We start from the raw sequence: 243,793 nt of genomic DNA, 5'->3' as shown, positions 1-243,793 counted from the left end.
TTGGGAAACCTGATTTCAGGCTACATACCTGTGGGTAGAAACTATCACTTTACAAATAGCTATCCTTCCCCCTGCTGATCTGCAGAGATGGCTCTCTCATAGATCAAGTTTCTACCTCTGCCTGGGTCCACAACTGAGCTCTCTGTTCAATTCCATCACTTTTGGTCTATGCTACTGCTCTGTTCTCATTATTACAGCTTTTTCTGTAGTCTTTGTTTTCCGGTAAGGTGTTCTGTAGGGACGGAAAGGTGAATTGGTGAGGGGCAGTCCCCAGGGTATGTAGGGAGTGAGCTAAGGAGGCCTGGACAGGGGTGCGGTATGCCATTAGGGCTTTAATGAGTCTGATTCTCCCCTCATTGAATATACCCTCACAGTGAGCTGGTGGCTCAGGGAAGCCCAGGACTGTCTTCAGAACCACAAGAGGGCCAACTGAAGTTAATACTTTAAATCAGAAAAATATAATACAAATTTCATGGCAGGATAGCGCTGTAGGCTGCTCCCTAAACTTAAAAGAATGACATTTGGGACTTCACTCGTGGAAAACAAAACCGATGGGCTTTGTGATAGCTTTATCAGAAAGCACCGCCACTGGATGGCAGTAAAAATCTTTGGAGTCCCCTCAGATCTTTATTTTTTCCTACTCACTAGGTAGTCTTTCTTGTTCACTTAAAAGCGCCATGCTTTCAGAATTTGCTTTTAGTGACAAACCTTAATGTGATAGGCATATGAGATGTTAGTTCAAAAGAGAACTAGTTAGTTCAAAAGAGAAAAGGAATATAAAAAACAAACCATTGTGTGTATCGTGGTCAAAATAGGATAAAGACTTTAGGATGACCATAAAAATCAGGCCATTTCTCCATTAGTTAAGGTCCATACTCAGTCACTATGTCATTTTAAAATAAGTCCAAAGAGAAAGGATATTGATTGCACACGGTTTCATGGGGACTTTAGACTTCGAATCATGAGGGAGAATAGTGGTCTCAAAATAAGGTCACAGGGCTTATCTCTTCTGGAGTCACCTGCAGTCCTGAACAAAAGATTATATAATCCCTGAAGTGAACTTTTAAGAGGACTCAGTGGCATCAAAATTCCCATAACTAAAATTGAACTCAATGTTTTAACTTCCAACATTTATTCACCCTTTCATTCATTTATTCAGTGATGAATGTTGGGAATATAATAGTACCTGAGTGAATCAGAATTTCTGGGAATGGCATGAGATCTGGTCATTTTATTTTTATAACTTAATTTTGATATAAATTTAAACACAGAAATGTTGCAAGTAGTATGCTCATATTCCCTTTGAATGAAAATTCGTCCGGCCATTATGCAAAACAGTTTAGAGATTCTTCAAAAAATTAAAAACAGAAATTTCATATGATCCAATTATCTTACTTGTGGGTATTTACCTAAAAATACAAAAGTACTAATTCAAAAAGATAGATGCACCCCTATGTTTATTGCAACATTATTTACAGTAGCTAAGAGCTGGAAACAACCTAAGTGCCCACTGATGAATGACTGGATAAAGATATATGGTATGAGATATGCTTATAAGATGGTAGGCTTAAGGAATTAAAAAAAAATGAAATCATACCACTTGCAACAACAGATAAACCTAGACTGTATTAGGCTTAGTGAAATAAGTCAGACAGAAAGAGAAGCACTGTAGATTTCATTCATGTGTGGCATATAGAGAAAACGAACAGATGAACTAAATAAAACAAAATTAAACTTTCAGACTATAAGACAAAACAGTGGTTACCAGAAGAAAAAGGGGTGGGAGGTGTGTGAGTAAGTCAGATGAAAGGGGGCAAGTGTATGGTAAAACACAGAATTGGACTTTGAGCAGTGAACTTAATGTGTATACACGCTGACTTTCAATGATGCATAGCTGAAGCTCATTAAATTATGTGGCAGTGTTATTTCAATAGAAATAAATAAGTTCCTTTTTACCTTTTACTGTTCAGGAGGGCAATCAAAAGGGCAGGACATGACCACCTGTTTGACCAAAGTGCTGACCCCCAGCAATCAGAGGCTTTCATGCTGTCCTGAGATAAAATGAGGAGTCTGGGCATTTATGTCATGCACAGTCTCTCTTCCCTGGGAATGTGAATTCCCAGAAACTGCTCCTAGGATACAGCTGGAGAAAATGTGGAATGCGTGCTCTGTTATTGAGACTATCTGGACTGCATACATGATTGAACGCAAAGCCCACAAATACACTTTTGAGATTAGTCCTGGGGGTATAGAAAACTCCTCTATGCCTCTCTATGGCATCTTTTTTTTTTTTTTAAACATTGTGTTCTATTTTTTTTTTGTTTAAGATTTATTTATTTATTTATACAAGCACTGGGTACAGTCAGAAGCGTGGGAAGGTGAGAGAATTCACCAGAGCCAGAGTGGGGAGCAGAGCAGGCAGACTGACGAAGTACACTGCTGAGGGGAGCAGCGGGCGGCAGGAGAGGTCTGCGCACCATGCGGGACCCTCCTCCGGTGGCCGGGGAGCAGCCGGGGATTGAACCGGCACTGCAGAGGCTGCGGGCAGCTTCGCAACCCAGCACTTAACCGCTGCACCACCCGGGAGGCCCTCTCTATGGCATCTTTTAAAAAGGTCATTTGAATTTAAGTTGCAGATATCATGTGCCTCTATCCCTATTTACTTTAGTGTGGTTCCTAAGAAGAGGATATTCTCTTGTAGAAACACAACATATGATCAAAAATCAGGAAATGTGACAATGAGGTGATCTTGTGATCTAATCAAGAGCTCATACTCAAATACCATCAGGTGCCCAATAATACTCCTGTCAAAGGATGGGTTTCCCAGGAAGCACACTCTGGGATGGAGATTTGTGAGCAGCAGTTTTTATAGGGCACTCTCTAGGGACTCCAACACTGTGGAAGGGAAGAGAAGGAAGCACTGGCCAGAAGACACTGGCTGTGATGTCATCTCAACAAAGACTGGACCAACCCTGTGATGCCTGGATGGCCCTTTAATGTTGTCCTGAGATAAGATGAGGGGACTGGGCCTTTATGTCATACACTGGCCAGCTGTTTTGTCTGGGATACCCCAGGGAAGAAGGCAGGACTTTAAGCAAGGCAGAAATCTCCAGCCTAGGGTGATTTCTGAAGAAAATCAGCTAGTAGCACCCTCAATCGCTAGAGGAACAAGTCCTTCAGTCTTCATGGTGTCAGAATGGCACATCACAGCATCCACTATGGCTGTACAACTTGAATCTACTTTTCATAAATTCTAGGAAGAGTTCCTCCAAGGTCCTCTGGAAATCTTCCTGGTGGAAACCACTAAGAAGTTTAGTAAGTTCAGTCAGAACTCTGGCTGTATGCAGTTGGAGCCCAAGCAATTAGAGTGACAAATACTACTAATCATCCACTACTCGGTCCAGACCTCTTCACACTTAGTCATCCTCTTTGCCGAGAAGATGACTTACTTGTTTATAAAACCCATATGATTTTCATCCCTGAGATCTCTGGGTTCCAAATTCCTCTGCCCTTAAACATGACTGCTGTGTCCGCCTCTTTATCACCAAGATGAGAAAGAATATCAAGGGGCACTACAGGGGATCACCGGGATGTCAATCACATTCCTTTTTTCCCATGACATAGCTGTTAGCCCACTCATGGTACCAGGTCCTCTCTGCTAGCTGGCTGGTTGTTGGCAACTTCCAAATCCCTTACAAGTAACTGTCCTCTTGGACCATTCCTGCCTTTGTTGCAAGTTGGGTTTCCCAAGAAGTGCACTCTGAGATGGAGATCCTCACACAGCAATTGGATTAGGGAGTATTCCTGGGAACAACACGTTAGAAGGGACTGGAAGGAAGCAATATTGAGTAGAAGAAAATGGGTTATGATGCAGTCTCAATAGACCATTCATCGCATGACAATCTTGCAAATTTCTATTGTTTAAATTTTTTCATTAAAACCAGTCACCTCTTGACATTGTGTACACTTCCAGCACCAATTTCTTTGTCATGTTACCTCCCCAAAGAATGAAACATTGATGACCACCAAAGAGTTGAACATATCCATCAAGGTTTCCTGAAATCTGTCCTTTTTCATCTCTGCAGAAATACATTTTATTTTTCTGAATTCAGTGGTTACACTTCAGCAGCTTTCCTAAAAAACATTTTTTTTACTTATGAAATTATTATTGGGATATTCTTTGGTAGGACTTCTCAGTAAGAACTTTTTAAAAACTGCCTCACAACTAAGCAGTTCTGAAATAGAATTTAACAAATACTATCAGCTGAGACATACTAGTTACATTTCACTTTCATCCAACTGCATGGCTGATACCCAGTCATCTATTCTAAGATTTTTTTTTTTTTAATAATGTTCAGCAATGATTTCTGTGACTTCTCAAAAAATCTGCTGACAAAGTAATGCTTTTAGTTTGTTGATCTTTTGCTTTATATTTATGTCAGCCATTTCTTTCTTTTTTTTTTTTTACTATGGCAGGAAAAGCCAGAGACCCCACTCTGTGGCTTTTGTTCCTTAATTGTGAAGCAAAAAAAACATCAAAAGAAACTTCAAAACAATTATTGCTAAGTTTTATGAGATTTGTCACGAACTTTGTGGAACTAGGTTTGTTCTACATTTAGAGATCTCTGAACAACTTCTAAAGTTTCTCCTCCTGTTCTGGATGCTTAACTTTTTAATGTCTTGCTTATCACTGAACTTCATATTATTTATAGTTAAATATGCTGGCCAACTGGGAACATTTTATCATTAATAACTATCATTAGTGGGTGTAAATCCATATTTCAAATGGTCTTGAAAATTTTAGATTTCAGGAACCACTTCCTGCTGATCTATTTATATTGTCATTCTTTTATTCTTTTTTCCCCTTGTGATGTAGCTAATAAAGTGTTTGTACGTAGTGTGGAAAGGTGTGTTCTGCCATTCCCTTAGATTTATTTTGCTGTCATCTTTCTTTCACCTGGTCTTTTTTTGCAGAAATATTAAGCCATGTTTCCAACATGAGTGTTAAATTAATTAAAATGAGATAATAGGATCTAAAATCTCTTTACTGGGCACAAGTTAATGAGCATCCGAGGACTTGCTAGACGCAATCAATCAACGGAAACAGCATGGTCATCCCCCTGCTTTCTTCTCCATGGGATGTCTCAAAACCACGAAGGCTTAGGAACTGTAATTATAGCAATTAGCATAACCTGAATGATATAGCATCAATAACTAAGGCAGAGAGTATGCACTAGTGGTAAGCTGTGCCTCCCCTTTCTGAACTTGTGCAAATGATTTTTTTTTTTTTTTTTGCACTGCAATGCAGAACTTCACCTTTCATCTCTGACATCTGTCCTGTCACTTTAATCTGCCAGGAACCTTTGAGATCCTGATTCTGTTGTCCAGTATGGTTGCAATCTCTTAAATTTGCATATACTCTACGTCTTTAATCAAGACGTTCCTATAAATTTTAAGGCTATCTCTTTAAGACCAAACCAAAACAATACAATAAAACAACTTCCTTTTTCACCAGTTCTTCAGTCCCTGTGGGGCTGACAATGGCAGGATGGTTTAGTCTGTTGTCTCCACAGCGTTTCCTGCCAGGGGACTTTTTCATTTCGGAATCAGACAACTTAAGTCAACAGCTCTTGGTGTCTTTGTTCTCAAAATCTCCCTGCAGATCCCTGTCCATGTTCCCAGTCACCAGCACCACCCCCATCTTCTCAATTTCTCATGACTCCCTTTTAAGAGAGACATTTGAATAAAAAGTCTTTCCCAGATTTGCCTTTGACTGGTTTTCTTTTTTTCCCAGCTTGGCAACAGGACTGCATGTTGTTCACTGAAGTGCCACATAGATTATCCAAACACTCTGAAGCCAGTGAGAGGGGAGGAAGGTGGAGGGATACTAGGGAGACCCCAGATTTCTGTTGTTAGTGACTGAACTGAAGGAAGGTAGCGCTTCATCCTTACTTTCATGGGCAAAATTGAATAAAAGAGATCAAATCCAGTCTTGAACTTGGTGAATTGGAAATACCTGGAGTACACAGGTGGAGATGTCGAGAGTTCCTAGAGGCCAGTCTAGAGTTGAGAAGCCACTGAGATTCATACTCTGCAAAGTGCATCGCATGAATAATTCCAAGCACATGTTAAATGCTCTCACAACCTTGGTCTTAGGCAGTACTGGTCCTTGGAGTAGATATGGTGGGGGCAGAAAAAGCCATGAGACAGAACAGGGCCCTCTTTTCCATACCTAACTCTTTGAGCATAGACAACACACATTAGGAATTATTTTGCAAACTCCAATCACAACATTTAAAACCCCATTTCACCTTGGGTGTTAAGCCTGCCCTATTTACTCTATTGAGTTTGTATCACAGAAGCATAGGCCTTAGGGGAAGGGGTAGCTTGAAATGAACCATGTTCAGCTTCTACCTTGTTCCTGTCCTACTCATATTTAGATTCTACATTTATTCAGACTTAACCTGATGACTTTCTGGTCACTGCTTCAAATTCCATCTTCAGTCCCTGCTTTGGTATTTGAACTAGGTCTCCCCGGTGTTTGAATCTCAAGGAACCCCAACTTGAACTAAATTACTAATGCAGATTAACTTGAAGGAATGTCTGTCTATCAGTCAGTGCCCAATCATGAAGCAAAAATCATAGCAGATCTATGAACGGGGGCATTTTAATATAAAGAAATGCCTGTAGAGCTAAAACACCAATCTCCATGGAGTAGCTCTGCCTGATCAGGGCTGGTGTCTGTGGGGATACAAAGGAATTGGTTCTGGGCCTCCCTGGTGGTGCAAGTGGTTAATCACCGCACTATGAAGCAATTTGCAGCCTCTGCAGCATGAGTTCCATCCTAGCCCGCCAGGGAGCAACCCACATGGTGCAGCAGACCTCTCCTGTCTCGCCCACTGCTCCCCTCAGCCATGTATTTCAGTCAGTCTGCCTGTTCTGTTCCACATTCTGTCTCTGGTTTCATACAACTCTTCACTGATTCATTTTCTGAATATAAATGTGTCCTTTACTTATTTACTACTGCCAGTTTATTCACTAATATCACATGGCAACACATAGTTAAAAGATGGTGACTATTTACACATTAATTCTTTGAAGGCTGTCATTATAAAATATAATCCAAAATTAAATATTTTTATAAAAAATTGTAGATTCTACACTTGGACACCATTTTGAGAAATACTGATATTCGCAAGAACTCCTGACATTCTCTATCCAACTTGCAATAACATCCTCTCCAGACTGGTAAAAACTATTCCAGAAAATCAGGAGTGGATTTCCTGAGCTATTCTCTGTTTGATTAGAGCAGCTCATGAGTCCAGCTTTGACATAGACAAGTCTGGAGTGGAAGCTCCCTGTTTAGGTTGTCAGCTAATTCCCAGGTTTTTCTACACTGTAATTTCACTCCTGAATTTTCTCACTTTTCACATCCTGTAAGCTGACACAGAATGAAAGAGAAGAGATGTCTTTGCTTAGTTACCAGCCACCAGACCAGAATTCTAAGAACTGCAAATTCTTCATCTCACCTTGATCTAGCACTACCCACAATCTCTGGAACCCATGCCTTTGGTATCTGAATGGGAGGCATGTCCTGAAGCCCTGTTCTTCTGTCTGTTCAGCTCTTTCCCCACCTTCCTCTTCAGCAGAGTCAGCCTCTGACACTGTGATGGTCATGAGACTTGGGCTGAGCCAGCTACATGACCTCATCCCTGCTCACAGAGATTATTACAAGAGGTGGGCGTGTGACCCAAGCCAAGTCTGAGTCCCTCACAGGAGTTTTCTCACTGGGAGTGGGAGAAAAGAGCCCCTCTCCTCTCTGGACACCTCACAGTACTTGTGAGGATATGAGTCCCAGAAAATCCTGTTTCAGAGTCTGAATCAGAGATTTGAGAAAAAAAGTGTTACGATGAGGTTCCAGTGTTGGTTTCTGGATATCTTAATGCCCTTCTCCCTTGTTCTTCCTGATGTTTAGTTACGTGAGTTCATATAATTCCCCCTCCCTTCTCATGTAAGCCTGTTAATTTTTTTTTTTAATTTTTTTTTTATATAGAGGCATGTTTTCTTTCTTTCTTTCTTTATTTGTTTGTTTGTTTGTTTTTTTTACATGCACTAGGTACAGTCAGAAGCGCGGGAGGGGGGGGCGGAGCAACATGGCGGCGAGGAGACGCTGCGAGTAAGATCTCCCATTAAAAAAAAGTTAATAGGGAGGAAAAGCGGCAGGTCCCAGTGAGAACTGGGACACGGAAGATAAACGGACGACTCCAGCAAACTGCCCGAAGAAGAAAGTTGCCATAAAAGAGGACCAGAAGGCAGGGAAGCGCAGAACCCTGCTCCCCTCCCCCGCCCACAGAGGCGGCACTCTCCGACCAGCAGAGAGGAGGAAAACGACAAACTAAAACTGCCAACAAGAACAAAGGACGCAGCAAGCGGGACTGTGAGTGGAAAGGAACTATTGCAGCCACCACACCCTGTGAACGGGAGCTGTGGAGAACCCCCGCAGGATCCGCCGCGGAGGTGAGCTCCGGGCGCCATTGAAGAGAGCCCCGCCCAGGAGGAGGCCAGCCCCAGCACACAGCCCCGGCCGCCCGGTAAGCCTGCGCGGAAGCGGCGCGCCAGAAAAACAGACGCGGAGCGGGATTGCGCGGGGAAAGCGGCGCGGATTGCGCGGATCGGATCGCAGCTGCCCAGGTCCCCGCGCCTGCGACCTAGGCTTGCCGGGAGACGACCTAGGCTTGCGGGGAGACGCGCGGAGGCCCTCCCGGAGTGAGCAGGAACCAGGCGCCCAGGCAGGGGAGCGGGATTCAAAAGGCGCCATTCCCGCGCCACTGAACTGGGCTACAGCCCGCGTCCTGGAACTGAGGGCTTTGGAACTGAGACCCGGGGCACGAAATTAGGGGCGTGGGTTCCGCACGACGGTGGGGCACAAGGCAGACACAGCACCCCAAAGCCGTTGAGGTGTACCCTACCATCCCCGCTCTGCTCCCTGTCCCACGGGGTGGAAAATCAGCTCCCCAAGGGCTCTAGGAGAGATCTCTGGCGCCACCTAGCGACTTGTAGCCAGCACAGGCTCCTGAAGGAGATAGTGGCCAGCTGGGGAGTTAGCCCACGCCTGGCCCCTTCCGACCAGTAGTCTGAGCCCACAGGGGGAGCGAGCGCCCACAGCCGGGGCAGACCAGGCACGCAGAAGAGTGTGCCTGACACCGTACGCGCAGGGAGTGTGTCCCACATCACCATTTTAGAACAGGGACATTTCTTCAGTAAAGACTACCTGCAGAAGGCTTCCTCAGGAGCCAGAGGTGAGCGGGGGAAGTTCGCCCACGCCAGACCCCCTCTGGCCTGCAGTCCAAGCCCAGTGGGGGAGCAGGAACCCACCGCCGGGGCAGACCAGGCGCACAGGGGAGTGTGTCCCCACATCGACATTTTAGGACAGGGACCTTTCTCCAATAAAGACTGCTTGAAACTGACAGATGACTCCTGGAGGAACCAGAGGGGAGCAGAGAAGCTCACCCAAGATGCCGGCCAGTCCCAACTACACAGTGTCCCAACGCATACGGCAAATTAGAAAACAGACAGTAGGGAGGAGAAGAACCACACGCAACCTAGCAACTCTCCAGAAAAAAAGCACACCACAAAAAGAAAACCAGCCCTCAGATTGCAACGACAGTAACTTGGAAGAACTTCTGAGCCTTCCAGAAAGAGAATTTAAAATTGCCGTGATTAAAAAACTGACAGAAGTCATAAAGGAAAACAATGATAAGGGAAAAATAATCAACGATCAGAAGAATGAAATTGAGTCCCTAAAGAGGGAAGTAAAAGAAATGCAGGAGATCAAAGAATTAGTGGAAGAACTAAAGAATTCTGGGAAAAGCAATGAAAGCAGAATTGATGAAATGGAAGAACGAATAAGTGCTCTTGAAGACACAGAAATAAAAAGAACCAAAACAGAAAAGGAAAGAGAAGTACGAAGGAAAAAGAATGAAGAAAGACTTCGGGAACTATCTGACTCCATGAGGAAAGGAAATATAAGAGTTATAGGAATACCAGAAGGAGAGGAGAGAGAAGTAGGAACAGAGAAAATATTCAAAGAGATAATTGAAGAGAACTTCCCAAATGTGAAGAAGGAGCTGAAAATTGATATACAAGAAGCAAGAAGAACACCAAACTTCCACGACGAAAGAAAAAATACAGCAAGACACATAATAGTAAAGCTCCCAAGAATCCAGGACAAGGAAAAAATAATGAAGCTGGCAAGAGGGAAGAAACAGATAACATTCAAAGGAAAGCCAATCAGGCTGACATCAGACTTCTCCGAAGAAACACTACGGGCAAGGAGAGAGTGGAGGGACATAGTCAACAGACTCCAAGAAAACAGATGCCAACCAAGAATACTCTATCCCGCAAAGCTCTCCTTCCTCTTTGAAGAAAGAATATGGACCTTCCCAGACAAACAGAAACTCCGGAATTTCATTGCAACTAAACCCCCACTCCAAAAAATACTACAAGGAGTCCTAAAGCCAGAACCTCAGAGGGACGAATAACAATGAAAGAAGGCCAAAAAAAAAAAAAAGTTATTAAAAGAATAAATAAATAAAATCAAAGGAAAGACAAACACAATGGCAAATACAGATGTTAACATATCAATATTAACTCTAAATGTAAATGGACTAAACTCTTCAATAAAAAGACACAGAGTTGCAGCCTGGATTAAGAAACAAAACCCAACCTTTTGCTGTCTACAGGAAACACATTTAGCTACAAAAGATAAAAATAGGCTCAAAGTTAAAGGATGGAAAACAATCCTACAAGCAAATGGGCCAAAAAAGAAAGCAGGAACAGCTATACTTATATCAGATAAAACAGATTTCAAACTCAAAAAGATAAAAAGAGACCCCAATGGTCACTACATTATGATCAAGGGGACAATATTTCAAGAAGAAATAACACTCATTAACATATATGCACCAAACGAAGGAGCACCAAAATATATCAGACAACTGTTGTCCTCTCTGAAAACAGACATCAGAGAAAACACATACGTAGTGGGAGACTTCAACACACCACTATCAACAATGGATAGATCAACAAGACAAAAAATAAGTAAAGAAACCAAAGCTCTAAATAAGGACCTAGAGCAATTGGGCTTAACAGACATCTATAGAACACTAAACCCCAAAAAAACGGAGTACACATTTTTCTCAAGCGCACACGGATCATTCTCCAGGATCGATCACATACTGGGGCACAAGACAAACATCAACAGATACACCAAGATTAAAATCATATCAACCGGGGCCTCCCCGGTGGCGCAGCGGTTGAGCGCTGGGTTGCGAAGCTGCCCGCGGCCACTGCGGTGCCGGTTCGATCCCCGGCTGCTCCCCGGCCACCGGAGGAGGGTCCCACATGGCGCGCAGACCTCTCCTGCCGCCCGCTGCTCCCCTCAGCAGTGTACTTCGGTCCTTCTGCCTGCTCTGCTCCCCGCTCTGGCTCTGGTGAATTCTCTCACCCTCCCGCACTTCTGACTATACCCAGTGCATGTATAAACCAACCAACCAAATAAATAAATAAGACATGCCTCTAGAAAATTAAAAAAAAAAAAAAAATCATATCAACCATCTTTTCTGACCATGAAGGCATCAAACTAGAAATAAACCATAAAAAGAAGGCAAGGAACTTTCCTACCTCATGGAGATTAAAAACCACACTACTGGAAGACCACTGGACTAATGAGGAGATCAAAGAGGAAATTAAAAAATTTTTTGAATTGAACGACAAGGAGGACACCAATATCCTAAATGTATGGGATGCAGCAAAAGCAGTAATAAGAGGAAAATATATAGCAATAGAAGCTCACATCAAGAAACAAGAAAGAACTCAAAGAAACAACCTAATCTCGAAGCTCAAAGATCTAGAAAAAGAACAACAAAAAAACCCCAAAACCAGTAGAAGAAAAGAAATAATAAAAACCAAAGCAGAAATAAATGAAATTGAAACTAAAAAAAACAATCCAAAAGATCAATGAAACCAAGAGCTGGTTCTTTGAAAAAATCAATAAAATAGACAAACCCCTAGCCAGGCTCACAAAGGAAAAAAGGGAGAAAGCACAAATAAACAGGATCATCAATGAAAGAGGAAAAATCACAACGGACACAGCAGAAATCAAAAGAATAATCAGTAACTACTATGAACAGTTATATGGAAACAAGTTTAACAATCTAGAGGAGATGGACAAATTCCTACAACTCTACAATCACCCAAAGCTAGATAAAGAAGAAATAGAACACCTAAACAGACCAATTACAATTAGCGAAATTGAAATGGTAATTAAAAACCTCCCCAAAAACAAAAGCCCAGGACCTGATGGATTTACAAATGAATTCTACCAAACATTCAGAGATGAATTAGTGCCTATCCTTCACAAACTCTTCCAAAAAATTGAGAAGGAAGGGACAATACCAAACACGTTCTATGAAGCCAACATTACACTAATACCAAAACCGAACAAGGACAACACAAAAAAGGAAAACTACAGGCCAATCTCCCTAATGAACACTGATGCAAAAATCCTCAATAAAATTTTAGCCATCAGAATCCAACAATGTATCCATAAGATAATTCACCACGACCAAGTAGGATTCATTCCAGGGGCACAAGGATGGTTTAACATCCGAAAATCAATCAACGTTATCCAACACATCAACAAAAAGAAATATAAAAACCATATGATAATATCAATAGATGCTGAGAAAGCTTTCGACAAAGTGCAACACCCATTCATGATAAAAGCCCTTGAAATTCTTGGGATACAAGGAACATACCTCAACATCATAAAGGCCATCTATGACAAGCCAACAGCCAGTATCATTCTCAATGGTGAAAAGCTGAAAGCAATTCCATTAAGATCTGGAACAAGACAAGGATGTCCACTCTCACCACTGCTTTTCAATATAATACTGGAAGTCCTAGCCAGGGCAATAAGACAAGAGAAAGACATCCAAGGAATCCAAATAGGAAAAGAAGAAGTCAAACTATCACTATTTGCAGACGATATGATATTATACATAGAGAACCCCAAAAACTCCACAGAAAAGCTAATTCAACTCATCAATCAGTTCAGTAAAGTGGCAGGATACAAAATCAACACGCAAAAGTCAGTAGCCTTCCTATACACAAACAATAAATCTGAAGAAGAAGAAATCAAAAAACCATCCCTTTTGTTATTGAAACAAAAAAAATCAAATATTTGGGAATCAATCTAACAAAAGAGGTAAAGGACCTATACAAAGAAAACTATAAAACACTGTTAAAAGAAATAGAAGAAGACACAAAGAAATGGAGAGACATCCCCTGCTCGTGGATTGGAAGAATAAACATTATTAAAATGGCCATCCTTCCAAAAGCAATATACAGATTCAATGCTATTCCAATCAAAATTTCAATGTCATTCTTCAAAGAAATAGAACAATTATTGATGAAATTCATATGGAATCACAAAAAACCCCGAATAGCCAAAGCTCTCCTGAAAAAAAAAGAAGGGAATGGAGGCATTACACTCCCAGACTTCAAACTCTACTACAAAGCCATAATCATCAAAACTGCATGGTATTGGAACAAGAACAGACATACAGACCAATGGAATCAAATAGAAAATCCAGAAATAAACCCACAGATTTATGGTCAACTAATCTTTGACAAAGGAGCAAAGACTATGCATTGGAGCAAAGAAAGTTTGTTCAATAAATGGTGCTGGGAAAACTGGGTCGCTACATGCAAAAGAATGAAGCTTGACCACTACCTCACACCATACACAAAAATCAACTCAAAATGGATTAAAGAACTAGACATAAGACCTGAAACCATAAAATATATAGAAGGAAATATAGGCGAAACACTACGTGATTTGCACATCAAAGACATCTTTACAAACACATCACCCAAAGCAGTGATAGTGAAGACAAAGATAAACAGCTGGGACTACATCAAATTAAAGAGCTTCTGCACAGCAAAAGAGACAATAACAAAAACAAAGAGAAACCCCACCAACTGGGAGAACATTTTTGCACCCAACACTAATGATAAAGGACTGATCACAAAAATCTGCAAAGAGCTGATGAGACTCAACAACAACAAAGAAAATAATCCAGTCAAAAAATGGGCAGAAGAGCTAAAAAGAAACTTCTCTGAAGAGGAAATGCAAATGGCCAACAGGCATATGAAAAAATGTTCAACATCACTTGCCATCAGGGAAATGCAAATCAAAACTACCATGAGATACCATCTTACACCAGTGAGAATGGCACATATTAAAAAAACTAGCAACAACAAATGCTGGCGAGGGTGTGGAGAAAAAGGAACTCTTCTACACTGTTGGTGGGAGTGCAAACTGGTCCAACCACTGTGGAAAGCTGTGTGGAGATTTCTGGACCTACTAAACATAGAGCTTCCATATGATCCAGCAATTCCACTCCTAGGTATTTACCCAAAGGACACAGAAACATCAATTCCAAAGAACACCTGCACCCCTATGTTTATAGCAGCACTGTTTACAATAGCTAAGCTTTGGAAACAACCCAAATGCCCAAAAATAGATGACTGGATCAAGAAGATGTGGTCCATATATACCATGGAATATTACTCAGCATTCAAAAAAGATAAACACATGCAATTTGCAGCAACATGGATGGCGCTGGAAGGGATCATGCTCAGCGAAATAAGCCAAAAAGAAAAAGAAAAATACCGGATGGTCTCACTCATAGCAGGAATCTAGAAAACTTAAATAAGGGACCAGGAAAACGAATAACTATAAGAAAGTGAAAATCAAAATCAACAAAAAACTATGAACCAGAGACACTTTTAGGGGGGTGGGGGCGGGAGGGGAGGGATTGGGGTCAGAATGGGGGGGCTGCAATTGTATGGGGAATACAACAATAAAATTTATTATTAAAAAAAAAAAAGAAAACACAAAAAAAAAAAAAAAAAAAAAAAAAAGAAGCGCGGGAGGGTGAGAGAATTCCCCAGAGCCAGAGCGGAGAGCAGAGCAGGCAGAGGGACCGAAGTACACTGCTGAGGGGAGCAGCGGGCGGCAGGAGAGGTCTGCGTGCCATGTGGGACCCTTCTCCTGTGGCCGGGGAGCAGCCGGGGATCGAACCGGCGCCGCAGAGGCCGCGGGCAGCTTCGCAACCCAGCGCTCAACCGCTGCGCCACCGGGGAGGCCCCAAGCCTGTTAATTTTTGGTGACTTATCCTTTGGAGCCATGAACTGTGGCAGATTCACATCACTTTGAAAAAAAAAAAAAAAGATATCTTGTAGTTGACATCAAACTCTCTCTACTTCTAGAAGAAGCTGATTCTTGTTCACATCAGTTACCCTGAACTACTTGAAGATCTCTGTTGTAATTAATCATCAGAAAAGAGTTTCTAAAGTTTTGCTTCTTTGAGTAAACACTATTCTTTTGGCAATAATTCCCTTTCTTCTTGGAAACCATGATGGACTTTTAGGTACCAAAAATATAAGGCAATATCCACTATTATTCTGTGAACAGAACTGTGCAGCACCCTACATCTATAAAAGTCACAGTATCAGGATAGCAAGTGTTTGGGTGTACAGCAAAACATAACCCTCCTCCTGCCTTGGCCTCCTCAAATCTCTGCTATTCTTGATTCCTGGAGTGAAACACACAGTCTAGCCTAAATCAATCAGAAACATTCTTCCTATCACAAGGACTGGCTCAGTGATGCACTTAAGCCAGCCTAAGCCATGAGATGTTGGGTGATACTTTCCTGGGAAAGTAAGTTTTCTCTAATGCTAGACTTGAATGCGGGAGGATGAAGGGCAGGAGCTGCTGCAGCCGTTTCCCCTCTGAGCACAGCCCACTGAGAACAGAGCCAACTCCAGGGAAGGGCAACCAAAGGAGGAGGATCTTATTTGCACCACTGGCTCAAGGCCACTTGAAGTTTTGAGGTTTTCATTTGTAAGCACATGAAATAATGAAGCAGAAAAGCTAATGAAATAGTCTAATACTTAAAACCATGTTCAAGGTATGGATATGTCACCTTTGAGGGCCAGACTCCCTATAATGAAAAATTTAACGGCTGGAGCCTGCATTATTTATGCCAAAGCAAGAATGAACCTTCCTGCCTGCCTGTTTCACCCCCTCCCTCCTTCCTGCCCTCCCTCTTTTCATTCTCTCTCCCCACCTTCCTTCCTCTGTCCATTCTTTCTCTCTCCCCCACTTCCCTCCTTCTTTTCTGTCAAATCTCACATACCATTTCTGCTATGGTAGAAAATAGCAGAGAAAAATAGCAGAGAAAAATCCCTATCTTGCACATTAAATAGACAGAGAGTGGCAAATACCACTTTGCAGCTATTCTGACAGTAAAATCAAGGAGAAATGGTCTTTTTCATAGTTTCAGTCACCATTACAACCACTTACAGACTATTTTGGGGCCAGGTATTATGTCAGGATTGCTTATTGTTCTCATTTGAAGAATAGATGAGGAAATTGATATTTGATGGTTTGAAGGTCATCCAGATGTTATGAGGCAGTCAAACTTGAAGGCAGGTGTGTGACTCCCAGGCACAGACTGTCTATTTTTCCTATGCTTCCTTTTCTAGAGCAGGGCTTGGATGAAGTCCATAGGCACCCAGCAGACACAGAGAGAGGGTGTCAGTCCTTTAGATTGATCTTATTTACTCTGGAATTTACAGTCATGTAATTTAACTTGCCCTTTTTCTCCTAGTCATCCATCTAATGTTAATTTGATTGTTTTACCAATCTAAGAAGAACCCAGAGGGGTAAAGTGTAACTTCTTCTCTACCTTGTAGTAATTGCCTACAAGTTCTGCACTTTGTAAACAAGGCATATGGGCTTGGATGCATACAGCACATGCAGTTGATTTGAGCAACAAAACACACTTTTTATATATTTTCCTCGAGGATTTTTGCTTGAGTTTCTTTTATATTATATACCTTTTTTTCCACCTACAGAATAAAAATATTCAAGGAAAGTCAAAATAATGCCTTTCCTGGGAAGTCTTTGACATTTCCCTCTAATGTCTTTTTGGGAGAGTCTATCATCAATTTAGGATAGAGCACAAAGCCTTTCCATTCTTGTAAATGTTTTAATGTTTTTTTTTCTAAAAAGGAGCAGAATGGAGAGTTTGTGAAGTTGTTACTTTTGAGAAGCAAAAGATTTCTCCACCAAAAGAGAAGAAACATTTCCAGAGAACAATGAATGGCTGGTAAGTGGACTTGGGCTTTGTTAGAGTTCACTCCCGGAGGCATCTTATCCCATTGCCAGCCATTTCTCGCTGATGTCAACTCATGTACCTTTTAGCCACTTCAATACCCTGCAGCTGTTATGTCCTGATAACCACAGACTTACTCCTTCCTTTCTACTATTAAAAGGAGAGGTCATTCACGCTTGTCTGTCTCTCTTTTTAAAGAAATCTTTTCCTCCCCATCTGTGCGTGGGATAGAGATATTCTTGCTTTTCCCTCATCAGCTCTGGCTGAGCTCATTGTTCTAGCTATTGTTTCTATTATACAGGGTTGTGCATTAAGGCTACAAATGGACAAGAAATAACCAAGTCAGATAACAATAATCATATCACTAAACAAAAAAATAGGGGGTGAGCCATTTTGTTTTCATCTAGAAAGCTGATTATGTTTTCTTTGGTTTTATCTAATTTTAGACAACTCATACTTTTCAAATATACAGTTTAGTAAAGTTTGCTTTTGTTCTATCCATCTTTATCATGACTACCTCAGATGTGAGACTTCCTTCGTGTCTCTCTTAAATGCCATCAGCTTGTTGTTTCCATCACTTTGAGTTTCCTTACTCTAGTTAGCTTTTCCAAAGTAAATTGGGAAATGTGTGTCTTCTTAACATTATATGTAAAAACTCTCCTAGTCTTTCCAATAAGAGTCACCAATATAAAAGGCATAAAATATTATTATTTAAAATATTATTCTAATGTAAAAGTAACAACCAATTGCTTCAAATTCTTTAGAAGTTGGAATATTAAACAAAAACAGAAATTGAAATAGTTCCATAGACCAGTGTTCCTCATGCATTAGGGAGCATCAGAATCATGTGGAGTTAAAATGCAGATTATTAGGTTCCACCCAAGGGAGTCTGATCAAAGTGCTACTGATGAAGTGGTTTGTGGAGCCCCCTTCTTTTAAGGGAATCTCTAGTTATCCCTGTATTGCATCTCAAAGTATTACCCCAGTGTAAAGTACAACTGTTAATAGACAGCAAATGGTGAATGATGGATAGATAAATGACAGATTTGTTGATTAAGAGAACAAATGGAATCATATGCAGGGCCTTAGGAAATAACAGTTTTTAAAATTCTGTCTTTAAAATTAATAAGTTTTTAAAGGATGGCATACAGAGTACAAGCAATTAAAAACTCACAAAATATGAATATGCCAAACTAAACTGTTTCCCCTCTCCAGATCTACACTCCCCCTTCACAGACTCAGCCATATTAATGTTTCTTGTTAGAGAAAGAACATTAAATTTTTTGAAAGAATTTGAGAATTGCCCTCCAAATAGTTTACATACATTTTAGTGCTACCTTCTATTTTATGAACGTTTATTTCTCCACACTTCAATAGTATCAGACAACATCTCCATTTTGTTCAATCTGACATGTAAAAAACATAATTTTTATTTTAGTTTGTGTTATATATATTTATGAGAGAAGTTGAACAACTTTGAATAGCAAGGTCATGGATAACCTACTGGTTTAGTGCAGATGGATGACCTGTTTATAAATTGAACTTTATCATTTCTTCTAAAAGATATTTGAAGATATCTTTCTTTTGTAGAACCTTCCTCAAAAAGCACTTCACCTCCTTTTTTTTAAAATGAAAAGCGATAAGGATGATAGTCCCCAGTGTCCCCTGGAAATTCAATTTAAGTGGCATTTCTCTAGGAAATGAAGGATTGATTTGATATAGTTTTATTCATGTTATTTTATAGAAAATGGTACATTTCCAAACCCGCATTGCTTATGGGAAATTATAACTTTAAGAAAAACCGAGACTATCGGAAATAAAAGATTATTTTGACTATGGTGCATATACCAAAGCTGAGTTTTCCTTAGCTTGTTTATTGGTATTGATTTGAAAGAAACACACACACTGACACACACATACATCTAAGACTGCTTTTTGAAATCAAGTACATTTCCTGCCTTCTTCTTTCCTCAGAACTCTTACGACCAGCCTATTTATAGCCCAGGAAAGGAAAAAAACCCACTGGAGGCAGGAAAACTAAGTTCAGAAAGAATAGGAGGAAGTGTGCCTGCCATTTAGCCAAACAACCTTTAATTCATGGAGTTCAAAGCTTAGCAGCTTCACTGAGGTTGTTAGGCGTAAACAGCTTGCAAATTAGAATTTTTTTTTCTCTTCCCACTTTTGCACTAGATTTGGGTAGTGGAGGTAATGACAGCTTTTTAGAAGAACGTGCAAGACTCTCTAGGTGTTGGGACACTGAACACGTGGAAGAGAAACTTGTCAGGGTTCGGTGAAGTGAAAAGAAAGAGACGATATAATAGAGATGAGCTTGCAATGATTCCATGTCGGCGAGTGAAGGTAAGTGTCATTTTTCAGACTGGCTGTGGTTGTGTCTACATGAGTGTCATGAACTGTGAGTGTTAAACACAGTGTATGTGATTTCAGGGCAGATCCTCATGTAACTCATTGAGCTTTACTTGTGTCTCTCAAGGAATTTGGAAATCAGACTCAGTTATGACTTTCTCAGTTTTCACACCAACAAAAATATTTTTTCGAAAAATAGTTGTATCCTTAAAATCACTTTATTGGCATTCTTTTTATCCAGTTTCACTATCGAAAGGGGATTAAATAGTATAATTTCATTGAAGATCATTTTTGAGAAATTCTTCCTTGATATTTGTCTTTTTTTCTACCCTTCTGAAATGATGGTTCATAATAGTTTGCTTACCATGTCTTTGATCAATACTACTGTGGAATACATGCCCTCAAGCAAAAATGAAGATATGTGTGAAACTGAAATTTAACCTTAAGCTAAAATGCATATAAAATCAAGTGACTATAAAGATTTTTTAAATACAAAGCTGCTCTTAGATTCAATTTCAGACAAAAGAGAACCTTTTGTCTGACACAAAATCCCGCACTGAACAGCTTCTAGTAACTGTTCATATTTACATTGAAATTATTATTTTAAAAAATTCATTCAGCATCTATTTTCTGAGTGATCTGAAATGTTCCTGGGTTTGGAAGTAGAAAGTTCAAAAGGGAATGGATTAAGTCCAGGGACAGTTGATGCTGCCCATAAAAACTTGGAAAGCTTCTAGGGACATTCCAGATTCTTTTAACATTTCTTGCACCGAACAAGTAAGTTTGTTTAAATGATGCACCACATTTGCATCCACTGCTGATAATTGGTGTCCTGAAGTAACTTGATTAATGTTACCACAATGACAAATAAAGGACTAAGTTTCTGGTGGTCTATTGAAAAGGAAGAGCAGAAGGAAATGTGTTACTGTTATTTTGGTTTATCCCAGTTTGTGATTAGTGTGTGTGGAAACTGTCACAGGAAGATAGCAAAGCTGGAAGCCAGAAAAGCTGACCCAGTCAGATCTCCCTGGGCACAGGAGGCCTGGTTCTGCCTCCAGGTGGATCCCAAAGTCTGTTGTCTGTCCTAGCAGCACTTAGGGGTTATTTTTTTTTCTGATTAGAACATTAGAATTCATTCCATGGGAACTGTAGCAATATGCAATATTCTTGAACAGAAGACAAAGATGTATTTGTCAAACTTAAATTCTGAATTACAGAAGGAAATGAAAGTAATCTGGAAAAATATGATGGGTCTGAAGAAACAAAACAAACTCTTAGTACTTTTTCCCAGAAGACGCAAGTGCTGCACAGTCAATTCTGAACCCATTTTATTATTTCCACAAGTGAAACCTAAGCTCCCTAATCAATTGCCATTTCACATGTCTAGCAATAGAGGCTGCTGGCAGTGATCTGCTTTCCATTAATGTTGAACCCATTCCCTTTACAGTTTCAAAAGAACTTTCTCATTCAACACATTCATCTGTTTATGAGAATAAAGATGTTTTAAACACTAATGAAGAATTTAAAACAATAGATAAATGGGTTATATATTTTCTTCTAAAAATGTTTTTTCACGTCTAGATATCTTAGTTCTGGTCATTGCTTTCTGGATGCCCACAGATGCTCATAAATGTATTCATGAAATGCCAGTTATTTAAAATTCCAAAGGGACTTCTTGGGAATTGTTTAATAGTTTCACAGGTTTCTACATGCAGTTTTTAGGCTCCTGAGAGTATGTCACAAAATTAGGGGTTACCTAATTTTGAGTAGGTTACAATATTAGGAGCTACCTAATTTTGAAAAAAATTGATTACTTGTAGCTAATAAAAATTGCTTACTTGTAGCGAATAACTTGCACTAATTAAACAGAAATTTATTGTTTGGTTTTCAGCACTCCTATAATCATGGTGTATTTACAGCATACAAAGTGCCACTCATTTAAATATAAGTGAAAATAGATTAATGAAGAGATCTTGTGAAGTGGTGAGAAATTTAGATGTCACCAAATGTAACCCACAACTAGTAGGAAGAGTTGAAGTGTACTGTGGGAAGAAGAGAGCCAAGATCAGGCAGTTATGCCTCCCTGACCTGAGGCTGTGGGGGAAAGTTCTGTGGCATGTTGATTTTTGTGTGTGAGCATATCAAATCCAGGTTAGTGGCCCCTGGAAATTCCCTTTCTTGTACATTCTCATCTCCTTACTCTCTATATTACTGGTCAGCAGCATATGATACCACCAAAGATAATAATTAACTTCTACTTTTAATAGAATCTCTAACTTTGGTAATTTCATCATTTACTTAGAGAAAGGGAATTATATAGGGCACAGGACATCTTATATATGGAACCAAATCAATGATGTAGCTATTGAGTACCAGTAAGGAAGACCTGACCCAGGCTGACTTCATGGATATGTGAGTTTGGGTGCAGTGAGAGATTTAAGCATCCAAGACTGTGTGCATGGGCAGAGATAGGAACGTAGTTGGGCTGCCAGATGAGATGTGAGATTCTTACTTAAATGTGAGTTTCAGATAAATAAATACTTTTTTAGTATGTCTTATTGCACAATTGGGTATGAATGTCTATTGCATGGGATACAAGCAAGTATTATTTGTTGACTACCTAAAATTCACATTTAACTGAGTGCCTATGTTTTTACCTCCTAAATCTGACAACCATACCAGAGAACTGCAAATCAACCAGTTTGACAGAGAAGAGGCCATGAGCATATAAGCAAGAGAGAAGTATCTAGAGAAAGATAGGGTCAGACTGTGGTGGACTTTACTGCCTTCCCACAGAGTTTAGAATATAATTTAAAGACATTGGGGAGCCACTGAGGGGGTTTTAAAAAGGGACATGACACCATAAGATCTGCCCATTTCATCCAAGACCTGCTGGGTGAAGAGAGCAGGTCTCTAAGGTCTGGGTTCTGCTGACAAAAAGAGAGAAATAAGCCAATGGGAGACACATGAGAGAAGCAATCCATATATTTTACAAACTAAGTGGATATGGTTGTAGGAGGAGAGGAAATAGAGATGCTGTTATGTTTTATGGTCAATTCAAGAAATAGCCAAAGAGATAACTTTAGGTTAGGGAGTTATTGAGGGAGGTGAGAAATTTGGTTGCAGACATATTACATTAGAGATGATGATGAGCTAGTCAGGGAATGATAACTAGAAAAAAGGAACCATTGGTGGAGGAGTGACGATTAGAAACAATAGCCAACGCTGACTGAGCTCGCGCCACATATCAGAACGTTGATGTCTATTCTCTTACTTAATGCTCACCACCACCTGTGGACAGGTTCCATGACAAGCCACCTTTTCTAGGCCAGAAAACTGAAGCTCAAAAAGTGTTTGCATGATTACATAGTGAGTGAGAGGTAGAAAGTGGAACCCAGGTGTGTGTGAAGTTAAAGTTCACATTCCTGCTAACCCTTACAGAGGCTGCTCAGCATCTGCTCTGGATCCCCTTTCTGCATTTGCAGTGACCTAAGGTCATGTCGTGTTCACGCTATCTTCCAGTTTTAAACTAGATTCCTGGTCATTTATTATTCCTAATTGTGGTAGCCCTCAAGAATTCTGCATTATGGTTAATCTTTACAAGGAAATGAGAATAGTTTGATTAAGAGGTTTTCTTATGTGTTCATTTATTACCTCAATTGTTTTTTTCTCCTTGTGCTTTGTGTTTGATTTCCCCTTGGTATCTGGTGAAATAAAGACCTGGCTGAAGAGGGAACTGAATCAGGGGGTATTCATTCCTCTCCTGGTCCCTGGATGCCCTCTAGCGGCAGAACCAGGTATCCATCAGCCCAGCCCTGGGAAGCACAGCCTCCATGAGGGGACTGCACAGAATCACTGCAGAATCATGTATGGGCTCCTAATTGGTTTGAAGGCTAGGTGAGCTAGGAGATTCTGGAAAAGGACATTATGAAATTACACTTTTACAGCTGGCGGACCAAAGGGCATTTCGAATAGATCTTTTTTACGGGTCTTTAAAATTTGCTAATGACAGAAATTTCCCACTTGTTTATCCTGTTAGGTAGGCACATATATCAAGTTTGGTTATAAAGTTTTTAATGCCCATATGCTCCTTTATTGTTAAAATTCCCTAGACCTTTTATTTTAAATATTTACTTCAAAATATACAATATGTTTGTTAGTAAAAAGTGAAGTATTTTAACAATGTCTTCTAAGGAAATAATCATAAATTGAAACAGAAACACACGTAAAAGAATGTTCACCTATTTGTTACAGACACAATTTGAACCTAGGAATCTAAATACACAAAAAATTTGGGAATTGTTAAATAACATTCCACAACATGAAGTTTTAGATCACCATTAAATTACACTGACATATTTAATGGCATTGGAAGTTGTTCATAGTAAATGTTAAGTGAAAAAGAGAAGGCAAAAAAAATGTATTCATGGTGTAAATCTATTTTCATAAAAATAATATATATTTGGAAAAGACAGTTAAGAAATAAAAATGCATATACTGAACATGTTAACAATAGGAATCTCTGGATGGTGGGGTAGTGATTTTTATTCTTTACTTGTCTCCAGGAGAAGCGTGTGCTACTTCTATAATCAGCAACAAAAACTAGTGTGCTTTTAGAAAATGGGGAGCAAAATCCCCAGTGTTCTAGATTCTTGCTGTCATGCTGACAGTAATGTTTGTGCTAATTCAGCCCCACAGCCTCTTTGCCCAGTAAAGAGCTGTATCCTGTTTGTGACAGCATAATTCATTGTAATGGAAAAGATTGTGATGCACTAGCCTGGTCTGTGACTTCACTGCATTCATCAGCAACAGGAAACAAAGACACACACTTTTTTTTTTTCATAATTGTTTTAGTAATAATTGACAATTGGAGGAAATGAATGGCAGAAAACAATTATGGGCAGACAAGATGGTCAGCAAATCAGACTGGGAAATGCAATGGAGCCAGTCTCAGTTTTATTCATGCAACGATTTCAGCACATTACAAAGATATTATTGTTTTGTTCTCGATCTACTCTTGAAATCACTATTGTTTTTACCAACAGTTATACAATTCTTTAGCTGGCAGCAATGAACTCCAATATGTTTTTAATTCAGTAATCTGGTAATCCTATATCAGGGATTTAGTGCTGAATTTCTTATGTATATTAATATTCAGGGTCAGCAGGAATTCCTCCCTGTGCATGTGTCCAGCAATAATGCTCCTGTAACAGCCAGTTGTCTATTGCATATATATATGTTAAAAGTTTTATTTTCCATTAAAATTATGAAGATTAAATTATGTCTCTATGTTCTATGAAAGGCATCCTAGTCTTGGTTTTAGCAGCAATGGTGGTGTGAACAAACAACAAAAAGCATGAACGTGAGTTCATGATTCACCATCCTGTTTCTATGCTGTGAAATGAGCACAATTAATAAAAACTGATGTGAAAATGAGGGCTATGTTCTCAATGAGGAAAGAGCTAGGGAAGGCAGGTATTACATGTGCTGTAGTAACATTATCTCAACCAGTGACATGCCCATACATATAACTTAGCTGCCCTGTCAGGTATTATTAAAATTCTTTGTATGAAGGAATTAAAAATTCAGGGCCTGATTTCACTTTTACTTCAAGTCATAATCTCCTCTGATCAGCCTAAATTTTGAGTAAAATTTGGTAGCAGCTCTGACTTCCTGTCTTAAAGACCACTGGCCACACTATGTATGGTGGAAGCCTCTGGGCCAGCACCATCTGATTGGAATATAATATGAAACATAAGTGTCATTTTATGTTATCTGGTGTCTACATTAAAAAGAAATAAAAAGAAACAGGTAAAATTAATTTTAAGAATATAGTTTATGTACCCCAATATATCAGATTATTAATGAGCTATTTTATAGGTTTTGGATATCAAATCTTTGAAATCTGATGGGTATTTTATGCTTACTACATAATCTCAACTCAGAAAAGTCTCATTTGAAGCTCTCAGCACTTTCAGGTGCCTGGGACAGCACAAATCTAGTGGCAGAGCTATGGTGCCACCACACTTACATAAATGGCATTTGAAGTCTGATCTGTGAAATTATACTATCTGTTTACACCTCCCAGTCTTCTCCATTCTGGTACATTCCTATCAGGTATTAGCTAAAATTGGGTAATTGACAAGCAAGCAAAGGACTGGCAATGTTTGAGATTTTAATCAATTAAACAATCCAGCTACTCATTTAGGTTGTGTAATGATGGATTCTCCAATTGAGAACAAAGATAATGGAGGTTTTAAAAACTTCCATACTTTGAAATCTGAATTATATCGTCTTAAAAAAAATTTTTATCATGATGTTGTCAAGTGAATTTAGGTATAGGAAATTGGTCCCATTTTACAATGTAAAACTAACTTTCAGAACTTTATGAACATTGTGCTCTTAAGGATAAAACTTAGTACAAAGAAAGAAATCTTTAGCAGTTCACACATGCGCACACTCACACTGCTAGCATTGTGACAGTTTGCTGATGCCTTTTCTTCATTCTACATTGTCTTGTTTCAAGGGGAGGAAGTATGCGTCAATAATCTTGTATAACTACTCTGCCCTGGGGACTCTCATGCCAGTCAGCTGGGGTGATAAAGATAGCTCTGTGTGCTAAAAATGGAGATACAGAAATAGAACTGGTGGAAGTGGATAAAAACCAAAGACCCTGTAGGTTCCTATGGCCCCGCCAATGGCAGAGTCTTGGAAACAAAGGTCCCTGAAGTCCTGGGAATGAGTCGTGATCAATTGGAACAATCATATTTCAGATTTATTGTACATTTCATGAGGGTTTAGTTATGAAGGTACATTTAAAGCATAAAGTTCTAATATCAATATGTAAGTTAAAGACATTTAAAATATAAACGATGACCATCCATCCCTATGATTTACAAGCTGGCAGTATTTCAAAAGCTAGCTTTTAAAGAATGTTCTTGGCCCTCTGAATTAACTTTCCATTTTTACCATAGAAACAAAGCTATAAATAGTGACTGAGTATGTGTATCTAAAATATCATATACTTATCCTGAAATTATGACAATGTTTTATGATATGTTACATTAAATCCTTATTTTTACTAAAGCATTACTTCTGTTAAATCATTATTTGTGATTATTATATATTATGGTGTGCATTGGTTGTTAAATTGTAATATATTTATAATAAAATAATATCATTGATTTATTATTTCCATCTTAATATAGTATAGTAAAACCAATCACATGTTAATAGTTTTATTAGTAATATATTAGTGATTAGCCTAAACAGTAAAAGAATATGCTGAATCACTCACAATGACCTTATTGCCAAACCACAAGCCCTGGAAGAGAATGTAGCAAGTGCCAGGTGCTCTACCAGGTGTGGGGAAAAGGCATAAAAATTAAATCATGTTTATTTTGTCTCCTAATGTTGGTAGGAAAGCATATTCACCAAGGAAGAATGAGGAACTAGATGGTATTCTTTGCTAAGGAGACTCCCCCACTACATGACCATAGATGGAGGAGGCCTTTTCATTCCTGTGTCTAACTGTACTTCCAAACCCTGCATTTGCTTCTTTCTACAGAACAAAGTACTTCTAACATTGCTCTGTGTAGCCGCAATCTGGAACTTATTTGCTTCCCAGGTAGGGGGAGATTTTTCTACCTAACATTTGGCAGAGAGGTAGAAGAGGGAGTGGAGAAGGTAACAATGAGAGAGGATTTGTGGGCTCATGAGAAAGAGAATTGAGCAAACTGTTCAGTTCTTCAGAGAGGGGGAAGCAGGCAGAGCACTGGGGACTCCTGGGTCTTCTCTAAATATTCCTTGCACCTCCACGGTGGGGAAGGAGAGAGAGGTGTGCATGTACAGTCTGCTCCCCGCTCTATTTTTTTTCCCTTCCCAGATATCCAAATTCCACACAGGAAGGCCTTTCTCTGCTTTCAAACAGCCAACTCAGTTTTTTAGGTCTTTGTGAGTGCTATCAACTGTTGCTTCCTGCAGATACTAGCGTTGTTCTTTCTAATCACTAGTGAAAGAGAAGGGGGTGACAAAAGTCAGCCATTAACTGGCCTGCAGGCAAGGTCAAGAAATCTGGGTTGAGTGGGGCCCTTGCTAGGTTTTACAAATCAGCAAGAGAACCCAAAGAACTATATGGTATGTGAATTGTCTTAAGTTGATTGTAAAAATCCCTCTAGGAACCAGTAACAGCACTGAATAGAATAGGTGCTTAAATAACATTTGTTGATGCATTGGGATACATATTTACATGTGATAGAGATCAGATTTTTTTTTTTGGATTATGTATACAAGATATAGACACAGATAGCATGGTTACTCTCTATTTGGTGCTAAGACACATGACAGGTGTTGTTCAGGATGATTTGAGATTTGAAAGTCTTAATCATTTTTACCTCTCCTGGAGTACCTAATATGAGGTATTCCACTTCCAACTTATTAATCTTATGTTTCGTGAAAGAATGAATAAAAGTATCAACAAAGTATACTTTGTAATTCAAGTATTAACAACTTTTTATATCTAGCTACCTATCAATATATCAATGTATGTATGCATGTATGTATGTATGTATGTACATATGTATGTATGTATGTATGTATCTATCTATCTATCTATCTATCTATCTATCTATCTATCTATCTATCTACCTATCTTTTTGCTACCATCCAGCTTTCCATTATTGAGTCTCATCCTTTAGGACTAAGACATTGTTTTTTCAAATATCTACTTTTAAGACATAATATAATATATAGATGAGATAGAATATTGTACAGCCATCTAGGAAAAATGTCTTGGAGGAATATTTGATGGCATTGGTCTCTTTTAGAATATGTAATAACTTTAGAAGCATTTATGATATATGCTCAATTTAAAAAAGCAAGCTAATAATCTTTATGGCCATTGTAAATTTTAGGAAAGGCAGGAAAGATGTTTTATATATTTCCCATTTTTGTATAAAAAACTAAATGCCATTCAAGAACAGACTGCAGTCAGGTGTTAGTAGCAACATTACCTATTTTGAAGTCATTTGAAGACTTCTTGGTGGACTTGAAGATCTACTTTTTAGCAGCTCCCTCAAATGACTGGCTAGCAGGTGTTGGCTATTTGCTGGAGGGTCCAGTTCTTCTCTTTTGGGATTTCTCTGTGGAGCTGCTTGAGTGGCCTCGTGACATGGCATCTGACTCAAAGAGATCCAAGAAACCAAGGGAAAGCTGCAATGCTTTTTATAACCTTGCATTGGTTTCCACCAGTAGCATAGGGCTGACCTGATTCTGGGTGGGCCAAGACTACACAAGGTTATATAAGGTTCCTCAAATGAGGGATGATCTGTGCTCCCCACATAGACACACTGAAATAAAACTGTAACAATGGTGTTAGTAGAGTTGACCTGAATTTTCTTTTTTGTGTTATTCTAGACTTTTCATTTTTTTGTGAACCTACATGACCTTTTACATCACACACATGCACACACAGATCAACACGAGTTATTTTTTCAAAAAACATAGCTATTCCAAGTAGGAGCATGTCAATCCCCGGTACTGTGGTATAAGGTTGGATTATCTATGCTCTTCTTTGTTTGATGTAATCTGGTAGCCAAGGGAAGGAGAACTTCTGTGGGAAGAATGATGATTTTGAAATATGGGGCACAAGACTCAGGAAAGTGGCCAAAGTAGACAGCAGTTTGTTAGTGTATGAAGGGGGAAGAATATTATGAAGGCCGAGACTGAGATTTCAGCCAAAGATGTGTCTAACACACATCTTTACCTACTTTTTTCCTTTTGAGATACTAAAATGAAGTCAAAGGGATTACCCTTAAGTCACAAATACACTATGACAGTATTTTGGAGTTGAAAAGCCAATTGTTGATGACTACTAATGCAACAATGGAATTCAGAAAATCGCTCCAATGGACAACCCTTGAAAAAAAATTGGGAAACAGGGCCTCCTGGTGGCGCAAGGGGTTAAGCACTGCACTATGAAGCTGTCTGCAGCCTCTGCACCATGAGTTCGATCCCTGGACCCACTTGGCACAGCAGACCTCTTCTGTCTCGCCCAATGCTCCCCTCAGCAACGTTTTCAGTCAATCTACCTGCTCTGCTCCCCACTTTGTCTCTGGTGAATCCTCTGACCCTCCCACATCTCTGGCCTGTACCCAGCTCTTGCATGCATAAATAAATAAAAATTAAAAAAAAAAAAAAAGAATTGGGAAGCAGTCCAAGGGAAAGCTGCTGTGCTTTTTGTAACCTTGCCTTGGTTTCCAGAAACCACTACAACTGTAGGTAAAGATGAGGCTAAAATGAGGAACATTGGTTGAAAATTTTCTTAAAAAGCAGACCTCTTGACTCTCTCTCCTACTTTACACAATTAGGAGTTTACCCCCCTCCCACCAGTCTAGGATACTAGGGTTTATTCTCTCAAGAGAATAAAACAAGGGGTGTTCAGACTGAGGAGCCCCGTCTTTGGGTGAGGTTCAGCTGAAGGTAGGCATATAACATTTTTTTTTTTTTTGAGAAAGAAAAATTTTAATGAGGAGAAAAGGAACAGAAATAAAGTAGGACTCACAGGCCGGTGGAACCAGGCCAGGGAGGGGCAAGGAAGCCCCATATAACAATTAAAACCTGAGAATTAACTGAAAATTGTTCTCCCACTCAGCGTGGAAGTCCTCTTTGCCTTCAGACCTCTTTAGAGAAAAGGCACTTGGAGACCCCAGAGGTACCCACCCTGCCTGGAGGGCCTCCCTCAGTGAGAGGGGCTGTGCCCTTTTCAGTAGGCCAGCTGGTACCCAGCAGACAACTTGACATGCATTTCTTTGACTATCTTCTGAGGTTATAGTGTGGAAACTTATTTCTCTTTCCCAGTTCTCTCTGTCTCCCTTCCACATTCCTCCCCTCACCAAGTCAGTTCTCTTTCTCATTTTTAGTACAAAGAATTTTCTTTCAATTGACTTCAAGGCTTCAGAAAAGCAGTTGAGTGGGGAAGAGGTATCTGATCCTCAGCTGTGTGAGTATACGCACACACACACCACACACACACATGTGCATCCACACACACCTATACACCCATGCACACACACATAAACACATATGTACACACACAAGAAAAAGTATAGTAAATGGAAAATAAATTGCAGGGTTACCATCTCTGTACCTGTGGAGATGAACTGATTAAAATTGGATCTGTTTCTTTGTTTGTGAACTGATAGTCTGCATTTTTTTATTAAAAATTTTCCCTACATTGTTGTAGTCCTCATAGTTCTTTGGCCACCATACCACCCATGAACCATCACCTTATTCCCTTGTGTTCACCTCTCCCGTTTTTTTTTTTTTAATGTGTCATGTATGTTTTTTATTTATTTTATTTATTATTGTATTTATTATTTATTTTTATTTATAAATTTCTTTCTTTCTTTCTTTTTAGCATAGAAGAATTAGGGTCTAGGCCAGAGGTGCAGTGGGATGAGAGTATTCGCCAGAGACAGAGTGGGGAGCAAAACAGACTGATTTACTGAAACACACTACTAAGGAGATCAAGGGGCGAGGCAGGAGGGGTCTGCTGCGCCATGTGGGTTAGCTCCCTGCCTGAGGATTGAACTCAGGCCATAGTGGTGATAGCGCTGATAACCCCTTGGTCACCTGGGAGGACCCTCCAGTTTTGTCCCCCCTCACTCATCCCTTCTTTGCTCTATGCCTCAGTTTTATTGTCAAATTATTAGTTTTGAATTTTTCTTGATCTTTTGTTTGGTTTCTTTGTATTCCACATAGAAGTGAGACCATCCAGTATTTATCCTTTTCTTTCTGCCTAATTTCACTGAACATAATCCCTTCTAGCTCCATCTATTGTTGCTGCAAATGGCATGAGTTTGCCTTTTTTGATTGCTGAGTAATATTACATTGTGAAAATATACCACAACTTTTGATCCATTCATCTATTTGGGGCATTTGGATTGTTTCCATATCTTAGCTATTTTAAATAGTGCTAAATTAAACATAGGAGTGCAGGTTTCCTTTCAAATTACTGTTTTTGTGTTGAGTAGATTCCTAGGAGTGGAATTGCTGGGTCATATGGTAGCTCCATTTTTAGCAGACTGAGGAAACTCCAGACAGCTTTCCATAGAGGCTGACCAGTTTACATTCCCACCAGCAGTGTAAGAGTGTTCCTTTATCTCCACATCCTCACCAGCATTTGTTGTTTCCAGTTTTTTTTTTAATGTGGGCCATTCTTACTGAAGTTTTTAAGGTGAGTTTAGACAATCAATACTGACTGTAGTTACTGAGATAGTAACACTGCAATTTATTTTCCATTTATTGTACTTTTTCTTCTTTTCCCCCCTTGGCTACTTTTTTTATTTTTCAAGTTTTTTGCTCAATTTCTCTCCTCTATTTGTTTGGAAGTTGTCATCCTACTTCCTTTTAGTGTTTGCAGTCTATGATCATATCACCCTAAACATGCCCAATCTCATCTTTTTAAAATACATACTTGATTCAAAGTCTAATACAAGGCCTCCTTGGTGGCCTAGGGGTTAAGACTCAGTGCTATCATTGCTATGGACTGAGTTTAATCCCCAGCTAACCCACTTATGGTGCAGCAGACATCTCCAGTCTCGCCCACTGCCCCCCTTAACAGTGTATTTCAGTAAATACATCTGTTCTGCTCCGCACTTTGTCTCTGGTGCATCCTCTCACCCCCTGAACCTCTGGTCTACACCCCAGTTCTTTGGTACACTCACACACAAAAGTCTAATATAACACCTTCATATTGACATCTCCTCCTGAATAACATAAAGACATTAAAAAACTTTTAATTTTGATCTTATTCTCCCATCTTATAGACTATTACTATGGAAAATTTTAGCTTCACTTTTTCCTCTTTAAAAATAATTTTGAAGTATAATGAATATAACAAACAGAACATATTTAAAGCATACAATTTGATGTGCTGAATATGCCTACCCATGAAGCCATCACTCAATCAAGATCATAAGCAACCACTTAAAAAAAATAGCTACTTTAGCTCACACACAAACATAACTGGTTGCATATTACCAAAGTCTGTTAGTTTTCTGTAAACTCATTTTAGTCAAGGAGTAGCTTCTGAACAGAAGTAACTATGATAATTGCCATTCATCAAAGCCAACAAGGCATTGTGCTAAGTGATTTATATTAATTCTCAATGTTGACTTTATTGGCCTTTTTTAAAAAATTATAAAAGCAAAATGGGTTTGTTATGAATGAAAGTATTCAATATCAAAATAAATAGTATAAAAAAGAAGAGATTGTAATTTTCTGTTTTCTTCAGAATGGACATATGTTTATTGCTTATGGTCACTGCAAGCATTCACTTGACATACATTATTTTAACAAAAATAAGGTTAAATGAATAATGGATTTTTTTGGCTATATGCTTTGCAGTTTGCTTTTTCCACTAATTACATCAGAACCATCATCCCATTTTATCTTTTTTTCTAACTATACAAAGTTAATACATTGTTTTTTGATCAATCTCCTCTTATTTTGGGGTTATTTCCCTTTTTTGCATGCTATTTCAAGTGTTGCATTAAACATGGTTTACATGTCCTGCATTTATTGAATATTTTTATGGGATAAAACCCTAAAGTATGATGTGTTATTTCCAGGCCCTCTAGTTACCCTTTGAGTTGGCATTATCATTTCCCTTTTCAAATTGAGGAATTTTATAATTAAAGGTTAAATGACTTACTCAGTTAATGAGGGGGCTGACTGAGGAATAAGAATCCTGATTTCTCTGTTCTCCACTGTGCCAACATCCCCACTACTTACCACACTGCCTCTCCTACTAGTTTGGCAAGTGTTTAAAAAAGAAAAAAAAAGATTGTTAATGTCGGAAATGTCAGGAAATTCCTGGGGATTTTAGCTAATAGTAGTCCTATGGAATTAGAATGAAAAGGACATATTTCAGACAATTTCTATTTCACCTGGCCCTTCAGCTTGAGCAGGAGAATGTGAGAGCTGAGGGGCTATTAATAGCCAGTTACTTTAAAGCAGCTTGGGGAGGTTGTGAAATTGTCAGACTATCACAGACAACTAGGAATGCATGCCCACTTTTTTGTTCCGAAGAATAGGAGACAGACCATCTGGGCCAGTAAGTTGGGTCCAAAATCGGACTTGTGTTTCTTTTACTTAATAAACATGTTCTTAATAATATGAACTGAATTTTGGTTGGTTTACTGCCATTTTTAATGCATTTGGGGTGCATGCATTTCCTGTAATCCTGCAATGAGTGGCTTTCTAAAACAAAAATGCTTTGGTAATGTGAAGAAATTTCCCTTAATTTAAATAGAATATAACTTATTCTTTCTTAAGTCAGGGAACCTCATATTCATTTATGCCTTAGAGTGAGTTAGCTAGTAGAACCTATCAGTAACATGGAGTATATATGTACTATTAAATAAGAGATAAATTCAGTCCAACCTCTCAATTTGCCAAATTAAATGATATGGCAAAACAATATAATTTAGCAGGAGTGGTGTCAGATGAGCCCTCCATGCCAGCAAGAGTGTAGATATAGACACTGCTGCTCCTATCCTTTTATTTGGGAGTCTGGCCTCATTCCTGCTTCACTGACATGGCATGTAGGAGAACTGACTCTTTAGTTACTAAGGACACAGTACAGAAAATAGGCTAGAAACAGGTAAAGGTGTGACTCATCCTTTTCCACATCATTGCATGCTTTGAAAATAGGGTTAAATATTTCTAGTATAAGATTAACATTTTTTTAATTAATTTATTTACTTTTACAAGCACTGGGTGTAGTCAGAAGTGAGGGAGGGTGAGAGAATTCACCAGAGCTAGAGTGGGGAACAGAACAGGCAGACTGATGAAATACACTGCTGAGGGGAGCAGTGGGCACAGCAGGAGAGATCTATCGCGCCATGTGGGACCCTCTCCGGTGGCCTGGGATTGAACTGGTGCTGCAGAGGCTGCAGGCAGCTTTGCAGGCCAGTGCTTAACTGCTGCGCCACCAGGGGAGGCCCTCTAACATTTTTATTCTCCATAACATATCAGTTCACATTTGCTCAAACATTAAAAAAAAATCAATTAGCAATTGATTCTATGACTGGAATGGCCTTGTTAGAGTTCAGGGATTTTTGGTGTGTCAGAAGATAAGGAGTAGCTGGGGGAAAATAGCTTTTAACTTTTGACTATCACAAATTTTAGTCAATTTGGCTTAAGATAGATGTATTTAGAAAGATGATTTAAAATTTATTTTTCTACATGAAAAGTAAGTCAACCTCTTCAACACAAATGACTTGGTGAATATGCCTGGTAGGATATGATTTTAAAATTAATTTTTAGTGCCTCTTATTATAATCTTAATCCTCTAAATTGACATTTATCTGTCTCTTTAAAGCATACATTTTTTAGTTTAATTTTGCTATTATAACTAAGAATGAATAGTAAAATGATTAATGTTGCAATATCAATAATCACAGTTTTGAGACCTATACTATGAAAATAAAAGGATCAGAAACTAAAGATGTATATAGGAGGATGTTAATGCAACACTGTAAAGACAAAAAAAGTAGAGCATCTTGGATGCTCATCAGTAGGTGGAATAAGATGACACAGCTATGTCATGGAGAAGTACATAGCTATGGAAAAGGAAAAATTAAATCTATATTACTGACCTTGGAGTCAATATACATGAATGTGATATACTGTTTAGCAGGAAAAATCAAATTACAGATTAATTTTTAATGGAAAATGAAAACACCATACAAATATGTATGCATGAGACACATTTGTCATAGGTGTGGAGTTAACCTGGAAATGTGGCATGGAAATGAAAGAGGAATTGTTAAATATTCATTATGTATTTCTACATAATGAATACAATAATGCTACAATGAGCATTATTGCTTTGTTAACTTAATTTTCTTAGAAAGTGAAAAATACACCCAGGAATAGTGCTTCAATTATTCTGTAAACAAAGCCAGACTATTCTTCAATGTGATAATGGAGCTATTCTGATCATTAGAATACAAATTGAAGAGGAATTTATAGGAATTCAAATACCTATCAAAACCTCTCCATTGAGGTTGGTACTTTTTCAGCTGTTTTGGCCCACACGCCCTGCATGCATTTCTTACCACCTTGCGTTTATCTCCTGCAGCCAAGAAGTTTTGTTGAATTTCTTAATTCCTGCAGTTGTATTAAGAAAGCTACAGCCACCTCTCATTTCTGACCCCTCTACTCCACTTGCCCCTAGTTAGAGATCTTTCACCACAGCATCTACTGCTTTTCACTAATTAGAAAGGCGCCTTCAAAGTTGAGCCTGAGAAGAACACTCCTTAATTACTTTCCCTACATTTTTAAAAATGTGCTTCTAAAAGTGCTTTCTTAGTTTACCCTTGTGATCCACAAATCAGAAAATCCTGTTGCAATATTATCAGATCCGCATTCCTCAATGAGTTCCCACTCTGCTTGTGGTTACCTTTGTGTTCTACCAGCAAGTCACACATAAGGGTATCTTACCCCAAAGGCTTTATACACACAAACGGTCTAAGTAGTGCTGAGACTTCAGCAAAAGAGCTAAGCAAACACAGTGTAAGTAAATCATGGCGATGCTGAAAGAAATCTGTGATAAAGGCTGTGACACCATTGGAAAGATATAGAAATGAGCTTGGAAGCTCAGGCCTCACAGATTTTTAACCTAGAGATAGTGATGGGTGAATGAAAGCTTGAGCAAGTAGTTTGACACTAAGGACTGGAAAATAGAACTTTAGTTAGCTAGTCGGGCTGGGTAAATATATATGGTAAAAATCACAGAATTGATTGAGCAGAACATGGACATCATTTAGAACTTTGAGCAGCTGGATTTGGTATTGACATAAGAAGCCTATATGATAGTTGCAACCACGGTGTAAAAAATTCACTCATTCATTCATTCAGAAAGTGTACTCTGAGCATCATCTTCCAGGCAAGGCAAGAGGGCTGTGATATAAACCCAGAACGGTCTAGTGGACTCAGAAGGAGGCTAGTGCTAGTTGTGAGTGAAACTGCAATAGGAGGATGGGGAAAGTGAGACAGAGGAGGCCTATGTTTGCATGAAAGAATAAGAGCATTTGGAGTTTCTGACCATACTTTTCCTATGATTTCTATAAAGATCAAACTGTACCTCACCTCATACATTTAACTATTATATAAAAGTTTAAACATTTTTCGTTACTGTATTTATCCCTGAATCAGCTTTCTATTTCCTGCTTTGAAATAGCAATTATGCTGAAACTTGAAAATAAAGAAAATCATAAACCTGAAAATTGTCCTTATATTGTTCTCTATACAGTCTCAGAAAAGGACACAGAGGCAGCCTGGGGGATTTAAAAAAAAAATTGACTGAGCAACTCTTTGCAAGAATTACAAGAATTCTGGAAACACTGTGGGCATTGTAGAAGATTGAAGTTGAGATTGACTTTACTACTAGGCTGTAGTGTACAGGGGTGAGATCCCCAAGAAGAATGACAGGGGCTGTCAAATCAGGGTCTTGAAAGAAAACTATTGGTGCAGAGTAGTTCTTTTGTAAGTAGTTATGCTGAATAAGGTGCTTTGTGTCATGATGTTGATTTACCTTTTCATGTTTTATTAAATTTAGCTTTTGCTTGAAATCTAGCCTAAACAATTTAGATTAGATGGAGGGAAAAATGCAACCATACAGATAAAAGTAAATGAATTAGGGCCTCCCCGGTGGCGCAGTGGTTGAGCGCTGGGTTGTGAAGCTGCCTGCAGCCTCTGCAGCACTGGTTCGATCCCCGGCTGCTCCCCGGCCACAGGAGGAGGGTCCCACATGGCCTGCAGACCTCTCCTGCCGCCCGCTGCTCCCCTCAGCAGTGTACTTCAGTCCTTCTGCCTGCTCTGCTCCCCGCTCTGGCTCTGGTGAATTCTCTCACCCTCTCGCGCTTCTGGCTGTGCCCAGTGCTTGTATAAATAAATAAAAATAAATCTTTAAAAAAAAAAAAAAAGTAAATGAATTAGACTGAGTCAATACAACTATCAATATATAATGTGTTATAGAAAAAGGAATGAAATTTCATAAATAGGAAAAAAGAGAAAAAAGACAGGGCCAAGAAAGAGAAATAAATGTGAAAGTCTATTTTTAAGTTGGGTTGCTTTGTCAGAAATGTGGGATTTTCTCCAGAAATGCTGAAGGAAAGTGGAAGGGGGGCACAAAGTTGGGTGTGGTGGTACATTCTGCAAAGGCCTCCTCTTATAGAAGCTATCTCCCTTATTTCGTTTTCATTTTTATTTTGAATAGATGGTTTGTGTTCCAAAGTTTCACTTGTAGATCAGTTTTTGAGTTTAAAATATTTTTAATCTATGAAAGACACTATCATCCACAGTTATACACACTACTCAGCACAACCATTTAACCAGCATCACTGGCTGAAATAGCACGGTTGAAATGGATAATAGTTTTGTTGTTGTTGTGGTTTTTTTTAAACATCTATTTATTTTTGCATACAAGAGCTGGGGTGCAGGCCAGAGATGCGGGGGTGAGAGGATTCACCAGAGACAGAGTGGGGAACAGAACAGGCAAAATGACTGAAATACACTGCTGAGGGGAGCAGCGGGCGAGTCAGGAGAGGTCTCCTATGCCATGTGGATTGCTCCCTGGCCGGTGATCGAACTCGTGCTACAGAGGTTGCAGATTGCTTCATAGTGTGGTGCTTAGCCCCTTGCACCACCAGGGAGGCCCTGAAATGGATAATAGTTGCAAGCCACTTTTGTAATGCCAATAATTAGACCCAAAATGCAATCAACAGCTACCTGGATACTGTGCTTGGGTTTAAATAGAAGATGATGAGCAGGATATGAAAATATATATGGCTACCAAATTAAATGTGGAGGATTTGGAGTCTGGCAGCTCTCGTGCTCTCTCTCAGTTTACTACTCATGGGAAGGCTACTTAGATTCACTAAAGGTCATCTAGGAGTAAGAATAGCATCTCCTTGGAGCATTGCTGTGAGGTGTTAGATAAACATTTTGCATAGATGTTGTCTTGTTGTCTTGCTGCGCTCAACCCGCTGTGCCACCAGGGAGGCCCTGCTCTGGGTCTTTTTATTCTTAATTGCTTTTCTTGTCAATGGTTTTCTCCTCTTTGTGTAGATGATTCAAGTATGATTCTAGATCTAGTATTTTATATCATGTATATTAACAGAACATAATATTCATAGATACTAATTGCTATGATATATAATAGTTAATACTTAGATGTGACTTTCTACATGTTCCATTTTTCTCCCAGAGAGATAGTAAACTTTGAGAGCAGTGATTTTTGTCAAGTACTTGGGTGAATTTCTAAATGCCACGCACATTGAACATAGGCAATATATTTTTTCATTGACTGACAATAATTTGCTTTGTTCTAGAAGTTTAGTGATTAAAATATTTACTAATTCTTTCAGTCTTTTATTTTAATTTGTTACAGGTATGTGGCTAGCATACTTTATGATAACCTGTGACTGGGTATTTATTTTATTTTAAATATTGTTGAAGAGGAACGACAGGGGAAGAACAGAGGGGGAGAGAGAATTTCCCATGATACTAAGACAAATATTAGAAGAAAAAAAGAGGAAAGAAGGGATCCAAAAAAGTGAATGTATCTGAGAGAAAAAGAGAGACGAGTAGGTAGCGTGGAAATAAGAGTAATGTTGAACACAAATCCCCTTGGCAGGAGAGGAAGTTTGGGTGGGGATGCAATAGGGTACTAGTACCTCAAATTCACCAGCAGATGGTGTGTCGACTTGGAGCAGCCCACTTGGTGCTTGGTATGAGGCAGATGGATGAGAGTTAGGCAACTTCTGGAGGGGGAGGCTAGAAGGGGAAGTTCTTGCCATCTGACCCTGACATAGAGACCACTTGGCAATTTCTACATAAGGAAGTGCCTCAAATTGGCAAATGGCCCCTTAGAATGTCTCTGAGAAACTAAATCCAAGGTGCTGAACTGAGACCACTGTTCTCTCCTCCTCCTGCATCCTCAGAAACCGAGTGTTCACTTCCAATGACTTGCAATTAAATAGTGGGTCCAGGACCAGCAAGTTAGAGAATCAAGACTTAGTTGAGATGACCTGTCTGGTTTTGTAATGAATGGGAAAGCTTTTCTGCTCTGGGTCTTTTTTTTTTTTTTTTTTAAGATTTTATTTATTTTTATACAAGAGCCAGGGTACAGGCCAGAGGCGCAGGAGGGTAAGCGGATTCACCAGAGACAGAGTGGGGAACAGAACAGGCAGACTGATGAAATGCACTGCTGAGGGGAGCAGCAGGCAAGACAGGAGAGGTCTGCCACACCATGTGGGTTGATCCATGGTTGGCGGGGATAGAACCTGCACTGCAGAGGCTGCAGACAGCTTCACAGTGCTGCGCTCAACCCGCTGTGCCACCAGGGAGGCCCTGCTCTGGGTCTTTTTATTCTTAATTACTTTTCTTGTCAATGGTTTTCTCCTATTTGTGTAGATGATTCAAGTGTGATTCTAGAGCTAGTATTTTATACTGTGTATAAAAAGGATCTCATTAAAATAATAACGAGTACCCATTTATCATAGAAATAGGAAAAAGCTGATAAACATAAAGAGGGGAAAAATACTGTATATGGCTTCAACTTCCAAAGATAACCACTATTAAAATTTTAATATATATTGCTTCAGACTTTTATATATATTCACAAATTTTCCTAGAAAAATGAGATCACACTGAAAAACTGATTTTGTAACTTGTTTTTCACTTACTATGCTGAATATTTTCCATGTTAATAATATGCTTCAAGCACATATTTGATAATGATTGCACAAGTTACATTTTATGAATACGTTTTGATCTATTCGACTATTTTTGGTACATAGATAATTATTTTGTGCTAAGAAAAAATCTTTTTTTTTTTTTTAAAGATTTATTTATTTATTTATACAAGCACTGGGTACAGTCAGAAGCACGGAAGGGTGAGAGAATTCACCAGAGCCAGAGTGGGGAACAGAGCAGGCAGAGTGATGAAGTACACTGCTGAGGGGAGCAGCAGGCGGCAGGAGAGGTCTGCGTGCCATGTGGGACCTTCACCCAGTGACCAGGGATCTAACCTGCACTGCAGAGGCTGCAGGCAGCTACGCAACCCAGCGCTCAACAGCTGCGCCATTGGGGAGGCCCAGAAAAAAATCTTCTAACACCATTTTATTAATTAAAAAACTTATCTTGAACCTTATCAATAGACTTCAAGATTACCTACAGTGCTTTTCTCCATGAACTTACTTATATCATTATGCTAGTATGTTCCTTAATACTGAGATATATTTTATATATCTAGAGTAAACTATGTCTATACACTTGGTTAGTCTGTTGTTTCCCTTATTATGCTTTATCAATTTGTTTTTTGAAGTCAGGGGTATTATTTTAGCTTCTGTATTGTTGTTCTTTTGAACAGTTTAAATAGTTGGGGAATCATCTGTGGCTTGAAGCTCAGAGAGGACTCAACTGTGTAAGTGATTTGAACTAAAAGCTTTTCTTGGAAATAAATTTTTCCATTATTATTGATCTGCTGTTTTTCAAACTTCTTGGGTCAGTTTGACTCTCACGAACTGGTTTGGCTCTATTTTTCATACGCGATATTCCCATTATTGAAAGCTTCTAGAGATGCTACACTATTTTATTTCTTATCTGATGAATTTTTTTGTTGTTTTTTTAAACAAGAAGAGCTGTAAAAATTTCCCAAGAGTTTGGCTCTTCTTTGGGTTTACATTTCTGTAATTAATTTATAATTTTATTACCATGTAGTCATAGAATGTGGCCAGAATGAATTCTTTTGGGGGGAAATTACTTAAATATTTTTATAAATATAGAATCAACTTCTGCAAACTTTTGTTATATCTGAATGTAATAGAAAGAAGAATCTTTTCTATAGTTATTCATATACTTCTCCAGCAATGTTTCGGCTATTATCTCCCACATGTCAGGCACTGTACTAAGCACCACAGGCTATCAAATGAGTCATCAGTTTTCTCTAAGTTTGTTGAAGTTTAGATGGAATACAGATACACGAAGACATATCTGTAATACATATAAAAAATACAATAGCAGCAGAATGTATAAAAGAGGGATTCAAGCCTCTTTGTTATAGATTCTGGGAATAAAAGTGGGCTGAAGAGAACATAACATGACTTCTGAGAGGTTTTCAGTCCAACTAAGCAGAAGAAAAAAAATAATTGAGATAGGATATTGGAGGCAAGGGGACTAATCAGAAAACCACTACAGTCATTCAGTAACAAATTCAGAGTTATGAGAGATATTAGAAAACAGGAAGAACAGAGGGGATTTTCACAAGAGGCAGGTAGAAGAAAAGTCGATGTGCTAGGTTGAAGGGGGTCAGAGTGAAATTTCTAGAAGCTAGAGAAGAATATTTTTTTTAAAGACTTTTTTTTTTTAAGATTTATTTTTATTTATTTATACACGCACTGGGTACAGTGAGAAGCGCGGGAGGGTGAGAGAATTCACCAGAGCCGGAGCGGGGAGCAGAGCAGGCAGAAGGACCGAAGTACACTGCTGAGGGGAGCAGCGGGCGGCAGGAGAGGTCTGCGCGCCATGCGGGACCCTCCTCCAGTGGCCGGGGAGCAGGCGGGGATCGAACTGGCTCTGCAGAGGCTGCGGGCAGCTTCGCAACCCAGTGCTCGCTGCACCGCCGGAGAGGCCCTAGAGAAGAATATTTTAAGGAGTGTTTGGTACGTGGTCAGTTGGTCAAATACAGTCTAGAGATCAAATAATATAAAAGTAAAAGTAATATTCTATAGCTTTGGTCTTTGATGATTTGTGGAAAACAGTTTTAATGGTTGGGAGGGGGAAACCAGACTGTAAGCAGGTTGAGACTTAAATGGGTGGCAAGAGACAAGAGGAGTTTTTCCAGAAGCTTAGTTGTGAATGGGACAAGTGAGTAAGGGTAATAATCGAAGGAGCAAAGGATCAATAAAGATCACCTTTAGGACAGCAGTGTCGTGAGCATGCTTAGACAGTAAGGAGGGTGAGCAGACAAGGAGAGAGGCATGGTTTTTGGTGACAGTGTCCTGAGCAGGTAGGAGTCCAGGGGGAGGACGGGTTCTGATAAGAGGAAAACACCTCTTTTTGAGGTGTTTGCAGAGGGGAAAATTGGTACCTGTAGGCAGTTTGAGCAAAAAAGTGGGTTTCCTCACTTTTCTTTGCAAAGCTGGAAGAAAGTCTCGTAGTAGAAATTTCTGTCACACTCCTGGACTCTAACTGGAAGGGTCCAGGATGGCCAGAATAATTAACACAGTCAATTTCAAGTGTATATAGTGGCTGGTGGATGTTCTAAGGTCACACAAGTTTCTGTCATTATGAACATGAAGTATAAATAAATCATAATAATATTTGATAGACTTGCTTTTCTGTTTCTGGTTAACAATAGTCACATCACAGATGAGGAAAAATATGTATGAGGTGACATGTATTTTAGCATATTGCATTTTGATATCTGTAGTTTGTTTCTGTTACTAACTTTGAACCCTTAAAAAGGAAATGTTTAGAAACTTGTGAAAAAGTTTTCCATCAGCTTTTTAGGCTTTCACACGTTGATAATAAATTAGTTCCCTGAACAAATAGTGCAACAAAGTGTGCTTTTTTTTTTTTTTTTTTTTTGCCTTCTGTTATTCTGGAAAAGCACTCAGTCCTCTCTAGAGATGGAAACTTCTGGTTTGATTATCACTGTAAATAATTGTGAGACAAAAACCCAAATATGAAAGATGCCCACACAGGCTCCTCTATTGAGTAAGATCTCATTTATAAAAAGATCAAGGTTTACAGTTTAACGGATGGTTCAGAAACCCCCTGGGGCATTTTAACCACCTTTTTCAGATGCTCACTCTGCCGTGAGAGCTGACTGACAAGTCAATCCTACCCTGCTCAGGTGCTGATTTTGGGAATTGCAACACTTTCTATATCAAGAAGTCAGATACCCAAGGTCAGACACTATCCAAAGTGAGATATTCCAAGCACTTTCCTTAGAAAGGAAAAGGGGGTGAAGAGGATGGGGTAGAAACATCAACTCAGGTGACATGTATGAATTCAACAAACCATCTAGGATGGTTTCCCCTCTTGCGACAGGCACACCTAAGAGCAGGTTGGGTCATCCTCCTGGCACACCAAGGGGGGCAGCAGCACGTCTCTCTCAAGTGCCTTGTCAATCTTGGGACCATTTCTGGTTCCACTCTCATTTTCTCTCTAAAAATCTCAGCTGCTCCAATGTATCCCCCAAATTGATAAATCCAACAGATAACTATGCAGAAGCTTGGTTTCAAACTACCTGAAATAATTTTCATTAGCTCTTTTGATAGTGCTGCCCTTGATAGTCCTCATGGCCCTCTCTGCGCCCCACCCCACATACTTGCCTCCCCACCATCACTGACACAGCAGCCTGGCCTTTGAAATTCAACCTAAGCATTCTTAGACTGTTATTCTACGTTCTTCTCCGGAACAGTGCACTAGGTCCTGTGGCACTTCTCACACACTAGAGCCCAGAATACAGAGAAAATGAAACCAAGAGGGAGTGTTAGACTTGGGGCGGGGCGTCAGGGTGGGGGACACCTGGAATGTACAGCATCTCATCTGCTGTGCCAGCCTGCAGGTCCTCCTCCTTGCTATTTAAGAACCCCAGTGAGAACTCGAGTGAGATGAGCGTGCTTAGAGATGCCAGTCTCCCTGCTGCATCCCCTCCCACCCCACAAACAGCATCAACTTTCTACTTGCAGTGACCTACCCTTCAGGGTGACTTATCAGCTGTTCGGGGTTTGTCACCGAAAGAAAACAAATTGTGGAATGTGCTGCTGTGCACACTAACAAGACGGCTGAGAGGCTCCGGGCTTGCGAGGTTTGCGAATTAGAAGAATAAAGATCTTCAGTTTCTGACCTGCTGGCGCAGCAGCAGTGTTTATCAGGAGGCGCATGTGACTGGTTAAGACACACAGAGCCCCAGCTTTAAGGAAACAGCTGCTGGCAGCAGCGTGCTCGGCACTTGGCAGCTGGACAGGCAGGGAGCTGAAGTGAGGAATAAGCCACAAAACCTCCCCAGTAAGTAACTGGAAGGGTGTGTGTGTGGGGTGTGTGTGTGTGTGTGTGTGTGTGTGTGCATACACACATGCACTCCATGGCAGCTTTGATTTTGGTATCCCTCTGGCTCTGAAAGAGGTATTTTACTTGTACCTGTTGTGAATAGTCATTTGTATTTTTACTGGTTTTGGTGTTTTTGTTTTTTTTTTTTTAAAGAAACTGTTATTTTCAGCACTGCTGTTTTCTAATCTTGGGCATTGCCTGATTCCTCTCTAGGAAACTGAATTTATTTTCCTGTGTCCAGAATTGTTATGGTAAATGATGTTGAGTTTCAAAGCCAAGATTCAGGTTATGAAGTAAAGAATTGAATGAAGTGAGCTGGCGACACATGATTTTAATACACCTTTCCCTTGAAACCCGATCACTTTTGAAAAGTAATATGACTTTATTGTCTGACTTGATCATCCTTAGTCAATTTTGAAGATTATCTCACTTAACTACGTATAATAATTGCATGTAGAAAACTATCAGGATAAATTTTTTGGTGTATACTAGACATCATATTTAGATTTCAGGCATGCTAACTGACTGAAAATTATTTTTCTTCTACAAGTTAAACCATTTTCATTATTTTATAGCTAAACATTTTTCATTGGTCTTCCTTATTTTAGTTAAGGGATAGTGTTTTTGTGATACCTGAGGACTTGCTTCCTTGTTTATGGCCTGAATTATGAAAGTATTGCCTGAAGCTAGTTACCGCTCTGGGGGGCTGGCATCCAAACAACTGGGAGGTCCCATTTATTTTTCTGGTTCATTCATCAAGAAAGGAGATTGCCCTTGGGAGAGCTGCAGTGCAGGGACCAGGCTGAATCTGAGCTTTGGTTGAGGGACTTTTGTCCTCCTGTGATTGTCACCAGACAGATGCTTGAGAAGAAAGGAAATAGGGAGAGGAGTGAGAGATAGGTGCTATAAATCTCTGAAAGTGGCGGGCCTTGAATCAGTGCTGAGGGAGCATAACCAGACAAGTTCGTTTTTCTGGATCACCTGGACAGTGAAGCAGAGGAGCGGAGAGTGGAGATTCTGATTTGAGTTCTAACCAACAGCTGTTTTGTTTGTGAGGGATCCAGGACGCCTGTGCTGGTTTCTCCAGGTGCCTGACTGACTGTCCTATTGGCTCAACTTGGACAATTTTCTTGCAACTTCTACCCCTGTCCCAAGGGAGTAGTGCTCTCCCCTCATCCGCATATCCCTTGTGGTATTGGAGAGTAGATTAAAGGTGACCTGTGATCTGCTGGTCCTGTGAACACAGCTGGTCTTGACATCACATCAGCCACCGTCTGAGATGGGAGCACTTGCAGCTGCACTCTGAGAAAAGTGGCTAGTCTGGCACTGGGGAGTTTACCCCCTGGTTTTCCTTAAAATGTAGAAGATTCCACGTAACCTAGTATGTCCAATGAGAAGAAATTATTTCCAACTTCTCTGTTCTTCCTTATGCCAGTTGTATGACGTCCTAGGGTCAGCAAGTAGCCACGCTGCCCAGCGACTTTCCCAGTCTGGCTGAGGAGCCGGTGCCCACTGGTCCACTCTTAGGGAGTGTGCTTCTGGTGTGGTTTCACTTTCCCCATGGGCTGCTAGTGGGAAGGAACTCTCAGATGAAATCATGTCTCCAAAATAACCGTCGCCCACAATAACGTGGTTGGGGGGATCATGGCAAGCAGGGAATCCTTTGAATTATTCAAGGGCTGAAATTTGAAAGCCTGTCAATTACTTTGAAAAATCTAATGGTACCATGATTTTCAAAATATGAACAACAGGATAATAAAAATAATTATTTGGCATGCAAATAACCCATTCACAGAATTAAAGGCTTTTAGAGCTAGAGAGAAATTATAGCATATGCAATTTATCACCTTCATTGCAAAGATGAGGAAACTATAACACATTTATCTGGTCCACAGTGCTGGCTAGTGGCAGAACTTGAAAAGAGACTTCAAGGCTTCTGCTGCTGTTAGTGTCATAAAATTAACACCAAGAAAGATAATTTACATTTTTGTGCATTTACTATGCCAAATGATGTGCTAGAATTATTTTCATATAATCCTCACAAGAAGTCTTTGTGCCCCATGTTATTGAATTTTTTAGAGAGAGAAACTGAGGCTCCGAGAGACCCCTTGAGCCACTTGGCTGTACCTGGCACAGGCATAAGTGGCACTTCTGACTGACTCCAGAACCTGCACATATGAAAAAAGCAAAAGTACAAAGCGTGCGCAAATCCCACACATCAAAGCATAAAAGCTCATAAAAGCAAATGAGAATGTTTCCAGCACAACATGGTCAGACACACAATGTGTGCCGTGGCCTCTTCGAACTCTCCAGGGCAGGAAGGGCGAGGCTTCCCCCGTGACAGCCCCGGCTGTGCAGGCTCACCAGTGGGCTGCATGTTTTTCTCTGGGATAGCAGTTGGGAGATGGCCCTCACATTGGCCCAAACAGCAATTGAGAGCTTTGTTATTACCGTGAAACACACTGCTCTTGTTGCCCCTTCTGGCCTTTTCCTCCATTTTTCCTGTTACTCCTTTCCTTTGGGGGACAACACTCCACCCATGCCCCACTCCAAATGGCTGGTTTAGTGGTGATAAAACTGTTACCAGACCTGTTCCTTATTGCTCCACCTGGAAGGCTGGTTGTTCAAGTCAACTGCTGTTTGTGAATAGAATCAATGCAGTCAGTCTCTCTCTCTCTCTCTCTGTCTCTCTCTCTCTCTCTCTCTCCCTCTATCTCTCCCTGAGCTGTAAGGGAGGGTCACAGACATGGAGACTGGGAGTGAGGGAGACAGCAAGAGAGGTGTGTTTACTCCTCTGCTGCTGCCCGCACCCACCTTTGTCCTTAGTGCACCCACCTGCTACAGATCTAAAGACTGATTGACTCACTTGTGGGCCACCAACCTGCAGCTTCTCTGCTTCATCAACCAGAGACAAAATCCTTAGAGAAATCTACTTTTGAACCCTTCTAAATTTAATTTGATGCTCCATATTCTTCCATGTCATTAAATGTCAAAATTAGAGCTGGTGATGAGGAGCACTGAGTCACACACGGGTAACAGAAGGGTCCTGTAGTTAATCAGGAGGACAGTGAAGCAAGTCAATCATACATGGATGTCATTGGGACAGTTATCAATGTTGTTTCAGGCTGTTATGACAAGACCACACATTTTTTTTTTTTATAGAGGCATGCTTTATTTATTTATTTATTTGTTTGTTTGTTTTGTTTATACATGCACTGGGTACAGTCAGAAGCACGGGAGGGTGAGAGAATTCACCAGAGCCAGAGCAGGGAGCAGAGCAGGCAGAAGGACCAAAGTACACTGCTGAGGGGAGCAGCGGGCGGCAGGAGAGGTCTGCGCGCCATGTGGGACCCTCCTCCAGTGGCCGGGGAGCAGCCGGGGATCGAACCGGCGCCACAGAGGCTGCGGGCAGCTTCGCAACCCAGTGCTCAACTGCTGCGCCACCGGGGAGGCCCCAAGACCAAACATTTTGAAGTTCAAGCTATTTATAGGGAAAAAGGGAGTTTTTAATCTACTTGTCACCTGCCTGAAGCTTCTAAAACTAAGCCCAACTCAAGATCTGTCAGTTATCCACTCTGTTAAATGAGAACCAAAGAAAGTCACCTCCATTTCTTGCTGGAAATTGCTTATTTCCATAGAAAATGGTGTAATCCAGAGGGTGTCTATGGAGACATGAGATAGACTTGGAATCACAGCAGAGTTGCTCTCCAGAGTTGTTTTGAAGCAAATAAAGTGTTTGATTATTTTCTTGGGACCTTTCAGAATAAGGAAATAAATTTTTGATGCAGTACTTGTTTTGTTTCTCTGTTTTTGTTAGCTGATGTGTTCCAAAGAACCTATTCCCAGAGAGTTCACTCCCCCAGGTCACTTTTCCTCTGCAATGATTGCTCATTTACAGTCCCTAGGGTTTAGCTGTTGGCATCACATTCCCAAGATTTTATGGGTTTGAAAGTCTGTTGTTTTTTCCTTGCTGTTTCAAATGATCATGGCACCTTTTGAGATTGTGGGATGGAGGTTCAGCATGCTTTGATCTCGTCAAACATCTCTATGGTATTGAGTAGACCACCCCCTCCATTTCCCTGGGAATTTTCAGAAATAAAGGCACTTTTTTCATTCTGTCACAATCCTATAAAAGAGGGATGGTATCATCACTTTTGTTCACAGTGAGGAAACCATGAATGAGAGAAAGTGAGTGACTTGTCCGTGGTCATAGAACACGGAACTGCACAATGCAACTAAGCCCCCAGTCTTCTGACAGTGAATGATATCTATGGAGTTGACCTTTGTGATCAAAAGTGATGTAGCTCATTATCTTCTGATGGGCAGAAGGTAAGTGGATGACTGATCTGATGTCTATCAAAGGTGATATTTCCAAAGACCACATACATTTGACATTAGAAACAGGGTCAGATTAGTTACAGACACAATAATATTTGCTTAGTCTAAGATTCATAAAGGAAATTAGTGGTCATTTTTCTCCCCTGCCAACCCAATGTGGTTGAGTTGGAGTCATATCAACTATGGTATGACGCAACATTCAACTTTAAGAAAGGAGCTGGTGGTTTTTGAGATAGGAAAAAATGTGGTCTGACGACTATGTACTCTCATTGCTCAACAAAACCATCAGCATTCTTGGAAGTTCTGCCTGGTTACAGTATCCTTATTCCCAGGGGGGATCGTGACCACCAGCAGCAGTGTCCACTGCGATTCTTTCCTTCTGCAAAATTATCTATCCACAATTGAAAGAATCTCAGCTTTTCAGAATTGAGAAACTTCACAATTAGTCAATTTTCTGATATGGCAATACAGTTCACCATATAACCACATTATCAGCATATTTACAAGGTGATAACCATGACATTTCATGACACCTGATGATGCCAGAGTGAGCTGCACTCTGTGATGGCCATGGCTGAGAGGCAGAGGACAGCTTTATGGCTATAACAGCCATTACAGTGTTTCTTTCTAAAGTAGTTTTGTGGAGTATGAATGTAAAAGGTAGCCTTCTTTAGTTCAAAACATGAACTAAATCAAAGAGCATTTTTCCTTAGTGACTAACTGTAACAGTCAGAACTTTCTGTACCTTTCAAAAGGACAAAAGGGGAGAGAAAATTCAAAAAAAGAAAAGAAAATGAAATAATGGATTAAAGTCCTACCTTTTTGTATTGCAATCTGTAGAGTGTGAAGTAATATAAACTTTGATACCCCTATTGTAATGGAGGATTCAACTTAATATATAAATGATTTATGTAGCTGCAAATATTCCAGAATCTTTCATATTTCTATGTGATCAGATTGATAATTTTATTTTCTGATGGCTTCCTTAATTGCCAAATGGTGCCCCATCTTTACACTTAGTGTTGCTTTAGGAAGACTTGTTTCTACCCACAACATGTTCCGAGACCCTTGAATAGATCACTGTGCCATTAATCTGGTTTCACACTATTGTCAGTGCTCAGAGTCTTGGAGTTCAAACATGTTCCAGGTATAATCTTTCACAAAGAGCTAGTAATGGGGGGAATAATAAAATGGAGAAGGTTATGTTCCTACTTAATTTCAGAACTTCATTTTAGTCACTACTTAGCTACTGTTTGCTTAAAAAATCACTTACATGAATGTAAGCTATTTTAATTGCTTCTCTTCCCCTCTGCCCCAAAGAAGTATTTGTACTGTGGTAGAGACCTTAGCAATTGACTAACTGTTCAAAAGGAAGAATGATGGGCTGCAGAATAATTTAGGCAAAAAGGCCATCAGTGATGGAATCAGAATACACACATATATTTTTAAACTATTTATTCACTCCTTTGTCTCATTTTGAAAAAGCAACATTTCCCCCTCCACCCAACAATTCAAAATGACTGAACCGACTTTCCTTGGAGTATCTTACATAAGTTAACTTTGGGAAGGTCCTACCTAGGAATTCCTTTCTGAGAATTTTGTAGTATATATGTACTGTCAAATGACCTGTTTTTACAGAATTCTTTAGGCTTGGGATCAAGGAGCTAGGAAGAACAAATGGTCTCTTCTGGTCATGCTCTAACAACTTTCCCTGTGATTATCAAGGATGGATTTCTCAAAACTCAAGTTAATAAAGATTTCTGGAGCTCATAAATGACTCAATAATTTAAAGTTTTAAAATAGAAGAACTGAGTACAATTTCCATATTTGGTTCGGGAAAACTCATACCTTGAGTTCAGTTTGACTGAACCTTGGATTCTGTTGTACTTTCAGTTCTGATTTTTAAAAGTAGAAAGTATTTCGTTTATGCAGGGAATGCCTGCCATTCAAAATAATATGAGTTGACAAGATGTTTTAGAGATAATTATTTTTTATGACAAGGACAGTGAGTGATCAGTCTGAGTGCTGGAGCTTGAGATTTCTCTGTAGTATCTTTCTCTCTCTAGTTGCTCTGATTCTAAGGTGAATCTTTCTACTGTCATTTAAACTGAGTCTGCTCCTGGAAGAGAAACTGATATCACAAAACCCAAAGGGAGATATTATTGTTGAGTCTCTTACAGAGAGGAAACTAAATTTCAGAGAGATTGAGTATCTTGCAAAGGTCAAAAGCCAGTGAGTAGAAGCCAGGGTTCTTGTTCTAATCTACCTGGGAACAAAGTGGGTGCCTTTTCTATAGAAACTCACTATCTCTGTGTTTATGTTTGACGCTGGTGCTCATATGGAAAGGGCAGCCATTCTGTGAAGTTGAGATTCTGCTGTCCTTGTCACATAGCTGACATGGTCATGTCCAAGACACAGTCATTTCCATTAGATGGATGCTATAGGTCAAGAAATATCCTAGAACCTTATGGAGTCATGATGGTTTGCAACCTGTGGTCTCCTTTTAATCTCTACCCAGAACTTACTCAGATTGTTTCCATTGTTAAGGTTCTCTTTCTCAACTGTGGCGCTCTGCATCTTGGGCAGGTGCTTTTACAACGCTAAGCCTCTGGCAACACTCAAATATCATTATGTTATCTCAGCTGATGACAGGTATGAGATCATGACTATGGGACCCGACTCATTAACAAGCAGTGACCGTTTGTTTTAAATTATATTGGGTTTTGACGAACAAGGGCAACACAAAAAAATAAAACTACAGGCCAATTCCACTAATGAACACTGATGCAAAAATCCTCAATAAAATTTTAGCTATCAGAATCCAACAATGCATCCATTAGATAATTCACCACGACCAAGTAGGATTCATTCCAGGAACACAAGGATGGTTCAACTTCCAAAAATCAATCAATGTTATCCAACACATCAACAAAAAAATATAAAAACGATATGATAATATCAATAGATGCTGAGAAAGCTTTTTGACAAAGTGCAACACCCATTCATGATAAAGGCCCTTGAAATTCTTGGGATATAAGGAACATACCTCAACATCATAAAGGCTATATATTTCAAGCCAACATCCAGTATCATTCTCAATGGCAAAAAGCTGAAAGCATTCCCATTAAGATCTGGAACAAGACAAGGATGTCCACTCTCACCACTGCTTTTCATTATAATACTGGAAGTCCTAGCCAGAGCAATAAGACAAGAGAAAGATATCCAAGGAATCCAAATAGGAAAAGAAGAAGTCAAACTATCACTCTTTGCAGATGATATGATAATATACATAGAGAACCCCAAAAACTCCACAGAAAAACTAATTCAACTCAACAATCAGTTCAGTAAAGTGGCAGGATACAAAATCAACATGCAAAAATCAGTAGCCTTCCTATACACAAACAATAAATCTGAAGAAGAAGAAATCAAAAAAACCATCCCTTTTATTATCAAAACAAATCAAATACTTGGGAATAAATCTAACAAAAGAGGAAAGGATCTTTACAAAGAAAACTATAAAATACTGTTAAAAGAAATAGAAGAAGACACAAAGAAATGGAAAGACATCCCCTGCACAGGGATTGGAAGAATAAACATTATTAAAATGGCCACCCTACCAAAAGCAATATACAGATTCAATGCTATTCCAATAAATATTTCAATGTCATTCTTCAAAGAAATCGAACAATTATTGATGAAATTCATATGGAATCACCAAAAACCCTGAATAGCCAAAGCTCTCCTGGAAAAAAAAAAAGAAGGGAATGGAGGCATCACACTCCCAGACTTCAAACTCTACTACAAAGCCATAATCATCAAAACTGCATGGTATTGGAACAAGAACAGACATACAGACCAATGGAATCGAATAGAAAATCCAGAAATAAACCCACAGATTTATGGTCAACTAATCTTTGACAAAGGAGCAAAGAATATGCATTGGAGCAAAGAAGTTTGTTCAATAAATGGTGCTGGGAAAACTGGGTCGCTACATGCAAAAGAATGAAGCTTGACTACTACCTAACACCATGCACAAAAAACAACTCAAAATGGATTAAAGAACTAGACATAAGACCTGAAACCATAAAATACATAGAAGGAAATATAGGCAAAACACTACATGATATGCACATCAAAGACATCTTTACAGACACATCACCCAAAGCAGTGATAGTGAAGGCAAAGATAAACAGCTGGGACTACATCAAATTAAAGAGCTTCTGCACAGCAAAATAGACAATAACCAAAACAAAGAGAAACCCTGCCAACTGGGAGAACATTTTTGCACACAACACTAATGATAATGACTGATCACAAAAATCTGCAAAGAGCTGACGAGACTCAACAACAACAAAGAAAATAATCCTGTCAAAAAATGAGCAGAAGAGCTAAAAAGAAACTTCTCTGAAGAGGAAATGTAAATGGCCAACAGGCATATGAAAAAATGTTCAACATCACTTGTAATCAGGGAAATGCAAATCAAAACTACCATGAGATACCATCTTACACCAGTGAGAATGGCACATATTATAAAAACTAGCAACAACAAATGTTGGTGAGGTTGTGGAGAAAAAGGAACTCTCCTGCACTGTTGGTGGGAGTGCAAACTGGTCCAACCACTATGGAGAGCTGTGTGGAGATTTCTGGACCTACTAAACATAGAGCTTCCATATGATCCAGCAATTCCACTCCTAGGTATTTATCCAAAGGACACAGAAACATCAATTCCAAAGAGCACCTGCACCCCTATGTTTATAGCAGCACTGTTTACAATAGCTAAGCTTTGGAAACAACCCAAATGCCCCAAAACAGATGACTGGATCAAGAAGATGTGGTACATATACACCGTGGAATATTACTCAGCATTCAAAAAAGATAAACACATGCAATTTGCAGCAACATGGATGGAGCTGGAAGGGATCATGCTCAGCGAAATAAGCCAAAAAGAAAAAGAAAAATACCGGATGGTCTCACTCTTAGCAGGAATCTAGAAAACTTAAATAAGGGACCAGGAAAATGAATAACTATAAGAAGGAAAATATCAAAATCAACAAACAACTATGAACCAGAGACACACTATGGGGGATGGGGGTGGGGGGCGGGGAAAGGGTTGGGGTCAAAATAAGGGGGTTGTAATTGTATGGGGAATATAAAAATAAAATTTAAATAATAAAAAAAGAAAATGAGATTAAACAGAAAAAAAATAAAATATATTCATTTGACAAAAAAAATATATATATATATTGGCTTTTGAGCCTACCTGGTGGTGCAAGGGGTTAAGGACAGCATTATGAAGCAATCCTCAGCCTCTGCAGCACGAGTTCAATCCCTGGCTGGCCAGGGAGCAACCCACATGGCGCAGCAGACCTCTCCTGTCTCTCCCGCGGCTCCCCTCAGCAGTCTGTTTCAGTCAGTCTGCCTGTTCTGTTCCCCACCTTGTCTCTGGTGAATCCTCTCACCCCCATACCTCTGTCCTATACCCCAGCTCTTGTATGCATAAATAAATAAATCTTTAATAAAATAAATTATATTGGGTTTTAACAAGAATTGACATAATGTTGGCACCAAGATGGGTAATCACATTCACTCCATAAGTTGTTTCTTGGGGCCATGGTTACAGATAGATTAAAGGACCAACTAGACCTTGAAGCAGGACCAGTGGAACTTATCACATGCTATTTTAATTCTCTATGTTTCAGAAGAAATACTACTTCTAATTTCTCTTTGGGAACCGCAGGAACTATGGTTGACTTAAGTCAGTGGTGCTAGTGTTATTGTATAAGAATAACTGAATAGTGAGGCTTTATCTTTTTTCAACTGTAAGGATAAGTGAGAAATGTGTCATGCAAACATTCTACAGCAACTCGGAATACAATCTCACATGCAGCTTATAGAAGTTAGTGTGCTAAAAAATTTTGTTTTAATACTTAGATTTGGAAATTTTGCTTAACCAAAAGTTACTAAAACTTCTGTAAGTACTGTCTAGCATATGGGACCCCTTATGTGGAGGCTAGAACTTACATTTAGATAAAGTAAAAGAAAAATCCAAAATATATATTCATTCAATTCATTTGGCAAATATTTAAATATATACGCTTTATGCTTCATGACACAAATATGAATAGACTTTCTTCACACTACAGAATGTTTATATATGAACAGATCAATACTTTAAAAATATTACAATGCACAGATATTTGCCCTATAAAAGAGATTTATGCAGAGTTCTATGGAAGTCTGTGGAAAGAGAAGTCTATATTATGATGAGTCAGGGAAGGTCCTGTAGGATTGATACTATTTGAACTGGGTATAAAATGATAAGCAGTCATTGTTCAAGAAGAAAAGGTCTGTATTTTGAAAGAATTCACTCCATGTTGATGAAGGGACTCGAGAAAAGGCTCAATTCCTATGGTGCTTCCAGGATTAAAAGTAGTGTTTGCCCTTCTGAAACAGATATTTTGGAGAATGATATAAAATTTAAAAATCATCTTAAAAATTTCTAGCATATATGAAAGTAAGCAAATAAACCCCACGTATTCATTAGCCAACTTTAATACTTTTCAGTGATCAGTCTGGTCTTATTTATACCCCTACCCATGTTTTCTGTTTTCCTTATTAGTTTTTGGGCAAATCTCAGGATCACATCACTCCATTTGTAAATACTTTCATATAAATTTCTAAAAGATAAGGTTACTTTTTAAAAATCCATAGTTAATGCATCTAAAATAATTACCTATAATTCCTAACTATTATTGAAGATTGTTAAGACGAAGTGTGATGCACATGTGTTTGCAGTCTGGAAAGGAAACTCTGGAGACAGTGAGGAAAACAGATGGGAGAGAGAAAATGCCAAAGACTGACTGAAGATACCCCACATGGATTGGAGCCAATCCTATGGTAATGGAGAGGATGGGAGAAGTATCAGAATATTTAAAAAGTAAAACCAATAGTTCTTGAGATCAATTAGATATGTTGATGATGAAAAGGAGGGAGCTGAGGAACGTCTGGAAGGTTTAACTTGTGTAATTAGCATATGAATCAGCATATGCAATTACGCAACAACTTGCATAACTGCATAATGGCATCTGTGATATGCCATTAACTGATGTGGTGTAGGGATTCCTTGACAAGCAATTTAACCCAGGTCTTCATTAGCTAAAGACTATTGGAAACAAACCCCAAAATAACTTCCTGTTACCCTTACAAATTTTTGAAACATAGAAGATTCAGAAGAATTTTGATTGTTGCACCTTGATTGTTAGAAAGTCACTGACAAAACTGGAAAGCATCCAGGGAATAGCATCTAAAGTATTCAAAGGGATAGAGGAGACATTTGGACAGACTGCTCACTGAGCTCTCATCACTTACACATGTCTAATAGTTATAAGATTAATGAATCTTAGTTATTCGGGAAATTCCCAAACACTGAAGATTTGAAAGAGGTGAATTTAAAATAATGGGGGAATTTTTTTTTTCATTTTCTATGATGAAAATGTCCACACAAACAAAAAAGTTGAAATAATTTGTCATGAATATCTATATAGAGATGAGACAGTCAATTCAATTTTACTATAAGCAATTTTACTATATTTGCTTTTCCACACATCTCATTCCTTTGTTCATCCCTTGGTCCATCTTTTTATTTAAAAAAAAAAGTTGCAATCAGCAATACTCTTCATTTGTACATGCTTCATCAAACACGTTATTTACCAGAGCTAAATATTTATTTATGCATAATTTATATTTTACATTAATAAGATTAACCTTATACACTTATTTTGCCAAAAGGAAAGGCTATGGTTCAAAAAGGAGTGATACAACTTGTGACTGTTTTGGGGTTATTTTGAAAATGAGAAGTTGTTTGAGAACCACTTGCTCCTCAAAGTTGTTGTCTTGTGGTGCAGCCACACCCTACCACAAAATAGCCTTAAGGTTTGTCAAGTGCTGACCTGGAAAAGATTTCAGTACTTATTAAGTGAATTTGAATATGAAGAAACTGACGCCCAGAAGCAGGAGCTGTCTGCCAGCAAGTGAAGGAGCTTGTAGGAGAACAAATTACCTCTAAGTTTCACCCTGAGCATCACTCCCTGTAACAACTCTGCAGAGTAACAATTCAATGTAGTAGATGATTTAAAAGTAAAAGCTCTCCTAGGGCAATGCATTCTATCCAGTATCCTTCTGAGATTACTCAAAAGGCGCCATTAGTTGAGTGATGGAAAAGGTGGTAAAATGTTCTCATAAAAGAGAACTCTTTAGGGCCCACCCGGTGGCTCAGCGCTTGAGCGCTGGGCTGCAAAGCTGCCTGCAGCCTCCGCAGCCTCCACAGCAGCGGTTCAATCCCCCGCCGCCAGAAAGGGTCCCACATGGCACGCAGACCTCTCCTGCTGTGCCCGCTGCTCCCTCAGCAGTGTGTTTCATGAGTCTGCCTGTTCTGTTCCCTGCTCTGGCTCTGGTGAATTCTGTCACCCTCCCCCACTTCTGACTGTACCCAGGGCTTGTATACATAAATAAATAAATCTTTAAAAAAAAGAACTCTTTATTCCAGTATTGAAAGAAAAAAGCTGTGTTCATAAATATTTAGCCTCTGACATCCTCCAAAAAGGATTAAAGCAATTTACATTCAATAGCAAAAAGAAAATACAACTGAAAATGTTTAACACAGGGATAAAACAAGCCCCAAACAGGCCAGCTAGTAGAGTGAGGGATAACTTTAGACTTAGAATGCTTTGAAATGTTTTAAACTATATTAAATTATGACATGTTAAATCCTGCCCATTGATTTGAGAACAGAAAACCAAACTAAGGTATCTAGCTGATGAATTTGTTTAAATGCTTATTGTTGATGAAGATAAGTTGTATTCATTTGAAAACTGAAAAATTCAGTCAAATAGCTGTATTTTTGTCTCCATAAAAAGCATTCTGATACTAGAAAAAGAATGGGTGTTTGATTGACATATTTCAGTTTCCATTGTGATGTTATGAAATTAGTCTATATCAGTGGTTCTTAACTGGGGGCAATTTACTCTTTGGGTAAATTGGCAATATCTAGAGTTGTTTTTTTGGTTGCCCCTACTAAGGGTTAAAGAGAGTACTACAGGCATCTAGTAGAGAGAGGTCAAGGATGCTGCCAAACATCCTACAACACACAGGATGGACCCCCATAGCAAAGAATTATCCAGCAGAAATATCAATAGTGCCAAAGTTGAGAACCTGCCCCTAATATGCCTTCAAAACACAATAGATGATTTACATGTGCCATTTCTTCTCATAACCCTTGTTGAACAGTAAGTAATGATGACCCAATAAATACAATGAAATGCTGTACCAGGGCAAAATTAGATATAAAATGAATGGTCTTTCAGGAAAAGGTCCACAAGGGTCTGATTGAATAATTCACAAGTTGACAGCCCTCTTTGGTGTCCAAAAGTATCAAATGTTGGCAAGCAAGAATACATACATTTAATTAGCATAAAATTATTGAGAGGAATTAGGGTCACATTATTTATCAGAGGGGAAAAGAATCTTGGGTACAAGGCCCTTGGAGGATTCATCCTGGGATTCTTTTGGGACTTGGGGACCTCATTTCTCTCTTCCTTTTGCTCTGAAAACTCAGGAGGAGAACTGAAGATAACACGAGCAGTGGATTAGACTAGCTCCTGCCGCTGACTTGATGATTATATGTCTGATTTATGCTATTCTCCTTCTTCCCCTTATTATTTATATATCCTCTGTGTTTGCAGCCACATTCTCCCTTCTTCATTCTTATTAAAATTGGTTGCCATCCCCTCCTCTTTGATTATTTCCTCCTTCTTTTAAGTCTTTAACTGCTTTCTTCCTCTCTACTAGACCATCAGTATATAGGCATGTTTCAGCAAATCTCATCTTACAAAAACATTCCTTGCTCCCAAGATCCTCTGCCAATTTCATTTCATTTCTATCTTAGACAATTTGTTTATAACATAGGCTGTCCTTATTTCTTTATCTCCCATTCACTCTTCAACTTCTGCCCTCAGCTCCACAAATGCTGCTTCTCCTAAGGTTAACAGTGAGCTCTGTGTGGCACCATTTTAATAAAGTAGATAGTTTGCCATCCTTTACTTATTTGACCTTGGTAGCACTGAACATCACTGTCAGTTTCAACTTCCATGAGCACATCTTCCCTTGACCTCACTGCACGACATCATTTTACATTTTCCTCTGCCTGTCCAACAACTCCTCCTCAAAATACTTTGCTGCTTCATCAACCTCTAGATGTTGGACTTCTCAAGGCTTAAGGTTAGCTTCCCTTGTCTTTTCTCTTTATGCTTTCTTCCTAAGTCATATGAACCATTCCTGTGGTCCTTCAATGCTGTTCACCTGGGGATTAGTCATGATTTTAAATTCTATCCCAGATCTTTCCTTGAAGCACCGTATTTATATAAACAACTGCATCTTGAGTCCAGCAAAGGGGAATTTCAACCTCACATAACCTTAGCACAACTCTGCTTTTCTTTCAGTATACCCACTCTTTCCATCTTGCTAATCTCTCAGTAAAAGGAATTATGATCCAGTCATTTTTTGAGCCTTTCATTGTCTCATATCTCTTATTAACTTCATCTCTTCAAAGAGACATTTACCTACCAATTACCAAAATAATTTATCATGTAATTCTCTATCATAGCATCAATTAAGTCAGTCTGAGAACTGTATTGCACTAATGTCTAAACTCTTGTGGTTTGCAAGCCAATAAAATGTCATCAGTCTCCATCATTATAAACCCTATTTGAAGAACACAATTTGACAGTGTTTTTGTGAAGGGTTGAGAATTGTATCACTGTCTATGCAGGCTCAGAGCTCTCTTCTAGGCTGCCCTGACCTGTGTGGGAAGTGCCATTTGAAGCTGTTGGGTCACACTGATGGCATCTGGCCAAGGTACTGAAGGGTAATGAAGATGAATGAAGTGGTGAAGGAAGCATCTTCATGGGAGAGGAGTAAGGCATAGTATCTCTAACTCTTGAGAGGGTCATAGATGCTGCTGCAAAAAGAAAACCCTTATATTTTTTAATTGGATGTTGAGTCAGAGGTTGTGAATGGACTCTTGGAAGAGGTGAAAATTGCAGTACCTTAAACTTTGCTGAATCTAAAAAGCTGAGGGTGAGAATATGGAATGGTGGCATTTGTTTCAAGTCTATCAATTTTTAGGAATAAAAATATATCAGATGGTAGAACCTCAGGGAATATTGATTTCTCTTCTTTTCTGAAATTCTCTGGAGCAGTAAGTTTTTGAGTATTTGAATGAATAGAGGTTTACATATCCCTCTGAGACCGGGGGTAGGTCATCCATCCAAATAAGTGAGCCTCCTTGGATTTATTTTAAGAGTTTAATAAGAGTCAGTTATCTTCCTAAACATAATGATCCCATTTTGTAAAGAAGTCTCCCCCACTGCTGGGTTTGGAGTCTTTTTAACCCTGAGGATGGCTCTCCCCAGAAAGAAGCTATGGGTGCAAACACATAAAATTTGATGTCATGAGCTTTCACATGTTTCTGCATCTTGGTCTCTGATTCAAATCTTTGGTATGGGCAGAATTGTATGTTGAAACTCTAACTCCCAATACGACTATATTTGTAAACAGAGCCTAAAAGAAGGAAATTCGGTTAAATGAAATTATAAAGCTGTGGTCTTAATCCAATAGATTTGGTTCCCTTATAAGAGTAAGAGATTCCAGAACTCTCTTTCTCCAACATGTGAGAATACAGCAAGTATGCAAGCCAGGAAGAGTTTTCTTACCAGGAACCAAATCAAGCAGTACTCTGATCCTAGATTTCCCAGCTTCTAGAACTACGAGAAAAATTTTTCTGTTATTTAAGTCACTCAGTCTTTGTTATTTTGTTATAGCAGTCCAAGAAGACTGATACTAGTCTCTAACTTTGAAAATGCTCTGGCCCCTAAAGTACCTGTGCTCATGGTTATTTATCCATGAAAGAGTAGGTCTGAGGAGAATTCCCTAGTGAGCCATGTTCTCTATGTAGACGGACTTCTCTGGGGGTGTATGGGAGCCTGGGATGATGGGACAGCACCAGCTGAAAGGGTATGCCTGGTGCTCTCTTTCTGCCTCCCCCTGCCCACCCCACATCATGAAGGGCATGCGGAAGGAGGAAGTGTTTGTGCTGGGCTTGGACTTCTTGTCTAGGCTTTTCTTTATTTCACTGGGCAGGGCATCCATTGGAATCCAGGGGCCTCCTCGGATTTCTTTCACCCATTCAATAGGAGGCGGATAGCCTAATGAACACAATAATCCCATTTTATGGAAGTCGCTCCTCACAGGTAAGATTGGAGCTACTGAATGCTGAAACAAACTGCTAGGAATGCGAGAAGCATTCATTCCTTAAAAATCTATTTTGTCCATTCTTATCTCTCTTGCAAAAGCTGCTGCTGTTTGAATTGGGTGAAATTTGAAGACAAGGACAATGGGAGTTGTAATTTGCAGATTCTGGGAGAGCAGAATCTCAAAGCCTAGTGGGTCCATGAGCATTAATTTGTATTGGGAGAGGGGAGCATGTTCATGTATTTTCTTTGAAACTTAGAAAGTGAAAACAAAGTCTGAATGATGAAGGGTAACCAACATAATATGTGGGGTTCCGTGTGACAGGTGTAAAAGAACAGACAGCATTCAGAAATGGGATTCGGCAATTTTGACCTCCAAGCTGCACTTTCTCAAGGTCACCTTTACTAGCACATCTTTGCCCATCTGCATTAGATACCCAGTACCCAGGAACTAGGGATTTTAGCTTTTCACTCAAATCTTTACTCTCATTTTAGGCAATAATACAATAATTGTTTTGCCATAAGGGGATGATTGTGTGCAAAAGTTTTTGCTAAGTCATTTAAATCACATTAGTGAGCAGAAATTTCATGACTGACAATATGGCTGCTGCATTTCTTCACATCTCAATGGCAAAAGGGCCACTTTACCTTAGAAAATTCATACTTTTAAAGCAGATGCATTAGTTTAAAGTCAGCCTTTAGATATGTGAACCTTTATGTCCTACAGAGCGCCCTATGAGCCCACTGTGATGGAATAGTTCCCTTTTCTGTTTAAAAATGGACAAATTATGTAACTTCTGGGAGTTCTCCTTTATAAAATGAGGTTGTTAGTCTGGTAAAAGATCCTTTAAAAAAATGGAAATGTCCTCTTTCTCCTGGATTTCTGTGTTTAAAACTTCTAGAACAACAGTTTCTGTGCCAAAAAGCATCTAGGCAAAAAGCATCTTCAGAAGACTTGAATGTGCAAGATCATGAAACCAGGTGTTTAGAGACCAGTCCTTGCAGCTGCAATGACCAGTAAATAGCCCTCCCCTGGTTTCTGGATTCTCTTTTTAGGGGAATAGACAACAACAAAGGAAGAATACCAGCTCAACTTGTATAGTTGCTAATTATCCAAATGAGTCATTTATCTAAGTGCTGGAAATTACCCACAGGAAATTATCCTGAGGTCCCAGTGATGAGTACCTATGATTTACTCAAATCTGACATGGAGAAGTCAGCTGTCACCAGTTGTAGTCAACAAATCCAAAGCAACATAGAGAGGAAGTAGGAGACAGTGAAACTAGTTACTTTAGTGTGTAAAATCTGAAAATTATCTGCCTATAAACATGAGTAGGTACACATTTTTTTAGGATAGCCCAGGGTATATTTTATTTGCCCCTAATCTTTCTAGTCTCCCCAAAGTAAAGTGTTGAGAGTGCATTGGCACCAAGCACTATGCTCTTTGCGAACTACAGTAAACACCTATTTTGTTGATTATAAGGACTTTTCTGTAAAAGAAAAATAGAAATCTGCGGAAATTGCAAATCTTGGAGGAAATCTAGACATTTGAAGCTCATAATAAATGGAAGTAAATAATAATGTATTAGCCTTACCAAGTTTGACTAGTGCTATAGTCATCCCCAAACTTAAGTTCTTGCTTAGGAACAAGTTGAAATCTGCCTTTTGAAGGAGAATATGCCAGAAGGTTTTAGCAGACAGAGTAACTGCTTTGTGATTCTTCCTTATTCATACCACAAATAGTAACATTCTGAAGATCTGCATGCACCTTGGAGAGTCCTCCTTAGTTTTTGCTTAGCTCTGTGATATCAGTGGGCAGCTTTGTGTCTGAGACAGGGGCTCCCCATGCAATGTCTGCAAAAAGCAGTTCAGGAAGACACAATGAGTAAAGTGGGCTAGGGAGAAGGAAAATTCTCTGATGCCAACAAGTGATATTTCACTTCCTAAATCTACTAAGAAAAAGGCATGTCGTGAGATGATAAATGTTAGTAACAGTTGGTCTAAGTTTGGAGATGTAAGGGGGGGCTGGCAGTTGCTACTCAGTTCCAACCAGATGTTGCCACACACAGATGCTGCCCTAAACCCGGCAGATTTGATTTTCCCTCAAGAATCTGGATTTTAAAAAGTGAAAGTCCAGACTTGTTTATTTTTTTCAGCTAATTCAAAAGTTTCTTAAATTTTGTGAGAGACAATCCTGTGTTGGCCTAAACCCTATCCCCCTCCACCCCTACTTCCTAATACATCTATGTAATAGATTTGTCCAAGATATCACCATTTTATACCATGTGGAGGCAGAAGGAGGAAAACCCTATTTTCACTTGTACCATCTTCAATTTGGAGAAAAAACTAAGGTGTGTAGATTATTTTTTTTTGTATGTATTTAAATAGGCTTTCCCAAATAAAGGGAAAAATATTAAAAGTTAAAGGTCATTTGACAACAATAGTTATAACATTTAAATAGATACTGTACTTTGGAATTTAGTTGCTGGGCATCAGAGTCAATATTGTTGGGCTATTGTGGAAAGTATGATTTTGCGTCAGGACCCAAAAGCATACCTATGTGAGTTGTCACTGATGTCAAGCATTTGGCATCTACACAGCTATCTTGCTGTGAATACTAATTTCCTCAATAAAAAATTCTTTGCAATAATTCAGATTGCTCCATATACAATAAAAATGTGGACATTTATATTCAGGTAATACAGGGAATTTTCAAGTTAAAAAATAGATATTTGGCACCCGTAGTCTGACACTACCACAGGAAAGACTCCTTTATACTCAAAAAGCAAAATTAGATGTTTTATCTGAAAAACAAAAAAAATCTTTTACAAAACATGGGCCCCTTTCACATTGCCTTAGATGCATGAAGGCAAAACATCTTGCATATTAAGTATTGATTTTTTTAGCATAGCTACTGCTTCAGATTTTCTATCTTTTTTCTCAGTCTTTGATGTTTTTATAGTGGTCTTTGCCTTTATCTCCCAAACCAGGTACTACCACATTTTATGTAGTAATACATCAATAAAGGGATTTTTATTTGTAGTTTTCTGTTGAAAAATACAATAATTAATTTGAGTTGCATTTGGTAGTAAGGAAGTATCTTTTTTACTGAATTGCTTGAATACCTTCAGGTTTTATGTGATTAATATTTAAAGAGTGCTGAGGTAATTAAATACATACATACCCTGTTTCTCAGACTAGGATTAGAAGCATGTGTTGAAGTCACTGGAGATGAGATATAATGAGATGAAGACTGGAAAGGATTTAAAACTGTGTGAACATGTAGACTTGTGAAATCCCCACAAATTACCACAGAAGCCAATGTGGTTCTTGTTCTAATTTTAGTGCCCTACTCAGTTTCACTTACTAATTTGGCTCTTTGGTATCCTTATTATGACTAGCAGATCCATCAGAAAGATTTTTGGTGGAAATGTTTTTGTGCAGTATCTACTCCCAAGCATTGTTCCTAGGGATATTAATAGGCTAACATGCATTTTTTCCATTCGGCAGAAGAATGGATGCAGTTTCAACACTTGGATCCCATTCATGACTCACTGCAACACAAGATAATACTGCCATTTCTTTAAGTATTTGCTGTGATCTCCTGGTCATTAACCTCTTTAAGGACAGGTAAGTGTTTTTGTATCCATTTATGTACTTATCTTATATGCTTGATAAATATTTGTCCAAAAATTATTGTAACTGATGAATAAAAATGTGGAGATGGTGAAATAAGGTTCTGGGAAATCTAGAGTAAGTTCCGAGTTTCTGGCTTGGAATACTGGGAGACAGGGTAAGCCATAAGTCAAGGAAGGAAATATAGATAGGAGATATATCAGTATAGGGAAGTGAAGAGGATATATATATTAATTAACAAATTTTTAAAAATTGAGATATAATTCATACACCATGAGAATCTTCCCTTCGAAGGTGTACAATTCAAGGCCTCCCTGGTGGCCTATGGGTTAAGTCTCAGTGTTACCGTTGCAAAGGCCTGAGTTGGAGACCCAGCCAGGGAGGTAACCCACATATGGCGCAGCAGACCTCTCCTACCTCTCCTCCTGGTCCCCTTGTATTTCAGTAGATCCGCCTGTTCTGCTCCCTACTCTGTCTCTGGTGAATCCTCTCATCCCCCATACCTCTGGTCTATACCCCCGTTCTTCTACACAAAAGTAAATAAAAAATCTTTTAAAAAAGTGTACAAGTCAGTGTTTTTTTAGTACATTCATAAAATTGTACAACTACCATTATCAATTCCAGAATATTTTTATCACCTCCAAAAGAAACCCTGAACTCATTAGAGTCACCACCTATTCTTCCTTTCCCTCAGTTCCACAAATGCCAATTTATTTTCTGTCCCCATGGACTTGCCTGTTCTCTGCATTTCATATAAACAGAATGATACAATACTTCACCTTTTGTGTTTTTGACTTTGTTCACTTAGTACAATGTTTTCAAGGCATATCCATGTTATAGCATGCATCAGTACTTCGTTCCTTTTTAATGACTGAATACTATCCCATTGTATAAATGTATTTCCAATTGCTTAAGGACATTTGGGTTGTTTTCCAATTTTTTGACTGTTATAAATAATACTGCTATAAACATTTGTATGCACATTTTTGTGTGGACATAAGTTTTCAATTCTCCTGGGGATATATATATATATATATATATATATATATATATAGTCATGGATGTTGATGGGGATACATTCTGATAAATGTTTCATGAGATGATTTGTTCATTGTGCAACCATTGTAGTGTATACTTACACAAACATAGATGGTATAGCCTGCTACACCATGTAACCTAGACAATTAGGTTATGTGGTCTAAACTATGGGGACCACCATGGTAGATGAGTTAGCCAATTGTTGACAGAAATGTTGTTAAAGGAAGCATGACTGTATCTAGGAGTAAATTTGCTGAACCATTTAAACTGTTATGTTTAAATTTCTGAAGAACTGCCAAGAATAGAAGAATTTTTAAAGTGGCTGTGTTATTTTATATTTCCATTAGCAATATAAGGCATGAAAACTTATCCAAAAGTTAAAGAAAACTTGCCCAAAGTCACATACTAGTAAGTAGCAGCGGTAGGATGGTATCAATCTATATGGAGATCCCACTCTGTCCTCTTCAGTATGTCATGCAGCTGGCCTGTTTGGTGCAGAATCAATGAAATAGAAGTGCTGTTTGAGCTGTGGTTACAGATGAGTTTGCTCTGGAGCTTGAAGTGAGGGGGCAAGGCCAGGCATAAAGACCTACAGACCCACATAGGGACCTCTAGACCCATAGCAATTGAGAGGCCAAGCGGTAGGAGAAGAGTGTGCACAAGACCAAGAAGGTGACCAGAGGTGCAAGAGGGAAAACCAGGCAAGGAGTGGGGGGTGGGGAGAATTGCCAAGAAAATCATTTGAGATAATTTTAGAGAAAAACTCACTGCTGAGCTTTTGTGCAACTTCTGCCACAATGTGGCGATTTCTACCAGAGTAGTTCTGGTGACATGTGGACATAGAAACTGGAGGGAGTATTGAACAGAACTTGTTTTTGGTGATCTGAGAGGGCATGGAATAGAGTCAGCATATTCTACTTGGCCATGAAGGGTAGGAAGTTAGGAAAAATGCCAATAGAGAACTGGTGGAGTTTATTTCTTTTGATTTTGGCCAGAAAAGACAACCCATGTTTTCTTAAACTCCTAGCAGTTTAGTTACAATTCATTAATTCCTCCTCTTCTATAACTGTACCAACAAAAGCCACATTCCCATTTCTTTGCCTCCTGTAACGTATTAACAGTGAATATGAAAAGTTACTCCTCTCTCTCTCTCTCTCATCTCCCTAGTTCCACTAATGAGTAAAAAATATCCATGATTCATGTACCACGAGTTACACAATTTCTGAAGGCTAGTATGGCATGAGGTCTATCAACCTCATGGTTCTTGAGAATTCCAAAATTTCTTTTCAGCATTTTGGACAAGCTCTTCTGACCTCCTTATCCTCCATATATATTTCTGCCATTAATCCATTAATGATCTTGTTCTAATGGGGGCATATAATTTAAATTTTGAATAACCACTTCACAAATGTGGTTTGCAACATTTAGCAATTTTAGGACTTCCTTTTTTTTTACACTAAAATCTCTTTCACATGAATTTTTTTATTCTCACGAGGAAGGCAGAGTCATATTCTCTTTCATGGTAGAAATGACGAAAGTGAACAACCTTAGAGAAGCTAAGTGGGACCTACTACATTATTGATTTTCTGGTGAACCAGTTCAATTTTCTCTTTCCTTGGTATGCAGAGACTTATTTTCAGGTATAAGGTGAAATTAGTTCATGTTTTAGAAGAGAGGACTAGAGATATCACCACCTCTTCAGATTTGGTTCCCTTTTAAAGAAAGGAAGAATCTATGTGCTATTGGTGAAACATATGAAATAAAACTATAATGTCATTAGAAAAGCCATTTGACAAAGTCATTAGGAGGAGACTCCAGCTGTGTATATTTAACTAAGGGTACAGAAAATTAAAGCATAATTTTTGATTCTCATACTTTACTTTTAATAGGTTCCAATATAAAGTCTACCTCCAAATCCTTGATTTAGAAGTAATTTCAATTGGAGACTTTATCGTCCCATGAAAGACTACTATAAACGTACTGGGTTTTGTACAGGAGCAAAATGTCTTCACTCAGATGATAACATATTACAGCTTTACTTAAAAGTGTATAATTAATTTTACAACTTTAAACCAGCCTGAATCTATGTATATAAAAGTTAGCATCAAAATGGTGTAAGAAATTTAGCTTTTAAAGCTTATTTCTGTCAAAGAGAAATTGGATAATAAAATGAATAATAATAAAGATAATGATAAAGTATCATGCAGACCCCATGCTTTCTTTTATTTATTTGAACATTCATTTATCTGTGCCTTTTTTTAAATCCAGAGACAGTTCAGAACTCAGTGCATCCCTATCTGACCCCAAACATTTTACTCTGTCATCAGCCTTTGTTATAAATAATGTCTCATATGTGTTTTTATACTTTTTCACATGACAATGAGTTTCTTGACAGTAGGTTGCAGATACCCATCCCATGCATAAATTTGGAATCATGCTCAGCTATTTCCAGCAACTTCACTGTCCAACACCACTGGATTTAGCTGGTATTTTCTGTTTTACTTTTGTGACCCATATATATTAATGCCTCCAGATGTCTCCTCCTTCAGGAAGTCTTCCTATATCTCTTTAAGTTAAAGTCAGTTCCATTTATGTGCTCCTCTAATACCTTGGACATGTCTCTGACAGTGGACTTAATAGGCTCATTGTTTTATAATAACCAGTTTATAATCTGTATTCTGCAAGGGAATATGAGTTCTTGAGAAGTAACTCTTTACATCGGCAGCTTAAAGCACAGTATTTGACATCTAATAGATATTCTATAATTATTGGCCTTTTTTGTTCAACCAGACAAATACCTTTCTCTGAGAGCATGGATTTTGGAGTTACTCTTTCAATATGTTAGTGCTTCTTGCTGCATTCTCACATAACAACTTAGAATTCAATTTTTAAAATCCTTTCCCAGTGTATCCAGAGAAAGGCAGCTTTCATGCTCTGTATAGAGTAATGGTAGATGAGCACTTAGCCTGTGCCTTCTAGTCACATTTTCTTACTTCACAGAGACTCTCTCTGCAGTATCTTCATTCTCTTGGAGCCTCCTTTGTGTATATTCTATCACATAAGATTATATTCTGGCCCCTCTGGGAGGAACCATGGTTTTTATTTACTCATGTCACTAATGGTACCAAATACTCAACAGAAGTCAATAACCAGCTCAGAACTCATCTCATAGGGACTCCTCACATTATTTTTAGTAAAAATAAGAAACAAGAGTTAGGTACATTTTATTTATTGCTGTATTTCTGGAAAGGGGTTTGGCCTCCCAAAGTTCAATGGGTAAAGTGCCCAGCACAGTAACTCAAAAAGAAAGCACTCAAAAGAATGAGCTCCTCTACTTCCTCCTTCATCATGTTCTCCATCATCATCATCATCATTAAATTCACCCCTAAGTGAATGAATGATAGGAATGTGACCTCATTTAAAGAAATGTGGAACCAGTTCTTTGCAGAGCATTAGTGTCTCTGACAAGATTCTTCTGAATATAATACCAGCATCTTCAGGAGAAGAAAACATAGGTCTTTAACAAAAAAGTTGTTCCACAAAGTGAAAAATATTAAATATTAAATATCCTAACTTAAATGCTTCCTAGTTTGGGATCTTATTTTGGTATATTATTTACAACTTGAACATGGAGTTGCCATAGTAGGTCAAAACCCTTCCATGTAATTGAATGTGTCCATCTGGAAACCATCTGATTACAAGTATCTAAAATGTGTACAGATTGTTCTCTTCCACATTCAGCTGCAGTGAATGCTAGGAAAATGCCTCCTTTGTTGGAGATAGAATTCTATCATAATACTAGAGCTTCTTTAAGACTCTCATTTCTCATTCAATTCAAGTCAGATAGATTTAAATAAGTTAGTTCGGTTGCCAATACCAAAATATAAATAACCAAGGAAAATAATCAAAATGTAGCTTAACCTTGTTATTTAATTGTTACCCAAAAATGTAAGGGGGCCTTTTGAGTTGACCTCTGAGCTGGTTATTGACTTCTGTTCAGTATTTGGTACCAGTGAGTCCCTGAATTTGCCAAGCTTGCTGTAATAATAGTGGCTATTCATTGGCAGACAAAAGGGTGGGTGATAGATACTTAGAAGCAAAGCACAGAGAATAGTAAATATTTGTTCTAGATAAGACTTAGCAATTCATCTAACAGGCAAACCTTAACAACAGCTAAAATTTGTGTGAGTAGTAAGTAGAATGCAATTTTTGGGGAGTCAGATGGACCTTGCTTTGCAACTTAATTAATAAAATGATACAGACAAGTAATTTAACTTCTAGCCATCAATTTCCTCATAAAATAGAATAACAATACTTAATTTTCACTGTGTTATAACATTTAAACATAACATAGTCATTTTCTCAATATTATGTTTCTCACATTTCTTGTCACTTGCAAGTAAAATATGAAAAGGCTATTATTACTTTGTTTTCTAAAATCTAGGAAAATGTTGATTATTAATGCTTTATTAATGTCATCAAAATTCTTTGCAGGAAAAAATAAACAATAACATTTTTAACATTATTGCATTTAGTAAATCTATCCCTGGCAAGAATATAAAAAAATAACATGTAGAACTGAAAAATATAAAATTATATATGGTTCCTCCCTGCTGTCATTGTCAAATAATCATTGGAGATAGTGCTCCACTACCCATAAATGTGGACTCATTTATTCTCTGGATCATCATTATGACCCATTTGCAATGTTTTAATTTCACTTTATGCACTAATTCCTTTCCTAAGTTCCTTCTACCCCAATTGGTTCATGACAGAAACAACTTTGTCAAAAGAACAATGTAAAAACAACCAAAGAATACCAAATATGAACAGTGAACTGAGAAAAACTTGCATGCCGTGCTCTATAATGACTTTTTTAAAGGCAATGGACAATGCGGGTATTGGAGAGTATGGGTAGTATGGTACAGAGACAGGAAAACAGGCTGGGAGCATGGAGACTAGGGTTGTGGCTGATGCTGTAGTTCATAGATTAAAACATCCTAGATAAAGCCAAAAGGTCAGAGGTAATTTATTTATTTATTTATTTATTTATTTATTTTTCTAATAGAGTCTGTTTTCTTTGTTGTTTCAAGGAAAGTCAGGCTAGGAAACCTCCTAGCAAATGTCAGCCATGTTTTGGCTCTGAGGCTTGTAGTTATGGAAACCATATGTGACTAGACTGTAGCAGCAGAAACGCAGAACTGCCTGGTTCATAGAGAAGAAACTTGCCCTACAAGTTGTTCCAGAAAAATTAGCTCAAATGATTTCAGAATCTTGATATAAGGGAAAATAAACTTTCTCCCAAAACAAACTCCAGAAGTTTGTTTCTACTTTAGGTGGAAATAGTCCCAATACTTCTGGTTTCTTTCTTCTGTGTTCTTTATATCTTAGTGCAAAATTTTATCCTTTTGATAAACCTCAGATGTGTTTCCATCATACCTTACAGAGATGACCTTGTCTCCTTTTTGGAGTAAATAGAAATTACCAGAAGGTACTTCCTTGAATTCGTGCATGAAAAAGACAGACCTACGTAGCTCTATACCCACTTTTTTCTCTTTCTTGCTGTTACATTCAAAGAGGTGACCCTCTGCTTTAAACAAGGCAAGTTCCTTCACATACAGATAGGGAGGACTTCTGTTGTCCCAAGGACCTTATTATATTTATTAAATTCTCTCTTTTCTTCCCCTTGCATTCCCCTTTGCACACACTCAGGTGTCAATTCAGAAGTCTGTAAAAAGGTATCCTGAAGCTCACTCACAATTTCCTCCTGGATGACTCAGACATCTCTATTCAACATGTCCAAAAGTGAACTCTCACTTGTCTCCATGAACTACCTACCCCTCCTGTATCCCTTCAACTTCTCAAGCTCAGGGAATGGCACATAACCCAACCAGATAACTACTGGAAATATTCCAATTTCTCCTTTCTGCTCATTCTCCGTAGGCAACAGGTCAGTATATTCCTCTGACTCCTAGGCTTAGTCAGCACCCCTCACCTTTCATAGGATATTTTATTGTAATTATGACTTTAATTCATTGCTAGAGTAAAAAAGCAAGAATTGTATCTATCTTGCTTCTAGATTTATCCTTTTCTCCAATTGTCCCTAACATCTTTTACCAGTCACACTTGTACCTTGCTTAGTCTCTGGTGTCTAACAGATTGTTAGTGTTTGTCAAATAAATTCTATTTCAGTTTTGTTATTTCTCTCATTAAATGCAATAATTTTGGTTATCCTATGGGGTCTAGAGAATATAATTATAGCACTTTTCAGATCTCATGTCTGTGGTGAGAAAGGGAAGTTAAGCTTGATTATTGCCAGAACAACAAATACTATGACACTTTAGTTTTTAATCCTTAAGGTTTAACACAGAGGATTTAGGCACTTAGAGAACCCCCTTATCTCCCTATGAAGGTCAAAGAATGTAAAGACATATAGGTGGTCATTTATATACCTATATATACACACATATACATATACATACATGCATGCATACATACATACATATATTCGCCACTAGGAAGGGTCTTCAAGAGTTTTTAGTATTTTCATTTGTTTTTTCCTTGGGATAGACAAGATAGTCTTTGGAATTTTGAACATGGCCATTATCATTTCAAGATTGCTGAATACTTATTAGATATATTGTTTCACCTTTAAATCCTGAAATCTAGAGCCAGGGGAAACTTCACTCTCATCTTGGCATGCTTCCTAGACACCAGCTGGTAATTCAGTCCACAACATCTCTGACAGTCATTACCTTAGTTTGGCTTGATTTCAGGAATAGGATTCCATTGCTGACGAGACTGCCTGCCCTACTACCTACCCTCTTGTGTCAAAATTTTCTCCTCTATTTCCTTTTCCCTTCTTTAAATTAACATCGCTCTTCCTGTCACTTCTATACATGGGTCCTCTACTTTAGCTTATGTCCCCCAACTTCATAGTCTTTAAATATTGGAAAGGAAGAGGTAGTGCAGATAAAAGATATTTCCCCAAACATCCAGTGTTTAACAGGCCACATGGGGGATACATTTTATGTTACCTCACTCTCTTCCACTCTCTTCCAATACATTTTATGTTACCTCACTCTAGTGAATTAACCAACATTAATGACATTTTACTTAAATGGCATTAACAGCATTTCCCTGTTTTATTGATAACCAATTTTCAAAACTCTAAAACTTCTGAAGTGAGATTCTGGAGTTCTAATTTATATCAGCTCAAGGATAGTGGCATGGAATTGGCTCCTTTTTACTATTTCTAATAATTATTGGAAACACATTTCTGATTGTTCCAGGCAATCACAAGGAATTTTTGAAGATAGAGGTTTAACCAGTCATATTAATATAAGTCTTTTACTCATTGAACACATCATGAACTCTGGAAATCACACCCAGCACACATTGATTGCCCTTTGGAAATGAGAACTTCTCTCTCAGAGATAATTCAAGCTCTGGGGAAATTTTGGCTTTATCATTTCCTTTTCAGACTTCTGAGAAAAAGTCTGTGCTGGGGAGCAATAATTTTGATTGCAGTCAACACTAAAGCAAGTCCTAAACCATTGGGAGACTGAACAGCCTGGATTAAAATAACACTGACATTCATGTTGGCTAGTTAGGAATGATCAGGGCCAGAATATGATGAGCCCCAAAACAAACTGCAAATCTAGAGATTTACCACATTCCAAAATCAGTGTTTGGAAGTTCTGAGTAATTCGCTACATATTTGGACTAAAATAGTATTTTATATTATATATATTGATTTTGGTTTTGAAACACATTCAGAGGTTTTTAAAAGGCTGAACAAAAAAAAAAAAAAAAAAAAAAAACTACCTGATTTAAAAAACACATCACCAGATAATTATCTTGAATGTTTTCTCTTTTTAATTGACTTCATGGGTGAAGTTTAGAAAAAATCTCCAAAAACAACTTTAATTCAAGGTTTTTGGTAAAATGTTTTAATACAGTGTGGATTCTTTTGGGTTCCCATTACTTTGGGGTTTCTATTACTTAATTCTGTTTGGGGATTTCTTTCTATTCTTTTATCAGGTTCGCCAAAGTACTTAGAATTCAAATTGGATAAACCAGTACTATAAATTGTTTCCCCAATGCATTTTTTTTTAAGATTTATTTTTTATTTATACAATAGCTGGGGTATAGGCCAGAAGCACAGGAGGTTGAGCGGATTCACCAGAGACAGAGTGGGGAGCAGAACAGGCACATCCACTGAAATACACTGCTGAAGGGAGCAGCAGGAGAGACAGAAGAGATCTATCACGCCACGTGGAAATCTCCCTGGCTGGCCGGGAATGGACCCGTGCTGCAGAGGCTGCGGACAACTTCACAGCGCTGTGCTCAACCCACTGAGCTACCGGGGAGGCCCTCCCCAATGCATTTTTTAATAATGATAACTGCCATTAAAATTCATTCAGGCCTGGAAATATGTCTGTGTGAAACCAATATGTATTTCTTTAAATTACTGTAAGAAATTCCCCAAAACTAATATGCCTAGAAAAATGAAAAGAAACATGTCACGATATTAATGAGCATTATTACACTTTTGGTGATGAAATTATGGATAACTTTTTTCCTTTCCTTTTTCTTTACTGTCATATTTTAAATGTTGCATGTATACTGTTTTGATTTAAAAATGCTTTACTTTTATTTATTTTTAAAAAATATTTATTTATTGGGCCTAATTAACAAAAAAGTTTGTAAGCTGGAAGGAGCTTCTGTCCCAGTGTTGTTTACTAAAAACTTACTTAAATTAATAAAAGAAACGAAAATATAACCTCTTAAAATTTGTACATATAAATATATATATTCATCCAAACATGCATATTCAAAGACAGGCTTTAGATAGTTTTTATTTTATTCACTTATTCAATCATTCATTCATTCAGCAAATGCTTATTTTGGAGTATTTTCTCTGGGAGAGGAAATATCTCAGGAGTTGGAAAGTACATCAGAAAGTATATACAAAAATCCCTACATTCATGGCGCTTATATTACAGCATTAGAGAGTTTAGAAACAAGTAAAATATAAAGTATTTTAGATGGTGATGTGTTATGAAGAAAAATAAATCCAGGTAGCAAGGTAGAATATGCCAAGTAGGATATGGGCACAGAAAGAGAGGAGGTGGTGGTGGTTTAAATAGGGTGGTGAGGAAAGGCCTTGCCAATAAAGTAACTTGCTTAAGAAAGATGTCAAAGACTTGTTTCCTACAGCTTTCTTATTGCACTTTCATGAATTATTTGAGCAGCAGAAGTGGGAGAGCATTAATCTAGTGTTTCTATTATTTTTATTGCATACATAAAGCAGTCTTTCTGTTCATGCTCTAAGAGTGGTATCTTTGGCACAAGAATATGGTTCTTACACAGAAATAATAGACAGGGGCCTCCCTAGTGGCACAGGGGTTAAAGTCTCTCAGCACTATCAAGCTATCACCATCACTGCAGCATGAGTTTAATCCCCGTCCAGGGAGCTGACCCACATGGCACAGCAGACCTCTCCTGTCTCGCCCACTGCTCCCTTCTGTGGTATGTTTCAGTGGATCTGCCTGTTCGGTTCCCCATTCTGTTTCTCTGGTGAATCCTCTTGCCCTGTGCACCTCTGGCCTGTACCCCAGTTCTTGTATGCATAGATAAATTTAAAAACTCTTTTTAAAAATGAGAAAGAAATAATAGACAGAAAACATTTTTCCTGCAGAGCTATATGCCTGGTGAGTAGACTCACTCAAATGTCACTGTGTGGTATGTACACCCACTGAACTAATACAACTCTACATATGGACATTAGTTTATTTTTCTCCTGTTCATCCACGTGTTTGCTTCTTAAATTGACTATGAATCCTTTGAATGTAGGGACAATGATTTGTTCATCTCATCAGCCTCAATGCCCAGGCCAGTGCCTAACTATATGTTAAGTGCTCAATGATTATCAGATTATTGAATAAATTTTGAGTAAAATAGATATTAACTTCAAACAGTTCATGAAATTCATTCTCAGTGGGTCTGTGTACCTACTAAATAATCCCAAGTGGATAATATTTTACAGCATGAGGCCTTTTGTACTTCTCAAAGACCTGTATGAACTTGCTGTGTAAAATAAAATGATGTTGTAATCCCAGAGAAGCTATGAAGGAATTATGTTATTCACACTATCTTAGCAGGAGGCAAAAATTATGACAATTTATGCTACCCACGCTTGTGGGAACAATTAAAAGAAAAGAGAAACTCCAAAGCTTTATTTTATAACAGAGTCCTGATACTAGACCTTAATAATTGTGTGGTTTTGGATAAGTCACGGAATATCTGTGAATCCTATTACCCTACCTTTAAACTGGGAATAATAATTACTATCTCACAGTATTGCTATGAGTTGGAATATATGTAAAACAGCTGGTGTGATGCCTAGCACATAATGTGGATGTTCAACAAATTGTTAGCATTTTTACTACTAACAATAACATTATTATTAGGGAAGGTAGGAACATCAGCTATTTTTCCCAATTGTTGAACATGTATATGATCACTGAAGATAACTCTCATAAATACATTTGCACTTTAAACTTTATTTCTGTCTATATACTAGTAATAATGTTAAACAAATAATGCTTATAATATTCTTGAATGTATTATCAGTAAAGACTAAGAAGAGACTAAAATACTGTATTAACAAAGTGTCAGTTGCAAAATGGGGCAGTTTTTAATAAGGAATATCTCTGTGGTCTCAGCGCCATATTTACTAAAGGACAATTGAGCAGAATTTGCCATCATGGTGGCTGCTGAAATCTCTGTCATTTTGATATTTTTCTTATAGAAAGTTACAGTCACTGAAAGTCACTATGTTTTTAGGTAGAAAAATGAAGCCACAATTGGGTTTGAACTCCAGTCAGATAACTTTCTCTTCTTGTTTCTTTAGCATCTTCTTGAAGTACAAGAAAGGACAGTGTCCACCATTAGGCACAAACATCACCAATTTGCATGATTATGGAGATGATCTGTCTGATGCTGAAAATGTCTCTAGTTTTTTGACAACGGTTTAATAACCATGGGGTCAAGCGGACTTGGGAAAGCAGCAACATTAGATGAATTGCTGAGCACTTGCATCGAGATGTTCGGTATGAGCCTTTTCTCCTTTCATTCCTTTTGCCTTGATAATACTATTGCCCTAGTCAGATGCAAGAGTGTTGTGGGACAGACTTCAATCTCCATTCCTTGATATGTAAGGCCTTTTTGATTGACCCCAATCTGTCACCCCACTATCACTCTCTGCATTTTCTTCCCTTTACTGCCTACAGTTAATACGCCAGGCTCACTGTCCACCTAATACTGCTGGAATATTCTCTGCATCTTTCTATCTCTATGCCTTTATCATATTTCTTTTTTGGGGACCCTACTTCAGGTCACATCTCAAATATTATCTTCTATGTTCATGATACCTTCCTGATCTCCCCTGCCACGAGTCCTGATAAACTCCTATCCCCTACACAGCCCACTGTAACTTTCTTATGACCCACAGTATATGCTGTTTATTTGAATTAGACAAGTGTGGTTATCATAGACTGATGCCTTTTATATTTTCATATAGGTCATATATCTCCTGCAGGTTATCAATTCTACAGATAGATGTTTTCCATGTTGTTTGTGTATCAACCTCAACATTTTGGATTAGTCCTTGTTGAACTGATCACTACAGAAAGTTATACTAGAATAGGGTTGCCAGGTAAAATAGGATGGTCAGTTAAATTTAATTTTCAGATAAACCACATTTTTAGTACATGTCCTAAATAATACATGAGATATACTAATAGTAAAATAGTATTTGTGGTTTATCTTAATTCAAATTTACTTAGGTGCCCGTGTATTTTCATTTGCTAAGTCTAGCAACCCTAAGCCAGGGTGAGGGTGAGACCTACCCACTTAACTCGCAAGGAAATACCAGTAGTGAAAGGAAAACTATAATTGAATCTGTAAGAAATTTTTGACACTGATGTTTCTCTATTGATGTTAGAAAAAGAGTAGTACTATCATCTCCTCACCTCTCATTTTATTTTTTTAACAGATGACAATGGAGAGCTGAATAATAGTTATTTGCCAAGAATAGTTCTACTGATGCATCGATGGTATTTATCTTCCACTGAACTGGCAGAAAAACTTCTCTGCATATATCTTTTCAACTACTGTGTAATTTTTGCAATCATAAATCAATTTCTATATTTAGAGGGTGTCTAACCAAAACCAATAAGTAGTGACGCACAGCCTTCAGTCAGTTACCCAGCTGTTTTGTGGATATACATAGATTTCTAGACAAAATATCTGGATGATGGACAAATAGTTGATTGTCCATCTGGATGTTTTGGTGCTACTTAAAAATAATCATCAGATATGAGATAAAATGGCTGTAGACTAAATGTTTCCAACTTGTCAAACACTTCTGCTGGTAGTAAATGAAAGTATATTTAACACTGATTCAAGACCTAATTTATTTTTTCTAGGATGGCAAAATGGCAGACCTAGAGATACAGTTTAGACATGTAGAAATGTCACACAAATATATCAACTGGCACAAACCACTTACACTTGCACATTTTTCCTTAAGGGCAAGTCACGATATTATAGCAACTTTATTGTAATTTGTTGACTGATTAATTTTAGAACCCTTCTATAATAAGGGCATTTAATAGTTCACTACTTTTGTATATAATGCAGTCCTGAAAGGTAGTTGACAGCCAAATAACTGAAAATGGCAAAATAGTCTCAAATATTTAAGGAGGTTTTATTCTCCAAGCGCTAATGTTTATTATATAATCATTAATGGTGGCTCCTGCAGTCCCTGCCTACTTCAAGCCCAGGGGGTCCTGCAGAAGAATGAGAAGCCTTACAGGGAATGGAGAAACTGAGAGGGAGAGGGTCCATTAGGGTTATTAAGGCCAAGAGGGACTCCTATCTGCTCCCTTCAAGCTCCCTACCCTTCCACTTTTCCCCTCCCTTCTCTCCGTGATCCCAGGACAGAAAGGGATAGCAGAGAGAGTAAGGGGAAATTCATCTGAACAGAGGCCCCCGGAAGTGAGCAAGACCCCAGTCATCAGTGTTCCAGGGGCTCCATGGTGTGGCTATAGGCGGGGAGCACCACAGGGAAGGACAGAGAGACTCAGCCTAGCCCCATCATGCTCAAACACAGTCCAATGAATGTGCCCACAAACACTGTTCTCATCATTGGTATGTCTGCTGATGTATAAAATATAAATAAAAAGGGTTGTTTAGGCACAGTAAAGTCCAATGTCAAAAAATACAGCTTGTAAAAATTTGAAACTGCCCATGAATTGACATTTCTTTAGTTTTTCCTCCCTTTGGATTCTTTGTTCACTGCATATGCATAGTGCCTGGCCCACAGAAGGAACTGCATACATATTTGTTTAAAAGAAAAAGAGGGGCCTCCCGTGGTGGCACAGGCAGTTGAGCACTGCGCTGTGAAGCTGTCCGCAGCTTCTGTAGCGCAGGCTTGATCCCGGCCGGCTGGAGAGGGTCCCACATGGTGCACAGACCTCTCCTGTCGCGCCCGCTGCTCCCCTCAGCAGTGTATTTCAGTCTGCCTGTTCTGCTCCCTGCTCTGTCTCTGGTGAATTCTCTCACCCTCCCGCACATTTATCTGGACTGTACCCGCGTTCTTGTATAAATAAATAAATAAATCTTTAAAAAAAATAAATAAAAGAATAAGAGTAAATATAGACTTGAGAATCAATTGCAATACATCATGCACATGAATATACCTGAAAGGGACATTTTCAAATTGGAGTAGGTATACAGGGCATGAATCCTGAATAAGAGATCTATTGCCTACAAAGGTGTTCCATGTTCTATCAATTCTATCTAAATTGAACAAATAACCATAGGTATATGCAAAAGAAACCAGGCATGAGGATGTTTTCCTTAACTTGTGTACGTATAGAAATGCCAGTGAAGAAAGCTGCGATGAATTTCGATTAAAGATCTGCTACTTCATGAGGTGAATATATTTATAATTTTAATCATTTTGTAGTGTCTGGTAGGAAATGATGACTACTTCCTTTCCCCCAAGCAACAGCCCTAGTTTGACAATAGAATTGACTTAGACCCATCTTTAAAAAATGGCCCTCCTCTATTCCTGAATTTATCTTGCATTTGGACTAGATAGAGCTCAAGTAGCAGCTCAGTACCCTATTTGTAATTAGGGAATGAAATCGGTTCTCAGAAAGGGTGAGTGTCACAGACATTTCCACCTACTGGCCATGAATTGGGGGAAGTGTTTCCTCTCAGCTGTGGTTTTAGAGTCAGGAAGAGGCTCACAGGGAAAGTGGCAGACTGTGGTCCTTGACTGAAGGAGGCAAGGATGCGATTCAGTGTGAAGGAGGGCAACAGGGGATTGCTAACTAGGCCATGGTTCTGGATTCAGTGTTCAATGTAATCTGCAAAGTGATGCAATAATCTCTACAGAAGTCTAACTTGAACCCCTCCAGCCATCAAAAATATTTGATGCCTTTCAGGTACTGGATTCTGAAGTTTCCTGCAGAGTTTAATTTGGATCTTGGTTTGATTCGTATGACTGAAGAATTCCGGGAAGTAGCTAGTCAATTAGGATATGAAAAACACATCAGCCTCATCGACATATCCAGCATGTAAGAGGGGGCAAGTTTCTTTCAGACATAATGAGCCTGCTGTTTTGGGGAGGGAGTAGTGATGAGCCACTTTACTTCAATCAATACCATTTCAGAATTAAGGTGTGCTTCTTTGAGGAATAAGCACAGTCCCTTGCTTCAATTTCTTTATTTGTAGATGAGGGTAGTACCTTTCTCATGGGATTATTATGAACAATAAATACATAAGATAGCATGTAAAAACATTTGGCACATAATGGATGCTCAGTACTTAGGTATTCACTATGAATCTAGTTAGAGCTTCCTCTGGCTCTGTCACTAAAGAGTGTGATCTGTGGATAGCAGTGTTGGCATTACCTGGAAGCTTGATAGAAATGCAGAACCTCAGGCCTCATCCTAAACTTAATGAATGGAAAATGCATTTAATAAGATTCCCTTATCCAAGTTTGAGAAGCACTGTAGCACATGCTTCTGAGGTGGGGTTGAAGCTGTGCAAATGTTTACCAGGGATATGCCAAGAACTAGTTAGTTCAGCTACTAGGAATTTGGTGCTAATCTACTAGTTAACTTTGCACAGAGAAAACTTTTATTACCCTAAGCCTGTTTATCCATCTTGCGAGTATATTCTGTTATATCTTAGGCCTTCATATTCTATTTTTCAAGAATATTTCTTCAAGACTGATGAAAAGTGAGAAAACCAGGAATTATCAGGAATGTTGTTAAAAATACAGATTATTCGGGTTCATCCCTAGTAAATCAGAATCTCTGGGAGGGAGGTTCAGGTCTCCTTCTTTACAGCAGATTCATCAGGTAATACACATGTTGCTGAACTGTGAGAAGCAATTCTGAGGGTTTCCATGTGCCTTAAATCACCATCTGTACATTGATAACCTCCCAAATTTATATGCCTAGTTCTGGCCTCTCTTTTATGATCTAAACATTTCTATTCACAAGAAAGACCAAACAAGAGATTCTGGATGGATCAGTGCAAACACACCCTGTCTGGAAAACAACTCCTTATGTTCTGTTGGCAATGGGTCAGTGGCTTTCTCTTTAGATACGAAGGACAGGACATGTATTTTGCACAAACCCCTGGAAGCAGGCCAAGAGTTACAGAGTCAGTAGGTTAATAACTTCCATTGAGTGAAATGGGCTTTCAGCACATTCACCCGACTCACTCTTTTTTTTAATAGTCCTTCCTATGACTGGATGAGAAGAGTCACACAGAGGAAAAAAATATCCAAGAAGGGAAAAGCCTGTCTTCTATTTGACCATCTGGAGCCCATTGAATTGGCTGAGCACCTCACTTTTCTGGAGCATAAATCTTTTAGAAGGATCTCGGTACGAAACGTAACATTTAGTCTTCCAAGGATAACAACCACCATGCCAACTTTCCCTAGAGCCCCGTTTTCGCGCACTGAAGTGTTGGCAGCCCCTGTCGGTATGCTCCCCTGGAAAAGTGCCCTTAATTCACGGGAACAATCCCTTTTAACCAAAGAAAAATATTAGCCTGTCTTTATTTTATGGCTCAGGATTGTATTTCTATCGCTATTTTCAATGTCTCCTTTCATAAAATGAAAGCATGATTTTCTAAATATTCAGTGGAGATTTAACCATTCAGAGTTTATTAGCTCCATTGACTTCTCCCAAGTGACCATGTTTTACTAGGCCCTATATTTGGAAGAAAAATATTTCTTTAAGTTTGGATTTGTAGCAATGCCTAAATAGGGGTATACGTTGAAAATAGGAATTCTAGATTTTAAGGAGAATCTCAGCCTCAGGTTGTTTCCCAGACACAAAGATCCTGAATGCAACTTTCCTTTTCTCTTCTTAGTATCATTCCCTCTCTACATCCTTTTTAGTTCCTCAAGACTGGGGTCTCTTCCTCACCACTTACCTACTAACCACTTGTTATGATAATATTTTCACAGTGGTTCACAGATAGCCTTTGTCTTTGTCCCTCCATACTCCCATTCTTACCTCCTTTCCAAGGTACCAGGGAAATAGTGCTTGCAAAGAAGTATGGTTTTCCAAAAGACTGACTCTTTTCTCTAAATAAGCCTACCTGGGGAGAGCTTTAATAATTTCCCTACAAGCAGGACACAAGAGGCTTTGCCCTGCACAGGTCATATAATGGAAGTCTCATATGCATTGAGGATATCCATGCTGACCTCCTGAAATGTGTCTATTTTAATAAAGAACTCCCTTACTTCCACAGCTATTTGTTTTTATTTTTCCCTTGGAAAAACTTTATAAAATAAATCTGAGTTGAAATCATTATATATATTTTGTTGTTTTCCTCTTTTTCAATGTATACCATTTTATCTTAAACTTGCCTGACCATTGGGGTCACTGGTTAAAAATGGAGTTAAAAATGGAAATTCTTAGTTTTTCCCTCTGGAGATACTGATCCTTATGGACTGGGATGTTCCCAGAAATTAGTATATTAGCAGTGTGTCAGGATGATCCAGCAAAATCAGGACACACTGGAATATGACTGAGAGTTTTGACCCTTTTCTCCCATCAATATTGTGATGTGTAATAAGTATGTGTCTGTATATGGAAGTATGTGTCTGTATATAAAATGCAGGAAAATAGCATGTGTAAGGTATATGTGTATTTAAACCTGTATGATGCTATTATAAATATGAAATGTAAGAAATTATTATGTTGCTTTAAACTATATCTCACCTCTACCATGCAATATTTCAACTTCTGACTTTGCAAAGATAGCATTATAATATAGAGTCTCTGAATATTCCTTTCTTAAAGTTCACCGATTACCAAAGTTATGTCATCCATGGCTGTCTGGAGAATAACCCAACCTTGGAGAGATCTATTGCTTTATTTAATGGAATCTCTAAGTGGGTCCAGCTGATGGTTCTTAGCAAACCAACCCCACAACAAAGGGCAGAAGTCATCACAAAGTTTATCAATGTTGCCAAGGTATGTCTGCTGACAGGATACTTAAAGGATTCTATATATGTTCACTCACTCTATTGAGAAAAGTTATTGAGGAGTTGGGGCTGATAATATAAGACTATTAGACATTAAACTACTCATGGATGTCTAATAGTCTCCGGCAAGAAATCTACTTTCAAATAGCAATACTTAGAAACATTTAATGTAGCTGTTTTTCTGTGAAATAATTGATATATTTTTCTAATGGACTCTATTTTTAAATTTATATTATTCTTCCTAGATCCTTTTTATTAAAATCTTCCAGATTTTTAAAAAAATTATATTATTTTTTGAAGTAACATTGGTCTACCGTGGTGTAGGCTCACAACTCTTCAGATATTTGTTATGACAACACACCCACCACCCAAGAACCTATTATCCTCCTTCATAGTCCATTGGGTTCTTCCCCCACTTTACTCTCCATGCCTTGACTCCCCCACTTTGGTAATCTCAATTCTACAATCATATTTAGGGGTTGTTTTGGTTTAGTTTTGTCTGTTCCCTTGTTTTGTTTATCTATATTCCACATGTCAGTTAAATCATCTGGTTTTTGTTTTTCTTCTTCTGACTTATTTTACTAAGTATAAACCCAGAATTTGTTATTAAAATTGCACATGCATTCACCTATAATTCGTAAAAAGGTCATTACATCATTACAAAGTATTGATGTTAACCTTTTTTTATTGCAGAAACTTCTTCAACTCAAAAATTTTAACACCCTGATGGCAGTGGTGGGAGGCCTTAGTCACAGTTCCATTTCACGCCTCAAAGAAACCCATTCTCATCTTTCTTCTGAAGTTACAAAGGTACGGTGGAATGAAATCCCAAGTGAAAAGTGCATTTGTAAATCATTTTGGCTTTGCTAGCTCTGCTGCTAGCAAAAGTCACTCAGAGTGGGAAAGTTTTCCTTTTAGACCAATGGTAGGTGAAACATGGAGGATAGTAGGGGTATCCTATTGTGGGGGTAGACATATCAGTTGAACCCAACTGGAAAAATAGGCCAGAGAGGGAGGCAAATGTCCTGCCAAGAATGCCTGACATACTACTCATTGCAGCTGTAAATAGTCAACATATGTATTTGGTGCTCACTATATAGGGCAGGCACAGGAGTAGAATATGAATAATACACAAGCAATGCTTACTCTGCCCTCCTCAAATGAAGTAACTGAACATCTGCTCAATTCATGGTGCTGTTCAACACAGTGGAAAATACAAAGGAAGGGGAGAGACAGGGGCCTTCCATAGAAATTCTCAAGCTGAGCTGTTCTGCCACATTTATTCCCAATGATAATTATTCCCCTTATTGAGCAGAAAGAACATTTTGTCCTGTGAAAAGATTTCCATGTAAGTCTACATTGCTGTATCAGACAAAAAACCTCTTGAAATTGATTAAACACAAGGAAATGGATCTTCTCACATACCTGGAAGTGCAGAGGCAGGGACCAACTCCAGGCATGATCTGATCAGAACTCTGGCTCAAGGATTTTGCCTTCTTCTAGTATGTTTTTACGTTTTGTTTTGTTTTCATCACACTGGTTTTCCTCTTGATTGGGCTGTGTGTAGAAACAGAAAAATATTGCTTTCTTATCTATAAAAGTTGAGAATAGGCAAAATTTCTCTCTTCAGCCCTGTCACCATGAAATTAAAGACCTTCTTTTAGACAGATTGTCCATCTCAAGTCACATGCCTATCCCTGGATAGGGAAATATGTTGCCAGAGAAATATGATGCACTGATTGACTCAACTGTACTCTTGAATCAATCACAAACCAGAGAGATGCAATTATCATAATAAATCAGAACCCAGCCTTGGAGCTGGGAATGGAAACAGCTGCCTCTGAGTCAGGTGGGCTAATGTGGAAAATAAAAGGTCAAAAGTGGGGTCTGTTAAGAAGGTCCGGTTGCTGTTAGGCAACGAACAATACCTTGCCCGTATACACAAGAGGAAGCCACAGAAATACCACTGTCTGATTGCAAACATTGCAGTCATTCCAGGTAGACAGGGGCTCATTACGTAAGCATCTTGTTTCCTTTTAGCTTTGTAAAGAGTATAACACATTTGAAAGTTGTGAAGACTACGAATTCAACAAAAGTTCAAACAGGCTTGGAATCACTGGTATGTCTTCAAAAATTGCTTATTTGAATGCTCCTTTCTTACAGAAAAGGAAACTGAACCCCTTGCCCCCCAAATAAAACAACTTGTACCAGTTCATTTTTCTACTCCATGGCAGTGTCCAAATCCATAGCTATCTTACCCCTCAGTGTGACTTTCCCACCACTTGCCATCCTAGATTAACCTTCAAGTAATATCTCTAATATAACTTTCTTGAAACAATTTAGAAATTTTAATATATTGCACACTTATAATACATGCTTGCATTTGTGGACTCTGATATTTCCACAAATCACAAAATACTTATGCATACATGATGCTCTCTTACTTCCCAACATCCCTCATAGGTGGGCAGAGGTGTGGTCAATTTTTTTTAAGATTTATTTATTTATTCATACAAAAGCTGGGGTACAGGCTGGAGATGTGGGGGGTGAGAGGATTCACCAGAGAGAGTGGGGAACAGAACAGGCAGCTGCTTCGTAGTGTGGTACTTAACCCCTTGCACCACCAGGGAGGCCCAGGTGTGGTCAATTTATATTTTGTAGCAGAAGGGAATAGGCTGTCTAACTCATAGCCAAATAGACTAGACTTTTCTTTCTTTTTCCTGCTTAATATTTTTCTGCATCAACAGTGGTGCAATTGACTTTTCTCTCAGTAGCAGAGGAATTTTATAGGCATACACTGCAGGACCTGGGAGTGGGCAAAAGGGAATTCTATTTGAAAAGTCCACTTTTCCATGTGTTCCCAGAACTGGAATGAAATGACAGACCTGGTCTCCTCCAATGGCAATTACTGCAATTACCGCAAGGCCTTTGCTGACTGTGATGGCTTCAAAATCCCCATCCTTGGTGTACACTTGAAAGACTTGATAGCAGTCCATGTCATTTTCCCAGACTGGATGGAGGACAATAAAGTGAACATTGTGAAGATGCACCAACTCTCTGTTACCTTGAGTGAACTTGTCTCCCTGCAGAGTGCCTCTCACCAGTTAGAACCCAACATGGATTTGATCAACCTGCTCACGGTGAGTCCAAGGGACAGGAGTTTGTGCTGGCAACTCTTCTGCACCTCACTTTCCAGGGAATGCTGGAATATCTGTGCCAGCAATTCACTGTGGGCAGGGGTGGGGGGATGTGGGGGAATGTAAATTCATGACTAGTAGGTGGGAAGAAATCTCAAATGATGGGGGAACCCTATACTCATATCCAGCATGACTTGAGGCTATAATCTTTGGGCAGAGAAATTTCTCTTTGCTTTGAGAAACCCAGTCTCCCCATTCAGTTCCCATCTCTGGAGTTCTTTGAGAGGAACTCCAACACTGTCTTCAGACTCTCACTCTCAATCATCACCTCCTCTGTAGGTCCTCAATTTTTCTGTTTCTCTATATCCTTAGGGCACTGCTGTAGTTGAAACCTGGAGTTATGCAAAGATCTATTTTATGATCTTCCTTCTCCTACTATCAACTTCCCCAGATCACCAGGATGCAGCTCCCAGCCTTCTAGATCCTTTAGGACATAGTTTCTAGCCTTGTTTGTGTTTGTTATCACCCAGTCCCATATCACCAGGTGCCTTTCAAAACCCCTTCCCTATCCACCCCTCTGACAAGCTCAGGATTCAAGCCTCTGTGTTTTTGGCACTTTCTTTGTTCCCCTCCAAAGCAGAACTGCATTTTATGCTTTCCTCAACTATAGGAGACATCACTTTGCATTGGATCTTTCATTTGCCTGTTTATATATTCCATGTCCTCAGCACATCTCGTAGTGTCTGGCATAATGAGGAGCTCAACAGATGAAATGAATGCTGTATTTAGGAATGACATGGGTCAGACAGAAGAAACTGCCTTACCACTCATATGTTTGGGCATCTCTGCCTATACCTTCAGGTACTCTACAAGTCCTAGCACTTTTAGACATAACAGGTGTATAGAAGAGAACATTTCCCATTGGCTACTTCTTTGTCTGGAGGAGAAGCATAGCCAAATTCTCTCACCCTTGCTTACAGGAGTGTAGGAGCAACTTCCCTGTTTGGGTTTGTAATACTGTAGCATCTGAAACTTGGCTGCAGTGCTGAATTGACTTGTCCTTCAATGGCCATGGACAATAAAAACAGCAGTCTCTCGGAAGCTACGAGAACCTAAATCTCCTAGGACTGCTGCAGGGAATAAGAGTGGGATTCCTAGACCTTCTCACAAACTGTTCCTAGAATATATAATTGTTTACCAAAGAATAGAACCCCTAAGTGTATGCAGTCATGCCAGCTGCACCATTAGCATAAGCAGAAGTGGCCATCACAGAAGCACGAATCTCTTGGGGTTGAGTTTGTATAACAAATAGTAAACACACACATATTCTCTAAAAGGGGAAAACACCTCACAATAATCTTGGCACCTGCATTTATTAATCATTTGCCATGTAAATCTGTTTCCATGAATGAGTTGCACCCCAATCAGACTACAAACCCACAGACACAGGTGATGTCTGCAGAACAGTCTCAAGGCATAACTTGGGTTCCTGAGTCTGTGTTCAGGCTGACTCCATGAGGTGGAGGACAACTTCACAACACAGGTAACTACATTTGGGCAATTTCTCACCCAGATAAAAGATAATGATGGAGTAGTGTTGCAAAATTAGTATTGAGTAACAAATGCAGCAAGCAACATCATGACAGACATTTAAGAAATATTGAAGCATTTTGAAAGAAATTTTTGGAATGCAAATAGAAAATCTGAACGCTAGAAATTAAAGCTAAGAAATTCTTGTTATTCCAAAGAGAAAAAAGGATGCCAGCTGTCGCTCTTGTGTGCGCACGCATGCTCACATGGGCTCTTTCTCTTTCTCTCTCTTTCTCATTAAAAGGAAACCTTTAAAACACCCTATCTCATCACAGCACTGTTATACATTATAGCACACTGGCAGGCTGGCAAGGATCTTAGCTGGTAGATCTAGCTTTTAGGCCTGCCTCTACACTCTGAGGTTACTTAGCTTTGTCTACTTGCATAAAGAACTTCATACCCATTTGTGAGGACTTGTCACAATTCTAAACTTCTGTGATTCTACATGTAAGGAATGGCAGTGCCTTGAGAGTAAAGAACCAAGTGTTAACCAGACTGTGTGCTTCCTACCCTGTGGCTTTTCAGGATAGACAAGTCACTCTATTAAAAGCCAAGATCCTTCCTCTCTCCACACCGCCAAGAGAAATTTCAGTGCATATGAATGTATATCCATTCTTCCTGACACTGGCAGATCAATCTCCTCAGTATGAAGAGGAAATACTCATCAGAAGTTCCTTAGAGCCCAGTGGGGCTCAGACACGTGAGGGCATCCATAATGCAACATTTGAAGGGGCAATTCATTTTGCTTCAAGGCCCCATCAAGTTTCTGCCTAAAGTAAACGATTGCTTCTAAACATGGCCTCAGGTGAGGAAGCCCATGCACGATGAGGATGAGAACTCTTGCATTAATGAGAACTCCTAAATTAATGGACAGTTGTTCAATGCCTGCTCCGTGCAGTCAGCTGTTTAGTAACGCTTGAACTTTCTATAATTGCATGCACATACATTTCCTCAGTAGATTCTCACTGTGATATAGCCTGGGCTGGACAGCCCCTGCCACATCACCCCAGCCCCTTCTTGTTTTACAAATAAAGACACTGAGCCCATACAAGACAAAAGGCTTGCAAATGCCAGATTTCTGAATTGAGGCCTGGAGCTTCCTGTCTCTCTGACAGTTTGCTTTGGATGGACATTTATTCTGCCTTGTGGGCATATTGCTGACTGTTGTTTTGCATCTGGAAAAACTAAATCTCTTTCTGTGCTTCAGGGAAATGTAGAGAAAGAGTTAGAGCACAAAACCCATGAGGGCGGACTATAATTTTGCCTTTTTTATCATTGTAACCTTAGCCACTTGAACACCACTGGCACACGAAGGAAGCCCATGCCAACACATTGCCGGGATGTGCGTTGTTCCTTTTTTCAGAGAAGACTCAGAGATGTTCTCTGTTGGGATCCCCATTCATGTAGTCAGGAGCTTTAAAAGATGGTGTTTCTGTTTCATGGTATATGAAACAGTCTGATTCGTTTCATTGTATTTTTAGACCTGTCTGTTACTTTTACCATTCTGAGTATATGCAAATAACTGGAAAGTCCCTGTATTTTTACAGTCTCATTTGAAAAAAAAAAGAACAATTGCAAAAATGGTAACTGCTCTGACCTCATGGGACATACTGGATAAAAGTCCAATTCAGCAGGGACTTTTATGATCATTCCCACTTTACAGATGTAGAAACTGAGGAAATAACTAGGTGTAGGTCACCAATTTCAGTTAACCAATTTCAGGTTCCCTCATTTTTTATTTCCTCAGAGCATTTAGAATGGGGTAAATTCCTTCACATTCAGCAATTGTTGATGCAAACACATCTCTTTTTGTGCCCAGGTCCTATTTATTTTAAAATAAATTGTCAGGCTTTTGAGGGCAGAAAATGATTTTCTACCATTTGCTTCACTGATACTTAGCATGATGGTCTAAAATAATAGAAATGTAATTACTCTTTTATTTCTACAGTTTGTTAATCAAGCATTTAAGATAGAACTTATTACAAGTCTGATTTTATGTATCTGCCCTTGATTCTAGCCTATAAACATTAAAGACCTCTTTTTGCCAACTCAGTGCTAAGAAGCCACTCAGTAAATACTAGTGAGGAATCAAGTCGGTGGTGTTTGTTGAAGCTGATAACTTTAAAAATTTTTTTTTAATTTTTTTAATTTTCTCTTAGAATTTTATTTCCCACCTCTGCATGTCATCTCTTTATTCACTCAAGTTATTAGACAGGGAGCTTAAATATTGAGTTGAAAAATACTCAGCAATGTAAATAAACTAGTAAATATAAACCAATGCAATTATTTATCCCTTCTAATTTGTTGTAGCTTTCTCTGGACCTCTATCACACAGAAGATGACATTTACAAACTGTCACTGGTGCTGGAACCCAGAAATTCTAAATCGGTAGGTATTGTTTTCTCTCTAAGGATCAGGCCTAAGTCCATTATTTGTCATTTACAGTAACTGGCTATCACCATGGTGTTTTGTGACCTAAGAAGTAAAGAGTTAAAAAAAAAAATCTGTATTAAAAAAAAAATCTGTATTATTTTTATTTTACCAGTGGAACAGCTTAGCACTGATGATTTGAGGATTATTTCTTCACACACTGAAGGCTAGTAAAGAACATCATCCATAGTTACAATTTTTACTATGGACCATCTATATATTGGGTTCCCTTTGAGAACTCACCAACTTATTGGAACCCCCCCAAAAAAAGGAAGACTAACTCATCTAAATGTAAAAGGTCATTTTAAAAAACATTAGATTTAATGTATTTTAAATATTCTGATCATAATCCCTAAATGTCTCTAGTGATTGATTCAACTCAGAATTTCAATATCAGATAGTGTCTTACTTAATTGATAGTTAACTCTTAATAAAGAAGTACATAATGAGATTAAAGAAACTGCCTAACTGGATGTACCCTGCACATTGGTTTTGGCACGTGGGTTTTACCTTAGATGCGTTTTGTATGCATTAAAAACTACTTGACTGAACTTGAAATTTAGAAGAAGAGGAGGTTTGCATGAGGAAAACAATTCCATGTTTGCTTTTTATAGTCATAACCTGAGATCAGTATTCTAATTCTTCCATGCAGCAGAATTCCTTACCAGCTGAATCTAGACCCTAAGCTGTGCATCTATTAATACCTACTGAGACTCTGACCCATCAAATTGAAAGAGGCAGGATGACTGTGAGGCCTTTTCTCGGGCTCTGAGAGGGCAAGCCCTTGAGTGTGTCAGTTGACCTCATAGCATATTCTTAAACTAGTGAGTGTGATTCTTCCATCAGCTTGTCCACATCAGCTAGTCCCCAGGGGTCCATCTCCTGATACAATGCAGAACAGAGTTGTAGAGAGAATACACCACAAAGGAAGGAGTGGGGACCAAATTCTTCGATGTTAATGTGACTAAGAGAGAGCTAGAGAAAAAGGTAAAGTTTAGGGGGTAAATAGAATTTCCAAGCTCCTCCCTCATTCCATAACTCTGGTGTGATGAAGCCATAGTGTGGTGTGGGGTGCTGCACTGTCCACGCCTCCCAACACCTTCCTTTACTTGTAACCAGGCACCTTACTTGTTCCTGTTTGTTGGATTGCAAGGCATTGTGTACATGTTATCTCACTAACTCTGTAAGGAAACCAAATCTGGTAAGCGTAGTTATCTAAGAGGGATCTCATAGTGGGAGAACTGGGGTTCAGCCTCAGGCCTGTGAATCTTCAAAGCCTGTGCTTTTTCTGCCATGCTATCTGTCTTTTCCCCACCTGCCCCTTGTTCAAGTATGTTAGGAATATCATTTGAGATCACTTGTCTACCTTGTGCTCTTTAGATTTATTTCAGTTCCTTTTTAGGAAAAACGTTTTGCCAACATTTGAAGACATTTACATCAAACATAGACTCTTTACTTCTTTTGTAAAAGTAGAAGCTTTCAAAGCCCTTTCCAAATGCTAAAATCCTGTGAGTCTAAGAAAACACATTTCCCAACCCTTTTCTGTTTCTTCTCTAAGTGGAATGTCATCCTATTTTGTGTGTAGCCTTTGACATGTGTAGATAACCAGGGAATAATTTCCAGGCAGGACAGCATTACTGAGAGCCGTAACTTTAAAGTGCTTACAGGTAATGTTGGCAATCTGACCTAAAAGTTCAGTGCCAGAAGCCCTCGCCCTTTTTCTGTTGATGCCTCACAGTTCTTTGTGTCTTACTTAGTGTCTCTGTTTTTCACACTGCCTCTTGATCAAAAGAAATACCTAATGGTTCCATGTGTAGAGGTAATTAGATCCAACAGATAAATACATATGTTCTAATGACTTAGTATCCACTTGAAAAAATAATACACATAATTTTTTAAAATTTCATTTTTAAATAAGCACAATTACCTACTAATGTAGGTACTACTTTTGCAATGAATTGAGTAGTCAATGCCCCATTGTCAGAATGGAATATCAGCCAGCGATGGACTGTTCCAAAAATCAATGAGCAGGCTTTGTCACTGGGGATCTTCAAAAGTGCACACACACATGCTCTGATCCCCAGTGTCTTACTTGTTAGTTAGTAGTTTTTCAAATCTTGAAATCAGATTGGATACTACTATCTTTATTTTTCATTCCACTTTGATTTTTCCCTCATAAAGATGTGATATCCTTGTGGTGTGTGTGTGTATATATATATACATTAAATATATATACAAATTAATATATATAATCATACACCCACTATGGAATACTACTTGGCTATAAAAAAGATGAAATCTTGCCATTTGTGGCAACATGGGTGGAAGTAGAGGGGATAATGCTAAGCAAAAAAAGTCAGAAGAAAGACAAACAGAGGGCAATACCCATCACATGTGGAAAACAAAGAACAAAGCACAAGAGGAGATGAAATCAAACCAAAACAAACCCCTGAAATCTTTCAACAGAACTGAGACGACCAGAAGAGGAGAGCACAGGTGGGCAGCAAGGAGGGGTGTGTCTTAAGAGACCATGATGGGAGATTATTAATAATGCTGTGGTGGTGGCCACAGTGTGAAAACATCCACCTACAGAGATGTGAGACTACACACCTAAAACATATAGTGTGTAAATCAACATTACCTACTAAACACAATATACCAAAAACAAGATACCCTCTCCTTGAAAGAAATGGAGCATGACATAATATGTGAACTGTGAACAACATGGTGTCTAACAAATGTTGGGTATCATTGAATTTCCCTTGGTAGTTTGAAATATCTTTTGGCACCCCTCTGAGTTCAGAGTTGTGGGTGGGGAACCTGCCTGCATAGGTCAGGGACACAAAGTTTATTGGACCAAGATGGAAAACTTGCTAGAAAAAGCCAGGATGTATGTGGGCGTGTGTATGTGTGAGTGACCCCATCTAAAGAGCGACCCCATCTAAAGAGCAGGCAATTTTGGGTCCTGTCAATATCTCATAGGATTACCAGCAATACTCATAACACTGTGGGCTATATCAGAAGCTACTTCTCAGTCCTTCCTGCAAAAATGCTTATTCTCAATTTTTTATCAAATTAAAAAAAAAAACCTGTTAGTATAAGTTTGCATGTACACATTAGCAAACATATTTACATGGTAGGGGAATCTCAGAGCAAGGATATAGAGCACGCGGCTCTCTTGCTGGTCTCCTGATAGGATCGTGTTTCCTGTTTGTGCTATGTAAACATGCATTTTTTCCTAATTATTAAGTGAAAGTATCTTGCAAGAATATGGGAAAAAAAAATGTGGAGAAAACAAGGTCACCAAAGATGGCTAGAAAGACCTAGTGGTTAGCCGAAACCGAAGTGATTATGTGTCTTAAGAGAGATGGCAGCTAAAGGGTATCAAATTGGCCGTGCTCTGGTGCCCAGTTCCTGCACACATGTACTAATTTATCAATGAGACAAAGTATTAAAGAATTAGATAACTGCTGCTTTATAAATTTTGTATTATAGAAAAGTCAATATGGATTGTACAGGTATTAAATACAGGTATTTAAGGATATTTTACTTATATTTAGGGAACTTGGATAGACTTTTTGGAAAGACTGAGAGAGCATTTTTTTCCACTTAAAGTAATGCATTCTAGGATGGGGGAGGGGTAAGAGCAAACAGGAAAGGAAGTAGAATGGATGGTGGTGATGGTGGTGGGCTATGGTGATTTTGGTGGTAGGTTCACTATGGTAGCTGATGGGGGTAGCTTAATATTACCTCTATTAAAAATAATTAATGCTGTGGGGACTATACCTGAGAGGGTAGGGGAAGCAAATATTGTTTAAAAATGAAAAATGATGTAAAAAATAAAAATAAAATAAATAAAAATAATTAATGAAAAATAATTTTAAAATAACATAAAATAATGCATTCTAGTCTGGTGCTAAACAGGATGCTCTATCTAAAGCGGTATTTAGTTACAGATTAGATTCCATTGTCAAGAGATGTTTGCTTTATAATCACTTAAATGCTACATAAGTGTAAATATTTCCTGGAATTATGAATAAACAAAATGTATGTGTCTTTCTTAGTATCCTTAGTCTTTACTGCTCAAGGCCCCAGATAAAACTGAAATGTGTTTTTTCTGTCAGCAGCCTACCTCCCCCACGACACCCACCAAGCCAGTGGTGCCCCTGGAGTGGGCATCAGGGGTGATGCCAAAGCCAGATCCCACGGTTATCAACAAGCACATCAGGAAGTTAGTGGAGGTAAGTGGGTGAAGGAGAGTAAAGAGTGAGCACTAGATGGCCCCTTTCTCTCTCTGGAATGTTCTGCAGTTGCCCAGGGGTCAGATAGTCATGAAAACAGTACTCTGGCAGGAAAGAAACAATTTAGCAGACACTTAGCTTTACCTGGCATTGGCCTCTGGGGAGGAATCTTCCAGAAAAGTCCCCTTTCCCCTTCTTGTCAGTCTGTTCTCACTTGTTTACTCTAAGCTGCATGCAGCTCCTGTCTTTCCCCAACAGGTGACACCTCTGTTGTTGCCCCTGTTGGATAGTTTCTCCTGCTGTGTGTGTGTGTGTGTGTGTGTGTGTGTGTGTGTGTGTATATATATATATATATATATATGAGGGGGTGTCTCTGTGAAATAGCAGCACAATACCACTTAGTTCAGAAATATCACTTAACAGAGGACGTGTTTCTGTCAGAGTTTTCTATATGGAAAGAAGAACAAGCACCAACGTGAAGGAAATGGAAATATGTCAGACACTAGAAACTGGTCTCTGATTCAACATCTTTAAGAATCAGTACAATTTCTGGGCCTCCCCTGGTGGCTCAGCGGTTGAGCACTGGACTGCGAAGCTGCCCGCAGCCTCTGCAGCACTGGTTCGATCCCCAGCCCCGGGCGAGGGTCCCACATGGTGCGACAGACCTCTCCTGCAGCTCCCGCTGCTCCCCTCAGCAGCGTACTTCATCAGTCTGCCTGTTCTGCTTCCCGCTCTGGCTCTGGTGAATTCTCTCACCCTCCCGCGCTTCTAACTGTACCCAGTGCTTGTATAAGTAAATAAATCTTTAAGAAAAAAAAAAGAATCAATACAATTTCTGATACAGTAGGATTAAGACATTACTTATAATGTACTTTTTCTGGGAAAGACTGTTTCAAGAAAAAAGAATGTTTTCTATCATGGCTTATCCAGGAAACTATGAGGGCACTGAAAGAAAAGTTAGATGGAGCATGTGAAGCAGCAGAGAAAGATTAGAAAGGGTGAGGGAAGGGGGTGCCTACGTGGTAAGGTCCAGGGGAGGCCATGTGATGAGCTGGTTGTAACAGACCCAACTTGGAGCCAGGCTGAGGAAGGTCAGCATCCTGGGACTAGGAAATAGAAGACAAAGCTATTGTCTGTCTGCTTTTCTCTAAATGCTCTCCCTATTCCTGCAGTTTTTTTTTTATCCCACCTGGGGAGTCTGTTTCTTCCTCCCTCTATCTCTACCTTGTACTTTCTATATTTTCTTCTCTCCAATTCAGTTTTATAGGAACTGAAACTAGTTTGGACAAATTGCTTATCGTTGCCATCATCAAATAAAAGACTGGGCTTTATTGTAAATTACCATACTAAATTATATTCCACAAAAAAATCTTGTACTCTCAGTATAAATATGGATAGTAGACTATATAGTAGTCCCTCTAAAATAGTTAATTTTCAAGTAATTTTGATAATGGATATATTGGGACTTACAAAAACAATGTAACATTTTGTGATTTTGTAAAATTCAGTTATGGATGAATAAACTTACAGTGGGTACTGAACAATCATATCTTTAGTTTGTTCATTTATACCTTGCCAAAATACTCAAAGCAGCTTACAACAATGGGCATATAGATAAGACAGTATAGAAAGAAACCATTGGGAAAAGAGAGAAAGACGCAATATAACCAGACTGCTCGGCAAATAAGAACTCACAATTTTTTTTAAAACCCAGTTTGGGGGCCTCCCCTGGTGGCGCAGCGGTTGAGCTCTGGGCTGCGAAGCTGCCTGCAGCCTCTGCAGTGCTGGTTTGATCCCCGGCTGCCGCGGCAAGGGTCCCACATGGCCACAGACCTCTCCTGCCGCCCGCTGCTCCCCTCAGCAGTGTACTTCGGTCCTTCTGCCTGCTCTGCTCCCCGCTCTGGCTCTGGTGAATTCTCTCACCCTCCCGCGCTTCTGACTGTACCCAGTGCTTGTATAAATAAATAAATAAATCTTAAAAAAAAAAAAAAGCCCAGTTTGGCAGAGGGCAATGAGAACATATTTTGTATATTTTCTCTGATTATAGAGAAAGGCAAAATCTTTGTAAATATTCAACATAGCACAAAATATAGACAATAAATTTTACTTGGAGGTCTTGAAAACTGATGATTTGTAAATTCTCTTGAGTAATTTCACTCCCCCTCCACTGCTACACACCCCTCACACACCAATATAGAGGTTTCCCCTGCTCTCTGAAAGTAGAATATATCTATGAATATATTCTTTTGTAAGATGAAATCACATAAAGCAAAGAAGTAATCACTATTAATTTGTGTGGAAAAATTTTTGAGCATTCCCAGGCCCAAATAATAACCTACCAAGTGATACCAAATAAAATATAAAACCTAAAATAATACCAAGTGCTAGCAAATGCAAAAAGGATACAAAGCCTGTAAAAAGTAGGACTAACATATGTAGAGAGTAGTTTTACTCACCAGAATAGGGAAGACAGCAAGATGCCGAAAGGCTGAGAGGTGGTGGTAAGGAATGAGGCATCAGGTTGAATCATCCATCATAAGTTGGGGTGTTGGGAGGGACAGGAGACTGAGGTACAGGGGAGAAAGAAGGTTGGTCTTTAACATTGCACCATCTTCTGATTCCATCAGGGTTGACAGGTCGCTAACATCTATATTCTTCTGTCTGGCTTCCTCCGAGTGGAGGGTCTAGGCTCTTTGCTGTGGCTGATGTGGCAGGCCTGAAATACGACAGCATGTTTAACTGCTTAACTTCACAGATTTTTCTACTATACAATTCTTTTTAGTCACTCAAAACATTTTGTAAACCTGCCCTGAGCCTACATGCCTTTCCAAAATTAAAGTCAGACTTCTCTGCAATCATTGCAGCTGGGTGCATCGTAGTGAAAATTTCATGCAAGTGCTTTGGATTTAGTTAGTCCCAGATAGAGCCTTTGCTATATCATGTTCCGTAATTACCTCAGCTCTTCATCTGTAAGTTCTTGGTCACAGGAAGCCAAAACCTCTTCAAGATGTTAGCCAATCACTATTGCCATATTTATTGTTGGTTCGAAGCCTTGAAATTCATTCACTGCTTTGGGACACAGTTTCCCTAAAGTCCCATTTTCCATTGTGACTCTTAGCATTTTTTTTTAAAGGTTTCTTAAACATTCCATTGCTTTTTTTTTTTAGATTTATTTATTTATTTATATAAGCACTGGGTACAGTCAAAAGCACAGGGGGGTGAGAGAATTCACCAGAGCCAGAGCAGGGAACAGAGCAGGCAGAAAGACCTAAGTACACTGCTGAGGGGAAAAGCGGCGGGCAGGAGAGGTCTGCACGCCATATGGGACCCTCCTCTGGTGGCCGGGGAGCAGCCGGGGATAGAACCGGCGCTGCAGGGGCTGCGGGCAGCTTCGCAACCCAGTGCTCAACTGCTGCGCCACCGGGGAGGCCCTTTCAGCATTTTTTTAAAGATTTTTATTTTATATATACAAGAGCTGGGGTACAGGCCAGAGGTGTGGGAGGGTGAGAGAATCCACCAGAGACAGAGTGGAGAACAGAACAGGCAGACTGACTGAAATACACTGCTGAGGGGAGCAGCAGGCGAGGCAGGAGAGGTCTGCCGCGCCACGTGGATAGCTCTCTTGCCAGCCAGGAGTCAAACAGGTGCTGTGGAGGCTGCGGACAGCTTCAAAGTGCGGCACACAAACCGCTGCGCCACCAGGAAGGCCCTATGACTATTAGATTTTTAAGCACATTCCTGATGCTGGCAACAGGCAATTTTATATTGTTGTCATTCCCCATCTCTCATTAAGATACTTCAGCGTTGCCCTCACTGTTGGTGACACTTACACAATAAAGCGCATCACATATTCCTATCATAAGCCTAATTGTGGTGTAGTTGAGGCCTCTGTTAAGTTTCCGGACAAACAAACGGGACCACTGTACTTGCTTTTCAGCTTTTGTCGTAAAATCTTGCCGTAAAAAATAAAAATCTCTCAGCGACAGCAGGTGCTAACATGGAAGTAAAAAAGCAAAGTGTTTGAATTGGAAGTTACAAAAAGCAGGCATACCAGCAAATCTTTGAGTAAACTTGCTCCATTACTTCCTTAGAACAGGTTCCTGCAGTGGCCTTGCTATGTAAGATGGGCATTAATTGTTCTCCAGAAAGCTTGTGGTTGTTCACTTCACCAATGGGATAAGGGAGTGCCTATTTTCTCACACCCTCTGAAATTACCAATTATTTTAATGTCTCCCAATCTGAGAGGTAAAAAAAGTTTTGTCTGCATTTATATAATAATTAGCAGAGTTGACAAACTTTCCATGACCGCATTGGCCATTTGAATTTTCACTTTGATCAGTGTATCTTTTTTCATATATATTGCAGACAACTTTCTGTAATTTATCTTTAAATTTTTTCTATTCAGGTATTTTGCATTTTATTGTAATAAAATATTTTTGTTTATGGTTTCTGACATTGTGACATGCTGAGGAGGGTCTTTCCTACTCAAGGTTTATAAAACACAAAAATTATTTGCATCAATTTACCTTTGGTTCTTTCATAGCTTTATACATTTACATTAATATAGTTGATGTATCTAGAATTTTAGAATTTAGTTTGCGGGGCAATTTATATTTCAAGTTTGTTAGCCATTTCAATACAATAGTAATGATTGGATAATCCATTATTTCCTTGTGGATTTGAAAAGGTATTTTTTTGGTATTCTAAGTTCTTGTGTATACATGGGAACTGTTTCTGGACTCTACTCTCTGTAGTAAATCACAATAAGTCAATGTGATAAATCACATTAAAACAATGTTTTAATTAGTCTGTGTTATTTGTTAACAGAAATAGAAGTAGGTGAGGAGACTAAGCAGAGCCTGGAAGGAGCAGTATCCTCAGGAGACTGAAAAGTCTAATCTAAAATAAATTTTACAATAAAATTAATGTAATTTATTAATAAAATTAATATAAATTAATTAATATAAATTGCATTAATAAAATTAATGTAAAATTAATGTAATTTTGTAGAATACTTGATTTCTGATAGGGCACATTCTCCCCTATTCCTTCTTATCTTAAACATCCTAGGCTATTGTCAATAATGTTCATTTTTATTTGAACTCTGGAATCAATTTGCTCATTTAAATTCTCACTGGCATTTTGAGTGGAATTGCATTAAAAGTATACTTCAATTTTTGAGACGATTTAACATTTTAAAGCTTAATTTTATATTAGTCTTTGTTCTGCAAGCCTAACTCCTACACAACTCTGAGGTACCAGTTTAGACCACACTTTCCTTTTAAATCCTTTCACAGCCTGAGCACACTCTTTTTATCCTCAGCATCACATTTATCTTCTTATACTATTAAGCTTCCTTGATTTAGTTATCTCCCACTCGATTTTAAGATCCATGAGAGAAAGAATAATATCTACTTATAATTGTTTTCCAATAACAAGTTCAGATTCTGACTCATAATCATTTAATAAACATTTGTCTTTCCTTTGCAGTCTGTGTTTAGAAACTATGATCATGACCATGATGGGTACATTTCTCAAGAGGACTTTGAAAGTATAGCTGCCAATTTTCCCTTCTTGGATTCCTTTTGCGTGCTGGACAAAGATCAGTAAGTTTTAATTTTGTTATTTTTTTAATGCAGAAAGTTATTATCAGAGGAGAGTAGGGAAACCATTCATTTACATTTTGACAACTCCAATCCTAGTGTACTGATGAGACAAACCTAACTTTTTACTGGTTTTTGCCTTGGTGTTCATGAGCATGACCAGTTGGTTGGGACCGCAGAGAAGACTACATCATCAGTGTTGGGTACAGGCACCCATCCGCAGATTAGCCCAGATCTCTATCCCCCACATTACTTCTATTACTCAGCAAGCTCATCAACCTCAACACTACCTTCAAAAAAGAGTAGAGGAGAAATTGTATTTAGAGCTAGTCTGGTAGAGTCTTGAACATCTGTGGGCCTAAGACTCATCAAGTAAATATGACTTTATTACCTTATTTATCATCTTCATGAAAGAAGGTGATGGCTGCATATAGCCAAGAAATTCATGCTTTGCTTTTTTATTTGCTATCACATCAACCATCTTGATTAAACAAAGATAAAAGATATTTGTCATTAGCTTCAAAGAGTTTCTGAAAAATAAAATGACTTTAGAAGCTAAAATCCAGCTATGTTAAAAAAGTAATGATTGTAAAATGTATATTGCTTAGAAAACTAGTATAATTTTGATTGCTTCATTTTTTTTAAGATTTATTTATTTGTTTGCTTGTTTATTTATTTATTTATTTATTTATTTATTTATTTATTTATTTATTTATTTATTTATACAAGCACTGGGTACAGTCAGAAGCACGGGAGGGTGAGAGAATTCACCAGAGCCAGAGCGGGGAGCAGAGCAGGCAGAAGGACCGAAGTACACTGCTGAGGGGAGCAGCGGGCGCCAGGAGAGGTCTGCACACCATGTGGGACCCTCCTCCGGTGGCCGGGGAGCAGCTGGGGATCGAACCTGTGCTGCAGAAGCTGCGGGCAGCCTCGCAACCCAGTGCTCAACCGCTGCGCCATCAGGGAGGCCCGATTGCTTCATTTTTAATTATATGAGATTAGTTCCTAGTTTAAAAAGCATCCCTAATGAAACAGAGTTTACAATGGCGAAAAGTCCATATCATATCACATTAAAATTCTCTGATATTTTTGTTGATGTGAGAATTTTTCTTTAAGAATTAAATCTGTAATTCCACACAGCAAGAAAAGTCACGGTACTTTATCTTAAATGTCTTAAAACTTTAATTCAGCTTTTATTACAGATCCAGAACAAAGTGCACTTTCAAGTAGAGTGAACTATTAGAAACATAACTTCCTTTACAAAATAAAACTTAAGTTACCTGCTAACTACACATTTCTTCCCTTTGTTCTTCATGTCACACACTGTCCAAAAGTCAACAAGTTCAAGGAATGAGAAAAGGTCACTGAAGATGCTATCGTGACAGTTTCAATAGAATGGCAGAGTTAGAAACCTGACTATATAAAATAAAGAGTAATGGAAGTAATTGAAGAAAACGCAAAAAAAAAAACCTCTTTTTGAAAACTTTGGGAGTTAGAAAAGGATGAGAGAAAAGGCAAGGGTTGGAGATGACAGCAGAATCAAGGGAAGACATTTTTAGGAGGGTAAGTCTGCGTGTATTTGTTAACAGAAATAGAAGTAGGTGAAGAGACTGAGCTGAGCCTGGAAGGAGCAGTATCCTCAGGAGACTGTAAAGTGGAGATTGGGGGTATGACCTCCCTGGAGATAGGAAAACAAGAGAGGACCGATTAGATATGAAGGATTTCTGAGTTGGCACAGAAAAAGGTACAATCTCCAACACGTACTGGTGTGGAGAGAAGGCAATATGGAACTCACTCATGTCAAGTAGACATTTTTGGTAAACAAGAAATTGGTATGTGTGATCTAGGTTGAAATGGAGCCTTGTGTGGAGAAGATCTGGAGTGATTACTCTGGCAGGTGACTGGGCTTTGAGCTAGTGAGATATGAATGGAGAAATTACCAATGACAGTGACCTGGATAATATCAGGCTGAATGAATTTGAGGTGATGGGCCCAGTTATTACTATTTTTGCCTTTGTCCAGCAACCTGATTTTTGTAAATTCTATTGGTAGGCAATGGATAGAAGGGAGATACCCTTCTGGAAGTTACTTGGTAATGAAGTTATTTGGTAAGTTATTTGGTAATGAAGGAGACTTTGTGTGTAAGTACACAGGAAACACACACACACACCCCTTCTGTTTACTAAGAATGTCTTTGGCACCAAAAGCTGTCCTTTGAAGTCCACTCCTCTCTTCAGACGTAACAGAGAAGTGAACATTCCTCACCTGCTTTTGACCACCAAAGTTTGAAAGTAGGTGGTTAAAGTGTAGCAACAATTTAGCAAATTAATTCTCAAACATCCTTTCCTTCTTGATTCTTCTCATAGGGATGGCCTAATTAGTAAAGATGAAATGATGGCTTACTTCCTAAGAGCAAAGTCCCAACTACATTGTAAAATGGGGCCAGGATTTGTCCATAATTTTCAGGAGATGACCTATCTCAAGCCGACCTTCTGCGAACACTGTGCTGGATTTGTAAGTCTGTTTTCTGTTGTTTGCTTGGATATGTGGTTATTTGTGCAGCATCTGACAAGTAGGAAAATGATACACTAACAGAGTCCATTGTCTGCCTTAGATCAGAAGTAAAACAAGATGGCTTCCTGAAAGTATAAATTAAGTTAAAAACAAAAGCAAGGTCTTTGGGTGTAGATCTAAGACATGAATGAAGAGATTACTCTTCTAATAATGCAAGCTGGTGAAGACAGGGAAGATGAGGGTCTGTTAACTCAAGAGAGTGGTCTGACTTTTAATCCCTGCTGCAGAAAGGTTGAGCCCAAGGAACCCTGTCATTCATCATGAATTCTCATGCATTCAGTTAAAGGGAGTGTTTAGCTTATTCCTTCCAGTTTTTGTTCTTGTCCACTGTGTGTCACTAGAAATCCATTATGGCGTGGTTCAATAATTCACAACTCAAAAAGGGAAAAATCATTTTGGAGAGAAGATGGTTATAATAATAAATAATGTTTACTTGGGATTTGACAGTATCTAAGTACTTACATAGACATTCATGCAATTAATCCCTCATAACAAGCCTTTGAGGTGAACAAGGCTCACCTTTCCCATTTGCCTCTGAAAATTGAGTTCCAAAGAGAATAACCCAAGTTTCCTAGAGTCAATCAATAATGACCTGAGCTGGAATGCAAATGGAGGTATTCTCAATCTGAATCCTATGCTCTTCCTACACCTCTGCTGCAAATGGAGACTGTCTACTCCATTTCCCCATATTTGACAATTCCTTGGGAATTAAGGTCAACTTTGATCCAGGTATTAAACAAAGACTCTCAGTCCCTGTACATCTTCTAGGACATACCCCAAGTTATATAAGATGGAAAATGTGGTCCTCCACCAGCCTGGTGAGTGTAACTATCACCCTTTTTCCAGACACCAGAGCTCAGCTGTATTAGCTTTATTTAGCAGTGGTATATCACTGTTGACTCATGTTGAATTTGCTCCTGATAATCTGGGTTACCACTAAATGACATTTTTCCCATCTTGTGCTTGAATAACTGGTTTGGGGGAAACAGGGGACACGTCTCTGAAAGTGAGTATAGAAGAGACAATGGTTACCTCAAAAATCACCCAGGTAGTCATATCAACTAATGTGCTCAAGGGGCGAGGAAGGACCACTTAACTGTAAGCATGTAACAAAGGGTACCAAGTTACCCTAAACTGTTAAGTGATGGGGTATACATTCTAAGGGTTTGGTCATCCATGTGCACAAAGGCAAAGAAAGCAGATTATTAGTGTGAAAGAGCTTTAATAGAAATGGCATGGTGAGGGAACCTTCTGGTGGCACAAGGGGTTAAACACAACACTTGAAGCTATCCTCAGCCTCTGCAGCACAGGTTCGATCTCCGGCCAGCCAGGGAGCTGACCCACACGGTGCAGCAGACCTCTCCTGTCTCACCTGTTGCTCCCCTCAGCAGTGTATTTCAGTCAATCTGCCTGTTCTGTTCCCCACTATGTCTCTGGTGAACCCTCTTACATCTTGTACCTCTGGCCTGTACCCCAGTTCTGTATGCATAAATAAATAAATCTTTAAAAAAAAAAAAAGAAATGGCATGGCAAGAGAGATAAAAAAGAGAAAGAGAGAAAGAGAAGAAAGGATTACAAATAACAGATTCCCAGTACAACTCCAAAAATTACCCATCCTCTTGTGGGCAAAATCCCAATCAAATAGGCTCAACCTGAAGTGGGACATCTGAGACCCAAAAGCTTGCCACAGTTTTAAGACACCTTCTGGCAAGGTACCACAGGAAAGGGATTAGGCAGGTCCCACCCAGAAAGCCGGAACAAAAGGTGATAAATAATAACTGCCATTGTCTCTGCTAAGGACCAGGGGCAGCCACCCCAGATGTATCTCCTCCACATGTCTCCTCCAAGTGTCTTTCCTCCTTAATTCCACCTCCAACATACATCCACCTCACTCCCTCCCAGCCATGTCCCCATTCAGGAAGTCTAGGTCATGGCCTTCTGGAAGCTGTAGTCTAAGGCAGCTGCATATAAATGGGGGTAGAGAAAGTATCACCCAGTCTCTGTACTCTGGTGCTCTTGCCCCTTTTACTAGATGCACATGTAACATCACATGCTCTCTTTGCCACCCTAGGAAGGAGAAATTCTATCAGCTTCACCTCTGGGACCCAATCAATTTATCATGAAATAAGTGTTTCTTTTTTCCATGTTTCTATCTTGTGATGGGAATTTTGGAAGTATACAGACCTGAAAAATGCTAGAGTGGACCGGGACCATGTGGAATTTTCTCCTGCAGAGTGTGACTCAGTAAATCTGTTAAGCTGATACTGCTCAGCCAAAGATTGGGTTGAGACATCTGTCCTTTACTGTGGTAAGAGAGTGGGAAGGTCCTTCTCAGATCACTGCTGTCTAATCCTCTGGTCTCTCTCCCTATGGAGGTACTGACTCCATAGAGGCACCACACTAGTCTTTCTTGGCTGTGCCCCACTCTCTCCCCAACTCATCAGAACACATTTGATGGTGCCAGGTTTTTGGTGTTTTTTTTTTTTTTTAATTTCAAGATTTGTTGATTTGCCACTAGTTTACATAATCTGTAATTTTCAAAGTACAACCCCCACATGTATACATGCCTTACTCTCCAGAGCCATGAGTATTATCTTCCCTCCAGTTATTTCCACCCACCCACCTCCGCCGCCACTTTCTGCAAGGGAAACAAAATAAAACAAAAAAAGGGACTATATCAAACTAAAAATCTTTTGTACCTGGAAAGAAACCAAAACAAAAAATTGGAAGAAGATATTTGCATATCACATATCTCACAAGGGGTTAATTTAAAAAATATATATATAAAGACCTCATACAACTCAACAACAACAAAGAACTCAGTCAAAAAAATGGGTAAAAGGGGCCTCCCCGGTGGCGCAGCGGTTGAGCGCTGGGTTGCGAAGCTGCCCGTGGCCTTTGCAGCACCGGTTCGATCCCCGGCCACTTGGTGGGGGTCCCGCATGGCGCGCAGACCTCTCCTGCCGCCCGCTGCTCCCCTCAGCAGTGTACTTCGGTCCTTCTGCCTGCTCTGCTCCCCGCTCTGGCTCTGGTGGATTCTCTCGCCCTCCCGCACTTCTGACTGTACCCAGTGCTTGTATAAATAAATAATCTTAAAAAAAATTTAAAAAAAAAATGGGTAAAAGGCCTAAATAGATATTTATCCAAAGAAGATATTCACATGTCCTGGGGACATATGAAACAATGCTCAACATCACTTACTGTAAGGGAAATGCAAATCAAAACCACAATGAGATATCAGCCCACCCCAGTGAGCATGGAGCTTTGAGGAGGTAGAAAAATATAGACTTGGACCCTGGAACCATGGATTTGAATCTCAGTTCTTCCCCTTACTAACACCATGTCCTTCACCAAGTTATTCGTTATCTTTGCATCTCTGTTTTCTTACTGTAAAGGGGAGTTGACACTTAACCTGCTATGTCATTGTAATGGTTAAATGAAATCATGTCTGTTGCATGTCACATAAGTCAGAGCAAATATTTGTCTTTTTTTGTTACTTTTTATTGAGTCTCCTTTTGGAGTTTATTTTTTTTTAGATTTATTTATTTATGCATACAAGAACTGGGGTACAGGCCAGAGGTCTGGAGGTGAGAGGATTCACCAGAGACAGAGTGACGAACAGAACAGGCAGATGGACTGAAATACATTGCTGATGGGGAGCAGTGGGCAAGTCAGGAGAAGTCTGCTATGCTATGTGGGTAGCCCCTTGGCTGGGTATTGAACTCATTCTGCAGTGGCTGCGGACAGCTTCATAGGTTACATCTCAACCACCTGTGCCACCAGGGAGGCCCTCCTTTTGGAGTTTAATTAAGAATAACTCACTTTAAAATTTGTAGCTTTTTTGTTTTTCAAAATATATTTCATTCCACAGTTACAATTTGACTCAGTCTTTACTCAAAACATTTTTTTTAAGTCCACTGGTTTTCAAAGGAATTTATAGATATAAATTTCTAGATTTATCATTAAAAAGAATGTTGAGGGAATACAGGAAACCATTTTCTACTGCCAAACCACCAGTTTTTGAAATAAATTCCATTTTAAGGGTAAGACAAACAGACACTACTTGAAATACATTTATTTTTTAATTCAAATTTCAGAATTGTAAGAGTTTTTGCTAATTCCCTTATTCTGAGATCTGGAGAAATTACGTGATTTCCCTAAAGGCCACAGGGGTTATTGGCGGCAGGACTGAGACTCATACCAGTGCTCCTGACTCCCAGTCCAGTGCCCCTACACCATATTCATGCCAAATCTTACAGCAGCGCAAGGATTTGGGGAGTCCTTCACCCCCATGAGGCATCCTCTCCTTCCTTGGCTGCATTCTAACCCAGTGCCTCTTACTGGGAGTGCTGCCTCCTTGTGCTTGAGTAAGCACGATCAGGAATGCTCCAACTCCCCTTCCTGAAGACTCATGCGCCACTTTATCTTCTTCAGTAGCTCCTGTAGCAGCGTTTCCCGTTTGTGTCAACTCCCCATTCCTCTTCCAGTCATCCTGACACCTGAGATCTTGCTTCCCATCAGTGGTCTTAATAATGCTTCCTGTCCAAGAGGCAAAAATGCTGCCATATTCCAGGAAGTGTTTGCATCTTAATTAAGTTTTCTGAAGGACCAAATCACTTTTAAGGCTCAAAAGAGTCACTTAGTGCTGAGGGAGTTTCCTTGTGAAAGAATAGCCTTGCTAGTGCCCTGGTGACCCTTCACATTGGCACTATTTTAGTCTTTTCATAGGACCATGGTGCCCATACTTTGAGCAATGCTCCCCTGTAATAAAGGTGAACAGCACCTGCATCAGCCCAGTAGGTCACTAGCCCTACTTCTTTGGAATCATTTCATCAAGTAGATATCAATCATCTAGCCTAACCTAACCTAACCTAACCACTGCAAGGTTAGGAGTGGGTAGTCTCATTTAATTCATCAATACTGTGTATTTCTGGGTGCCCTGGAACCCACGTGCAAATGTTGTGTGGGCAGCATTAGAATAATCTTGACAAGGCCCCTTCATCATGGAGTTTGCAGTCCATCAAGAGGTCAGAGATACCACTACCAAGATGCTGACCTCACATCTCTCCAGAGACATTTGTTGCTTCCTCCATCCTATTTGTTTGGCAGTATCTGAGCCTTTTCTGCATTTCCCACAGCTCTGGTATAGGTCAAACAATGAAAATGTGAAGAAGGAATACAAGAATCAATACTAGATCCTTTCCTCTTCTGTATTCCTTCAAGGTATTCTTTCCAGAAGAGGAAGTGTTTTCAGAAAATAACCTAAGAAATTCTAAATGCTTTAGTGAGATATGCATGCTTTAGGTTGATCAGTTTTCTTGTGTGGGTACGAAGAACAGCTAGCATGATCAAAGATAAGGTGGTGGGAATGAGGGGCTTCCAAAGACCAAGCAACAAAGTCTTCCTGTAAATTTTGCTGAAAGTGTATTATGCCAAAGTCCAATAAACACACCAACGTCAGTTTCCCATCCCAACTTCCATTTGGCTCCCCCAAACAAAAGGGAAGCAGAGCTGTTATCACTGCAGCTGGAGCAGCTGGGAGAGGTTCATCTATCTGACAGGAAGGGTGTCAGGAGCAGCCACATCCTGTTTGTGCTCCACCAGTCACAGTGCTTCCCGGGACTTCCTTCTCTGGGGCCTTGTTTTCTTTCCAGATTTCTCTTTAGATTCCCTGACGTTCTTTTGTCTTTTGTTACAGCTCTGGGGCATAATCAAGCAAGGATATAAATGCAAAGGTAAATAAATATTATTTTGTTAAAATTTTTTAAGTGTGATGTTTAGGGCTGGAACCAAATTTGTCTGATGAGAAAACAAAAGCTGATTAAATATAAGTCTTTCGGGCTGCTGGCAACTGAGGAGTTAACATGTACAGGGAAGGATTCCTCCAGTTTTGGAAAATCCAGATGGGAATTATGAATTGTTACAAGAACAAGAAAATTACCATTATCAACCCACATACATTGAGCCTCCAAGTCTAGGATGTCTTGCTAATTGTCAGGATAAAGTTTTGAAGCAGGACAAGCCTAACTAAAATATCATATATAAGAACTTATCCTTCAAGGGAGAACACACATGTTAATTTCTGTAATACATATGCTTTTCTTTCCAATCTTATGTAGCTGTTCCTTTCTCTATTCAATGATAGATGATAAGGAAAAAGCTTAAAACTTATTTTTGTCCCTTTTCATGAATTTGCTCAGATGTCTACCCAATAATTGAAATTCACAAGCAATTGAATAAAGAGATATTTCATAAATGCAATATACACACATAATAATAGGTATTCAGGGATGTGCTGGAATTTTTATATATGATTTTGATACATTATTGGTGTTTAAGAATTTGCTGGCTGTTTTATGTAGGCTGTTTATACAGGTTCTTTTAAGAATCTGATAATGTTCTAGAAAAGCATAATAAAACTATAAAAGGAAAATCTTTCTTTTTTAATTGAAGTAACATTGGTTTACAATGTTGTTTATGATTTAGATATAGGGTCTCCCTCTTTAGAGATTGTTTCTACACCAGACTCACCACCACCACACCCACAGTTCATTGTGCTCTCTCCCCATTTGTTTACTCCCCTACCCCTCCAAGTCTGGTAGCCTCATTCTACAATCAGATTTCTAGGGTTTGTTATTGGTTTGGCTTTATCTGACCCTTTGTTTGGTTTTTCTATATTGCACATGTAAATGACACCACCCAGTATTTGTCTTTCTCCTTTTGACTTATTTCACTTAGCTTCCAGCTCTATCTATGCTGTCACAAAAGGCAAGAATTCATCTTTTTTTTTTATAGCTGAGCAGTATTCCATTGTATATACAGACCACACCTTCCTGATCCACTCATGTGTTTTTGGTCACTTACATTGTTCCCATAGCTTGGCTGTTGTAAGTAGTGCTGCAGTGAACATAGCAGTGCATATATCCCTTCAAATTAGTACTTTGTAATCTTCAGGTGGGTATTTAGGAGTGAAATTCCTGGGTTCTGTGGTAGATCTATCTTTAATACTTTGAGAACCTCCATACTGTTATCCACAGGGGACTTGAGCACTCTATATCCCCACCAACAGTGTACAAGTGTTCCCCAAAGGAAATATCTTAATCACATAGTGTCTACAGAGTAATATTGTTCCCCTATAATGCTTCCCCCTCAAATCATAGGCTTATTTTGAATAGACAGCTTTCCTGACCCTCGACAGAAGCCACTGTTTAGTGCACAAAAACTCCTTCCTTTAGTACCTCTCTGCATCAACTGTTTTTAACTTGTTAAATTTTTACTTTCAAGTAGCAATATCATATTACCCAACTATAAGTCATTTGTTTTATTCTGGCTTCTGTCTCACATGCCCTAAAATACAGATACATACACACACAGATTTGAAGATGGAAATCAATAAATCTTTGCATCATATTTGCATGTATGGTATTTTCTCTTAATGGCACATAGAGAATTGGCTGAACATGCCATTATAGTTTAATCTTTCTGAGTTGTCACTACAAGACCATTGAGGGGTGAGAGGTGTGCTGTGGCAGGGAATGTGTTTTGAAAATAATTAGAAAGTTCCTCTTTTAGGGTAAAGATGGAAGGACGCTCTTTAAAATAATATCTGGTCAGCAATTCAAGGGAAGCATAAGACCTTTTTATGAAATAATTGTGTTGCTATCTTGCAAAGTGGCCATATTTTTCTACCCCAAGAAAGAATTCATAGTCTACTTTCATGATTAAAGTATCTTAATGGGAAACTTAAGACTCTGCTGTATGCCATTTCAAAGCTATAATCAAAACTGGAATATGTTTATTGGGTATATGACCTCCTTGTTTTCTAAAAAAAAAAAGATGTAATCACTTGTCCTGTTGTCCTGGAAAAGGTCTTTGGAAATGAAGATTTTAAAAGCAGACAAATTTGAATGGAAGGATACCTCGCTGTTAATTATCAGTGGCAGCAGGTGGTTCTGGGAAAGATTAGAACTGAAGCTCTTTACCCTCACTCTAGCCCCAGGAACCTCTTTGTGGGAAATCCATCTTGGCCTGGCAAAGAACCCCAATCCCATGGAGGTTGCATTTAATTTTGGGTAAAGGTAACTCCTCACTCAGGCTCACCCTTGCTTGTTTACTCCCCAGCATTTAAGTGGGCTGTGTAAAGGAACCGAGCAAATGCAAGAGAAGGTTAGGGGCCCCGGGAAGGCAAAAGAGTTCTACTGGCCCTTTTCTAGTCCTGGGTCTGAGGCAGACCTTGTGGGCCTGAGGCAGACAGAGCTTCAACATAGAAACAAAGTTGGGGAGACTGAAAGGCTGACACCTTAAACACCTCCTTGGAAGCCGGGTTCTCACTAATCAGCTGAATTTTTTTTTTTAATTTTTCAGACTGTGGCGCCAATTGTCACAAACAGTGCAAAGACCTTCTGGTTCTGGCCTGCAGGAGATTTGCCCGGGCCCCCTCCTTGGGCAGCAGTCATGGCTCTCTGCCTGGTAGCCCCTCTCTGCCCCCAGGTAAAACCCCCTACTTCCTTTCCTATCTTAGTTTCCCTCTCCTTACCTTTCCATACCTGGAGCTTGTTGGGTTCTGGCTCTAAAGCAAGTCAGAGTCATTATAAACACCAAGACCTTTTTTCGGGGTAAGCAGCAGTGGCTAAACCCTTGAATCCCTTTCACTTCTCTCTGCTTTCAGGTTTCACTAACATGCATTCACCAGCAGCCACTTTAGTTTTGTCCTTAGTCTGTTCCTCTAGGACCTTGCATTGAACTCTTGTTGTTAGCACCAACTTTTATGGTTTTCTATGAAGCAGTCAGATATCAAATAATCACTATTCTCTTTCCTCTTCCAGTGCAGGATGAGGTGTTTGAGTTCCCCAGCGTCACTGCTGGACACCAAGACCTGGACGACAGAGCCATCACCTTAGTTACAGGCTCTTCCCGCAAGATCTCCGTGCGGCTGCAGCGGGCCACGACCAGCCAAGCCACCCAGACTGAGCCTGTCTGGTCAGAAGCTGGCTGGGGGAACTCTGGGTCCCACACCTTCCCCAAAATGAAATCCAAGTTCCATGATAAAGCCACAAAGGACAAAGGCTTCGCCAAATGGGAGAATGAGAAGCCCAGGGTACAGGAGGGTGTGGATGTTGTAGACCGGGGCACTGAGTTTGAACCTGACCGGGATGAGGAAGACATGGAGGAGACCAGACAGGACGGGGAGGTCAGTGCTGGCTCAAACCACAAATAAAATCGGAAGGCGGCTGAAGAGCCTGAGATGAGGGTAATTTGGGGATGTAAACTGAGAGTTCTGAAAGCAGAATCACAGGGAATCAAGACATATCACTTTTAATCTTGTTGCTGGTTAGCGGTGTGGCTTAGGAAAATGCTTTCTTCTCCTTGGATCTCAGTTTCATCTTACATAAAATTGACCTGGATGCCACCTGCAACTTAGTGAAGGTTGCCATATCTCTGTACTAAAATGATGTTCCAGGATCTGGAAGGATTGTATGTGTCTGCTGTGCACACTACCCATCAAGTGTGAATCAGGTTTAAACTTAGTAAAGGCAGTAGGAACGAAAGACTTGTAAGCAGAGAATAAAAATTGGAAACTCTTGTCTATAAAAAGAGGCTTTTTACAGCATCTGGAGAAAGGGGTAGTGAGAATCAGAAACAAGGGGATCGCAAGGTCCTATAATCCAGGCTTTGCCTCCACGCAAAAATTGAGTAACAATTTTCCCTTGTTACTCACATCACAAGGGAAATTAGAAAGCATGTGGAATTTGCTAGAACAGTCAAAAATATGAATTGATTCAAGATATACTTAGATAAATTTACTAGCCAACAGTCCATAGTCTACCTTTAAAGCAATATACCCCTAAAACATAGAGTGTTGCGACCCCACATTACCTCAATAAGTATCATTTAAAAAATAAAACTAATTAAAAATAATAATGCAGTGTCATAGACAGCTATTGCCTCCCTATTGAATAGTTCTCAGAAACAGAATACTGGGTTAGGCTGAAAAGCTTCTGGGCCACTTCAGGGCTGCTTATTCTTATAGGCAGTCCTCCACATGCCACTCTTCAGAAGACCTAAACACATAGTCGCCATAGTTTCCCATGAGAAAAAGTCCAATAACCTTTAACCAAAATTCCTCTAGTTCCTTCCTCATTGAAGACAATAAAGAGGCCACATATTCTTCACTCAGATGAACTTTATTATAAGTTCCCTCTGAGTCATTTTTTTCCCCTTTCTTATAACACCAACTTTTAAAAACAGCTTTATTGAGATACCATTTATAAATCTAAAGTATATCATTCAATAGTTTATTTAGTATTTTGACAGAATGGGCAATCATATTTAAAAATCTAATTTTAGAATATTTATATCACTCCAAAAGAAAAATCCTGTATCCATCACTCCCCATCCCACCCACATAACCCCAGTGCCAGGCAACCAACTAATTTACTTTCTGTCTGTATAGATTTGCAACATCAACTTTTTTTTAAAATAAATTTTATTTTTATATTCCCCATACAATTGCAATCCCCTTATTTTGACCCCAAGCCCTCCCCTCCCCACCCCCCACTCCCCATAGAGTGTCTCTGGTTCATAGTTTTTTGTTGATTTGATTTTCACTTTCTTATAGTTATTCATTTTCCTGGTCCCTTATTTAAGTTTTCTAGATTCCTGCTATGAGTGAGACCATCCGGTATTTTTCTTTTTCTTTCTGGCTTATTTCTCTGAGCATGATCCCTTCCAGCGCCATCCATGTTGCTGCAAATTGCATGTGTTTATCTTTTTTGAATGCTGAGTAATATTCCATGGTGTATATGTACCACATCTTCTTGATCCAGTCATCTATTTTTGGGCATTTGGGTTGTTTCCAAAGCTTAGCTATTGTAAACAGTGCTGCTATAAACATAGGGGTGCAGGTGCTCATTGGAATTGATGTTTCTGTGTCCTTTGGGTAAATACCTAGGAGTGGAATTGCTGCATCATATGGAAGCTGTATGTTTAGTAGGTCCAGAAATCTCCACACAGCTCTCCATAGTGGTTGGACCAGTTTGCACTCCCACCAACAGTGCGGGAGAGTTCCTTTTTCTCCACACCCTCGCCAACATTTGTTGTTGCTAGTTTTTTTAATATGTGCCATTCTCACTGGTGTGAGATGGTATCTCATTATAGTTTTGATTTGCATTTTCCTGATTACAAGTGATGTTGAACATTTTTTCATATGCCTGTTGGCCATTTGCATTTCCTCTTCAGAGAAGTTTCTTTTTAGCTCTTCTGCCCCTTTTTTGACTGAATTATTTTTTTGTTGTTGTTGAGTCTCATCAGCTCTTTGCAGATTTTTGTGATCAGTCCTTTCTCATTAGTGTTGTGTGCAAAAATGTTCTCCCAGTGACATCAACTTTTTTTTAAGGGTTAGCCTATGGATTGTCTTGACAAATATATCCACTCAATGATTTCTTCTACTGGTCTAGTATAGTTCAAGTTGGACATATAAAGTTGAATAAGAAAATATTCATGATTTGACGAGAGAGGATGATACTTGGGGTCTCATGAAGGGTTTCAAGCATTCATGAAAGTACATTATATTTTATGTGAAATTATATATGGACATATGCTTATTTCTTGGTGGTGGGGTCTATAGCACTGAAGAGATTACCAGGTGGGTGGGTATGTGGTCAAACAAAATAAGAAATCATTGTGTAAGATTTTTTGGATAATGCCTGAAATTATGTAAGTCACCCTGCAACATCCTTGTCCTGTGAAGGCTGTTCCCATAAGCAATGTGGCTGTCATTAAAATATCAGAAAGAAAGCTTTTATGGGTATGATGACAGAATTCCCACTGATGACAGAATTCAGGATGGTAACTACCTTCTGGGTCATCTTTGAACTCTGAGTTGCTTTTGTTTGACAAACAGTGAAACTAGTCACAAGCTCACGTCTACTGGTCTAGCACATTTCTGGTTACTTAAACCTTGCTTCTGGATTAGGGGTTCATAAGCTTTAGGTGCAGGACAATTACACACATAGGTATTATTTCCTGCTCATGAACATCTCTAAGGAAATAGAAAGATCTAAAGTTTTCTAAATTTAATTTTATTCTTTGAAAATTAATCTTTATATTCAGGGTCTCCTATCTTTTCAATTTTACCATCTCATAACTCACAGAGATGATTCATTGACCACTGGTATTAATATATGCTAAATAAAAAGACAGTTTGTTCTTGTGTAAAGTGCATGTGGCATACAGCTCAGTACTCCCAACCAAATTAGTAACAAATGAGGAGACATTTACCCTTGTTCGAGGGGAGAATGAGAAAGGAAAAAATAGGACAAATTTATACCCAGAGTTGAATATGTGGACAAAAGAGTTTTCTGATTATTTTTTCCTGCCAGGTAGAACCAATAAACAGCAATAAGAGAAATGATCTATGCATTTATTATTTATTGTCAGCCATGTTGAGTGCTATTAGTAATAATCATGAACAGAAAAGATAGTTGCAATCTGTATATTTCCTTCAGAGGAAAGCCATTATTTACAATCATTTTAAAATGTAAGAGTGTGAATATTTTCTGTGGCAGTGGATATCATTTTACCAGTGATCACTGAGCACCTGAATGGCAGGGACAGATCAGGACGACTCTTGGCACTAAGAATAGGTACATTTCCTTTATAGTGCTTGTTTGTTTTCTATTATCTTCTGCTAAATTAAATTTAATCAACGAATAACATAGAAGGCTGAAAAACTTAGACAAACAAAATTGAATATATAGGTATATAGTATATAGTAGGTGTATATGTATACGTATATATGTATATAGTATGTGTATATAGTATGTGTATATATTCCACATACACATAATATATATATTGTGTATTTCTGAGTATTTTAGTATTTAGGATTTCTGAGTATTTTAGGGACCAGTGTCTTGTGGAGCACCCTTGTGGGAAAATCTTTCTTGGATGCTATGTAGGAGACTTTATAATTTCACGTGCTGGGTGGACTACATGATATTTCATTTCCCTCTAAATCTTGAGCATATAAGGTACTGGTCATTTGAGGCCCTCTCTAGAATTTATTGGATAAACTGTTTTCTCAGAACATTCTTATTTTGTTAAATGAGACCCAGACACATAACAAGTTCTAATTCATATTACAGGATGGCTGACTTTGGGCTGAGGACACTGAAGGCAATGATGTTGGCATTTGGAAGGAGTAAGATAAGGAACTCTGAAGAACACTCCAAATCTCAGGAAGTTATCTGGAAAGATACCTGGCTGTTTACTGTCTATGACACCACGGGATGTGCCTGATTCTACTATGGGACAGAGGATTTACCTTTGAACTATTTATTTCCTCCTCCCCTGCCCCCAGTTAGGTGCCATGAAGGCTGTGTTATGCAATTGGTAGTTTCTCATTTATCTTTCTCTAGAGCCATTTATATACGGGTGAAATGACAGATTTTGTGCATGTACTTGTTACTCTCATCCTCTAAACTCAGACTCTGCTCTTTTTGTGAGAATATTATTTCAAGATTTTTATAAACACTTGTGGGCGGTAGGGGGGTTGCTTAACAAAGAGTCTATTCAGAAGTCTTGTGTACTGTTTTGATGGGACCAGGACGAAACATTTTCTTGAGGAACAAGGAAGTTCTTCAGATCCTGGAATGCGGTGTCCTCCTAATTATGATCTGTTGCCAGAAGGAGTTGTTTACATTGTTCTTACTGTACATGTATGATTTTGGCATGTAACAAGTCACACGTTCATCTTCACATAACTCTTACTGAATTTGCATCACTAGGACACTATGACACAGTCTCGAAAACTCTTCTAATATTTATAATTGTCATGGGGAAAGTTAGTAATATGTCTCATCTGACTATTTTTAGCCACTATTCTTAAGACTCCTTTTAAGATTGCTCTTAAGAAATGTCAATAACAATTAAAAATCAATTTAATAATTGCAGTTTTGGTGGGTAAAATTTAGAAAAAAAACAAGGCATCAAACAAACCACTTAATGAAAGTGCAAAGCAACCAGCAATGCTTCAAAACTCAAAATTGCCTTAACAATTCTATTTGTTAAAAAAGAAAACTTTTGGTTGTGAAAGAGAGCACTTGTGTTCTTCCTGAGATATTGTCGTGCACAACTCAAGAATTTTCCTAGAAAGTCATCACAAACCATTTGATTAACATTTTACTTAAACTTTTAAAGTATCAATAGTTTTAATATCTTCCTTTGACCCAAAATAACTAGACATGGGTCTGTTTCTTACATAATTAGAGAAGAAAGCACTTGGTTCAACACATTCAAAAACAAGCAGAATTGGGGTGGGCAATGATCTTCTACTAAGTCATCAGACCGAAAATGAACCACAGAAGTGCACTGGTCTGCATTTGGGGGTTAAGTGTACATAGTCCACATAAGACTGAATTTGTTTCTCTGGGGCAGAGACCCAGGGACCCATTTCAGTAAATAAATGTCTTTCTTCTCTTTTTCTATTAGGTAATTGATAGTAATAAGCAAGTCCTGTGATATTAGATGCACCAACACATCAACTCTTGTTTTCTGCCCTCAGGGATTGGCAACCCAGGAGCATGAGGCAAGATAATTCTTTAACATGTGCTTCTAAATTTACTAAAGCTGACTTAATTGTGTCAAACAAAGTCAGAGTTCAAGTTACCGAGATATTGAAAATTAGGGCAACAATTAGTTGGTGGAGCTGTGCTTAAGTTGGATAATAAAAAAACTCACTACTTGTAAGCACCTCAGAAGTCAGTCATCAGCAAGTGTTGGTTTTATGTATATACACTATCAATGCCTGTTCATAAATTCGATGCAATACATGTGAGCAAATTTAAAAACAGAAAATGGCAATTTAAGTACAAGAAAATGCTTTTGAGGTTTTTTTTTTTATTAAGAAAATTTGGGAAGAAACTTGTTAATAAATGTTGGACTGTTCTTTTTCTTCTCAAAGCAATTACCTCATTTGCTATTTGATTTGGGTTGTTTTTGTTTTGGTTGGCGTGGTTTGCTTTTCACAAATAAGAAGTCTTTTATAATGTCAGCCTTACTGGGACAAAGATGCTTTGTATCTTTGTATCTTGAGAGAAAAACAAACACAAAAAAGAAAATAAGCATACTATGTATGTATATATGTACATAATCTATATAGGGTAGTGTATATGTGTAGCTATAATGTATATATACACTTGCACTACTATTATACTTTGCTGAAGAGGAACTTGAGTCCATAATGAGCTGCTTTATAATTTTGACTATATCAATTACTCATAACCAATGGTAAAGTTGATATTTCCAATCTATCAATTTCCCATAATCAGTGAAATATGCAAAACAGGCAAACGTATGGTAGAGCAAAAAGAACTATTATGGCTGGTTCCTTTGGGCTTTTTTTTTAAGTACGTTTGATGAACACTGTTACCTTTTAAGTGAAAAGCAAAACCAAAACTTTTTTTTTTTTCTTTTTTAATTTTTATTATTATTATTACTGTATATATTTCTTACATCATCTTTCATTTTTGCACAATGTGTGCATTTTCATCTTGATTATATTCTGCTTACAATTGCACTTCCCTTATTTTGACCCCTATCTCTCCTCTCCCCGCTACCCCTCCCCGTAGTGTGTCTCTGGTTTATAGTTGCTTGTTGATTTTGATTTTTTCTTTATTATAGTTATTCTTTTTTCCTGGTCCCTTATTTAGGGTTTCTAAACTCCTGCTATGAGTGAGACCATCCAGTATTTTTCTTTCTGGCTTATTTCACTGAGCACGATCCCTTATAGCTCCATCCACGTTGCTTCAAATTGCATGAGTTTATCTTTTTTGATTGCTTAGTAATATTCCATTGTGTATATATACCACATCTTTTTGATCCAATCATCTATTTTTGGGCATTCGGGTTGTTTCCGGAACTTAGCTATTATAAATAGTGCTGCTATAAACATTGGGTGCAGGTGCCCTTTTGAATTAATGTTTCTGTGTCCTTTGGGTAAATATTTAGAAGTGGAATTGCTGGATCATATGGAAGCTCTATCTTTAGTAGGTTGAGGAATCTCCATACAGCTTTCCATAGTGGTTGGACCAGTTTGCACTCCCACCAGCAGTACAGGAGAGTTCCTTTTGCTCCATATCCTCACCAACATTTGTTGTTGCTAGTTTTTTAATATGTGCCACTCTCACTGGTGTAAGATGGTATCTCATGGTAGTTTTGATTTGCATTTCCCTGATTACAAATGATGTTGAACATTTTTTCATATGCATCTTGGCCATTTGTATTTCCTCTTTGGAGAAGTTTCTTTTTAGCTCTTCTACCCATTTTTTTTTTTTTATAAATTTTATTGTTATATTCCCCATACAATTGCAGCCCCCCATTCTGACCCCAATCCCTCCCCTCCCGCCCCCGCCCCCCTAAAAGTGTCTCTGGTTCATAGTTTTTTGTTGATTTTGATTTTCACTTTCTTATAGTTATTCATTTTCCTGGTCCCTTATTTAAGTTTTCTAGATTCCTGCTATGAGTGAGACCATCCGGTATTTTTCTTTTTCTTTCTGGCTTATTTCGCTGAGCATGATCCCTTCCAGCGCCATCCATGTTGCTGCAAATTGCATGTGTTTATCTTTTTTGAATGCTGAGTAATATTCCATGGTATATATGTACCACATCTTCTTGATCCAGTCATCTATTTTTGGGCATTTGGGTTGTTTCCAAAGCTTAGCTATTGTAAACAGTGCTGCTATAAACATAGGGGTGCAGGTGTTCTTTGGAATTGATGTTTCTGTGTCCTTTGGGTAAATACCTAGGAGTGGAATTGCTGGATCATATGGAAGCTCTATGTTTAGTAGGTCCAGAAATCTCCACACAGCTCTCCACAGTGGTTGGACCAGTTTGCACTCCCACCAACAGTGCAGAAGAGTTCCTTTTTCTCCACACCCTCGCCAGCATTTGTTGTTGCTAGTTTTTTTAATATGTGCCATTCTCACTGGTGTAAGATGGTATCTCATGGTAGTTTTGATTTGCATTTCCCTGATTGCAAGTGATGTTGAACATTTTTTCATATGCCTGTTGGCCATTTGCATTTCCTCTTCAGAGAAGTTTCTTTTTAGCTCTTCTGCCCATTTTTTGACTGGATTATTTTCTTTGTTGTTGCTGAGTCTCATCAGCTCTTTGCAGATTTTTGTGATCAGTCCTTTATCATTAGTGTTGGGTGCAAAAATGTTCTCCCAGTTGGTGGGGTTTCTCTTTGTTTTTGTTATTGTCTCTTATGCTGTGCAGAAGCTCTTTAATTTGATGTAGTCCTAGCTGTTTATCTTTGCCTTCACTATCACTGCTTTGGGTGATGTGTCTGTAAAGATGTCTTTGATGTGCAGATCACGTAGTGTTTCGCCTATATTTCCTTCTATATATTTTATGGTTTCAGGTCTTATGTCTAGTTCTTTAATCCATTTTGAGTTGATTTTTGTGTATGGTGTGAGGTAGTGGTCAAGCTTCATTCTTTTGCATGTAGCGACCCAGTTTTCCCAGCACCATTTATTGAACAAACTTTCTTTGCTCCAATGCATAGTCTTTGCTCCTTTGTCAAAGATTAGTTGACCATAAATCTGTGGATTTATTTCTGGATTTTCTATTCGATTCCATTGGTCTGTATGTCTGTTCTTGTTCCAATACCATGCAGTTTTGGTGATTATGGCTTTGTAGTATAGTTTGAAGTCTGGGAGTGTAATGCCTCCATTCCCTTCTTTTTTTTTCAGGAGAGCTTTGGCTATTCGGGGTTTTTTGTGATTCCATATGAATTTCATCAATAATTGTTCTATTTCTTTGAAGAATGACATTGAAATTTTGATTGGAATAGCATTGAATCTGTATATTGCTTTTGGAAGGATGGCCATTTTAATAATGTTTATTCTTCCAATCCACGAGCAGGGGATGTCTCTCCATTTCTTTGTGTCTTCTTCTATTTCTTTTAACAGTGGCAAAACCAAAACTTAACAGTGCATATTAGTTACCAGGAAGAGATATATAAAATGCTACAACTGGAGTCTTCATTTAAGGATATACAAATTGGATTAATAATTTTTCAACCTGCATCAATCAGAAAGTAGCTTAATGGGATTTGAACACTTTATACTGAATGGCTGCCTCCTGAAGCAACAAGTCCTCAGGTTTCATGGTACCAAAAGGGAACACCAAAGAGTTATTGATGGTGGAAATTTAAAGTATTTTAAGATAAACACATTGATTTTGCAAAAATATACAAGATACAGAATGAATGAGGTAAATTCAGTCCCTGTATTACCCATCTGCAACCAGACTTAAATCCCATCTGTTTCCAAAGAGGCAGAAGATCCTGAGCAAGCAAAGTGCACATATCTGAGCCTGGATTTTCTCATTTGAAAAAAAAAGAGATTTCACCATCTACTTCAATTACCCCCATAGAGTTGTAAAGAGTAAGTCAAAGAATATAATTAAAATAATTTGAGGTCTAATAATTAAATTAATATTATTTTGCAACTAAACAAATGGTTATTCTCCAAAATTGTCTTCAAGATCCCAAAAAATATATACCATGGTTAGGTACTTTGGACACTCCAAACACATGTCACTAATTTTGTGTCAAAAAGAAGTATTTTTTTTTTTTTTAAGATTCATTTGTTTATGCATACAAGAGCTGGGGTACAGGCCAGAGATGCGGGGGGTGAGAGGATTCACCAGAGACAGAGCGGGGAACAGAACAGGCAGATCCACTGAAATACACTGCTGACGGGAGCAGCGAGCGAGACAGGAGAGGTCTGCCTCGCCATGTGGGTTGCTCCCTGGCCGGCTGGGGATTGAACTTGTGCCTCCCTGGTGGCACAAGGGGTTAAGCACCGCACTATGAAGCAATCGCAGCCTCTGCAACAAAAAGTACTTTAACAAGTATCGATGAAAAATATTCAAAGAGGTTTTTCTTATTCTTGACACTCTGTATGTGTCTGGTTCTGTTCTGACAAGGACTACCCTTGCTCTACTTGAAAATGGGTAGACAGATTAAGAAATCAAATAGGTGAAATGAAAATGAGCTTAGAGAAAAATACATTAAAGCACAGATAAACTTAAGAGGCTAGCAACTGAAAGAATTTGGTTTCTACAGGGAGATAAGAGGAAAACAAATATTAACTTTTAGAATAAAAAGTACACCCTGTATTTGGAAACCAGAGTGCATTTTATATAGTGGTAATAATAGGAAAATACTTGGAATTTAAGGCTCATCTGGAAATAACTTCTACCAAGCTCCCCCAAAACTGGCTTGCTGAGGTCTAGTGAGAACTCGGACTCCAAAAAAATATTTATTATCCATTAAAAATTGTTAACAGCAAGCATGTTGGAACTCACATCCATTCAGATTCCCAGTGACTTGCAGTTCATATAGAACAGTGATAGCATAACTGTAGGTTTTCAAGTCTAGTCTCCCAGCCAGGAATGGATCCCAGGCTGCAGGGGGCGCTGAGTCCCAGCCACTAGACCCCCACGGGTTGGTGTCTCATGAAGCCACAGCAGGAGATTTGCTGATACTCAGGCAAACAAGTGAAAAGGGGCAGATTTATTTAGAAAACGAAAAAGTTTATTAAGGAGAAAAGGAACAGAAATAAAGTGGGACTCCCAGACTGGTGGAACCAGGAAAGGGAAGGGCAAGGAAGCTGAAGTGGAGTCTTGCCTCAGGGAATATGCACCTTCTTTCCCTAATTATTCTAAAGCCCCATCAGTCTCTTTGTGATTGGTTGGTTCCCAGTGGTCTCACTGCCTAAATGTCTCTGTGCCCACAATAAACACTCTGTGTCCCAGCCCTGATCTTAGAGTCCTTTTTCGTTATTGCTCTTGTCCAGCAACACCTTCAGTCCCTGGTCCTGGGGTGTTTGATTAACCCCCTTTGAAGTTGTTGCCCTGGTCTCAGATCTTCCCTTATTCCTTTTGTTTCCCTTATCTTAGAAGCCTCTTTAATTCTCCTCCCCAAGCCCCTTCCAGCACTGTCCCTGAAGCTGCCTAATTAACCCTTATTTGCCCTAGGGCTCAATAGCAGGACTACGGCATCAGTAGGGGGCTTTTCATAAGACAACTGACCTGAACACTTCAAACATAAAATGTCTTAAAAAAACAGGAGAGAAGGGAGACATTTTCAATCAAAAGAGATTTCATGAAACACAATACTACACACAAAATGTTGTATTGCCAATCTTGATTGGATTCTGGATCAAAAAATAAAGCAAACTGGCACTCAGGGGCCAATTGGGGAATATTAAATATGGACTATATGTTAAATGATATATCGAATGACTGTTAATTCACTTCAGTATGATAAAAATTTTATGGTTATATAGGATAATGTATTTATTTTCAGACGCTTGCTGGAGTAGTTAGGGCTAGAGTAGTGACACTTCCAGCTTACTTTCAAATGGTTCTGAAAAAAAAAAAGGTTTTGTAGAGAGAGAAAGCAAATGTGGCAAGATATTAACACAATTATTGAATCGAGGTAATGGGCTTATGGCTATTCATTGCACTTTTTAAAAAACTTTCCTGGAGGTTTATAGTTAATAAAACTATTGAGGGGGGTTGGGGGGGGTCATTCTGAGGGAGGATAACAGTAGAAAACTGGAAAGGAGGCGCCTTAAGATTAGCAACTTGGCTCACACAGTGCCAAGAGCTGGAGGTGGGGGTAGGAGGGATTAACATAGCCATTAACCCAGCTATAGGAACTCAGATCCTTGGGCGCCAATGCCTAGATCACAAAGCACAAGACCCCAGCAGGTATCAGACTGCTGTAGGGGGTATCAGGAGCACACACCTGAAGGTCAAGATATGGAGATTGAGGGCAATTGGTGAAATCTGGCCCATTTCACCTCCATGGTGGTGCAAGGGGTTAAGCATCAGCAATATGAAGCATGTCCGCACTATGAAGCATTCCGCAGCTACTGCAGCATGAGTTCAATCCCCAGCCAGGGGAGTGACCCACATGGCACAACAGATCTCTCCTGTCTCACCCGCTGCTCCCCTCAGCAGTGTATTTCAGTAGATCTGCCTGTTCTGCTCCCCACTCTGTCGCTGGTGAATCCTCTCTCACCCCCAGCACCTCTGGCCTACACCCCAGCTCTTGTATGCATAAATAAATAAAATCTTTAAAAAAAAAAATCTGGCCCCTTTCAAATACTACATAGTTTATTCAAAGTCAACAACAAACAAACTACTCCATGAAGGAGTGAGCCCCTCCCAAAGAGAAGAAGTCTATTATCTGTGCAATCTCTGCACTGGCACGGGCAGCAGTCCCACTTGTGCCTATGTAGGTGCTCTTTTTGCCAACTCTCTGTCCCTCTGCAGGGCAGTGGCCTTCCTGCCTGCCCATGACCTGTATCATGCCGGGGCTTCTCTTCATTGACCTCCCTCAGCAGAGGCAGCTTTCCTCAAGGCCGCCCGCCTGTGAGCATGCAGGCCTCTCTCTTAGCAAACCTGTCCCCTTCAGGGCAGCCCTTTCTGCCCCTTTGTGCCTATGCAAGTGTCCTTTATGCTTCTCTCTCCCTTTTACAATAAACCTGCCCTTTTGGATATAACTAACATCTCTCTGTCATGGAGAAACTTGCCTGGGAACTTGCAGATGCTGGTGAAAAGGGAGCTCTGGTGAAACCTTTCCCAGAGTGAACCCAAGGACCCCACTCTCCATACCCAACAACTCCAAAAACAACATCAATTCTTTCTTCTTTTCCTGGAAATCACTTAAAAAGTAGCAATGAGGGTAAAATAAAAATAAGTTCCATTTGCAAAGAAATTAGGAGAGATCTGAAATCCTAGGTTAATAGAGGAATCATTGTTACAGGGCAACCCCGATATAAAACGGGTTGCCTGGCTGTGGGTCCTCACCCGTGCGTTTAAAAGGGACTTACTAATACTTAACTGCAGGCGCACACAAAAGGTTAATAAAAGGTTTATTTACAAGGGAAGGGGAAATGAGGAAATGTACAACTCAGGGAGAAAAGAGGGAAATAAAGTCTTAAATGCGTCCTATCCTTTCCACTGCCCTGGAATCCCAATGGCACGCTGAGAGCTGGCCACGAGCCGTGAAGCCAAGAGGAGAGAGACCCTAAGGCCCACGTGTCTGGTTTTTATACCAAACCTGGCTGCTTAACCCCACCCTCAAGTCCCAGCCACCTTCCCTTTGGTGGTGACGGGATTTGTCTTTCCCAATGTCCTGATGGCTTTGGTCTGGAGTGGGGGTGGCATCCACAAAGCTTGTATGGAGGACATCATTTCCCCCTAACATAATGACTGCCAAAAGCAGCTTCAGAGATTAGAGTGGTTTGCAGAAGGATATGGAGAGAAATTTCAATAGCAGAGAGATACAGTGAATGCAATATAAACAAACAAAAACGAGGCAGCAATACATCCCCCAAATCAGAGCAGAAGGCACATTCTAAGTGCACATACTCACTCCTTTTGATACAGGGCAGCAAAGGCCACCAAAACTGGCCAAGGGCACTGCCCAAACAGCTTACCAGTCACTGTCTGAGTTCTTCACCTGTGTGCACAATTGCAAGACTACTCGGGCTCAGGCAACAACAACAATGGGATTTATTTAACAAACCAGGGGAAAACAGAGTTACTGAGGCTAAAAATTGCCGTTTACCTCACCCAAAGCCATGTCCAGTGTTTTTCACTTCTAAACAAAAGCAATTAAAATGGCATTTTCCTGCCACTGAGGATGCAGATCTTCTCTCCCAAACAGTAGGCCATGTGCCCAAGATGGCATCATCCTGCCACTGCAGACACACAGCAGCCAGACTATAGGCCAGGTTTCAACTCACAAAGACAACAGAAGACACAACAGGAGATGCTCTATGAGCTGCCGAGATGCCCCAGCATAGCACCAGTCAAACAACACTCAAAACAGCAGCTACAGCAGTCAAATGGCCCGACATATGGCCAAACTTACATAGCTCAGTAAGACGCCAGGCTCCGGGTCTTTGCCTTCTCTGCCAGGCCGCAACAGCAACAAAGCCGGGAACAGTTTCAGTCAATCGGCTACTTGTAAAGTCTCCAAACTTTTCCTCTCTGAGGTTGCCTGCTGGAAGCCTTCACATTCAGAGACCCACAACAGCCTTCTAAAAGATCAGTGGGGTGGGGGCCAAAATCCACTGACCCCTCATGCCAAATCCCAAAACAGCTGAATAATTTTTATCAGTCGCTCCACCCATTTTTTGGCATTTCCCTGGTGCTTTCTATCCTCACCAGCAACCACTTCCAGGGCCACCACCTGTATCAGTTTATGGCTGCAGCCACCGGTTATACTTTGTTTACATCAGAAGGAGAGAATGTACCAGCCAGTGGCAGACACTTCTTGGACTTGGTTTAATTCTGTGAATCAGAAGAGGCAGAATACACAAACATTTGCAAGAATTTATTATTTGCAAGCAGCGATCTGCTTGTAGATTACCAGACTGTTAGAGTCTTTGTGATGAAAGAAAAAAAAAATTCCCAAATGTGGTGAATCCCTGCTCAACTGTAGAGGTTAATTGAAATCACATGTAAAACGTAGGGATGAACTCGTTTTTGGAATTGTTGGGTCTGGAGAACGGGGTCGTTGGGTTCATTATGAGTTTCACCAGAGGTCCCCTTTCACTGGCATCAGCAAGTTTCCCAAGTGAGTTTCTCCACAACACAGAGACATTGGTTATATCCAAAAGAGCAGGTTTGGGCCTCCCTGGTGGCACAAGAGGTTGAGCACTGCACTATGAAGCTGTCCACAGCCTCTGCAGCACTAGTTCAATCCCCGGCCAGCCAGGGAGTAACCCACATGGTGCAAGAGACCTCTCCTGACTTGCCTGCTGCTCCCCTTAGCAGTGTATTTCAGTCTGCCTGTTCTGTTCCCCACTGGGTCTCTGGCGGGTCCTCTCACCCCCCCGTATCTCTGGCCTGTGTCCCAGCTCTTGCATGCATAAATAAATAATTTTTTTTAAAAAGGGCAGGTTTATTATAAAAGGGAGAGAAGAATAAAGACACTTGCGTAGACTGAAATGGGCAGTAAGAGCTGCCCTGCAAGGGACACATTTTTCTGAGAGGCCTGCAACGGTCACAGGTGGACAGCCTTAAGGCGAACTGCCTGTGAGGGAGGCCAGTAAAGAGAAGCCCCGAATGGTACAGGTCACATGCAGACAGGAAGGCTACTGCCCTGCGGAGGGAGAGAATTGGCCATCAGAAGCACCTGTATAGTTACGAGAGGGCAGAAGGACTGCTGTATGTGCCAGCGCAGAGACTGCGTTGATAGAGGCTTCTTCTCTTTGGGAGGGGCTCACTCCTTCATGCAGTGGTCTGTTTGCTGTTGATTTTGGATAACTATGGAGAATTTGAAAGGGACCAGAGGTTCTACAATTGCCCTCAATCTCCGTATTTTTACCTCAGGTCTGTGCCCTATGGCACTAACAGCAGCCTGACTTTTTGCTTGGGTCTGTGCCTTGGTGCCTAAGGATTTTTAGTTCCCATCGCTGGTTTAATGACTATGTTAATCTCCTCTACCCCTAACTCCACCTCTTGGCATTGTGTGAACCAGGTTTCTGGTCTTATCGCTCTTCCTTTCAAACTTTTCTATCCTTATGCTCCATCAGGCTCATAAGATTAATTTTTTTTAAAGATTTATTTTTATACAAGAAGTGGGTACAGGTCAGAGTCACAGGAGGGTGAGAGGATTCACCAGAGACAGAGCCAGGAGCAGAACAGGCAGATGCACAGAGAGCACTGCTGAGGGGAGCAGCAGGCGAGACTGGAGAGGTCTGCTGCGCCATGTGGGAATCTCCCTGGCTGGCCGGGAATCGAACTGGAGCTACAGAGGCTGCAGACAGCTTCACAGTGCGGTGCTCAACCCACTGCGCCACCGGGGATTAATCATAAGATTAATTTTACCTGGTCTGGACACTAGCCTGGCTCCTTCCCTACATGAACATGCCACAAATTTTGGGTAGAAGCTCAAAATTAAAACAGCATTAAGATAAAACAAACACTCAGAGGATATTAGAGAGGAAAAAAAGTAGAGTTAAACAAATTTCAGAAGGTTGCTCACCCCATATTTCCTGGGAAAAAACTCAGACACACAGTTACAGAGCGAGTGCAAATTGTTTCTCCAACAATTAAAGTCACTTAATGAATTCCTGATCCACATGAACCATGATAATAATAAATACTTACTGTTGTTTTAAGCTACTATGATATAGGGTCTTGTGTTGCGTAACAGATAAACAATACATTTTCCTAAATAGCAATTAAACCATAACTTTTGGGCTATCGTCTCTACTGGACAGAAATAATTTGCATTTCTACCAGATTAAAAATCATTTTCATATTAACACGTTTCCTTTAAGTTAGCATCTGGGCACTAATCCATAATAAGTATTTTATCAGTTACATTCTTCTAAGAGAATGTTTCTCATTGTTCACTCTTTGGATTTGGGTCAGGATCTTTTTGGATGGGAAAGAGTAGGTTCTGTCCTGTGCATTGGATGGTATTTAATACCATTCCTGGCCTCTGTCCATTAGCAGTCAGTAGTGCTCCTACTACTGCCTTCAGTTGTGACAACTAAATATATTGTCCACAGACATTTCCAAATGTCTGCTATGTGGCGTTGACAACACAGCACTGACAAACAGGAGTCGTGGAGCAAGCTGTGGGATGCAGAACTGCTGAAGAACAAGATCCTGGCCTTTTTATTTATAATCATACAGCATAAGTTGTGAGGGGAAGAAGGACAAAAAGAAAAGGGAGGAGTGAAACTAGAAAATGTGCTCTGTCATCTATAGTATCAGGGTGTAGGGTAAGGAAAAAGGATCAGGATTTTCTGCCCTCCCGCCATTAGGATAGATGAGGGAACCCTATGGTCCTGAATGCATGCCTGATGGCGGGCACCTGGAGTGGGTACACCTGGGCTGAGAGACTGAGTTTATAAGGGCGGCGTCACAGGGATGCCTGCAGAAGCCAAGAATGAATGGAAGCCGAAAGAAGAGAAGCAGAAAGAACGCCAGAGAGAGCCCAGAGAGAGTGAGGACTTGCTGGGGGATGGGAGGCCTGCCAGCCTCCAGGCCCCCCAGCACCCCTGCCTGCCATGTGCCTGGTAAGTCTAAATAAAAGACCTTCAAAAGCCACTGAGGACTCTGACTCCTCCTTTACCCGGGCTGCTGGATCAGAAAACCTGCCCCTACACAGGGGTTGTCATCTGCTTGATGACTTGATATTATAATTGAGATCAAGCTCTAGATCCCCAGCCATGGTTTCAGTATTATCAACAGGCTTTCTACTCATCAGCTTCTGGGATCCTTTGTTATACATCAGTACACAATGCCCTCCACCCCGGCACCCCCTCAAGGTCCCTGGTCAAATCTCACAATGCATTCCCTTCCCAGGATAATCAAGTTTTCTGCTCTTGATTGATTTGAAAGGCACCTTGCAGGGGTTGAGCTCCTATAACTGATTGACCAAGCAGTTTCTGACCTTGCTTAGGAAATGCAGAAGCGTAGGTAACAAAAATGGCAGCCAAACAGGCCACTTAGTGAAGCCAGTGTGTGCTGTTACCTTATTACAGCTATTGCTGCTGCTCACCCAGGAAACCCCTTTAACCACCACGAGTTCTTGTCGCATGAAGCTGGAAAAAGAAATTTACAGACAGTTCAGATAAGTCAGCAGAGAAAACAAACCAAACTCAAGAAAGTAAAGTTGGCAGCAGTCCCTCTGCCCACTTGTGACAATGCAGGCCTCTCTCAGCAAACCTGTCCCTTTGGGGCAGCTCTTTCTGCCTGCTTGTGTCTATGCAAGTGTCCTTTATTCTTCAGTCCCTTCCCCTAATAAACCTGCTCTTTAAAAAAAAGGAAAGTAAAGGCAAGTTTATTTGGGGAAAAAGACAAAGCAAAGACTCTCAGGTATGATGCACCTGGGAGGGCCAAGGGAGTGGTTATGAAGTCATGCTTTGGGAATATATACTTTTTTCCCCCTCTAATTATTCTAAAATTCTCACTATCATTGGTTAGTTGTTAGTGGCCTCAATCTACTCCTATGCTTGGAATCTTCCTGCATCCAGCCCCTATCAGAAAATCCCCCCTTTTTATTATCCTTATCCAGGAATATCTGCTGTCCCTGGTTTTGGGGTGTTTCATTAACCCCCTTTGGAGTTTGTTGCCTTATCTCTGCAGTTTCCCTTATTCCTTTGGTTGTATTTACCTCAGAAGTCTCTTTAACTCTCCTGAAGTCCCTGCCTGCACTGTCTCTAATGCTGCCTAATTCACCTTAACTTGTCCTGGGACTCATTAGGATTAGCAGACCCACACTAATTTATTTATTATTTTATACATTTTTTACATCACTTTTCATTTTTTGCACAATGTATGCATTTTCATCTTGGTTGCAGTCCCCAGACAATTCCCATCGCCCTTGTTTTGATCCTACTCCTTCCTCCCCTTCCACCCCTATAGTGTGTCTCTGGTTTATAGTTGCTTGTTGATTTTGATTTTTACTTTATCATAATTAGTCTTTTTCCTGGTCCCGTATTTAGGTTTTCTAAATTCCTGCTATGAGACCATTCGGTATTTTTCTTTTTCTTTAACATTAATTCAAAAGGGCACCTGCACCCCTGTGTTTATAGCAACACTATTTGCAATAGCTAAGTGTGGTGACAGGAATGGACACAGTGCAGGTTTTCTGATCCAGCAGACCAGGTAAAGGAGGAGTCAGAGTCCTCAGTGGTTTTTGCAGGTTTTTAATTTAGATTACCAGGTACATGGCAGGCAGGGGCGCTGGGGGGCTGGGATGCTGGCAGGCAAGTCTTCACTCTGGGCTCTCCGACCTTCTCTCACATTCTTTCTGCTCTTCTCATGGCTCTGCTTCTCTCTCGGCTTCTGCTGGCGGCCCCGTGACGCCGCCCTTAAAACCCCAGTCTCAGCCCAGGTGAATCCCATCTACCCATGCCCACACCCTATTCCAGGTGCCCGCCATCAGGCATGCATTCAGGACCGCAAGGATCCATCATCTATCCTGATGGCGGGAGGGCAGAAAAGTCTGACATTGTTCCTTACCCTACGCTAAGCTATGGCAACAACCCAAATTCCCAAAAATAGATGACTGGATCAAGAAGATGTGGTACATATACACCATGGAATATTACTCAGCAATCAAAAAAAGATGAACTCATGCAATCTGCAGCAACATGGATGGAGCTGGAAGGGATCATGCTCTGCGAAATAAGCCAGAAAGACCCACACTCTTTAGGATCAAACTGTCTGAGCTGAGAACCATTGCTCCTGCATCAGAATCATGTGGAGTTCTTGTTCAAACACAGATTGCTGGGCCCCATTGTAGGGTCAGGAAGACCACAGTGCGGGTTTTCTGATCCAGCAGACCGGGTAAAGGAAGAGTCAGAGTCCTAGAGCCCTCAGTGGCTTTTTGCAGGCTTTTATTGGGGTTTACCAGGTACACAGCAGGCAGGGGTGCTGGGGGGGCCGGGAGGCTGGAAGGCCTCCCAGCCCCTAGCAAGTCTTCACTCTATCTGGGCTCTCCGGCCTTCTCTCAGCTTCGGCTTCTCTTTCAGCTTCTGCTGGCGTCCCCATGACGCCGCCCTTAAAAGCCCAGTCTCAGCCCAGGTGAATCCCATCTACCTATGCCCACACCCTACTCCAGGTGCCCGCCATCAGGCATGCATTCAGGACAGCAAGGATCCATCATCTATCCTGATGGCGGGAGGGCAGAAAAGCCTGACATTGTTCCTTACCCTACACTAATCCACAGAATTTCTGATTTTGTTGATCTGGAGTGGATACTGAGAATTTGCACTTCTAGCAATTTGTTGGTGATGTTAATGCTGATGCTGCTAGTTGGGTTCTGCACTAAGAATTACTGCTTTGAAAAATCAGATGACCTTGGGCCTCCCTGGTGGCAAAAGGGGTTAAGATGCCACCTATGAAGCAATCCACAGCCACTGCACACAAGTTCAAACCCTGCCAGGCAGCTACCTACATGGCACAGCAGACCTCTCCTGACTGGCCCGCTGCTACCCTCAGCAGTATATTTCAGTCAATCTGCCTGTTCTGTTCCCCATTCTGTCTCTGGTGAATCCCCTCACTCCCCACACCTCTGGCCTGTACCCCCATTCTCGTATGCATAAATAAATAAATCTTAAAAAAAATGTTTAACCAAAAAAAAAAGAAAAAAATCAGGGCCTCCCCTGGTGGCACAACGGTTGAGCACTGGGCTGCGAAGATGCCTGCAGCCTCTGCAGCACCGGTTCTATCCCTGGCCATTAACGAGGGTCTCACATGGCGCGCAGACCTCTCCTGCCGCCTGCTGCTCCCCTCAGCAGTGTACTTCGTCAGCCTACCTGTTCTGTTCCCCACGCTGGCTCCTGTGAATTCTCTCACCCTCCCACACTTCGGGCTGTACCCAGTGCTTGTAAAAATAAATAAATCTTAAAAAAAAAATCAGATGACCTTTAGGCAGGCTTACTAGACATTGCTCGAGAATGACACACAAAATATATGCAGCTATCCTTTATCTTATTTCCAGGTTTTAGATCACTTTTCTCGGTAGTTCTTCACCTTATAAAGAATATAAGGTGAAGGCAATTGCACATGCTTATAAACCTTGGAACAAAACTCCAAACTATTGTAAATATCAGAATGAATATAAAAACCAAAGTAAAGAGAACCTATTTGGCTTTTAATGTTTAAAAGCAGAAAACAGATCCTAAAATAATATGACAGATCTAAATTCAAATGTATCTGTCATATAAATATAAATGTGATCAACGAGGCTGAAGTTCCAGCAGCCAAAATGAAGGGCAACACTTTTATAACCTGTGCTTGGAGCAAGAACATAAAAGGCATTTCAATGAATCTCCCATACATGGCTCTTTCCAAAAGGTCTGAGAAAGAAGTATAATGTCTATCCATGCCCATCTGGAAGAATAATGAAGTTCAGGTTGTTTGAGGACATTACAGAGAGCAGCAAGTTGGCAAAGTGTCCAGATTTTCAGGAAAATATATGCAAGCTACATGGAACCAATGCAGTGGGAGAAGGCAGATGGCATTGCCAACCATGTGGGTATTCACCTCAGCCAGGTGGGAGCCACTAGGATAAAAGTGGACAAAGCCAATCTTGCCATATGGGAAAAGAAAAGGGGAAATATAAACAAGAAACAAATGAGAAAATGCAGGCAGGAATAAAGTAATCTTAGATACAACTTTCATGAAAAACTGCTAAAAATGAAAAATAAATGGACTAAACTATTCAAAAGTTTCTCAAACAGATAACAAAGAAAAATTCAGTTCTATGATGTGTACAAGATACTTATCATGAGTGATTCAGATGGTGGAAATATTTTAAAATGGCAAAGATAAATCAGGTAAATGCAAACAAAGAGTAAACATTGTTTCTCAATATAAGAGTATGTTTTGGTGTCTTGTTATGATATGTGGCGGTGGGATGAAAAAGGGTTACTCAGAATCCATGACCAGAACAATAAAAAGCCTAGAGGGACTACACCATGAAGTTGAAGCCCAACTCCAAGAGCAGTCTTGTTTTTATTTAGAATCAGACAGAAAATTTTAAAAATCAAAGAAGCAAGCAGGCAAACAGGGAATGCACAAGAGTATAGGAAACAGGTAATCAGCTGGCCCCAGTCAAGTTTTGGAATTAGGGAGAAAGTCAAGAAAAGTCTCAGTGTTTATGCTTCTCTAACCATAACACGTATTGCTGATTCTGCACATGCAGTTTTCAGCTTGTATAGATCCTCATACCAGGACTTCTGCCCTGTTTTTGCACACTGAGAAAACAGAAAAGGCAAAGCAAAGAATAATTAAGGCAAAGACACAGAATAGGGCCTCCCTGGTGGTGCAAGGGGTTAAGCACCACACTATGAAGCAATCCACAGCCTCTGCTGTGGAGTTCGAACTCTGGCCGGGAGTTCGATTCCCCGGCCAGACAGGGAGCTACCCACATGGTGCAGCAGACCTCTCCTATTTCACCCACTGTTCCCCTCAGCAGTGTATTTCAGTCAGTCAGCCTGTTCTGTTCCCCACTCTGTCTCTGGTTCCTCTCACCCCCCGCATCTCTGTCCTGTACCCCAGCTTTTGTATGCATAAATAAATAAATCTTTAAAAAAAAAAGACACAGAATAGTTGAGGCACATGATAATACAAGCTTTCACATCTGGCACAAATATGGGGAAACAGAAGTCCTATTCATATGTCACTGTTGGGAATATAAATTTGTGAATCCTTGGTGAATATCATTTGGCAATATTCATCAAAATGAGAAATATATATTTTCAACTGAGTAAATAAATCCACATCTGGGAATTGAGTGCAAGGAAAGTGAAGATGAAAGTAACAATGGTAATAGTAGTGATGGAGGATAAGGATACAAAAACTGGAAATTAGGTGCCACAAGATCAGAAACCTGCCAAACACGATGCCAAGAACTGGAGATATGAGAAAAAGGGATTAACATAGCCAGTAACCCAACGATAGGAACTAAGATACTTAGACCCCAATGCCTAGATCACAAAGTACAAGGCCCAAGCAGGTACCACACTGCAATAGGAATTGTCAGGAGCACAGACCTGAAGGTGAAGATACGGAGATTGAGGGCATTGTAGAAATCTGGCCCCATTCAAACTCTACAGCTCTAAAGTGTAACAGGAGGAAGGTCTCAGCTCAATCTGGAGGCCAGGGGCTCAATAAGCAGGATGTCCAGGGGCTCAGCCTGGAAACTGGGAAGGTAGACCAGCAGGCCAAACTCTGTTATGCCTGGAGGCTGATGAAGTCAAACAGCAACCTGGCCCCAGCCTAAGGCTGATGGATGATGAGGTCAATGAGGAGGCAGGCCCATGGGCTAAACCTTAGCTTAGTTCCCTGAGGAAACACAAATACCCAGCCCCATCAAAAGGCTGGAGGCTCAAGAGATAAACGAGCAGGCTGAACCCAGACTCAGACTGCAGGTTAACCAGTTGCCCAGCCCAAGACTGTGGCTAAAGACTGCCAAAGTTGAACAGCAGGCCAGCTCCAGCAACCTAGAGGCGGCCAGGTTCCCCATAAGCCTTCAGACTACTGAGGTCGACCAGCAGTCCAGTCCCAGGCTCAACCTGGGGGTTGCTGAGGTTGACAAACAACTAACCCAGGCTTAAGGCTGGAGACTGGAGGCTAATGAGGTCAACCACAGGCCAATCCCAGGCTCAACCTGATACCAAACACCGGCCTTAGTTTCCCTCAGCCAATAAAGGGAAACATAGTTTGAGGAAAAGGAAAGTGGTTTAATTTGTTGACAAATGAGGAGGGTAGCAGACTCATGTCTGAAAGACAACCGTCCTGCTCTGGCAGAGTACAGGGGTATTTATACAAAGGAAAAAAAGGGGAGGATGGGCAAGGATCTGCAAAGGGGCAGGGGAAGGGGTTGGCACAGAGACGGGTGGGCGCCAGCTTGTTTTTCTTCAATCTGGGAGACCAGGTCATAAAGGGGAAAGGGAAGGGCTCAGCACGGAGACCAGTGGACACCAGCTTGTTTTTCTTCAATCTGGGAGACCAGGTCATAAAGATAAACCTATCAAACAACGGGGAAACTGCAACAAATGGGGGAAAGACAAACTGTTAATCTTGTTAATGCTAAATAGGGGGAAATTGCAAGAAATGGGGAAAAGACAAACTTGCTAATGCCTATCTAAGAGACTGGTCAGTTATAACTGTATCAAACCTAGAGGCTGGCAAGGTTGACCAGTAGCCCAGTACCAGGCAGTGGCTAAAGACTGCCCAGGTCGACCATGATGCCAATCCGAGGCTGAGCCTGGAGGCAGCTGAGGTTGATGAGCAGGTAGAACCAGACTCAACATGCAGGTTGACTAGGTTGACCAGCTTTGGACTGTAGCAAAAGACTGCTGATATCGACCAGCAGGCCAGACCCAGGTACCAGCCCAAAACCAAAGTTGCCGGGATGACAACTGGAGACTGCTGAGGTCAACCAGCAGGCTGAAACTGGACATGACCAGGAGTCTGCCTCCTTCATTAGTGGACAGTCCCAGTCCTCAGTCCTAGTTGCTGAGGTTGACTAGCTGCCCAGCCCCTAGCACTGGCTGGAAGTTCCTAGGTCAACTAGCCACCGGCCCAGGCCAAAGGCTGGAGGTTGATGAGGTCAACCAGCAAGATCAAGGGCTCAATCTGGAGGCAGCCGAGGTTGACCAATAGCCCAGTCCCAGAGAGTGGATAAAGACTACCCAGAATGACTAAGAAGCTGGTGCTAGGATCAGCTTTGAAGCTGGCAGGTCAACCAGCAGGCCAGCTCCAGTCAGAGACTGGAGAAAGCCAGGTCGACAGCAGGTCAGCAGGAGCCCGAGCCTGAAGGCAGCAGGTCTACCACCAGGTCAGCCCCAACAGTGCCTGGAAGCTACATGGTCGGACACACAGGCCGGCCAAGCCCAACCTAGAGGATGCAAGGTCGACTAGAGTCTGACATAAGCCGCATCCTGGAGGCTGCAGGGTAGACCAGCAGTATAGAACGTGGCCCGCCTGGGGGCTGCCAGGTTGACCAGCAGTCCAGCACCAGCCCTAGCCTTGAGGTTGACTGGACGACCAACAAGCTGGTACCAGCACCAGCCTGAGGGCTACCAGGTCCAGCAGCAGCCGGGTAACATTCCCAGCTTGGGGGCTGTGAAGTTGAAGAGTAGCTTGGCACCAGCTCAAACATGAGGTTGCTGGGACGACCAGCAGACAGTCCTAGCCCAGTCTGGAGGCTACCAGGTCGACATCAGCCTGACACTTGCTCCAGCCTGGAGTCTGCCTAGTCAAGCAGCAGCTCGGCACCAGCCCCAGCAAGGGGGGTCACCAGATTGAGGCAGACCATTACCAGCTGAGCCTGGTGGCTGCCTGGTCGAGTAGCAGACCAGCACCAGGCCCAACCTGGGGGCTTCCGGGTAGAGCAGTGGCCAGCACCAGCCCTAGCTGGGGGCTGCCAGGTCAAGGAGCAGACAGGTACCAGCCCGAGTCTGTAGACTACCAGGTCAAGCAGAGGTCTGCACCAGCCCCAGTACAGAGGCTGTGTGATCGAGCATCGGCCCGGCACCAGCACCAGCCACCCTGGATGCTGCTGGGTTGAACAGAGTCTGGGACCAGCCCCAACCTGGGGCTGCCGGGTCGAGCAGCAGGCTGGTACCAGCCCCAGTCTGGAGGATGCCTGCTTGAGTAGCAGCCCAGCACCAGCCCCAGCCTGCTGGCTGCCAGTTTGAGGAGCAACCAGGCACCAACCCCAGCTTGGGCTGCCCGGTTGACCAGCAGCCGACACCTGGCCCGGCCCAAGGATGCCGGGTGGACAAGCAGGCAGGCCCAGCCCCAGCCTAGAGGCTCCCAGGGCGACAAGGCTGTATCACCTGACACAGCCAGAAGGGTGCCGGGTGGAGCGGCAGCCCAGTACCATCCCAAGCCTGGGGGCTGCCAGTTCAAGCAGCAACCTGGCCCCATCGCCAGTGTAAGGCTGCCAGGTCGAGTTGCAGCCCAGCAGCAGCCCCAGCCTGAGGCAGCCGGTAGACCAGCAGGCAGGCTCAGCCCCAGCCTGGGACTGCCGGGTTGACGAGCAGCTGGCACCTGCGCCAGCCTGAGGCTGCTGGGTGCACGAACAGGCAGGCCCAGCCCCAGCCTGGAGACTGCTGGGGAGACCAGCAGCAGGCACCTGCCCCAGTCTGAGGGTGACAGATAAAGCAGCAGATCCAGCCTAGAGGGCAGCAGCCCCAGCCTGGGGATGCCGGTTGACCAGCAGCTGACAATGCCAGCCCGAGGCTGTCGAGTCTCCCAGCATAGAGGCTCTGCCCCAATCAGGAGGCTGCCGGGTTGACCAGCAGCCCATGACATGCCCCAGGCTGCAGGCTGCCGGGTCAATCAGCAGCCAATCACCAGCCACAGTCTGGGGATGCCCTGTTGACCAGAAGCCCAGCAGCAACCTCAGCCTGAGCCTCCCAGGTTGACCAGCAGGCAGGCCCAGCCCTAGCCTAGAGGCTTGGGTCAACCAGCAGCCCATCAACTTCCCCAGCCCGGTGGGCTGCGGTTTCGAGCAGAGTCTGCCACCAGACCCAGAATGGGGGCTACCGGGTAGAGCAGAGGACTGCACCAGTCCCAGCCTGGAGGCTTCCTGGTTGAGTAGCAGGCTGCCACCAGCCCCAGCCTGGAGGCACCCAGTCGTACAATAGCCCGGCACCTTCCCCAGCCTGGTGGCTGCCTGTTCAAGCAGAGTCCGGCACTAGCCACAGTCTGGGGGCTGCTGGGTCGACTAAGCAGCCTATCACCTGCAACAGCCTGGGGGTCGAGCAGCATACCAACACCAGCCCCATCCTGGGGACTGGCAGGTGGAGCCTGGCACTAGTTACAGCCTGGGGGCTGCTGGTTTGAGCCACAGGCTCAAAGCCTCCAGCGCAGCCTGGAGGCTACGGGTCTGAGCAGTAGGTTGGCACCAGCCCCAGCTTGGAGGCTGCCGCGTCGAGCACAGGGCAGCACCATCCCCAGCTTGGAGCCTTCTAGGTCAAGCAGAGGCCGCACAAGCCCCAGCCTAGGGCTTTCAGGTTGAGAAGCAGCCCAGCGGCACCTACCCTAGACCAAGCTGCCGGGTGGATCAGCTGTCTATCACCTGCCACAGACTGGAGGCTGCCGGTTGGAGCAGAGTCCGGCACCAGCCCTACCCTGGGGGCTGATGGTTTGAGCCACAGGCTGGTACCTGCCCAGCCTGGAGGTGGGGGCTTCCAGTTTGAGTAGAGGCTGACACCAGCCCTGCCTGGGGGCTGCTGAGTCAAGCAGAGGCAGGCTCCAACTCTAGTCCGAGGCTGCCGGTGGACCAACAGGCAGGCTCAGCCTGTCAGGGAGGCTGCCAGGTCGACCGGTAGCCTATCACCAGCTCCAGCCTGGAGGCTACCGGGTCGAGCAGCAGCCTAGCACCACCCCCAGCCTGGAAGCTGCTGGGTCGACCAGTGGCCTGCACCTGCCCCAGCCTGGGGACTGTGGGGTTGACTGGCAGACTAGTACCAGCTGCAGCCTGGGTGCTGCTGGATTGACCATCAAGCAGGCCAAGCTCCAGCCTGGAGGCTGTTGGGTCAACCAGCAGGACTGCACCAGCTCCAGACTGGAGGCTGTTGGGTCAACCAGCAGGCCTGCACCAGCCCCAGCCTGGAGGCTGCTGGGTTATACAAAGGTTGGCAGCATTTCCAGCCCCAGCCTGGAGGCAGCGGGATCAAGGAGCAGGGCTGCACCGTCCCCAGTCTGGAGGCTGCAGTTTTGACCAGCACTTGCCTCTTACAACTGCCGGAAGGCTGCTGGGGTCGCCCAGCAGCCAGGCCAGGCCCCAGTCTTGAGGCTGCTGGGGTCATTTCAGGCCGACCCCATTTACAGTTGTGAGGCTGCTGGGTCTTGTATCACACCCCTCCCAGCCCCGGCCTAGAGGATCCACTTTGTTTTATGCCTAGAACTGATTATGCTTTGTACCCATCTCCATAATGCTTGCTCATTCTTCTCAGTGATATATTAATATTTCCCACCAAAACCTTCTGATCACTCTAAAATATTTATTTGCAAGCAAGTCCTACTTGACACAGTAAATGTGAGCATTTATTTCTGCTTTATTAAAGACCCTTCAAGGGCCTAATCAGTTCCTAGAGGACACAGTCCTCAATATATACATGAAGTCAGTCCCTCCTTTGGGTGGGGCAGGGAACCTGGAACCTCCCCTTTTTCCTTGGCACCACCCTGTTACACTGCCAATGAGGCACATCAATATGTAAAAGATGATACTCAGGACTTGCTAGATCAGGTTCACATCAATCTCAAATTTTAACTAGATTAGATGCTCTTGAATCAGCAGTGCTATGGCTTGGTGGGCATCAACAAGCCTTATGGGCTCGCTCTATTTTTTTTAAATATTTATTTATACAAGAACTAGGGTACAGGCCAGATGTGCGGGAGGGTGAGAGGATTCACCAGACACAAAGTAGGGAACAGAACAGGCAGATTGACTGAAATACACTGCTGAGCGGAGCAGCAGGAGAGAGAGGAGAGGTCTGCTGCGCCACGTGGATATCTCACCGGCTGGCAGGGATGGAACCTGCGCTGCAGAAGCTGTGGACAGCTTCACAGAGTGGTGCTCAACCACCTGCACCTCCAGGGGAGGCCCTTAAATTTTAACTAGATTAGGTGGTCTTGAATTAGCAGTGCAATGTTCGGTGGGCATTAACAAGCCTTATGGGCTCACTCTCTTCTAAAGTGCAATTCTGGATATAATCGGATGTGTGTCACTAATTATACAGCTAAAAATTAAACTTCATATTCATGGTCCTTTCACAAAAAGGGTATGTTACAAATTTTTTGGAACCCCCACTGGCCCCATCTATTGACAATTTGCAAGATCATTTATCAAATCAGCTGGGCCAGTTTAAAAAACAGACATCTCAAGAAACCATTGATGATGGCCTTTTTCCCTTTTCATCCCCACTAATACTAAAGATTGGTTGCCTAACATGTCCCTACAATCATTTCTTCAATTATTATTATTATATAATAATTATTATATATATTTTTAATATATAATATAAATATTATTATATAATAATATATAATATAATAAAATAAATATTATATAATTCTTCAATTATTGTAATAGCACTAGAACACTAGTGCTATTATTGGGTTCAGGTAGAAGACAGAGACAAACAATGAAGGCTCTTGGCCTGGCCCTTCATCAGCTGAGACCACCAGCCCTTCCTGCTTCCCCCCATCTTTCCTCTCCTTAAAATAAAACAAAACAGGGGGATATACGTGAGTCTGATAGAATTAAAGAGCTGCTTAAGACAGCATTCTAGCTATGCAGGTCAGCCTTTTCAGTACAAAGTCCATTTGGCCCAGCCAATTATCTATTGACCTTGCAGAGGTGCCTCTTAAGTTAAGCAAGAGCAGGATGCTTAATGAGTATTTAACACGAGGCATGGCCAGGAACCCCAGAGGCTGTTGACTTACACGTAACTTTGCCTTAAAGAGAATCATCAGCAGAATGTCTTACTAATAAACCAGGAGTGAGGGTCGTAAGTTTAATTCGACCTTCAAACATTGGACCTTGAAATGGGGCTATATATATAATTCATATTCACAGACTTACTGCCCCCAAAAGTCTAGATAATCTAAGCATATATTCCTACCTCCTACCTTTTTTCTTTTTAAAAAGATTTATTTATTTATACAAGCACTGGGTACAGTCAGAAGCGGGGGAGGGTGAGAGAATTCCCCAGAGCCAGAGCAGAGATCAGAACAGGCAGACTGACGAAGTACACTGCTGAGGGCAGCAGCGGGCAAGGCAGGAAAGATCTGCGCTCCATGTGGGACCGCCACCCAGTGGCCGGGGATTGAACTGGTGCCGCCGAGGCGCTCAACCACTGCGCCCACTCTTTTCTCTTTGCGCACTGCCATCAGTAATTGACAGTAAAATCACTCAATAAATAAGCCAGGTTCTGCATTCTCAGCAGAATCCTGTCAGAACAGTGTGCTTTACGAGTTCGGTTTCCTTGATGGTGTGATGTTGCCTGACACAACATTAAGGTGCATAAGTCAAAAGCAGGCAGAACCTGGACTCAGCCTGGAGACCGCCTTGGTTGACCAGAGGCCAGTCCCGGGAATTGGAGGAGGCTGCTGAGATAGAATCTGGACTCCACCTGAAATCTGCCTAGGTTGCCCAGAGGTTGGCTCGGGGCATTGGAGGGGGTTGCCGAGACCCTGGGTGAAGACCGTGAGTGCTGTGGGTGCTTTGGTGGGGGTGTTTCATGACAACCACTGAAATGGGTGATCTTATACTTCCAAAATATAAACAATGATATAAATCAGTATTACCTCAATAAATTTTTTTTAAAAATGTGTTTATCTCAATAGCAAATAAGATCTTTTTTTTTTTTTTTTAAGATTTATTTATGTATACAAGAACTGGGGCACAGGCCAGAGGTGTGTGTGTGTGTGTGTGTGTGGCGCAAGAGTGAGAGGATTCATCAGAGACAGAGTGGGGAACAGACTAGGTGGATTGACTGAAATACACTGCTGAGGGGAGCAGAGGGCGAGTCAGGAGAGGTCTGCTGCACCATGTGGGTACCTCCCTGGCTGGGGATCGAACTTGTGCTGCAATGGCTGCGAATAGTTTCATAAGTTGCGTCTTAACCCCTTGTGCCACCAGGGAGGCCCCATAAATACTATCTTTTAAAAAAGGGATGACTTCTTTTCCCTAAAAAACCCAATTAAGCAGGTAAAGAAATACTATCTCTTTTTTACAAATATTTATTAATATTTTCAATTCAATATTTTGTAAGAAAAATGTTCCTCACTCTTAGGAATGACAAACTTAAAACAACACAATCCTAAATAATTAGGGCTATTACTTTATCTTTGTCTAATACATTGTGTAGCAACAGCTACACCCAGTGGCCATAGTTAAGTAGTGAAGTTTCCTAGCTACATTACAGTAAAAAATAAATTTGGGAATAGCAATTTTTCAATTGAAGATTTTAAAGTGTTATCTTTCACTACAAGTTATGTTTTAAGGAAACACTCAATTTTTGGATGAACAAGACCTTAGCCCATGTCTGAAGCAAGTGTTCTGTGAAAAAATAGCTAAAATCAAATTCAAACCAAAGAGAGAATGAACAGATACTTTATTGCTCACCTTTCACACAAAGCACGCCTCTAGCCACTTTCTTTCACAGCTTGACAACGTATACAAAAACCCAGCAAGAACCATCAGTTGGATTTCAGTAAAGGAGAATGTAAAACATCAACTCAGCCAGGCTTTTGTTTTCTGCAGCAATAATAAAGGGCCTCCTGCACTAAGCAAAAATCTGTCCTCTTACTTGGTAGTGCATTTCTTCCATTACAAAAAAAGTCTCCTGTCCAAAGCAAACTAAATTGTATTTGCTGAGCCAGTGGTATTAACTCGTGCATTAAACAAATTTCAGTTTGCTGTTTCTTCTAGCAGATTTCAAGTAAAAATAAGGTTAAAGGAGGAACTTGTTTTGAATGGATGCAGGTCAGTTTGAATTGCTATACTTAACTAAATGCCTACATTTACTATAGGTTCACAACTTAGTTTGCTTTTTTATAGTCTTTACGGATTTTGGCCGTGTTCAAGGTTTTCAGAGTTGAGCATATGGTACAGTATTCCATCAAAAAGATAAGGCTACTGAATGTGCTATCTGCAGAAGAGCTCATTTAATAGGAACTGACCTAGAAGTTCTATCATGAAGCAGATGTGGCATAACCTCTCTGAATAAAAAACCAATCAGGGCAGAACTGTGCTTGGAAAATAGGTATTAGAATACTTTAAAGAAAACACATAAAAATGCATCATTAATATGAGGAAGGTTTCCTAGTTGTAAATCTAAAAAAATCTAGGAGAAACCTCATTTTTCAAAACTGCATATTGAAAACTACTTATTCAAGTAATTTCTTCAAAAAAGTATGCATGTTCTGACTGTGGAATTAGTCTACTGGTCAATTAAAGGCAATTTTAATTACCTTTTAAAAAATTCTTCATACAAAGGAGAGATGTTGCATGTGTTTCTCAAATAAACAGCATTATGTAAGTCCATTAAAAAAAAAAAAATCAAAACAACAGAAGAATGAAGACCTACAAATGCTATGCCAAGCAGGAATCTGCCTGCCATCTGTGGTCTCACATTAATTCAAAATAGATGCTGGATTCAGGTTCTGAAACTAAGTTTCTATTACTTGAGCTCTAGCAAAACATAAGGTTGTGTAGCCTCAACTAGTATAATGTCTTCCCTGTCCAAATCCAGAATGATTATATTGATAACCTCCATGCTGGAAGTGCTGTTCAAATTGTCCCCCTTGGTGATAATTCTGGCTCCCCCTTCCAGCCCAACCTCCTCCCTGGCCACCACGTCCACCTCGGCCTCCACGTCCACCTCGGCCTCCACGACCACTGCCTCGATCACCATGGTGCCCTCCATCTTGGTATCTATTGTCTTGCTGGTATCCACCACCCTGGTACCCACTTCCTGTGTATGTAGATGTTTGGAAGCCACCATAACCACCTTGATAGCCACCACTGTGGCCACCATGATAGCCACCTGGTTGGAAACCTGAATCTCGATAACCACCATCTTGGTATCCACCACCTCCTCCACTCCCTCCATCTGTCCAGCCTCCTTGGTGCTTATTTCCTCTTCCTCCCCCTCGGCCACTATGGTCATAGCCACCACGTCCACCTCTCCCTCCTCCTTGATCATGACCTCCTCGTCCTCCATAAGAAGAATGTTCATAACCACCTCTCCCTCCTCCTCGGCCTCCTCCTTGCTGCTGGGGGCCATCTTGCCTTTTCTGCCATGGTGGCATCTCTGGGGGTGGAGGTTCAATTTCATTGGGTCTACCTCCTCTGTCAGGAACCCGGCCCATCAACACCTATGGGATAAGAAAGATATTTGAAATTCACTTTATAAATAAAAATAAATGCATTTAAAAGAAAATTAAAAGTACTCTATAATCACCTTATTGATGGCACAAGCAGTCTTTTCTCTTACAGAACCACTACTTGTCCTTAAAATCTTTGACAAGTCTTGTCTTGCAGCCAAAAGATGGGCAACAGAAATAGCACTTTTAGGAGATAAGACTGAGCGTTTTGGCTGGTAAACCTTTGCTAATTTTTCTGTTTGACTCTGTTGAAAGAAAGTATTTAAAGACAAATGTCAATTTTTAAAATAACATAGAAACACTCTACTAAACAGGTTAAAGCTACAGATGGGAAGACAAAGCTGTATATACTCTAATCATTACGCCAATCTAGTCCAGAACTATTTTATAGCATTGCAAACAGACCTGCTAATATGCAAGGAATTATAGCAGGGGACAGGTGAAGGAAGGATACAGAGGGGAGAGGGACTTCCTCTAGGACTGCTGAATTAAGAGGTAAAATGGATTCCTCTTGCCATTAATCAAACATTTTCATCTACCTATTGAAATAAAGGAATGTAAGCCCATTTCAGAAATTTTTCTTCTATCTTACTTTACTAGAGATAAAAAATTATAAGCTGCAACTAATTTCTACTAAGTATGTTAAGTGATATATTTCTTTTAAAAGTAATACCCCTCTTAATATTCCTCTATTATAAATAAGAAAAAAGAAAGGCCTGCTTTAAGTATTTAGTAGAAGTCTAAATTAATGATTAAGATTGCTAGCTCCAGAGAGATTAAATCATTAGGCAATTTGGAAACTTGGATTAGTCATTTAAATGTATTTGAAACACAGACAAAAAAATAAATGAGCAGAGAGTTAAAAGGGAAAATCCCCAAGAGCATGTAAGTTTAAACAAATACAAAAAATTTTTTTGGACAGGAATCAATTAAATGCAAATCAAAGTAGCCTAAGTTTTGGGACACAATAATGTCCTATCTGCAAATTTTAATTAGCAAATTAAATTGCTAGCATAAATTATAGTAAACAAATAATTTAAAAATTTATTATTTTAGTAATTTTAAGATATTCTCTTTGTTCTGCTCACAAATGGGAATCTGTAGTGAGATCTACAATAACTTTGTTGAAAAATACTAAAAATTGGAAAAAATAAATTCTTTATTGCTAAATAGCTTAAAGAGTGGCTACTTAGCAATTCATTAAAGAACAATTTCTATATGTCCTCATATTTCTATTGTAATCGCCACTGTATCTAAACTGAGCTAGGAATGTAGAAAGATCCTGTCTACAAATACTCTACTCTTTTAAATTATTTAATGTATACCTTAGCTCTGTCAGACCAGCCAAAGGACTGGACAGTGACATCCAAACGTTTTATTAGCAGCTTCCTCCGAACTTCATATTCATTGGCTATGGCTTGGTTAATTGCTTCTATCTTTTCCTGAAATGAAATTTAAAAAAGTAGAATTTAAATCAGATAGATTTCCCCCGTTCCAAAAGGAAAGAAACTATTTCACTCATTACTGAACCACAAAATATCCAACAATATGTTATAATAACAACTTACTAAAATGACCCTGTCTCAAAGCATAATAAAGAATATGTAAGTACAAAATTTTCATTTAGCTTTTCCATAATTCACTGTGTGAAGCTCAGCTCTACTCAGTTTTTGGCTTGAAGGCAACCATTTGGTAACTAGGAATATGCATCATCGTGAACTTCAATTTACTCTAAAGAGCTGTGTGAGATATTTACATTATGAGAAAAACGCTTCTAATACTAAACAAATAAAATTATTCTGCATAAATCTTAATATTCACAAAAACTGATTCTAACGATGTTCATCAAAAATGACACATTTGAGGACAACATAAAAATCAAGAAATAGATGGTTCCTTATAAAGTTTACTCAAGATGATCACCACTCACCCAGTGGGCTGGTCCCATTGACTTCTTCAATAAAGGCTTTCCCACATGATTAGGTGGAACTTTTGCTAATGTTTCCTTTAACTGACACAAAAACATAAATATATGAACAAATAAATCTAAAAATAAAACATATCCTCCTTATCTTCCCAATTCCCATCATATCTTGCCATCCTGAGAGAAGATTCCTGACAGAGACAAAGGTGGAGGATGTTTTGAAATGTAAAAGACCCACACATTAATGACACTCGCTTGTCCCACTCCTTATATACCTCTAGAAGTATGATTTCTTCACTGTACCTACAATAGTGCCTCAAAACAGCAGGCACTCAATGTTTATTTGCTGGATGGATGAATGAACATACAGAAAAATACGGACTAAGGAGATACTGCTGCTCCCCTGGAGTGTTCAGCCAGATTGGTGCATCATGGTGTCCACCTACCCCATAATGCAAATGTACCAATTCTTAAGAGTCAGGCAGAGATGCACAGAGAGAATACCTCTGCTATAATAAATATCATTCTCTTCTTTCATTAACATTTTATTAAAATTGTTAATTCCTAATCAAATACACACAAAAAACTCTCCACTGTTAATAAGGTATGGCGTTTAAAATAACTAACTTATTTCCATATATAACAGCTTGTTATCAACAAATTTAGTTTGCCAACTGAAATGTAAGACTTAGAATGGACTAGAAACCAAAAACATTAGCATCTTTTCTGTCCAGTCAACGGGAGGAGGGTGGTAACCTAAAAATTAACTGCATCAAAGTTCAATGATAAAATAAAATATTGTTTAAAAGGATTTAAGTCTTAATTCTTTTTACATTGCATCTATCTTATTTCAGCTTATAAATCAAAGTGAAAATTTTCTTTTTAGAAAAATAATCATACTAACACGTTAAAAACACTAATTTCTCTTTAAGGTATCTATCCAGGATTTAAACCCCAAATTCATTTAGTAACAGTTATTTGATAACATGTACATTAGGTTCCCAATAAGAGAAATTAGCTTGCTCCATTTCAAACAAATGTAGGACTATCCCTTTAATACACTACAATCTGGTACTAAAGGTCTTACTTTTTTTTCAATCCCGCTGAAGAATTGGAACATAGTTATATTGGCTGGAGGTTTGGACATTCCTAGAGCAATACATATGCCTTTCAACTCTTGAAAGACCTCACTACCGCCTCCTTCTTGAGCTTTTTTTGGAGGAGTATTCACACAGAGCATTCTGGCAGCTTCTAGTTCTGAGATGAGGTATGCTGAAGTAAACAAAATAAGATTTCAAAATGAGTTATAGCTACAGTTAATAGTCATAAATCTGGAGTCACAACTCTATAGACCTAATGATATGTAACTTTTAAAGCTGCAAGAATGGATAAAAACAAGAAAGGAAAACCATTGTTACCTGTAAATGATGTAACATTTACACTAGCTCTAATTCAGGTGTTTAATCAACATATAATAATGACCTATTTAAAAATAAGCAATTCTTTGAAAACAAAGGATCAAGATAGATCACATCTAAAAACCAGTGAATTCCACTCTACCAAGGAGCCTCCAGAACAGGGGTTGGCATCTGTTATTAAGTTTGCAAAAGGCAGCAGCTGACTAGTTATCAGTGAGAGCTAAAGAGATTATTTTCCCCCCTTCTTACAAATGACATCCACCAGTGATATAACTACCTTGCCTTCCAGTATTTAGGCAGTCTCTCTAGAAAATTGGTATGAAACATATATAAGCAGTCAAAGTTCAGTGTACAGAAAGTGGGAAAGGCATTAACTCTCAAAAGTTCCTTTCCCAGTATCTGACTGTCACCCTTCAGCTGTTCACAAAACCCCCTATTACATCTACATTCTTCTTAAGATTCCCTTCCCCCAACTTTCCTTATCCCTATTCTCTCCTCCAAAAACAAAACAAAACAAACAAAACTTTCTAATCACTTCTTGGCATCAGCAACATCCCCCTGTGTGTCGATTTCAACCATGTGTAATGAAGGCTGCAATGTGCTTTAGATAATTCAGTTCAATCTGAATTCAGTCTTATTCCTTTAACCTACCGAAGAACATTTACATTTTTATAAAGATTAATAATCATTTGTTTCTGAGGATTTCAGGTTATGTGACAAAGTGAGCACCTCTGACAATGTAAGGAAGATAGTTTTGGAAAAAGACATTTTCTAGGTTATTTTAAGTCCTCATAGAAGTACAAAAGAAGGGTCAGTTCCAATATCTCATTTCCTATACCCAAGGTGTAATGTTACAGGTACAGGCATCCTAATTTTGGCAGATTATTTCTGATAAATACAGCTAAAGTTTCTGGAAACTTCTAAATTCTAAGTCATTCCAAATAGGCTTACAAAAATCTTAACATGTTCTAAATAGTAAACGGTATGAGTTTATACATCAAAACATTAAACCACTGTCATGGAAAATAATCACTGTTTTGATAAATAAGGTTTTACTGGAACACTGCTACACTCATTCATTTATGTATCATTTGAGGCTGTTTATATACTATAATGGCAGAGTTAAGTAGTTGTGACAGATATACCTTACAGCCACAACATGAAAAATATTTACTATCTGGCCCTTTAAGAAAGAGGTTGCCAACCCTTGTTCTAGAAAAATCATATATGATTTAATAAGCTGGTTCTCTAAATTTGGGACAACACAGGTCCGCATTCATAAAATTAGTTCACCAATACAAATACCATCAAAAAACATTAATTGTAACTGATGTGGCTGAAGTACTAGGAACGGCAATGAAAACATGATACAAAACAAAAAGGTTTATCTTTATTGACGATCTAGTTAAGGATGAAGAATATATGCACAGATGACTAGTTCTTCATCTTTTAGGTACTCAGAGTTAACTTACTTTACCTAAGGGAAATAACCCAACACCAGAAAAGTCAATAAACAGCTAAACCAGTTTTTAACCTGACATAATAAAAAGTTTTTTTAGCCACTCATTCAAACTACTTTTTCTATTTTACTAACAATTCTAATGAGGTTGGTTTACCTCCTCCCTCAAACACAATGTATTAAAAAATTCAAATTAGGTAAGAGAGCCATAAGAAGCAAAATTATAGCATCAAGATGTGACAATACTTGCAAAGATGAGAAATAGTTACACAAAGTGAGTAGAGAATATGTATATAAATACTAGAATGAAAGTAAGGCTACAATCTGAAGGGACTATTTTAGGAAGGGAAATAACAGCAGCAAAGATAAACAGAAGCAAGTGAGAAGTGAGTAGTGTGTGTGCGTTGAGTGTGTGTGTGAAGAACTCAAAGAACAGAATACTTTTAGTTGATTCAGTCATTTTCTTGAGGAGTAAAGAGTTAAATATTCTTGTAGAGCTTTTGAAGTGGAGCACATTAAAATGTATAATTATGGCCATGTATCTAACATAATAATGTCCAACACAGTCTACTTAAGAAACAAGAGTTAAATGTATTTTATAAATGTATTTTATAAGTAAATATTAGCACTAAAAATTCTGAGCTCTTTGGAAGCATTAGCAATTCAGGGTCATAACTAAGCTATCAACACATGTTATCTACCTATGTAAGACAACATATTCTAAGTGCCAAATATTTGGTATTGGTAAGGACACACAGTGCTACAAAGGAAGAATCAATAAATGCACAGTGGCTGAGTCGGTTAGAAGAATATTGAATGCATGTACACAGCAGTATCAATACCTAAAGCAGTATCTAACATTATGTTCACATATCCTCCAGTAACAATCATTTGACAAAAGGAAAGTGAAGTGATTCTGGAATAACTTAGTGCCTAAGTATAATGGGAACCTATGAACACGTTTTAAAAACAGATTCTTTAAAATTACAGATTCTTTAAAATTGGAATTGTATCATTTTTCAGAAGATCAGTGCATTCCTAAAGATAAACAGCGGAAAAAACTCATTAACTGTGTTTGTTATAATGACTATAATATTCTGTAAACCAAAGTTTAATCTAAATGTGTTTTCAGAATGCTGCAAAAATTTCAAGTTAAGACTAGTGGTTGAGTTTATTGGAAAGTTTAAGGCCAAAAAAGTTGTGAACCCACTTGCCGTTTTCATGGTGACAAGAAAAATGAGTTCACATATAATAAACATGAAAGAACTTTTCATAAAAATTGATTTCTAGCATAACCACCTACTACAGTATTTCAGAAAATTTCACACTGTAATTTGACATATTAGCAAAGCAAATCAAACCTTTCAATTAGCCCCAATGGGATATCAGTAAGACAAAGAATTTTAAATTAGCTTTAAAAAAAACTTTATTATTCCCCCACTTTCTTTTTATTTGAAAATTTGCTTCTAGTCTAGACCACTCAGGCTGAATAATCACACACCTGAAACATTCCAGCACTAACTTTGTTCACCAGAGGTGAATCACAACAGTCTGAGTAGCACCAAAATTATCTGATAAAAGAACAGCAATTACAAAACAATGCTACTGGTGCACAGGCCCACCATTTGCTTTTTAATCAGAAATTTAACAAAAGTTTTATTTAAAAGTAGTATTTTTGAATTAACTCTATAGTGAAACTAAACAATAACAACTGGTTTAAGTCATGGAAGACATAAACAGAAAATAGTTACATTTAGTAGCCAAGAACTTACTGAGCAGAAGGAGGCAGTTCTTTTGAACAAGAAGGCGCTTGGTCACATCCCCAGATGTCAGTGAAAGATATGGACAGTTCATCTCCCCTAGTAGCCCACTCACCTCAAGCTGGAATTCTTCAGCTTCACTTGGGCCTTTTAAGAATTAAAATGATTATACTTAATAAAAAAATATTGTTTTTCCAACTAGCAAAACAATTGTATATAAATTGAAATTTTCAATAGGATGTTCCCAATACAAGTTCCTTTCCCTTCTAAGACCATCCTTATATCACTGGTAATTTTCTTGTTCTTCAACTATTTTCATTGGGTTGAGACTATGTAATGGCTTCTTAATTTCTGCTCCAGTGGATCTAATTTTCTGTGTGTTTTCAAAAATTCTTTATAGTCTTTCTACTTTGCCTTTTCCAGCATATAATATAGTTGTCTCTATTAGATATATGTAGTAGCTACTGATTGCTTCCACAAACATTCCCTTTGTGCCAGATTGGTATTCTCACTATCCCAGCAACTGTCAATCTCATTTTCACTTGTATGCCTTCATTTAAATTTATTCCCTGTGACTGACTGGCTCTCTGCCCTCTACTCTCTCCTCCTTTATAATATACTATTTATCTACCCCAGTCCTATCTTCTTGCTCCTTGGGGAAGCCTTTCCCAAGTACTGTCACACTCACTGGTTTCTTCTCACCACGAACCATGAAGTAAATAACCACTACACTAATGTCCAATTTCATTTATGTCTAATATTTCCAGTTAGATTAATTTTGACAATAGTCAACATACTTGCAGTTCTATATTCCCAAGCAGCATAGAGTTCATTTTATGTACCAAGGGAAAACAATGCTTTTTTTTTTTTTTTTAAAGATTTATCTATTTATGCATACAAGAACTGGGGCACAGGCCAGATGTGCTGGGGGTGAGAGGACTCACCAGAGACAGAGTGGGGAACAGAGAAGCAGACTGATTGAAATACACTGCTGAGGGGAGCAGCGGGCGAGACAGGAGAGGTCTGCTGCATCATGTGGGTTGCTCCCTGGCAGGCCTGGGATTGAACTCATGCTGCAGATGCTGCGGATAGCCTCAGTGCTGTGCTCAACTCCCTGCGCCACCAGGGAGGCCCAACAATGCTTACTTTCTTACTGTTTTTATGGTTCTCCAGTGAACAGCAGAGTGTTAAAAATTAACTAACAAACTTTGAGAGTCATTTGACCTGAGTCTATTTTCTTATCTGTAAAATGGGAAGACTGAATTTATCCATGGTTTGCAAACTCTGTTCTATAAACACTAAAGTTCCACAGCACTCCTTCAGAGGCAGCTGTGGAAGAAGAGGAGGTTAGTTACACTAATAGTGGTCCCATTTAACATCCATTACAACAGCTATACTTCTACCTGTTTTATAAATTGGTTTCTAGATAATGCTTTTGTTTGAACTAAGGGGCTACAGATTAATAGTTATCATCTAGTATAAGTGTTTTCAAAAGTTCCAACAATCTCTGAAATGTTAGGTTAAGAGGCAGTACAGCATTAAGAGGACTGGATCTCAAATTTGACTTCTGGGGTTGAATCCTGGCTGTGTGGCCTCAGGCAATGTATTTGACCTCATTGTACTTCTTTGTTTAATATAGAAAAGAATAATAAAACCTGCCTTAAGGGGTTGCCTTGAGATCTGAATGAGTTAACAAAGGTACAGTGCTTAGAACACAGTGAATGCTCAATATGTGTAAACTACTGCTATCATTACTGTTACATTATACTCTCTATAATATTTAGTACTGAATGCAAATAACATGCACAAATTCAATATATGAATCATGTAGAGCTAAGCTCTTCAAAATAGGATTCTGGGGGGAAAAAAAGGGATTACATGTTCAGTTCTCCGTAAGGGTAGGTTAATAGGTGGGCATTTTTCTTTGTCTTATAGGTTCACCTATGACAGGAGGGAACAAGATGGTCAAGGTCAGGTGACAAGTTTTTATCTCTTTTGCAGAATCCACAAGCTAGTGCTAAAGCGAAGACAAAACAGCTTTCGATGCCATAAATCTGACGGTGCTGGATCTGGCTGTACTGAATCTAGTCGTGCACTCCTGTGATACAGAAAGCGGATCATAATACACTTAGTCTTAATAAATGTTCTCTTTCTCCCCATGTATAAAAGACTTATTATGCATTTACTTTACATGTTATATGTACTTCTGTAACGTGGTAGCCCTAAAAGGAAAAAACATCCCAATTTCTAGTTTCAGTCACCAATGTAAGACTTCAAAAATCATGTCTTGAAATGAATGGAAAGTCTATATACACAATTACTGTCACTGCTTTTCTGTATCTCAGTGAAAATAGGGTCTTTTCAACTCCTTCCAATTTTTAATAGTTGCATGACTACATTCTGATTTTTCAACTTCTGAACCACCTTATCTCTACACACAGTGGAGGAAAAACATCTGATTTCTTCACAAAACTTTTTTAGGATTAAGAACTTGAATTTTCTACTTTAATAATAATCATGTTCAACTGACAATACCCCACTTTTTAGCTTTTGCACCTAAAATCGAATCTTTACTTACTGTTAGTTGCTTGTACATTTTCCTCTAGTTTACAGAGCACTCTTAATTCAGACACCAGCCAAGCACAGAGTTTGGTAAACTCAGGTGAACTGGCTCCACCAGAGATTGCCTGAGACAGAGCGCCATCTTCTAGCAAAGATCCCTTGTAACTGCCGGGGGAGAAATGACACTTCAGAATAATATAAAATCACACCAATGTTTTACAGATATGTTTATCTGTATAATTGAACAATAGTTTAATAATAAATTACGGCCAATTTCTAAACTCACGAAATTTAGCATGACATTGAACCATTAGAAAATTAAGCTAAATGGTAACTGCTCAGCCCTTCACAAATGTGAAATTTAACAGAATCACATAAAATACTAAGTTGTTTCAACTTGTGTATATTTACCTAAAAGTGTACAAAGGCTTACTCACTTATTTTTACTGAATGGTACATTATAACCAGATTAACAAGAGATAGTTAATGATACCTTAAAATTTCAGAAATAAAACTTGTTTTATTTTCCAAATATTTTTTCCAAAAAGTAATTAGGTTAGGTTTGCCCCCCACCTTAAGTTTAATTAATTTTTTTTTTGGGGGGGGGAGTGCAAACTGGTTTATTTTTTAATTTTTAAAGATTTCTTTATTTATTTATACAAGCACTGGGTACAGTCAGAAGCACGGCAGGGTGACAGAATTCGCCAGAGCCAGAGCAGGGAGCAGAGCAGGCAGAAGGACCGAAGTACACTGCTGAGGGGAGCAGTGGGCGGGAGGAGAGGTCTGCGCGCCATGTGGGACCCTTGCTAGTGGCCGGGGAATTGAACTGGTGCTGCAGAGGCTGTGGGCAGCTTCATAGCCCAGCGCTCAACAGCTGCGCCCGCAGGGGAGGCCCCCACCTTAAGTTTTAAATTACTTCCTCCAATCTAGAATATACCTAGAATTAAAGATTTTTGTCATTTTCAAAGTAATTTTAAAATATTTATTCTTTTTTCATTTTTATTGATAGAACATTGCATTACAACACGCGTGAGGTGTGAGCACATCATTAAAAATCAACATATATAATTATCTATATAGTGATATCTTCTATACTAAGTTCACGACTAAAGTCAATTCTATCCTTTACCATTTAAGTGATTCCTTTTACCTGATCTACTTAGTCTCCTAAAAAACACATTCTTCAGAAGATTACTTTATCTTCTTTTTAATGAGATGTTAATAAAACAGTTAAGGTGACACATTAAATATGCGTAAGATAACAAAGAGGGAAGGAAGCACAATGGACCATAGTGGTAAACTACAGTAATTTGGAGGTGGGTGCACTATGTGGCAAGATCTGGTGGGTCATTCAAATATTATCTCAGTTAAAAATAATTAAATAATTTTTAAAATGCATAAGCTAATTCAATAATAAGAGGTATAGAGCTATTAGCGAAACGACAAGCCTCAATCCTTCTAAAATACAATTATATGCTTATATGTAAAATGGAATGGGAAAAAAAATCATACACAAAAAATGAGATTATATGTAATCTGGCATTTATATTCAAAACCACTTATTAACATTAGAATAAGGAGACCAGGCCTAGAAATTTCCCACGTGTGCTACATGTTTAAACCTTTTCAGTTTATTCTACTAGTCAGTGAATTCCTACTATGTGCCAGGCTAGAGATAAAGGAGTCATATAATTATGTCTCAGTCAGTCCTTGAAACTGTTACACGTTCATCAATTAAGGCTGAATGTTAATGACTGTCATCAAACTAGTAACGGTTAAAATTTATAACAAAATTTTCAGAAAATTCTATGGTTAACATTACAACCCACCTCAATTATTTACCGAATTACAAATTATTACAGTACACTTACTTTGATAGTACTCAAGAGAAAAAAACGCTCAAAAGAGGGTAAAAGAACAATTATGCAGAGAAAGGGCATGTCACCAACTGTTATCTCTCCAAGCAGAATCCTCCAAGCAGAATGTGTACATTTAGGTGTCTCCCTCTGTCCTCCCTAATCCTCCTTCAACATGAATCATAAATGTTACTTCTAGGAAGCCCCTAGAGCTTAATTTCCTTTCCCAATAAAGATGCTCTCCTCAATTCTCTCAGCATATTCTCAGAGCAAACGTATCTGTATCCTTCCTTAAGCCCCAATACTGCCACAGAGCAAATGTTCCTCAAAAGTTCACTGGTTTCATGTCTTAGCAAACGATTTAGTTTGAGATGTCTGCCAACAAAAGAGACCATTTCATTTTACTTAAGCTTTAAATCAAAGAAACAGGCCCCCTAAAGCCTGGAATATTCATAAAAATACAGAGCGAGTCCCCATGAAAATAACCATGGTAATGCACTTTGACAAAACTAGTAAGTGCTATCACTTTCTTGCCAAAAAAATTACCAGGACAGCAACTTATTGCAATGGGCAGACCTTGTGAATCCACATGGTGTCCCTCCCTAAAGAAGTAAGGTTCCCCCCAAGGCTTTCCAAGTCACGGAAAAGCCTAGGGCAAGGTTTTGCTAAGGGACTAGTCACCTAATAAATACAGGTAGCTAAATCTGTATTTTTTTCTTTTTGTCACTATACGTGCAGGCAAAACACATGATTTGTTTCTGGAATCACAGTGTGCCCAAGAGGTTCTAAGTTCTCGAGTATTCATCTCCAGCACATCGATCTGGGTGACCCAGTGCGCACAGAAACCCTATTTCCACCTTTGCTGGGTAATTACCAGGCGACAGAAAGCACAGCAAATCTGCCGGCGCTCGGGGGGTGCACCGACCCTCAGGGCATGGCTAGCAGCGGCTCAGTAAGTGCGTGGCAGGGTCCAGGGGAGCTGCCAGTGGCCCCAGGCAGGTGACAGGTCAGGCTGGCGGGGCGGGCGCAGCGCGCGGACAGGGCTCGGGCAGCCTGGGCGCCTGCAGAGATGACTGGGCAAAGCAGGTTTTTTGAGAGGAGTGGGGTGGGGTAGGAGGAGGGGCTCAAGACCGCGGCAGGAAGTTTGGAGGACAAGCAGGACAGCGGAGAATCAACTTCGGCCACCTCTGGAGTGAGGGGGTAGGCAGGGCAGGAGGCGGGGAGCCAGCAAAGCCCGGTGCGGGGATGGCGAGCAGCAGAGCCCAGACAATGACACGCATGACTGGAAAACGCCGCGGGTCACTCGGCGGCGGGGAGCTCGGGGGCGGGCTGGGGACGTGGCCGCCGGGGGGCCCGAGCCGGCGGGGCCAGCCGTGGACGTGGCACTGGGGTCCCGAGGCGACAGGGACGCCGGCGGGAGCGCCGGGCGCGCGGCGTGGAGAGGCAGGTGTCCCGGGCTGCGCCGAGGAGGCGCTCCCGGGGGGCCGCCGGCGTGGGCGTGGGGAGCCCCGGGCCCTGGCAGGCTTACCCTAGATCTTCCAACGACTCCAAGATGTCAGTCTCCATGAGGTCACACTCCATGCTACTGAGGTATTCAAATTTCCGAGTCGTCAGGCTCCCCTCTTCACCGGCAATGCGCACCCTAGCGCATGCGCTGCCGCCCCGGAACTTCCAAATCGACAGCTGGCGCCTCAGACCCCGCACTGCGCATGCCCCGGGCCTGCGCAAGCAACTAGGGCCCGCCTCTCGCTCCACCCCTCACTGGCTGAGGGAGTGCTAGGTAGCAGCCGTGCACATGCGCAGTAGTGACGAGTGAAGCCGGCGGCCCGAAGAAGGGCAGGCGGACTGGCTGCGTGGCAGCTGGGCGTGGGGACCAGTCGAGGGGGGAATGCTTTCACCGCGCTTGGTGGTGGGATGTACGCATGTGCGAATCTTGGGCGAGGCAGGAGGGCGGGGGAGGGGTCTTGGGGCGGGGGGTGTCCCAGGACTTGGGTGGGTGTCGGCTGGGAAAGCCGGGGTCTGCAGCCAGGGAGTTACCTGGACGGTGGGCCGCAGGTAGCTGGTGTTTGGAGCTGTGGCCCAGGGTCCTGGAGAAAGGGAAAAACCCATTCTGATTTCTTAGCCTGGGGGACATGGGCTCGGAAAGTGCCTGGGAAGGCAGATACCAAGACTTGGGATTTCCTTGTGGCTGCTGTAGTCAGTTTTAGGGAGGAGTTAACTTTCCTTTGACACGGATGTATTTGGAGAGGTGTTTCTTTCCCCCCTGCTGCATGCCTACCCACTAAGTCCTTCCCAATACCAAGAATCTTATTTTTTAGGGGGATGGGGAGTTTCATTCTATGCAAATAGAATAATAGAATAAAATATATTTACATCCATGCAGTTTAGACAATAAACCTTTTTTTTTTTTTTTTGCTGTGATGTCCTTGTTTTTGACACCTGACTGGGTAAAACATTCGGTTCACGATAAGTTCAGATTTCTTGGCACATATTAACCCTTTGCACTCCGAACCATTCTGGACATTGGCTACCAATGTCCCCTGAGATGGGAAAGCGGAGTGCGAAGGGTTAATTCGGTATGTGCTGAGAAATTACTGGAAAATGAGAAAGTTTTCAAAGTGATGGCATATTTGCAAAATTGTATGTAACTGTAAGTTGGCATGTTACATTCCGTAGGCATTTTAAAAGTTTGCACCTTGGTACCAGTAGATTTTATTGTGTGGTATCTTACTGTGTAATGGAATAAATACCCCAATTCTTAATCATACCGTTTTCAGTTCCTTAGTTTGAATCATCTGCCATAGGGTAAGGAATTAACATTCAATTAACATTCATTATTAGGAATTAACATTCATTATCCCCTCACTGTGTGCTTGATGGGGTATTACTCCCTTAATGTGTGTTATTTTATGCAATCATAAGACTTTGAGTATTACTTCCATTTTACAGTTGCAGATATTAAGCTTCAGTGACTGATCTGTAAAAAATCCTAAGGCTAATAAGTTGAAATTTGAGAAAGGCATATCTGTGTCTCCTTTTTATTTAATTAAAGATTTATAAGCAGGATGTGAAGAGATAGGAAGACGTGGCAAGATGAATTTGCTTAAGCTTGTATATGTTGTACCATATTATTACTTTATTATAATGGGAATGGGATAATTATCCTCATGCATTTAATGGAACATGCTAACAAAACAGCAACACTTGGCAGCTCTCTTGCCCACCTGTGACTATGCAGGTGACTTTCCTTTTCTTTCTCCTTTTCCTAACAAACCTATCTTTGTAAAATGTGTGTGTGTGGGGGAGTTAATGCTTATTGCCAAATCAAGGTGAGAAAAGAAATGGTTTCATTCTTGACTCTTTGATGTAAGTTGGAACACAAAATATTACTGAATGAGCAAGTGTGGACTCCCTGAAATTTTATATACTCTTTTTAATGCAAATCATTGGCTTAACTGAAGGGTTGCCAACATGAAGTTTTTTAAAAAAAGTATTTTAAATAATTCTTTAAAGAATTGAATCTTGCTGCAATAAAAACTGCTTTAAAAAGTAAGTGTTGCCATAATGTCTATAGATCTACTAGGAATAGTTCACATTTTATTTTGAAATGGTTTGTATTGTAACCTGGATATCTAAAGACCTCATTTAAACTGAATTTAGGAGAACGAAAAGAACACTGATGTGGGAGTTAGGAAGTCCTGTTTTTTTACCTGAGATCAGTACAAGAAAGAATTTTCTAACACTTAGTTGCTTAAGTTCATCAGATATATTTGAGAGATGATAAATTTTCAGAAGGTGTTCAGCTAAAGGCTGGAAAATGACTCATTGATGTGCCCCTGTGAGAGGCGCGGGCATCCTAGTTACCATGTGCTAGCCCATGAATCCCGCACATGACAGATAAACCAGATACACACTGGTCTAATTTAGATGCAGTAAGAGTTTATTAAATTCTAGCCCCAAGGTGGTAAACTACCATTTTTATCAAGCTGAGCACTGTTTTATTTAGCCTGATTAATAAAGAATTTTGAGTCTAGCAATGAAAAGTTGGGAGATTTCATCTATAAATATGGATTTCTGATTCTTTTTGGAAAAAAAAAAAACTCAAATATCTTGGCAACAGTAGGCTGTCATTATCCATCACAGCAATGATTGGCTTGGCTTGAGATGATTATTGATTTGGCATGAATCTGCCAATTTTTTTTGTTTCTGGATCTTTACAAACTATCATACATGTACATCATTTTAACAAAGAGTGATTAAGTTGTGGAGAAGTGACTAAACAAAGGGAAGAGGGTTTAAGCTTCTAGGGGTGGTAAATTGTAGTAAGTATATGGGGAAAATAAAGGAAGATGAGATATTTTGGTAAGGCGGGTTTGTACCAATTCATTTCAGTGTTTACTTCTTCATGGGGCATAAAACTTCTCTGGAGAAGAGGTGTGACAGTCCTCAATTCCCAGCAAATCTGCTTTTTGTCAGGTGATAGAAGCTCTGGAAGACTTCTGAGTCTGCCTTCAGCTCAAAATAATCCATATGCTAAAATAGTGTATTTTGGGGTGGCATATTATTATTTTTAATTTTTATTTTAATTTTGGGGGTTTTGTTTTTCCATATGTGCACATGTTCTACTTACCCTTCACCAGCCCACTGTGTGGGGTGGCATATTTGGATCTTTCACTACTCACATGAAACCTCTATTCACTTAACTCTTTTCATGCCTCTTAATTTTGCAGGAATTGTTTCCTCTGCTTTGTTCTCTTCCTCTCATTCTCTGCCTTCTGGTCAACCTTTACGATTCAGTTTTCTGAGTGCCCGAGGTACATATTCTTTACCTCCTAAAATTTAGCACATTGTTCGAGAACTGTTCCAGGCCAGTCAGTGCCTAGATGCCCTCTGCTTTCTCTGCTGCTTTGCTGTTATTCTGCAGCAACTATCCTCAATTTAGCTGAACTTCCTTGCTCCACAAACGTATTCTCTGACAGTACTACCTAAAATTAATTTTCTTCTTCTGGATTTCTGAGGGATGGTGCCTAGCTTGACCATCAACCATCTAGAGAAATTAAATATAGACTTCTGGGCCCTGCATCTGATGAGTCTTTAGGTCAACATTTATTGGAATCTATTTATTAGGAATCTATTTTTCTTAAAACCACATCAGATGGTTATATAATAAGTCCTTCATCATTTAACAGCTATTAATGTTGTAATTTTATGTTTCTTATTTAATATATTCTGCTCTTTTCTATCCAGTTACTATAAAACCAGGCACATCCTACATATTGCTTAGTACATTGGTACATACACAAAGGCATTAAAAAAAGGTTGATTAGTTGATGACAAGAAAATTTCCCCTTTTCATGAGCAGATTTTGCTTTCTTCTGAAAGAATAAAGTGATTCTTTGCAGGGAATAAATAAGTATACAATAATGAATTATGCTCTGAGCTCTTGGATAATCCTGGAACTCAGTCAATGCCTATTTAAAATTAGGCTATTCTTGTAGGATAAAATGTTCTTTGCTGACTTAGATTGTTATTAGCAACTTTGTCTTTTATGTTAGTACAGTGCTTTTTTATGGGATGTGTGTGGAGGGGGTTATAATCTTCAAGGAGATTTTTCAATCTCTCTACTCCCCACAGGTCCCCATAAGAATCATAGCTTTGTGATGAGAGATGCTCTGACTGGGAGTGTGCTGTGAACAAAACAGGACCAAAGAAAATAAAGGCAGTAAGTCACTGCACTAGGGAGAGCTTGTCAATAAGACCATTAAGATTAGATAAATGAACTTGAAGCTCATTTTGAATGTCCTTGGCAAATTTTAGTTTCAAGTCTTAGTATCAGTTAAAATTTTAATTTATTATCACAATAGTATCATTGTTTACAAACACAATATAGATAAGGAGAAATATAATTTAAGGACACACATTATATTCAAATCTTGTGTTGGATTACTTTTTTTTTTTTGAGAATAAAAATTTAACTCTGAAGAGACCCTTAGGACATCATTCTAGATCAGGCTTTCTCAACACTTCCAAGATAGAATTAAGCCTAATGCCCCAAGGCATCCAATCCCCTCATTGTCTTTATTAATTAGCTTCTCTTTTATGCATTTAGAATGCCACACTAGTTATGTATGTATCATACTTGTGGAAAATGAGAAAAGACTCCCTGAAATAAATTTCTTCAAGACCCAAATCTCTCCTCTAATTGAGAAAAGTTCAATTATCTAGAGTCTAGTGGCTTTCAAACTATTGTGTGTATCAGCATTATCTAAAGACTTTAAAAAACAGATTGCCAGGCCTCACCCTTAGAGGTTTTGGTTCAGTAAGTCTGGGATGGGGCTTAAGAGTTTGCTTTTCTAAGGAATTTGTAGGTAATAGCGGACACTGCTTGGGTAGAGACCATAATTTGAGAACCACTGTTACTTTCTTTAAAAAGAACTCATGTCAGTTAGTAAGAAAATGAATTTACATTGCTACCCAGTATACCCAGGTGTTATTGTGTACCCCTAACACATAGGTACACAAAAGTGCATGCCAACACACACAACTGAAACAGTTTGATGAAACAAAACATACCTCTTTTTCATGCTGTGCACTGTTTTTTTCACTTAAACTATATTCTATTTATTAAAAAATACTGCTGGGAGCCACTAATTAATTGCTTAATCATCCAGGTGATAACAGGTGTAGTGCCAGGATGGACACAGAGCTGGTTTTCCTTATGATTTCAGCAGACCAGACCAGGTAAAGGAGAGGCCTGGAGCCCTTGGTGGCTTTCTCAGGCTTTTATTGAGCTTTTACATGCAGAGCAGCAACCAGGCAAGTGGGGAGGGGTGGGTGGGGTGGGGGGGGTGGGATGGTAGTGGGGGATTGTGGGGGTGGGGGTGAGATTGGGGGTGGGGGGGCAGGAGGCCGGGAGACTTCCAAGCCCCCTGCAAGTCTTCACTCTGGGCTTCTCTCCCTCCCCTTTTCTCTCCTGCTTCTCTTGGTGACTATCTCAATACTCTGCTATGGCCCACAGAAGTAAACAACACAGCTTATAACAATGTAACAAAAGGCAGGTACCCCATCAGGCAGGACAATCCTGAAGCATGAGGGAAGAAAAGCCTGAGAAACATTTACCTTGCAATCCACCCCCTCAGGGTTTTCTGCTATACAATCCACTATATTCAATTTTCTCTTAGCAAACAAACACTGCAGCCATAGCCCACAAAAGAAAATACAACTGAATAATGAAACAATACAATAGAACACAAATAAGTCCAGGCAGGGCACCAACCTAGTGGTAAAAGACAATCATTGGCACCACCACTTCTGCTGCCTTCCGCACTGCTCGTGTGAGGGCGGAGCCGCTCAGGCATCTGCCATCAGGCTTCCTGGCTTTCTCTGGCTGTGGTCTCGGCCACAAGCCACACACCATATCCACCCCCAGGATGCACTCACTCTTGGGTTGGCGATTCTGTACTTTGGGGGTGTAAAGGCAGGACAGGACATGGTGCAGGTTTTCTGATCCCATGCAGACCGGGTAAAGGAGGAGTCAGAGTCCTCAGTAGTTTTGCAGGTTTTTTATTTGGGGTTCACCAGGCATATGGCAGGCAGGGGTGCTGGCTGGGGTGCTGGGAGGCTGGCAGGCCTCCCAGCCCCCAGCAAGTCTTCACTCTATCTGAGCTCTCTGGAGTTCGTTCTGCTGCTTCTCGGCTTCTGCTGCTGCTACTGGTGCTACTGGTGCTGCTGCTGCTGCTACTGGTGCTGCTGCCGCTGCTATTGCTGCTGCTGGCGTCCCCGTAACGCCGCCCTTATAAGCACAGTCTCAGCTCAGCTGAATCCCATCTACCTATGCCCACACCCTATTCCAGGTGCCCGCCATCAGGCATGCATTCAGGACAAGGATCCATCATCTATCCTGATGGCGGAAGGGCAGAAAAGCCTGATATTTTCTTTACCCTACAGGGGGTAATCGCCCAATCCTCAGGGTTTGTGTCTGCAGTCGCTCCAACACTTGGCTTTCATAGCTCCCAATAAGACATGCAGATCCCTGCAATGAGGCCAACACACACCAGCACATGGGTCGGGGATCCGTGGATACAAGCTCCACGTGCTGCCTCTCTTGGGTTCCCTTTTTGGCTGTGGGCTCCTCCCCCAGCCACGTTCCCCACCTGTCTCCCAAGAACGGGTTCCTCAGCTCCTCATCCTTACTCAGCAGTGAGCAGGGCATCACCCACAGGTGATTTTAAGAGACTCGCTGTCCTTCTTTAACACACGTAGGCTGCTTAACAGCCACTCAGGTCTTCCAAATCTCAGCACCAGCTTTCGCCTTTCTAAATTGACTTTTTAAAAAAAAAAATTTTTTTTAAGATTTATTTATTTATGCATACAAGAGCTGGGGTACAGGCGAGAGGTGCAGGGGGTGGGAAGATTCACCAGAGACAGAGTGGGGAACAGAACAGGCAGATTGAAGTACACTGCTGAGGGGAGCAGTGGGGCGAGTCAGGAGAGGTCTGCTGCGCCAAGTGGTAGCTCCCTGGCCGGGGATTGAACACATGCTGCAGTGGCTGCGGATAGCTTCATAGGCTGCATCTTAACCCTTGTGCCACCAGGGAGGCCCTCTAAATTGACATTTTGATCTGCCTAGCTGCAGGCTGCTTTTGGCCACCAAGGCCCACTGGCCACCCCCAGATGTTTTAAGAGGTAAAGATGGAAGTATCAGGGATGGTGTTAGGCAACTGTGTAGATTTGAGAGTTTTCTTCTTTACAGTTTGAGCATGTTTAGAAGCCAATAAAAAGGATCTAATTTTGAGTGAGGAATTTTGTAAAGGGGAAAAAAGACCAAATTGATAATGATATTTTTGAAAGTTTGGGAGGGGAGAGAATCTAAATTATTGACAAAGATGCTTCCTTGGGCCAAACTTCAATCAGGCTCCTTGACTGCTCTTTCTAATGAGATCCAGATCTTGGCCTTTGTCTATCCTTTGACTCTGCTCTCAGTGTAGTTTTAGCAAGAACCCTGCTGAGTCAGTTGAGCAAAAATCCCATACTCTTCCTATCTGATCAAGTTCCTTATTACCCACTCTGGATATCTTATTGCCCTGGCTGGCCTTCAACAAAAATCCTGTCACTTTAATCAGGATTCTTACCCCTGATGCTTCCTCTTAGTAATTTTCCATCTACCAACTCCACCCTGTTTCTTGGCTGTCAGTCTCCGCTTGTCCTTGTTGCATTCAGTCATCCAATCTCTCTCCCCTCTTGCAAATGTCCCATTGTAGTAGCTCTCCCAAATAAAGTCTGAGTTGCCATCTTTAACATATGTCACAATTAGTTTTTCTTGAACAGTGTTAGCATATGAATGAGTCTTGGAGATTTGGGAAGGTGGTGATCTGTATTGAACAGTGGGGAAACAGCTGATAAAAATATTCCTGTAATAACTTGGGAGAAACATATCTAATAAAGTGTAGCTGTCGGGAAGATAAGGAAATAATCTTAGAAGCTTATGTAGGTTGCTATTTTCATGTGTAAGTTGTATTTGAAGACATGAACTAAAAAAAGAATCACTGCATTTCCAACAAGGAATGAAAAGGAGTCAAATCTTCAAATTCAGGGACCTACTCTTGGAAGGAGCAATTGCTTCTCAATCTCAATTAGAAAAGGCCAACTTCCTAGGAATAAAAGCAGATTAAAACTCAGTCTTGTGTCAGAGGTCAAACTCACTTGTTCAAACAACTGGAATGAACTAAAATGTTTCAGAGTAAACATCTATCTGTGTCCTACCCAGTAAATCCCTTCAGTGACTCAAGGAGAAGAGATTAAATGTGTGGCACTCCCTCTGAAACTTTATAAACCTCAACTAGTTTATGTGAGTGAATCTTCAGGGTAGGAAAGCAAATGTAGCTATTCTAAGAATTCTGTTTGAAAAAAGAAAATTAGGGATCTGGAACTGACAGGAATTGAATATAAGAGAATTGCATAAGGGTATTTATCTGGCAAATAAGTCACATGCCTGGTATAAGAAGCCAAAACTGACTCAGATTTATCGTGGTTTTGGGTCCCTGAACCTTCTAAGGGCAGGAAGCAGCCTCAGAAAGCTGCCAGCACTTGAGGGGCTTCTATCCAGTCTCGCTTAAGGTATGGCCAAAAGAGATGATGGAAAAGGAAGGGGCTTCTTCTGGACTTTTCCCACTGGAATGACTTTTGTTCCACAGCACAGTGAGCCAATGTGAGGGTTCTTTCAAGTGCTGAGTATATTCACCTCTGTTAGAAATCAGAGGCCAGGGAAATAACTAGAGGATTGTTCTGTTTGGTTAACTGGAGGACAGATATGAGCTTGAATTACAGTTGCATTTGTCACTTCACTTCCATATGCACCCATCCTATTGTGTGGTGGGCATGATGGCATTTTGTTTTCCTTTGTACCGTTGTTGTCTGACTGTATATCTGAACAGATTTGGGTATTACCTTGCTCTGTGTATAGTTTTCTGGAAAATGGCCAAATGTTTACCTATACATTTGTTGAAAATAAGGCTCACAAATTTAGAGACATTATTGTCTTTATTAAATGACTTATGAATCCCACAGACTCCCATCTAAACACTGCAACAGCTCCCAAGAAATGGAGGGTATTTATAGACAGAAAGAGGGTAGAACAAGATTACAGCAAAAGAAAAGATTCTCTCAGGTAGAGCTACCTTCCTTTAAGGGAAGGTAGGGAGACTTCTTAGCAGATTGTCTCACTGGTGCTGATTACAAACTCCAGATTGATTGGTGTAGGATTTTGCTTTTGGGAAACAAAACTGCAATAAGTATTAAGTTTGTGTGGGGGTCCACTATAGGCCTGTTATTTTTTTTTAATATTTTTTTTTAATACATTGGGCTACTATATAGAAATGAGAATGAACAAACTACAACTGTACACAGTATTGAGTCTCACAAACAAAAAGTTGAATAACAAAATCAAGATAGTAAGTATTGTGTGGTATGTGAATCCATGGCTCAAAAGTTGCAAAACAAATCTATTATCTTTAAAGTGAAAATAGTGGTAACCTTTTTGGGGTTAATGACTGAGAAGGGAAAAACAGTCTTCTAAGAGGTTTGTTTTCTAAGATGCCTGTTTTGTTTCTTGACTTCAGAATTTATATTGTGTTGTTTGCTGAATATTTATCCATCTGTACACTTATGATTTTTGTGCATTCTGTGTATATGCTAGGCTATAAGTAGTCTTATGTAAGTTGGCGGATTTGTATTTATGTATTATTTTCTTTTGGATTTATACTTAGATGTAGTATTATAGGGTCATAGAGTTGTATGTTTAGTTTATCAACTACTAAATTTTCCAGAAATATAGCATTTGCATTCTTATCCAGAGTAAGTGTGTATTCCTATTGTTTAATGTCCTTGTTATTGTCAATTCTTGTCATTGTTTTCTTTTTCATGTTAACCATTCTGGAAGGTGGTTGTGGCTTTATTTCATCATGGTATAAATTTTGCTTCTTTTATGACTAATGATTTTGAGTCCCTGTCCACCATTTTGAATATTTAGAACAGTATCTACTACAATGTCAATAAATTTTTTTTGATGAATGAATTAGATGACAGGAGGTTCAACAAGTGCCTTTTATTAAATATCTATCAATTTCTTAGCTATATTTAATATTAGTATACAACTAGCTATTATTCATTCTTACATGTGACGTTCTTGTTAATAGGGTAATCTTAATTGTTCTCTTTCTGTATATAATAGAGTGGTTAAAACCCAAGTAACAAGCTCCCTGACTTTTTAACTTATTGCCACAATGATTTTAGGAAAGTTACACAACTGTCTTGTGCTTCATTCTCTTCCGTACAATGGGTGTTGAAATTTACAGCACAGTATTATTTTAAGGAGCAAATGAGGCAATCTATACAATATGTTTAGAACAGTGCCTGGCATGTAGTGTCAGTAAATGTTTGTTTTTGTTATTATTTTGCAGAAATGTGAAACAAAGATTGCAATTATTTGCTATAAATTGTCAAATAGTCTGTTTGAATAAGGAAATAACAGTCTCTTTTCATTGATAAGAAGCTAGAGCTCAAAGACATATAGCTGTAAATTTGTGGCATCAGTGTGGAACCAAGCTTAGCTGAGGTTTCGCCATTTTGTATATCCTCCACCTTGATATGTTAGTCCTTGTCCAGCCGCATTCCGGAGATAGTTTCAGCAGTCACAACCCTCACTCCACTTGGTGACGAAAAAGCAGAACACCCCAGCCACCAATGAGGGCAGTCCTGTCCATAAATGGGACAGCATCTCTAACCGTCCAATCAGTTTGAAACTGTAACCGCGCGCGCCAAAATGCCTTTGTAGTAGCCAGTGAGTAATTGCCAGCTTCTTGCAAAGTTCGCGCCACTCACGACCCTATAAGATACCCCTGCTTCCTCTGTTCGGGGCTCTCCACCTCTGCCGTTGCATCGGTGCGTGTCGAGGGCCCGGTCTCGAGCCCGTAATAAACTCCCTTTTGCATTTGCATCAGCTGTCTTTGGATTCTTGGAGGCTATGCTCGCCAAGTCTGCTGATCTTGGGCACAACAATCAGAGTTTAACTAAAATAGAAATTTACAGTAAGAGTTATTCCTCTTGAATAGCATGGAGACATGTCCTAGAGGATAGGGTTGGTTAAAAGCAGGGACGGAAGAGTGGGTAAGGTGAATGGAGCAGAAAAAGATGGGAGCTAGTTTTAGCATCTGCTCAAATCCCCAGCTCCTGTTCTTAAGAATAAATAGCTCAGCCTACTTGTCTCTGCTGATTATGCATAGATGCCCTGAAACTTGATTCTTTGCTAAGAAGCCAAAGTATGTGCTTTCACCTCCAAAGAAACATTCTTGGTAAATTCATTCATACTAAGAAAAAACCCAAACAAGACCACACCTCCTCTTTTGCTCACCATAAATAAGCCTGTTACCACTCGCTAGTCCTTGCCTGCTTAAAACCACCTTTGCTGTTTGCATTGTAACATATTAATATTTCTTTTATTATTTTTTATTTTAACACTTTGCAATATTGTTCATCCTAGAACTGCCTAGTTACTTCACTTTGACAAAGTAATAGAAAACCAAGGCACTGATTCATTAATCCATTTGACAACATTTATTGAGTACACACTATGCGACATCACATTTAATCATCCAGGACCTGAGCTACTTTGGTGTTCCTCTCCCTAGCTGTTTATTAGAGATCAATTACTCATCACAAATTAATGGGTAGTGTTTGATATTTGAGATTGAAAAATAAAATCCATATCAATAAATTGGTCGCTTACTTGCTCTGTGACCATATATTTTAGCAATCAGATCTCAAACTATAGTATTTTGAGGTAACTAAAAATTTCAAAATTTGTTTGAATTGGTTTGACTTTGTCTTCTCATTTGAGTTTTACATAGCTTAATTATTATTTTTTTATATTTAAGGAGCAGGTTTATTAGGAAAAAGGATAGAAGAATAAAGGACACTTGTATAGATACAAGCAGGCAGAAGTAGTTGCCTTAATTATTTTTGATTTCATTGTTACAAAAAAACATTCCTTAGGGGCCTCCCCTGGTGGCACAGCAGTTGAGCTCTGGCCTGTGAGGCTGCCTGCAGCCACTGCAGGGCAGGTTCATTCCCCAGCAGCCTGCGAGGGTCCCACAAAAAAAAAAAAAAAAAAAAAAAAGACATTCCTTAGAATTTGTTTAGTGTTCAAAGTGATATGGAAGTCCTTATTTTAAATACAGAGCTAACATAGATATTTTAATTGAATTCTATTTATTGCTAGATTATTGATCATTGGATTCCTCTCCTACTTTCCTTCCTATTGAAATTTTCTCTGCTGTTGTTAACATAACAACAAAATAACCTTCCATCCTCCCTCCCAGATGTAGTTGACTGAGTGAGAGGAGAACACATGACTTAAGAATAATGCGCTCCAAGATCCATAGCCGCACATGAAAAGATGAACTGGGCCAAACATTTTTCTCCCTTGTGAATTTGGAACAGGAAACTGGATAATTACGACTGAGTCAGTTGGCAACAGAGACAGCAGTGAAATGGTGTATGCAAGGTGACTGGGATGGAGCATAGCCAGGAGGCCTGAGGTTAGGAGAGAGAAAGCCTGGAGGATATTTTTATAAATGAAGCTGTAGCTCAGAGAGCTTGGGTTAAATTATCCATGCAGAGCTAATAAACGAAAATTGTATTCACAATTTGTTCTTCTTATCCTCTGCCCCTTCATATAAAAGTAAAAAAGAACTTGGGGAGTACTAATGAAATAAAATTCTAAGAGAGGCATCTTTATCTTTCTTTGTAATCCCTCCTCAAAATTCTTAGAGCACATGTACACTATTTTTATGAATTACCTAATTTGTACATCATCCAAAGTAATCTTAAAATCCCCAACCTAATACTGTGAAAGATTAATGCTGTATTTTCTTTATTTCACTATTAGAAGACTTTATTCAGTTCTCACCCCACTTCTACTAATAACATTAATATCTACAGCTTGTATTTTGCTTACAATTCTAGTGAGTACAAGTCTTTATTTAACAAAGAAAGCACAAAGAGATAGATTCTTTTTTTGCCTTGCAACTTTTAGGGGAGAGGGAACTTGCTGTACCATTAAAAGCAGTCAAGTAATCTAATTTGATAAAGCACTGAAAACATTCATCAGAGTCTCATACTGCTTTTCTGTGCAATAGGGAGATTTTTGTGAATAGTTATAATGTTGCTTACTTATTGTTTCCTGTTAATCTGCCTGTCCTTGAAGCTATATTGAAACAAAGGAAACTTACAATATTCCAAAGACCTTAGAAACCAACGCCATGCCTTGTGAAAACAACCTTCAAAGAGAAACATGTAATTCTGATTGTCCCTATCTTTTTCTCCCATGTGGTTGGAGGTTGGGTATGAATGCTGGTTTTTAATCATATAAAAATGATTAATATTTTTAAGTTAACTATTGTTAAATAAACAGTTATTAACTCAAATAATTCAAATCAAATCTTGGTGAAATTGATTTTTTAAAAGATTTGTTTATTTATGCATACAAGAACTGGGGTATAGACCAGAGTTGGGGCGGGGAGTGAGAGGATTCACCAGAGAGAGTGGGGAGCAGAACAGGCAGATCTACTGAAATACACTGCTGAGGGGAACAGCAGGCAAGACAGGAGAGGTCTGCTGCACCATGTGGGTTGCTCCCTGGCCAGCCGGGGATCAAACTCATGCTGTAGTGGCTGGTGATAGCTTTTTTTTTTTTTTTAAGATTTATTTATTTATTTATATAAGCACTGGGTACAGTCAAAAGCGCGGGAGGGTGAGAGAATTCACCAGAGCCAGAGCGGGGAGCAGAGCAGGCAGAAGGACCGAAGTACACTGCTGAGGGGAGCAGCGGGCGGCAGGATAGGTCTGCGCGCCATGTGGGACCCTCCTCCGGTGGCTGGGGAGCCGCCGGGGATCGAACCGGCGCTGCAGAGGCTGCGGGCAGCTTCGCAACCCAGCGCTCAACCGCTGCGCCACCAGGGAGGCCCTGGTGATAGCTTGATAGCGCTGTCTTTAACCCCTGTGCCACCCAGAAGGCCCTTGTAAAGTTGATTTGACCTATTTCAATAGCTTGGGGGGAAATGTCACTTCATGTTCTTCATGCTCACATATTGATTTGGGAAGAAGTCACATGTTTCCCAGCCTATTTTTTTCTATCCTTCCCAGTTGTTTAAGAGCCCTGGGATTCACACTTTTTCTTTCCATATACCATGCAGAAAGTGAAGTGGGAAGTCCAGCCCCAAGCCTATTGCTATGTTCTGCTCCTGGCTCTCTTGGACAACCTGAGGAATGGATGATCCCTTTGCAGCATAGATCCTTGTGAAGGCTGTTGTTTGGTGGCCTGGCGTAGTCTCCACATTTATGTTAATATACTCAGCCATTTCCCTCACATCCTGAAACAGAGCCAAAGTAAATCCAAAGGGGCTACAGACTAGCCCTCTCTGTCCCAGAGTCAGTTCTCATGCCTTGCTTTTTGGTTGAGCCTGGACTGCCAGCGCAGACTTCTGTTTCCTTGTAGGAGTTCTACTTTGGGAATCTTGACATTTTTTCCCTCCAGAGAACTACTGTCCCACCTTGACCTACCTGGGTCATGTGAGTCTTCAAGTGCCTTCCCTTCCAGGGGTCTTGATATGATTTAGCACCCTCCTGGGTGCTGCATACAAAGGAATTTTTAGGTGGGAATACCTTTATCAAACCCAGTAGGGTTTTGTTGTATTCCTCCTTTGTTCCCATCACTGGCTGCATGCCTACCTTTTAACTGCATCATTAAAAGAGATGTAAAAAAAATATATATATATATATATATATATTTTTTTTTTTTTTAAAAGTTACTATTCACTTACCTTTGCTCACTTAATGAGACAATCTGCCCCAGATAAATTATAACTCAACTTTGGACCCAGAGGCAGATAGCATAATTTTTATTTTTTCCTCCTCTAGTCTTAGATGAGGAATGTCTGTTTAGACATGGTACGTAGTTTCAAACACATACCCAAGGTCATGTGCTTTCATTAATAGTGCAACAAAGGAATATTTGAGGGTATGTAAAAGGAGGTATGAGTTTTTACATCTGTATGCATACATGCATGCTGTTGAGTAGAAATCTTTGTGTGTACTCCAAAACAAACCACCTCTCTTTGAAAACTGTAGAGGAAGAAAGACTTTTCCTCACTCTTGTCTTGTTTAGTGCCTGGGAACCTAAAAATTAATCCGACAAATGACATGATAGAAAGAGAAAAAGTTTATCTCTGAGTGCAATATGTGTGCAAATGGGAATGCTCAGATGAGTAATTCAAACGAGCAGTCAGAATTTGGGATTTTAAACCAGCTTAAGAGGTGAACGTGAGGGAGAGAAATGCAGTGGGAAAGTAAATGACTTCTTCAAAGGGGGAGCAGGAGAAAGGGCATTTGTGGAAGATGGCTTTTTGCAAATGTGAAAGGGTTTTAGGAAAATAGATGGGGAATATGATAGTCTTAAGACAATGTCTGTTTGGATGTGCTACTAGTCTCCAAAAAGATTAGATTTCCCTGTGGAAAGGATCTATGACAATTGAATTCTTTGGGGAGTCTTTGGACTCCAGCTTCCTTTTAGGAAGATGAGGGACTTCAGGAACTCAAATGCCTTTAGCTAAAATTAATTTTTATTCCATAGTGGTATATTTTGAGGTGACACATCTTAATTCCCCTTCATAAAAGGGAATGTTCAAGTTCATTTGAACATTATAAAATATAAAAAATACATAGAGAATAGTTTCCTGTTCCTTTTGAAGGGAGATATAGTATACTTTAAGAAAGTTCAATTAGGGGCCTCCCTGGTGGTGCAAGGGGTTAAGCACAGCACTGTGAAGCAATCCGCAGCCTCTGTAGCATGAATTCGATCCCCAGCCGGCCCGGGAGCAGCCCATATGGCGCAGCAGAGCTTTCCTGTCTCTCCCTCTCCTCCCCTCAGCAGTGTACTTGGGTCAATCTGCCTGTTTTGTTCCCCACTCTTTCTCTGGTAAATTCTCTCATCCCCTACACCTCTGCCTGTACCCCAGCTCTTGTATGCATAAATAAATAAATCTTTAAAATAAAAAAAGTTCAATTGAATACCTCAAATATCTCCCAATTTCCCTAGAAAGCCAATCATTTTTTTATTTTTTTAAATTTCATATATTTTTTATATCATTTTTGCACAATGTATGCATTTTCATCTTGGTTATAGTCTCCATACAATTCCCACCCCCCTTGTTTTGATCCTCCCACCCCTAGTGTGTCTCTGGTTTATAGTTGCTTGTTGATTTTGATTTTTACTTTATGACTAGATCAAGAAGATGTGGTACATATACACAATGGAATATTACTCAGCAATCAAAAAAGATAAACTCACACAATTTGCAGCAACATGGATGGAGCTGGAAGGGACCATGCTCAGCAAAGTAAGCCAGAAAGAAAAAGAAAAATATCAGATGGTCTCACTCATAGCAGGAATTTAGAAACCTAAATAAGGGACCAGGAAATAGAAAGCCAATCACTTTTAACCCTGAATTCCATGAATCTTGGATAAAGGATCTTTATATCTTGGATAAAGGATCTTCCCTTTATGGTGAAGCCTCCGCCAGTACTAGAAATAAATCCTTGTCTTTCACCTTCACTGGAATTTCTCAATGGTCAGTTCCTTGGTGCCTCCTGGTGCAGGAGAACAGAGATGGCTGGTGGCCTGTGTGGCACAATGGTATAGATGTGCAAATATAGTTACCTTACATAATAAGAACTGGTTTCTAGCTTTTAATGTTCCAACTTTTGGTTTTCAGTTTGTAATCACTAACTTCTAATAGTATTCTTGCGTGACAAGTTTTTGTCTACTTGGTCTTTTTGACTTGAATACATTGAAACAAGTAACAGTGAGTTTGTTAAGGAATCAAGGCTGCAGACTAGAGCCTCTAGAACTGAGAAAGTGGTCTGAATTTTCAACTTCTCAATGAGAATTATATACAATTCACAACAAGAGACATTGCAAGGATTTTCTATACAGAAAATATGGTCTGGTGTGTGCATTGAAGAAAACAAAAGAGTTTTCTGAAAATTTACCCTATTTGGAGTCTCATCTTCTGAGAATTGGGATTTTTAGCACTGTCACGTCTCTCAGAGTAGATATTCTTTGACGTTACTGATTTGTCTGTAGGCAGCAATATTCAAAAAGTTGCCTTATCAGAAAGACAGCATTTTTTCTGGACATGATTTCTTGACAGGGCAAGACCAGGCCTGCCCGTATTCTTGATTTGTGCCCTTTAGTTGTGATCAGGGCTAGGATTATCCACTTAATTGTTATCTTGGGTTAGATTGGTTTATTCTAGTCTGTACTGAGGGCTAGCTATATGATGATTTATTAACCTGAAAGACAAAATTTAGAGAAGGTATCATTTTCAAGGTAATTGTATGCCTGTGGATCTGGAAAAGACAAAAGATGAATTGACTAAAACCTAGTGAAGTGAAAAATAGTTGTATTTTGCTTTAATGACTCAGAATCCCAGAGCCTGGTGGGATGGTGATTTTATTTTTTATTGTAGCAGGTACTCAGCAATGGCTTTAGAATTGTCTCTTTGTTCTGTGTCCAGTGAGGTTTTCCTGCTGGTAGCAGATGGCAGTTAATTTTTATATAGACCTGGACAGGGATCCCTTTTTCCCCCCCTTTCTTGGCTATGGTGATGATTTTTGGAAGATCAGCCTCCATAGAATGTTAATGCTGGCAGGTTAGATTTTTCATGTAATACTGATTGGAAAAATCGGGAATAACGATTGTAAATTTGCCAATGAATACTTCTCATGGGAGGGGAAGAAATACTCAGAGTCTTTACTAATGATGTCAAGGTCTCCAGCTTCTTCTGTAGCTGATCACAGTTATAAATTCATATTTCTGTCTCTTGAGCCTTATCTTAGAAGACATGCTTTGAAGACCCTTCTCCCTTTGCTTCCACAAGGCCCCTAAACATTCTTGCATAAATGCTATTTTATTTTTATGTTTCTTTGATGACTCTCTTGAGCCAATAACAGCATCTGCTCCTACAGTTTGCAAGGCATTATAGCAAGAGCTTCTCTTGGCACTTTGTGATCTATGACGGACACTTCTTATCAACTGCATTTGAATCAGGGTATTTGTTCTCTGCTTCTAAGCAGAAGTGTTTTCTGCATTGTGGCATTGACAGATAGAGGCTCTCCTCAGCTCTGGTCATAAATTTACAAGAAAATTAGTTTATAGTTATGAAATAACACATTGCATTTTCCTTACTCAGATTTGTTCTATCAAAAGAGAAAGATTTGCTATTTACTTAGGAGGGACTGAATTGATTCTGTGCTTTGTTAGAGCACTAAATGACACTCTGGGAGTGCCTCCAGTGCGTCTTTATTCATTTTCAGATAAGGGGATGCCTATCTGTCATGTAGTTTGTGCCACATAAAGTTTTAGAAAAACAATTCTGTAGATTCAATCTGTGTTTTGAAATTATCATTTATGGCAATTTTATTTCTGAAATGACATTCGTAACATCACATTAAATGACTTCTTATGAAGTTATATCACAGATTGAAGAAAGATATCGGAGAAAGAAAATGCATAAGTATATTCATTTTTTCAAATTCATCACTGTTTGATCCAAGGGTCTCTATACGGCTATTGTCATAGACTCTTACATAATGGGGGAATCTTAGAATAATCACCTTAGAAGTTATCTTAAGATAGTGTTATGGGCTGAATGTGAGTGTCCCCCCCAAATTCATATGTTGAAATCCTAATGCCCAATGTGCTGGTATTAGGGGGTGGGTTCTTTGGGTTTACAGTAGTGAGGGTAGAGTCCTCATGAATGGGAATGGTGCCCTCATAAAAGGGGCGATAGAGAACTCTCTCTCCCTCTCTCTTCTGTGTGAGAATATATAACAAAAAGACAGCCAAGAGAGCTGTTTATAAGAACCCTGTTATGATAGCACCCTAATCTCAGTCTTGCAGCCTCCAGTGCTATGAGAAATAAATATCAGTTTATAAACTGCCCAGTCTATGCCACTTTGTTACCATAGCCTGATGTTTTCCTGTGCTTTCTACATAAGAATGGTTTAGAGAATTGTCAATACATTCAAAGAAAAAAGCATAGTGATAAGAAGACATAGTCTTAGTGATTTATGATGCATGCTCAGAAGTTTTCTTTATTTTAATGTTACCCATCTCCTTTAAAATGTTACTGTAGATTGGAATCTCCAAGAGAAAATGAAATTGCATTTTGTTTCCCAAGGTTATTTGACCACACATTAATTTTTTAATGGCCTATCATTTTGTGGGCCTTGTGTTTAGTCAAACACGTATGAGAGCTATTGTTTCAGTGGAAGAAAATGACACCCAGAAGGAGGGATTGATATGCTCAAACTGACCCAGCTGGTGAAGTGTTGACTGAAGATAGGAACTCAGCTCCCGTGTCTGTGTTCTTTCCATAGTTCCTCACTGGCTCCATTTGGTTACGCTTTCTGACATAAAGACCACATTTAGAGCAATTGCTATATAATATTTTTCTATGACATGCTTTTTGTGATATACATTAAATACTAAACTTATTTAGAGCAGTTTTAGGTTTATAGCAAAATTGAACATATGGTATAGAGATTTCCCACATGCCCCTGCCCCCATACATGTATAACCCCCCTGTTAATCAATATTCCTACCAGCATGGTACATTTGGTACAATGGATGAACCTTTATTAATATATCATTATCATCCAAAGTTCATTGTTTACTTTAAGATTCACTTTTGGTGTGCATTCACTTTTGTAAGTATATATTGACATGTTCCCATATAATATTATTATACAGAGTAGTTTTACTGTCCTAAAAATCCTCTGTGATCCCCCTACTCATCTTTCCTTTCTGGGTTATAATACTATTAAATACATTTTATTGAATTGAATAGATGAAATTCAAAGGCTAAAAGATCCCAAAGAGTCAGCAGAAGAAGTTCTAATTTCAGAAGATAGGCTTTTTGTCTACTTGAAAAGAAACATCTCCTACCCTCAGTTCCATCCTTTTCTCTTGCTTCACTTGAGTATAAGGGAATGGGAGGCAGGTGGCAATTTTTTCTCTTCTGAGTTTAGGGCTGTGTCCACCCAGGAGGTATTGGATTGAATTAACAAGAATGTTTTCCTCTGGAGAAGGAAATTCTAATTGCAGTAATCTTGTTCAGAGACCTAAAGCTTTGCTAGACTCCGATGGCCCAGATACCCGGGGAATGCCCATATTGTAGGGGGAACAAATCAGTCTGAAAAAAAAAAAAAAAGATAATGAGATAGACTTGTTGATAAATATTTGGCTCACCTTTTCAAGAGACATACCTTTAAGCTATAAAAGTGTACAGTATGTTTTATGGATTTTATTTTCCTTACTAGCTCTATAAAATCAGAGCTTTATTGGTGTGAGCCCTTTGTGTGAAATAAATGATAGATAAGCAGATGATCATTTTATTTCATGGTTGAGACAAGATGTGCTGGACTTTTATTGCACTAATCCCCCGCTAAAAGAAGTTTTAAAGTGCATAGTAGTTAATTCTCTTTGGCAGACATGAGCTGTAAACACGTTTCATTTCCTTTCTCTCATTGCATTAGAAATTTCAGTGATTATAGGTTTTCATTTCTCTTATGGGGAACTTGGAAATACATTCTTTTATGTCTACCTTTCCTGTATTTCAAATGCAATTGCAATGTAATGTGGAGTGACCTGAGGTGCAGTATTAATTTGTTTCAGCATATTCCATCGGAATAAATTGCATTTTAGCTTAGGAAAATCAAGGTTAACTTTCTTCACCATTGTGAAAACAGTGATTCTTGATCACCCTAACTTGGTACTATTCTATCATTCTTGATCTGTATTTAATAAAGTTCCTTGTACATGGAGGCCTGTATAATAACATGTTGATTCCCATCCACTTTATTCCTTTTCTCTCTGCAGAAGGGATAGAAGACTTTAGTAAAAGGACAAAAAATCAGTTTTCTATTTTATGCTTCCTTAGACAGATAGTTTTTGACTTTGTGGAGCACTGAACCTGGAAGAGGATGAGGCCATATTAGTATATAGCAGTGCTGTAGTGGCTTAGAGATGCCTCCCCAGGATCACAAGTGGGTTCCCAGTCACAGTGCACATTGTTAGATTACTTCAGTATGAAGGGATGGGAATTGTAGTCTACCCCTGCATCCATAAATTTTAGGACAGGTGATATTCCATAGGAGCACCATGAATCTAAAGGGCATCCATTAGGAACAGGCTTCCTCCTCTTTCCCTTCTAATTTTCTCTACACCATCTCCAATTCCAAGTCAAAATCACTCAATCGGAGTAAAAGATCACATAACCATGTCATGACTTACGTAATAAATGCTTGAGGAAATGAAGCTCACTTACAATGGGATGTCTTATGGCAAGAGCCTCTGCCCCAAACCAAGGATTATTTTAATCCTATTGTCTAAACCTGTGAGTTTTTCTTTTTCAATTTTTATTTAGATTTCTTTGGGAAGCATGGGTCATTCACTGAACATCTCTGACAGAGAAATATAGAGTAGGTTTGTCTTCTGGTTTCATAAAGCTTTACTTGCAAACAAACCTAGTGTATTTACTGGCTGGTGACCCCACCTTTGTCAGTTTATATCTCAGGGAATCACCTATTCCCTTCCTCATCTGTGGGCTTTTGTTCATTCTGTCTCTTTTTTAGAATGCCTGCCTGCTCTTTAAGCCACTCCTTCCGGGGTCCATCCAATGCACCATAACTCTGCTAAGTTAAAGTTTAATTCAGGATTTGCCTCATCCAAGACCTTTCCCTTGTTTCACACTTGGACAGATGTTGATTGTTTCCACATATCTTTTAGTAAACAATGATTTTTTAGTGGCCCCACATATAAGAGGTGACTGGATCTCTTTCTGGATCCAGAGATTGAATCTTAAACCAATAGTAATACTTTTATTTCCCTCATCAGTGACTGTTTCGAAATAAGCACATAATGTATTTTTGGTTATCACATAATCTCTGATTTCACAAGGGAAACGTCTGGTAGGTACGTTTGGGAAACTGTGTGTCACTCTTAGAAGGGGAACCAAAAGTGATATTCTCTCTGCTGATCTGTGCATGTTGCTGGTGTGGAAGTGACATGGAGTTGTGGCAACCCATTTGTGATCGTGAGGGTGCAAGTTAAGAAAAAAGCTCAGGAGGAGGTTTATCTCCCCACCCCCAACTATCTAAAGGAATTTAGATAGGAGGCTTGTTCTAGGAATTGAACTGTCATTGAAGTTAATTCCAATTGTAGTGCATGACTTAGGGGTACCTAGGCACTCCCAGACTTCCATACTTTAAAACAGGATGCTGCCAAATGCTGCACAAAAGACAAAGAAAGCTTTGGTGTGAAACACCTTTAATGGAATTGGTTTGCACAGAGAGGGAAGAGAAGAGAGAATAAGAGTTTCCCAATAAAACACCTAAGATTACCCATCTGTTCATAGGTAAATGCCCAGCTAAACAGGGTCAGCTCTCATTGGGGCCAATGAAGCCTATGAGCTTGCCATAAGTCTAAGGCACCTCCTAGTGGAGAACCATAGGAGAGGATGTCTCAAGCAAGTCTCAGAAAAATGGGACAAAAGGAGATGCCACATCAAGATAGTGGCTGCCATTGTCAGCTTCCCTGTGTCTCTCTAAGTGTTTCTTCATGTCTCTCTCCACGTTTCTCCTTTCCAGCAATACCAGGTACAAGTCGGGCTGCAGAAGCAAGAGTGCTCTTTTAGCCACCTGCTGTCCGTGTTATATAGCTTCTCCTGGCTGCTCATCTCTGCCCATAGTTCCCAGTACCTAGTCCAAGGCGTCTGCATGTAAGTGGGGATGGGGAACATGGCACCTCCCCCTCACACAATGAATATGAGCTTAATATGATAAGAGAGAGACTGGAGGAAACTTAGTAAGGCCTATGTTCAAATTCCTTGCTGTAGCTATTGTTTCTGCATGACCTAGAAAGCATTTGTTTACAAACGTTTGATTTTTCTCATCTTTCTATGACTTGCCTTCTTTTCCTTTGAGGTCCTAGTGTTTTACACTCTTTTCCTAAGTTCAGGATGGCATGTATATTCTGCCTATTGCCTTAGTGCCACTGTACCCCTTATGTTGTTGTCCTAGTGGAGGAAATTTTTTGAATAAATATTTCTGCTTTTGCTGTATGCCTTTGTGGCAATTTTGGGAGACTTTAAATGGCTGTATTTTTATAATTTTTACTAGTTATATTTGTTTTCCTGGGGAGTAGATCTGCCAACCTCCTCAAGATACCACTCTAGAAGTTTTCCATTTTTTAGGTGGAAATTTTAGGGATTTCCTTAATGTATCCACAGCTCTACATATGTTATGGAAGAGATATGATAGAGGCAGTTTATTTTTATTGAGGAGACAGAACTAGGAATCTGATTTCTTTTGCTTCCCTCTAGACTTAGAAGACATTAGGCAGATGGTATGGAAAGTTAAAATTCAGCTTCATACTATGAATTAATGTGGTGGGAATAAGACTTATTAATAAAGCATGAGTAATGAGTGTTCTTAGCCTTCTCTTGCTTTTACACTAGTTAAGGATAATCTTGTCTTTACTTATGCAGGCTCTCCTGTCTCTGAGAAGAGTTTTATCTTTGTCAGTCTGATTCCAGGCTTTTAAAATCACTTCATGTTGGGAAGACTGGTAGAGAAATAAGATGCAAATGTATCCTTCATATCTTTCCGGTATGCAGATGTGTCATTCAAGTCAGAGAAACTCTCAACAAAGTGGGTATTTCTTGGTACTTCTCCCCTTTGTCTGGTTCTCACCACAAAATGGTCTTTCCATCAGTCTATTAAGTCCCTCAGTCACCACTTCTACCATTAGTACCTCTGGTTCTCCACTCTTGGACAAATGGTTTCCAACTCAAATTACTTTCATTTGGTCTTACCTTTAATGAGAGGTTATCAACTTTGATTGCATGTTAGTTACCTGGGGAGATTAAAAAATTACTGATGCCTACGTTGTATCTAAGACAAATCAGAATCTCAGTGTAGTGCCTGGCTCTTGGTATTCTATAAAGTTCCCTCAGAGATTCTAATGTGTAGTTAAGATTGAGAACCAATTTCCTAAGCACTTGCGTGGATGTAGTTCTTTATTATGTCACCAAATAATGAACCTATTCTTGTCTAGATGAAACTGGCTGTTGACCTTTACTTGTCCATAGGGAATGGAAATAGAGCATCACCTACTCAGAATCTGAGGAAGTCACTTTTCTGTATACCATGGATTTGCCCTTTCTGTGCTCCCAATATCACCAAGTGGAGTGAACTGGCTATATCCAGTGATACCAGGCAGAGGCTTTCTTGTGTTACTGAGAACAGAGTAATTGAATGTAATTATTACATAGTTCTCAATTTGATAGACTGCTTAGAGGAAACAGAGATCAAGTTTAATCCACTTGCTGGAAGGGTTTCCACTTCTGGCTATAGGCTCCTTTACTACTGCCCAGAAGTACTTCTGCTAACCTCAGGATTTCGAGGAACACAGATTGAAAATCACCACTTACGGGTGATAGCAGTAATATCAAGGGTGAAAACTCAACAGTTAGCACTAGACAGAGTGCTCTGAGTTTGTTTGCCCAACAGAATGACAAGGCCATTCTCACTGAATAGCTAAATTTACGGAAACCTACACCCTCAATGAAAATTCTAAATGTAGGAGAAGCATCAAAGGAAGAGGCAAGTGCAAGAAAAATAGCAGAGAGTAAGTAGGATAGTCACAAGCTGAAAAATTCACATCATGGGGGAAAGTTGAAAGAACTGGCAATGTTTAGCTTGGCGAGAAAAAAAATGTGATAATTCTCAAATTATATTTAGGACTGACACATATAAGTAGGAATGCAGCAGTGTATGTGACTGCAGAAAATAGAACATGCACCAATGGGTGGGTAGAAGCTTTAGGGAAAATGCTTTTGGCTCAATTTAAGAAATTTCTACTATAATGGGCCACCTCAAGAGTTAGCAAGTGGCTTATCCCCGAGAGGCTGAGCCATTGACTTGATGAAAAAGTCACTATTTGCTTTCTCTTTCTCTCCCTTCCTTACATATTATATTTGAATATTCATATTTCTTTAAGAAAACCTGTAACTCATCAACTAAAATGAAAACTGAATACCTGCTATGGGTCACATGAGTTGTTCCTAACTGCAATGCTAACACAGAGATGGATCACAATTAGTTAGGAAGTGTGTCATAAGAAATTAATTTCTGTTAATAAATTCCTGAAGCTTGCAAATGATTTGATTTAAAACGAGTGACAAATTAGGATGGATTCACTGACATATTGTTTTCCATGGTCACTAATTCTTTTGCATTCTTTGATGCATATTTGAGTGGGAGAAAGGGATGGGGATTATTAGCTAAAGTGTCAAATATTAATTACAACCTATGTCATGCCAAATTTGAATTACAACCTAGAGAAAGTATGGACAATCATATACCTGTGTGTGTTGCCTATGGTGCCATTTTACTTTGTTCATTTTTATGTGAAGTGTCCTCTGGGAGTGTATCTTTCTATATTAATGTCATCTGTTGAAGGACACACCTTGGACAAGATCCTTTAATTTAATTAATTAATTAATTTATTTTAAGATTTATTTTATTTACACAAGAACCAGGGTACAGGCCAAATGTGTGGGAAGGTGAGAGGATTCACCAGAGAGAACAGAACAGGCAGACTGACAAAATCTACTGCTGAGGGGAGCAGCGGGCGAGACAGAAGAGGTGGGCTTGCCATGTGGGTTGCTCCGAGGCCAGTGGGGATAGAACCGGCTCTGCAGAGACTGCAGACAGCTCCACAGCGCTGCCCTCAACCGCCTGCACCACCAGGGAGGACTGAGATCATTTTAATAGCTGCATAGTATTCCAGCTCAGCAGGGCAAATTTACCCTCATCACCATTCTTTTTCCTACTCTACTTTTCACTGTGAATTAGAATATTCAAAATCATTTTGGTTTTAAAATGGAATGTTAAATTTTTAATTTAATTTTAATTGACATATACAATAATATTAGTTTCAGGTACACAACATAATGATTCGTAGTAGTATACACTGTGAAATGATCACAACAAATCTAGTTAACACATGTCTTCATGAGCACATGTATGAATATATATAATAAAAATGTTTATTTTATAAATTTATACTTATATAAATACAAATAATGATATTTTTGCATATAGCTATATATTTTTAGTTTTTAATTTAATATCTAGGGAAGTTATCATGTAACTTTTCTTTTTTTTTAAGATTTGCTTATTTATGCACATAAGAGCTGGGGTACTGGCCAGAGATGTGGGGGATGAGAGGATTCATCAGAGACAGAGTGGGGAGCAAACAGGCAGATGTACTGAAATACACTGCTGAGGGGAGCAGTGGGTGAGACAGGAGAGGTCTACTGCGCCATGTGGGTCATCTCCCTGGTCGGGGATCGAACTCGTTCTGCTGTGGCTGCAGATAGCTTCATAGTGCTGCATCTTAACCGCTTGTACCACCAGGGAGGCCCTATCATATAACTTTTCTCATGAGATATTTTAATATGGTCTATTGTAACATACTCTGCCTTTCTCAAATAACCTCTGCTTTATTTTCATACACCTATATATAAAGATAATATCAGCTTATCCCTAAATGTTGTTACAAAACACTTGTAGCAGGCACTTCTTTTTATTGCCTATTTCTTACCCATTTGTCTTTTCCTCTCCTCCTATTTAATACCACTTTGTGCTCCACATGGCCATTTATGTCATTAAGCTGATTGTTAATTGTGTAAGGAATGGAGCCTGATGAATTAAGCTGCTAATATATGCAGTGCCCATCTCAGATGTAGTCATGAAGACAGTAGACAAAGATTATAATCTCAGAGAGTGAAAACCAGAGGACTAAGAAGGAAAAGGACAAGAGATCTTCCCAGGGAGTAGATCCGCAGGTCGACAATTGGCCCCCAAAGACCTCTCACTGATGCTTTGGAAAGGATCCTTGCATTTTTGTCCTTCAGAATACATCAAGTAAGCACATCAGTTAGTAATGATTGTATCCAGTTCTGTTTTTTCCCATTCTTGAATTAATAGAAGATACACATTTATCCATTTTCTTCTGTATAATAGGGTATTGGGCAATAAAAGCTTTAAGAAACTGCATTACCTGAAGAATTTAAAAACAATAACAAAACTGGCAAAAAGTCAGACTAGTTTTCAATATCACCATGTGCCAGCCATTTTGAACAATTTACCCTTTTCTACCAGGGTGGATAGCCCCCGCTGGTGTCTTCTCTGATACTTCAGTTTTGATTATATCACTGATTGCTGAATTAACCTACCTTGGAGCCAATGTGCCTTAGAATTTCTGGTTATGTGAAGTATTATTGTTAAAACCATTTTGAGCCAAAATTTCTGTTACTACTGAAAGCTAATATCTGCTGTCATCCTCTGCTATCACTTTATCTTTTATATACTTCTTGGGTCACATTTATTTATACTTTTCATATATTTGATTTTCCAATGATACTTTTAACTTTTTGACTAGGACATCGCTTCTCAATGTCTGTCATTGGTTTCTCAATAATTGATCTTTCAATGAATGTATCTGTAGCCTTGTTTGATCATCTTAGTGTCATGAAATTACCTTTGGTAGGATATTACTCTTTTATAATACTCTATGATGTTCAGACAACAAGAACTTAAAAAGACTTAATACATGACAATTTTGTTTTAGATCATTAGACTTGTCATCCCAGTTCCTATAAAATAGAACTTTATGGTGTGATGCACTAACTCATTTCAAATATATTTCAGGGAGATGTTTGCTTAGTTAATTTTCTTAAGTCTGAAAGAAGTATATTAAATATAGATATACAATACAAAATTTTCTAAAGAAGAAACATATACTTTCCCTGAATTACAGCACTGAATTTGTTAGTTTCTTTATTATGGATGAGAGTCCACTAGATGGTACTATTGCATAAGTGATGATACTTGGAATAATAGACTCAGCTTTTCTCCATTAACAATTGCTCACTGAAATATTTTGTTTTTCAACTTAGACTATGCCAGCTTGATTAATAATGTAAGTTAGTCTAAAGTAAGGAAGTAAATTGCCAGTGTTAAGATTTATGGTAAGTTTCTTGCAAAATAAATGAGTAAGGTAATCAATTAGCACTTTCTAGTAGTTTGTACGCATTGAAGATTGTGAACCACAACATGCTTACTTGAATACTGAATCCCTTTCAGAAAAGCATTTTGGTGTTTATGAGAAGGGAATTACATTTGGTATGCATTTAAAATTTCCTGCTTTATAGATGTCAATTTATTGACTATTGGTGTTTACAAAGTTTTGCCAGGAAATCAACCACTAATCTGGGAAAGTCTAAACATTACACATCATGCAATTAGAAACAGATTTGATTTAGTAGAGCAGCTACAGGGAAGCCTCCTGGTAATATTTTCCATGCGATTCATGCTTTGAGTCTACCTTGGAGCTAAGGCCACTAGAAAGCAAGCCATTTTGATATTGAAGTATCCTCAGAAATCAAGATGAACTACTTCATATAGAAATCACTTTATAGTAATAGTTTGAAAGAATCTCCAAATCACCAATGTATTGAATTAAATTTGGAAAATTCAAAGGTTTGAATGGAAAAAGTAATTATATGTTAAAAGTTGCGATTACAAAGATCAGAGCTGAAGGCACTACATTTATTTATATACTGGGAAATATACTCTAAGTGACATATAGTAGAATGAGTAAGCAAATACTGCATTTTTCTTTATAAATTTTTAAGCTTTCTAGCTCAGATTTTCTTAAAGTGATCCATGGACTCCTTGGGTGTTCATGGATAGCCGTGAGGAGTCCAGGAACTTTGAGTGCAAAAATTGCATCTAACACTCAGCATTTCTTTTAACTATGAAGAGACAGGAAGCTATAGAGATGTTAATAGCACCTGTGCTTTTGACATCAACAGAAATCACAGATATTGTCATATCACATTAACAGTGGCACAATATGTTGAAATATCTGTCTTATTCATCACTACTTTAAAGTTGTGGTGGTTATTAGACTCCTTGTTGGACTTTGTTATTAAGGTGTTAGTAAAGAAATAAGTGCATTATTCTGTAATGGCTTAGAAATTTTTTAATTACCATATTTTAGTATAATTTACTTCCTTTATAATCCTGTACATTTTATTATATGCATTTCAAAATAGTATTCTAATACTCATAAATTTCACCCCAGACCACCAAAATTACTCATAACACAAATATATTTAGAAGCCCTACCTTAGTTGTGCTCTGAAATAGTACATTCCAGCAAAACTAGACTTTGCTTCTTTTCCTTAGAATTGTAGCATCTCTTGGGCTATGTCATTTAAGGGTATTGAATGACCTAGAGGGTGAACTTGAATAGACCTTGAATGACCTCGAGTAGGAGCCATGACTATCCTACCATTTAGCTATAGCTTAGAAGATGATTGTTTTAATTAAATAGATATTCAGAATTTTAAAATTTCTGAGAAAATAAAATGTTAAAAATGCAGTCAGCTCTCAACTTTTTGTAGCAAATAATTGAGAATTGAGGTAAGTAGTCAGGAAACTTGTTTCTTAGTATTCCACTCCCCTGAAGCAATTCAAAGGTCGTGAAGAACTAGAATTGATGTTAAGTTCTCAATACATAGGCCCAGGTGACTTCAAGAATTAAGAAAAACTTAAACATTAAGAAAATTTCTACCAGGAACAGAGTCGAAAGTTTGTGTGGTAAAATACAGTACAGTATCCTAAAAATATAGACGAAAACTGAGAAGAAAACCAAACTTTCTAAATAGTTGAATTTGGCAAACTCATCAGTAAATATTTTATTTGCAGACATACTCCTTATAGACAGTAACTATTAGCTATGACTAATACCTTTCATGTGTTTCATCACACTTTGAGCACATTTCATTACCATTTAATTATGAATTTGGCCAAGGTTTATGTGAATAAAATCTCTAGTGTTTTCTGGTTCTCTTTATTTCTTGCTAAAAATACCAGTTAGAGTAAACAGTGAATTGAAAAGGAACTGAGAGAACTCATGGGACTTGAGTAAGGAAAGAAAGGAGATTTATGATTTGTCTACTTGGTAGAAAACATTGTGCCACTTTTTCTTGGTCTTGTAAAGGCATTTACGTTTTACTTATTTGTTAAGTGTGAATGATTGGCTCTGTGTTCAAAGAAAAGCTGATGGTGCTAATTCATTTTGCACAATTTGCCAGTGGGAAAGTTAGAGCTCTGGGTGTGGGGTCAGTGCCTTTTATCCCAGAAGGTTTGTTGCTGGAGGAATCCAGGCATGAATGCATTAGAGCAAGCTTGTGCCTGTTGTTTTAATGTCAGGGCTTCCTGTGAACCATGGCTCATCTACATGTGGAAAATCATCAGGATTGCTGCTGGGGCTCTGAACTCTGCTTCTGCTCAGCTAATGACTCACACACTGGGCAGAAATACTTTTGCTTCTTTAAGCTTCTCCTTCATTTCTCTGAGGAGTTTGTCTCTGCAGTGTCTCAGCAGCACCTCAGAGTCAATATTAACACTATGCCAACCGACCCACATGGTCCTTAGCTCCTTATCAGATAGGATTGTTCTGACTTATAGTCTATATTGCCATATAAGTTCATTTCTGACCCTGCATGATACATATATATACACACATACACATAAATAAACGTATACACACATACACATATATCATATACATATCTATATGTATATGATATATGTGTATGTGTGTGCATACAATAAACACACACGCATACACATACACATATTATAATGTAGGTATCATCTAGTGAAACTAATTTACCTTTCTGGCTTCCAGAATTCCATCTTAACACATTAGAGACATACCAATGCATCATTTTCACTTCATCAGTACCTTTTTACCTTCATTCAGTATTAAATGCAATGCTAGCCATCTTGATTATCACTGAGATTATGTAATTTTAATCCCTTAAATCCTTCAGGGACTCTCTTTTCCCCTCTTCATTACCAGTGCTTTAGATGCAGCCAGCATTTTACTAGTGTATTTTCTCTATATCCCATTTCTGTTCTTTTTGCACCTCCCCTTTTGGAAGTCATTCCCCTTTTCATTCATAAGTCATTGTTCACACTTTCTCTAATATTTCCCTTCCATGTGACTCTAGAAACATGACCTTATATCCAAGACTTTAATCCATAACTTTTATAAAGTTTTCAAAATTATTTAGAAGAAAATATGTCTGTGTTCACTGCAGCACTGATTACAATAGATGAGTTGTGGAAGCAGCCTAAGTACCCAACATCTGATGAGTGGTTTAAGAAGATGCATTTTACATATGTAATGACTACCACTCAGCTATGAAAAAAGAGGAACTCTTGTTATCTGGAACAACATGGGTGGGAATGGAGGGAATTATGCTATGTGAGATAAATCAGAAGGAAAAAGGCTAAATACCACACATTTTCTCTCACAGGTGGTAGAATATAAGAAATAAAACAGATATGATTAGAATTGAGGCTACCAGAAGGGTAGGATGAAGGGGGAGGTGGCCCAGTAAACTATGATGAAGGATTATGGGTACCTTGGTGGTAGGTGTCACGTTGAAACATACATGTTAAGAGGTATGAAACTGTACCTCTGGATCATAGAGTGTTGTAAACCAGTGTTACCTCAATAAAAATAAAAAACAAGACAAATGACTTTGGGTGGGAAAAAGGAGATCAGTCATGGGAGGTTACCAGGAAGTCACAATAAAAAAAGGAATGGTTTATGCAGATTTAACTTCTATCTTTTCCATTGAAAACAGTGAGAGAGGGGCTTCCCTGGTGGCACAAGCGGTTAAGTCTCAGCACTACGAAGCTATTGGCTGCACATCCCCAGCCAGGGAGCTGACCCATATGGTGCACCAGACCTCTCCTGTCTCGCCTGCGGCTCCCCTCAGCAGTGTATTTCGGTAGATCTGCCTGTTCTGTACTTCACCGTGTCTGTGGTGAATCCTCTCACCTCTCCGCATCTCTGGCCTATACCTCAGCTCTTGTATGCATAAATAAAATAAATCTTTAAAAAGACAGAACAAAACAGCGAGGGAGATATCCTTATAGAGCTTTTCCTTTGCACATGTAGGTGTCTCTTACAAAAGGCAAACTCTTCTCACCCTGAGAACCCTGCTATGAAATAAAGCTTTTGCCAAAGATGTAGTGTGGACTGGCATATTTTTGTTCACCTACATACCTCATTAAATATTTTATCAAAAATAGCAGAGATAGGGCCTCCCTGGTGGCGCAGCGGTTGAGTGCTGGGCTGCGAGTCTGCCCGCGGCCTCTGCGGCGCCGGTTCGATCCCCGGCTGCTCCCCGGCCACCAGAGGAGGGTCCCGTATGGCGCGCAGACCTCTCCTGCCGCCCGCTGCTCCCCTCAGCAGTGTACTTCGGTCCTTCTGCCTGCTCTGCTCCCTGCTCTGGCTCTGGTGAATTCTCTCACCCTCCTGTGCTTCTGACTGTACCCAGTGCTTGTATAAACAAACAGACAAACAAACAAACAAATAAATAAATAATACATGCCTCTTTAAAAAAAAAAAAAAATAGCAGAGATGACTTCTTAAGCAAGAGTTGTATCTTATGGGTTGAGTTATGTATTGGGTTGACTAATAATGAATTGCTCTTTTCATATAGCTTCTCTATATCTACTTAGGTAAATAATTTAATAAGAAAAAGATAAGGAATTCTGGGGAAAATTTTGAAAACAATTATTTTGGTTAAAATATCTATTCAGAGCTGGTGTCTTAGCTCAGACTGCTGTAAGAAAATAGCATAGACTAGATGGTTTAAATAATAGACTTTTATTCCTTACAGTTCTGGTGACTGGAAAGTCCAAGATTAAGGTCCAATGTCACTTCAGTGGTGCCAAAGAAGACCTCTTATTCAGAGATCCAGTCAAAAGGTAAGAACCCAGTTCCTGTATTGTAGATAGTCACTGTCTTGCTCTGTGCTCACAGGGCCTTTCTTTCTGCTGTTCTCTGCTCATGAGGGAACTAATCCCATCATGAAGGTAGGTTACTAATTTAAATCTAATCACCTCCCCAAAAGTTGCACCTCCAAATACTGTCACTTTGGGGATTGGGTCTTAAAGATATGAATTTTTGTAGGACACAAGCACTCACTATGGTTACATACTCTGTAGAACCCAGTGCAAGATGAAAATATGAAGCCCTTATTTAAAAGCAGAAAAAAGTGCAGTGGAAGGTAGTAAAATGTAAAATATTTCCCTTTCTTCAGCAGTCTGTTTTGACTTGTCACAGTGTCTTTTTGTCTTAATGTCACACTCCCTTGCATGTCAGAACATCCCTCAGATGGATACAGACCCTTAGAGGTACTTGGGACTTCACCCTGTGACTTGTGTTCAATCCCATTGACTGCCAGGATCACACTTCCCACCACCAGACCTCTGTAGGTAGTCAATTTCCTTTTCCTGTGGTACCGCTCGCTGCCTTAACTAACAGTGGACATACGATTCCCAAGGGATTGCAATTGCCATACTGGCATGCACTAGGCACTAGTGGGTGAGAGGCTAATCCTTGCCAAGTATGCTAAGTATGCTTTTGTGCTGCCATCCCAGAAAGGAAATGGCTACCTCCACACCCCTTGCTGAGACAGAGTGATTGTAGTCTTCTACACACTACCCTGATGGGCCCCATGCCTACATCTAGGCCCCAGGGGTGGCGCGGGGCAGCAGTAGCTAGATAGAGTTGGGATCGGAAGTTGAGTGGGGGCCAGACCACTAGGGAGTATGGGGCCAGGTAGCAGAGAACCTGTCCTAGGGATGTAGCCAGAGGCAGGGCTGCCTTTGAGCCAGGACTCTAGCAGGCCAGCACATGCTCTGTTGTCCCATCAGATTTTCCTTACATAATACAGATTTAAAGATAAACTTTTTAAGAATTTTAAGACAAAGCTTCAGTATCTTAAACTCCAAGTGTGGAGTCCTTGTGTTGGTCACTCATCCATGGGCCCAGCCATTCATGCCATCCCCAAAACTTGGCTGACATGGAGTCTATATTTCAGATCAGAAATGATAGAATAACATGTTATTACACTCCTCTTGAGTGGCTAGGCTGTGTATTTATTGTCTTTGAACCACCTAGCTCCCACTATGGTAACATATATGAAAAATTTATTCATTGAACATTGATACATTAAAAACAGTAACCCAAAAATAAGATCTAACCTAAAACTAAATACCTCATCAGTGAGTTTCCATTTAGTGCTATACTATATACTTTAAAAAGGACATTTCAATTTTATACACATAGGTGCTCAAATCCGAGGCTCTCTTTATAAAGGCACCTCTTAAGTGATCTTCCTCCAGCAAGTTCATTGTTTAGAAAGCAGCAGCATCCACAGATAGAATCCACAAGGAGGAGCTCTGAACTCATTTAAACACCAGGATTTAAATTTTTATAGCAGAGTGTATCCATGGAGAATACTATTGTCTTGAAGTATAATTAGTTTCAAGGCAGAATTTTATCAACTGAGTCTTTGGGGAGTGGTAACATGTAAACACTTATTAAAATGTTGTGGTGGGAGGGGACACAATTCTGTATAAGTCAAATTGGACAGATGCAAATAAAACCAATCCTGCCTTCTGGGATTATTTGTTCCTTGGTTGAAGATATATGTCATATGGTGGATTTTTATCCGCATTAACAGACATAAAGGAAAGAATAAGGATATTTTAACAGTTTACAAATAGCTCTGACAAATAGAGATATAAACAGTGCGGCTCTCAGAATCTGGTGTTTTTCCACAGGGAATCTTTGGAGGGGAAAAAAATGATTGAATTATGTTTCCATATTGGGAAACCATGGATTAGTGTTTTGTGGTATATCTTGCACAATATAAATAAATAGATAAAAAGTATATTGTAAAGATATGAAGTAATAGAAATGAAAGCTTATTATGGAATTTGTGTTCCTCCTCTATTTTGTATCTATCTGAAATCACTTAGTCTTCTGCGCCAGCAGGAGAAATTAAAGCTGTCATATTGAATCAGTAGTAGTTTGGGACAGTGGCTAGTGAAACCGGAAGGATATAATTTTCCTTTGATCTTACTTCTTGGTTTTTCTGCTTGGCTTTGGAATAAGGACCACATAGCTTATGAAAATTAGCAAGCTACTGTTGTGGCTAAATACTAAAGACTGAAGAGTTTGGGAGAATTCCCCCTTGTAAGGATATTAGAAGTGAATTGGGAAGTCAATTGCATTGATTGACTTTGGTAATTTCCAAAATAAGATTGCATTAGATTCAGAGGATAACTACCCAGAGAACTTTCTGGAAAGAATAGCCCCATTCACCCTTTTATCACCATTCCTTTGCCTTGCTTTTTATTTTGTGGTGTGTATTTATTTGTTTTTCATCTGTACTCCCCACTAAAATGTAAACATCCTCTTGAGGACAGGGACTTTGTATTGTTTTCGAGTTTATGCCCAGAGTGTAGCACTATGCATGGCACAAAGAAGGTATACAATAGAGTAGGAATTCATAGGTATTCATAGGGGGCTTATAAATAAAGACATTAATTAATATATTAATACCACGTGATTTATTTTATCACCTTTTTTGTATTTGAGATCAAACTCTTGATGTTGTAGTGTAATGCAGTTCCTATTTTGATGTTGGAAGATAGGGAAATTGCCCGCAACAACTAGGTTGATAATTAAGGTTTCCCCTACTAAGAGAATGTCCTCTACCTCCTTATTCCAAGAGTGGATCTGCGTATCAGCAGCATGGACCTCATTTGAATAGGAATCTGAATTTCCCCCAGATGCCCATTGCCCAAGATGATTTGTATATGTATTAAAACTCCAAATAACTGTGTTTTTTTTAATCAGACATAAGATTAGATTAACAAATCTGACTCTAGTTTTCTTTCTTATGGGCTAAGCACTAATGAAAACTGCAAATGGCAGTTTTAGAAGACAGAATAGAGTGGTTTTAGAACCCTTTACTCTTCCTGCTTTTATATTTTCCTAAATTTTTTTACATAAGCCTCTCTCAATTGTACATTTTTCTTTTTGTTCCTTTCCTTTCCTTTCCATCATAAATTTCCCCAGCTCTCTTACATTGTTATAGTTTCACCTAGTATGTCAATTTTGTATTTCACATATGAAAGCACTTTAGCTAAATAATGACTTGTCCTAAAGATGTTACCTCTCTATGTGTAAATATTTTCTTCCTCAGATATTTTAGGTGTTAGGAAAAATGCCTATATAATAAGATTCCTTTCTTCCAAACAACATTTTACAAAAGACCCTTTATTTTTGGACCAGTGCTTACAGCAATGCCCTCCTTAGGCCAAGAGTTTCTTTTCTGCTAAAAGACAAAAAGAGCCTTTTGTGGTTTTGCAAGTATTTTCTGAGAGTGCTTGAGTAAGAGTTATGCTCAGAAAATTGGTGTTGTGCATTTTAATAAACATTATATAAATTATAACCTGAGGAATGGTTAACTTACAATGAATATAATTGAGAACCAGACACAAGGTCACTCAGAGACTAGGAGAGAAAAATGTCAGATTTTTTTTTTTCTTTTTTGACCAGAAATGTCTTGTATCACCATCCTAAGATTGTTGTGTAAGCATTAATTCGTAGAATAATCTCCCATTCCACACTGCTGCCATCTTATCTCCACATTGATACTTGAGTTTCCCTGATGAGAGAAACTCTGCCTTACATTTTGCTTTGTGAACTTTCTAGCACAGTATTTCACAAATTGCAGTGTTCAATAGAAATTAAAGACTTGAAATCTGAAAAAAAAAAAAAAAAAGAATCAGGTGTAAATGGAAAGAATTGTGAGTAGGTCAAAGACCTAGTAAGACAAACAAGTCATTCATATTCTAGACAGAACACAAATTGAAAAGGTGGTTTAAAATGTTTTCTGTGGGCATTTTAAAGTTGCATGAATCATTATAATAAGCAATTATTAGACATACTTTATTTATACTGTTTACCCCCCCATCTTTATTCTTAATATATAGTTATGTTTAACTACAAGACTGATGTATGTTTCCTCTGGAAGTTGTATTCATCTATTCATTTAGGTAAATATTCATGCCAAGATAGCATCATTTTGCTTCATCCATATTCCCTAGTGATGATCATACCATCTTCCACAGTTGAATAACAAAAACCAGTCTCTTTGTTCTGTCTTGAAAGGTGATATGGAATGAACTCAGCTTGCCTTTGTCTATTTCCTATGCCGTATTAGTCTTAGTGAATAATTTTAAGTCAAGACAAGGTCTGTTTTCTAGCTCTTGGTGGTGCTGACACACATAGAAACAGTCTTTTACACTTTATAAGTTTAAGAGGATACCATGTAGAATATAGCCTCATAAAAATCAGGTTACAGAAGCATGCAATAAATTAAACAATGCTGACATGGATGTGATAAGCTATAGATAGGCCACATTAGACTGTTAGGCTTATGGCTGTAGTATATTCGTTAACTGATGTAGAATGTAAAATACACTATTTTCATGTCATTACAATCTGTCCTATTATCAATTTTCTTCCTCATTTTCGTCAGTTCCAATTTAATCCTGTATGCACTATTTATGTTATACACACACACGTATATACAATGCATAATTATATATATCAAGTTTGATATCAAATTACATTTTTGGCACTAAGAGAGATAAGATGTAAATAAAACTGTCTTTTGAATGAATTTTCATGAAAAGCAAATCCTAAATCTATAGCAAAGGAAAGGCTATTTGAATTTAGCATTTTCTCCCTTTTATATATTTACTTTTTCAATGCTGAGAAATAAGAAAGAAAAACTCAGTGGTTTGAGTTGTGTACTATGTAAAATCAAAAACAACACCAAAATGAGGTATCACAAAGGGATGAAGGATTTGGTACTTTCTAAGCTAAAGAGAAAAGGAAAAGACCTAGTAATAAAACTTAAGGTCAGGAAGGTAAACAATACTCTTTAATATAATATAGTCTAGGAGAGCACTTCTAAAATAGTAGAATAAGAACCCTTGAAGACCTACTCCTCTATAAAAGGAATGAGAACATTGATAGAAATTGTCAAGGTCAACATTTCCAGAACTCCGAAAATTAATCAGGGCTTACAATAATTTGCGAACCATTTACTCAAGAAAATCCTTGAATCCTCGCAAAAACGGGTGAGTGTTGCATTGTTTTAATTTGCCCTTTCCATCTTTCCTCTCACTGTTCTTGAAATCCTGGTAACAAGAAAACCAGCAACCCCAAAGTCACTGTAAGGGGCAGTATGGGCTTGAAGTTCCTTAAAAGTTCTATTCCTAGACAATTAATTTTATTTGACTTGTCTGTCAGTTCCATGGAAACAACATTGGCAGGACTTGTTTTTATTTGATCTGACTGGCTCAGTACCAAAAGTTTTCACCCCTGAGACATTTATTGAATATAGAGGTCCATAGTTAGCATTGTAGCTGCCTGAGGTGGTGATAATACTTAGATCATACAAGAAGGTGATCAAAAACTTAGAAGGATAAGTTGGGCAATGAGATTCTATAGGGGGATTTGAAAAACTTTGACATATCTCTGGGCCTTTGGGAGGGCACACACATGTATAAGTCTGTGTGTATGTGGACTAGGGCAGTGTAACAAACTACTGCCCAGGCATTGGAAGCATAATCCACACAGAATCATTTGGCAAATGCTGGGAGATTTATTGGTTCTACATGTTTAAGAAAATGTCTAACCAGTCAGATGATTCAAAGCTGACTGAACACAGACATCAATAGCCACATATGACAAAGAATACAGATTTTAGACAATTAAGTTAAGAAAGCCAATAAACAAACAAACAGCAATAGCAACAAGCCGGGGGGCAAGATCTGATTTCCAGTATTACCGAATTATATAATTTAAAATATTTAGTTTTGTGTAAAAATTTAATGCATACAAAACAAGAGTGGGTTGTGTATGAATCTTAAATAGGAAAAAACGTCAATAAAAACATATTCTGAGAGAGCCTAGATATTACTAAAACAGACACAAGAGGACAAGGCAATGTAACCAGGGAGGTAGAGACTAGAATGGTACAACCACTAATCAAAGGATGTTGGTTGTTGGAAGAGTCTAGGAATGATTTCTCCCCTAGAGTTTCCAGGGTGAGCTTGGTCCTTCTAATATTGCTTTCATCCTAGTAATACTGATTTTGGACTTTTGGCCTTTGAAAGTATAGGAGAATGATTTTCTTCTTGTTTTAAGACCCTCATGTTGTGGCAATTTTTTATAGCAACCGTAAGAAACTAATATGCTTCTCAACTCATTCTGTGAGGCTGTTATTACATTGATGCCAAAACCAGTCAAAGACCAAAAATAAAACTCCATATTAATATCGCAATGAACATAGATGCAAAAATTCTCAATAAAATACCAGCAAACTGAATCCTGCAATATTAAAATGATTATATACCATGACCAAGGGGCTTCTAGGAAGGCAAGGTTGATTTAATATTTGGAATCAATGAATCACATTATATTAAAGAATAAAGGACAACCACATAATCATTTCAATAAATAGAGAAAAATAATTTGACAAAACCCATTACTCTTTAATTATAAAAACACCCAGAAAACTAGGACTAAAGGGTGACTCCTCCACCTGACAAAAGTCATCATATTTAATGGCAACTGACACAGGAAATGCCATATTTAATGGTAAAATGCTGAATGCTTTTCCATTTAGATTATTAAAAAGACATGAATTTCTGCTCTTGCCCCTTCAACATTTGACTAGAGGTTTTAGGTGGTAATTAGGCAAGAAAAAGAAGAAAAGGCATGCACATTGGAACTGAAATAGTAAAACTATCTTTATTTGCATAGTTTGATGTAGAAAAGCATGAAAATTCTATTAAAAAACTATGCACTGTATTATATTTGGAGGCTGGTAAGAGGACTGGAACCAGCCTTGAACTTTTACTCATTAGGCTCTAAAGTGTGTTTCCTTTGCTCCACTTTCTTGGATCTGGCTTAAACTCATTGGTCCCTTTTTTTCTCAAAGAAGGACTTTCAATGCCTCTCCTACCTGCCAGTTCTAGTTCTTCTAGTTCTCCTGCTGGGAGTGAACATTCCTTTCTGAGATATCAGCCATGGTGATAAGAATAAATGGATTCAATTAACCATTGATTTCTGTTCAGGTTATTACACTAGAAGCTTTTTTATTACAGCAGAATTTTACTTTAGAAGAAAAAATATGGTATAGAGTAAGAATATACAGTAACTGGAGATGGAAAAAGTCCAGCAAAAGCTAGATAATCCCTCAGTTTTGGGGAAGTGCATTGACTATTTCATTTGAACATGAAGAAAATAGATGTTCTGGCAATCCAGATTAAATTATGCAGTCTGTAGACAGCCTAAAGAAGAACCTCAAAACTGACTAGAATTCATAATTAATTCCCTGCACGTAGTTTTTACATTCTTACTATTTTACTTTGGAAATGGACTAATGTAAACTATAATCTTTAGTAGAATTGCATGCAGTAATAAATAGTCATAATTATCAAAGGGTTTTGTTTTTATTTCTATCTGGAATAGAATAAACAAAGATCTAATGTATGTCAACAAAACACTGAGTAAATGACAATATCAATAAACATGTAAAAGGAATATTTATTTCCAATGTATCATGAATAGTTGAGATGACTCAAAACTTGTATCAACAAGTTCCTTCCTTAACTAGGCTGTGGATGAAATAAAAATGTACTAGCATACCCATTTCACCCCTATCTTGATTTATCCCTACTTCTCTCCATTTCCCCCTGCTGTAGTAGCAAAGTACATTCAGGCAACACCAAGACTGGCAGCAGTTATGAAACAAGCCTTCAGTGTTTGGTTATTCGCTTGGATACTGGCCAAAACCTTCCATCAAACTGCTTTATACAGAAGCACCATTCCATCAAGCATATTATCCAAAGCTAAAGGCACAGAGAGGTCATGTAGGTGTGGACCTGCCCTGTTAAAGCAATATTTCAAGGGCCAAGAAGGAAAATCTTCAATGTAAAATCATACAGAGGATTTCCTTTGTTCTATGAAATAGTCAGATGTGCAGGAATGATCCTTTATTTACACAGGAAATTTCTAACAATAGATTCTGATTCTGCTATTAGGGCCCCTCTTTCTCATTTATTCTAAGAGAATTTGAGATTCAAAAAGAAAAGAGAAGAACTGTGAAAAAACAGGATGTCTTGAATATGCTATTGATATAAAGATTAACCTTTAAAACAGGGCATCTGCTATGGTACAGCTCTATGCTGAAAGTCTCTTTACAAAAGAAGGTATTAATCAAGACGTATGAATCCATTTATAATGTCTTTGCACTGTTGCTAACTCCAGAGTGAGCCAGTGAGTGAGATGGCTGAAGCTTGACAGCTAATTTAAGCCCAAGGTCTTCACTGTCCAGAGATTTATCAGAGAGTCAAGCAGCCAGTATCTTTTATGACTTGCACCTTCTCCTTTTTCAGAAGTAGTAAATGAAAAAGACCTAAAAAGAAGGTGCCATCTATTGTAGCTGTGTAAAAATCACATAAACACCGTGCCTTGGGCTTTCATTATAACACCTCCTTTTTAGCTAATTACTGTCAGCATTAAATTACAGAGTCAGGAGGCTCCACTCAATACCAATTCATTCATTTCAGGTCACAGTTTGGCAGAAAACCTGTAGCGAAAGGCCAAACCTTTATCCACTAAGCCTTTTATTTGTGACTAAACAAAAGTCTTGACAAGTAGCCTAATTTGCACCAAGCAGGGCTACACCAAAGGCCTATTAATATTTTTTTGATAAAGATTTGCTCTAGCTTCTAGTCCACTTGACAAGGCTTATCATTTTGCATATCAAAAGACATAAAAGTGGTAAATTATTTTTTTCCCAGTTCAAGCATTGTATATTTTAGTATTGCCAACATTTCAACCAGTGACAAGCAGGATTTAAAAAAAAAAAAAAAGCTCAACATTTTATATGCATCAGAGCTAAGTGGTTGTCTTTTAATACTGTGCTGGAGAGATGAAATTTTTGGTTATACTGGCCTTTATAATATGCTGATGGAGAGATTTACTATCCTAATCAGATCAAAATGTTTTTAAGAAATGCAGAAAGGTTTTAATCTGCTTAGGTATTTTCTGTGATGTACAACTGTATAAAGCTACTAACTTTCCAGAGAGGTTGATTTCTTTTTTATCACCTATAAGTTGTTTCTTCAAACAACTTATTTAGGAAAAAGAAATCAAATACACTAAAGCCTATTATATACGACTGACAGTTTGATATAGTTTGTTAAATAAACTAATGTTTTGATCATACAGAAATTACTGAAATGAGAAAAATCAAAATCAGCACATCAAACTCATGTAGTGTAGAGTGATGTTACTAATTGATAAGAGTCAGTTTCTTCTGATTTGCTCTGTTTGGGTTTTAGGACATAGGGGAATGCTTTTGGTGAAAAGATTTTCTAGTGCTTTGAATGAAGAGTTCTGCTCTTAATGATGTCTGAGCCTGGACTAGCCTCCTTTTCATATATAACCTATTCATTTATTACTTACAAGGATAGTGTGAGTTAGAGATAATCTCCAATTTCTTTTTTAAATTTATTTATGGATATATTTTGCATCATTGTTCATTTTTTCAACAATGTTTGCTTTTTTTATTCCCCCTCAGTTGTAGTCCCCATAGAATTTCCTTCACCAGTTCGCCCATGAACCATCACCACAATCCCCTGTGCTCTTTCCTCCCTGCCTCCGAGCCCGCTCCTTCCCCCTCCTCTGCAGGATGTCTCCGGTTTATAACTATCTGTTTGTTAATAATCTCCAATTTATAAACGAGGAAAGTCAAGATAGGAGAAGTTAAGTATCTTGCCCAAGATTGCATGCTGCTAAGCAGCAGAGTGAGGATGGAAGTGCACGTGTTCTTGGTTGAAGGCCACTGCCTCTCCTGTACATTGGATGGGGAAGACTATATTTCTTTTAAGTTCAGCATTACCATTATCAATGAGCAGTGTTCAAACGCAGTGCTCCCAGCAGAGTTTCTGGAATGATAGCCTGCCCTTTGATAATTGCCGAGCAAGAAAACTCTCATTTTTCCTCAATTCATGGACTGCTTTGGCAGTGATTACGCTTATGAACATGCAAAGCAAGCAGGCATTTAGAGTGTTGCTCTAATATGCCCATTCTTTTTTTTTTTCTGTACACTGGAAGAATGGATAAATACTCATGATAAAATTTTAACCAAGTGGAAACTGCTAACTTAGAGGGTTTAATTGAAGTGGGTAAGTGTGAAAATGTGTGGATCCTTAAGATTTTTGATGTCTCAGATTCATAGGGGCTGGAGCATGACAGATACATTTATAATACAAATATAAATTCCTGCAGTTCTTCTTTTTTCCTCAGAACCCAGTGAGAGATACTTTCCATCTAAGATAGGTTCTGTAATTGCAAAATAGTTGCTAACCAGGCACCTATTTTATAGATATGTTTTTTGATTATGCCTTCTTTCTAAGACTAAATCAGATTAAGTCACGGATAATCACCTTCATGAGTGTCTACAAAATGACTATCACTGTGCTAGAGACAGTGGGAGGGGCCAACACTGAATAAGACTTAGACTCTGGATATATTTCTATAGGAAAGGGTGGTGCATTTGGACAGCAGAGATGGAATACTATTTACAGTGATAGATAAAACAATAAAAATGTATACAACAGAGAACAGAGATGCAAGGGGAGATATTAGGAACTCTGAGTAAGGGAGTTAAGGAAGGCTTTCCAAGAAGGTGACTCTAAAGAATAAAAAGTGAATTGCTAAGCAGAATTAATTACAGATTCAAAGAAAGGCAAGTGGGTGTAAAATAATATAGTCAAATGGCATCATTCAGTGCGGGAGAGGGTGAGCAGAAAGTCTATTCAAGGGAGGTAGATGCCAGGTCATAAAGGTACTTGTGAATCATGAAGCTCAGATATCTTGAAGTCCACTGACAGGCACTGAAGGGCTTCAGCAGGGGATCACCATGATCAGGTTTGCAGTGGAGAAGCATCAGTTAGCAGGGTAGGGAGAGATTTAAGAGCAGACAAACTAGAAGCATGGAGACCATTTAGAGCCATGTTATTTTTAAGCTCAGCAGATAGCGTTGAACCCCAAACTCTAAATTTGGTGCTGCTGCTATTATATTTTAATATTTATAAGTTACTAAAGTGATCGACTTAGATCTTCAGCTGGATTCCTCAAGAAAAGACCAGCTAAGATGGAGCTTTGCATCTTGAAGGTATATTGGGAAGCGTCTTCAGCATCATACTTACAGGAGAGTGAAGGAAGCAGGACTGGGCAGAGGGAGGAGTGACCTGTGACCAGAGCTAGCCCATGGGTGCTCACAGGCTGGGTAGCTGTAAGAAGCAAGGGGACAAGATTTTTATACATCGGTGGGCAATCTTTGTGCACAGACTTTCCATAGGGAGGTAGGGAAGACACTTGGGCTGTGGCAGTCCTGGAGTGGGACTCAGCTAAGAGCCACCAATTGCAACAATACGGCCGCTGAAAGAGTGAGTGCCTCCATTTTTGAATGCTTGATTGAGTGCTCACGCACCCCCTATCACTAAGGATGTTAGAATTTTCCTGAGAATATCCTTGTCATCAATCTCACAAATCAGCTCTCTTAGGCTTTGCACTGGCTTTTTTTTTTTTTTTTCCTGCCTGGAATACTCTCTCCTCAGTCCTTTTGCCTGACTGACTTTTTCTTGTCACTTGACATTTACTTCTAATATCTCCACTGAACCCTGTGAAATTAGCCCCGAGCCCCAGTAGTCTCTGTCTAAGATATCACTCTTTTATTTTCTTTATAGCAGGACAAGATAAATACACATTTCATGATATGTTTCCCCCTCCCTCGCATGTGAACCCCAGATGTCTTTTCTACCTTATGCACTATTGCATCCCCTGTATTCAGAACAGTGCTGGTCACATGCAAGAAGCTCAGTCAGCATTTGTCCATTGAGTAAACATGAAAATTATTAAGAGAATGGGTATCAGGAGAGTTAGAATTTTTCAAATGAGGAATCCCGAGGAATTCTTATCTTTTGCTTTACACACTGGTGAAGCTCAAGTTTTGGAAAAAGAGTTGTGTCTCATCACTTATCTAGAGTTTTCAGTCACCCACAGAGAACGACTGGAGAATATCTCTTGATCATGTCAGATGGATAGGCCTCTGGCATGAGCTTAACTCTTAGATCTCACATTGACTATCATTTTTTTTTTGCCTCCGGGAAGTTTGAGGACTTTTATTATTCTAAAATAAAACTATCCTAGAGGAACATAAATTATCTATTAAAGAGACTTTTGGAATTTTAGCATAAAAATCACTCATGGAATTTGTGCAGAATCGACAAGCTACTCCTCTATAATCACCTAAACCATTTTCCTTCAAATAGAAACAAACTGAAAAATGTAGTAATTTTCAAGTGTAGAGGCAAAAAGGCACTTAGCACAGCTTGAAAATTCAAATTATTCTGGAAACAACGCTGCTGTACTTGGCTTTAATTTGAACTTCAGCTCTTAGAAACAGATTTAGAGTCTAGCTTCATGACAACTTCTAACTTCAGAGAGCCTGTGAATGGCAAGGAGTGGGGGAGCCCTTCATTTCTCTTTCTTTATCCTTCTCTGCTAGCTTCATCCCTGTCACTGTGCCTTATACGGTATAACAGTCCTGGAAGCACTTCTTGTGCTTGTTTGAGAAGAATGAAGGATTTCTTAGAAGTCATTTATTTAAGTCCTTGTCACTAGCCAGGAATAAATGTACATCATTCTATATAAATTCATTTTTCCTTTATATTTAAATATTTAGTTTCCTTAGTAGAAATGTTGGGTCTTCTGATTCAATTAAGAGTCCAGAGAAAACAGGGAAGCATTTAGGTAGTTATTAAAGGCACTGAGGATACATAGGGCAAATCTGCAATCTCTTCAAACAACAGGAGAGAGAATAATGAGCTACAAGGTAGATGTGAGGCCAGTGTTTATGCTGGTTTGGCTTTGCTGAAACAACTTCCATTCAGTGATTGGAGGAACTCCACGTAGAATTGGAATACCTCAGGAGGTGGGGAGTGCTGTCACAAGGAGGTGTTCAAACAGGACACACCTCTCTGTAGCTTGTGCACAGCTGACTTCCTGAGGTTTCCCTTTTTCTGGTCATCCTTTTTACTCCTGGGAGAACCCCCTTTGCCTGTATCCCTTTGCCTGTATTTCCTCCTCTTTGGGTGACTTGCTCATTTTGGTGGACTTCTTATCTTCCAGACAAAGTGTGCTTTGAGGTAAATTTGAGACTTTGAGAGGAAAACATCTTTATTTTACTGTCCCACTTGATGACTCTTTTTTGACTGGGGGTGGAGTTTTAGAACAAGTGTTTTTTCTCTCTAAAATATTTAATGCATTATTTTCTGGTCTCCAGAGTTAATGTTAAGAAATTAAAAGCCATTCTGTTTCTTGAAACTTTGCATGTGGACTATGTTTTTCTCCACACACTACCCCTCTGAAAACTTGTAAGGTTTTTCTCCTTTCTTTTTTTCTGAAATTTCACAATGTTACCTATCTTTATCTCTTGTGTTGGCCACTTGGATGGACCTTTAAGATCTAGAAAACCATGTCTTATAGCTTTGGGTTATTTTCTTGAATTATATCTTCAATAATTTCCTCTTTTCCATTTTTTCATTCTGAAAATTCTATTTGTCTTGTGGTCCTTCTGGGCTGACTCAGGTTTCTGGTCTTTCAATTCATGTTTTTCATCTATTTATATTTTTTTCCTCCTCTCTGAGTTTTCCTACTTTGTCCCCCAACCCTCCAAAATTCCACTGAGTTTTTCATTTCTACTATTGGATTTTTAGAGACTTTTGTTTTGAGTCATTCTGTTTTAATAATATTCCAGTTTTGTTTCATGGTTATGACAACTTCTTTTATTTCTTTAATTTTATTAAAGTAAGTTTTCTTATCTTTGCTCCCAGAAAGTCCATTTTATACAAGTTTATTTTCTTAATTAATTTGATAATTAATTCAATTTGGGCTTTGTCATTTATAATAGGTACTTTTCTTATGTGTGTAATGATCCTCATAAGTTAGGGCAGGGAATTAGGTTTCTTTTTTTTCCAGTCAGTCTTGTTACTTTCAATTCCATTTCTAGAAGTACTTGGTGCTGCCAATTCCCAAGCCTTTGAGGATATTCTATGTTGTTAGTTAAGTGGCTTCCATTTACCTCTTTATCTAAAAATCTCATCCCTGTTATTACTACCTCAGGAGTCTTTTTCTTATCTTTACTCTCCTTCAAGTTCATACTCAGTATCATCATTATTTATTAAATGCATTATAGCAATAGGTTTTCAAAATGACTGTTCTTGGGCCTCCCTGGTGGCACAGCGGGTTGAGCACAGCGCTGTGAAGCTGTATGCAGCCTCTGCAGCATGGGTTTGATTTCTGGCCGGACAGGGAGATACTCACATGGCACGGCAGACCTCTCCTGTCTTTGCTGCTCCCCTCAGCAGTGTATTTCAGTCAGTCTGCCTGTTCTGCTCCCTGCTCTGTCTCTGGTGGATTCTCTCACCTTCACACCTCTGGCCTGTGCTCCAGCTCTTGTATAAATAAATACATCTTTTAAAAAAACCAAAATGGCTGTTCTTTGTGGTAATATTAGTGCAGGATTTTGATTGTCATACTCTCTTCATCATGAGCATAGAGTACTGCCCAAGTTTCATTTAATAAATTTAACTTCTTCCTGCTCTTAAAATGGTGATGGCTCACTATAAAATTAAGCCATGATTTTTATCCTGCATTTCAGGCATCTCTTAACTGACCCACATATTTCTGGGCTTATATTATATTTTATTATATTATATTAAATTATATATGTATAATACATTAAATTATATATGTATATGTAATATAAAATATAATATATTTATATATAAATACAATATATATTATATATATTTATGTATAAATATAAAATGTATATGTATAAAGACCGAATAAGTTTGCAAATGTCAATACATATGAGAGGAAAAATTCTCTCAAAAGGAATTTATTTTCATCATTATTAGGGTCATGCTTTCTTTGGCCCTTACATTAGGCTCCACACATTTTTATTATTTGTAAAAAGGAGAACTAGGTAAGACGCATCAGTTAAAAATCTAATCAGTGCCGAAAATATTGTTATGGTTTAGTGTTTGGTATACATACCACTCCATGGGATGTCTGCTGGCCCACTTCCAGACATTGTCTACGTGTCCACAGAAGCTTTTTCCTTATTTAGTATAGTGCTCAGTGTTTGTCCTCATTGAGCCTTAATCAGTTATTAAGTACAACAGTTACTTAATAAATGTAGAAATCAATTAGTTCTTGAAATCATATGTGATATATTCAGAAGATTTCCATAAAGTTGAGTAAGACAAATACTACATCTTTTGGAAGATAAATAAAAGGTCTTTCTGGTTTACAGATTCTAAACACTCTAAGAACTCTAAAACTGTGAAATCTATCACCTAATCAGGTGAAAGATTCTGAAGTACCTGTTAGTGTTTCCCTAGATGATTAAAAAGGACTTTCATTTATTCATCTTTGGAGGAAAATAACTAGAAAATATCAATTTTGAGGGATAGTCATTCTCACGTTGATCTTTTTTATTGCATCATATTACAACTTTCCCAGCAAGTAGAAAAATATATCCAAATCCATTTCAGTGATATATCTACCCCAAAGTTCAATTTCACCTCTAAAATGAATATGAATTGTATCTAATGAGACTTTGGGAGCAGTTGTACAGAGTGAAAAGGCCAAATAATTTGGAATCAAATTTGTCAAGTAGCATTTTACAAAAATGAAATATTTTCTTTCTTCATCATATTCATAATTCCAAACTGAGCCCAAAGGTCACATCCTATGTCCCCAATTCCTCTTCTCTCCTCTGTATGGCAGACTCTCTTTCGGTTCACACAGCTCCATCTCCTTTCCTCTAAAATAGATTTTACAACATGGTATTGTAAACTTTTGGTTTCCTGGAGGGAAATTATTTTCCATTACCTATCTTTGAACCCTCTATGCCCATCAGAGTTCTTGGCCCATGGCATGTTTGTTCAATGAATAATGCAAATATTCCCATAGGAAATAAATTCATTTCATGCAGCAAAATTTCATGTTCAAATGTGTAGTAGCTAGTTTCTACAACAAACTACAAATTTACTAAGTTTTACTTATATAGAACTTTATTTTTTCTCATATAAAAATATGATTGCCCCTGGGCAACAGGTAGGTAGTTTTCAAGGACTTACGGTCTTTTTTTTTTTTTTTAAAGATTTATTTATGTATACAAGAACTAGGGTACAGGCCAGAGGGGCTGTGGGTAAGAGGAACCAGAGACAGAGTGGAGAACAGAACAGGCAGACTGACTGAAACACACTGCTGAGGGGAACAGTGGGCAAGTCAGGAGAGGTCTGCTGCACCAGGTGTCTGGGAATCGAACTCGTGCTTCAGTGACTGCAGACAGCTTCATGGGTTGCGTCTTAACCCCTTGTGCCACCAGGGAGGCCCCAGTCTTTTTTTTTTTTTTTTTTTTTTTTTTAATAGCTTAGCCTGTCTCCAGGATCTCAACATCCTAAATTCATGTTGGTCTACATATTTGTGATAGGAATCCCTGGACACACTCTTATATAATGCAATGCATGCTGCCTTAGACAAGCCACTTGTCATTAATTTATCTACTCATATTTGTTGGAAAGTTTACTATGTGCATGGCAGTGTTGTAGATACTTAGGATGGAATAATGAGCAAAACAAGATCTATGCTCTTGTGGAACTTACATCTGTTACAGACAGATAATAAAAAGTAGAATAAATAAATGAAATCACATGTTAGAACATAATAATTCTATGGGAAAAATTCAAAGGCAGATCAAGGTAAAAGGGATCATAAGTATATAAAGGACTTATTGCAAGCTTACCTTATAAGAATTTGAAAGAAGGCTTTTTTGAAGTCATCCGAGACGGACGGTTATGAAATCATTGCCAGCCATAACTGTATTCAGATGTGTGCTCACTACATGCACCCAAGGAGCTCACCACCTAATCTCCATCCTGAGGCCTTTTATAACTTTCCGCTTATTGGGCCAGAGCTCACACTGATCTAGAGGCTAGACCACAAAACTCTCTTTCTAATCACCGTTTCCTATTCTCAACTATCTGTTTCCCCTGGGTTAAGATATGGAAACAATTTTTTTTTCATTAACTTTCAGTATCTTTTAGCTTCTGCTATGGTGAGTGATGAGCTTGGGGTTGGGTTCCCACATCTAACCAGACCGTATGTCCTCCCAGCAGAAGTACTTTCGGGTTTTCTCATGGACAGAGGCACCTCTCATCCCATAAAACCTCTCTGCCTTGTCCTTATCTTTCTGCATATGCTCGAGGTACCTTCCACTTTCTCTCATTATTCCTCAGGAGGGCCATATTCCTCCAGACAAACCTATTGTATTATTTCCCCCTATCCTGGCCACACCCGACTGTTACTTTCCAGATCTGAATGGTTGCTTATTCCTTTCTTTTCTTTGAAAGTGCTTTACACTATTCTCATTTTTTCTTTTAAAGCTTGGTTCAGAAGTCATCTGTTTTTTTCATTTTATTGTTAAACATCTTTTGATAATGTACATTCATAAATAACAATGTGCCCATTGCAAATTGAAAGTCACCTGTTTCACAAGACTGTGTGACCAACTCCATCTTACTCTTATCATTCCATCTCCCTCATTTGTCTCTTTGGTCTTCTATGTCAAGAATTATAGTACCTTGATATGCTTATTGTTACTTTGTGGCTTTTGTTGCTACCATTAATCTTCCTTTAAACATTAATTGTGATCATCTCCTCCTTTTTCCCTGCTGCTTCAAGTCTAAAACTCATTGTTCGCATGAAAGCTCTCACCACTCTTGTCCCCCAGGCAGCATGCTGGTCTTCTGGACTTAGAGTGATTCTAAATTCTTTTGCTTCTGTGTGCCTTAGTCAGGCTTACACTACTCATTTAAGCCTGTAGGTTTTACCCACCAAATTTCTTTCATCCCACATTGTAGTTTTCTCTGATTTACAAACTTGCTATTTGAACTCAGGTGCCAAAGGGCTACTTGCTCTCCATTCCTCGATTATATTTTCTTTGAACTCCTGCTCAGACAATAATTAATTAATTAAAGACATTTAATTATGTACCGCTATATATTGTTTACTGGTGTTTCAACTGTTGTACTTTTCATAAGGTTCTTGTAGTAATTCCATGTTATCTACAAAAGCCACCATTTCCCTAACTAGCCTCAGGAGTCTGTTCCTCTGCTCCAAGTTGAGGGACAATATTGAAATCACTCTGAGAAGAGTTGTTAGGGAAATGATTTATATTGCAAGCTGAGGTCTACTGTCTTCCTCCTTGGTTGTGGGCATTAGGAATAGATCCTAGGAATATCAGTCAAATATTTAGCGCATCTATTCATTTAACAAATATGTGTAGAAGAGCAGGGCTTCAGGTCTTAGAGATAAAGTGATAAACAAGACAGATTTTGCTCTCAAGGAGCTGCCATTCAAGGACTGGGGGAGACAGAGAACAAACACAGAAATATACAGATAAATAAAATTGTTGATGGAGCTGATGAATATTATCAAGAGGTTGTAATGGTATCATGGGCTACAGAGTAGTTGGGGGGGGGGACAGGAGATGCTCCTATGACATTTAGTGGTGATATCTTTAGAAAGAGGAGGCAGCCATGTTCAGTGGGTGGGGCGGATGAGAAAGAGTGTTTCTGAAGAAAGAAATAGCAAAGAAAAAGTTTCCAGTATCAGAATAATCATGGGAAGTTTGAAGGAGAGGAAATATAAGGCAAAAGAGAGCAGTCATTATGGAGAAAAGTAGAGGGAAATGAGAGAGGAAGGCAGGGAATAGACAGCAAGACCTCTGGGAATTTATTCTGTGATGGGAAAGCAATGGAATATTATAAACTGTGGCATGATGAGATCTAATTTAGGCTTCAGAACACTCACAGAGACTGCTGTGAGAGGGTGGGCTTGCCGTGGAAGGGGTGGGCATGTGGACACAGCGAGTGTTGGAGCAGGGAAACTAAATTTAATTCGCTTGCAGGGGTCCTGCAAGGGATGATCACGGCTTGTTTAATAGGTTGTAATAGTGGATATGATGAGAAGTGGGTGGATCCAGAATATCATCCAGCTGCATAATCTTGAGTAAGTCACATGACCTCTTTGGTGTTCAGTTTATCCATCTGTAGAGGCGGTTAAAATCAGTGCAGACTACATAGGACTGACCTGAATATTAGAGGAGTTAGCATTTGTAAGTACTAAGAATATACCTGGCACGTTAGGATGTACCTGGTTAAGTGCTATCTAAGTGTTCATTAATAGAAAAATAACTTAAAAGTGTGGCTAAGCATTTTCTGATGGATTTGATGTGCAACATGAGGGAGGGAGAAAGAATCAAGATAACACCTTTTTTTAAACTTGGGTGACTATAGGAATCAGGATATTATTGGGATGAGAAAAGCTTCTTGGTAGAAATGGGAGTTTGGGTGGTATCTGCAACCACGAAAGTACTTGAGATCTCTTAGGGAGCAAAGTTAGACTGAGAGCAGGAGGGGCCTGAAAAATTGAGCCCCCGGAGATAATGTCACATTCAGACATTTGTAAAGAGGCAGAACTGAAGGTGAGAGGGAGTGTCTGTTATTGTAGAAGAAAACCCAGGGATGGTATGACTATAGACCCTGGTGCAAAAGAGCTTCAAGGAGAGTATGTACAACCATATCAAATGAGGTTGAACGGATGAGGAATCGGAAGACAGAGATATCAGTGGGATTTGGGAAAAAAGAAGGTAATTGCTGGTGTTGGTAAGAGCTGTATTTGTGGGGTGGTGGGAAGGAAAACCTGATGGGAGTGGGTGGCAAAGGGACAGGCAGTGAGAAGTAGGGATGGTAAGCACTTTTCCAAGGAGTTTTTTTATGAAAGGCAACAGAGGAGGGGATGGTAGCCGTGTAAGTAGGGACAAAAGAGGTGATTTAGTTTTTTATTTATATGTGAAGTCTTAGTTTCTCCTATTAAACACCTACAGCAAGCATATTTCTCTTTCTCTTAATTGTATCGCCAGCACCCTGGCACAGCCTAGCATATATTTGGGAATTTAATGTTGACATGCCTGGCTTGCAGTGGGAATTTAATATATACATTTGTCCAAAGAATAAATGAATGCAATTGTATATGAGAGAAAGTGTTCAAATTTATACTTAAAATACTTAATGTACTAAACCCTAAATGTCATAGGAGCATCTCCTGCCCCCACCAACTACTCTGTAGCCCATGATCCCATAATAACCTCTTGATAATATTCATCAGCTCCATCAACTATTTTATTTATCTGTATATTTATACTTAAGTATTTATACTTAAAACCTTTAAGGTGTCACTAGCAAGATCCCAGGAAATCCTTTCCTAATTCAATGAAAGATAGGGATTTATGTGGAGATATTTATTGATACTCACCCTTGCATTGTCATAGAACAATCTAAATTAGATTTTGGGTGAAAAAAATGCTGTTGTGTTACATATGAGTGAATTTCCTGAGACAAATTTTTTAAGTTTCTTTTTCATTTTTTTATTATTTATTTATTTTTAAAAAAGATTTATTTATTTATTTATTTATTTATTTATTTATTTATTTATTTATTTATACAAGAACCAGGGTACAGGCCAGATGCACGGGAGGGTGAGAGGATTTACCAGAGACAGAGCAGGGAACAGAACAGGCAGAAGGACCGAAGTATTTGATTTTTTTGGTTTCAATTATAAAAGGGATGTTTTTCTTGATTTCTTTTTCTTCCAACTGATTGTGTATAGGAAGGCTGCTGATTTTATAATTGAAACCAAAAAAATCAAACACTTGGGAATAAACCTAACAAAAGACCTATAAAATACTGTTAAAAGAAATTGAAGAAGATACAAAGAAATGGAAAGACATCCCCTGCTCATGGATTGGAAGAATCAACATTATTAAAATGGCCATCCTCCCAAAAGCATTATACAGATTCAATGCTATTCCAATAAAAATCCAAACGACATTCTTCAAAGAAATAGAACAAATACTGATGAAATGCATATGGAACCACAAATAACCCACAAATAGCCAAAGCCCTACTGATGAAAACAAAGGAGAAAGGAGGTATCACACTTCCAAACTTCAAGCTATACTACAAAGCCATAATAATTAAAACAATTTGGTATTGGAACAAAAACAGTCACACAGACCAATGGAACCAAATAGAGAGCCCAGAAATAAAGTCACACTTATATGAACAACTAATCTTTGACAAAGGAGCAAAGAATATGCAATGGAACATGGACAGTTTGTTCAATAAATGGTGCTGGGAAAACTGAACCTCCACATGCAAAAAAATGAAAAAAAAACTGGACCTCCACATGAGGTAGACCGCTACTTCTCACCGTGCACAAAAATCAACTCAAAATAGATAAAAGAACTGGACATAAGACCTGAAACCATAAAATAAATAGAAGAAGATATAGGTAAAACACTACAAGACATACATCTCAGAAACATCTTTAAAGACTCATCACCCAAAGCTGTGATCGTGAAGGCAAAGATAAACACCTGAGATTACATCAAACTGAAAAGCTTCTGCACAGCAAAAGAGACATTGACCAAAACAGAGAGACACCCCACTGATTGGGAAAAAATCTTTGCACTCCATCCAACTGATAAGGGACTGATCACAATGATATACAAAGAACTTCCATGGCTCAACAAAAACAAAACAAACAGTCCAGTCAAGAAATGGGCAAAAAAGCTCAAAAGACATTTCTCCAAAGAGGAAGTGCAAATGGCCAACAGGCATATGAAAAAATGTTCAACATCCCTGATAATCAGGGAAATGCAAATCAAAACCACATTGAGATACCACCTTTTACCAGTGAGAATGGCACATATCAAAAAAAAAGAAGCAACAACAAATGTTGGCGAGGATGCGGTGAAAAAGGAACTCTCCTACATTGCTGGTGGGAGTGCAAACTGGTCCAACCATTGTGGAAAGCTGTCTGGAGTTTCCTCAGTTGACTAAAAATGGAGCTACCATACGATATGGAATTTCTACTCTTAGGAATCTACCCAAAGGTCACAAAAACTGTGATTCAAAAGGGCACCTGCACATCTATGTTTACTGCAGTACTGTTTACAATAGGTAAAACTTGGAATCAACCCAAATGCCCAAAAATAGATGACTGGATCAAGAAGATGTGGTACATATACACAATGGAATATTATTCAGCAATCAAAAAAAGATAAACTCATGCCATTCGCAGCAACGTGGATGGAGCTAGAAGGAATGATGCTCAGTGAAATAAGCCAGAAGGAAAAAGAAAAAAAATATTGGATGGTTTCACTTATAGTAGGAATATTGGGGAACCAAATAAGACATCAGTGTAAAAAAAATAGTAACAGTACAAAACACAACAAAGCAAAAACAGACAATTATAAATTATAAACCAGAGACATCCTGCAGGGGAGGAGGAGGGAGAGGGATCGGAGGAGGGAGGGAGGAGCACAGGGGACTGAAGTGTTGGTGCACGGGTGCATTGGGGAAGGAAATTCTATGGGGACTCAATCTGAGCGGGTGGGGGGAGATAAATATTGTCTAAAAAAAAGTCAAAAATGATAAATGTTAAAATAAAAAAAAAAGAAGGACCGAAGTACACTGCTGAGGGGAGCTACAGGCGAGACAAGAGAGGTCTGCCCGCCAATAGGACCCTCACAGGCTGCCAGGGACCGAACCGGAGCTGCAGAGGCTATGGACAGCTTCACAGCGCGGCGCTCAACCACCTGCGCCACCAGGGGAGGCCTCTTTTTATTTTTTTTAAAGACTGATTTATTTATGCGTACAAGAGCTGGGGTATAGGTCAGAAGTGCAGGGAGTGAGAGAATTCACCAGAGACAGAGTGGGGAGCAGAACAGGCAGATCCACTGAAACACACTGCTGAGGGGAGCAGCGGGCAAGACAGGAGAGGTCTGCTGCATCACGTGAGTGAGCAACCTGGCCAGGGATCGAATTCCTGCTGAAGAGGCTGCAGATAGCTTCATAGTGCTGTGACTTAACCCCTTGTACCACCAGGGAGGCCTGTGTTAATAGTTTCTTATACATTATAAATACCTATTTATAATGAATTTTATCATTTTTGGGATTTTAGTGGAATTTGTATATATATAAATTGGTGAGAAGCCCAATGTTAGTTGATTTTAGAGGTCTCCAAACTTGTATGTATTATCACGCTATGAGCTTGTTATGCTGAAAAGAGGTTCTGCAACCTTCTGATTCTTACATGGGGCAAATCTCTGGTCGCAGATCATGACGGTTCTGTGGTTACTATTCCTGTTAATCACTTGATTCTCTCATTCCAGGAACAGTCCCATTTTGGACCCAGCATTGACATTTCTTGTCTCTAAGTCCAGTTCTGTGGAGACTATTGGGTAGGCTCCCAAGGCATGAGAGCATCTCAGATAGACTCCCCAGGGACTCCTGGTGTCCCACCGTGCACCCTTTGTGGATTTGATACCTCCAAGGCCCTGCTCCTAAGCCCCTGCAGAGCCTGAAAGTTTTCTCTTTATTTGCAGTTCTGTGTTATCCAGTGTAAAAGCTACTTCCCTTTCGGTCTCCCCATTGTCAAAAAGGTTTATCCTGTTGATATTTTATTTTCTTTTCCTTGTAGGTAGAAATATTTATTTTAGTATCCTGAAGTATACACTTGCAGTCCAGATTTTGGGTTTTGTAAGCATTGTGTTTGCAGGCAGAGAATGATCAAATTCTTCTCCCCCAGCACCCCTTTTTGGTTCCTCTGGCATTTACTGTCTAAAGTCCTTGCTTCTCTGGTTACAGTATTGCCTGGCTGGTTTGGTGTGTGGCAGTCTGTTATTTTTCCTTGATTTCAGCTTTAGAATGATTGACCAGAAATACATCTGTCTCCCAGGATACAAGCCCATTGAGATTGCTGGGAAATGAGCACAGTTAGGATCAGTTCATTAACTGTAGAGGTTTTCAATGCATCACATGGAGCTTGTATCCCTATGTGGCCAAAGGCATTGCCTGTTAGCCTGAATCTGGGCAATCACCTTTCCATTTGGTTTCTCTGAAAAATTGTACATTCTCTATAGCCGAATCAAGGAAAGTAGAACATCTTTAATGAGCATTTACAATTAATACTCTGACTCAGGAGTATATTTGAAAGATAACTATTGTCATACTGTGTGGTTTAGCTATTAGTGTGTATGTTTATCATCATGTTTGATTTTTTTTAAGGTTTTATGAATAGCACTTTTTCTAAAATAATTTCTTGGGTACTTTTGAAAAGAAGGTATAGTCCTGGTTCAATGCAGGTTCTAGGGAGATGTGAGAGGGATTTGTCTGCCCTGCCCTTGACTGGCTAAATGTCCTCAGGCAAGCCATTTTACATGTGACCCAACTCAGGTTAAATCAGTGTTTCACCATGGCTGAAGAATCCTTTAGGGAGCTTTCAAAAATACCAGTTCTTAGGCACTGTGCACATCAATTAAAGCAGATGTTGTGGAGTGGGAGCTGGCATTATTGTTAACATTATTTAACCACTTCTCCAGGTGATTTTACTGCATAGCCAGGATGAGAAGAACCACTGAGCTGGATAATCTATAACTGTTCCCTCAGTTTTCACAATCTAAGAATTATTTTGTTTTCCTTGCAGTTCTTTCACTCAAATTGGTATTATCATTTTCCTTGTCCAGTATGTAATTTAAGTATTAGGTAATTTCAAAAAATGAGCTCCACAATTTTATGCTTTTGAGATTGCTAACAATACTTAGCTAGGAAAGTGAGCTCTTTTGGTATTAGTTGGGCTGCAATTTGATATGCAAATGAAGGGCAGTCATGCAAACCAGCCAGTTACTTCATCAGAGTATTGGTTATCCCAAGGTCTGACTGGCATCTTAGGGTAGAGAAATATATTTCTTAGCAGCTACATCAGGACCTAGAATCATCTGGGAAAAAAAAATGAATAGTGTTCTTTAAATTGACATATGGGAAAACCATTGGGTAGAAATCCAAATGTGAAGGCAATTAGGTGGTGCTATTGTGCAGTAGGGCTGGGGAATCCTGATGTAATCCAGCTCCTTATAAAACGTAAAATGGCATGGACTAGCTATGTGACTTTGGGCAAGTTAATTACTTTCCCTAAGCCAGAGTTTTGATTTGTAATGTGAAGCTAATAAATACTATCTTTTTTTTTTTTCAGCCTCATGTATTTATTTATTTTTCATGAGATCATTTAAGTTCTACTCTCAGGAAATTTGAATCCTGCAATGTAGTATTATCAACTGTAGTCACTATGTTTTACATTTTTTTTCAGACCTTATTTATCTTATAGCTGAAAGTTTATATACCATTTACCAACCTCTTCCTATTTCCCCACCCTGTAACCCCTGGAAAGCACTTTTAAGTTTTCTTATTTTTGGTTCCACATATAAGTGATATCATGTAGTTTCTGTTTTTATTTGTATGGCTTATTATACTTAGCATAATGCCCTTGAGGTTCATCCATGTTGTCATAAATGACAGGCTTTCCTTTTTCATGATCGAATAATAGTCATTGTGTGTAGACATGTATCTATATCCTTATATATTTCCATTTCTATCTCTATTTATTCATTTAGTGATGGAAAACTTAGGTTATTTCCATATCTTAGTTTTTGTGAATAATGCTGCAGTAAACACTAGAATATAGATATCTCCTCAATATCCTGTTTTTATTTTCTTTGGAGATATATATAACAAGAAGTGGGATTGCTGTATCATAAGATAGTTCTATTTTTAATTTTTTTGAGGAACCTAAGTACTGTTTTCCATAGTGACCATAACAGTTTATATTCCTACCAACAATGCTAAGATTCTCCCTTTTCCACTCTATTTCTACCTGCTCTTTCCCTTTTGTCCTATGGATAACAGCCAATTAACAGGTGTGAAGTAATATCTCATTGTGATTTTGATTTGCATTTCCCTGACAATTAGTGATGCTGAGCACTATTTCATGGACCTGTTGGTCACTTGCATATCTTCTTTGCATAAATATCTATTTAGTTCCTTTCCATTCTTTTCTTTTCTTTTTTCTTTTTTAAAGATTTATTTATTCATGCATATAAGAACCAGGGTAAAGGCCAGATGCTCAGGAGGGTAGGAGGACTCACCAGAGACAGAACGGGGAGCAGAACAGGCAGACTGACGAAATACATTGCAGAGGGGAGCAGCAGCGGGTGAGACAGGAGAGGTCTGCTACGCCATGTGGGATTCTAGCTGGCCGGCCGGGATTGAGCCCATACTGCAGAGGCTGCAGACAGCTTCACAGCGCTGCGCTCAATCACCTGAGCCACCAGGGGAGGCCCCAGCTCCTTTCTTTTAAATAGTACTTTTTAATTGAGTTGTAGTGACAGCTGGCTACAATAATTCATGCAAAGAGTTTAGCTCAGGGCCTGGCACATAGTTATCACTTATAATTGTTACCAATTATTACTATGACCACTGCTATTATAATTTTTAATAATCTCTGGCAAAGGATGGCTCCAGGTCAGTTTCTAGTTGTAAGCTTATCTTCTTGTCTGTCGTTCCTTGGGTTTCACACTTGCCAGCCTAAAGTCTGAAAGCTCTGGGGAGGTTGGGGATGAGGACCATGGTGTTAATCTTTGTTCTTTCTTTGCATCTTCTTTGTGTACCTCTGCTTTCAGGTCACCTGCCTCTTGGATTGATACCATGTGTCCTGATTCTTTTTGAGGTCCCATCCTCAAAGTTCTTCACACATTCATTCACTGTTTACTTGCTCACTCATTCATTCATAAATCCATTTTTTTTATATCCCTTCCATTTAGTGTAGCACTTAGGAATTAAATAGTCTGAAACGCTTTTTACTTGAGATAGAAATAATTTGTATTCAAGTCAGCAAACACATCTGCTTCATTCCCTGCTCTGTTGAGAGTGAGAGCATGTTTTTAAACGAAGTAGCAGAAGATCTCAGAGAAAACTGCATGTTGCTTCTGAGGCCTGGGAAGGTGTTCCTTCATACCCAAAGCCATGTGTGCAGGAGAAATTGCTTCCTGGGGTACAAGAAGAGACTATCAGAGTCTACACTCCTAACCCTAGCCTTCTGCCCAGCACATGACAGATACTTCTCTCCACCTTATATTGGCATTAAACTATACCTGCATTTATCACATTGTTGGGCAGGTAGCACATGCTCAATACTATTGATTTATTTGTTTGGAGTGGTGACCAGAGGGTTGACATCCTGAGTAAAAAATGCTCTTTCCAAGTAGCAGAGAATGAAGAAAGTTTTCCCATTTGTATTTGTTGCCTTTGTATGATGGAGGCTCTTGCTCATTAGGGTCTAAGAATCCAGGTCAGATTTCAGTATGTTTGTTCATGTACTGAATAATGCAGGGAGTGAAAAGCTGCTGGTAGTGTTGCTCATGCAGTGTAAGGTATTGAAAAGACTCTTTGTGTTCTCACATGAGCGTAGTGATGAAGTAGAACATCTGAGGGTCATTGCTTGCAAAATATCTCCTTATTTACCATTCATTTTTAAAGGGCTGCGTATAGATATACATAACTGCTAATATTTCATGTTCAATTTGGCACATTTTCTTATTTTTTATATACCTGCTATTTTCCTGTATTTAAGAACTAACTCTATATGTACTGTCTTAATTGGGATGTTTTATGTCTATAGATCTCTGATGCACATCTACTATTTGTATATGTTTTTTGCTGGGCACCAGGAGTTGAGTTACTTTCTCTTTTCTGGGGGGCCTAAAGGTAATTCAGGAAGGATGCCTGCATATTGGCATATTTACTGCATTCTAAGATTTGACTGTAGAAAATCAACTTGCCTTAAAAAACAACAGCAACAACAACAAAAAACTTCCCTGGTTTTTATAAACTAATGCCTGTTTATTGCAAAAGTTTTTGAATTGGAAGAAATAAAGAAAATAAAATTACTTTCAATCTGACCATGTGTTTTTAAACACACATAGCTTACCCCCTCTTCCATGGATTTTTAACAAAATTATATTCTGCTAACTCATTCAGAACTGTATCTGAAAATTTTAGCATTATATTATATACTTTTTCAAAGCATTACTTTTAGTAACTACATAATATTCTGTTCTTTGGATAGATAACTTATTAAATTACCTATGTATTCTCTTTTTTTTTTTTTTTGTGGGACCCTCGCCGGCAGCGGGGAACGAACCGCGCTGCAGAGGCCGCAAGCAGCCTTGCAGACCAGGGCTCAAACCTCTGCGCCACCAGGGGAGGTCCCCTGTGTATTCTCTTATGGTTACTCGTTTAGTTTGTTTCTGATATTTCACAATTAAAATAAATTTATGAATAGAAAAGATGTGCAGGTGTGATTTAGAGGTTATACTGATAATATTCTTAGATATTAGGTCTAATGTGGATCAGGGTCAAGTCTGGTAGTCATGTTAGCAAAAGGATGGATATTTATGTCTTGCTATTAACTTTTATATTATCAATAACATGTAGCTGGGTTTGCCACTTGTTTCTAAGCTTATATAACAATTTTCAATAGACACATAATTCTGTTTTTAATTCAGTATTCTACTTCGTCTTCTACTGAGCTATTCTTAAAGGCACCAATAGGGCCAGATGACAATACAAAACATTGTAAACCTTTTTACTAAATTCTTCTGTGCTCATTGTTACTTTCTGGGATAAATGCTGAAAATTAACTACTTCATTCCTAAATAGTTGTTCTTATGGTTTGTAAGGAGCATAGAATAAAAGAAGTAAATATAAAGATACACGAAAATGAAATCCTGAAAAACAAATCCTGACTTAAAATACTATTTAAAATTTAGGGAAAGCTTTATAACACAGACATATGTCCCAGAGGACCCCAGGAGTTACTGACATTGAGCTGGAATTAGGTTGTGAACTGCTAAATCAAAGTGGGAACTGTGTTCTGCCACTTAAGGCACAAGATGTCAAACTGAAAACACACACTATAGGGTGATGTACTTTGTGAGCACAGAAACAGATTTACCTTATTAAATTTACCTTGTGCAATTTATTGCAGGCATCCTAGAATATTTATAATTGTTCTTAAGAAATATCTTTTCATGGAGGCATGCTGCTTAAAAACTGGAGAAGTGAACCACTGAAATGATGGCCTCATATACATTCAAAGTGCACGTGGCTTGTTTAGCTGGGCTTGATCTGACACTCCAAGTCTCCCTTTAAATTTATTTATTCATTTTTGACCAAATAAGACGTTCACATCCATGGTTCAAAATACGTACAGTACAAGAGGACATATAGTAGAAATCTGCCTCTCACTCAATCCTGCAGACCCTTGGTTCATCACCCCAGAGGTAACCCATCTCAAATTACCTATTTTCTTGTCAAATCTTTTTTTTTAGGGTTTTGAGGATTAGATGAAACCATAAAATGAATTTAAGAAAAAAACATATAATTTGTCAGATGGTTGCAATATTTGACTGGGAAAAAGAGGAATGCCAATTACTGTGCTGTCAGAATTTGGCTTTTGTGGCATCTGTGGTTGGTGGCATTGACTTCATGGGCATGTGACTTGTAGGGTTGCACAGGGATCCTCATGCTTATTGTAATGCTCTGCTGTTGCCATCTTGAAATTCTTAAAGATTTTGGAACTAGGGGCCTGGCATTTGCATTGAATTCTGAAGATTATATAGCCAATGTAGTTGGTGATACTTTCCAGGTGAAAAACAGCACAATAATTTGTGACTTGAACAGTTCATGACAGACAGGGACAATCACTTACTCTGAATAAAATTCAGGTTCTCACCAGTCTTTGAGGTCCACATTGAAACATTTTCTGCAAATGTGAGAAACCTAGTGGAATGAAATTTCTAAAAGAATGGGAAAATACCAAACTGAATAGTAATGTAGTTTATTTACTGCTTTTGAGTGCTAACATCCAGATAGATGAATTATATTTATATGATTGTATGTTTAACAATTAGATCTAAGAGTTTTGTTTTGGCAATTGATGCTTTAACCAAACCTAGTGATTGAAGCTGTATTTAACATTGGGCACTTGTTTTTGTACTCACATATTATTTTTGCATGTTTTATGTTTTTCTTATAAACTACAGCTATTGGGTATTAAGTTCTGGGCTCAATTTTTTTCTAAAGATTTATTTATTTATGCATACAAGAAGACATCATGGAGAGTAGGGCTGCCAGATGCCCAGTTAAATTTGAATTTTAGATTCACAGCAATTTTTTTTTTATTCAAGTATATCCCAAATGTTGCATAATTTTTAAGTATGTCCTATAAAACGTTTGGGACATATGTATACTAAGTAAAACATCATTAGTTGTTTTTCTGAAATTCTCATTTTACTGAGTTTCCTATGGTTTTATCTGCTAAATCTGGTCACCCCACTTTGAAGCAAGATAAGCGTCATATTCTCAGAAGAGGATGCAGACTGGATTAGAACAGTTCCTCAGTCATATAGCCTAGGGTCAAATCCCAGCTCATTGTGGGAAAAATCTGGAGATTAGTGGGGAATCCTCTGCATACCTATAATTCATTGTTTTAAACCTGTGAATATTGAGTTTAATCAAGTTATCATTAATAAATAACACTGCTTTAGCACTGACTATGTGCTGGTCACTGTGTCACCTTATTATTTTATTAAATTGTTATAACAAACCAATGACAAAGTGTTATTAATCTATTTTAAAGGATGAGAAAGCAGAGGGTTCTGTCCCTCCCCCTTCCCTTCCCCCTCCCCCTCTCCAATTTCAATATAACTCACATATCGTCAAAGTAGATTTTTGGTATATATATTTTTTAATTTTTAAAGATTTATTTATTTATTTATACAAGCACTGGGTACAGTCAGAAGTGCGGGAGGGTGAGAGAATTCACCAGAGCCAGAGTGGCGAGCAGAGCAGGCAGACTGACGAAGTACACTGCTAAGGGGAGCAGCGGGCGGCAGGAGAGGTCTGTTGCGCCCTGTGGGAGCCTCGCCCCCCATTGGCCGGGGATCGAACTGGCGCTACAGAGGCTGCGGGCAGCTTTGCAGCCCAGCGCTCAACCACTGTGCCACCGGGGAGGCCTGATTTTTGGTATATTCTTAAGGCTATGTAACTGTTCTTGCAATCTAAGTTTGGAACATTTCATTGTCCCCACAGGAAAACCTGTGCCCAGGCAGTCAGTCTCTCTTCTTTTCTCTCACCAGCCCCTACCAGCTGTTATTCTGTTTTCTGTCTTTGTAGATTTACCTATTATGGACATTTCATTTAAATGGAATCATACCATGGGTGGCCTTTTTTTGACTAGCCTCTTTCACTTAGCAGAATGTTTTCAAGTTCCATCCATTTTGCAGCATGTATTGGTCCTGCATTCTTTCTTACGTCCTAATGATATTCCATTGTATACATGCAGCCCACTTTATCCACTCATCAGCTGATGAGCACTTGGGTTAGTTCCACTTTTCAACTGTAAAAGAACGATGCTGTTTAGAAGAGAGACAGATGTTTGATAGGGTAATTTGCTTAATGTCATGCAATTCATAGATGAAAGATCTAAATTGCAAAGATATAAGATGGAAAGCGTTTGGATGATTCAGAGCTTGAACTTGTAACAACCATGTCATGCTTCTTGGCATTCTTACAAAGCCTGCCTTCAGGAAGTGTCATATTTTTGTGCAACTTCTTTGGTCCAGGTTAACTTGTTGGGTTCTTATTCATGAGACCCAGAGTGGGTCTAACCATATAGGTGATCCTTTTCCTTGCAGAATTCTGCTCTAACAACCTATGTTACTGGCTGGAAATGCTCTATGTGGTGTATTTCTATGTTGTAGCCCAAAGAAGAAGGTGAGGGGGAGCCCTTTAGTGTTCCCTGCCTCACTTCCTGATCCTCTACTTCTCAGCGCCTCGGTGAAAGAAAAAGTTATCGGAAAGAATAGCTTGTGCTTTCTTCTGATGCTTGACAAAGTTTAATACGTCATTTCAGTTTTCCTCTTGCCTGTGTGTGGTCAAAGAACAGAAAATAAAATCAAGAAAATATGCACTAAAATCCCCAGAAACAAAATAAGAAAGACATAGTTTGAGGGCCACTGATGTTTCACTACTTGTATAAATTTCTCTTTTCACACACAAGCAAGAGGCATGGAGAACAGCAAAGACAGCAGAGAGCATCATTTCATTCCTTAGTTGACTCACTGTTGTTCCATCCACTAGCAACCAGAATCCCAAAATGCAGAGGGGAAACACTACTTTATTTCTTCCTATAGCTCCAGTTAGCAAATATTAGGCCCTTCAGCTAGAAACTACATACATATTTTATTCCAATAACTACTCTATTTACATAATGCTGTATTAGGGGAAATTTTAAAAGGGGAGCACGTTTGAGTAGAGAAATTTTTAAAATAAAGCATGTTGGGCCAGCTGATAGGAACACTGACTTCCCTCGGGACACAGTTTTAAGCAAGGGCCAACAAAGGTGAAATCTTGAGTTCACATTTTCATTGAAAACAGGGATTATGATTTTGATCCTGCTGTTCAATGTTCTCTTCCCCCTACCCCCTCTTTTGTTTCCAATTGAAAAATCCCCAGTCTGTCAAAAAGAAAATTTAAACAGAATCTTTCTGGCTCCTGCAGCAGAGGCATATAGCTCAATCATACATTAAAGCTCCTATATAGTGGTTTTGCTCCCAAAGTCCATGGGTGCTTTGGATGCTTTAGTGTTGATTCCTCCCAGCAATGGGTGCCAGGAACTTTTTGCTCTAACTCCAGGGGGTTAAATGATTGTGGTAAACCACTTAACTTCACAGTGTTTGAATTCTAACTTGTGAAATGAGCAAAAGACTTCTCCACAGGGGCTTGAGAAAACTAATTAAAGTTTATAAATACCTCCTTGGATGAAAGACAATGTAATTGTTATATAATTAATATGACCACAAATTTTCATGTGATTCCCCCACCTCAAGGAACCCCACATATGTCATGCATATGAGTTTTATAAACTGCAAAGTTCACCTACAAAGCAGAGAGAGGCAGATCTCAATACATTCTAGAAAGGGAGACTGAGGACCTCAGAGGTTAAACCAAGTCCCAAGTTCTTGTTCCTCAACTGAGAGTGGGGTACATTCTTCATGAATTTGTATTGTACTTTAGGTAAAATCATGGAGAAACAGGATTTGTTTCCCAGGAGAGCTATGTGAATATTTTCACTACTCAGTAATTTATGTAAGAGGAAAAGAGTGTGTTGATATACTTGCTGCCTGATGCCATGCCATGTGGATGATGTGTACAAAATATACACAGAGAAAAAAAAGAAAGAAGAAAAACTGAATAGGACAGTTTGGAAATGACTGATACATTTCTGTTCAACTCAGACACCAACTCACACACACACACACACACACACCCCCTTGGGGAGTGACAATAAAGAGAAGGTACAGGTTGTATCTTTATGTAATGAGACTTACTCTCCAAATGACAGTTTAACTTCACTTGATGGAATATTATCAGTATATTAAAAAATTCCTATAAATTACTCAGGTGGCTTTCATAATACTGACCTGTCCTTTTAAAATATGTAGAAAGTTATATCCTGCTTCTAACTGGATTTGATACAACTGGTTAGAAAAGAATAAATTGCTCTCTTTGGTGAAATATAATAACTCTTCTGGGCAATTTGGGTGCCATTTAATACTTTGGATAAAGCAATTTTCCAAATGGTATTCTAGAATTAATGCACATTTGAAAGAGAATCATTCACCACTTAGTAGTTGGTTCAGGCTTTGCAATGACTTTGATGGCCAAATCTAATTAAGTCACCCGTCACATGATTTTTTAATTCTTGATCAGTCCCAGTCTTGGATGATACTGAGTAAGCCCTACTCTGTAGATGCTGCAAGATCCTGCTAGCTTTGTTCTGTGCCATTTACAAGGTTTGATGATTTAAAATTCCATTTTTTTCCTTAATGAGCCGTGGAGTTCTCAAGTGAATGAAGTTGTATCTTTTGGGGAGATATATTTGACTTGAAGAGAGATTACTTGAGATGTTAGGTTGCCTTTCTGTGACTTGGGGGGGGGGAATGAAGGCATAAAGAAGAAATCGGCTTATGATTCAGAATGTGGTGTGTCTTGGGTTATGTTTCATAGGTTCTTGAAAACAATATGTAATATATTGTTAGGTGGAATATTCTACTGTTGAGTTATTCCTCTCGTCTGTCTCTTGTGCTTGAGTTTTTCTGTATCCTATAGAGTTCCCACAGTTATTTGAAAAATAGGTGCTCAGATCTCCAACTATCATATGGAACTGTTTGTTTCTCCTTTCACTCTATCAGTTTTGCTAAAATATTTTTGTAGTTCTGTGGTTTGGTGACTACATATTTAGGACTGCTATTTTTTCTTGGAGTATTGATTCACTTATCATGACATCATAATACCACTCTCCATCTCTGGTAATTTTCTTTGTTCTGAAGTCTACATTATCTGATATTAGTATGGTCACTCCTGCTTGCTTTTGATTAATATTTTCATAATCTATTGGTTCCCATAATTTATGTTCAACCTGCTAAGATCATTATATTTGATGTGAATTTCTCATAGACAGAATGTAGTTGGGTCCTGTTTTTAAATCTGCTTTGCCAATCTCTGCCTTTTAATTGGTGTATTTAGATAATTTACATTGAGTGTAATTCCGTACATACTAAGGCTTTAATCTACTATTTTATTTTTTATTTTATGTTTGCTTTCTGTTTTTTGTTTGTTTTCTTTTTTCCTCCATTCCTGTGAATTACTTGAATCTTTTTTAGAATTACATTTTGATTTATCTGTAACATTTTGAAATAGTTTTTCTTTATTTGAGAATACCATTTTAGTTGAGACATACATATATACATATATGCAAAATTTATTATAGATTGTCAACATTTCAGTGAAACATAAACATTTTAGTTCTCTTTATATTCCTATGCTTGTTACCACTTATGATATAATTTTCTGAACTACTTCTGCTTTATACACTTAGAATCACATCATACAGTGCTATCTTTTTTGCTTTATTCATCAAACATAATTTAGAAAATTCAAGAGTAGTAGGAAGTTATTGTTTTAGCCTTTCACTTACGTTCTTTGATTTTTCAAGGTTCTTCTTCTGTTGTTTTCTTTCTGTTTAGAAAACTTTAACCATTCTTTCATGGTAGATTTCTTTTAACAGACTCTTTTAGTTTTTCTTCATTTGTGAATACCTTGATTTTTCCACTCTTCCCGAAGACTATTTTTGTTGCATATAACATTGTGTATTGACAGTTCTTTCCTTTCAGCATTTGAAAAATCTATTTTTTCCTTCTGGTTTCCATGAGGAGATATTTGCTATTGTTTGAATTATTTTCCTATTATAGATAAGGTATTATTTCTCTCTTGCTGTTTTCAATTATTTTTTAAATTTTGATTATCATGTGACTTGGTATGGATTTCTTTGTATATATCCTGTTGGTAGGTCACTTAGCTTTTTCTGAATTTGTAGGTTTAAAACCTTTGCCACTTGGAAAGTTTTCATTCATTATTTCTCTGAATGCTTTTTACAGCCTCACCCTTTTTGTCCCTCCTTTCATGATTCCAGTACACGAATGTTAAATCTTTTTTTCTTTTTAAAACCCAGAGGACCCTAAACTTATGATTATTTATTTTAAGTCTATATTTTCTCTGGTTTTCAGATTGGGTAAATTTCAGTTACCCACTATTGTGCTTTGTGCAATGTTCCTTGAATTTTTAATTTTGGTTTTTAAATGTTTCAGTTTTAAACTTTCTCTGTTCCTTTTTTGTATCTCCTCTTTCTTTGCTGAGACTTTTTTTTTTTTTTTTTTTTTTTTTTTTTTTGCTGTGTGCTTGTAATTGCCTGTTGAAGCATTTTTAAAATGTCTGCTTTAAAATATTTGTCAGACATTTCACACCAATGTCATTTTGTCATCTATCAGTTGTATCTTAAAATTGCTTGACATTCCCCTAGTTCTTGGCATGATGTATGATTTTTTTACTGAAACATGGAAATTTTTCCTAATTAATTATAAGACACTAGATCTTATTTAAGACTCCTCTTTCAGCTGATACTTCTGACACTGCTCTAGGGGCTGTGTGGGGAAGCCAGTCTTCTCATTACTATCAGGTGAGGGTAGACATTAGTTTCTTCATTTGCTCTCTACTGCAGAATAATGTCCTATACCCCAGAATATCCACATCCACACCCTGATCCTCAGAACCTGTGATATATTAATTTACATGGAAAAAGAGACTTTGGAAATGTCAGTAAGTTAAGGGTCTTGAGAGGGAGACATTATTCTGGAGGTCTCAATATAAATATAAGGGTCTTCATAAACTAAACAGTCAGGTAGGAGGGTCAGAGAGATACATGAAGATAACCCAGGCCTACCTTGTTTTACTCTGCTTGCTTTACCATGTTTTGCAGATAACTGAGTTTTTTACAAAGGTTTGTGGCAACCCTCTGTCAAGCAAGTCTGTCGGCACTGTTTTTCCAACACATGTATGAGCTTACTTCGTGTCTTAGTGCCACATTTATTTAAGGTATGTACTTTTTTTTAGACATGATGCTATTATACACTTAATAGACTACAGTATAGTATCAACATAGCTTTTTATGCACCGGATAATCAAAAATTTATGTGACTCACTTTATTGTGCTACTTGTTTTGTTGTGCTGGTTTGGGATTGAACTCACGTGTCTTCAAGATATATAATATTATTATTGCCTTTGATGATCAAGAAAGGTCCATGAGAAAAGTAATGCAGAGTATCTCTAGGAACTAGAGAAGACAAGGAAACAGATCATCTCCTAGAATCTTCAGGAGGAATAAAGCCCTGTTAGTAACTTGATTTTAGTCTAGTACAATACATTTTGGAATTTGACATCCTGATGTATGAAATAAAAAAAAAATTGTTTTGCTTTAAGTGCCAACGTCGTAGATATTTGTTGTAGTAGCAGTAGGAAACCTATGCACCACTCCACCAGCCAACAAAATTAAAAACAAAGAAAAAAAGATGTTTAGAATTCAGGAATGGAGATACTACAGTAAAAAGGCTAGTAGTGAGCATTGAATGAGTTTAAAATGGAACTAAGAGAAGCTAGCTCTGTAATTATAGATTCAGGATAGATAACTAATGTTATGTCCATGGATAGATAAGTTGAGATTTTAGCTAGGATGCATTTAGCATGCCTAAAAACCCGACCATGAATTGGATTAAATAAAATTGAAATGATTTTAATTCTCACATGAAAGTCTAGTTAGACAATCCAGTGCTAGTTTGATGACTCAGGGTACAGAGAACAGAGGCTTCTACTGCTTTGCTCATCAGAAAATGTGGCTTTGATCTCATGTTCCCATGCATGCTCAGCTGTCAACATCCTGTCTGCTACCCTATCTGTGGAAAGGCAGGAAAGAGACCAAGCAAGAGTACGAGAGAGAGCATAGTCTAGAAATCGCCTACATCACTTCTCCAGCAACAAAACTGTGGGCAATTTTGTTGCCCACAATTGGTCAGATGGCTACAGCTACCTAAAAAGGAAGCAGGGATGTGAAGTCTTTTGCAGGAGTGTCTCAATCTCAGCTAAAACCTGTATTATCTTTGAAAAGGGGGAAAAACAGAGATCAGGGAACAGGGAACAGTTTTTGCTAAATTTGATAATGTAAAAAGAATGATATAAACTGAGTCAAAGGGTGAGGAGGGATCAAAGGTGATATGGTCTCCTTCCTCCCTCACAGTTCCCTTTGGCAAACTGAAATTATTTCAGTTTAAAGCTTAATCACTTTGGGGGCCTCCCCGGTGGCGCAGCTGTTGAGCACTGGGTTGCAAAGCTGCCCGCAGCCTCTGCAGCGCTGGTTCGATCCCCGGCTGCTCCCCGGCCACAGGAGGAGGGTCCCGCATGGCGCGCAGACCTCTCCTGCCGCCTGCTGCTCCCCTCAGCAGTGTACTTCGGTCCTTCTGCCTGCTCTGCTCCCCGCTCTGGCTCTGGTGAATTCTCTCACCCTCCCGCGCTTCTGACTGTGCCCAGTGCTTGTATGCATAAATAAATAAATAAATAAATAAATAAATAAATAAATAAATAAATAAATAAATCTTTAAAAAAAAAAAATAAAGCTTAATCACTTTGACCTAAGAATAATCTCTTAGGACATACTTCATATGGTGGAAAAACATTTAATACTCAGGAATTACTTCAATTTCACTTGTTTCATTTCCTTGGCTAAGTAAAATTAAAAAAAATTAACTTAAAATAGCATGTAATTATGCTTCTATTTTAGTGAAAGTTAGTTGCTCTTTTTGGACATATGAGTAGATTGATAACCCGAAAAATTACTCATGTAATGTTAGCTATGGTTATGGGCAGTAGGATTTTAGGTATTTTTTTTCCTTCTTTGTTAGACTTTTTTTGCATTAGTTTAATTTTTACAATGCACACACACTATTTATAGCAAAATGGTAAAATCTTTGTCCTTAACAAAGATAGTCATTACTAACATTAGGAGGAAGTGATTTAAAATTTTGTAAGAAATAGCAGGCATTTCTTTAAATAGTGCAATAGCACAAGCTTGAATTTCTAGAAATCACTTGAACAACTCTTCTTCACAAATTCATTGCATTTGATATTTTGCATATCTCCTTTCTGTTTCCCTGTGGTGATTAGGAGTAAACCCCTCAAACTCTAAAGTAAATATTTTTTTTAGACAGCAGTAAAGTAGAGATGTTTTCATGCTGGAAGTTCTTGAGTAGGCAAGGATCTCCAAGAAGCAGGGGAGGTGGTGAAAGCTACAAAGAGCAAAGGATGCAGATTGATTTCTACAGATTGTGGAAAGAAAGAGATAAACCCAGCCTGGGATTGATGAGAGAAAGTACCAGACATGTCAAGCCTGGCACTCCCTCAGATCCATAATAAACGTAGCCCAGAACTTCTGCTGTCCTGAAAATTATGTTTCCTATCTTGTATTTCTTCCTAGCCTTTGGATCATGGCTTATTGGACCAGGATTGGACATTTGATCTAGAGCAAGCTGTATTGTGGCTGGCTGGTGACATCTATGTGGGTTGGGTGGGAGATATGATGGGTGTAACTTCTGAGTTATGCTCATCTCACTGATTGATCTTCTAAGAAGCTGACTCTGAGATTGAGATCTCTGGAAGTCTATCCAGGGTGCTTTCGAGATCAGTATCTGGGGAAGGGGAAGGAACAGAAAGAAAAGGAGGGAAAGCAAAGAGAATAGAAGGAAGAAAGGGTGGGCGGAGGGAGACTTTAAATTGTGATATAGTTTCAGTGCAGGTCTCAGCAGCTGCTCCAGGAGTTCTAGAGTGGGAATAGCCCACTCTGCACACATTCTGCAAGTAGTTCTGGCTCCCCAGGGTGGGGACATGATCCTTGGTGAGGCAGCTCTCTCTAGCCCAGGCAATCTCTGTAGGGTAGTGCTGACAGGTGGGGGCTGTCTGCCAGCAGCACTCCAGGGGTAAGGGTGAAATCCCTTTATTTGTGAAGAGAATTCACAGTTTCCCACTTATATTGCTGGCAGTAAAAGTATGTTGGGAATTTAAAGTAGGTAACAATGTGCACACCATTGTTCATGAAAGACCATGAAAGTCATCTTGAAGAAGGTCCAGCAGTGATCATGATGGGGCATATGGAAGTTAATGTCATGAATGAGAAGGTGTGAAGCAGGCCAGAGGGCACAGAGGGCTGTCACCAAGCACCCAGGGGTACTAGCTGGAGTTAAGATGTATAAACTTAGGTGGGTTCTACCTGGAGTTAAGATGTATAAACAGTGGCAAAGACCTTAGAGACACTTCAGCCCCAGTGTATTTCTTGATTTTCTTTCTATAACATTTTCTTCATGGTATTTCCACACATATTCTTTTAGATAGTAGCCCAGAGATGGATTTTCTATGGTGCCCTAAGTATACCTTATCCCATGTGTCTTGATCTACATAAAAGCAAGGAACTCAGAAAGGACCAAGATAGATGTAGGCTATTCTGTTGAGGGGGTGATGTTTGTATCACCATTGCCACAATAACATGGTCCCAGGTGATGCAGGATGATGAATACTTAGAAAACATAAGCCTTTTATCACATTCATCTAGCACCACTCTAATATTCTTGTTCCATTTCATTCATTTCTAAGTAGGGTACACATTACTTGTATGTATGCTGGAACAAAACAGTCCTATACTGGGTACTTAGATAATAACTATTCTGAGAGCATTTAGTTAAATAAACAAGATGGAACTTTTTTGTTATTGGTCTTCATAATAATGTTAATATTTATGGTGCATCATTTTTACGTCAGAGCCTATGTAAATGGATTTACATTCATTGTTTTATTAACACACATATGATAACCCATTTTTACAGATGAGTCAGTTGATGCTTAGGGGATTTAAGCTTCTTGTCAAAGGTCACACAGCTATAAACTGGTAGCACCAGGATTTAAATCAGGGAGCTGCACTCTAGACTAATGTACTTAACTAAACACTGTTAGTTTAGTACACTGCACCGAATAAGACCTAAAAGATTATAATCCTTATACCTACCACTCTGGGTAGTTGATGGAGTAATGGATAATGGTCTTGCAGGCTCTATTTTCCTTACCCAGGGATTGCTCTGTTTGAAAGTCAACCCTACGAGATTTCTCTGTGACACTTTCCTTGCGGCTGTCCCCTGTTAAGGGATGGAAATATCACAGGACGCTAAACACTTAAACTAATTCTCAACAATCATATTGTACAATTGAAACAGTTTAATCTCATGAAACCAATCTCAGATATGGATGCTTGGGAGTCTGGGACTCACTGAAGGGAGGAGACAAAGTTGAAACCATTCATCTGGGGGCATTTTCCCTCCCATTGAACCTCTTTAAAGCAAAGTTTGCATGTGGGATATTCTTCAGCGTGCACAGAAGAGATCACTCAGAGTAATTCAGCAAATGCCCCCCGATTTTGAGAAGTTGGATACAATCCAAATAAGCTTTATTTTACTGATTTGGTAAACCAAAATTGCTCCCGTACAATTTTGGGAGAATGACAGTGGTTCTGAGCTATCTAGTTCAGTTCCTCTCTGTCAGTTTCCTTTGGTTGCTTTAAGCAAGAAGCTTCAGGTGGTGGCAGTACTGTCGCCTCTTTGTTACCTCAATGTTAGAGTCCGTGCTAGATGGTTGCCTAGCAACCCCTGTCTCTTTTGTATTCTTTTGTGAAAAGGTATTTTTGTATTGCACAATGCAAAATTCTGTATTTGTATTTATTGGCATTTTAAAATAAGATTTGTATTTGTGTGTTAGAATACAACAAATTCCATGTGGGTCCATCAAAACTGTGAGTAACAATTATGAGACAGTGAAGCCTTATTTGGTGAAACTATAGCAATAAAGGCCCCAGGATCATAAAGGCATTTCAGAATCCTGCTGGAAAGCATAAAGGGCTCAAAGAATGTGCTACGTTAATGGAACTGCATGTTTCTTAGGAAATGTTGCTTTCTTAATACATATATTATTAGTGCTCTCATGGGCTAAATGTACTTTTATTGAAGATATTATCCTAAAGTTGCTTAGTACTCAAAGCTATAGCAATAGGAAAGATGCAAAACAATATAAAATGTATACAGTATTTTTTTATTATTTTCTCCCAGAACTTATGAACGTGATGATTTTCCATTTTTCTGGTTTGTTTTTTACTCTACATGAGGAAACCCTTAGGCTTTCATAGAATTTACATTTGAACTCGTTTTTCCTTAGTCTCTTAAGGTTTCTGAAGGCTAATATCCAGAGGGCCTGAGAACTAAACCTCTGTAAGTATTCCTGGTGGAAGCCATGATCTTGTTAAAGTCCAGAGAAATTAGATTCTGATCTGCAAAGATAATCTAACGGCAAATATTTAGCTGTCCTAAATATAGAAGCTAAGTTTGTGTAAACAGTGAAGCCCAAATATAGAGTCGAAGTAGAGTTTTAAGGTCTTTACTGATGGAAAAGATGGCTAATTAAGTTAACATCAGGATCAAAACCAAGAGTATTTTAGAAATTGATGTGTTCCTTAACACAGAGTTAGTATTAAATAGTGTGCAGGGGCTTTTAAATGCTCTTACATTTGAGAAGACTTTGGTACACAGCTTGTTATAAAACTATCCAAGTTAAACAGGTTCCTTGATTGCTCTGCCCCAATATTCTGCTGCAGAGGCAAGAAGCAGTAGATCATTCTTTTGCCAGCAACTCTATTGGCATAAGTTTTCTCAGGTCCAGTGGGATAATTTCATTTACTATACCTTCTAAAAATAAACAGGACTTGAATCTCTCTCTCTCTTTCTCTCTCTTGCTCTTGCTCTCTCTTCTTCCTGTAATCCTGGTTTAAGTGGATCAGCTTTCCTTCTACAGCTAAGAGATCAGAGTCAGTTTTGGTTACTTACAACTAGAGAACTTTTATTCATACTGCAGGGCGATGGCTCCCTCTCTGATGACTAGGCAAGTTGCAGCAGCTTTCTTGACTAAGAACTTGCTCTTTCCTTTACTTTGTCTTTCACTTGACAAGTATTTGTTGATCAACTGCTATGTGCTAAGCATTTTTTAGTTGCTGCGAATGTAGCAATATCCTTTGTGGGTCTTAGGGGCTGCTGAAGCAGATAGAGAATAAGCAAGAAAACTAAGTAGGCGATGTGTAAGGTGTGTTTCTTACATGTTAATGTAAGGAAGTAAAATAAAACAGTAAAGGGGGATAGTCTGAAGGACTTTTTCTCCTTTCTGTGGAATCACCGTACATGTTAGAATATACCCTATCTTAAAGCAGCAAGCAAAACTTCCTTCACCCCACACACCCACTTTTAGCAATGATCTCATGTTACTCTTTCTTTTCACAGTAGGGTCTTCACAAAGATTGTCCATGCTTACTCTATCAACATTTTTAATTCTTGCAATCATGTTTGAATACTTTAATCAAAATTTCATCCCCATTAATATCACAAGAAAAGAGCTATTGTCAGGATACCCGGTGATTTCCATATCCTCAACTCCAATGGTTCTTTCTCACTTTTTATTTCCCATCACTCTCAGCAACATTCAACAGAATGCATCCCTTTTTTCCTGAGTAGTTTCTTCACTTGACTTCTGGAACATCTTAGTGTTCTGATTTCCCTCTAGCTTTATTAATTTGAAATTATGTATCTTAGTGGCTTATTATTTATTAATATTTGGAATGAATTATGCATTTTATAAATTTGATTTAGTACCTAACAGGATGATTTTTATTTTTTCTTTTTAAAAATTACCATGGGCCTTCCTGGTGGTGCAGGCAGTTGAGCGCAGCGCTGTGTAGCTGCCTGTAGCCTCTGCAGTGCCGGTTCAATCTCTGCCAGCCATGGAGATACCCACATGGAGAGCAGACCTCTCCTGTCTCGCCCGCCGCTCCCCTCAGCAGTGTATTTCAGTCAGTCTGCCTGTTCTGTTCCCCACTCTGTCTCTGGTGAATCCTCTCACCCTCCTGCGCATCTGACCTGTACCCCAGTTCTTGTATAAATAAATAAATCTTTAAAAAAATAAAAATTACGATGATGGGTATATTAATATGTATTCACTATTTTGTCAGTCTTGGAATGAACTGTTTTGATTGTGATATATTATTCTTTCATTGTCATTTCTAACTGTACTTTATTTGGAATTTTAAAAAAATATTCACAAATGAAATTCTACTCCATTTTAGTTATTTTGTCAGTCTTTGATATGTGTCATGCTGGTTTTTTAAAATTAACTGTTATTTTTAACTTTGTCCATGTTCTGTGATAATTTTGTTTTTATAAAAATATGTCCTATTTCTTACAAATAATTCAAGTAAAAACCAAACAAAATGGAGATTTACTCCAAATTCAATTATTCAAAGGTAGTTATTGTTAATATTAGATGGACATAATACCAGATTGTCTCTTGATGTATGTGTTTTTATATGTATACGTGTGTACAAGGACCAGAAAGCTCACAACATAATAGGTGCTCAATTAATATTTTTATGTTGGATAAATAGAATTTTAGATGGAATTAATCTTGCAGACTTGAGATCATATGAAATTGTTTTCATTTATTAAATTTTATTAGTATTTATTTTAGATAAATAATAACAAAGAAATTTCACTTCATTTTAACATAATAAAAACAAATAATTGAAACTACTAATACTGGAGACATTTCAGAAACAATGACAATTTTTTATTATAGAATATTAATTTCTGAAAGATGCCTCTATTGTTTAAGGAAAATAACTCCATAAAAATGGAAGGTTTGGTTTATTGTATTCATTTTTGCCTACCTTTTACTTACCTTTAACTTCCAAATAATACTGATTGATAGCATTTTAATAATTCTTTACTTTACCTTATTATTTCTTTATTAGTTTAGTGTTGTCTTATTTATTTTTCTTTCTTTCTGTTCTTTACTTATGATTTCAAGTTTGTTTTAGTCTTATTACCATAATTTAATATCTTTAGTACTTACCATTGATCCTTTAACAAGCTTTCTTTATTAACCTTAGTTGCCTTGTTTCCAGTGTTCAGGGATATTTGCAAGAAAGCCTTGTGGGTACTACACTTCCTGAGTTCTTTTATGTTGAGAACATTATATAATTAATCAATCCATTGGCTGAATAGGATTTTGATTCTTCACATTCCCTTGGAACTTTGCATATGTTAATACCTCTGCTGACCACGGATGCTCCAGTGAAGTCTAAAGTCAGCCTCTTTTTATTTTATTTATTTAATTTTATTGTTACTTTTCAATGATGACCTGAATTTCCGGTCAGGGAGGAAGAGCTCCTGGATTCCTTTCATTTTCATCATCCATCTTTCCAGCAATTCTGTTCCCAGTCTTCTTGGTCACCATGGGTGTACCATAAGTGCACCTCTCTGATTCTGGTCCTGTTAGAATAGAGGACTCCCAGTGAAATTGGAATTTTAGATAAATGTATCTAAGTCATTTTATTTGCTAAATCTGCCAGCTTCAGAGATGGTTCATTGTAGATTGGTTTTCTCCCTTTTGGTGAGGTATGAGTGGGAGACCTTGACTGGGCCTCTCAATGTTCGTTCTTTTGGCTTCCCTTTTCTCAGAGGACCTTATTTTGTTAATTTTTTCTTTTGTTTTCCAGCCTGTAAGTCTTTAATCCTTGCTGGCAAGAACTTGGTCCTAACAGAACTAATGGATGCACCTCTCCTCTTGCCTTTTCATTTTTTTTTTAAAGATTTTTTATTTATTTATACAAGAACTGGGGTACAGATTAGAGGCGTGGGAGGGTGAAAGGATTCACTAGAGACAGAGCAGGGAGCAGAACAGGCAGACAGCCTGAAAACACTGCTGAAGGGAGCAGTGGGCGAGGCAGGAGAGGTCTGCTGCGCCACGTGGGTAGCTCCCTGGCTGGCCGGGAATCGAAACCGCACTGCAGATTATGAGGACAGCTTCGCAGCGTGGTGCTCAACCTGCTGCTCCACCGGGGAGGCCCCCTCTTGCCTTTTCCCCTGGTCTGTAGAGATGCACTGGCCAATCCTCTCCGCTCATGTGGAGAACTCTAATGAGAGCTTTCCTTCCTTCAAAACTGGTTTCTCCAAGTCTTTCTGAAGAACATCTTCACAGTTACACAGTTTGCCTCTCTGTGGGTTGGAGTTATTAGTGACAATTCTCAGTATATCTTATGTCAGTTTATCCTTGTACTTCCTACAATTTGAGTTGAAAGTCACGCCACACCAGACCAGAATCTGTGCTACTTCCAGACACTTATGCAGACACTTAGACTCTAGATTATTTCACTTGTTTGTGTGTGTTAATGTGTGAATGTTTATTTGTCTTCAATACATCTTTTTTGTTTTTTATTTTCTAAGTGGGAATGCAGACTCTGTGATCTGACGCCTATCTATCATTTTTACTCAGAAACAGGGTAAATAGCACAATAATTATTCTAGCTTTAAGATTTATGACACTGCCTGATATCAATGCTTTTGTGAGAATTAACGAATTAACTCCTTGAAAACTTTATAATTTCTTCCTTTTTTTTTTTTTTTAAAGATTTATTTATTTATTTATACAAGCACCGGGTACAGTCAGAAGCGCAGGAGGGTGAGAGAATTCACCAGAGCCAGAGCGGGGAGTAGAACAGGCAGACTGATGAGAAATACACTGCTGAGGGGAGCAGCGGGTGACAGGAAAGGTCTGCGCTCTATGTGGGAACCTCGCAGGTGGCTGGGGATCGAACTGGCACTGCTGAGGTTGCAGGCAGATTCACAGCCCAGCGCTCAACCGCTGCACCACCAGGGGAGGCCCAATTTCTTCCATATTTTTGTTTAGGTTTTCTGAATTTTTTTTGATAGGGCAGGAGATTTCAATATTTTTAGAAACAAAATGCACTGTCTATTATTGTTAAACTCTTTCAGTTTTTCTTATATCAATGAATATTTTCTTCTCATTCTTAAATTTGTGTATTTGTGTTTTTTTCCCTTTTTAAAAAATCTTCAGTAGTGTAGTGGTTTACCTAATTTATCTGCCCTGCTTCTATAACATTAACCTTTATATTTATAACTGAGTACTGCCTTTTTAGTTCATTAATTACTATATTTTAAGTTAAACTTATTTTTCTTCAGTTGTGTTATTATTTACCAGTGTAACATGCACACATCTTAATTTAATGAAGTTTTATCTTTATGTACACCCTTATAACCATTACTCAGTTCAAGTTACAGAAGTTTTCAATACTCCTAGAAAATTCTTCTATCTATTCCTTGTGGATACCGCTCTACAGCTCCCTCTCCTAAGAGGTAAGTATTCAGCTGATTTCTATTGCCATAAATTAAATGGACTCTTCTTGAACTTCTCATAAGTGGACATTTTAGTAGGAAAATGGCTTCTTTTCCACAACATAATGTTAAAAAATTATTTATTTTTACTGCATTTAGCTATTCATTTTAAGTTAATTTTCATGCTATTCTTCTGTATATTTTGTTTTTTTTTTTCCAACATAAGTGTAAGGGTGAAGTTTTATTCTTTTTTTTTTTTTTTGGAAATGTGTTTCAGATCATAGATTTTCCTTGTGTTGTAGTGTTCGTTTCCCCCTTAGGTTTTAAGAGTTGCCCTTGTTATGTCTAATTCCTCTGCTTTTGTATGTGGAGTCACTCTTTGAGCTAAGAGTTGTACAGAAGAATTTATCCTACTAAATTTTAAGTGTCTGGGTTTTACTCTGTTATGGGTTTCTAATTTTACTTTTTTGTGGTCAGAAAATTTGCTTTATGCCATTTTCATTAAAAACTATATTGAGGTTCCCTTTAGTGTTTAACTCCATCTTCATTAAAAATGTTGCAGGGGTATTTTGAAAATGTACTTTTTGAAAAATAACTCATGTAGTTATTAAAAAGACTGATTATAAGAAGGACCAGGAAATCCGAGTACTGTACTTAACAAAATTAACATATTTCCCCTTCAGTCTGTACATATTACTCCATTTTTCTTGGCATTTAATATTGCTGAAAAGCGTGGCTTTAAACTGATTGTTTTCATTTGCAGAGTCTCTGTTTCTTCTGCTTAATTACTTGTAGGCCTTTTCTTTGAAATTCAATAGTCTCACTATGTTTCTATTTCAATGACTTGCTAATAGTTTTTACAGTGTGTGTAAGTCCTTTCAATCTGCTGGTTCCTATCTTGTTTTATTTCAGAAAATCATTTTCTGTTATCACTCTTAATATTTTTCCATTCCATTTACTCTGCCTTTTTTCTTCAAGACTACAATTCAGCTGCTGAATGTCCGTTATCTTTATTTTATATCTATCATTTCATCTCCAGCCACGTTTAGATTTTTCCTTTGCATTCCATGTTCTTCTTCAAGCCTGTTCTCCCCATGATTGGCCCTGCTCTTACTAGTGCTGATCTTACTTTTTACTGCTACTAATGTGTTTTTAATTATATGATATTTTTATTACTCTCATTTTTCCATGCTATCTTCTATTATTTCTTCACTGGTCATAAGTCTGTCCCTTGATATTTGCTTTTCAAAATTCATGTCTTCTTTGAATTGCCAAGGTCTTGAGAAGACATTTATATAAAATTATTTCGATAAAGAAGTGCAACTTGGAATGACTGTTCTAATATATATTCTTCGTCTTCCTTTTATTTATTAGAGTTAAAGTTTCCCTTCATCCTCCCTTTCCTTTTTTTTCCTCCTGGGTTTCTTTTTTTTCTTTTTCTTTTTTTTTGGTGTGAGCTCTGCACAGGGGTCTATTTGATATGTGCCCCCTTTAACCCTCTTTAACCTCTTACTTACTAAAGAAGTGGGGTATGGGGCTGTTTTTCCTTCAAAATTATTATTCTCCCACTCTATTTGCAAACAAAAAAATTGTACACTAAACTCTGAAGTAGAGGGTTCAACTGTTTAGTCCTCTGTCTGTTTGAGTGACAGAGGGACAAAAAGGAGTCTCAATTCAGGTATACACTCTTCACATTCTTTGCCATTACATATAATGAACCTTCTGTCCTGGGGCACTAGCTCTCTTTGGCTTTTTCACATTCTGTACTTTTTTTTTTTTTTAAAAAGATTTATTTATTTATGCATACAAGAGCTGGGGCACAGGCCAGAGGTGTGTGGGGGGCGGTGAGAGGACGCACCAGAGACAGAGTAGGGAACAGAACAGGCAGATCAACTGAAATACACTGCTGAGGGGAGCAGTCGGCGAGACAGGAGAGGTCTGCTGCGCCATGTGGGTCGCCTCCCTGGCCGTGGATCGAACTCGAGCTGCAGTGGCTGTGGATAGCTTCATAGGTTGCGTCTTAACCCCTGCGCCACCAGGGAGAACCCCCAGTCTGTACTTTATGTCAGTGTTTCATTACCCAGAGGTCTGGGTGAGTGGGGCACCCTAGGACTTCCTGTCAAGACATTTTGTTTACTGTGTAGGGTTCATCTTATTCAGACAAGCTGATTTTTTTACTTCTGTTTTTTGTCCCTTTCATCTCCATATTATTTCATGTGTAGGTGACTGGATCAGAAAAAAAATAGTATTAAGTAGCCTCAACTACCAGGAATATAGAAGGTGCTCAGTAAATATCTATTGAGTTATTGTTAATGGGTTATTGATTGCTTGCAATTTGTGTTCCTATTTTTAAAAACAGCATTTGGGGTTTAGGATTCTTTTATTTATTTGTTTTTTTTTTTTAAAGATTTATTTATTTATTTATACAAGCACTGGGTATAGTCAGAAGCATGGAGGGTGAGAGAATTCACCAGAGCCAGAGCAAGGAGCAGAACAGGCAGACTGATGAAGTACACTGCTGAGGGGAGCAGTGGGCATGGCAGGAGAGGTCTGCCTGCCATGTGAGACCCTTGCCCCGGTGAACGGGGATGGAACCAGCGCTGCAGAGGCTGCTGGCAGCTTCGCAGCCCAGGGCTCAACCTCTGTGCCACCGGGCTGGCCCTTATTTATTAGTTTTTAAAGGAAATATGCATCCTTCTTAGCGGTGTATATCCTGCTTTTGACTTGGTGTGCATTTCCCCATGTAGATAGTCATTATGGTTTCTGTTACGAAGTTGTCATGACTTTCTAGTTTCACCATGAGTGATGTATTTCTGGCTTTACTTTTGGTTGTAGTTATTCATTTTAGTAAATTTCTGAAAGGAAGGGACTTAAGTAAATATTAAGTAAATATGCATTAATTCTGTCACCTTTTAGCAAAATTGAGATCTCAAGTTATTATTTTAAAACAAAATATAAATAATAAAGCAACTGTTCCTGTGGGACATGTTTAAGAAGACATCTGTTTGAGACAGATGTCAGCTGCAATTCTGAGTCTCCTTCTTGCTCTCTCTAAAGCCTGCTATTCTGATTTCTGTCCCTCCAGAATTCATGAGGTCCTTAATTCAGGGCTAATCAGCGGTTTTTACTTGTCTTCTTTTTTTGACTTTTGGGACCTGTGTTTTTGTGTACATGTGACTTTTCTCAGCATTAAGAAACCTAAGTCGGGCCTCCCCAGTGGCGCAGCGGTTGAACACTGGGTTGCGAAGCTGCCCGAAGCCTCTGCGACGTCGGTTCGATCCCCGGCTGCTCCCCTGCCCCAGAGGAGGGTCCCACATGGCGCGCAGACCTCTCCTGCTGCCCGCTGCTCCCCTCAGCAGTGTACTTCGGTCCTTCTGCCTGCTCTGCTCCCTGCTCTGGCTCTGGTGAATTCTCTCACCCTCCCACACTTCTGACTGTACCCAGTGCATGTATAAATAAATAAATAAATCTTAAAAAAAAAAAAAAAAAAAAAAAAACCTAAGTCTCTTAACACCTTAGGTTTAGCTAGTTTCAAAGTTGTTACCTTTTCTTGCTTTAAATTTCTCCCATGTCCCTTCATTGTGTTCTCCAAGTTCACCATCAGTCATAGTTTAGGTGTAGATCTTACTTTTTTTAATGTGCGTGTCTATATGTGTTTATTTTATGCATTTGTGTCCCCCAAATAATAGTGATGAGATAGAAATGACGACATTTGAGCGGAGTCTTTAAGGATGTGTGTAGGATTCCATTAGTGAAAGAAATGAAGAACAATTTGCAGGACTATGCCTATTTTCACTTAGTGTAATGTCTTGGATGACAAAAGAGACAGCTATTCAAGATTCCAGTTTATAAAAATATAGTAGAAAAGTATAACTAATTTCATAATTTAAACAACCATGATTCAAAATACTCATGGCAGTTTGGCACACTAAATAAGATGAATGACAGAATGTTACAAGAATACATTTAAGTTCTGATTTTAAATTAAGGTAATGCTGCTGAAAAACTCACTACTTAAAGTTATTATTGTAGAGCTTACTTTTAAGCTTGACATTTCTTTTGTTCATTCATTCATTCATTCATTCATTATTTCTTTCATTTCATTTTACATTATTAATATCAAATCAATGGTTGGCTTATTAAAACAACCATTTTCCCAAATGGATGTTGCATGGTTTCCCCACATGGTTTTCTACAACCAGATTTACATAGTTATATGTTAAGAATTGATTGATAATTTTAGTTCTGAAATTATCCATCTGATTTATTTTTTCATATTCTTCTATGTAATGTGAACACCACCCTGGTGGTGCAAGGGGTTAAGATGCAACCTGTGAAGCTATCCTCAGGCCTGCAGCATGAGTTTGATCCCCGGCCAGGGAGCTACCCACATGGCAAAGCAGAACTCTCCTGACTCACCCGCTGCTCCCCTCAGCAGTGTATTTCAGTTCATCTGCCTGTTCTGTTCCCCACTCTGTCTCTTGGGAACAAAGTGCCTAGGTCAGAACCTTGGTTCCAAAGTCAATTATTGGAACCTGAGGGGAATAAAGGCTCTTATGGATCAGGACCCCCAGTTCTAGTGCAGGCTTCCCTGTGCTGTAGCTTCCCTCATCCTTGACTGGGTGAGTTACAGGTATTAACTGACCAGAATGTTGAAAGAATGAATAGGTCTAATTTACAGTCCTCCTACCCTCTTAATAAAGTTTTGTTTAGAGTAAAAGGAGAAGTATATTAGTGTTTTGTTAATTCACTCTTGTTTGTGTTTAAGGCAGAGGTGTGGGTACGTAGAATAAAACAAGACTGAGTTTTCTTCAAGAATGTGGTTCAATCAGTGATTGCAAGTCAGCCATTTTACTTGGCTATTCAGTGCCTCTGATTGTCTGCTTATGAAACTGGAAACTTTAAATATGATTTTTGTAATCTATTAGAAGTTGTGATGATTGATGAGATACTACTCCAAGTTTACCAGATGTCCTCATCTATGAAAAAAGTCCAGCATGTTTTATACATGGCTAGAATTTCTGCTGGTTTCATTTTAGTAATGAACCAGGATTTCTGTATCTTGCTGGTAGTCAGTCCAAAATGTTTTTTCCTAGAAGTTGAACTTTGACAAAATTGTGGGGAAATGAGCATATAAATGTCTAACTTATGATATTCTTTTCAAGATATTGTGTTGGCCAGAGTAGGTTAATTTCACCAAGTAACCTCAAAAAGTTTTCATACTTCATTTTTTGTTTCAAAATCTCATTTCAGAATTTTCCCACCAATTTCCATTTTTTTTTTCACTCAGTCATGAGAATAATATTCTGGACTTCCAATTGATAACTGAATTCATAGTAATTAGAAATTGAAACTACCTTTGTGCATTTCTCTCTCTGCATATTTTCTTTTTAAATTATGTGTTTATTTTCATTTTAGGAATTACAATCTTTTATGAGATACTCTTTCTGCCTGGAATCCTTTATACCAAGATCACAGCTGACTAGCTCCCTATTGTTATTTAGATTTTAGAGACACCCTCCTTGGCAATTCATCTACACCAGCAATTTATCACTCCCTTTCATTTTTTTCTATTTGACATCTCTGCATAGTGTTATGACTATTGAATATATCTCTTCCCTCCCCTTCCTTTTCTTTCTTCTTCTCTCTAGTTTAATTGTCTGTTCCAAGCCTTTTCACAAGAGTATGTGACCTTGCAAGGAGCAGGAAACTCATCTGTCTGTCACCTCTATTTCCAGTATCCAGAGCAGGACCCAGAATAGGTACTCTATTAAACACTAAATGAGTTTGTGAAGGAATGAATTAGAAGTTCCCTAAAATTCCAGTGACACAATTTTGAAGTTACTTATATTTTTTGAAAGCACCTCTTAGTGACATGGAAAGACCTAAAATTGGGGAGAGACTGGTACCCAGAGGGCCTAGTGGAACAATCCATGAAGAAGTCAATTACTTTGGCTTTCTTGGAACACATGAACAAGTGCATTGACAGCATAAATCCAAAGCAGGGGCGGGGTGTTGATTTAAAAAAAAGTAGAGATGTATAGAGCAAGGGGCAAGAACTATTCCACTCATGGACAACAGGGCACTGCAAATAATCTTTCTAAGTTACTCAGAAATGTTCTGAACAAATAAGTTTTGGATTTGAATCATTGGATTGTTATTGTTGCTCTCTGAAGCTACAACTTCTGAAATGAAATCTTTTGCTCTTTTCCCATAAGACCTGATATTTGTCAACCTCAGATCCTGCTTTAAGGCAATTTAGCATTTTATTTATTTTTTCCTAAGAAAGAAAGCACTGCTGGTCCTCCTTCAATTGGAGCTCATCTGTAATAGAAAAGTCTCTCCCCTGGAATTTCTCTTTCATTGACAAGAGATTGAACTTAGGGCAGAATCCATCTGTCAGGGAGAATTTGGAGAAAGGACTTGCTGCTCTTTGGTCTGCTACTAGAGTTCTTTAAATCTACAGATTTAAAGTTGGAGGTGGGGCCTTGAAATATGATAGACCAGTATTTTCTGAATCTCAGCTGCATAAAGCTTCTCAAATGTGTGTTTCACCTGCGCAATTATTGATGTTTTCCA

The 243,793-nt window shown here is 39.2% G+C and overlaps 2 protein-coding genes and 1 long non-coding RNA gene across 4 annotated transcripts in view; 2 read left to right on the top strand and 1 right to left on the bottom strand.

Annotated features, from left to right (window-relative positions):
* The first annotated feature begins 19,307 nt into the window (after nt 1-19,307).
* Nucleotides 19,308-119,538, top strand: RASGRP3 (RAS guanyl releasing protein 3). Its single transcript, XM_037528247.2, has 18 exons — nt 19,308-19,604; nt 64,895-65,014; nt 76,977-77,175; nt 78,120-78,222; nt 80,001-80,063; nt 80,581-80,712; nt 81,885-82,032; nt 83,464-83,637; nt 84,342-84,458; nt 86,513-86,788; nt 90,686-90,763; nt 94,933-95,046; nt 100,537-100,652; nt 103,016-103,163; nt 108,922-108,958; nt 111,588-111,713; nt 112,049-112,413; nt 116,369-119,538. Exons 3-18 carry the CDS (start codon nt 77,106-77,108, stop codon nt 116,375-116,377), a joined length of 2,076 nt encoding a protein of 691 aa, XP_037384144.1. The 5' UTR covers nt 19,308-19,604; nt 64,895-65,014; nt 76,977-77,105; the 3' UTR covers nt 116,378-119,538.
* A 23,367-nt stretch (nt 119,539-142,905) lies between these two features.
* FAM98A (family with sequence similarity 98 member A) lies at nt 142,906-157,365 on the bottom strand. The gene is made up of 8 exons (XM_037528243.2): nt 157,203-157,365; nt 153,835-153,983; nt 151,269-151,403; nt 147,707-147,891; nt 146,626-146,706; nt 146,021-146,137; nt 144,773-144,940; nt 142,906-144,686 (listed from the first exon to the last, which is right to left on the bottom strand). The coding sequence occupies exons 1-8, from the start codon at nt 157,253-157,255 to the stop codon at nt 144,027-144,029; spliced, it is 1,548 nt and encodes a 515-aa protein (XP_037384140.1). The 5' UTR covers nt 157,256-157,365; the 3' UTR covers nt 142,906-144,026.
* A 74,526-nt stretch (nt 157,366-231,891) lies between these two features.
* Nucleotides 231,892-243,793, top strand: part of LOC119258692 (uncharacterized) — a 22,333-nt gene continuing 10,431 nt past the window's right edge. For both annotated transcript variants that reach the window (XR_008554113.1, XR_005128282.2), the window contains exons 1-2: nt 231,892-232,249; nt 237,149-237,235. This is a non-coding gene — a long non-coding RNA (uncharacterized LOC119258692). The remainder of the gene's footprint in view (nt 232,250-237,148; nt 237,236-243,793) is intronic.

The sequence above is a fragment of the Talpa occidentalis genome, unplaced genomic scaffold (assembly GCF_014898055.3).
Source record: "Talpa occidentalis isolate TD23 unplaced genomic scaffold, MPIMG_talOcc4v2.1 talOcc4.5, whole genome shotgun sequence".
NCBI classification, from domain to species: domain Eukaryota; kingdom Metazoa; phylum Chordata; class Mammalia; order Eulipotyphla; family Talpidae; genus Talpa; species Talpa occidentalis.
This window is presented reverse-complemented; position numbering and strand designations above follow the sequence as displayed.

What these genes read in the sequence shown, in the direction of transcription:
- RASGRP3 (XM_037528247.2), top strand. Translation starts at nt 77,106, where the DNA reads ATGGGGTCAAGCGGACTTGGGAAAGCAGCAACATTAGATGAATTGCTG. An exon ending in CACTTGCATCGAGATGTTCG is followed by an intron (nt 77,176 to 78,119) that starts GTATGAGCCTTT and finishes TTTTTTTAACAG; the next exon opens with ATGACAATGGAGAGCTGAAT. An exon ending in AAGATCTGCTACTTCATGAG is followed by an intron (nt 80,064 to 80,580) that starts GTGAATATATTT and finishes GATGCCTTTCAG; the next exon opens with GTACTGGATTCTGAAGTTTC.
- FAM98A (XM_037528243.2), bottom strand. Translation starts at nt 157,255, where the DNA reads ATGGAGTGTGACCTCATGGAGACTGACATCTTGGAGTCGTTGGAAGAT. An exon ending in AAATGTACAAGCAACTAACA is followed by an intron (nt 151,404 to 153,834) that starts GTAAGTAAAGAT and finishes AATTCTTAAAAG; the next exon opens with GCCCAAGTGAAGCTGAAGAA. An exon ending in GCTGGTCTGACAGAGCTAAG is followed by an intron (nt 144,941 to 146,020) that starts GTATACATTAAA and finishes TTCTTTCAACAG; the next exon opens with AGTCAAACAGAAAAATTAGC.